The 261,540-nt window shown below is 41.2% G+C and overlaps 15 protein-coding genes, 2 long non-coding RNA genes and 5 other non-coding genes across 31 annotated transcripts; 15 read left to right on the forward strand and 7 right to left on the reverse strand.

The window, feature by feature from the left end:
• The first annotated feature begins 1,837 nt into the window (after positions 1 to 1,837).
• On the forward strand, positions 1,838 to 6,635 carry LOC121706389 (vitellogenin-like). Its single transcript, XM_042088121.1, has 14 exons — positions 1,838 to 1,941; positions 2,294 to 2,344; positions 2,717 to 2,868; positions 2,981 to 3,051; positions 3,257 to 3,422; positions 3,745 to 3,882; positions 4,082 to 4,259; positions 4,511 to 4,650; positions 4,819 to 4,922; positions 5,137 to 5,302; positions 5,548 to 5,724; positions 5,992 to 6,138; positions 6,338 to 6,482; positions 6,628 to 6,635. The coding sequence occupies exons 1-14, from the start codon at positions 1,878 to 1,880 to the stop codon at positions 6,633 to 6,635; spliced, it is 1,707 nt and encodes a 568-aa protein (XP_041944055.1). The 5' UTR covers positions 1,838 to 1,877.
• Positions 6,632 to 42,674, forward strand: LOC121707519. The gene is made up of 50 exons (XM_042090166.1): positions 6,632 to 6,748; positions 6,939 to 7,057; positions 7,243 to 7,473; positions 7,753 to 7,908; positions 8,067 to 8,251; positions 9,208 to 9,390; positions 9,867 to 9,958; positions 10,078 to 10,247; positions 10,455 to 10,608; positions 11,119 to 11,198; positions 11,949 to 12,129; positions 12,445 to 12,600; positions 15,470 to 15,603; positions 15,914 to 16,072; positions 16,488 to 16,671; positions 16,806 to 17,017; positions 17,517 to 17,705; positions 17,965 to 18,107; positions 18,606 to 18,765; positions 18,930 to 19,013; positions 19,609 to 19,746; positions 20,064 to 20,177; positions 20,269 to 20,361; positions 20,901 to 21,121; positions 21,629 to 21,792; positions 22,123 to 22,398; positions 22,770 to 22,921; positions 26,009 to 26,086; positions 26,557 to 26,648; positions 26,768 to 26,849; positions 27,020 to 27,157; positions 27,478 to 27,610; positions 27,716 to 27,831; positions 28,070 to 28,216; positions 28,480 to 28,593; positions 29,061 to 29,189; positions 29,668 to 29,826; positions 34,312 to 34,473; positions 34,922 to 35,084; positions 35,451 to 35,638; positions 35,742 to 35,834; positions 36,123 to 36,327; positions 36,884 to 37,074; positions 39,029 to 39,126; positions 39,862 to 40,046; positions 40,320 to 40,522; positions 40,713 to 40,875; positions 41,248 to 41,357; positions 41,857 to 41,985; positions 42,472 to 42,674. Exons 1-50 carry the CDS (start codon positions 6,667 to 6,669, stop codon positions 42,622 to 42,624), a joined length of 7,443 nt encoding a protein of 2,480 aa, XP_041946100.1. The 5' UTR covers positions 6,632 to 6,666; the 3' UTR covers positions 42,625 to 42,674.
• A 2,821-nt stretch (positions 42,675 to 45,495) lies between these two features.
• On the reverse strand, positions 45,496 to 48,234 carry asip2b (agouti signaling protein, nonagouti homolog (mouse) 2b). Its single transcript, XM_042091052.1, has 3 exons — positions 47,429 to 48,234; positions 46,598 to 46,653; positions 45,496 to 46,277 (listed from the first exon to the last, which is right to left on the reverse strand). The coding sequence occupies exons 1-3, from the start codon at positions 47,679 to 47,681 to the stop codon at positions 46,026 to 46,028; spliced, it is 561 nt and encodes a 186-aa protein (XP_041946986.1). The 5' UTR covers positions 47,682 to 48,234; the 3' UTR covers positions 45,496 to 46,025.
• Positions 48,235 to 70,253: 22,019 nt separating this feature from the next.
• On the reverse strand, positions 70,254 to 106,409 carry LOC121707551 (NACHT, LRR and PYD domains-containing protein 12-like). Of its 4 annotated transcripts, XM_042090225.1 has the most exons (14): positions 106,406 to 106,409; positions 103,802 to 103,810; positions 87,113 to 87,117; positions 83,146 to 83,256; positions 82,686 to 82,799; positions 81,778 to 81,894; positions 81,517 to 81,621; positions 79,355 to 81,313; positions 78,539 to 78,712; positions 78,039 to 78,215; positions 77,760 to 77,933; positions 77,144 to 77,317; positions 72,339 to 72,385; positions 70,254 to 71,035 (listed from the first exon to the last, which is right to left on the reverse strand). In XM_042090225.1, the coding sequence occupies exons 4-14, from the start codon at positions 83,208 to 83,210 to the stop codon at positions 70,485 to 70,487; spliced, it is 3,657 nt and encodes a 1,218-aa protein (XP_041946159.1). In that variant the 5' UTR covers positions 83,211 to 83,256; positions 87,113 to 87,117; positions 103,802 to 103,810; positions 106,406 to 106,409; the 3' UTR covers positions 70,254 to 70,484. The 4 variants fall into 4 exon arrangements, with proteins under 4 accessions (XP_041946159.1, XP_041946139.1, XP_041946145.1 ...); XM_042090205.1 differs by lacking the exons at positions 87,113 to 87,117; positions 103,802 to 103,810; positions 106,406 to 106,409 and adding exons at positions 83,738 to 83,987; positions 89,469 to 89,754; XM_042090211.1 differs by lacking the exons at positions 87,113 to 87,117; positions 103,802 to 103,810; positions 106,406 to 106,409 and adding exons at positions 83,738 to 83,987; positions 85,521 to 85,772.
• On the reverse strand, positions 89,979 to 113,192 carry LOC121707889 (sorting nexin-16-like). Of its 4 annotated transcripts, XR_006031424.1 has the most exons (10): positions 112,814 to 113,192; positions 112,124 to 112,182; positions 93,993 to 94,388; positions 93,491 to 93,577; positions 93,170 to 93,318; positions 92,149 to 92,218; positions 91,817 to 91,950; positions 91,418 to 91,558; positions 90,271 to 90,744; positions 89,979 to 90,179 (listed from the first exon to the last, which is right to left on the reverse strand). XR_006031424.1 is itself a non-coding variant. In XM_042090855.1 (9 exons), the coding sequence occupies exons 1-9, from the start codon at positions 112,884 to 112,886 to the stop codon at positions 90,645 to 90,647; spliced, it is 1,209 nt and encodes a 402-aa protein (XP_041946789.1). In that variant the 5' UTR covers positions 112,887 to 113,192; the 3' UTR covers positions 89,979 to 90,644. The 4 variants fall into 4 exon arrangements, 3 of the variants coding, with proteins under 3 accessions (XP_041946789.1, XP_041946802.1, XP_041946812.1); XM_042090855.1 differs by having other exon boundaries at positions 89,979 to 90,744; XM_042090868.1 differs by lacking the exon at positions 112,124 to 112,182 and having other exon boundaries at positions 89,979 to 90,744.
• Positions 113,193 to 120,356: 7,164 nt separating this feature from the next.
• Positions 120,357 to 132,862, forward strand: ripk2 (receptor-interacting serine-threonine kinase 2). The gene is made up of 11 exons (XM_042090460.1): positions 120,357 to 121,264; positions 121,795 to 121,948; positions 122,064 to 122,219; positions 123,084 to 123,241; positions 125,799 to 125,848; positions 126,147 to 126,308; positions 126,943 to 127,028; positions 127,744 to 127,821; positions 128,368 to 128,473; positions 128,862 to 129,059; positions 129,849 to 132,862. The coding sequence occupies exons 1-11, from the start codon at positions 121,074 to 121,076 to the stop codon at positions 130,253 to 130,255; spliced, it is 1,746 nt and encodes a 581-aa protein (XP_041946394.1). The 5' UTR covers positions 120,357 to 121,073; the 3' UTR covers positions 130,256 to 132,862.
• A 569-nt stretch (positions 132,863 to 133,431) lies between these two features.
• Positions 133,432 to 141,440, forward strand: LOC121707832 (Y+L amino acid transporter 2). The gene is made up of 10 exons (XM_042090680.1): positions 133,432 to 133,709; positions 134,104 to 134,635; positions 136,445 to 136,570; positions 137,003 to 137,147; positions 137,419 to 137,542; positions 137,758 to 137,861; positions 138,030 to 138,126; positions 138,857 to 139,006; positions 139,441 to 139,624; positions 140,425 to 141,440. Exons 2-10 carry the CDS (start codon positions 134,122 to 134,124, stop codon positions 140,517 to 140,519), a joined length of 1,539 nt encoding a protein of 512 aa, XP_041946614.1. The 5' UTR covers positions 133,432 to 133,709; positions 134,104 to 134,121; the 3' UTR covers positions 140,520 to 141,440.
• A 72-nt stretch (positions 141,441 to 141,512) lies between these two features.
• Positions 141,513 to 146,311, forward strand: wu:fc46h12 (uncharacterized protein LOC568958 homolog). The gene is made up of 5 exons (XM_042091065.1): positions 141,513 to 143,211; positions 144,079 to 144,187; positions 145,030 to 145,149; positions 145,524 to 145,602; positions 145,740 to 146,311. The coding sequence occupies exons 1-5, from the start codon at positions 143,117 to 143,119 to the stop codon at positions 145,829 to 145,831; spliced, it is 495 nt and encodes a 164-aa protein (XP_041946999.1). The 5' UTR covers positions 141,513 to 143,116; the 3' UTR covers positions 145,832 to 146,311.
• Positions 146,312 to 147,381: 1,070 nt separating this feature from the next.
• Positions 147,382 to 161,958, reverse strand: ccdc39 (coiled-coil domain containing 39). The gene is made up of 23 exons (XM_042090319.1): positions 161,637 to 161,958; positions 161,207 to 161,326; positions 160,970 to 161,116; positions 160,672 to 160,830; positions 160,454 to 160,546; positions 160,200 to 160,328; positions 159,685 to 159,876; positions 159,443 to 159,546; positions 159,106 to 159,238; positions 158,664 to 158,858; positions 158,245 to 158,409; positions 157,979 to 158,116; positions 157,051 to 157,259; positions 156,612 to 156,729; positions 156,208 to 156,367; positions 152,252 to 152,358; positions 151,838 to 151,978; positions 151,405 to 151,584; positions 150,947 to 151,035; positions 149,008 to 150,425; positions 148,862 to 148,924; positions 147,811 to 147,896; positions 147,382 to 147,689 (listed from the first exon to the last, which is right to left on the reverse strand). Exons 1-20 carry the CDS (start codon positions 161,724 to 161,726, stop codon positions 150,251 to 150,253), a joined length of 2,844 nt encoding a protein of 947 aa, XP_041946253.1. The 5' UTR covers positions 161,727 to 161,958; the 3' UTR covers positions 147,382 to 147,689; positions 147,811 to 147,896; positions 148,862 to 148,924; positions 149,008 to 150,250.
• A 326-nt stretch (positions 161,959 to 162,284) lies between these two features.
• On the reverse strand, positions 162,285 to 165,217 carry dcun1d1 (DCN1, defective in cullin neddylation 1, domain containing 1 (S. cerevisiae)). The gene is made up of 7 exons (XM_042090976.1): positions 165,134 to 165,217; positions 164,246 to 164,459; positions 163,886 to 164,054; positions 163,540 to 163,670; positions 163,373 to 163,455; positions 163,167 to 163,263; positions 162,285 to 163,010 (listed from the first exon to the last, which is right to left on the reverse strand). Exons 1-7 carry the CDS (start codon positions 165,134 to 165,136, stop codon positions 162,934 to 162,936), a joined length of 774 nt encoding a protein of 257 aa, XP_041946910.1. The 5' UTR covers positions 165,137 to 165,217; the 3' UTR covers positions 162,285 to 162,933.
• A 927-nt stretch (positions 165,218 to 166,144) lies between these two features.
• On the forward strand, positions 166,145 to 171,459 carry eif4a2 (eukaryotic translation initiation factor 4A). Its single transcript, XM_042090841.1, has 11 exons — positions 166,145 to 166,225; positions 167,309 to 167,366; positions 167,456 to 167,588; positions 167,702 to 167,841; positions 168,339 to 168,507; positions 168,589 to 168,698; positions 169,017 to 169,160; positions 169,693 to 169,830; positions 169,949 to 170,038; positions 170,574 to 170,653; positions 170,755 to 171,459. The coding sequence occupies exons 1-11, from the start codon at positions 166,197 to 166,199 to the stop codon at positions 170,897 to 170,899; spliced, it is 1,236 nt and encodes a 411-aa protein (XP_041946775.1). The 5' UTR covers positions 166,145 to 166,196; the 3' UTR covers positions 170,900 to 171,459.
• On the forward strand, positions 166,989 to 167,062 carry LOC121682092. The gene has a single exon (XR_006022426.1). It is a non-coding gene; the product is annotated as a small nucleolar RNA SNORD2 (small nucleolar RNA).
• LOC121682110 lies at positions 168,097 to 168,169 on the forward strand. Its single transcript, XR_006022432.1, has one exon. It is a non-coding gene; the product is annotated as a small nucleolar RNA SNORD2 (small nucleolar RNA).
• LOC121682088 lies at positions 168,740 to 168,919 on the forward strand. Its single transcript, XR_006022424.1, has one exon. It is a non-coding gene; the product is annotated as a small nucleolar RNA SNORA81 (small nucleolar RNA).
• On the forward strand, positions 169,419 to 169,604 carry LOC121682085. The gene has a single exon (XR_006022423.1). It is a non-coding gene; the product is annotated as a small nucleolar RNA SNORA81 (small nucleolar RNA).
• LOC121682100 lies at positions 170,173 to 170,245 on the forward strand. Its single transcript, XR_006022428.1, has one exon. It is a non-coding gene; the product is annotated as a small nucleolar RNA SNORD2 (small nucleolar RNA).
• Positions 171,460 to 179,393: 7,934 nt separating the features above from the next.
• LOC121708484 lies at positions 179,394 to 182,478 on the forward strand. Of its 4 annotated transcripts, none has more exons than XR_006031665.1 (5): positions 179,394 to 179,677; positions 180,156 to 180,222; positions 180,822 to 180,905; positions 181,791 to 181,868; positions 182,372 to 182,478. It is a non-coding gene; the product is annotated as an uncharacterized LOC121708484 (long non-coding RNA). The 4 variants fall into 4 exon arrangements; XR_006031657.1 differs by having other exon boundaries at positions 180,822 to 180,899; XR_006031658.1 differs by having other exon boundaries at positions 180,822 to 180,894.
• Positions 182,479 to 185,796: 3,318 nt separating this feature from the next.
• Positions 185,797 to 188,828, forward strand: LOC121708479. The gene is made up of 4 exons (XR_006031655.1): positions 185,797 to 185,906; positions 187,027 to 187,091; positions 187,278 to 187,452; positions 187,861 to 188,828. It is a non-coding gene; the product is annotated as an uncharacterized LOC121708479 (long non-coding RNA).
• A 401-nt stretch (positions 188,829 to 189,229) lies between these two features.
• Positions 189,230 to 197,197, reverse strand: b3gnt5b (UDP-GlcNAc:betaGal beta-1,3-N-acetylglucosaminyltransferase 5b). The gene is made up of 2 exons (XM_042090924.1): positions 197,086 to 197,197; positions 189,230 to 191,336 (listed from the first exon to the last, which is right to left on the reverse strand). Exon 2 carries the CDS (start codon positions 191,218 to 191,220, stop codon positions 190,078 to 190,080), a length of 1,143 nt encoding a protein of 380 aa, XP_041946858.1. The 5' UTR covers positions 191,221 to 191,336; positions 197,086 to 197,197; the 3' UTR covers positions 189,230 to 190,077.
• A 23,043-nt stretch (positions 197,198 to 220,240) lies between these two features.
• Positions 220,241 to 234,727, reverse strand: tbl1xr1b (tbl1x receptor 1b). Its single transcript, XM_042090633.1, has 16 exons — positions 234,448 to 234,727; positions 232,534 to 232,597; positions 229,248 to 229,348; positions 227,678 to 227,823; positions 227,013 to 227,241; positions 226,483 to 226,615; positions 226,118 to 226,259; positions 225,790 to 225,853; positions 225,592 to 225,689; positions 225,124 to 225,184; positions 224,260 to 224,381; positions 224,027 to 224,101; positions 223,776 to 223,903; positions 221,575 to 221,740; positions 221,107 to 221,208; positions 220,241 to 220,904 (listed from the first exon to the last, which is right to left on the reverse strand). Exons 3-16 carry the CDS (start codon positions 229,303 to 229,305, stop codon positions 220,878 to 220,880), a joined length of 1,551 nt encoding a protein of 516 aa, XP_041946567.1. The 5' UTR covers positions 229,306 to 229,348; positions 232,534 to 232,597; positions 234,448 to 234,727; the 3' UTR covers positions 220,241 to 220,877.
• On the forward strand, positions 234,006 to 261,506 carry kcnmb2 (potassium large conductance calcium-activated channel, subfamily M, beta member 2). The gene is made up of 5 exons (XM_042090980.1): positions 234,006 to 234,226; positions 257,914 to 258,036; positions 258,508 to 258,678; positions 259,985 to 260,180; positions 260,839 to 261,506. Exons 2-5 carry the CDS (start codon positions 257,984 to 257,986, stop codon positions 261,121 to 261,123), a joined length of 705 nt encoding a protein of 234 aa, XP_041946914.1. The 5' UTR covers positions 234,006 to 234,226; positions 257,914 to 257,983; the 3' UTR covers positions 261,124 to 261,506.
• On the forward strand, positions 252,022 to 252,639 carry LOC121706456. The gene has a single exon (XM_042088244.1). The coding sequence runs from the start codon at positions 252,022 to 252,024 to the stop codon at positions 252,637 to 252,639; it is 618 nt and encodes a 205-aa protein (XP_041944178.1).
• Positions 261,507 to 261,540: the final 34 nt, after the last annotated feature.

Here is a 261,540-nt window from a genome sequence, read left to right on the forward strand (position 1 = left end):
CACACCAGAGTGGTTAGATAGTTACCTGTAGTGTTCAGACCAGATAGTTACCAGTCTACTGTCTCCAGCTAAGCCCAGTCAATGTAACACACCTGCGCAGACCTGTGCATGATCATAAATTCTGTTCTATAAACCAAACCAGCTATACTTGTCTTCTGTAATTATCATCAACAATTTTCTGAAGGAGCTATTACCACAATATCACAGAATGATTTGGTTGCAACTCCAACTTTTCTTACTGGATTAGGTTTGTTTTTCTAGCGGCTAAAATTCCTGTCCTTTGGCTGAGATAGAATACCTGTTTTGTCCATGGTCAGGTTAGACATGCATTACACTCATGTGGCATTCAAACCTCTCAAAGTAGGCACACTTGTGTAACAGTGTTGACGTTTAATAGACCTCCAGCCAACAATCAAGAGTAGGCGTTTCACATGACTGTTTGGAGTTTCAAATAATAGACCCCTCTGACAAGTCTTCAGATATTCAAAGCTATGTTAGCTTTTCTTACTAGTTTAATAAGACTTGCCAACATAGGAGGCCATCCCATCCCATCCAGGTGTAGTGCAATGAAGAAATAACTGGCAGGCGACTGCCAGGAGGCTGCCCACTCCTTAGAACATTCCAGAACGATCAAGAAACTTGTTTTGAAATTATAGTTCATGTTGGTGTATAGTTCATGAGCAACTCGTTAAAAAAAAAAAAAGCACCTTTAACTGCACATCTGCTCAACTGATTTTAATTTTGTGCTCATCTTTCTTTTTCTTCGATTTGGCTTGTTTTTGCTCTCCCTCTTGAACTTAATATTCTTTAATTAGAACATTGGGACATGTTTTGTTTCATATTAAGGATCTTTGAAATTGGTCAAAAACTTTTCTCGAGGAAAGACCTTCAAGTTTCAAGTTTCAAGTTTCTTTATTTGTCACATGCATAGTCATAGACTTACAACAAGCAGTGAAATGAACTCCTGACTCCACTCAAACTGTATTGTGTAATAATAAGTTATAGAATAAAAGTTAAGTTAAAACATGAATAAATAAGGAGCTAAAATAAATATAAAAGATATATCCCCCAGACTACCCCTACCCATAAATACAATATAATCTTGTACTACTAAAAGTATACATCTCGGTAAAAGTAGATCCACGGCTTAAAGTGCAAGGTGCATTGTGCAGTTCATGAGGGAGGTGCATGGCATGTAAAAACTTGAAACTTGAAACTTCAGCAGTGCAACCGCCACTAGAGGTCTCTCTAAATGTATGGAAAGCTGAGCTGCATAGAAGTGTAGAAGTGGGATGTAATGGAGTCTTTTCTCACAATTCCATGGACCTACAGTTTGGGCAGCTTGTGGGGAGGTGTGTGTTCATCTGTCCTTCCCATGATCCAACATTCAGCAACATGATTTTAAAGTCCATACCATATCTAGTTGCAAGAATCAGAAAACAAACTTCAAAAACTGTTTGACCTCCCTTGAGACATTTCACTCCTCTTAATCCTCAGACTGAATATTCCATGCAGAACATAATCCTAAAGCTCAGTTGCCTATGTATTTGAAGAGCATAATCAATAGTGATTAATCTCTTGAATATTGTATCTGGTTGTTTCCATTATCAATAAATATATACATAAGCAAACCATACCACTCTGGTTTCAACTATTCACTCATTCACAAACATGGATGTATGGGGTCAGATTGACCACATAGACATCAGGATGGGCAGTTCCTGATTGGCTGCTGTGTGTCCATGCAGTGGACCCACATGCAACAAAGTTCAGAGACAGGATGTGGAGTTGCAATGTGTCACCAGAGTGCTGCTGTTGGATAGAGTAACTTGGGTTGGTAATTTTGCTTGGCTGATATTTATCACAGAAGTACAAAAATGCTTCCTGGATCATTGCAATTAGAGGAACTCATATTCATACTTCTAATCAGCACTGTAAATGGTAAGCAGCTTTCTTTACATTTCATTACAACATTTTTAAAGTTTGATATTTCATGTAATTTTAGTTATAAACCTACATACATTGTATATTTATTTAATGTTGTTTTATCACAGTCATTGGCAGTACAGCATGATATAATTATATAATTGGTTTATATATTGTAAGTGGACTTTGACAAAAGTGTCTGCCAAATACCATAAACATAAAAGCAATGACCTAATTACCAATTATGCATATTATTACTTGCTTCAATGTCTAGTTTGTTATGTTGGCACAGAACAGCATAAATGTTCAGTTGATTTAAGCTGTCAGCATAAGCAACAATATATATTGAGCTATTTTGTGTCATTAGGGGAAGACCATGCCGTTAAGGAGGATGAACCCTGCAGAACAGCTTGTAATGGTGGGGTCTTACACTTATATTGTTTCCTTTACTGCTTACGGTATGTTGCAAATAGCAACACAATGAAATTTTATTTTATCGAAACAGCAAATTACACTTCAATTCAGTTAAAGGTGTACCATCACACCGGTGTGACGGGAATGTTGGAAAATTCTTTAGAAAACGTTCTAAAGAATATCTGGGTTCATTGAAGTCAACATAGAATTTTAGAACCTTGAATTGTTGCCGAATGGAATCTTATGTTCAAAAACCCACACCTTTAAGGGTTAACACTATAAAACATTGCACTTATCACTAAACATCTTTGAAATAAATGTTATAAATTTGAGGTAAATAACTGTGCTGATATCTTCTTTTGCATGGCTGGAGTAGTGGATTACCAGCATGCAGTGAGGCACACTTTCAGGTACAGCACAACTGCGAGCACAAGTCTGCAAACTCACTCTAACATGGGCAGTCAGTTGTCTATGGACTGTGTGGTGGACATCGATGTGTTTCCAAACTGTCCAATGATGATAATGAAGGTTTGTTTGTTTGTTTCTCTACAACTTCAAGTGGTTGATTTACTTGCAGAATGCTTACCCAAATTAGAACAAGGCCACTATGCTGTGTAATTTGTTGATGATATTGACACAGCTCAGGAATCCGCAGATGAAACGCAGTTCGTCACAGAGAGAAAACACAGTGCTCCGGCTCAAGAGTGTGAGGTGAGAGCTTGACATAAGGAAAACAAATAGCTGATGTGGTGAATAGGACACGCACATCATGATACAGAGTAAAGCTAGAGATATCAAGCATGTCACATATTGACTACAAGGACGTTTTCTTGTTTGTGCGTTTACTGATGCTTACTGATGATAGTTGGGTCTCTGAGAAGCCCCACACACCCCATCTGGTGTTTTGATTTCCCAGGGAGCTGCTGGAGAAGAACCCCCTGTGGTTCTCACTTCAGGAAGGAAAGGTCACCACTCTGTGTCCGCAGGAGGGAGAGCAGGTGTGGGCGCTCAACATCAAGAGAGCCATACTGAGCATGCTCCAGACCTCCCACTCCGTGGGGACCCGGATGATGGTGGAGGAGGTGAGGACCCCAGGGTCAGACATCAAGCCAGTGACATGGGCTCCAAATACATGTGCAGTGTGTTATTGGAAAGTAACTTGAGCATTGTTCTCTGGAGTCACTTCGGACTGGAGCAAGGCCTGAAACCAATGCCTTGGTGTAACATTCATATATCCATTGTGTACTATGATCGTGAAGCTGGTTGAAAACAGAAGAAAACACAGACAAGTTTATATTAAGTCCAGTCATTGATTAATAAATGTGTATTTGTATATTATCCATAATCCAAAATGGTGTAATGATGAGATAGCATAGCATAACAGCATTCTCTTCCCTTCTCCAGGAAGATATATATGGCACTTGTATGAGCCGCTATGAGAGGAGGGGGAATGTAGTGCTGAAGGCTCGGAGCCTCCAGCAGTGTCATCATAGGAGGGTTTCTGAGTTCTGGCAGCACTCTGTGGCACTAAAAGAAAACAACGTAAGTGACTTGAGATTCCATAATGCTGTATTTACAGTATATGGCTGAAGATAAATAGAGATGTATATGGTATCATATGAAGACTTCTGTCAGAGGTTTCACTGACTGTGGAGAACAACATATTTGTGAACAGTCATTGTAGAGTACTAGACTGGAATTCATGCAGTCTTTATTCAGTTTTTATGCAACATTTTACCAGGTGCTTTCCATGAAACATGAGTGTGTTCAACATTTGGGGAAAAATACAATGGAGAAAGTGAACTGCACAGAGACAGTTTCCTTGTTAGCATCATCCGGACTGTCTGGTGTCGTGCAGACGAAAACTGTGTCAGTTCTCATTCTGCTGAGGAGCCTGGACAACATACCTCTGAGTTTTGGTAAGTCAGCAATTAAGTGATTACAGTGTTGGCATGTACAATACAGAGCAAAATAGTAATTATACAGATTTAAATGTTTATCACTATCTATACCATTCAATTTCAAAATAACTTAATTAACTTCAACTCAACTCTTATTCCTTTATTCATTTCCCCTTGACTGGTTCAACACATGTTGTCTTAAAATGTGCTATGTAACAAAGTGACTTTATTTGAAATTATATTTTTTATTAACTTGTGATCCTTGCTAGACAAACGTAGGTCCAGATATCTGACTGACCTTAAATTTGAGGAAGCCCTGGATGACCCAGTGAAAGTACAAAAGTCTGCATTACAGGAGGTCATTGCTACTGTTCGAGGGCTGTGCACCCATATGACTGACCAGCAACAGGTCAGAAGCATGTTGAACCTGATTTTTGTGCCACTATTACAAATATGCAACTATACATTTCCAATATGAGCATTACATCCTAAAAGTGTACATTACTTGAATGTACATTATTGGAGTTTTGTCTTTAGACGGTGTATGTCAGTCTCTCTTTCCGTTGTCCTGTTGCAGCAGTCAGACCAGTTCATTGATCTGGTGGTACAGTTGAGGGCTCTGTCCCTGCAACAGCTGAGAGAAGTCTGGCAGGAATCTTCCTTTAAGTGTCGTGATGACTGGTCAGTAACATCTTTAAACGCAAAATCTAAATACCTACAACATGAAGTAACACTCCTCATTTTCTCACACTGACGTGCTCAGATAACCAATGTTGATGTTGCTGAAGAGACAGGCACATTTATCACATCTGTGTTTATGTAGTAAAGGATCACTGCAAGAGTCATTTTTTAAACATAAACATATCGCCCTGACAAAAGTCTGCTGTTGTCACAGGCAACCTCTGATGGATGGCCTCATTACGTGTGGCTCAGAGGGCTGTGTGCGTCTACTGTCTGAACTCCTCTCGTCCAAAGAGATCGAGCAGGATCGGTCATCTTCAATTTTCAGTGCCTTTGCCTTTGCTCACCATCCCTCTCCTGCGATGATTGGCTCTATCAATGTGAGTTAAAGAATACTGGTGTGAACATAATTATTTCTAACAGCTTCACAACACAGCTGAATGTAATTAGTTCACTGGTTGTTGAATGTAGTTGTTGTTATCAATGTTAACATGTTTAAAGTAGAGGAATTTCACAGTTTTAGCTGTTAGCAAACAGTGCCTTGCTAACAAACATTGATAACAAAATCCAATAAGAGCATTGTAGCAGGCCTCTAGATACCCATGTAGTATTTCTTTTGCCTCAGACTTTGCTGCAGGACACAGTCTCCCAACCCAAACTGCTCCTGGCTGGGTCTGCTCTGATCCACCGCCTGTGTCAGGTCCAGCAGGCTCCGTGCAGCCAGATCCCTGAAGTCCAGGAATATGTGCGAACCCTGAAGAACAGCCTAGAGGAGGCCCGCAGAGCTGAAGACTCCTCCAGAGTAAGAGGCATCCCATTCACATAAAACAAATAAGAAAAATATTGTGTATGAGAGTAGGAGACCTCACTGATGAATTCTCAGTTTGAGTGTAGATGATGATGACATGCTGGACTGTCTTGTGTTAAACACATTGTTAAACAAAACACTGAAAACACTGTTAAGTGGAAATGTCCTCATTCAGCACATCCACAATGCTGTTGGAAATGAATGATGATAGTTAAGACAGCGGTGATTATGATAATGCTAACCACACATCTATGGTTGTAGATGCTTCTGATAATGAAAGCTGTGGGGAACTCTGGCCAGGCAGACCTCATCCCTCAACTGAACGATTGCATTTTGAACCACTCATCCCCTCTGGAGTTGCGCCTAGCTGCCACCCAAGCCTTCAGACGCATCCCTTGCAATGCTAATGTCAGTGTAACCATTATGGGTTTTTTATACACACATGAGTGTTTGGATGCAGCCTCCAGGCTGTTGCAAGTACACCTTTTTCAAACTGTAATTGTTTCGTCTGAATGTAAAACTAGCTGATTCTTTGAAAGCAATGCCTTGAGTGTTTACTGAGGAACACAGACCTCACCTTTTACTGACAGACAGCTTCATCCCCCAGAGGAAAGTGTTGGCGTTGGCATACCAGTCGTCCCAGGAGGACGTGGAGGTCAGGATAGCAGCTTATCAGCAGCTCATGCGCTGTGCCAACCAAGAGATCTTTGGAGTAATAAGATCCACCCTTGAGAGAGAGGCATCTAGCCAAGGTTTGTGTCTAAAAAAATTAGAAAAAATAGATGTCTTATTCCATTGTGCATGCTGTTCCTTGATTTACTTTTTATTTGTAATATTGTGATCTCTCATTTTCTTCTAGTCGGTTCATTTGTATGGAGTCACCTTACACAAATTCAGAAAACTGAAGACCCCCTTAAACAGATACTGCTACAGTCAATGCCTGATGACATTATCAGCAAGAATTTTGAAGCAGAGCCTTGGAAATATTCCTCCTTCATGGACTCCACCGCAGACACGGGTATTTCTCAGATGGACGCTCAAACCCCTTAGGCCTTTTCACAAGACCAATGATACCCATGTGTTACCATTTTGAAACAAATATCATATATATTATTCATTTAGTCGATCCTGAAATCTGTTTTAGATTGTTTTATATGCCTGTTATAGGCCTGTTTTATAGGCGTCTGTTCTGTGTTCTTGTGTGTCAGGCCTTGGAACTGCCAACATGGAAGGGGCTTTAGTGTTCTCTCCAAAATCATTCCTCCCACGTTCCCTCATGACAAATTTGACTGTGCATATCTTTGGAAGAACATTTAATCTAATGGAGGTGAGAGAAACGGATTTGTAGGACCTGTTCTTTAACGTTTTTTTTTTCTTAGTTATGCCTGAATTCCAGTTATCCGTAACAAAGTGTGTGGTGTTGTAATCAATAATATTTCATAAATGATTTAGTAGATATTGTAAGTACACCCATGAAGGCAGTCTAACATAAGCTTCTCCGTCTCCGGTCAGATCAGCTTTCGGGCAGAAAACGTGGAGCCATTGCTCTTGGGTTTGCTGAGAGGACAGTCAGCCGATCCCCAGAACAGGCCAAGTCCCCAGCAGGCCAGAGAGGCCTCAGGGCGGCAGAGGAGGGCTGCTGCTCGAACCGCTGGATCAGAGAGCCAAGGCCGTCAAAGAGACACTGGAAGAGATGAGTGTAAAGCCCAGACTGACAGCTTCCTCAAACAGGCCAAAGCTCAGGTAAGACCACATGCCAGGGGATTGGGGTTAGTATTATATGAATGAACTTAAATGAGAGGGCACACTTATATATATATATATATATATATATATATATATATATATATATATATATATATATATATATATACATACATTTTGTCGATTTTACTTTCATATAATTTCCAACCTGGAGTACAAAACTTCATAGTCCTAAGTAGCCCTGGGAATTAAATGAGCAAACATGCAAAGCATGCTATATTTCATATATTTCATGTTAAAGGGCAAATGTTTGATTAGTTTTCAGGAAAAAGATCAGCTATCACAACACCGAGGTGCTGGTTCAGCATGAAGGTTTTTGGTAACGAGCTTGACATGCTTACCTGTGATGACTTATCTGACCACATGGAGATGCTGTCGCTGAGAGTGGCAGAAGTAGCTCTAAAGCTGCTGAAGGTAAGGTATTTCATCCTTACACAAGTGCAGATCTATGTTTTTTGTCATTCCTTTTGTCCTTTATTTATGAATTTTGTTTATATCTTCATATTTAAGATTAATTAATTAATGAATTGTTGTTAATTTTGTTTATTTGGTTTCTCTCTGGTCTCCAATAGGGACAAGAGGTGAAACTGCACCATAGGTTCTTTGTTTTAACAGAGGAGCTGGTCCTTCCATCTCTGTCAGGTTTACCCCTCAAGTTAGGTGTCAATATGTCATCCCTCTTCACCCTTCAATTGAAGGGAAATGCCCATGTCAAAGACTGGTTCAACTTCTTATTATCTGGCCATATCAAACCAAAGTAAGTCCTGAACAAATATAGTGCAACACTTTACAATACTGGTACACAATTTAGCATTAGTTAAGTATTAGTTAAACATTAACAAACACTATATCATTATTAAGTATGTTTCCAACATTACTTAAAGATTAACAAATGTGTTTTTCCTCATTAGAGTCTTATTTACTAGGTGTTATCAGTGTGTTTTCCTTTGTTATAAATTATAACTTTGCGGTACACAAAAAAGGTAAGTAAAGTTGATTTCATGATGAATTCATAATGTATTCACATATACGCCCATCCACACAAGCTTCTGCATTGTAATATTAGGCAAAAATCCTACCTGGGGTCTCTAAGGTGCCTGAGGAGATTTATTCATTGCACAGGATAGTCTACTAGCTGGCAAATAGTAGGCCTATGAAGTCTGAATAACATTGAATTGCCAATGAAATAAGTGAGGTATTAACCTAAAGTAACATTGACATAATCTCTAGTTAATTATGAATTCATCATGTGTTCAGTATGTAAACATTAGAATTATAAATTAGTTTACTGCTTGCACCTTATGAATTCATCATGAGTTAATAATTAATTCATCATGAGTTCGGTATGTACACATTAGGAATTATTTATAAATTTACTATTTGCACATATGAATCATACCCTTAGTAATATAGATGTAACTATTTAGGATATGGGGAATTCATAATTTATAACAAAGGAAAACACCCTGATAACACCTAGAAAATAATACTCTATTAATGAGGAAAAGCACATGTGTTAATCCTTAAGTAATATTGGAGACATATTTAATAATGATTAATTAGGTGTTTGTTAATGCTTAACTAATACTTAACTAATGCTAAATAGTGTACCATTATTGTGTTATTAAAGTGTTACCAATATAGTAAATGGATCTACCTTTAATGAGCTTTTATGACAGTCTTTTAAGTGTTTTGTGTTCATCCTTAAACTAGCGCCCTTGTTGGAATCTCAGTTAGAATGGGAGTAGATGGGGCCCTCGGGCAGGTTGGGGTCGAGTGGTCAACTAAACTCAAAACCTCCACCAGTTTGGATGGAAGCATACAGCTTCGCAATGGCCAGGCTTTCAAGGTGATTCTCAACACACCTGATGAATCAATGGACCTTCTCTCTTTCAGGTAATAGAAAGAGTTGTGATTGTAGATATTCTAGAGTTGATTGTTGACAGGGCAACAACTTGTCTGTCACCTTTTATGCAATAGCCTTCTGTATGATATAATGTTTTAATTCAAATCAGTGATGATGAAAGGGAAAATTAGAAGAGAAGGAAGGACACACACTCTCACAAACACACACACACACATCTAGTGGTTATGTATCTGGACTTCAAAGTGCAATGCCAGAAAGTTATGGGTTCAATACCAGGGGCTGCCACTGCTGTGCCCTTGAGCAATGTACTTAACCACAGTAATTACCTCTATGTGTGTATCTGGATAAGAGCATCAGTTAAATAGTAAAGAGTTAATACACTGACAAGCACGGACATGTGCACACACACACACACACACACATGTGCACACGCACACGCACACAACACACACATGCACACACACACACACACACACACTTAGTAATATCTCCCATGTCTCAACAGTTCAGGAATATTTAGGGTAAGTGGGGGTATGAGAGAGGAGTTGAGCAGCTCAAAGAACCTGATGGAGAAGACCATCTGCTCTCCAAAGACATGTGAGTTCCTGCCTCCAACTTCCCTGCTGTCACCTTTCAAATTACGCCAGTTAGTAACAAACTAATCAAGTGTTTCTTTTTTAATAATGTAGAAATGTTGTAACCATGTTTTCCACTAGGGTCGAAGTTGATTGGATGGCAGCTGTGCTATGATGTGTCCCATCCTCAGTCTGTGATGGGAAAGGCCATCCTCTATCATGGTCCTACCAACCTATCTTTAAGACTCGTGAAGCTTGATAAAGGCCTCCATCAATACCTGCTCGAAGCTATTTATACTTCCCTGCCACTGGTAAGTCAGAGCAGTTACTTGTATTGTTTATGTAACATAAATAAAAGCTTGACAGAAAAATAAACGCTGAGCTGAACTTTTATGATTATATTTTGCTGATATTTATTCATGCTATGTATGCATTTTTAGAAACAGTATGATGAATCAATACAATGGAGCTGTCAGAATGTTCCGGTAACTAAACTTTGTATAATATGCTGTGCCCAGAGAGACGCCTGGCTACCCCATGAGCTCCACCTGCTTCTCTCTCTGAGGACGCCCCAAGCCAGTGTTCCCAGGGACATGGGGGTAGAGTTCATCATGAGCCCCCGTCGGCTCCTACTGAAGATCACCCACCCTCAGAAGAACATCCTTATCCAAGGTCTTCACCACTGAATTCACCATAATGATCATATTGTTATTCTATGTTTGATTATACAAGTGACAGTTAAAGCGATGGTTCGGATTAATTTCACCCTAGGGTCCTGTGCACCATGACCCCGAGCCAAACACCCTCCCAGAACCTGTTTTCCCTGGGTTGAACCCTGGTCGAGTGGAACCAACTTTAAATAAACTCCTGGTGTACTTACAAACTTTCCAATGCCTCGTTTTTATGAGTAAAGAACATAGTTGTACTATTGTAGATGTTTCGTACCATTCTGGGAATTATTAGTGTGGTAATTTACGAGATACTAAGTTGGTTCCATTACTGCATTACATCCTGCAGAAAGTCATTAGTTTCTGACAGCGCTACTCGACCAGGGTTCGACCAAGGGAAAACAGGTTCTGGGAGGGTGTTTGGCTCGGGGTCATGGTGCAAAGGACCCTAGAGTGAAATTACTCCGAACCATCGCTTTAAATCTTGTTACTTTTCATTATCACACTTTCACAGGACACCTTGATCATGTTAAGAACACACACACTGCAAAACTTGAGCTTCTGATGGATCACACTCACCATTATTACCTCAAGGTGAGAAATACCACACATCAGGTGGCAAATATGGCATTATCCATTCCTCTGTGAAGAATTAGACTGTTTTTTGTATAGATGTTAAAGGAATTATCCGGAGTAAAATGCACTTTAGATCAATTTACGGATGATTGGGAGTACATACGTTGAGTTGACATCAAAATCATGTCATTCGGATGTGTTTTGAGAAAGTTCGATTTTACCGTTTTTAGTCAAAACTCGTTAGCCTGGATGTGACCAGGGCAAGTCATTTCGCGCTACAAAACGCTATTTTTATACCTCTTCTACAGTTCCAAACAACATTACACTTACGTGGTAGTGAGTAGAGGCTCCCTAAAGCCAAACCGTAGTACTAGCTTGATGAAAACGGTAAAATCGAACTTTCTCAAAACACATCCGAATGACATTATTTTGATGTCTCAACTCAACGTATGTACTCCCAATCATCCGTAAATTGATCTAAAGTGCATTTTACTCCGGATAATTCCTTTAATATTAACTCTAACATACCTCCTGAACCTGATTCGATGGCAGGGTTGCCAACTCTCACAAATGTGGTATGACACTCACGCTGTTCTGTTTCACGCTAGTGTCAAAAAAATCTATTGGATCCATCCACTTTAACATCACCTGTTGACATCACCATCACCTGTCTTTGTCAATCTCACACCTAGCCAGGCTTGAGAGTTGGCGACTCTAAGGTGGTAAACGTGATTTTTTTTTGTATATAAAATCACAATCTGTGCACAGGGCATGATGGAGACTTTCAGCCTTCCCACAGAGAAGAGGCAGCAGTACCGTCTGGAGGCGAAAGGGACAGCACATAGTCGTCCCATCATCCTCTCTGTCGACATTGCCCAGGGGCTTGATAGAAGGATCAGTGTGGCAGCCATGCTGAAGAACATCTTTAAAGACACAGCCTCCTTCTCAGGTGCACAGTACAGCACAATATGCCAAGACATTGTCCAAGTCTTCTGTCGGTTTATGAAACCAGATCTTTCAGTAGCAAACAGTTCCATGACTGTAAGGACAAATTGGTGGTTTTAATTATTCTAAAACAAAAAGTGAAGTGTTGTGTTGCATTGTGGATTATGCAATGTGCAGGAAATGAGTTCTGTCACGCTCATCTGGAGACGGTTAAAGCAGACAATGTGGTTCTGTTCAGAAACTGTCATCAATAAGATGTATCCTTACAGCCTGTGTCATCTGAGCGTTTGAGCTGTAATTTCCCCCTGGTGCTCTACAGTGCAGCTTGACCGTCGGCAGGACAGCGGGCAGAGGCAGTACTCTGTGGACACTGAGGTCCTCCTGCCTGGACTGCTCGGGGGCAGGATCCTTGGGCTGCTGGAACACAGAGGCCCACACTGGAGCTCTGCGCTCAGGCTCAAATATGGACTCAGAGGTAAGAGATCCCCCAGGCCATAGTAACTACACTTATTGCCTTATGTACATGTGCAGATTGGCGCCTTGCCTGGCCGCCTCTTGGCATCACCATGTGGAAATGTGTGTGTGAGTGGATAAACTGAGGTCCCCCGAGGTTGAGAGAATTGTCCATAGACCTGCACGACAGGGTTGTGTTTTTATACACAATGTGGCTAATGTGCGGAAAATTACTGTATTTAAAACATTTATATCTCATAAGAACCCCTTTAGAATGAAAGAGCCATCCAGACAAAACTTAATAGAGCATCACAGTCCCGCCCCTCCTCCGAGAGAGCTTAGTTTCCGGAAGTACATTTCCCATTCATTTCTCGCATTGATGTTTTGGAAAAATCCGTATTTAAAGAGTTTTAGAGCATGTCTTAGGCTAATCAGCTACGGAGTAACTCATAAGCATACAACATATCATTTCGAGTGAAAAAACGAAGAGAAAGTCAAAAAAAGTCAAAGGTACAAGACTGTACATATTTTCATTTCCGAGCGAAGGAACTACTCATCCCATAAACCACCGCGCCTCACTGAATAATATATAAGCAATGCACGAACCCGCGCAAAATCATTTCCAACCGGCGACAGCACGGGAATCCTTTCCTCCAAACAGTGATTTTTATATAGTGAATGTGCAGTTAATAGCAGTTATTTCAGGAGTAATCGTGCAAATAATCGTGTTTTGGTATTGAATGTTATATTTACCATCGTGTATTTTATATCGTGTGTGAAAGCGGTTAACGTTAGCAACATTGTGCAGTGCTTCGTATCTGACTGCCATCCTGATGCATGGACCGGTGCATGGTCTGCTCTTGGACCACCATATTCAGTTTGCTGTGAATTATTATGCTAAATTTCATTAAATGTACGAAGAAGTATTTTTAGGTTAATGATTGATGATATGACTAGTACAGTATGAAGGCTACAGTAGCCTTGCTAATGTTAACTAGCATTACCAACCTCCCTGCAAAACTCACCACACAACTTTGTAGGTCTTGTCCCTCATGCTGGCTCTTACAAAACCCACAAGCTAACCCTCGGACACACAACAGTCAATAATGTGACCTGATTTAAAGTGGTTTTCACCCCTTTGGACACTCTTGATTTCGTCCTTGAAACGGTGAAATATTCACGGGGGCATGGACGGTTTGCTAACCATTTTACTGCAGTGTCTAGCTGCTAGCCGGTGGTAGCATCCTGCTTGCATGTGCTATCAGCTAGCTAGCTAGTTCAAAAGTTGAAGTTGATACAGGGCTTTTTATGCCTCGACTAAGTTGATGTTTCCTATAAACAACAATTCATGTTCATAGAAACAACAAGGTCACTAAAACATTATATTAATGTTAGCAGCATTATAATGACATTCTAATGTCTGAAAGGCTAATGATTAGCCTATCGGCTACCTCAAAAGTTAAGTGTTTAAACTAGCATTTAGTGTTCTATTTGATGGTGTATTGGCCCTGACTAAGTTCGTGTGATATATAAACCACAATCCTTGTTGATACAAGTACCAATGTTTGTCTAGAAAGTTTTTATTCACATTAAGATATTCGCCATAGACCTCTCCAGAATAAGTCCCGCCTCCGTAACTTCCGTATCCATCCAACTTCCGGGCGTCGATTGTCTATGGGAAGTAACATGGCGTTTCGAAATATCATACCGGTAAAACATCTGTAGGTAGCGAAGTAGAAAAAGCTGGTGGGCAGATTGGCCTACACACTTCTGCCATCTAGTTTCCACTGGATTTTTTAATTGTCGGTGCCGTTAATCAAAAAATCCAGTGGAAACTAGATGGCAGAAGTGTGTAGGCCAATCTGCCCAGCAGCTTTTTCTACTTTGTCACCTACAGAGTTTGACAGGTACGATCTTTCAAAACGCCATGTTATTTCCCATAGACATTTGACGACCGAAGGTTGGATGGATACGGAATTTAGGAGGCGGGACTTATTCCGGAGAGGTCTATACATGGATTTCTATGGAACGTCACGAAAACATGCATGCGCAACCAAGAGGCAGAAAGCACCATAGAACAGCATAGAGCAATGCAAAAGAGCAAAAGAATAAAATTAGTTTTTGTGCTGAAAACTGCACCAATTCGAAATCATGATGGTTAGAGAATGTTAAATATGTTCAATATCCATAACGGAATGCATGTCTTCGCCAAAAATGACAAAATACGATGTTATATTATTAATCCAAATGAACGTCAAACTTTGAAATATAGTCTGAAATGAGATGTTATTATCATTGAGACAACAGGGGTATACAAAAAAATCAGATTGTAGCTTACAGCAGCCGACTATTTAGGTTAAGTTTATAACGTTGTGGACGGCCACCAAGCGTCTTCTGCCTCACGGCTGCGCGCGCATCTAGTTTTGTTGGTAAACGGGAAACCCGTGTATAGGCAGTAAAAGACTCCGCCATCTTTGTCAATAATTTTCGCTGATAGAGTTTCAAACTATGATCATAACGGCCTTTCCACCAATCAGAGGCATCACTGTGGGATTGTGGGATTGTTCAGGATTGTGGGTAATGAAGTACTTATCCAAGACATCGGGATTAAAAGACATTTATTTCAAAACAAGGTTAGTGCCCCTTAAATTTTCGCCCTCTATATGACCATATACAATCGCTTAGTACAGCTGTAGCTGGTTTTGAGTCTACCATGTGCAGTTAAGTTTTTATGGCTTATACACGAATTGTCAATGGAGAAATTGCATTGAATTCTTACTTCCGGAAACTCCTGTGGGCGGGACTGTGATGCGGTAGTGATCTAACCAAAACCGAGTGACTGACGTTCGACTGTCCTCCACAAATTTGCAATATGTCTTCATTTTCCGCAGAGGAAGCCCAAGAGCTCAGACAGGAGTGCCACATCTCCCAGAGCCTGAGTAGAGAGATGTTACCTACGCAGACCTATCACATGAGGGCTCAGCACGAGCTGCGCTGCTCACATGCACCATCAGTCAACCATAAGGTGCTGATGCAAAAACAAAGGATACACACATACTCAATGTTGTGCTAGGGATGACTGCTTTGATTGTTATCACAATTGATGAATACTGTATAAGTTTAGTGTAGAATATAATAAATGTAAATATGAACTGGCATTGATTATGGCCTCCATGTACTTCTGCTACAGAACGCCAAATGCAGAGTTAGTAGACATTCTCAGGAACTCCACTACCATAGCCTAGACTTACAGAGAGCAATGTATTTCATTGCTCTATTCTATTAATGCTAACAATCATTAATTATTGAGCTATTGAGCATAACTGCATTTCCAGATCCAGCTCAGGCATGAGAGGAGTGCCACTCACATGCTGGCCTCTGTGGACCTGAACTATGGCAAGCACTGGGACCAGACGGCTAACAAGCACAGGGTCATCTTTAGCCAGTCCCTCAGAAACCAATCACGGCCTGGCCTCACTAACTATGCTCTAGAGGTATGTCTTTCTTCTGTCTCACAGCCATTAAGTGATACATCATATTTATATTACAGTTAAGTGCTGTTTTGAGTTCGTGTTTGAACGGTTGGTTGTTTTGCCGGCTGGTTTGTGAGTTTGTTGGTTGTTTGACTTGTTGGATGATTGACTGGTTGGCCACTTAGGTGTCAGCTGGTTGGCTGTTTGGTGTGTTTCTATACATCTTGAATCAACATTCAAACATGTGGCATAATGCACGTCTCTCACATGTTATTAAAGGGGTAAAAAGAGTTCAGTGTTATGAAGGTGATATATGTGCTGTGAGTTGGCTTTGAATAACATCTTCTGTTAGTGACTTATTTTAAACACTCACCAAGAGATTATTTTTCTGTCTTCAAATAGATAACAGTTTTTTTCTCATCCTTGTTTGCTATAGTTTTCCTTAAAAGTCCCCGACAGAGATATGAACTACAGGGCAGAGCTACTCCACTCTCGGCTTCAAAGCAAAAAAGCAGAGGGCCGTACTCATCTCAAGGTCAACTACAATGACCACATGCCCTTTGTGGCTGGCCTACACTGGAAGGAGCTCACCTCCAAAGCCTCCCTTAAGAAATATGAAGGTGATAAAAATTCCTACTTGTCATACACCCCCACACACACACTCACCCTCATGAAGAAATAACAATTGATAATATCATGAATGGAATTTAATAATGCCTCCCTTCCTCCATTCCTCCTGTCTTTTTCTGTGCAGGGACTTTTAACATGGACAGCCCCTGGCTCTATGTGTTTTGTGTGCACAAGCTGCACCAGCTCCAGCGGGGCACAGTGGAGTTCAGCTCGGAGCTGACCACCCGCAGACTCCTGGCCATCCAGAGCCTCATGCTGCAGGGCCTTTACAGGGACAGGAAGGGGGAGAAGGAGGCCAGAATACACCTCTTCACCCCCACCGTCTCCTATCTGAAGGTAGACGTACCATCCTCAAGATGCTGCACCACAGCTCAGAGTTTATGAAATAGTTCTCATGTGTACGATCAGATCTATACTTTAAAAGGGTCATGATGATCACAGTTTGTGATGTTAGTAAACAATGCATACTGTAGTAATAGGTTCAGTTCCTACTAGCAACATGTTCCCTTGCCAAATCTACATCGTTAAAAATGGAAGGCCACTTGAACAGGGACTGGTTTCATACTGTACCGAAATGATTACCACCACCATCGTTGTGTGTCAATAAAAGTATCTGGATCTGTAAAAGTAGACACCATTACATGCAAATTAAATGCAACCATCATTAATAATTAGTTCATGAGAGCCTGTGCTGAAAGAGCTGGTGATGACACACATTAGCCAAATCTATACCCTTAAAAAAACACTAGGCCCCCAGCACTGGCCATTACATCATATAAGGCTGTGATGGAAGAGCACAGGTTCTGAAAGGGTGTCTTGTTCCTTTCTTTGCCAGGCTGGGGCTCATGGTGTGCTGGGCAAGCGAGGGTTGAGGGCCTCCTGTTCCTTCAGCTCGGTGTGGACAGAGGCTGTGCAGGGCCAGATCGCTCTGAGCGACGGCAGGCAGCTGAAGACTCTGGACCTGGGCGCAGTGTGTGGCCACCACAACCTCAGCCTCACCACCAGCCTGAGCTTGATAGATAAGGTAGAGCCACAGCAGGTTACCTGCACACACATGTACGCACGGACGCACGCACGTTGTTCAGAATAGGAAATGGCTGCCATTTTGAAGTTAATGTAATATGTAATTAATAAGAGAACATTTCACATGATCTCTAAGACATGAAGTACAATTGATGTATGGTACTCTGAATACACTGTGTCCATCATACATTGTAGTTAAAAAAGGTGTGTTCATGGGCAGTCTTCTGCATCACTCTATCCCACCTCCTGGCTCCATACAGCAGCTGAAGAAGAGGCATGTGGCGCTGAAGATGAAGCTGTCCGAGTCTAAGGGAGCAGCCACAGAGCTGGAGATGGAGGGAAGCCTGGAAGAGCTCAGGAGGGATGGGTGGAGGTACCAGAAAAGAGCCACGCTTCACCTCAGGTGAGCATGGAGAACACAGATGATGATGGTGATGGAGGTGATGGAGGTGATGATGGTGATGATGTTGATAGCTGTGGTGGTGATGATGATGATGGTGATGACGATAGGGATGATGATGATGATGATGATGGTGATGGAGGTGATGGTGATGATGTTGATAGTTGTGGTGGTGATGATGATGATGGTGATGACGATAGGGATGATGATGATGATGATGGTGATGGAGGTGATGGTGATGATGTTGATAGTTGTGGTGGTGATGATGAAGATTGTGATGATAGAGATGATGATGGTGGTGCTGGTGATGATTATGATGGTGATTGTGATGATGATGAAAGTCATAATGGTGATGGTGATGATGATGATAGTGATGGTGATGGAAAATAATTTTTCTTTGCTGATGATACTGGTGCTGTTACTGTTCTTGATGATAGTGGTGGTTACGATGATTTCGCTACTGCTGATTTTTCTTTTGTGTCATTTTCTTTTGCTTTGCAGACAGCCATTCAAGTTCCTCCCTGAAAGCCTGCTTCTCCAGGAGACCTTCACCATAGATCTCGAAAAGGGCACATACATCCTGAATTCCAAAGCCCTGCTTCAGAATGACAAACAGCTCACCCACACCCTCACTATGGGATACAAATCTCAGAAGCCATTTGTAAGTTGAGACTCTAACACAATACTCAATACATTGTTTGTCATCTTGTGTCATTATCAGATATCTGGTTAGTTATACATTTGCTTTCCCTAGCATGTGTTTAATTTGATGTCTTTATGTCTTTTTAAATGTGTGTGTGTGTGTGTGTGTGTGTGTGTGTGTAGATCTGCTCATCCCTGGTCCATCCATTCAGCTCCTCTACCATCCCTCAGGACTCTGAGATGTGCCTGTCTCTTGGCCACGGTCAGGTACTCAAATATAACTTTCATGGTATATTTATGCTTCAATATGTTCCTATAGCTTTGATGTTTCTATATAGGTCTGATGTGTCTACATTCAGATTTATCATTACGTCTTACAAATATATTGTTTGCATTCACTGAAGATATTATATGGCATATATGCATGTATGTACATTATGTGTACATGCATGCTTGTTTGTATATACTGTATACTTGCATCTGTGCATGTTTGTATGTATGTTTATATGGCTGTATTTATGTACTGCATGTATGTACAGTCACGTTAGCAAAGTGACAAAGTAGACAAAGTTAGCACACCCATGCTAAAGTTGACTAAAAAGAGGAATAACAAATCTTTTGGAAAAATCTTTTGGAAATTGATCTTAATGCCTTTCCATAAGATCATCTCTCAATGCAAATCAAACCAGCTATTAGGTTAACTGAAATAAAACCACTATTTTCTCTTCTCTTTTTAGTCATCTTTAGCATAGGAGTGCTAACTTTGTAAAACGTGACTGTACAGTATATATATATTTTTATATGTATGTACATATGTATATACTGTATGTATGTACTGTATGTATGTATGTATTTCTGACAGTCACATCGAGAGTTGCATGGAAGGTTACGAGTTCAAAAGAGAGACATGTTGTTGGTCCATGGCAAGGTTCAGTTCAGTGAGGTGGATTCAGTCCAGCAAGGAATCACCATCTGGGCCAATCTCACTCACCAACTTCAGGTAAGGAGAGGGCCTTGTTGATGTATAAAACATTCTTATTAATGACCCATCTCAGGGTATTTCAACGTGAGACTAAATAACTCACTGCTCCCCTCCAACAGAACTTGCCCAGTTTGGCGTATTCACTCTTGTGTGCCTTTTCCTGTGTGTTTTCACTTTGATGTTTTGCATTTTACTGGGGAAGATTTCACACTCCTGCTTGTTTTTTTGGACACTGTTCATTGGAAGTTTGCATACCTACGAAAAAGTATCAATTTCCTGAGACGTGCTGGATAAAGCTGGTAATGTTTTGCCTGGTTACTATGCCACTGTTCTAGCTGCAGATGCCAGCCTCCGTCAGTGTGGAAGGAGACTTGTCTTGGAACCGTGTGAATGATGGCCGGTTTTATTATCTCGCCAAAGCAAAAGTTATCAATATCCACGTGTGCCAGGTACTGTTCTGCTGGCTTCATATTTTGTACACACATAAATAACTCTTCACAGTGTTTGTTCCGAACCACTTGTTTCTTTCCTCTGTTGTAGGGTTCAGTGCATGTTAATGGGTCCACTGAGAACATTGGTCTCTATGCGGACATTAGTCATACTTTCATTTCAAGAGTTCCCAACACAATGCAGGTAAGACAATGCAAGGTCATGTTTTTAGGTCAGTTTTATAGTGTGGTGCCTTTTCACAATTCTTAAGCTTAGGTCCATCTCAACATAGGATTTGGATTTAGGCAAAGTCCTTTTAGGCAAGTCCCTCCACTTGGCGGCCATATAGCAACGCTTTTTGGGCACTCATCGGGCATCCTATTCAGCAGAAATGCGCGTGCGCAAGGCTTCACGACACCAATCTTGCTCCAGCGGCGAGTTCACAACACATGATTGGCAAGATGTCTTCACAACACACCATATGATTGGCTCAATGTATTCACATCACACCACATGATTGGCTCAATGTATTCACATGTCAACGTTTTGCCGAGGAAGGGGTGTAATATGTGTAGTAACGGCCATATTGGCGTTACAAACTTGCCCCATGCATTTCTATGGAGGGTGTTTTGAGTGCTGTGTCTCCTCATTAGAAAGTCTCTGATTTAGGTTAGTTGCTTGCTAGAATGTCATTGTGTAAGGCTTGCTTCATGGACCTTTGTGTTCTTCCCGCATATCTTCAGGCCCATGTCACTGCAGGCAGGTCCTCTGCAGGCAGCGTCAGTGGATCCATGGGTGTGAGGGCTGATGGGAAAGGCCAGGCCTCGCTGGAGGTCCTGCTGGCCAGTAGCGTGCAGGGGACCCTGCGTTCCATGGGCGTTCACGTGGGCCTACAGCAAACGCTGCTGCCTGACGTCTCAAGCAGCCTTCACCTGCAGCTGGCTGCCAACGCCTCCACTGACAGGTGCATCATCCACATCCGTCCGCTCTCATGAAAACCATGCAAATCAGATATTTCATATTTTCTCCTGGGGTTTTCATATCAGTCGTCATTTCCCAACTTTCTTTGTCCATTCTTCCTCCGCTGTTTTCATCTATTATTCCTCTGAGGCCCTGTCTACACATAGCTGGGTTTTTCAAAAGGAATTTTTTCCTCCTTTGTATTGCCAAATATTTTCAATCAACACGGATACGCAAAAACAGCTGTTGAAGGTTGTCAAGAACACGTCACATCATAATCCAAAAACTCTGTGTTCCCCTTTTCACACGCAAACACTAAAAAGAAGTTTTTGAAAATCTGTGACGAAAACTGAGTTTTCTTGTGGATGAGAGGCCAAAATGCATTAAAAAATCTCAGTGTTTGCAAATACCCGGCTAAATGGCCTGACATTCATGACTTGTGTCCTTCTGAACCCCTGCCATGTGTCTGTCTGTCTGTCTGTCTGTCTGTCTGTGTCTCTGTCCATCCCAGTGAGCCTCTACAGCTTCAGTGGACTGGAGTCATGGAACACAGTCCTGGAGCTGGAGGGTTGGGCCCAGATGACATGGAGAATCCCCTGCCTGGCCTCTCGATTTTGCCCAAGAGTCTGGGTTTGGAAGGGAAGATCACCTCTCATCCTGCTGGACTGATGGGAGGTATGACAGCATTGCTGAAGCCCATGATAAAAAAAAATAGCACTTAAAAGTGCAGTCCATGATTCTTTGTCAAATTCAGCAAATTGCTCTTTACAGTCCAATCGCTGTCTGTTGTGTGTGTTCTGTATGTTCAACAGCCCTGGTGCTGCAAATGGGAATCAAACAGAGTGACTCAGATAGAGCCATACACACTATTTAACCAATTAACATGCTACTTCAGAGGCTTGGAAGGAGAGGGTGTAAATTTAAGTAGGCTGAGTTCAAATATCAAAATCCTTTATCCATAATCACAACTCGCCTTTGACGACACATTTGACATTTCTGTTTCAGGTGAGCTGAAGTTGTCAGTGAACAAACGAATACACAGCGTGGAGTTTAAACACCGGGAGAATGCTAAGGGGGATCAGGAAGAAGAGGAAGAAGAAGAAGAAGAAGAAGAAGAAGAAGACATGCTGGGAAGAAGGAAGAATGGGACACGTGATTGGCTGTGTGTGAGATCGGCAGACAAGCACCTCTGTGTGAATATGAGCAGCCAGTCCAGCCACCAGGAGGGCAGCAGTGTGTCCGGCCAGCTCTCCCACTCCTTCCCCTGGCTGTACTCCGCAGGTCTCTGCGTCTGCCTCACGGTCACTCATGATTTCACTGTCTCATGTTCCTCTCTGAGGCCCCTCTCTTACTTACAGTCAGCAGCGTGCCTGTGACTCACACACCACACAAATAATGCAACAATAGATGAAAACTGACCGGTTGTAGGCTTCTAGCCCATGACATCATAGCCGTGGAAAGATCATAAGTGTAACATCCAAACTTTGATGTGTGCCTTAGCGGCAGCAGGCCTACTGCTTTGATAGTAGCTTTGAGTCCAAATGATCAGAAGTGACCTGTGACTGAACTGTGACAGTGAGTGGTACTACATATTAATGTTGACGGCCTCCGGTGGTGCTCACACTGAGCTCTGTTTGTTTGGCCGTCGGCAGGAGTGCCCGCGGAGAGTGGTGCAGGCGTGAGCTGGGACTGGGGAGAGAGGCGGACTCTGCTGGACGCCAAGCTTCGCTCTGGGACACGCCACCTCCGGGTGAGGATGAGGAAGGAGACGTTCAACGCTACAGATGTCACGGGACACTTTCAGGTCTGTGGCGGGCTCCTGGCAGCTACACACACCCCTCTCACACCACCTCTACAGTGTTTCACATTCTGCAATATATTTAAATATTAATTTAAATTCTGGCCAAAGTACAAAGTCTTTAGTCTAACTAAAGCTTGCTTGATAACTATGCAAAATCTATTTGCAAATTTGATACCATAAGAAAGAATCTAAGCACAAACATCAGTGGGTCGGCTAAAAGCTGTCTAGGTCTTAGTTCATGTGCTAGAACTTTGCTTGTAGACTGATTTTGCTCGATGGTGTTTTAAAGGGGAAATCTGGTGTAAAATGGATTTTGGATATACTTAGCATGATAACGAGTTCGATGGGGGAAGCAAGAAAAACGCTAATCCGATGAATTCTAAACTAGCCTGTTTTTAGCCGATGCTTCCAAAATGCTAACACTGGTGGCGATAGGGCATTTTTTCATGGTAAAAAGATTGCTAATTTTAAACCATTTACGAGGCTCAAAATAGTTGGACACTTCTTTGGAAGTGTAATGAGGGTCATAACATAATAAAATGAGGCATTGACAACTGTAAATGTACAAATTTATTTCTTAAACAGGACTGTATACAGTCATTTGCCAGTCGGTGCCATCTTGAAATTAAGAAAAACATGCGAGATCTGTTCCGACTGGCTGGGGAACCAAGGGGGCAGGCGAATTCCCGGAAGTAGAAGAATCGACGTAGGCTGGAGGGACCACCTCTCTGCTAACTCCCATAGAAGTCCATTCATTCTAGGATTTTTTTGAAATACCATAACTTCATATAACATATATCCTGTGCCGATATTGTAGCTTCTGTGTAATCCACATAAACACTACAAAGGCAAAACAGACTCCACTACCTCGTCCGTAACGTTGGTTACCCGTAAGAAGAATGGTTAGCTTGTTCGGTTGGAGGGAAGCTAGCTTTGACGTAATCTCTCTTTCGCGCCGTAGGGAGATAACCGTATTGTTTGGATAAGAAGCTCAGTCCACCTTACTGTCTATGACGGTAACTCATAAGCAAAACCTAGCATACACGACCGTATGTTAAGGTAAAGCCAAAGATCCTTGATTACTAGCTCCGCTTTAACCCTCTCTGGTAAAGCATTACACAGAGGCAACCTAATAATAATAAAAAAGTAAACCTAATTTTTTTAAAAACGGCACTAATCATTACAGAGGTTTTTGACGGATTGACCGTAGGTCGGAAAAGTGGAAAGAAGATTAGCTTCAAGGCTATAACTTTTTTGTTTTGTTGACTGTTTTTGAAGATGATCATGTATGGTAGCTTCAACATTAACACGACTTGGTGAGGATGATATTAATAATAATACATAAATAAATGTTTAACTTTGAAGGCGAAGGAAGTGTGAGAAGAATTTCTGTGTATCTATCATATGAGTTACAAGATTCAGTTCGATGGCTAACGTCACGAAGTTAAGTGTGAGTCTGCGCAGTACTGTGGGGACCAACTGAAAAATCGTTCTATTTGACTCAGTGACCTCCCATTGAAAACGACGGAGTCTGTTCGTCCATTTCTTTTACTGTCTATGTGGGGAACCCGCACTGTACGCCGGCGACCCGGGTTCGATTCCCACCCCGACTCTCTCTCCCACTCGCTTCCTGTCATTCTCATTAAAGGCATAAAAAGGCCAAACAAATATACTTAAAAAAAATAAATAAAAAAAAGTGAGATCTCTGTTGTTTCAAGATGGCCCTGGCCGGCAAATGACTCAAGGTATTGGACTTCAAGGCTGCACTGTGACTGTCGACTTCAAGGCACCTAACCCTAACCCTAGTGCCTTCCATGCAGCGCTGCCTGGAAGACGATGCTGGGGGCTTAAAACACCAAACACCACTGAGCTCGCACTTTGCCCAGCATTTAAATTAGATGCCTATGGCAGTACTGTTACCCCTACAACAGTACTGTTAACCCTGCAGCAGTACTGTTACCCCTGCTGCAGTACTGTTAATCCTGCAGCAGTACTGTTACCCCTGCTGCAGTACTGTTACCCCTACAACCGTACTGTTACCCCTGCTGCAGTACTGTTACCCCTACAACAGTACTGTTAACCCTGCAGCAGTACTGTTACCCCTGTTAATCCTGGACCTGCAGCAGTACTGTTACCCCTGCTGCAGTACTGTTAATCCTGCAGCAGTACTGTTACCCCTGCTGCAGTACTGTTACCCCTACAACCGTACTGTTACCCCTGCTGCAGTACTGTTACCCCTACAACAGTACTGTTAACCCTGCAGCAGTACTGTTACCCCTGTTAATCCTGGACCTGCAGCAGTACTGTTACCCCTGCAGCAGTACTGTTGTTAACAGAGGCATGACTGATGGTATTTCTTGCTGTTTCAAGTGTATGGACATAGTAGAATATCTCATTAAAACCCACTGTTCTCCCATAAGACCAGTTAGACTCGATTTCAATTTCAATTTATAGAGCGCCAAAACATTACACATGCCTCATTGGCGCTTTACAGAATGTTAAGCATTCAGAGAGAGCCCATGAGTAACAGGGGCAAGGAAAAACTCCCTAGAATTCTCCTAGAAATACATAGAGGAAGAAACCTCGAACAGATCCACGACTGAAGGGCCTGACCCATCTGCCTAGGTTCAGTTACAGGGCAGTGAGGTCTGTATACAAGATAAATGAATAGGTTTGTTAGGTGTATCTATTCCTACTACATTCTCCTATCATTGGCTTATTTATCAGACTTTGTAGCATATATTTTGTTAAGGAGGCTGAAACGTTTCGTTTTGAACGTTTTGAATCTCTTAATATGATCTTATTCTTCAACCATGGTGCTTGATGAAAGGATCTCAGCAGATGATCCTGCATGTGCTGACAGTGCAAATCAAACAGAGAGTGATAATGGCTTTCAGAGGGGTGGAGGAGCTGCAGTGTTGTTACAGCGGGCCTCACTGCCCCCTGGGGCAGCTCACCCGCTCCTCTCCGCTCCGCTACACTGCCGCTGTGACGCCTGCTAGCCTGAGGAAATACCTCCGTCTATACACTCTGCTCCCACTTCAAAAGCGAACTGAGCTGAGGGCCTCGGGGGGGGGCTTGTTTTCACAGGTGAATTGCACTGGAGGGATCGTTTCAGACCACCTGCTGGGCCGGTGCTCTGGACAAGCTGTAGACCAGACGCTGGAGGTACTGGGCTTTCACTTGAGAAAGGATATGGTGGGGAGGGATCCAGGGCTGGGGGGTGGAGGGGTAAGATATCATTGGAACCACCAGTATCACGGTCTGTGTAGCAAGACATGTATGGAGAAGATGAAAGTGTCAGTGATTGATAGATACCAGTTGTTAAAACTGACTAAAGCTTTGCTATTATACCATTACTTTTTGTCCCCACGCATTTCACTTTTAAATCCTCATCCAAGGTAAATGAGAATGATCCATTAACAAGAATAAAATAGACCATTTAGTTTTAGTTCAAGCAGTAAAATATGTTCATGTTTCAAAGCATGCATTAGAGTAACTGAAATCAAATGGGAGAGATGGCCCCATACTATGTCATGTTATAGTGTTCCTTCAGCAGCATTCTGTTCATCATTTCTGTTTTACTTTGGATTATTGTGAAGGTCATTTTGTGTATGTGTACTGTACATGGACTACAGGCAGAGATTTGGACTAATCTGACTGGATTTCCTGTGTGTGTGGACTCTGAGCTCCTGGCAGTTACCGCACATGGCCACTGGATTCCCACTAGGTACACTGTTCTGTTGAATATATATTTCAATTAAATCATTGTAAATAGCCAAGTTGAATGGAAGTGACCAATTTAAATGACTGCAATGCACACTTACCACTGTCACTTACCACTTTCAGTAAGGAACTGGTTTTGAGTGTTGCCAACAACATTTCAGTGTTGCAGCCAAACCTACCAGCCAAGTTCTACTGCAGATCCCAGGTATCTTTGTCTTCCTTTGCGAGTGGGCATACGAAGTTGTGGGTGTGTGTGCGTGCGTGCGTGCGTGCGTGCGTGCGTCTGTCTGTGCAGGGTCATTGCAAGGCTAATTCATACCTTGCAATATTGGTAGCATGAAAAATCACCCAAGTCTCTACCCTGTTCTTGTGCAGCTTAACCACACAGGGTCTGAGGTGAGTGGATCCACCCAGCTCCAGACACATGAGCGGATGCTTACTGCACATGGAGAGTTCACCTACACTGCTGCAGGTTTCAGCCAGTCGCTGGTGCTTAATCACACTTTCCCTCAGGTGAGAGGCCTTCACAACAGCACAGTGGCAACCATATGACATTACTCGAACATTGGGGATTCGTGCATGGAGTCCACTACATCGATGCCATGTTTCCCCATATTAGCCTGTTGTGTTACTGTTATCCTTGTGTGCAGTGAAGATAAAGTGTATTCTTTGTGTATGAAATATTTCTAATCTCTCATTCTTGTGCTTTAGCCATAAGTTAGTGCATTCTTGTCTTTTAACCATAAGACAAGATAAGTCAAACCATGCATGACTGTTGATCATCCACCATCTCAGTTTAATGTCTCTTAACTTAATTTAATGTTTTTTACCAGCTGATGTTTGTGCCCCGGACAGCTACAGTAAGCACCCTGTATGAGAGGGGGAACTGTTCCCATGTGCTTCAGCACCAAGCAGACTGGGCGGGTATGGACCTGACACCCTCCAGCCCAACCACTGCCCAGCCAGGTACAGTCACGCGCTGACAGATCTGGATCGCTTGACATGAAGCAGGTTGAATATAATGCTTAGAGAAGAGCACACGTAAACATATTGCGTGTCTCTGTCCCGTAGCCCAGGGGCTCTCTCCTCCACGTGGCTGGGGTCTGCATGTGAGGCTGAAGAGCGCCCTTAAGAGGAGGTCAGCAGACTTGCTGCTTGGCTGGACAGCTCAGGGCAAACACGAGACAGTGAGTGTCACTATACTCACTAGTACTGTTCCAGGTTATTAGTTTGTTGGGTTAGGTGTATGCTTGTCCTCAAGTGTGTGTGTGTGTGTGTGTGTGTGTGTGTGTGTGTGTGTGTGTGTGTGTGTGTGTGTGTGCGTGTGTGCGTGTGAATGTGCAGCTGCTGGTTGTAGTGTGTGCTTGGCCTGTTATATGAGCAGTGGATGTTTGTCCAGTGAGGTGAGTGTGTCTGTGTGACCAGGTCCAGGCTGCGGGCTCCTGGGTGAGAGAGGGAGCACAGTCACAGGGCTCACTGGAGCTGAGGCAGCCCTTCACCCCTACACTATCCCACCTCTACCTGCACACACACTCACAAGAACTTGGGAACGAGCCGCACAGCACCTATCAGGTACACACACACACACACACACACACACACACACACACACACACACACATACACATACACACACACACACACACACACACACACACACACACACACACACACACATACACACACACACACACACACACACACACACACACTTTCTTTTTCTTTCTGCCTTTCCTTTTTTTCTACTCCTTTCCATTTTCACATCTGTCTTTCCTTTTGTGTCCTCTGTGTCTTTCCGCACCAAGTACTCCTGTGTCCTGTAATTACTGCATTAGGCCATGTTGTCCTGGGACAGAGGAAGGCCTGTGAATGTTTCCATGACAATAAGCCAACACTCCCTTGAGAACTCCAGCCGTGGCCAAGCATGTTTTTTCTTCATACCTGGACAGGTAAAAACAAAAACACCAACATGTCTGCTACAACACAGATTGATATCAGTAGAGGCTTGTGCTGAATTGTAAATAAGATCACCCCCTCTGGACTAACATAACCATATATTTTGGAAAGAATGAAAGACAGATTAATTTGACTAGATGATAAGCTGTCATTTATTGTGCCTCAGCTGTAGAAGTATTTACATAAGTAATTTGATGGACAACACTGGCGAGATAATCCATACCATAGATTTAATTGATTGATGTATTGACTGATTTGATAGGTCTTGACGAACTATAATACTTGTACACTATGTATGATTCAGTTTTAATAGTATTTTTACAAGAAGATTGAATTGAATTAAATTGATGCCTTGTGATCTGATCACATTCAAGGTCATGTTTATTCAGATTTTCTTAACACTGTCAGGGGTTCACAGATGTGTTGCCTGTGCTGTTTCGTCTTCTTTGTGTTGTCTCAGTTGCAGGCGGAGCGCCACCTAGTGAGGATGCAGGGCTGCTTGTCGGCAGCACGGGAGGGGCAGTCATACACCCAAAACGCAGAACTCCAGTGGAGTGACAAGAGAATCACACAGAGCATGAAATACCAGGTATCATGAGGGTCATAAGAGGTGCTGTGTCATCCCAGAACAGCAGGAACACACCAACGATTTATGGGATAGCCATATGTTGTGCTTGAAATTTGAGTAGAGTCAGCAAATAGTGCCTGACTGTCAGCATGGCATTCATCATTGTGACGATGGGTTAACACTGTATCCATTATCATGACTCATGACTCAGTCAGTGATGATTTATTTAGTTTGGAACTGCAGTCACCACAGGGGAATGTGAATTATCATTAGTCTTTACAGTAATGTATTTATGTCTTTAATTCAGCTGTTCTTACTGTGCCGATTCATCAAGTCAAACTACAGTGTAGAGTGTGCATTTGATGAATGAAGTGACTCCTATTCTGATTATTCTGTTAATGGATTTTATATGAAGTGTCTCTGCTACTGATTAATAGTCGATTATTCTGTTAATCGTACTTGTTTTCCTCTGTCCTGTATGTGTATGTATGTGATCCAGATTAGGCCAAAGGCCATGCACTCTCTGCAGGTGGAGGTGGGAGCTGAGCAGGTCTCACCGTCGCCCTGCCCCACCCACCACCTCCTGGCCCAGATCCACACCAACTGCAGGGACTCGCTGGAGCACCACCTGCTGCTAGGGCTATGTCCTCCCCGCCCTGTGAGTCTCAGAGGACCATAATGCTCCGAGGCATTGGTCACTAAATCAGACTGTCCGCCTACGCTACTCTCTCCAAACCCTAAGACTGCGCTGCTCTTACCAGGCTGGCTTCCTCCCTCAGGCATGTCAGTAAAGGGAGTGGCCTAGTAGTTGAGGGGCATCAGCTGGTGAGATAGTTACAGTTTTTTCTGATTGCTTAAACACATTTTTTGTAACTATTGTCTATTTTTGCAAAACTCTACACACAAATAGGAAAACCTTTCACCAAATCAGCAAAACATTGTAGTTAAAAAAAAGCTAACACACCTTGCTTAACTCTTCACACCTTCGTAAAAATGGTGTTTTCGTATCAAACAGTAAACAAAAGCCATCACAATAATAAGCACATAATGGGCCAACTACACACTGATGGTATGGAAAAAAAACACATCTGGCTTTTGCTTTATCTGTGCACAAGTGATATGTTGCACCCTGGCGCATGGCGTAAAACTCGTTTTCCACCTGGCGCAAAGTGTATTTTCTTATTTTGCACGCTTATTTTTTAAACAATGCGCCCAGGGGTGTGGCAATTAACAACTTAGGGAGTGGCTTAGCGCATTGTCTAAAAATCGCTATTATACATCTGGTCAGAAGTCTATGGCGAGTTGTTTATATGTTATTTAAGAGCGCGTTGTCAACAGTCATATTGGCGGGTGCACGCACCATCCTTCTATCATCCATGAACGCACACCAGTGCACGTCCATGCAAAACATTACAAATTGCACGATTACAATGGGAAACATAATTAGAATAAAGATATTACGAAATACTGTACATCTCATGATGAGTAGTTATTCACCATCATTTGCAAATTGGTAATGACGGTTAAAAGTGATTAGGGGAGAGGCGAGAGACGTATGGAGCACAGCTGAAGACGCACTGTCACGAGATATAAGCAACTCCTCTGCAGGATAAATGTTGTTTTATTCAGTCATTTGAGCAATATTAGGGTAAGTGTTGCTTTTTCCAGCCTATGTTTTCGATGGTAACCCATTGTCAGTCAATAATAAAAGTAACTGCATATAACTGTCTTGTCGTTGACTGACACCATGGTGAAGTTAGTTTCACTTTGCCAATGAGTTCAAATAAGTGAGTAAAAAAATAATAGAGGAGTGCAAATGCGTGAAGGCTATGCTAGGTTTTAGTAAAGCATGGTTTAGTGGAATAACTATTCCATACGGTCTTGCAAGCAGCCTCCTTCAAATGCGCCGTTGAATGTCAAAATACCAATGCATTTATTTGACATCGCGCTTTGCACCGTTAAAGGGAATGACAGATGTCATTCTCATTGGTTTAAATGATGTTACGCCCCAAACACACCCATGACTAATTGAAAAAATCCTAGGAACACCTTGTAGCGCCATGCGCTCGATGTTTGATAACGAAAACCCTCCCAATGTGGACTGGACAGCCTACTAAATTTGAATAAGCTTTTGACGAGTGACGATGCGCATTAGACTGATCATGATAGGGCCCTATGTCAGTTTGAGGTCATACTTTTGTCATAGTTCTGTAAACATACAGGGATTCAAACTTACTGTAAAGTATTGGTGTTTATTTACACACATCAAAACAAACACAAGTGTGTTTTTCCAAGTCAAAACACATAATAGCAATTTCACCGAGAAAAGAAAATCAGTCTACATCATGTCGTCTCTCTCAAAATTTCGTCTACATCACATGTCCTCTAGTCCAAGGCACCGGGGAAAATATATTCTGAAATGCCGTATCCAGGCCTGACATGATGCCTGGTCAATATCCCCACATGTAGACTGATTTGTTTTGCCTGTAAAAGGGCTATTTCTTCCTCTTCTTACCCTTCCTCTTCCCCCTCCTCATCCTCCTCTTGCTCCTCCTTGTCCACTTCCTCTAACTTCACCTCCTTGTCCTTATCATCCTCTCCCTCTCGCTTCTTCACCTCCGCATCCTCTTCCTCATCCTCTTCCTCCTACTTCTTTACCTCCACGTCCTCTTCCTAGGCCTCCTCTAATTCTCACTCTTCTTACTCTTCCTGAATATCACTGAATATCAATAAAACCAAGGAAATGGTAGTGGATTACAGAAGGCAGCAGCAGAACTACAGTTACACCCCACTAATGATCAGCGGGCAACCTGTTGAGAGAGTCACAAGTTTTAAATACCTTGGTGTCCACATTACTGAAGACTTAACATGGACTGTTAACACTCAATATGTTCTGAAGAAGTCCAGACAACGACTCTACTTTCTTCGTCAGCTAAGGAAATTCAAAGTTTCTACATCCATCATGAAGGCCTTCTACTGTACACTTCAGCGGTTGAGAGTGTTCTAACTGGTAGCAGTATCTCCTGGTATGGGAACTCCACAGTTAGAGATTGTAGTACTCTGCAGAGAGTAGTGCGCTCAGCTGAACGTACTATAAGAACTCAACTCCCTGCTCTACAAGATATCTATTCCAGAAGAGTACTCCTAAGAGCCCAAAAGATTCTAAAGGACTCTTCTCATCCTAACAATGGATTATTCCTACCGCTGAAATCAAGAAGACGCCTATGTAGTCACAAAGCCAGAACTGAGAGACTCAGGAGAAGTTTTTATCCCCAGGCCATCCGAACTCTGAACTCACACTATACTGACTTTGCACACATTCACTCCTCAGCACTCTCAAACATTTCCCAACTCTGAACTCACACTATACTGACTTTGCACTCATTCACTCCTCAGCACTCATGACCCCCCCCCCCCCCCACACACACACACACCTACAAGACTTTTAGCACTTTTACATCCCTCTCCCTATGCTACAGACCTTTTATTTATTTTCTTATTTCATGTCACGTCAAAACACACACACACACACACACACACACACACACACATATCTGACTTTCTCCAACTTTTGCACATCTCCATAGAACTTTTTATTTATTATTTTTGATTTCTCCTCCATCTACCCATTTCCTTGATTGCCTAGCCTTTCTGCCCCCCACCCCCACCCCCATCCCCAACACACACACAAAAAACACACACACTTACATCATCACTGTCATCACCTCACATACATACAGCACACTGCTTGCTACAGCAAGCCTCCTCTACATACTTGCTGCACACTGCCCCCCCCCTCCCTCCCTACATACACAGCACATTGTCTTCAGGATCTTCTCCAACACACATCCTCTACATACTTACAGCACACTGCCCCCACCTACCCACACACACACTACACACACACACACACAGTCACTGCTCCACTCCCCTCCCGCCCACACACACATCTTCACTGTCATCACTCACATACATCATACATACAGTACTCTGCTTGCAATAGTAAGTCCCTTTACCATACTTGCAGTACACTGCCCCCCCTCTCCCCTACATACACAGCACATTATTTCATCAGGAAGCTTCTCCAACACACATCCCCAACATACTTACAGCACACTGCCCCCCCCCCCCCCCCTCCCAATTGCCAGTACACAGCACATTGTCTCATGAGGAAGCTTCTCCAACACACATATTGCACACTGCCCTCTCCCCACATACACAGCACACTATCCCATCTCCCCTGTCATCCCCCAAACACACACACAAAGACCCCTGGCAGTTGGGTTAGCCCCTTGAGCCATGGATCTGCCCAAGGTTTCTTCCTTGGTAAGGGAGTTTTTCCTTGCCCCTGTTTCTCTTGGGTGCTCCTTGTTCGTGCCCCCCCCACATCCCAATCCTCCCCCACCTTTCTTATGCAGCCCTTGCCACTTAATCTACTAAACCCCTCTTCTACTGCACTTTTTACCCCCCCCCCATAAATGCACAAATAGGCTGACACCAGACATAATTTCACTGCATTTCTTACTTCCAGTAACTATATGCATGTGACAATAATCTTCCTTGTATCCTTGTATCCTTGTATCTTCCTGCTCCCTCCATTGTACTCCACACGGACAGCTTACCTGTGGCTTATTTACACTGCTTAGGCTGATTGCAAAGTGAACTAATTATCTAAAACAGTTTTCACATGAGAAAGTGCAAGAGAGTTGGCAAAATAGTGTAAATAATAGCCATACATGTGTATAGATTTGCTAGGTGTGTGTTGATCATTTGGAAATTGAGTGTGAAGCAGTGAGTTGTACAGTTCCGCAAAAAGAGTGCTGTGCCTACAGTTGTGCAAAGTGTGTGTTACAAAATGGCAAACTGAGTGCAAAGCAGTGTTTGTGCTTTTAGTTTTGCAAACTCAGTGAGTGGTTTAGCTATACAAATTAATAGTTTTGGAAATTAGTGTTTAGTGTTTAAGCATTCAGAAAAAATAAGCGACGATGGCTCAGCGATGCCCGTGACTGCTTCTCAGGGAGAGCTGAACAAGCACTAGAAACAAACGTATTCTCAACATAAATCACTTTTAAGCGATTTTAGAGCGACTATGAAGCGTGCCATATGACATGTGTAATGCAATGTGGTTCCTGCTGCCCTGCAGGCCCTGTCCTGGTCGGGGAGCCACCGCCTCAACCGGGGGAAGGAGGTGTTCTACAGCCAGACGAGGCTGGCGGTGTCCGGACAGCCCCAGCTCAGCAGCATCACCCTGGCCCTCACCAACACCTCCACCACCCAGCGCACCAACTTCTCCATGCTCACCCAGGTACAGTAAGGACTCCCCACCCATGTACAGGTGCGGAGTTCTGCTCACGAACATGAACATTGCACAGCAGTTAACAGTCATGCAAATATGCCATGCCAACATGTCTGTGTCCACCATCATGTATAGTAAACAAGGTCAGTTATCTCTAATACAAAAAAAAAAACTAAAAAAAAAAAACTGCCTGGATTTCACTTAGCTTTTATGATTTACTTGTGACATAGACATTGTCCTTATCTTATTATATGAATTGCTGGAAATGTCAATAACTTTTAATATAGATCATGTTATATATAGATCGTGTGTGTGTGTGTGTGTGTGTGTGTGTGTGTGTGTGTCTGTGTGTGTGTGTCTGTGTCTGTGTCTGTGTCTGTGTGTGTGTGTGTGTGTGTGTGTGTGTGTGTGTGTGTGTGTGTGTGTGTGTGTGTATGTGTGTGTGTGTGTATTGCAGTGGCAGATGGGTAACTGGAGTGTGGAGGCGGGGGGCTGTGCTGTGTCTTCTGGAAGAGGTCCAGGGCTGCGTCTGCAGGCCAGATTGGACGGCACTGAGCGTGTCTGGGTTCACGCAGGGGTAGAGAAACACTGTCTGAGGGCTGGACTGGGCTATGAGGATGGTATGGGTTCAGTTGACCTCAGTAATGTAATATTGTCCAGTACACCACACATAATAGTTATGTGCACTACAGTGCCCACGCTGTGCACAGCGCTGACAGTGCAGGTCAAGAAAACGTATGTAGACGTGCTAATTTGGCCTACGCCTCTATCTCAAGCAAGTGTATTTTGTGTACTTGTTGTTCCGATGGATATCACAAACTCCACACTTAATGGTTACCATCCAATTGTCTATACAAGAACACTGATAGGCCATGTGTGTGTACACACCATGGTATATAGTATGGAAAACTTGGTATATTTCTATTTTTGCGGATTTTTTGATCATATCATACTGTATGTTGACGTCTGCTTATCTCTGTGTCAAGGGCCGCACTCGCTCGATGATGTCACAATGGGACTATGTCTGGAGGGGCGGTACCACACCACACTGGAAGCTCTGAGACATCTGGGTGGAGTCAAAAGGGAAATATTGGCACTGGTCTCGTTAAGCGCAGCCAATCGGAGCCTTGCTTTCAGCGCTAGAGGCTGTGCAGAGTGCCTGGCGGATCTGGAGGTAGAATTTCGGCACCTCCTTGCAAAGTTCCCTGCTGTGACCTATGACCAAGCATCACAGTGGATTTCTTTGTTTTTATTCTGGTCTTGTGCTGTCCTCACAGACACGATATCTCCACCTTGGCTCTCGCATAAGGAACAAGCTGCTGGACAGAGTGCAGAGGATGCAGCATCACCTCGTGGATTTCAGGAAAAAAGTATAAACCTCATTCAAGATTTTTTAAGTGACATTTTTCAACATGAATGTACAGTACTTGGCTGAAGAATATAAACATACATGCAATAAAGCAAAAAATTGAATGGAAAAAGTCAGTGAAATGTATGTATGCTCATTTAATATAGTATACATTAACAGTCCGGTAACATGCATTATGACCCCTTTCAGATACAATAACGAGGAAAAACATACATTTCATATATGGTCAACCTGTCTGTGCTAAAGCTACAATACGCTAGCAAAGTGATCCTCATGTGATCCTTCTCAGTCTGCGGACAGCCCGTTCCTGCAGGAGCTGAGCGCAGGTCCGCTGCGTCTGGTCCAGAGGGCTGAGGTCATGCTGCATCAGAGGGCGGGGTTGACCTGGGCTACCTGGAGGTCAGGGTGGCTGCGGCGTGGCCTGACGGAGACCCTGCCCCACACACTGCTGCTGCTGCATCACACTGCACAACTCGCCCAGCAGGAGCTGCACAGTCAGTTCACACACACACACACACACACACACACACACACACACACACACACACACACACACACACACACACACACACTCACACACACAAACATGCACGCACACACACACACACACACACACACACACACTCAAACTCACACACACGCACACACACTCACACACACACACACACACTCACACACACAAACATGCACACACACACACACACACACACACACACACACACGCGTTGGCCTTACAGTAACTAAAGCTAATTTGATAACGAGCACAAGCAAGATCCTAAGCTCAAACATCTGTGGATCAGCTCAATACTCCCACACGCCACACAATAGCTTTATGCATGACACCTGGCTCTTTACCCATCATTTAAATGAGGGCCCAATCTCTCTCACACAGACACACATACTCTCTCTTTTCTCTCTTTTCTGAAATAAAATATAATCAATTACTGTGATTAATGATTGAGTTGAATCATTGGCTGACTGTAAATGCTTACTTGACCGATATTGACAGACATCTCATCACACCCTCCGCTAACCTCTCCTTGTCCACAGAGCCTCTGGCCACCCTGGCGGGTGCCTACCATGACGTGACGGGCCAGCGTCTGGAGGCGCTCTGGCAAGATGCCATGGCTCTGTGGGGGCAGAGGCTCGTGGAGCTCCTGCCCGCGGTGCTTGAGGACCCCCAACTACTGCGAGGGCCGGCTCAGGCCGCGCTGCACTCCCTCACCGCTGCACTGGACATGGTGAGGAGATCTGCCGCTCCGGGAGATCTCTTTAGCTAGTGTAGAAAAGTTTACATTAGTGTTTATCTGGCTTTGATCCAGCCAGACTACCTTAGAGGTACTGGGATTTCAGGAACGGACACAGTGGTTGTTTGTTTTTATTTGAGTGTTGAGATTGAGTGCAATGTTCCAATGTCAACTGTTCCAACATTGAGAAATCTTATTTAGACATTATTGAATCAAGGTTTACCTCACTATAATTACCTAAGGCATTAGGTAACATGAATTAACCATGAAACTTTATTATATTTAAACATAATGTAGACTACTTTAACAGAGGCCCCGAGTTTGGCAGCGATGCCTTCATGTCATAAAGGCTTTTCTCCCACTCAGGCGAATTAAACGTCTCGGGTGATATGGGAAGACCTCTGAAGTTTGCCTACAAAAAAGAGCCAAAGCTGGCATCTTTGCCCATATAAGAAGATCCGGGTGTTAATTGAAGCTAACTACCTATGGCAAGTTGCATTGCAAGTTAGCTCTGAGGTAGCAAAAATCAGTTTAACAGATAATTCAAAATCCCCATGTTATTTTCCCAAAGGAAAAATCTCAAGATACCGGATCTCCTTATATAGGCAAAGATATCTAGCTTTTTTTGTAGGCGAACTTCAGAGGTCTATTCCTGCGTTATAATCATCAGCCAATCAAGGTGGTCACTTCAGTCAAGCTTGTGCATGAGTAATGACATCAACCATAGCAACAGAGCTTGTCATTTGTCCTTATTAAAGGGCCGTTCACATCAGGATAACTATAACGATAACTATAACAATAACGATAAAAGCGTCCATACTGACTAACGATAAGCAAAGTCTCTCCTTGTGTTAATGAATATGATGGCTAAAATGTGATAGGTTCTGATTGGTTGTTAGCTTTTTATCGTTCTCAAAATCGCTCTGAAAGTGATCTCCAATTATATCGTTCTTCATGTCGTTATCGTTATAATTTATGCGTGAACGTCATCATTCATATTAACGGGAACAATATTTTTTATAGTAATCGTTATAGTTATCGTTCTTGGTGTGAATGGCTCTTAAGAGTAGGTCTGAGCTAGCCTCATTGACACCAGGCCCTTCTCAATTGAGAGTTGGTCTGGAAAAGGTTGATTGACTTACGACTTCCAGCAGGGGTGTAACTAGCAGTGAAATTAAACTTAAATCAGTAAATTAAACTCTTACCAAATCGTTTAAAAAAAATCGACAAAAAAATACACGTCCATTCTGGATTGGCGATTGTATTTGCGTGCCTGTGTTTTAGGGACATTGGAAATTGGCTTTAATGGCCTCTCTGCCAGACGGACCTTCAGAGCAAAAATAATGAAAGTTTGTATCTGTGTTCCTACAGTAGGCTAGGGCTTTGTGAATAGGTTTGAAGAGAAAACTTCTATCTAAAAACTTCTAGTGTGATTTAGAAGTACTCCTAGCGTTAAGATAAAATGCTTTGTGAATACAGCCCCAGATGCGCAATGCTGAGATTTCAAAGGCTACTGTAATCTCGTCTGACACATTCCGTTTAAAGGTATTGCTCAAAAATGCTATTGGTCAGCTTTAACCAAACCTTTCATTTATTAAATCCAACCTGGCTCAACCCACTAATTGCATTTGATCACACCTTCCCGCTGGTAATTCTCTCGTGCAATACTAGGCTACGGATGCTCTACCTACCATATTCGCCTGTGCTACATTGCTGCCAAACTCGGGGCCAGAGAGTCAGCCAAAGTTTATGGGAACATGCAGTGTGAGAAATACTGTCTCTCAATGATGAAAGAGTCATTGGCTGTTAAAGAGTACTCACTGTGAAATATTTTATATTTTTAACAGCAGCACAGTCATCACATTTTCTTTTGTCCAGCTCTCATTCTTAAAAGTGAAGACTGAATTTAAGCCATAAAATCCCAGTAATTCTCATGAACTGTCTGTAGACGTGTCACCAAGCGGTGCAGTGGGCAGAGGCCAGGTTGGCAGCCGCACTGATCGGGGCCAAGAGGCAGCTGGCGTCGGTGTATCAGCTCTCTCACAGGTATGACACATGTAACAGATAAGATGGGACCATTCAGTTACCTCAAGCCCCATTCACACCTTCCATTAGTACTGTATGTGATCTCTACCAGGATATCAATGTCTGAAAAACGATCAAACCTAATCCATGCATTCACATCTTGAGATCTGAAAGGAGATATCAATATCCAGATAACAAACATCTAACCTCACCTGGGCATCTCACCTGAGCATGGATCAGTATGCATACTGTACTTGTTCTCTTTTCTCCAGTCTATACTGTCCATATACCTTCCCCAGATCATGTGAGGAAGAGGGCCAGACCACCCCTGGATGTGGTTTGGCTCACACACTCGTACATTCCCCTCACAGTGTGACACTTGGCATATGCCTGTGTTCTTCCCTATCCGCAGGCTGCAAGTCTGAAATATGGCCTCTGTTCAAACTGCATCTCTTTCTCGGTGGGAAGTCATTGCATACATGACTGCTGTTTTCCACTAGATGCTGTAACTCACGCTATTGTAAAGGCATGAGCAAAGGAACATGATGTACAGAGTGTAGCTTATAGCTTCAGCAGCTGGACATCTGACACAGACCAGGTCAACTTTGGGCAAGAAAAGATAATGATCTTCACATGGTCTTCACTCTTCACCACCATAACATAAGTCAAGTTACGCGACTGACAATTGTGGTGTCTGTGGTAACTGAGGCATGATGATGAGTGTGACTGGCGGTGTGCTGTACTGGTCTTGCACAGTGACTACGAGGTATGTCTGCGTCTGCTGTTGCCGGGCGGCTCGTGGCGGCGGCTGAGCCAGGCCGGCGTGGCGGAGGTGCTGCTGGAGGAGCTGCTTGTGCGGCCCCTGCTGGCGCTCAGCTCCCTGGACCCCACTGCCGAGTTCTACCACCTGAAGAGGAGGCTAATGGACAGCCCCTTCAACCGTGAGTGTCGCCAACAGCACACCAGCTGCAAAGCTTGTTTGTGAGCCATACAAAATAGGAAAACTTTGCATTATGCTGTCTTTAGGTTAAGTTTAGTCTTTAGTCTTGTATAAGGTTTTCTGTGTGACGGTCAGACACATGGTAGCAAGGAAACACTCATCAGTAATGCACTAATAATGCACTAATGAGATCTGACTGTGCATTCTCTATCAGTTTGCAGACTCAGGCCAGCATGCCAGATTGCTTGCTAATATAAACTTTCCCCATTGCCAGACCAAGCTATTCTGGTAGGAGACGAGTTTATGGTGTCGTTTGATGGGCATCTCTATGAAGTGCCTGCTTCCTGTGGCCTCCTGCTGGCCATGGATGCCAGCGGAGACTCGTTCAGGGTGCTGCTCAGTCCTGGAGCGCAGACACAGCGCCCCCTACAGGTGAAGATGGGGAACACCAGTGTGGCCATTCATCCCAGTGGAGAGGTACACAGCACCCCATCTCCACTTCTTATGTAAACACATTGGAATTAAATGAAAATGTTAGAGCTAGATTATGTTCTATAGGATTAGATTGATAACAATAGCATGACAGTAGCAAGATGTAGTTGTGGATGACGACAAAATGGTATTCATGTCAGACAAAGGAGAATATGGAACTGTCTATCTTTTGCAGGTGCAGTTGGACTGTCGTGTAACTCACCCACCCTATAAGCACAATGGGGTCATTATCCAGAGAGACATTAATCTTATCAAGGTGTCCGATGAGAAAGGACTGGAGGTGTCTTGTGAACCATTACAGAGGGTATGCACTGTGACCCTGGACGGGTGGTTGCATGGTAAGGTGGTTGGCTTTATCCCCATCTCTTTGCTTAACCGGCTGAATCAGGTTAGATTAGCCTAAGCAATTACTTAATCTTGACTAAGAAGTCATGTGCAATCCCATGTACCCTAGGTTTAGTGGTTGCCACAGTTGGTTACCAAAGTGGTTACCAAATTGGTTGCTGCTTGCGTGTTTTTGCTAAATGTAGAATTTCTAACCAGCCACAGTCTGTCCTCTCACATTTACTCTCTATGGTAATATTTTGCGAAGCACTTTACCCTAGTGTGAGAATACAGGGATTTTTTCTATATCAGTGTTCCTACACATGAAACTCAAGAGTATGTCAATATCATGTTGGTGTGCTGCATGAATGTCTTCTGTCCCCCAGGTGTGTCCGCTGGACTACTGGGAACCAATGACAACGAAGCCGCTAATGACCTCACCCGTCCAGATGGCTCCCAGGCTGCAGACTTGGCCGAGTTCTCCCAAAGCTGGCAGGTGCAGAGGAACGCATATTTTATGACACCCTCATTTACCGCCTCTGCTGCATGCCAGTATCCAGAAGTGCAGCCGCAGAGAACATCCTGCTATCATAGGCCCCTCTGTGATTCTCAGTAGGGTTCTTTAAATTAATGTTTGGAACATCTGGAATATAGAACCTTTTCAAAAATCATATGTATCTAAATAAACTTGCCTGGTCTATAAGAAGAAGCCAGATAAGCCTTCTATTTATTATGCATCTGCTCTTGCCTATGTCCTCTGAGGTATAACAGGGCAGAGATCAGTGTTTCCTGTGGTTTCCTGTGAAATAATAGGCCTACAAAAGTGTTGCTGCGCTGGTTCAATGTCTATCTTCATTTATTGATAACGTGGAGCCAGAGTGTGCAAAACTTTTTTGTTATTTCAGTTCTTCACCAGTTGTCGGCACCTCATGACAGTTTTTTGGCGTGCATTACTTTTTGATTCCTGTTTCAGCATCTCAGCGTCTGCTTTGCAGGTGGAGCCGCAGTGTCTCAACGAGGCGCCAGAGAAGGCGTGGCTCTGCCAAAACATGACCTCTGACCTCCTGGGCTGCTCAGCACTCTTCTGGAGCCCTGACTCTCCGCTCAGCTCCTGTTTTAGAGTCGTAAGTACTGCTGCTCACACACCATGCATCTCAGCAGAAACACACCATTCTCATTGTGTCTTCAGAGGACCTCCTGCACTGATGATGGTAGTTGTTCAGCTCGTAAACTAGGTCACTCCAGACAAGGCTACAGGGACAAATGCATCAAAATATGAATTACTCTAGTAATGGAGCATTTACCAAGATATTTGTTTGTGATCAACTTTCTATTGATTTTCAAAAAGGGAGGGAGGGGTAAAGGCATAACAGTTGCAGTTTTAAAGTTTTTACCGTTTTAAATATTTTTTTACAGTATATGACTGACATGGTAAGACAGAAATAAGCAGTCCATAGTTCTGGGTATAGAGGAGCAGTAAGATGTCATATACATATACATAAAAATGTATGTACAAATACAAAAATATTATATACCTATAAGCATACTTATACCAAGATATTTTTCAAGTTCATTCAGTGTGTTAAATTCATTTTGTCTTCCTGCCATAGGTGGATCCACTGCAGTTCCTGACAGTTTGCGAGAGAAGAGTCTGTCACTCTGTGGAGCCCACCCACAGCACCTCCTGTAAGCTGGCCACGGCCTATGTCCTCCTGTGTCGGAGAAATTACGTCCCCCTTGAGCCCCCAGCACAGTGTGGATAGAGCTGTGACCTCCTCTCAAAAACTGGTATAATAAAACTGTTACGCATTTATTGTTGCTTTAGGTCTTGTTTATGGGTCTGCTTCCAGACTAAGTTTGACACAGGTTATGGTGCATGTTTGAGCTTGGGGAGGGACAAAAGGTACAAATAGCCCATAACTTTAATTTTCATGTTTTACACAGCAGACTGTTATTCATTATGCTTTCTATTTACCTTTTCATTGTTTAGCGGTGTCAACCTGAGGGCCGTTTCATGAAAGCAGAATTAAGAAAAAGCCAATCTTGATCTAACATTTTCCAAGAGAAAAAGCCAATCTTGATCTAACATTTTCCAAGAGAAAAAGCCAAGTTGTCTGGGTATCCTAGCTCAACACGTTTCATGAATGCCAAGGTAGAATAGATAGGACCAGGTCAAGCCAGATTGAGTAATTCAAGATACATGCCTTCATGCATGTTCACAGCTTTTCTCAAAAGAACTCATTGTTGAAAATAGCCTAAATACCAAGCGAGCAACAGTTTTAGATTGAGGCTAACGAAAAACAGAACAGCATTTTCTGTAAAACAGTGTGAGCAGGCGTGGGAAACCAACTGAATACACATGTACGTATGCACCCATGTTTGAGTGCTTCTTTACCTACCTCGTTTAGAAAAGAGTATGCCATTGTGAAGAAGCACATGTATGTCTGGGGGGCGGTATGGGGGGCGGTGGTAGTGTAGTGGTTAAGGAGCTGGGCTAGCGTGCAGTAGCCTGAAAGTTGTCGGTTCAATTCCCGGCTTCCACCGTTGTGCCCTTGAGCAAGGCACTTAACCCCAAATTGCTCCGGGGACAATGTGATCCCTTGTAATATAGCTTATATGTAAGTCACTTTGGTCAAGAAGTGTCTGCTAAATGTAATGTAATGTCAATATATGACTTTAAATTGCCTTCATCACTAATTTTGTTCATACATTTGCCCTCTATTTCCAATCAACCACTGCAGAAATTACATAAATATTGTAATTAAAACTGACAATATGTAGACTGTGGTAAAAATAAAAAATAAAGCAAATACATAGGTACATAAACCTAATCAATAATATGTGGAGGTGAGAGCATTCTGAACTATTAATTAACAGAATTAACATAGAATTAACTAAGTCTGGCTGTTATCTTGGTCAGGACTAGGCTATCTGCACAGAGTGCATCCCCATGGTAACTCATGCGCCATTGCTTTTGTGAAACCAAGGCTAAGTTTATCCAGGGTGAAAAAAATCCAAGTTTAATCCAAGGTTATCTAGTTTTTGTGAAGTAGCCCTCAGGTGAGACTGTTCTCCAAATGTAGATATAAAGACCTGAATGTAGAGGATTTCATTTATTTGTTCATTTTATCATCAGCATAACAATTTGTTTGACTTCACGTTTAATATGTGTATCATCAACATTGCAGCTGAGACCACCACTGAATATTGGTGTTTGAATCGCATAGAAGTATTGCATTGTACTAAATGCAATAATATAATGTCATGCAGTACAGGGGTATACATTCATCTATACATTACAAACTTGTGGAGAGACCAGGATTTTGGGCTGTGAGGGAGAGGAGACGTTTTGCACCATCTCCATAAACATGGAGGAACAGCTTCCAGTCCTCTCCACACAAGCAATCTGTTTGTGATTACAACAACACACAAGAACAATTAGATTTTTCTTTGGTCTGTATTCATGTCATTAAGACTGTCAAGGACAAATGCTGTAGACATACACATACACATTGATCACATTTGAGAGTAAAAATATGTCAGAACAGATGTGTTGTTTGTTTTTTTTCCTTTTTTTGATTGGCTTGATTGATTGGTTATGTCATAGATGCCAAATTACACTAAAGTTAATAAAGTTTAACACAAATACACATTTCTCTCTCTCTCAATGCACTCTTTGCATTCAAGCCCTGCACTGTATATTTGGGAATTTCTAAGAATGTGGTAGGGCAGGGGTTCCCAAACTTTTCCACGACAAGGCCCCCCAAATACCACTAGGTTCTGGCCAAGGACCCCTTGATGTGTTATTAAACCCATCGACAATACTACGGCAAATGTAAAATTACATTAAGCTAATTCTAATAATTATTTTAGCCACAAGCACTTCGTGATTGAGCATACAGTGTGTAAAAATTGCATTTGAAGCTTTCTGCTATATGAGAGATATAACTCTGCTATTATTCCCAGTCAATATCATGGAAAATATAATGTTCAGATATGCAACAAATTATTCTAATGGCATTGTATAACAACCCTCATAGTAAAAGGTATATTTAAATTTTTTCACGGCACCCCCTCGCGGCCCCCACTTTGAAAACCACTGTGGTAGGGTACTTAAACGAGAGCCGTTAACAAAGATTTATTGTGTCAGCCGGGGTGTTTAGCTGGTCTTGACGAGGCATATTGTTTCTCTCCACTTCAAACTCCTAAAAATGCTCTGAAGCAATCTGTCAGCCCATGTGAGATTTTGGAACAGGCTGTGCCCAAATACGCCCACCAGTCTGTCTCTATTCTGTCAGGCATACGCCTGCTCTTCATGGCCCCTATACTATGACTGATGCCTGCATATGAAGGTGAAGAAAGGGAATGCATAACTCCCATAAGCTGAACAAGGTGTTGAAAGGTGTCCTGAAACATAATACTCCCCAGGATGACTGTAGCAAATGTACAACCTCCCTCTGTTCAGTTAGTGTCTGTGCACAGCCCTGCATGTCTCTCTTTATCACTTAGGTCAGATTAACACATGACAGCCTAAGCCTTTAGATCTGTGGAAAACAAATGGGCACTGGAACATGAGACTTGGTACAGTACATACCACACAGAGAGAGGCAGCCAAGTAGGTTATCTATCAAAATGTTTATTGTACAAAAATAACACGTGGTGCTAATTAATAACAGTGTATCCTTGGTTGAGTGGTCATAATGATCTGAGAGCAATCAGCAGAAACAAATGTATCACAATTCATTAAACACATTGAGGAGGTCAGTCCAGTGAATATCATCTGAAGTAATGGAAGTAAACAGCTAAACCAAACCAAAGAAAACCCAGGTTTGGACTTGCTCAGTGATTAGCTGTACAAAGAAGGCTGACCTACATACATAGCCACTGAGCCGGACCCATGTACATCTGCCCACCCACCCAGCACCTCAGCTTGTAGGTGCAAATATGAAGCCCACTGGTAGATGCTGAATATGAAAAGTTCCAATCAAAATGTAAAATGTAACACAGTATGTGTGAACTGTGCTTCTCATTCTATATCTATAGCATAAATACATATACATTAGGATTACTAATATCTAGAACACATAATATATATGCAAACTACGAGTGCATCAGTTTTTTTTTGCGTGTGTGTGTGCAGCGTGTCTGTGAGAGATGGAGAGGACTAGGTCTTTTTGGGGCAAAGGTGACTCATTCTCCAGCAGTGGCAGATAGTATTGAATAGGCGGCAGTGGCAGGTGGCACAGGGGTCGCAGCATGGCATGTGGGGAGAGCAGGCCTCCATCAACCCTGGGCAGCGCCGCACCACAACTGGAGCAACAGGAGAGGTGACACGGGCAGGAAGAGCAGGAGGCGCTCGGGGGGGCGGGGCCGCACGGGATTCCACCGTCGCAGTCACGGTCCTGGGTCTAGGTCTCTAAAGTCCAACACACGGCCCAGCTGCCAGTTACTTGGAAGCATTACATGTTATTGATATGGCTGTTCACAAGCTTTGTATGTCTTTAGAGTGTACAGTGAAATGCTTTCAATTCAATTTGAAAGAATGAGAGGTTTACATTTACAATAGACAAATACATTATATAGTGGCATTTGGTGTAGATATTTGTCATTTACAGTATGGTGTGAAATGGATGTTGCAGGAGTGTTGGAGCCTGTTTATATGCAAAGCTTAATTGTCATGATAACAACAATAAAATGGAAAGTGGCAGTAAAAAGAAACTTGCTCTGCACCAGCACCTGTAGTCTTTGCTGAAGCTCAAATCGGGTTCTGGCGAAAAGCCTTCTTGGTTTCCCTGTTGGTGTAATATTCAAAATGATGTGGGATTTATTCAAATTTATTATTATTTACTACCCATTGCTTCGGGGGTCTCAGAGGAGGTCAAAGAAAAGCATAGGTGGTTTAAAAAGTCCATGGTATTTCTTGGTGAAATTCCATGGGTAAACCTAATGTGTGTTGTGTGGCAAACAAAGACTCCATATAGTAGGCTGTATGAAAATGATTTCCCCTATGCTAAATTATGTGGGTTTTGCAGTCCTGAGTTTCCTCTCTGAATAAATTATCTATTGGCCAATTAAGACCACATACATAACAGATTTGATTCCTCTTTAATCATAATCATACGCGACATTGTCTTGGAAAGTGCACTGAGAAATAATGTTAAAAGATTACTTTTTAGTTTGCACTGAATACATGTCAATACAACTTTTAAAATGAACTTTGATCAGGTGTTTTCTCATCCTGACCAAATGCACGGAACATATCACTGATAAACTAAACGTGATATATGAAGCACATAGGCTATGACCTATCCTGGCAATATTATATGTTATCTCAGTCACTGGTAGGCTAATTGAAAAACGTTTAATTCCGAACCCATTTCGCCGCTTCATTAAATCTTTGATCGTGCTGATGTTTTGGAGAGAGCGTTAAGATAAAGGATGCGACTGTCATTTATCATAATGGTTCTTGTGATTTGTTTCAATGAAACGCAAAACTGGTAGCATATTGGTGGCAAATAATTTTCTGAGTGACTATCATTGCAATAGCTTGCATGTTTTTTTACTTACCTAACTGAACTGATCCATCGTCGTGCAAGGCATCATTCTCATGCCTTTTACTTTTGTCTTCGCTCCCTTCCACGACCGACTCAATTGTCGAGAGAAGAAAAATGCAGATGATGAACTGGACCAATTGAGCCATGTTTGTTGGATAATAATTTCTGTTGTTTTTCTCGAGACGTGTAATATAGACTACTGGCTCCTGCAATGACACACTGGAAGCGTTTAATCTCAAAGACGTCTCCTTCTGGATATTTTTCATTTTCTGCAGCTTTAATATCGGAAATAAACTCCACGCCCACTCCCTAAGCAGTTGGTGTAGCTAATCCATCAAATCAAAGAATACAGCAAGTAAGAAGTTGACAAGTAGATGTTCACATTGTAACTCACCTTCTCGAGAACTGGTAAGCGCGAACATGCTGACATTTTATAGGCAGAAACTATTTTCAGCAATACATTAAAACATTTACGAGGACTAGTTAAAATGTAGCCTACACATGGCTTGATATTCATATGTAGATTTCATTTTCCCCATAATGTTTGGCCAATGTTTTTCTGACATTTTCTGATATTATCTTCTGATATTTTCTTATAATGGCATATCTTTACATTGCTGTGGTGGTACTTTTGGGTATTAACATTCTTGGTCAATAAATTGGATTCTGACATTCTCCTGGATCATTCCCTCATTAAAGGGATATTCTACCATTTGGGGAATTACACTCATTTTCCACTTCCCCTTGAGTTTTTGCCATTTTTACCTTTCTCCAGTTCATCCAGCCGTTCTCTAAGTCTGGCGATACCACTTTTAGCTCCAGCCTAATATAGATCATTGAATTAGATTAGACCATTAGCATCTCGCCTGCTAGCATCACGTTTAAAAAATTCCAGTAATTTTCCTATTTAAAACTTGTCTGTTCTAATAAGACCAAAATTAAACGTGGTGATTTTCTAGGCTGATTTGACATGGAACTATACTCTCATTCAGGCGTAATAATCCAGTCACTTGCCAATTTGTCTGCTTGCAGCTATCATTGTGCTGCTGCGCCCATGGTGTTCCTTGATTATTACGCTGGAATGAGAGTAGGCTATAGTTCCAGCTTGCGGGGTTCCCTCCGCTGCGCGTCGGGGTCCGGTTCGCCCTGTCAGGACTTATTTTCCCAATAATGACCGGCGTTCTATACATTATCCCTTACATAATATAGGCTAATAATATTTTTTATTTATATAGCACTTTTCAATCATTGAGAACAAAAAGATTCTAGAATCTTTGGTGAAGAGTCATCTGTAATCATGGATACCTCTCAACAGTCCTGCTGGTTGCAGCACCAGGCAAGCTGTAGTCCACTTAGCATTTTGGCAGTGTTGTCAGATTTCCGCCCAATCACGCTCAAAAACCTGCCCTCTTCAGCAAAAAAACGCCCCAACAACGATTTTGTCATAGAGAATCATTCAACTCAAAATTTTATTTGCCTGCCTAAAGCTTATTTTCCCCCACCCAACAAAGTCAAAAGAAGCCCAAGGCAACACTGCATTTTGGTAGCAACATCTTCGTTTTTATGAAACAAGACTACAGTTTGTGACAAAATACCGAATAGTAAATACATTTTAACTCATCAAACTGAACACCAATGTTTTCGCTCAGACCTTATTTGAACCGTATTACCAAAAACTCATTCATTTTCCCATATAGAGATGTTTTTCTTACGAACCAGGAAGCGTTAAAATGTTGCATTAATACTCTGTGTTCTTTGTTTTTTTCTGGGGAAGTTTAGGCCACTGCTACTTGGGCACAGAGATTGTCTGTGCTGTGGCGAGTGAGACAAGGTAGCCTACTCATGTGTTGCGTGATGTCTCTGGACCCCAGTAGCAGTGCTTCGCCTGTGCTTTGCCCCAATATAGTCCCAAGTAGAGGTCTGCACTCCCGCGGGAATCCCGCAGCGCGGGATCATTGGTAAACTATGCTTGCGGTCGCGGGCGTGAATAGAGAGAGACTTATGCGGGAGCGGGAGAAGCAGATAAATATAATAAAATAAAATATAAATTGTACTAAATCAGCCGTTGATTATGATTCTGGTTAAGATGCAAGTATGAAGCAAGCAAGCAAGAAAGAAAAAACAAATCCGCCTAAATTTGGCAGATGTTAACATAACCTACCAACTGCACGCGCGTTTATTCAGGAAAACGAAAGCACCATGGAGGAGGTAGCGGGTAGCTCTGAGTCGGAGGCCAATCTGTCCATGTCTGATGTGTCACGCTCTGAAAAGTGGTACATTTCAGACAAAGAAACTCTCAAACTTAAAATCACACATTTGGGAGTCTTTCTCCATTGTGTATGATGAGAAGGGAAATCAGTTGCCATATGCTGCATGCGACAAATGCCAACGGGTCCTGACCTACAGTGGCCACAAGTCTGGGACATCGGGCCTGAAACGTCACGTATGTGCACTGGTGAAAGGGCAGACAAGCTTGAACTTTCGGGTAAATGCACTATCATCCAAAGTGACAACAGTTCTTAAAGCAAAAACCGTAGAAAAGTGTGTGGACTTAATCTCCATGGACCTCCGTCCATATGATAGCATCGCAGGACAAGGGTTTATTCAATTTGCCCATCACCTGATTGATACAGCAGCCAGTACTGGCAGGTTTGACGCTAAGGAAATCATGCCACATCCTACTACTGTTTCCAGAAATGTGGAAAAAAGAGCCCAGACGAGGAGAGCTGTTGTCGATGACTTATCCGAAGCAGCATTGAAGTATGGTTGTGCTGTGACAACGGACATCTGGACTGAGACTTGCCGTAAAACCTCTTTCCTGTCAGCCACTATTCTCTACGTTGATGCATCCTTCAAGCTAGTGTCAATGGTGTTATTTGCGGCTCCATTTGATGAAGACACCCCAAAAAAAGCAAAACATATCCAGGCTTTGCTGTTTCATAATTTAAGAGTATTCGGGATTGATTGCACCATCCAAGGGAAGAAAATATTCTTCGTTACAGATAGAGCAGGGGTCTCAAACTCCCGGCCCGCGGGCCAAATCCGGCCCAATTCCGGCCCGCGACCTATGTCAAAATAATAATGTAATCCGGCCTTTGAGGGTATTTTTAATTGCGACAAACAACGATACTGATTAAAATAGACGATAGATCCAAGTACGGTGACAAATCTCATTTGTACTCTCCTCCAATATTTTCTAGACATCCAGAGCTTGATTCAAACCAAAATCGCTGCACAGCGTTTTCAGGAAATACTTGTATTACACGCGAGAAACACGAAGACGTGCATTTGTAATGACGCGGAAGCGATGCAATAGTTTTGCACAAATTGAAGCAGGATAGCAGGCCTACACCAACTGTTGAAAAACGTTCATGTGTGATGAAGTCTTGGGTAGGCTATGTTATTCACCTATTCTGATTCTCAAGGAGAATATCCTGTTGGAGATTATGATCGATCGTCTATTGACAGTGATGGTCACGATGTGAAGGGAGGTGCGTCTTTTCGCGTATACCACGGTGTCCACTAAGCATACCATGCTTATTTCGACCCTCTGCCCAACATAGCTTGGAGGTTGCAGTGGTAATTGTGATGATAGTGTCCGTAATGGACGTGGTACAGACAGCAGGGGTTGTAGAAATAGGGCTCTGAAGAACTACAAAGTCACCCGCGATATAGGAACTGATTTGACCAGGATACTTTATTGTAGGCCTTGTGGTTATAGGCTAGTAATAGTTTACTATCGTTGGTATACATCTTAGGTGTTTTCCTGTTAATTTGTTATGTGGGTAATATGACAAAAAAAGTAAATCTGCTCAAATATGTTCATCCAGTATTTACTGAAAGGTGCATAATTTGCTTGCCATCCAGTGGCAAATTAGATGGGTAAATGTACAACTTTTGTTTATACTCAAAGATTTTTACATTTACAGTAGAACTTTATCTCTGACCACTTTCAAGCCATGGCCTTTTGAAATTTTGATATAAAAATCCAATGGTTGCTTTCTTAACCCTGACACCTAGTTTGCCAGGTTTAAAACAGTTGAGATGAAAATATTTTTAACACACACATAGGCCTACCTGTTTTTAAGCTTTTTTGTTTGTTTTTATAATTTGTATTAATATTTATTTAATCATTATTTTATTGATAAGCTAAGGTTGCTAGCACAGGTGTCTAAAAGTAGATAAAAAGTCTTGCGCTTTCTGTTTGTAGTTTTGTGTTTGAAAATACAGTATTTGAAAAAAAAACATTGCACTTTAGGAAATAGCCGTTCCTTTTTTGTATTATTCTTTAAAGGTCTCATTCACCGAGAAACCGTTTAATACTTGTTCCTTTCGAAATACTATAGCTCACTCCAAGTTGCATATGCATGCTGCACGTGAAAATGATCTTCTAACCCCATTGCCCGCATTAGCCAATGAAAGAAAATACACGGAAAAACAAGCGAATCAGAAAAAGCCCTTCCCTGTGACGCCGCAGGGAAAACAATTATTCACTCGCCCACCTTGGCTTGTGACCGCCCACAGGAAGACAGGAAGATTTTGGCCTGGAGATTGTCTCTCTGCAGCTAGTAGGAGCTAACAGCAAGTTGCTAACATGGAGCAAATTCGTGCCTGTGTTATTTGTGGCAATAACACATCAATGTTGCATGTCTTGCCTTAGAAAGAAGAGTTGAGGAAGAAATGGTTGGAATTTATTGTTGGAACACCACCACCGAAGTATAGTGCAACATTAGTTCTGTGTTCCAATCATTTCGACCAAACACTCCCTGTGCCTGCCTACAGTTAGAAAGTGGTTTTGCATCGATGTTCTGAAAACCTGGACCTGTACATCACGGCGATCGACCACCAGCTCACAGGCTGTAAGTACAAACAAACTTTTCCACCTAACGACTGTTACAAAATAGCATGTTCAGAATCAGAGAATGTCTAATAGGAAGGGCTCTGGTAAAATCCATTAGAGGAATGGTCTATTTTTTTTAACGTAGCCTACAGGCCACGCGCCAGGTGTAGCTACTTCCATTGATTAGACCTATTGGAAGCTAATTGTTGTAGAAGATGCAACGCGAACGGAATGCTTCAGTTACGTGCCTGGTGTAGCTACACTCATAAGAAACTGTATGACCACACTACCCAGAGATTTAGCTTGTTGAACCTATAATCTTCTAACCTAAGCGTTAAACCACAAATAATAATATTGGCAACAATATCTTATGCTCAACTAAGGACTGGTATTGTTCTAGTCTAAACAGGGAAAATCAAAAACACAATACCCGTGCACTATTAGGCTAAGTTGCTATCACTAGAGCCCAGGTATTTACACTTCAGTCTAATTTATGTCTTCTTGCCATTATTACATTGGCCTTTGCAGATGTTTTGTTTGATTACTTGCTGTTTACTTAGTGTTTTGTATGTCTTCTAGAGCACATCCTCATGTTGGGCTACAAAGCTTTCTAGCCTACATTAGGTCATCACGTTAGAAGCAAAGGTTTGTGATCTAACTTTTATTGTTGTGCTAGTTAGTTTCTAGAAATCTTTTTCTAGTAGGCTAATACAGGTTCATATGTGCTCGTCAATGTTTGGGATAGTCAATTCATGGGTTTCATCAGGTCACTTTCCACAGGTGTATAAAATCAAGTACCTCGATTATGAATGCAGACTGCATGGTGCTTGATTAATACACCTGTGTAAATGGACCTGATGAAACCCATGAATTGCATAACAGATATAATTGATATTACTGAATGTCTTCTTGTGGGTGTGCTACTTAGTACATCATACACCTTACCAGTCACTAAAATATTTTTGTTTCCATTGTGCCAGTACAGTTTTGTGTGAGATGTGTGAATGTCCTGTGTACTATTAGTATCTTGTAACTTGACAGTAATACACATTTATTTACTTTAGGTACCCAAACAGAATACTTCATGAAAAGTATGAGTATTGATACAAGCACTTCGGATACACCATGGACATGGGGGCCTGCTACCTCTACTCCCATCAAGCCTGTTCATCCAAGGCCAGCTAGAAGACCTCGGGTTGATCAAGAGGAGGAGGAGGATGAAAGTGACATCTCCAAAATAACACCTAATGGCTCCACCTATGGCCCAGCGCAATCAATGAGCAATGTAATAGAATCATCACAGCCAACGAATGTGTTTTGTGTGTTATCCCTTCGGATACCCAGGACAACACAAGCCGAAACAACAACTCAGACCTTTTTCCCTAAATAATCCCAGCACCATCTTACAAAGGATCTGTAGGCCAGATGTCTGCATCGTCTGGCAAAAAGAGGACATTGTTAATTCTGTGCATAGTTTGGATGTTCTCGTTTTGTGTTTGCATTATTTTAATAGACTGCAATATTACTATTTGTCAGTGTTTCTCAAACTTTTTCAGACCAAGGACCACTTAAACAATAATAATTTAAACAAAAAAAAAGATCACTGACCACCTAGCAAAAACAAAAAACAAAAAAAACAGTAGACCTACTTCAACAGTATATTACACAATAGGCCTTCTCACTAAACCACCTTGCTTATTGTCTTTGCACCATGCTTATGCTGTCAGAGGATTCATATGATTTAAACTGGCATACTGTAGGTTACATGAGTGTTGCAGAACTGTTTGGATTTACTGTACATACAAGTTGGCTCAATATTGCAAACAACTCATCTATTATATTTTATCACATCTACTTGTGGAACACTTGAGAGAGCTTGCGGACCACACTTTGAGTACCACTGCTGTATGTAAATATAATAAAGCTATTTATTGAAAATTGATCTGTTTTGTATATTAGTTTTAGGAGTTGCATCAGTTTTTGTCCCTTTTAGGCTAAAGGTTTATCTTACCTTTCATATCTTCTGTCCCACAGGGGGCCATAGTCGTCATAGTCGAATGTTTAGTGCATTTTGAAGGGAGTACATTATGTTAAGGCAGACTGGTTCTAATCCTGGGTACAGGGTCATACAGACAACAGGGGTACTGGTGTTGCCCATTTTTCTAACCACATGAGCAATCCCCTCATGAAAAAGTAGTATAGGAATCTTATAGTATTTTGGGACAAAATATTATAGTAATCTTATAGGAATACGTATTTTGGGACATACTGTAGTACTACTAATAACTCTATAATATCCTATAACTGCTATAGTTTTTCTATAGTAGTCTCATACTATAAGATTCCTATAGTATTTTTTCCTAAGGGTCATACGTGACAGAAAACAACTTGAGTAGGCTAACCTCTGCCAATGTAGGCTATCAAAGCCATAGTTTATAATCATTACTGGAGAAGTCTGGCAGCACACGTTCTCTGCCGGTGCAATTCCAGCGAAATATAGCTAGGAGTAGGTAAGTTTGTTTGCATTTAGATCTATATATATATATATATATTGAGCTATAACCAAGTGGTCTTTCAATGATAGTATCATGGAATTCAAATCATAACTATCTATTCCGATAGCATACAATTAGCAGGCTAGGTCAGTGGCTGAACTGCATTTAGGGTGCTTATAACCTGTGTTGTGAAGTAAAATATCTACTAGGAAGATTGCAAAGACTTTTGACTGTGTAAAGAAATAGGTCTTTATTTTAAAACGTTTCCAACTGTTTATTACTTGAATGCAAGATGATGATTGCCACAAACGTTTACCTCTTTTAGGAGAAATTTTAAGCTGACATGCAATTGTTACCATTCTATTAAACCAACGTTCACCGACAAACGATCAGCAAGCGGTTCTTCTTCCTACTCGGATACTAGGATCAAACACATGAAGTTGTATCTCCGAAGACATTTTGTGCAACAGTTTTGACTCGAGTTTTAGCCAGGTTTTAGCACTGTAAAGTTGAATATGGAGCATAGCACAGGCAGAATCGGATGAAGACGCACTGGAGGGTACTATTAGCCAATCAGAGGCGAGATCATTAACATGTCATGAATATTCATGAGCAAGAGGCAAATCCTGTCGTTCCTCCCCTCCCACCTTCCCCACCAAACTAGAACAGCATGAAATAGACGCAGGAGAGCATTTTTTTCACCAAAACCGGCTCACAGGGCATTCATTAATACTAGAGACCATGGCAAAATTAATGAAAAAACGATGAGATGAGACCTTTAACACTGACGTGGCCCTCCAACGAGATGACATTGGCAGAAGTGGCCCCCAGCTCATTTGAGTTTAAGACCCCTGAGATAGAGGGCCTAATATTGTGGCTGCCCTCCGTGGATACAAGAGACTGAATTGTAGTGCGCATTTACTGAACTCAGTCATCTCGCATACTCTCTCGCCTGCTGTGCTTGACCAAGTCCCCGAGGCGTCCCAGCTCATTACTAACGTGAAGAAACTGGTCACATATTTCAAGCAGTCGGGCCTACAAATCAAACTGAGGATGTCTCTGAAACAGTCAGTAGAAACAAGGTGGAACTCGACTGTAGACATGCTGGATTCCGTCTCCAGCCAGTATGATGAAATTACAGCAATACTCTTAGATAAGAACCAGTACGATAAAATCAGGTGCATTAATCAGAACACTCTAACCACCCTACTGTGTTTTCTGAAACCATTTAAAGACGCCACGAATGATCTGGAGTCCGACGATACAGCATTGAGTTCGGCCCTCGTCCTGCCTTGGTCAGTGAAATTGAAAGAGCATTGCGAGGCATCCAAAGATGACCCCCTGCTCAAAGTAATGGCAACGGCCTGTGCGCAATCCATGAGTGAGCTGATGTCACCAACTAGCTTCGCACTCAAAGGGATTGATATGCTGTTCAAAATTGCTACTTTCCTCACTCCAAAATTGCGCCACTTGAAGATGATTAACGAATGTGAGCGGCACAAAGTGATAGTGGCTGTGAAAGAACTAATCGATGAATTGGGGCTTGATGTCCATGTGGATGACCATGAGGAGGAGCCACCTCCACAAAAAAGAGTGACTTTCCGCGATTTCGAGGAATGGGAAGATCAAGTTGCGCACGGCACCGGTATGGATATTTCGCCAGATGTCGAAATAACTGAGTATTTGAAAGTCAAGTTGGATGGATCTGAAATGAACGGACATAAATGCATCCTGGAGTGGTGGAAGACGCACTTCAATGAGTTCCCAGCCCTTGCCAAATTGGTGCGCTATGTGTCCCAGCTTCAAGCGCACCATCGGAGCGCGCCTTCAGCGTCTGTGGACGCATCCTGGAGGAAAGGCGTAGCGTGCTGAAACCGTCATCAGTCAGCAACATTCTTTTTCTTCACGGGTATTTAAAGAACCCTGCTGACTAATTGATCATCCTGTGCAGCCCACGTGTGCCTAACTTGTTGAGAACCTAGCATAAACCATGTTTTTGTGTGGATATTATATGTTCAGAGAGCTAAGGTCCTTTATCTCCCCAGTGTTCCTATAGTCCAACAAAAGCAGAATATCGAAATTCAGCCAATATTTCCATTTTATGTTATAATTATGCCTATTGTGTCTATTGTTTTGTGACTATGCCATGGGTCGTGAAACACTTCTTTTATGTTTGAAGATAATATCCAAAATGTTTAAATATGCCCAGTTCTTATGGCATTGCTTAGTCTAGGGACTATTTTTGTTAATTGGAAATTGGGCCAATGTTGTTGTTTAATGTTGTCAGAAGGCTATTCTATTACAATAATTACAATATATTACAATAAATACATACATTATGTAATAGTAAGCGATGAGTGTGTTTACTGTTTTGAATAGGCCTATAGGTCAATCTAACATAAAAAAGGCACAATTGAAGATGATGCATCAGAATGGACATCACACAGCTGAGCCAGTAGCATACCATTAGTCATTAGTAAAAAGAGTCCCGTCCTTCCGGGATTTTAGCGGGCGGGAGCGGGACGTGATACTATAGGTGCGTGCGGGAGCTGGACGTGATACTATAGGTGCGTGCGGGAGCGGGACGTGATACTATAGGTGCGTGCGGGAGCAGGACGAAAAAAAAAATAATTTTGCGGTTGCGGGCGGGAGCGGAAGAGAGTTTTGCGGGAGCGGGACAGAAAATGTAGTCCCGTGCAGACCTCTAGTCCCAAGTCAATAACCCAATTTCATAAAACAGTAATGATAACCTTCAATTTAACAAATGAGTATCGGGACATGACTTTACTTGAGGGTACACAAAAATGGTAAGTAATGATGAACTCCAATTGAACAAATGCTTATTAGTGAAGTTATGTTAAGTGAACAAATGACTATCAGTAGCCTACGTGACTTTACTTCGGGGTACACAAAAGCGGTAAGTAAAGATGATTTGTTGATGAATTCATCATTAGTGGTGGATTTTATCGTTCGTTCTCATGAAACAGTTCGCATCGTTCAGTTCGCCAAGATGATTCGTTCTGAATCGTTCGTTCATTCGTTCGTTCAGTCGCATTTCCGGTACAACGTAGTTCAGCGGTGAATCATGGAATGCAGGTTCTCAGCTACTCGTCCGTGCAAACGGTCAACACAACACTGTAGCCTAATTGTAGAGGCAAATATATAGCTGCAACTTCATGATTATGTGTAGGCTACTTTTAGATAAAGCAGCAGTAGCTAATGTGTTCATTCACCTTGACATTAAATTGACATATTGAAGGTAAATAGAGTAGACTACGGCTAGATCAGCTAATTTCTTTTTTAAAAATGTGTTCATTCATAAAGGAACAAAGACCCAGTATGCCGACAAACATGTTTAAAGGCTTGGCAGAAAGATTATATTGATTAAAAGGTTTCAAGTCCCCATTTTGCCTAGGCTACAGAGCCATAATCACTCTGCTTCTAGCCAAGAACGAGTGACTGACTGAACGAGAACGACAGACCGAAGTGAAACAGGTGGGGGGTCTTAGCATGAGAACGAACAAGACAGATTGATAAGACATTTATTAACCTGGCATGACAGAAAATACAAAGACAGCATGCATTTACCATTAGACAGATATTTAATTGTAAATGCCAATATTGAAATGTAAAACGGAATTGTTAATGTAAACCATTATCGTTATTTTTTTTTGTATGCTCTCCCACAGACTCCCGGTGCCTGAGGAGATTTATTCATTGAGTTCAGTATGTACACATTAAGAATTCTTCATTTATAACAAAGGAAAACACACTGATAACACATACTAAATAAGAGAATTAAAGGGACACCAGGCAACGTTTTCGTGTTAATTACTCATCTTTGTAAGTCGGTATATGGTTAAATGACTTGTTACAGGGCGAATGTAGACTCTCTCGCCCGCCCCTACTGCCTGTAGGAAGAATATCCCGCTTGCAAGTTCAGTGTATCGTACCCGCCGACCGAAGCAGGATCAGTTTACAGCACAGAGGCAGGCTAACGAATGTATGTAGTACTACATGCACTGGACCATGAATATGCCACCCAAAAAACAAACACCTAAATAGCATAAATAAACTCCACGTGGGTATCGATCCACGAATAAATTGACCTGTTTGCTTGGTAATCAGACGTCTATCCACTTGCGCCACGAACCAGCTGACGGCACTCACAGAAATTGACTTCAGTTGTATGATTAAAAGAAGTCAGCTAACGTTATTATAATTGTAACAAGTTAACATAGCTGTTCATGTTATCTGGCTACCATGTTATCATGCTACCGTTGCCCAAGCCAGTAGGCCTTCAAAGTATCATGGTTAAGTTTTACAAACGTTTCACTGAGGTTAGGCTGTGGTCGCCCCTACCTGAAGTGTCTGTAGAGGCACATGAACATGAACGTCAGCAAATAAATCAAATAAAAATGTGTTGCCTAATTGTGTATCCTTTTGTCCAGCTTCTTTTAAGAATTCAGTTCATGAAACACAGGCATTGAAACGCACACAGCAATGGGCAGGAGAAGTCTATAACGTGTCCATATTTTACACAAAATTTGCGCACAGGGAGAGTCAAAACTCTTAGGCTTATAGGCTATTAACGTTAATGTTGCTGACACGTAAACATGGGTTTGATGTTTTTTTGATACTTTACTTCCCAATTCTTAAGTTGGTGCTTCTCCTGTGGCGCAACAGGTTCATGCCAATAAATTGCTTTATCACGCAGTCGACATGGGTTCAATCCTCCCCATCACACGTTTTTTTATTATTATTTATTTATTTTAGGGCTGTCAAAATAACTGATTAATTTCGATTAATTAATTTGAGAAAAAATAACTAATTAATCGATTCCGTATGACCTTTGACCCCGAACCGTTCTAGTCAGTAAAAACTACACTGTAAAATGAAGGAGAGAGGAGAAAACGTGCTGCCTGGATCATTGATTGGAACATTTACTTTTAAATTAACGGCCTGATGGTGTTGATAAAAAATAAAGTGTTGAAAATAAAATCCTCTGCAATGTCTGCAGCAAGGAATTTGCATATCACCGGAGTTCATCAACTCTATAGTTGCACATCAATGCAAAGAAATAAGTGTTGACATTGAGGGGAGTGTTCATTTATTTTCATTGTGTCCCCTAGGTTATATCTGTGGCCTGAAATGCTTCCCGAAGCACATTTGAATTTATTTCCTCAGCATATTAGGTCATATCATAAATTATTATGGCAATTATTTGAACAGTGAAAATACTAATAAAAGAGTCATTGAACTTTAATGTGACTAATGCTGATTATTCAATGATTCATTTGAATTTAAATATTTAAAATACTTTCATAGCAAAAATGATATATGCGATTAATTTAGATTAATTAATCACAGAGTATGTAATTAATTAGATTATTTTTTTTAATTGACAGCCCTAATTTATTTATAGACCAGCAACGCTTCCTCAATTTAGGCTACAGATAGACTAGTAGGTGGCCATAGAGAGCCTGACCAGCAGTCAGTGAAATGTTTGAAAACTTGATAAATGTTTGAAAACCTGATACTTTGAAGACCTACTGGCTTGGGCAACTGCAACTGCTGGGAAACTGCAACACAGTTGCAAAAAAAAAAGACATGTAAAAAAATATATGTGTTGAAAACTAGCATTAAACTGGATTCGTAACCAAATTGTGCACATGCTACATTATTGCTAAACATGCGCCCTAAAAATAGCATCTGAAAAACGTGCCACTGACTTGCGGAGTTGTTTTCTGAAACGGCAAAATAGCACCAGGGAACGTTTGCGCCGGAACATGTCTCCTCTTTTTTCTGAACCGCCCCCGGGAGCGCAAGTTCATTCCCTAATTTACCGATGTGCGTCTGTGGAGGGAAAATTCCGCTGTATTCCGCTCGAATGCAAAGTAGGTATGAAACAAGCGCCAGTGTACAAAGTCACTGTGCACTGAAAATATGACCAAAAACCTTTAAATTTGTCATAAGATTTCTTTGACATGTAAACCATTGCCTTCTACTATGCAAACGTTATGTTAGCTTTACATACCAGTCTTGATTTGATAGCTAGCAAATTATGCTGATGGCAATACTGGTTGAAAGGTACATTTCGTAGATATTAATGTTGATTACCAATTCACATTGAATAGTAAAATGTTTTCTTTTTTATTTTAATATTACTGTATACTATGTATTATTACTAAAATCAGTGGACAACTGCAGGGGAAGATCATATACAGCTTCAAAACTAGAATCTATCTCTTCACAGACCCATCCTCGCATGCAAATTAGTTGATAAAATGAAACCCATATGCAAATTAGCTCTCACAAAATAATGCACAGTGTATATTTACACTAATTAAGTAAAAACAGCCATAATTGCTTTGCCATGATGTTCTTGTAAAGGTGAAGTCGCACATGAACGGAAAAGGTAAAAAAATACCTAATTTGCATAATTTAACTGCAATATCCTATCTAAAAACATACTTTTGTATGATCATTTGTTATATTTGATACAATTTGATTATTATTTGGACCTAAAACCATTAACCCATCTACTTGCAGTCATATTATCAATACATTTCTTTATTATGCATTTATATTCGCTAATGTATTCAAATAGACAAATTATCTCATTAACTATGCGAGATATAAAAATGTCCCAAGCAGAAATGGATTCTACGCGAAAAAGTACTATCAATTGAGAAATGTTTGGTAGTGACCTTAATCGGATCGTTCTGGGTTTTGCCCTGTCTTATGTCAGCCAGAGATATTGTGATTAAAACACCAAATTTTTTGCTTTTTAATTTTTAACTAGGTGGCGCTATACATGAAATAAGTGGTAATGGGATGGGTTGACATTGCCCCTTAAGATCAACATACAAAAAAAGGTGGTCCTCCTAAACCCTACGGTTCTCGAGATATTCAAAGAAAACTGTATCTGCCCTACCCTCCTTTCCGGAGGTCCAGTCCAGTGGGGGGGGGGTCATCTTTGGTACTCCATATTCCATTCAGTAGCGTGCAGCTGCAGCTCTCATTTGGAGCTTCTATGTTGGTATGGTCAATCATATTAATGCAATGCTGAATCATCATTATTTTGGACATAAACTTCATGTTTGGTCTCCGTGGAAATGGAAAAAAGCATGCGATCGACTTCGTTATGGACTTTACGCAACAGGAATTGGGTTGAGGATTGTTGGGTTGAACACGCACAGTGGTGTCATGTAGACTAAGGATCTGTTCATGTTGCACAGCACTTTTCATGACATTTTGAGTCTGTTAGAATGCACAAAGGTACAGTTTAGAACATACCCTCATAGCACAGCTTATAGGTACTTTGGCTGCTATAGGTACTTAACTTATAGGTACTGGCGTCAGACAGCACCGATTTTCTTCATGTTTTTTCTGACCGACTGAGCTCCGTGTTAAAATTGGCCGGATTTCTCCTTTAAGATGCTTAAAAACTGATCTTGGTACACCCTCTCTCCTGAATTCACAGTGAAAGCATCTGATGATCGATTCTCTTTATTAGCAATGCTCAGACAATAACCTTTTTCAACCAATCCTTCCTTCTTGAGTACACAGTCCTAGTATAACCTGCCTGCAATCTGTTCTCCATCAATCTGCAGAGCAACCAGGGAGGGTGAGAGTGAATGTATGTCCAGCACATTGTGTTTCCTTTATGTTAGATCTGCCAAAGGGGGGTGGGGGTGGTGGGGTAAAATTCTTTCCACATGTAATTGAAAGGAACACTTACAGGACATTAACGTAAACATTGAGTAAGAACCATCTTGGTTTTTATTTTTGTAAACATCTTGGCAGAGAAGGAGATGGCTCCGTCAAGCCAAGTGAATATTGATGCCTCCTTTCCTTACAAGCACGCATCCAGTATAGCCTACAGCTTTCATTCAGTTTCCTGGGTCAAATCTGGCACTACTCTCATAGTCTCACTGAGAGATTAGATGTTTATTTAATGTACAGAACTGAAAAAAAAAAAGATTTTTCAGTTCTTTTTCCAACTTTTTCAGTGTGTTACACTTGGACTGAATCGTGATCCATGCACAGGCATGCATAAACCAAGCACTTTCCCACAGATAAGAAACTGTTCAATCTTAGTTTTCCGAGCATACCATGAATGATCGTACATGCAGATAAATAGAATTTTGTGCAATGGAGATGATGTGATCATGTGTTTTTGTCATGCTCTCAAACAACTTTCCTGTCAAGCTCTCAAACAACTTTCCTGTCAAACACACACACACAGATCACTGTGTTGTCACTAATGTTATGTTTGACTGTTGTTTTTGTTTGCTCATTCAGTGTCAAACTGACATATTATAATCTTCCCTTTAAATCCCCTTAAACTGCTGTATTTCCTGTCTGCTCAAATGGCTGTTGACAGACACATTATTACAGTTGTTAAACCAACACATGGTTTCATAGCTTATGAAAGCATAAATCTGTATTTGTCTCAAACATAAAATGTTATACAAGACCCATTTATCATATCTCTCTGGTAATTTCAAATTCCATAGAATCGTATGTCATTTAAATGCATGCTATAAATTCCCTTACTGCATCCATACTGGATAGATTTAAATGTGAGCGTGAAGTCGAAGGTGTCTGAACGCACCATCTTAAAACTGTGGACAGACTTAACCCTCCTCTTCCAGAGATGATTTGTTGTATTTTTGTTAACCCTTTAACTGCCTGCTCAACCGTTTGGTAGAGCACACTTTAAGACACCATATCTTACCAAAGAATCCAACTGTTTTGAGTTTAAACATATGGAGCCATATCTACCACTTGAGTACTACATGTTAAGCACAAAAGATTTGCTCAGTACCTCTGTAATGTCGAAGGCCACACCTTCTCATCATACGTGATTTAAGAAATTAATTTACGCAATTTCGGCCATATTTTGTGGAGTCACATCTACCAAGTTTTTAAAAGTAAGACTTTTTTTCTTCATTATTATGTAAAAATGAAGTGGAATAACACATGTATTAACTTACATTAAGAAAAAAAAAATATTTTCATGGTTAAATAATTGTTTGAAAACATGCTCTACCAAACGGTTGATGTGCCTGTCAATGGTAAAAGTCAAGTTCGTATAGATAATACTAGAAAACATGACAAAGTTCATGAATTAATTATATTAACCATTATATATTGTTTTCAAATGTATACTACTACTGTAAACACAGCATATATATGTTTAAAAAGCGTGCATATGCATGAAATATATCAAATAGGCTTATCAGCTATGCTAATCTATGCTAATTCAATGCAATTCAATATATTTTGGTCTGTACCATGAAGGGGAAACTGATTCAACTATATAAACCATATATTTTCTGAAAGCTTAGACCCTCAGGATGTAATCTAACATGACATGAGACATGTCCCACCCTCCTCATTAGTATACTGCCCAAGCATAATACATTGGGTATATTATGAATTAGTGATCTGCATCTCTGTTCACCAAAAGCTAAGTTTGGGCTACCCATTCGCACAAACCCATAGCCTAACCCATCTCTTAAAGGTCTCATTCAACGAGAAATCGTTTAATACTTGTTCCTTTCGAAATACTATAGCTCACTCCAAGTTGCATATGCATGCTGCACGTGAAAATGATCTTCTAACCCCATTGCCCGCCTTAGCCAATGAAATAAAATACACAGAAAAACAAGCGAATCAGAAAAAGCCCTTCCCTGTGACGCCGCAGGGAAAACAATTATTCACTCGCCCACCTTGGCTTGTGACCGCCCACAGGAAGACAGGAAGATTTTGGCCAGGAGATCGTCTCTCTGCAGCTAGTAGAAGCTAACAGCAAGTTGCTAACATGGCGGAGCAAATTCGTACCTGTGTTATTTGTGGCAATAACACATCAATGTTGCATGTCTTGCCTTAGAAAGAAGAGTTGAGGAAGAAATGGTTGGAATTTATCGTTGGAACACCACTGAAGTATAGTGCAACATTAGTTCTGTGTTCCAATCATTTCGACCACACTCACTGTGCCTGCCTACAGTTAGAAAGTGGTTTTGCATGATGTTCTGAAAACCTGGACCTGTACCGTCACGACGATCGACCACCAGCTCACAGGCTGTAAGTACAAACAAACTTTTCCACCTAACGACTGTTACAAAATAGCATGTTCATATTCTTCACGTTAGCATGCATGAAAAGGGCACAAGCTAGGCTTAGGCTAGCCTATATTACAGGAAGCTACAACAGGCACATAACTGAGTGTTCTGTTCACGACGTGTAAAATCAGAGAATGCCTATATAGGAAGGGCTCTGGTAAAATCCATTAGAGGAATGGTCTATTTTTTTGAACGTAGCCTACAGGCCACGCGCCAGGTGTAGCTATTTCCATTGATTAGGCCTATTGGAAGCTAATTGTTGCAGAAGACGCAACGCGAACGGAATGCTTCAGTTACGTGCCTGGTGTAGCTACACTCATAAGAAACTGTATGACCACACTACCCTAGCTTGTTGAACCTATAATCTTCTAACCTAAGCGTTAAACCACAAATAATAATATTGGCAACAATATCTTATGCTCAACTAAGGACTGGTATTGTTCTAGTCTAAACAGGGAAAATCAAAAACACAATACCCGTGCACTATTAGGCTAAGTTGCTATCACTAGAGCCCAGGTATTTACACTTCAGTCTAATTTATGTCTTCTTGCCATTATTACATTGGCCTTTGTAGACCTACAATGATGTTTTGTTTGATTACTTGCTGTTTACTTAGTGTTTTGTATGTCTTCCAGAGCACATCCTCATGTCGGGCTACACAGCTTTCTAGCCTACATTAGGTCATCACGTTAGAAGCAAAGGTTTGTGAACTTTTATTGTTGTGCTAGTTAGTTTCTAGAAGTCTTTTTCTATTAGGCTAATACAGGTTCTTATGTGCTCGTCAATGTTTGGGAAAGTCAATTCATGGGTTTCATCTGGTCACTTTCCACAGGTGTATAAAATCAAGTACTTCGATTATGAATGCAGACTGCATGGTGCTTGATTAATACACCTGTGTAAATGGACCTGATGAAACCCATGAATTGCATAACAGATATAATTGATATTACTGAATGTCTTCTTGTGGGTGTGCTACTTAGTACATCATACACCTTACCACAGTCACTAAAATATTTTTGTTTCCATTGTGCCAGTACAGTTTTGTGTGAGATAGTGAATGTCTTGTGTACTATTAGTATCTTGTAACTTGACAGTAATACACATTTATTTACTTTAGGTACCCAAACAGAATACTTCATGAAAAGTATGAGATTTGATACAAGCACTTCGGATACACCATGGGCTTGGGGGCCTGCTACCTCTACTCCCATCAAGCCTGTTCATCCAAGACCAGCTAGAAGACCTCGGGTTGATCAAGAGGAGGAGGAGGATGAAAGTGACATCTCCACAATAACACCTGATGGCTCCACCTATGGCCCAGCGCAATCAATGAGCAGTGTATTAGAATCATCACAGCCAACGAATGTGTTTTGTGTGTTGTCCCTTCGGACACCCAGGACAACACAAGCCGAAACAACAACTCGGACCTTTTTCCCTAAATAATCCCAGCACCATCTTACAAAGGATCTGTAGGCCAGATGTCTGCATCGTCTGGCAAAAAGAGGACATCGTTAATTCTGTGCATAGTTTGGATGTTCTTGTTTTGTGTTTGCATTATTTTAATAGACTGCAATATTACTATTTGTCAGTGTTTCTCAAACTTTTTCAGACCAAGGACCACTTAAACAATAATAATTTAAACAAAATAATAGATCACAGACCACCTAGCAAAAAAAAAAAAACAGTAGACCTACTTCAACAGTATATTACACAATAGGCCTTCTCACTGAACCACCTTGCTTATTGTCTTTGCACCATGCTTATGGTGTCAGAGGATTCATATGATTTAAACTGGCATATTGTAGGTTACATCAGTGTTGCAGAACTGTTTTGATGTACATACAAGTTGGCTCAATATTGCAAACAACTCATCTATTATATTTTATCACATCTACTTGTGGAACACTTGAGAGAGCTTGTGGACCACACTTTGAGTACCACTGCTGTATGTAAATATAATAAAGCTATTTATTGAAAATTGACCTGTTTGGTATATTCGTTTTAGGAGTTGCATCAGTTTTTGTCCCTTTTAGGCTAAAGGTTTATCTTACCTTTCGTATCTTCTGTCTCACAGGGGGACATGGTTGAATGTTTAGTGCATTTTGAAGGGAGTACATTATGTTAAGGCAGACTGGTTCTAATCCTGGGTACAGGGTCATACAGACAACAGGGGTACTGGTGTTGCCCATTTTTCTAACCAATCCCCTTATGAAAAAGTAGTATAGGAATCTTATAGTATTTTGGGACAAAATATTATAGTAATCTTATAGGAATACGTATTTTGGGACATACTGTAGTACTAATAACTCTAGAAAAACTATAGCAGTTATAGGATATTGTATAGTAGTCCTATACTATAAGATTCCTATAGTACTTTTTCCTAAGGGTCATACGTGACAAAACAACTTGAGTAGGCTAACCTCTGCCAATGTAGGGTATCAAAGCCACAGTTCTCATTACTGGAGAAGTCTTGCAGCACACGTTCTCAGCTTCTGTAGGCATTCTGGTGCAATTCCAGCGAAATATAGTAGGTAAGTGTGTTTGCATTTAGATCTATATATATATTGGGCTATGACCAAGTGGTCTTTCAATGATAGTATCATGGAATTCAAACCATAACTATCTATTCCGAAAGCATACAATTAGCAGGCTAGGTCAGTGGATGAACTGCATTTAGGGTGCTTATAACCTGTGTTGTGAAGTAAAATATCTACTAGGAAGATTGCGAAGACTTTTGACTGTGTAAAGAAATAGGTCTTTATTTTAAAACGTTTCCAACTGTTTATTACTTGAATGCAAGATGACGATTGCCACAAACGTTTACCTCTTTTAGGAGAAATTTTAAGCTGACATGCAATTGTTACCATTCTATTAAACCAACGTTCACCGACAAACAATCAGGAAGCGGTTCTTCTTCCTACTCGGATACTAGGATCAAACACATGAAGTTGCATCTCCGAAGACATTTTGTGCAACAGTTTTGACTCGAGTTTTAGCCAGGTTTTAGCACTGTAAAGTTGAAAATGGAGCATAGCACAGGCAGAATCGGATGAGGACGCACTGGAGGGAGCGTCACAGTACTGTTAGCCAATCAGAGGCGAGGTCATTAACATGTCATGAATATTCATGAGCAAGAGGCAAATCCTGTCGTTCCTCCCCTCCCACCTTCCCCACCAAACTAGAACAGCATGAAATAGACGCAGGAGAGCATTTTTTTCACCAAAACCGGCTCACAGGGCATTCATTAATACTAGAGACCATGGCAAAATGAATGAAAAAACGATGAGATGAGACCTTTAACTTAGCCAGCCAGTGTTATAAAAGTTCAACGCTTGTTTTCGTGCAGTAGGCTAGCCTTTTTGATAAGCGATGTCATGGGTAGGCTGACGTGATTAAGGAGGGCTTTCTGCTCCTGTTTATGTTAAGGTTTTACATAGGCTCAATAATGATAGGCTACACTGCATGTTAGGCTATATTAACCAAAAGCGCACGTTATGTAAATAGGCGGGTCAGATCGCGGGCCGGGTATCATTTAATCATAATTAATATTTGCGGTTGAGGGGGGGCCTTAAAAACATATAGCCCAGGGGCCTCAGGTGGTATTAAGGCGCCCCTGTGACGGAACGCAACTGTGTGTAAGCACCGTAAGGAACATAAAAACCGCCAAGTTCAAGTTGGGGCAGCCGTGGCCTACTGGTTAGCGCTTCGGACTTGTAACTGGAGGGTTGCCGGTACGAACCCCTACCAGTAGGAACGGCTGAAGTGCCCTTGAGCAAGGCACCTAACCCCACACTGCTCCCCGAGCGCCCCTGTTGTAGCAGGCAGCTCACTGCATCAGGATTAGTGTGTGCTTCACCTCACTGTGTGTTCACTGTGTGCTGAGTGTGTTTCACTAATTCACGGATTGGGATAAATGCAGAGTTTCCCTCACGGGAATCAAAAGATATACTTATACTTAAGTTCGAGTCCATTTGATGGTGTCGCTTAATACGCATTTGTCAGACAGTGGCAATAATAATGTGTGTGACTGTTTCTGTCATGGTCTGCTGGGAGCGTCAGACCCAAACGCAGGGCAAGGCAAACTTGGAATAATCAAAAAGTGCTTTACTTCCATGAAACTTACAAACCATGTGTATTAACACGATACGAATAATGACTGACCGAGACTGAGGGGAGACAGAGGGTTTAAATACACAGGGGTAACGACACAGGTGGACAAGGAACAAGGTAAAACAAGAGACAGGTGAACACAGGGCTGGAAACTAACAGACTAACAAGGATCAGGTGAGAGGTGTAGACACATAGCCTAGAAATCTAGACGCACCCTAGCGGCAGCAAATTACATTTGCTTCCAGGGCTAGTCTAGCAACTCTCCGTTGGCTTGTGAGCTCGAAAAATTAAACTTCTATCAGGCCAATCAAATCGTGTATAGAGTCGTTAAGCGGGCTTAACATAATGATTGATGGCAGAGTTGCAACGGTTTGGCTTGAATTCCCTGCTACTTGAGAACAAAGAGGATGGATGTTGCTGTTGTCCAACAGTGTGACACGGTTTAAGCTTGTTTTAAGTTGGCAAAAGTTTGAACTAGCCAACTATCTCCGCCGGTGGGAAAACACATGGGACTCAGCGCTGTCCTATTGCATGCAGAGGGAATTTGAAAGACAACCGATTATCCTGCCCCTCGGACTGAGCACTAAGAACAGTGAGTGCCCAGACCCTACATTTTAATGTGGGTCTGGCTCATCAGGCTAGTAGACACAGGCACAGGGAACAGAGACACATAGCAAAACAAACAAAGGAACACATGGCACAGGACACAGGAAGTAAATAACACAACAGGAAGTCACATGGAAAAAACACTAAACAGGTAAAACAAGACAGGACCCTTACAGTTTCACACTGCACAAGTTTGTGTTACAGCTGTTTTATCTGTCGATTTTCATTTCGGTGCTGATGTTAACAGATTTAACAGATAACAGCCACACTGCAACCATAAGTCAACTGAAATTTAGAGGGCGTGCTTTCAATGCATGAGGTAAGGTAACAAAGAGGTAAACAGAACACAAGCACATGGTTAATAAAGGAACTGATGAATAGGAAGTGAAGACTCATGAGTACAAAAAGTGTGCACTGCCAGTGTGCCTGTGTATGCATGTGTGTGTGTGTGAGTGTATACAGTATGTGTGTATGTCTATACAAAGACATACATTGTGTACTGCTGCCGCTGCATTTGTGTGTGTGTGTCAGCGTGTGCCTCTGTGTTCCTGTGTTTGGGGGCGTGTGCGTAGATGCTGCTCTCCAATTGATGTAATGCACGGATGCAATCTTGGGCAGATGGGTTGGCGGGTTATTCTGTAAAAACTGCTTTCGTTTTTGACAGAATAACCCGCTTTAGGGAGGCCAGCGTGGTCGGGTAGTGACCCCCTGGGACGAAAAGCTTCTATTTTGTATCAGTCCAGTGGGACTACATGCCCACCAAATGAAAGTGAAAAATTATGTAAAAAACCCTAGAAAAACCAGATCACACTGCGCAAGTGCTGGCGGTAGCCATAATAATACACTATAGTTTCACTGTGGCTATATCACTATTTCTTATTATCGTCAATTGAAAACATCTGTCCTAGGACACAGGCGTACCCAGGAGCTAGAAACACCAAACCCTGCATAGAGAGGCTCAGTGAATGGAGAGTAGAATGTATGTAAATGAGTAAGTGTGCGTGTGTCAGGGGAGATGCTGTAGAAAGACAGGGTGCCAGCCAACCAGTCTAGATACACTCCTACCCTTTTGGTCAAAGATATGGGGGCAGGTATATCTGTGTAATTATGATCATGCCAGGCACAGTAATTGTTCTTGAAGCAGTTTAGATTCCAGGACTTGTCATTGTATCCAAATACGCAGTTGTTTCCTTCTCCTTTTCTAATGATTCCTTTGTACGTCACTGCTATATCAGCCCTGAAACCACTCAACTCAGCCTCCCAGTAGTAGCGTCCAGACAGACTCTCTCTACTTATCACCTGACGCCATTGCTCAAACCTTTCCGGATGATCAGGATATGACTGCTTCTCTTTCACATGTGTCACCTGTCTGTCCCCTTCAGACAGAGAGAGTTCCATGTGCGCTGTGTTTGGGTCCAATGTTAGTTCACAGGTATCTGTATAAAGGAACAGACATCAGGAGAAAATATAACACAACAAAACTATTGCCTACTAATACAGCAAAACTTTATTTTAGAAAACAAATGTTAGCTATTAATACATACAGTACAGTAACTAATATAATAGAAGTAGATGTTTTGCCAGTGATCTTCACTGCAATTAATGATGTTGACCTCTTAGAGTGCTATCAGTGCTATAGATGAGTTCCTCATGCCCAGAAATATGGAAAAACATATTTAGTTTACATTTCTATCATATTTAGATCCTAAGATACACCCATTTGTAATTTCAGGCCTAGAAATTTCATATCACAGAGGTACAGGTGAATTACAGGATAATAGAAGTAGATGTCCATAAACCCCTCAGGGTACAGGCACAGGGAACAGAGACACATAGAAACTGAGAATTTTTTTGTCTATTATTTAATTTTTTTACCCCATTCACCTGTAGTGTCACGACATATTACAGAGGTCAGTGACCTCTATCTGACCTCAGAGGTCAAACTGAGAATGCCTCCAGATCTTAAATTAAAGCTTAGGTCATCAAGAACAAACCCTGAAAGTTTCATGCTTCTTTCTTTCATAAAAAGCAAGCTTGTCCCCATTTTAACCACTACACTACCACCGCTCCCGGTAACCTTAACCTCAAGATCAGCTGGTTGCTTATTTACCTGGTTGCTTATTTACCAAGAATTTACTAATAATTTATCAAGAATAAATTACCTATTGATTAAGAATAAGAAATTGTTTAATAAAGCCCATGTGCAATGGTGCTTAATACAGAACTTGTTGAGCACAAATACATTGTCCTGCTCATTTTCCTATTAAAAGTAGATAAATTGAGTTTGGTGCAATGGAGGTGATGTGATCAAGTGTTTCTGTCATAGTCTCAAACAGTCTCTACTCTCAAACAACTTCTCTGTCACACGCACACGCACACGCACACACACACACACACACACACAGATCAAAATGTTACAAATTGAGGAGATGTAAACATAGATAACTACTTATAATTTCATGTGAATGGCACTCTGCTATGTAAACTATTGAAGTTCCCTTTGCAAGCTTGCGGGTTAGCTAGCATAGCAACTAGCTGATGATGTTAAATGGCTCCTCATTGTCCTTCTCAAACATGCTAATCGAATGTTTCAATGATCAGACCTAATCGTGTATGATACAACGTCACAAGAGGGTTGATTAATGTTAAACATTTCATGATAAATTTGTTCAGACCAGACATCTATTTACTAATTAACGCTTTTTAAGGTCTGTCTGAATGGTGTGTATGCAGACTCACATTTTCGTATTCCTGGTGTAATCCTGAACTCTTCATCATGGTCCACGCTGCATGAAAACATTCACAGATTCAGACAGACATGCATGAGTGTATACTGAACAAAAACTTTCTGATATGAAAATAAGCAGGGGGGGGGGCACACACACCATCTTACAGACTTCAGTGTGGGGGGGTGGGGGGGGGGGGGGGGGAGTGGGACTGATTTACTAGGGCCCCAAGTGGAAAGGGGGTCCTTGAAAAGTCTGGAATATATTTTTTTTCCCTGAATATTTTAATTTCCAAATTAAATGCCATAATGAATGTAAGACGAAATGTAAAGTTAATTTGTAAGTGTAAAGTGTATTTGCTGCATAACTTGGTTGCTTGACTGACTGAATTTTGTATATAAAAAATAGTGAAGACTGTCTAAGGTCACTTAAAGCGCAAAATGGTTTAGTCCGTCTGCAGGAGGATACAGTAGGTAGGCTATGCACTTTTTGTTGTTGTCAAATTGATGGAGATATTTTCTTAAGTTGCTTGTGTTTTGTCTAGCGTTGTGTCTATTTGCATTTGTTGTCATAAATGGCAGGTCGTTTGCACCAGTCAGCCACCACACTGATTTGCTCTGATAAGAATGGCCTTTGTAAGTCGCTTTGGATAAAAACATCTGCAAAATTAATAAATGTAAATGTGGTGAGGATTATATATAATGTACTCTGTACAGATTTTTTTAACAGTGTGGAAAGATTTCAATGGACTAGTCCAGCTTACAGTATTTCCACACAAATAGGAAGGCTGTGGTTCTATGTCTACTTTAATTTGAATTTGTGCATGTGGTCACAGTCTCCGTCACGTAGTTGTTAGAGGAGTTAGAGGACTAGTGACAAGATCACAAGATCAACAGTTTCTTTCTTTCTTTCTCTCTCTCTCTCTCTCTCTCTCTCTCTCTCTCTCTCTCTCTCACACTCACACACACACACAAATAGGAAGGCTGTGGTTCTATAACTGCTTTCATTTTGTGCATACGGTCACATAGTCTGTGCATGTAGTCACGTAGCTCTTACAGCTAGTTTCATGTCCCATCCTGTAATGGGTTTTCAGCTTTGGGTGTACATTTTTTACCTTCAATAAATGTCATGCTGAGGTGAGTTTAACAGGTGTCACCTTTACATTATGCAAAGCTGCTAGACATAGTTGCTCCGGAGCTACTGTATTGATGTTGTCTATGTGAAGAGATCAAACTCCCAATAGACTTGCTTAAAATTGTGTTAGGAAAACAATTGTTGAATGTCAGTGTAGATTTTTATAGGCTGTGTAATATGCTATTATCAATTAAGGTAGTATATTTTAATTGCCCCTGGACCACCTAGCATTTTGGGGAGCCCAGAATTATTTCTGTCATAGGGCCCAAATTTTCTAGCAGCGCCCCTATGTCTGTGTGTGTGTGTGTGTTGCAAGATATAGGCTATATTTCATTTCATTTCATTTCATTTCATTTTGCAAACTTGTGGGCCTGTTTACTAAACTGTGTCAAACGAACACACTAAAATGAGTGCATAATATACTACATTGTATTGAATTAATGTAGCCTACTAGCCTATTCATTTTATATCCGGTGCAAAACAAGAATCTTTTTGATGCAATAACACTTAATAAAGACATAACTGTATCATATATTCTACTTAAACCAAACAACTCTGAAATGTATAAAACTGAACTGGCAGATATTACAGAAAAATATCTTGTGAACATCACAAGCAGCTCTGAATTTGGTGAAGCCTTATATTATCTCTGGCTTTTTTCTGTCTCAGCAGCAAGTACTGTAGGCTAACCTAGTTGTTTATCCTGCACAGCAGGGGCGCTGCTAGGGTTGTATTCCATAGTATGCACCAGACATGTGGACTCGAGTCACATGACTTGGACTCGAGTCAGACTCGAGTCATGATTTTAATGACTTCAGACTTGACTTGATAAAATTCGGCATGACTTGCGACTCGACTTGGACTTGAATACTATTCACTTGAGACTTGACTCGGACTTTGCCTCTTTGACTTGTGATGACTTGACATGTCTCGAATCAAAAACTAAATTTCCTGATCGTGGACCAGTCACCCCACAGACGCTTTCCCGCGACTAAAAAAAAATAAAAAAAAATAGCGGAGACAAGCGGCCAGAGCACAGTACAGTACTGCCGCTACCCCCACACGCGTTACGCACTGTGTGTAGGGCACCAAGAGACAGAGGAAGGACCAACATTTAGCCAATCACTAGTAGCTTTACTGCAAACTGATTTGCACTCTTGTTAGAGAACGTTTAATGTCAAAAAGCACCAACAGCATGTTACATAAAGTTGATACTTTTCGAGTCCTCTCCATTAAGATCCAACTTGAACTTATGCTAGCCTACTGCATTTAATTGAGAACGCATCCAAGCACACACGAGAGGGAGAGAAAATGAGTAGGTTCCAGCTGGCTTGTCATTGTTGATGATGATTGATATCTTCTTTTAAATATAAGAAACATATAAAAGGAAATCGTGAAGGCAACAAATACGAGATTAGAGGAGATTGTGAATTATCCGGTTCTCACTAGCCTACTGTACTGTTATAAACTATGAGATCCAGGTCACTATGACATAGCTGCACTCACTGTGATTTGGAAAGTGGACAAGAATATTATGAAGAGTTGTCTTTGCCTTGTGTAATGGAACTGGTCTTAATAGTCTTGAAGTATTCAATAATTTATTTACATGAAGCACATGATATGCCGATTGAAATACATTTCACTCAGCTACTGTAGCTAGGTGGCTACTGGCTACAGCTCATAATTCACTTTTAATTGCAAACAGAAAATGTCAAGCAAGCATCATGTCATACATGCTTCTCTTGTGCCAACTTAATATCATGCTTATCATTGTTAATATTGTGCTATACATGTGGCACAAACAATGTTTGAGTTTGTGGACTAGCCATAGGCTATATTTGAACGGAGCTGGTAAAAAAAGGATCATTATGAGAACGTGTGACACAATGGGCTTAAAGTGACAGTGCACCATTTACAAATGAGATAAACAGCATCAAATGTGTAGTATTTCTTAAGAAATGAATACTTTAAAACAAAATTACTGTCATTATTATCTTTTAAATAATATAAAAGTGTTGACCTTGGCTTCCCTTATGAGTCGCCACTGCCAGACAGCCTAATAAATTGTTTGCAGGCAAATCTGTGGCCTAGCGCAGTGAACTGCCATCAGTCAAATTATTACTCATCCTTACAGTGGGCTCCGCAATTTGGAAAAACAATATATATATTTGCAGCTGTGCTGAGTGTTATGTAGCTATCTGTTTACAGATTACACAGGTATGCGCATGCATATGTCGTAAAAGATTACAAGACAGAAACATTGAACATATTTTAATCTGTATTTATAAACAAAAAATACTGTGGATTAGATGGAAGTGCTAAAATTATGATCGATAGTCTAATAATGGCATTATTAAGTGAAGAGTACCTGATGACTTGTTCAGGACTTGAAAAAGATTGGGACTTGGACTTGGACTCGACTTGGCTTTGATGTGACTTGGACTTGGACTCGACTTGCCCTTCTCTGTATTTACTTGGGACTTGACTTGGACTTGACTGCTAAGACTTGGGACTTACTTGTGACTTGCCAAACAGTGACTTGGTCCCACCTCTGGTATGCACCATGGCTCAGGACACTAATTACCCCCCCAATGAGCAACCAATGAGCTTATGTTGCGATTTGCAATAGGATAGGCCTAGAGAAAAGACAGCTATGGTCACCTAACAATAAGCATTTGCTGTTTGGTTGTCCCAAACTTGATCCATACTCTACGCATTGAGATGATCTATGCATTAACTGAATATTATCAATCTTGACGAACTGCGATGTTCCAAACAGAGTGACTGTAGGATCTCACTGCCTTCAGCATAACTGCTAAGAACAGTGCACCCTTTAAAGGTTAAACATATGAATGGAACATTGCGTTTCAAAGCGCCAGAACGGCTTATCATTTTGTGACAAAGTTTACACCAATCATCATCTTATAATGTATCCTTATGTTGAGATTTCCATTCTCTTTGCCCTAAACATAGGCCATAATTTGTGCGTGAAGCATGTTTCAATTAAGACAGTACACAAGATATTTTTATTGTTGTAATACTGAATGATTTCATGAATAAAGCGTTGAAAAATTGTACATACACTGCGTAGGATTACGGCTGGCGACGCCAATGCTGCACAGATGTAACTGTAAAACTCTGAGCAAGACATGTGCCGGGATTAGTGTGTGCTTCACCTGTGTGTACACTGTGTGCAGTGTGTGTTTCACTAATTCACGGATTGGGATAAATGCAGAGACCAAATTTCCCTCACGGGATCAAAAGTGTATATATACTTATACTTATGTCATCTCACACTACTATCAGCGTGATAGGGTTGCAATATAGGCTTACGTGACTCACAGTGGCTCAAACTAAAAGTGCATTCTCTGTTGGGATAGTGATGACAGACAAACCGAGAGGGATAAATGACAGCAGCAAGGTTTCCCTTTATCTCATACGAATCGTGCATTCTTTGTTCAGTCTAACTTATTATACTGATCTGTCATGGATTTGCACAGAGTTGATTCTCAATAATACGGAACAAATTGCGCTCCGTATCAGTTCAATACGGAACACATCTTTTTCCTTTCAAATACGGGACGATTCTGTATTTTACGGAACGGTTGGCAACCCTAATTACAGGTACTGGAACTGGTTTAATTCACCCTATTAGATTTCCAAGACTACTTGTGCACCACATACTTCAGTCTCTTCAGTTTGCAATGTGGATCCTGCAGTCTAGCAGAGAGTAGCTTCACTCCTGTGTCTCCTGGGTGATTGTAGCTCAAATCAAGCTCTATTAGGTGTGAAGGGTTTGAAATCAGAGCTGAAGCCAGGTATGAACAGCCATCCACTGTGACTAGACAGCCAGACAATCTAAAAGGATAGGTACCATTTGTGATGTTAAATTCTTATTACACCTGCAGTATATCAAAGCACTGCTCAGACATTTCTGTACGACATCAATGTAGGAAGATGTACTGATATTTTAGTGTCTGATTCAGGCATTATTACTTGGCTATGTTCACCTTAAAATATGGTATATACCAACAGACTGCACATGAATGAATGTGCATTCTGTCTCCCACAGGAGTGAGCTGCACTTTTCTTATTCATGCATATGCATTTAATGGAAGGGCAATGGAAAATTGGGAATCCAGATTGCTGTTGATGTGTCAATAGGAGAAACTTTCAGAAATAACAACATTGCATTCTATCATTGAGAGACAAACTGTGAGCTACAGCTCTCAATCAGTCCGTCTCATTATCTCATATATTTCACCTCACAAATATAAATGTGCCTTTATGTCTTATATACCTCAGTAGTTCCAGTTTACAATGTGGGTTCTTCAGCCCAGCAGAGATCAGATTCACTCCTGAATCCTGCAGGTCGTTGTTACTCAGGTCCAGCTCTCTCAAGGGCAGGGATTCTGATTGGAGACCTGAGGCAAAAACCTCACAGGACTCATGAGTGAGATTACACATGGCCAGCCTGCATATAACAATGACACAAACAGAATAATCAGCAAGAACACAACACAGACATCATGTCAGGAAACATTTCACCACATCAAAGGAGATTCTCTGATACACTGACCTCAGTATCTCCAGTTTACAGTTAGGGTTATTCACCAGCCCAGCAGAGATCAGATTCACCCCTGAATCCTGCAGATTGTTATTACTTAGATCCAGCTCTCTCAAGGGAAGGGTCTCTGATTGTAGAGCTGAGGCCATAGCTTCACAGGACTGATCAGAGAGTTTACAGCATGCCAATCTAGATATAACAAAGTAATATGATAGATGATTGTTCATTAAATCATAATCAAACACCTTTACTTTGTTTTCTACATCAAATTGATTTCCGTTGTATTGATGAAACTATATAAATATATTATGAAGTTTACGATCTACTCAGTCGCTTCAGTTCATGTTCTCATGAGCTTTCTACAGTCCATACTTGGCTTCTTTTGGCTCTACCAATCCTGCAAGCTTATTTAGCCTTTTATTCATTGTCAGTACCATAGTTACCGTCCCATAGCACAGTCACAGCTGACGGTCTCTGAGTGGCAAAATAAAAACAGAATATATTGCACACACCCAAAGATCTCCAGGTTACACTCTGGGCTCATCAAGCCAGTCAAGAGCAGCTTCATTCCTGAATCCTGCACCTCATTGTTATGGAGGTCTAGCTCTCTCAGGGGTGAGTTTGCAGCTTGTAGAGCTGTGGCCATAATTTTGCAGGATTGCTCAGTGAGATAACCATTCACAAATCTGTGAAAGGGCACAATATAAACAGAATACTGAATAAGATGAGGTGATTCTGGTCTACCATATCATGCTTAAGGATTAACCCTCTAAGCGCCCATGTCGCAATATTGCGACAAGCGTCATTACTGAATAAAACAGACGATAGACGCGAGTACAGTGTAAAATCCTCATTTGTACTCTTGACCACTAGTTGGCAGACTACTTTATTGTAGGCTATAGTAGCATAGGGTTCGTGATTATAGTAATAGTTTACTATTGTTGGTTTACATGTGACTGTTTTCCTGTTCATTTGTTATGTCGGTGAAATGACAAAAAAAGAAAGTAAAACTGCTCAAATATGTTCAACATCTACTGTAGTATTTACTGAAATGTGCATAATTCACGGTGGTTACCATCCAGTGACATCATAATATGCAAATTAGATTAGTACATTTACCCCCTTCATAAACTTCTGTTCATACTCAATGATTTTCACATTTACAGTAGGACTTTATCTCTGACCACTTGCAAGCCATGGCCTTTTGAAATTTTGATGTAAAAATCCAATTTATTTTTTTAAACCTGGGCGGCTAAAGGGTTAAAACATACTATTGGATGGTATTCTTCCCCCTACTCCCCAAATTCTCCATAAAACTCAATACTGACAATGCTTTTCTGCAGTTCATTACAACTGGTACCAGTCTTCGAGCACCCTCTTCTGATGTATTGAATTTCTTAAGGTCAAACTCATGCAGCACCTCCCCTGACATCTGAAGAATGTATGCCATTGCTGAACAGTGTGCAGCAGAGAGTATACTGTCTGAGCGTTCATCTGATTTTAGAAGTTCCTGAATTTCTCTGTGAAGAGACTGGTCTCTCATTTCCAGCAGGCAGAGGAAAAGGTTGATGTATCTCTCAGATGAGACATGATGTGTAGCATATAAAGGGTAGACATATTCATTTCTTACATCTTTGACACTGTCTGTAATGTACTTAATAGTTTTCTCAATGCTCCCAGAGCTCTTCTGTGTATGAGTCAGTAGACCTTCAAGGAGACTCTGATTGAAGTCCAGTGAGATTCCAAGAAAGAACCTCAGAAAAAGATCCAGATGTCCATTTTCGTTCTGTAAGGCTTTGTCAACCATTGCTTTTTGTAGTTTATACAATGAATCTTTCTCAGATCCATCTTCCTCACTTGTCTTGTTCAACTCTTCATCATCTGCCAGGAAGGAATGAACTGCCTGCATGTTATTGCTTGCAAAACAAAGAAACACATAGAGAGCAGAAAAAAACTCCTGAAAGCTCAGATGTATGAAGCTGTAGACCTTCCTCTGATTAAGCACAGACTCCTCCTTAAAGATCTCGGTACATAACCCACAGTACACTGAAGCCTCAGTGATATCTATGCCACACTCTCTCAGGTCCTCATCATAGAACATGATATTGCCCTTCATCAGTTGTTTGAAGGCCAGCTCTGTAAGTTTCAGAATCACTTCTCTGTTTGACTGTAGGAGCTTCTTTAGATCACTCTCATCTCCCTTATCAAACTTCTCGTGCTTTACATTTGTCTGAATGAGCAGGAAATGTATGTACATTTCAGTCAGAGATTTAGGGATTTCTGCCCTGTCATCTTCCTCCAGGATCTTCTGAAGCACAGTAGCTGAGATCCAGCAAAAAACTGGTATGTGGCACATGATGTGTAGGCTCCTTGTTGTTTTAATGTGTGAGATGATTTTCTCGGCTTGATGTTCATCAGGGACTCTTTTCCTGAAGTATTCCTCCTTCTGAGGGTCATTAAAGCCCTCAACTTCTGTCACACGGTTGATGTATTGAGGGGGGATCTGATTGGTTGCTGCTGGTCTGGAGGTTATCCAGATGAGAGCAGATGGAAGCAGCTCTCCTTTGATGAGGTTCGTCATCAACACATCCACTGACGATGCCACAGTAACCACAGATACCTTCTCACAGTCTAAAAATTTGAGTGGAATTCTGCTTTCATCCAGGCCATCAAATATGAACACAACTTTACACTTGTCATATATCTTTGAGTCTACACCTTGAAGTTCCGGATAGAAGTAAACTAGAAGACTATGGAGGCTGTACTGGTCATTTCTAATCAAATTCAGCTCACGGAAAGGAAACAAGAACATGAAATCTACATCCTTATTGGCTTTTCCCTCCGTCCAGTCTAGAATGAACTTATGCACAGAGACGGTTTTCCCAATTCCAGCAATTCCTTTAGTAAGCGCTGCCTTTATTTTTTCACTTTGTTCAGGTATATTTACAAAAATGTCATTGCAGTCGATTGGCTTGTCTTTTAAGTGTTTCCAGGATATTTTCTCTATCTGTAAAACTTCATGTTCTTTATTCACCCCTTCACTCTGTCCTTCTATGATGTAGAGTTGAGTGTAAAACTCTTTCAGAAGAGTTTTATTCTCTTGTATTTTGAGTCCTTCAGATAGGCTCTTGTACTTGGTCTTCATGCTGGATTTGTGTCTCGCTTTAATAAGCTGCAGTACATTATCCACTGGCTGGTAAGAATTCTGCTGCTGGATTGGATCGTTAGGGACCAGCTCACATACACCACTCTTGGACTGATCAAGGACCAGACCTTCCCTCTCCTCACTGCATAGACACATCAGGAGATACAGAGAACAGTCACAAATGTCAGAGATTGGAGAAAGTAGGGGGTAGAAGTTATACAGTCTCCATGAATTTAAATTCATTATTTTATTTTCATTATCAATATTCATAATTGATGACTATGTTTCTATGTTTGAAAAATGTTTCATGTGTACAAATGATGGCATTTACACCCTGTTTCTTACCTTGGAGGCTTCTCAACACTGAAGTCAAGGGGTATCTTCATGGATATATCACTCTTCATGGAGACACAGCTGGGCACTTCAGATGCTGCTATTTGGGTTGTCTCTCTACAAACATTACATTAAAAAAGTTATAGATTCCTGTTTGTTGTCTCATAAGCAATGGATTTAATTTATATCTCTGTGTGTAGCTCTATGTTTCAGAGAAACTCTTCATTCAAAATATACATCTTTGATTAATAGCATTTAAACCCAATTTCTTGCCTTATTGGATTAAAAGAAGGTTTCTCATCACTTAAGTCAGGGGGTATCTTCATGGAGATATCACTCTTCATGGACACACAACTGGGCACTGGAGATGATGTTCTCTGGGTGTTCTCTCTGGAAACATTACATTAAAAAATAATGTGTTATTGTTTGTCATCTCATAGCAACTGATTTAAGTTAGCTGTGTGCTATATACAGGTATGGACTCTTTCAACTGCAGAACCAAACATGTGCATTCCTAAGGCATTTCAGGTGGCACAGAAAAAAAACATTCAGCTAATGGTAATTTAGGTACAAACAAAAATGTAAAAAAATTAAAGTTGCCATTTTGTAGAGCATTACGCTAAAGACTATTCATTAACATTTCATCCAAGTATCTACATTGGCTTCAAGCGTTTCAACCGGAAATTATCTAGGAACAGATTAAAAGGGTCTATAGCTATATAAGCTACTTTACTGAACTAAGTGACTATTTGCTACAGAACACCTTGGAAATAAGATAGCCAGCTACTAACCCTACACTAGATATTGTTATGGATCCATAGCTGTAGTCATTGCCTTTGCCAACTTATTTGCCATAATTTTTCGCCTATTAACCAAGGTTTATACATTGATTTTGCTAAGTTTCTTCAGCCATGAGGTTAATACACAGGGACAGGCTATATATGGAAATGCACTTCTTTTCTTCATTCTTCTTTATGATTAAAACACGATCTGATTCTGATTCATTGAGCTATTGAGCATTGTGGTTAATACATGGGCGTGGTTAATGTATGGTTCTGTTTTTTTAATTTGCATAAAGAACTGTCCTGCGGTTAGTAAACAATGTGGCTAATACACTGGAAATTACTCTGATGAACAACACAATTACATGTGATTGGTTACATTTAAACCCAATTTCTTACCTTGGATTAAAAGAAGGTTTCTCATCACTTAAGTCAGGGGATATCTTCATGGAGATATCACTCTTCATGGACACACAACTGGGTACTGGAGATGCTGCTCTCTGAGTCTTCTCTCTGAAAACGATTAAAAGAAAGAATCAATTACTGTATGTTATCTCAATGGATTTAAGTTCATACCTGTGTGTAGCTCTATGTTTAAAGCAGAGTGCAGGGTACGCACAAACTTTTACAGGTGCTAGATCAAAACTCAAACTGAAGGTAAAAATCAAAAGATTCTAAGACACTGTATTAGAAGCTCCCAGAAACGTTCGTAACATTGCACATAAAATTAAAGTTTCTGGAGGCTTCTAATAGTGTGCTGATCCTTCTTTTGATTTTTACCTGTAGATCTATGTTTCACAGAAATGTTTTATTAAATAATTACATCTTTGATTAATAGCATTTAAACCCAATTTTTTACCTTGGATTAAAAGGTTTCTCATCACTGAAGTCAGGGGGTATCTTCATGGAGATATCACTCTTCATGGACACACAACTGGGCACTGGAGATGCTGCTCTCTGGGTGTTCTCTCTGCAAACATTACAATCAGGTGTGGGTGTGATGGAGTAATGGAAATGTTGCTACTGTACCTGACAATATGTTTGGCCAGGTTTGATTCCTGAACTCACTGTTGCAGGTCTGTGTTGTTTTGGATCGACAGTGTCAGCTAAATACCTTTATCTTTATTTATTTGGCTGATGCTTTTATCCAAAGCAACTTACAGGTGTCAATTATCTGCAGGGCCAGACTCCCTGGAACAACTCAGGGTTAAGTGCCTCGGCTCAAGCGCACAATGGTGGCAGCTGGGAATCGAACACACAACTTTTCGGGCAACTTTTCAGGCTACTGCATGCTAACACAACTCCTTAGCCACTACACTACCACTCGCCATCAGATACATGTCTCTTCATCACATTTTAGATGACAACATGCAACAGTGAGGAGCCCATCGGGGTAACCATGGCAACTCTATGGTATTGGTCTACAGTTACATGTAAATGCTGTGGCTCACTCTGGGTTGGAGGGAGATTCTCCACTGGAACATGATGGATCCACCATGGAGTGGTCACTCTTCATGGATACACAACTGGCTACCTGAGATGCTGCTCTCTCAGTCTGGTGGTGAGCAACAGACTCCTCTCTCTCAGCAGCAAGGCTTAATTTAGAGGCAGTGCCTTCCTCCTCTGTGTCCGTAGAAAGACTCATTTTAAAAGCAGAGTCCTGCTTCTCTCTCTCTCCAGAGAGATTGACTGGTTTCAGGCCTTTATGTGGTCACACACAGCACATTATTGACACATGTTATTAAAGGATAATTCCGGTATTTAGCACTTTGAGTCCCTTTTCTGGTTTGTGTTGGATGAACAAGAGTGGTGGACACCGAAATTTTGACGATTGGTCCGGTCTCGTTGTCGTTTTGAATCGCCTTTACTGCTTCAGAGTGGCTGCCTATGGGCATGCACAAACATGTCCTTAAAACAACCCTTAACGTTCGTTTTCAAAACTGTGCAACTCACCGAGTGGTTAGTGGTGTTAGTGGTACTCAAAATTTCGGTGTCCACCACTCTAGTTCCTCCAAAACAAACCAGAAAAGGGACTCAAAGTGCTAAATACTGGAATTATCCTTTAACACTACTATGATATATACACATACAGTACAGAGTGATAATGGACATGAAATAAATTATTGATCAGCAGAGAGGTATGTTTACCGGTATATATGTATTTTCTGTCAGGGTTTTGGCTTAACATTCTATTTTGCTATCTTGCCCCTGCAGAGGGGTATTTCACAAAGGCAGAATTAAAACATCCAAGATAAATGATAAAGCGAGGTTTGACATAGCGTTGTCTGGTCATCCTAGCTCAACTCGTTTCACTAATGCCAATCCAGGATGAGTAGGAGCAACTATGTCAAGCCAGGTGAAAGTAAATCAGGATGTGTGCGCGTTCTCGTTTCTGCTCCAAAGTGCCCACGGTTGGAATAAAAAAGACGCATAAAATAGCGTCATTCACACAAAGTGAACAACCGCTTTTGATACAGACTAACAATGAAGTAAAGTTGTCCTTTTTGGAATGGGGAATCATGGCTATTTCTGTAAAACAGCAGGAGTAGGCGTGGTAGACCAACTGAATGCAAATTTACGTATGAACCCACGTGTGAGCGCTTCCTTGTCTCGGCACGCAACGTCATTAAGAAAGCGCTTGCCACTGCAAAGATGCACATAGTATGATATACCTTAATATTATAGTTGAAAATACCTTCCAAAACTTGCCCCTCCACTTCCAATCAACTACAGTAGGCTATTCATCAAACGTCTATCAACAAAAGAAGCAAACAACGAGTACCTAGGCCTATGTTAACAATTATAAGGCTATCACAATTAAAATAATAACCATATGCTAGTAGGCAGACAATCTGTTTTGTTTTGCGAGCAAATACATTTAGCGAATAGTATAATGGAATAAAGCTCCTTGAAAATTAGCACGGAGGTCTGATTTGAATGACAGCTAGCTGAGCCAATAAGACAACATAATTACCATTAGAATTAACTTAGCTTGGCCGTTAGCCTGGTCGGGACCAGGCTAGGTGCAGAGAATAAATCCCCATGGTAACTTATGTGCCATCTCTTTTGTGAAACCAAGTCAAGGATAAATTCATCCAGGATAACCAAAAAATCCCAGCTTAATCGCTTATCTAGGTTTTGTGAAATACCCCTCAGGTCATGTTTGATATTGGCTGTCATTTGCTTTGTTTATTTTGCCATGTGCCACTGTTGTTGTTTTGAACCCGCCCTCACCTGTCTTATGTCACTTCCTGCAATTGTAGTTCCCTCCATTTTGTCTGTGCTGGGCAGGGGGTCAAGAGCGTGCAGATTAGCTTCGGCATGTTAGCATACGCCATTTTCAAGTATGGCACCGCATGGAGCATTTGGAACCATGCATGTTGGTGGGTGGGTACCTATCCAGCGGCTACAGCCAAACCTTACTCAGTGCGTATTTCTTGAGGAGCCTATGAAATTAAGTTGCGCTTCAGGACGACTCCACTCGCGTTCCCGTGCAACTTTTTCTTCTTGTTACGTGGCAAGCAAGGTATGTGCCAGACATGTGGACTCGAGTCACATGACTTGGACTCGAGTCAGACTCGAGTCATGATTTTAATGACTTCAGACTTGACTTGATAAAATTCGGCATGACTTGCGACTCGACTTGGACTTGAATACTATTCACTCGAGACTTGACTCGGACTTTGCCTCTTTGACTTGTGACGACTTGACATGTCTCGAGTCAAAAACTAAATTTCCTGATCGTGGACCAGTCACCCCAGAGATGTTTTCCCTCCGCGACTAAAAAAAAAAAAAATAGCGGAGACAAGCGGCCAGTCCAGAGCACAGTTCAGTGCTGCCGCTACCCCCACATGCGTTACGCACTGTGTGTAGGGCACCAAGAGACAGAGAAACGACCAACATTTAGCTAATAACTAGTAGCTTTACTGCAAACTGATTTGCACTCTTGTTAGAGAACGTTTACAATGTCAAAATGCACCAACAGCATGTTACATAAAGATGATACTTTTCGAGTCCTCTCCATTAAGATCCAACTTGAACTTATGCTAGCCTACTCCATTTAATTGAGAACCCCATCTAAGCACGCACGAGAGGGAGAGAAAACGAGTGGCAGGTTCCAGCTGGCTTGTCATTGTTGATGATGATTGATATTTTCTTTTAAATATAAGAAACGTATAAAAGGAAATCATGAAGGCAACAAATACGAGATTAGGGGAAATTGCGGATTTATCCGGTTCTCACTACTGTTATAAACTATGAGATCCAGGTCACTATGACATAGGCTGCACTCACTGTGATTTGGAAAGTGGACAAGAATATGAAGAGTTGTCTTTGCCTTTGTTTAATGGAAATGGTGAGTCTTGAAGTAGGCCTATTCAATAATTTGTTTACATGAAGCACATTGATATGCCGATTGAAACGCATTCCACTCAGCTAGCTAGGTGGCTACTGGCTACCAGGCTCATAATTCACATTTAATTGCAAACAGAAAATGTCAAGCAAGCATCATGTCATACATGCATCTATTTCCAAAGGAATGAAAGCTGTTTGTGCCAACTTAATATAATGCTTATCATTGTTAATATTGTGCTATTCATGTGGCACAAACAATGTTTGAGTTTGTGGACTAGCCATAGGAATGGAGCTGGTAAAAAAGATCATTATGAGAATGTGTGGACAGTGGCACACAATGGGCTTAAAGTGACAGTGCACCATTTACAAATGAGATAAACAGCATCACATGTGTAGTATTTCTTAAGAAATTAATACTTTAAAACAAAATTACTGTGTCATTATTATCTTTTAAATAATATAAAAGTGTTGACCTTGGCTTCCCTTATGAGTCGCCACTGGCAGACAGCCTAATAAATTGTTTGCAGGCAAATCTGTGGCCTAGCGCAGTGAAATGCCATCAGTCAAATTATTACTCATCCTTACAGTGGGCTCCGAAATTTGGAAAAACAATATTTTTATTTGTCATGTAGCTATCCGTTTTGTACAGATTACTCAGGTATGCACATGTGTATATTGTATGCGCATGCATATATCGTAAAAGATTTCAAGACAGAAACATTGAACATATTTTAATCTGTATTTATAAAAAAAAAATCTGTGGATTAGATGGAAGTGTTAAAATTATGATCGATAGTCTAATAATGCCATTATTAAGTGAAGAGTACCTGATGACTTGTTCAGGACTTGAAAAAGATTGGGACTTGGACTTGGACTCGACTTGGCTTTGATGAGACTTGGACTTGGACTCGACTTGCCCTTCTCTGTATTTACTTGGGACTTGACTTGGACTTGAGTGCTAAGACTTGGGACTTACTTGTGACTTGCCAAACAGTGACTTGGTCCCACCTCTGGTATGTGCATTATCACCACCCTCTGAACAGGAGGACGACTCTCAGAATGTCCAATAAAAATCGACGTTGGTCCATGCGTCATTTCCAGCTTTGGAACTTGGCGCATGGTCAGAGCCGACTGGCACTGGATGCGAGCCCCAGTGTTCAATATGGCGTTGACTATGAATTTGCCGGATTTACTAGCCTAGCCTCCGCCATTCATTTGTATGGAGGGCGGGACTTAATCACACTCTCCAGTTATATATACTGTAATACCTCCATGGTGCTGGGTTTGTCTGTGACTTTTGCTGCCTAGTAGTAAACTGTTCACTACAATAAAACATGTCAATTGCAACTGCTGTTGGTCTGCGCCTGGGTCCGACTAGAAAACCTGACATTCTCAAGGAAAAGTTCAATTTAAATGCTGTGCATGTGAACAATGCAACTGACATAAAAACACATCAGTCCTCGTGTTCCTGGACCTTATTGATGACTTTGACACTTCTGATTACACCATAATAGACTAGAATATTGGGTTGGATTATCAGGCAGTTAACAAGTGGCTCAAATCATACCTACAAAAAGGAACTTCTTTCACCAATTTGCACTTTTTCTTGCACATGCAGTTGTCTAGATGCTAAAAATATGCATTGCCTCAATACAAGTATCAAACATAATCATACAGTACATGGGCATATATGTGGATACCGTAATTTAAAGCAGCTATCCCTGACTGTGAAATTACCCATGATTATCTTTTGTCCTTCCTTTCACTCTAAAATGGCATCTTGTTGAGTAACAAAAGACATTCTGAAGTGTTTTTGCCAAAGAGAAAAGAGGAGAAGCTATATTTTATCAACATACCATCTGGCATGAAAACTAGCTAAACCTGTTCCGACCTCCTTTCCCAACACAACATCAATTTCCCTCTACCACACATGTCAGATTTAACTACGCAAATGGACTTAAGTAGCTCTTTCAGGTGCTTTAATTCAGGATTCAGTTGAACTTTAACAATCTACAACTTAGAAGTAGAGGGAAAATGTAATTCTCTAAAATTTCCCTTCCCCCCCAAAAAGGTTCTCGTTCCTCAAACTGTGTTGGATTAACACACTAATTAGGGGTGCCTATTGTTTTTGTAAGGATTATTAGGAGTTCAAGCAGGGACCCCAGACCTCACGCTCACTCACTTTGCCTGCAACAATGGAGCATAAGCATGTTCACAAAGGCTGCCTTCTTTGTGGTGATTTCCCCCCCTACTTTGTTGGTTGGTTCATGTTGTAGCCTAGGCTCCAATTGTGAATTACTTTTTATCCTGCATCATGTTGTAAGCTTGGCAGAAACAGTGGGGAAATGCTACCTATAGTATAAGGACTTTAACACCTTTCCTGTGTAACCTAGGCTATATCAATCAATCAAATTGAGCATGGACGGCCTATCAGCATCCAAGTTATTTGCAGGTAGCCTATGCTATCTGGAAAAGAGAGCGCATTGTTTTCCAGGTAAATTTGGAGAGAGCGGAAAAGAGGAAGAAATATGATACAAGTGTCAGAGTAAGAAATAGGCTATGATACAAGTCAGACATGACATAGCCTCACGTCTACGCAACAGAGCAAATAACATGAAGCACTCCCTAAATAATTTTTTCAAAACTACTTTGCAGATACTAATTTGAAGATTATTTTGAGTCGACTGAACAGCGGAACATAATACAAAAGTCCGTGTAGTCTTAAATCGTAAAATGAATGCACCCAGCCCGTTGGGCTACTTAAGATGCTGCTTATATTGTAGTCTAGCCTATTAAATTGTATATGTCAACTTAGTCTAGCCTACTTACCGTCTTGGACACCCGAAGTTGGAGACGTTGGTAAAGTTAGACAGAAATTGGCAGATTCGCGTTTTGCAGTTCAATAAATCATAGGCTAAACGTTTTCATTAGTACACAGCTATATCTAACCGGTAGACAACAGCCCGGTTTTTATCCGAAAGCATCGTGTACATATTATGTGGATAAATAAAATGCATCCCTTTGAGCATTCTGCTTTCAGCCGAGCGTCTAGGGATCTTCTACAAAGTGCAAAACCGAAAGTGGATACAAAGAAGTGTCTTGGACGGCATGTTCTCTGAAATGGCGCCGTGTCAGGTGAACAATAGTAATTCAACACTTTTATCCTCCTAGAGGAAAGAGAAGTTATATTTTATCAACATCATCTGGCATGAAAACTAAGCCACAGAATGTCCCATCACACTCAAGGTAAACTCAATGAGAGTTTCCTCTAACCGCTGTTAAAATAAAAAGTTATTTCTACAGAAGTCACTATTTGTTAGGCTATAGAAATGCACCAGCTTCAAGAAACACAAATGTTTATTAATTTCTCTATAAAAAGGGTCATGTCATATTTTTATTTATATGTCAAATGATGACACATCCTAATAGTCCAGACTCCAGGATGTCCAGGATTTGTCCCGTCTACTTGTTGTAGTCTAAATCAGTCATGTGATTTGAATACAAAGGATGTGATGTTATGAACACCCAGTAGAAGGTCCTCTGCAATCAGTTAATAAAATGTGTAAAGTTAGGAACTGAGTCAGTCTGACATTGGGATTTCCAAGGCACATCATTATGTTGATTAGCCCACCTCCAGTGGAGTTTATTTCATCAGTAAACAGGTGTGTCGGCCTTTTAAACACAATACACTCTCTGCTGAGGCAGGCCCATCGCAGGATGATCAGTCTGAGTGTCCTGATGCTCTTAGGGGTGAGCCAGGGCCTTTCCTCTTCATTCAGATATCTCTGTGAGTTGTCTTGAGTGCAGTGAATTTGTGACAGCACTCTTCAATCAACTCACATGTTTCGATACAGCGCCTCTTGATGTGCAAAGACTTAGACACTAAAACTAAAACATTATTTACATGAACGTATATTGAGCTTCATAAGAGTATTTGAAGGGAAACATAACATATGTAATTCAGGATGAACCTGTTGTGCTTGAAAGTGCAGAAGACACTACAGGTTAAGGTGAACTAGTGAACTGGTAAGGTCCAATGGGGCTGCCACTGGCTGGGCCATACCAGTAGGCTCTGTGGGCCTTTCCGGGCGTCTGGATCTCACAACTAAAGATGCCAAGAGACAGACAGGAGAAGGGAGAAAGAGAGAGAGTGAGGGAGAGGGAGAGCCAACCCGTAAATTGGTTTAGTATGGTAATGAAATGTATTCTTACAGTTAAGTGACATTAAAGGTGCTCTAAGCGATGCTGGGCAACGTCACTTCTGTTGACTTTCAAACAAAACAGAGAGCTAGCTCGCTACTTCCTCTCCCTCCCTCACATGCTGCTCCTGTGCAATTTAATCTCTCCTAAACGCGCATCTCATCTGTGATTTGCTGGAACAGTTTGTTATGTTTTTATGGGCTAGGTTTGCCCAAGTTGTTTTTGTTGCCGTTTTTGGAGCCTGGGCTATCCACAGAGATCGCGTTTTTTATGGTGTATTCAGGACACAGACAGCTAGCGGTTGGTTAGGTGATGTTTGCAGTAAGTGACATAAAATGTTTTAGCCTAAAAAACGCGTGGCATCGCTTAGAGCACCTTTTAACAAGAAAAAAAATAGCGTACTGGCCAACATATTATCTGCTATTATTATTACACCTGCTCTATACTCTCAGTCTACTCAAACCCAACAGATCCTCCCTGGTACATAGCTTCACACACAAATGTGTGCATGTTGCAGAATACAATCCCAGAGACAGGCCTAGCAGTCTAAAAGCGTTCCAAACATGTGCGGTACAAACCTCTGCGTGTGCCTTCGTTGGCCAGGAGAGGGCGATGTCTTCTCTGTGTCCTCTTTCTCCTCCGTGTTGCAGTCTGTGCTGCTCTCACTATAGATTAGAGGCTGGCAATGTCTCAATGGGCTTACTGCCACTCCAGTGTCACTAAAGGAACACAAAAGCTGCCAGGGTCCAAGTCCATTTGACCAGGGTACAATGCCACTCTTTAAATCCACTAAATCCTCTAAGGGTTCTTTAGATGAACACAGTAGCCACATGCACATACAAGGGATCTCCTTTTTGTGCACCAAACAAGTTGCAATCAAGTAAAAATGCATATAAGACTATCGATAAATCATAATTAGTGGGTGTTAAAACAAAAACTTTCAAGATAAGACAAGAAGAACCGTCTGTATGCCTTACATTGCTTTTTCCAGTAAGCTGATTTTAAGGTCTTTTTCTTCTAGGAGTTTTTTTAGAGACTCGGTCTGTCTGTGTTTGTCAACCAGCTCCCTCTGCAAGCGGTGGTTGGTCTCCTCCAGTGTCTCACAGAAGACCTTCCATTACAACAACAACATGCAGAGAATGTCTCTGTTAATGTCCAACTCAATCTGAATGAAAGCCCATCACTCACTTCCCACCATACACTTTTCTGCTTCATTTTGCAAACAATCTGATGACAACATCTCAGTTTACATTTAGATGATGGAAACAAAAACTCAAAGTGAAATACTGAAATAAGCCAAGTAACTTACCCGGCTCTCCTCTAGACTGTCAAATGGACCTGGTGGATCATCTAGGCACAGGAATGCTCTAACTGCCTCACTGAGAGACAGTATCAATAGTCAGTCAGGTTAAGAGGTTTTTTTTTTATCTCTCTTTGCCTTTACCCAAACAACTTAGTGAGCTACATTATTCAGCCTACAGTAAGTTAGCTTGATGGATTTACCTTTATTTGGTTTGGTTTGTAAGTTTATTGTGATCCATCAAGCAGTATAACAAACATTCATGGCATTTAGCACACAATCATGTTTGAATAAATAAACAAATTGGTGCTATACTGTATTTACCAGGCTAAATTCTGCACTGTATTTTGTTTTTCAGCTGTTGTAAATGTTTTATCTTCAGCGCTAAAACCATTAGCTTGCAATACTTCTGAGTAAAGAATTATAATACACCTGTAACACTTTTGTAATCAGCTGTAACACAAGTGGTTCTGTAATCTCTTTACTAACACTTGGGTGCCATGTCTGGTGTCGGCATTATTCAAAATAAGACTTTGGGTGTAACTTGTATTTCCCACAAGCAGAGGCATTCAGGTGACTCCTGTCATTACTATAGTGAGAAGGAGTATCAGTGAGTGCCTGGTCTACTCAGAGGTGCACAACACAGCTGAACATAGGGGACACAAAGCTGCAATATAGCAATGCTGCTACTAAGCCTGTGGCCATCCATATAGAGTATACTGTGTTTGTGAGCATCTTGGAGTGCTTATATGTTGATGTTAGTTATTTGTGGGAAAATCATTTATATTATCATCAAGAGAAACAATAACATTTGTGTAGCTTACATTTTGGTCCTTATCCAAGATACGAATATACAGTAAATTCAAGTAGGCTGTAGGGCAATCCCTGATCCTAAATATCAACCAAAGATCCTTGATTACTAACTCGCTAACTAACTCTGCTTCAACCCTCTCTGTATCAACAATACTTCATCCTACTTTTATCTGAGTGTGAAATCACATGAGTGACACATAGCGAGTAGAGACATTACCTGTTAGTGATGTCTTTGAAAGCAACCAGGTTCTGTAGAAAGGTCTGTAAGCCCAGCTGTCGCTCCTCCAAGAAGGACATATCATAGTTATCTCTGAACCAGCGCTTGGGTGGCAGGGAGAGCTTGAATCTTGGAAGCATTTCTTTCAGCTGTGTCAGGGGATATAACACATAAAATGAAGGATTTGAACAGCTGAGGAAGAAGAAAAAACAGGAAGAAAAGAAAAATAGAACAACACAAGAAGCAGAGGGAACAAATGGCAACAGACAAAATAGGACAAATTCTGTCGTCACAATGTATGACCACTCATCTTTTCCCAACCTTGTCATTGAGTCTGGAGAAGTCGGTATATCGTCTAAAAACAACCCAACTTTCATCTGGAGTCCTCCTTACCAATATCTTATAGACCTGAGAGAAGGAAACACAGATATTAACAGCCAGGCCATCATTAACATGACAAGATACTGTATCACAAAGCTTCATGTAGTACACAAGAAAAAGCACTGGTGCAGCTCTTCAGTTACAGTTTTTACACAGTGCATGGTTGGCTAACAAATGACTGATACTCATATGAAGAACTATGCATCATCTTTTCCTGTAATATGTCTGTAACATCAGTTCCAAACACCATACAGTTTACTGACTGTACATCTCATGCCTTTAGTGATCACTGTTCTTTTCCAGGAAGTTACTTCCTCCCCCATCAGCAGATGGTTAAGCCTTATATCAGCATTCTGGGAAACTGTTCACAAAGATGCCTTGATTGCTTATGTAAGCTTCACTACTGTGCAAATACCATAATACAGTTCCTCTGGTCTCCTACCGTGAACTTTGACCTCTCTTCCATGACCTCATAACCCAACAAGGTGGGGGTGGGTGGTCTGTCCTCCCAGTCCTCCTGTAAAGAGCTACTCTCCACATTGGAAAAGACCCCACTGGAGCGTTCAAATCCCCTCTGCGTCCCCAGTGGTGGGAAGGGAACACTAGGAGGACAGCTGATGGCACCTCCGCTTGTCCATGGGCTGTGGCATCTGGGAGACCCCGGACTGCTGGATAGACTTTCGACAGATCTGCTACTCCCAGGTCTAGACAGAGCCCACTTCACCGGTACTGCAACTGGTACAAAGGAGCTCGCCATATCACTTGTATAAATCAAATCACTGAGTCCTGCAATGGAGGCTTCACTCACTGTGTCGAGTTTTGTGTGGTTGTTGCGTCCCTGCACAAAGGAAGGCAAGAAATAAACAGCTGGAGTAGGTTCAAATCTTTCATCAAACAAATTCCGTACATTGTGGACACTCCCACACCCATTGTATAAGCCAACTCCCAGAAAAAGAATCATGGACTGTGCAATCCTGACCACAACTGATTTGGGGAAAAAGTGCTTCTTGTTCACTGGAATAAGAACTTAGGCCTATGACAGCAATTCAATTCACAGCCATGTGACAATGAGTAGAGATAAAAGGGGACGCCTATCCCGACACAAAGCAAGCAAATATGGAGATAGATAGCCTACAGTAGATAGATAGATAGAGACACTTTATTCATCCCGAGGGAAAAATTAGGCATCCAGTAGCTTACAACCATAATATAACAAACACTATATCTCACATACATAAAAATCACTCAGAGAAATGTGAAGAGTTAAACATTTTGTGAAGTGATTATGTCTGTAGACTGACCATGTGATTCACTGGCCATGATAAGGTGCTAATGTAAACATAGAATAGCTTGACAAACAAGAAATAAAATACTTTAAGAACAATATATATCAAGGAATACGATGTTATGACCACAGATTGAAGGCTAATATGGCCCTCCTACACAAAAATCGACCATTGTAAAAACATGTTTGGCAATTATGTTTAAACAAAAAAAACAATTACTTGTTGCTGATAATTGACAGCAATAAAAGAGAAGACAGGAATAAAAACATACGACGACTGAAATATTACAAAATCACCCAAAGACATTTGATCTAGTCCAAAAGGTAATCACAGAAATAGGTGAAAATAACACTAAACCTCACTTGTTTTGCCTACCTGACTCTCACACGCCTACTGTCCATCTGTTTAGAGTCATGTCAAGGAGTAAACAAGATCATGTGATTGTCTCACCGGCTTAATTCGACATTGACTCATGTTCTACTGAACACAAACCGTTGGATGTTTGTCTCCGCTACTAACTTAGGCTACCAATTATCATTGATCATCTAATCTCAATTTTTTCCCTCGATGAACCGTTTCGTTCGAGAGGCTTCGTTTTATCAAGGCTGCTATTAAAGTCTCCTTTTTCACAGCAAACTTCTCGATTTACTGAAAGGTGCGTATCAGCATCCTTTCGTAGCCTAAAGCTCATGCAAAGTTTTTCAGAAACGTAAATCAGCGACATCTGATGGTGAGATCACAAAATAAAGCTCAGTAGGCTATCCAACAGATGAAATAAATAAAAAACGAAGATTGTATAATGTTAGCCTATTGCTTAGCTGTCATGGTTGTTCTGGTATGGGACGTGGGCAGGAGGAGTTAACCCATGCTGCTCTGCCTACAATAATAGTAGGCCTAAAATGACACAGAAGTGATACTAGGCTATGTTGTTTTTGTCCTCAACAAGCAATAGGTGATGTAAACCATCTCCACCAGAATTTTGTCTGGCGTTGATTGGACAAAAATGATGCACACGTTATTTACACTATAGCTGTATTTCCTAATTTTCATCATATTTTGGTTGTAGATGGATGTTCTGAAGAAATGTGTCCACATTGTCTAGTGAAATCTGTCCTTTGAAACTTACATTAAAATATGTTTGTTTCAGTGGATGACAGAGAAGATCCTGAAGGATAAAAAACAAAAATCAAAAGGGGGTTTCTGCTATTAAAAAAAATCTAACCTTAACAGATAGATGATGATGTATAAATCAGAGATGCTTAATTGTCAAGGTTTTTAATTATACATGGTATTTTGACAGGGAGCTCAGATGGACCTCAATCACAACATATGCTTTTCATATTGATTAGGGGAAATTGTTTATGGAAGTGCAGTGAGGAAATCCAGTTCATTTTGGCAGCATATAGGACATTGGACTGCTCGCACCGAAGCTGCATATGCACCGCACATCTTTTGCTCCACCACTGTCCAGAATACCATCTGGCCACCTTGATCCAATTATTAAGCTGCTGAGAGAAAGGAAGGAAGGTGTTTTGCATTATCCCAGCTTTCAGCTTCAAAGGGTCACACGGATGTTCTTGTGTCATCTGTACTGTCCCCAACACAACATTGCTGAACAGATTAAAAAAAGTGTATTAAAGGATAATATTTATTGAGGTCTTAATAAACATAATTTGGTCAAAATCAAAATACCACACCACTGTTTTCGACCCTGTCTGAAGAGCCCTGAATTCAGAGTGCCACGTTTGTGTGCCTTTTCCTTTACAGACACAATCATTTTGCTCGCACTTCCGTTCTTCAGTAGTGAGGGGAGAGGGTCCATATAGATAGTGGTTTTATTAGGACATCACTTCATGTTAAGTAGTGTGCACAAAGCAAATACAGACATATCAGGTTTATATTTGTTTAATCAGGCATACAAAACTAACAGAAATAAAGTAAATAAAAATGACACATAATTAAATCCCACCAACCGAAAGTTTGTCCACTTTTATGAATTAATGGTCACAGCATGCAAAACATACAAAAGCATATACGCAAATCAGTGATTTTCGGTCGTGGGCAGAGCAGTTGCCATACCAAACTGTGTCACAGTTGGTGAGGATGCTCTCGATGGTGCAGCGGTAGAAGTTAAGATGTGTTAAACCGTTTATAAATATTAAAATCAGATGATTCTGATCATATTCTATGTAATATGTCATGTTTCATGTTTTTGTCATGTTTCATAGTGATGCAGGTCTACTGCTGTGAATAGGCTAAATACAACTTTGATCATTTTTATGTAGAATACTGTATTAAGTTTGCTTTGGTGCCCTGACGTGTGGCCTTTGTGTATTTCTGCTTGCCAGAACATCAACCAGCAAGATGATAAGAGTGAGGGAGTGCAGGGGAGTAGAGGGATGAGGTTTGTTAAATTTTAAACTGATTAAGAAAGTTTTGTTTTGTAATTGTTCAATAAAACCACTTGTTATGGATTTGATTTTTTTTTATGGACATTTTTACTCAAAACTAATGACTGGGATAGATTTAGCACCCCTAAAACCCCTAGATAGACATCTCAAAAGCTAATATTGGTAAAAAAAAAATGTTATGTTCATTATTTTCGCCCAGTCCCTCTGGGCACCCCAAACTTGATGGGCTTTCCAGGTGTTTCCCCGAGTATTTGGCCGTGGTGGATAAATTGCGAGGTGTTACTAGACACCTATAGGAACACATATAAAAAAGCTATGTAAGAATTTTTTTTTGCAGATTGGTAAAAAAAAATGCTTAACTTTCCTTAACTACTGTGTGAGTAGGCCTACACCCTTAGTCTTCAGCCCCATACCATTAGGGCTCTATCCATATAGACCAATGTCACTAAGCCTAAAAAGGAAGTGGCCAACAATGCCACTGAGTTTGAGAGTTTAAAACAGTCTCTATAGCTGTAAGCCATAACATATGTCCGGTTTGGAGTTCACTGTGTTGTTTACATGTTATATAGCATAAGCCTATGGCTAACATATTCATAACCCAATTATTATGACCGCCGCTAGCGGTCATATAGGGATTGTCAAAGTCCCCCCCCAACCCCCATCATCTACTTCCTGAATTTTTGGTCAACGATACCCGGGACACCGAAACACAGGGGCACATGAAATTTGATGGGTATGTAGCCCCCCTAGACTTTTACGGAAACCCCCCCCCCCCCCCCCCGAAACCCCAAAAATGCAGTTTTTCCTAAATAACTACCTGAACCGTGGCACCGAGAATGAAGACATTTTTATGGTATGTTGGTCTCAAGGGCCCACATCAACCTAGCCCATAATCATTCTGCTTTAATCGCCCTTCTCTTCAGTTAAGATGATCAACTGCACCAAATGTTATGTGTATGATTAACCTGTCCTGACATTCTCTGGGGGTATGCCAAGTTTCGTAGAATTTCATTCATGGGGGGGGGGGGGGGGGGGCTCATTGGACTGTACACTCATTGGCCTGTAGATGGTGGTGCACACATAGGCTACACACGCGCACACACACACAGGCACGCACATGCTATCGGTATCGGCAATTAGAACGGCCAATACATAATTACAAATTCAGTAGGATTAAAGGAAAACCAAATATTCATCATCATCATTTGGCTGCATTTCCAGGATTGGCGTTACGTAGTCGTTTGTCCACCAGATGGCGCATCATTGCAGTGAGACGTAATTTTGTTGGATGTTAATCTAAAGTGGGTGGGAAAGACGCTTCCTACAAGTAAGGACAACACTGTAGTTTACCGCAGAGAACGTCTAATAAGGGTAGGATTTCCCATGAAATGTAATTCCCATTTCTTCTTGAAGCCGAAATAAATCTGAGAATGTTTATCGAACATGCTTGGTTTTAACTGCAGGTACTTTAATCTTATACAAGTTGTAGCTATCAATGAGGCATGGATGAGGCCGTGTTCCAGGGCGAGAACATGTTAACTCCACCTCATTAGTATGCGCAAGGTTGCAATGCGATTCGTTCAATTACTACAGGCTCGTATTTCCGTTTCCTCTAACAATCGCGGCATATTTGAAAATGGTGGAGAAAAGAAAACGAGGTAGGATTATATTTTGGCGTGATGGATGTGGTGAATCTCCAAGTAAACCTCCCATATCTTCATTTTTGATATTTACAATGAGTCATGGCTTTGTTTTGAGATGTTTTAAAAACGATCGATATCATCTAATAACAATGATATCATCTAAACGACTAGTGTATTGACACTAGGCCTACTTTACATTGCAATTTGCTAAGCCAATTTAATGAACTATGGGTGATAGGCGTTATATTGAATTAATAAGGCGATTTTTTTAACTTGACGCTTTCACGTTATTAATAAGTTAAATGTATATTGTAGCCGGTGTGATAATGATAATAGTTTCTGTGTCTGTAGTCTGAGACGTCCTGTGTGTACTTGGTACAGTCAGCCACCTATCTATGAGAATACGTGGGGTTATTGGTAACGCAAAATGTGACTATATTCAGACTCATTCACCAAAAGATAATGATAAAATAATTAAAAACATTCATTGATACATCAGCATAACAGTAACTATACATTCAATGATACATCAGCATAACAGTAACTATACATTATCAGTTAGGCATTGAGACATAGACCTAGATTCTTAAAGAAATATATTGGGATGCCTGTGTTTAAGGTTGCCTGTAATTACTGAACCCTTTTCTCTTTCAGATATTCCAACCTTGGCGAAAGTGGCCTCTTCATGCTTTACAAAGAGAGACCTACATGGTCTCGATTTGGACCGCATTCCCTCTCTGAAGAGGCATAGACGTCCAGTGAGTAAACCTTATTAAGCATTAGTTGACCCCATAAGTCGTTCTACAATAACTTAGAGATGTTGACAGGATGTCAGTCTGACAGATACTTCGTAAGGCTTGAAGGAGACAGTACAAATCATTTTAAAGTACCTTTGTACTGTGTTTCATTTCAGGCTGCTTCTGGTCTGATCCCAATTCCCACCCCTTCTACACCCAACCCAATTCCCATCTCTTCTACACCCACCCCTTGCCCTTCTGCCTTCATCTCCTCCATGACTACCCCACCCTCTGATCCCTCAGTGGTCCTAGGTAAGTACATCTTCCGTTGTTTTTCAAATTGTGTCTCAAATTTGTTCACTTTAGCAGTGCAAAATATCAGAAAATTTACTTCATGACCACTTTGTATTCCAGAACAAGATCCTGTGGATGGAGGACCAATAACCTCCCTTTCGAGTGTAATGTTAATTGACTATGCTTACAAGACATTATTTTGGTTACGCTCTTTACATGAGTTTCATATAATATTCCATTTAGATTTCGATATGTATACTACACAATACTATTGCTCTTGGGTGCTCCTTGTTGGTGCCCCCCACCCAATCCCAATCCTCCCCCACCTTTTTTATGCAGCCCTTGCCACTTAATCTACTAAACCCCTCTTCTACTGCACTTTTTACCCCCCCCCCATTAATGCACAAATAGGCTGACACCAGACATAATTTCACTGCATTTCTTACTTCCAGTAACTATATGCATGTGACAATAAACTTCCTTGTATCCTTGTATCCTTGTACACAACATAGTCAGTTTATTATTATGTCGCTTAAACATTCTTCCACACATACAGGTATTTGTGGGCGTTTTAAGGGTGTTTTTGGGAGGTAACCAGGTACGCCATGCTTTTGGAGGTGCAAACAAACGCTGCATTGCCATTGAGATCACGTAGTAAGGAGCTGGCTCAAGGGTTATAAAAGTATTTTCTCGTGTTTAGTTGTAAAATGAAGGCACAGTTTTTATAGCCATACAGCGTGTTCACTTCTGGCTCCTTGGCTATCAATTTGTTAACGATAATGCTTTTTGCAATTTGACGTCTTTACAACACTTAACATATCGGAGATGTCAAATGTTGAGTTACTCCAGTCTAGATTTTTTGACGTTAATCACTCCTTGTGCTGAAGTGCCTTGGTCAATGGTGAATGGTGACCACAGGAATCAAACCCAAACCCCTTTTTTTAATAGTCTATTCTGTGACTTGTAACTGAGTGTGATTGTGATTGCTCAAGTGTGTGTCATGTTGAATCTTAACAGTTTACACTGTTGTTCTGTTTCCTATTCTATTCTTTTTTTAATAGTCTATTCTGTGACTTGTAACTGAGTGTGATTGTGATTGCTCAAGTGTGTCATGTTGAAGCTTAACAGTTTACACTGTTGTTCTGTTTCCTATTCTATTCTTTTTTTAATAGTCTATTCTGTGACTTGTAACTGAGTGTGATTGTGATTGCTCAAGTGTGTGTCATGCCCCCCCCCCCCCCCCCCCACACACACACACACATAAACCTTTTCATCCCATCCACACACACGTGTACAGCCCCCCTTCCCTTACACCCCATTACACCCCCCCCCCACACACACACACCTAACCCGCGTACACACACACACCATTTCATCACCCCCCCTCCCACGCACACACACATGTACACCCTACTCCCTCACACACCCCATTAATCCCCCCCCCATGCACACACACCATTTCATCACCCCCCCTCCCACACACACACACACACAGCTACACCCTACTCCCTCACATACCCCATTAATCCCCTTTACAGTATACCTTTTCAGTTACCTTCCAACACCAAACCATACCCACACACCACACTCAACCCCATGCACACTCCCCATTTCATCATCTCCCTTCCCCCCACACACACAGACATCAACACCCCCCAACCCCCCCCCCCCCCCCCACACACACACACAAACCTTTTCATCCCATCCACACACACAGGTACAGCCCCCCTTCCCTCACACCCCATTACACACACACACCCGCGCGTAACCCGCGTACACACACACACACACACACACACACACACACACACACCATTTCATCACCCCCCTCCCACGCACACACACATGTACACCCCACTCCTTCACACACCCCATTAATCCCCCCCCCATGCACACTCAACATTTCATCATCCCTCACATCCAAACACACAGCATACCCCCTCCCTCCACACACACCCCATTACCCCCCCCCCATACACACACACACACACACACACAATATACCTTTTACAATATACCAATTACTACTTTTACTGAGCTGTTTTAAGTTGAGCTGTCTCTTGAACAAACAGCATTACTTATCATTTATTTTGAGTACATGACAATAAACTACTTGAACTTGAACTTGTTTCCTATTCTATTCTTTTTAGTGGTCTATTCTGTGACCTGTAACTGAGTGTGATTGTGATTGCTCAAGTGTGCAGCATTGTGAAGCTGTATGTACCTCGTACTAAATAAAAAAAAAAGTTTATAAGTATAAAAATTACGAAGTCACTTAAATGGAAGTGCTTGCCACAAGATTGCCTGGAATCAGACTGGGAAGACTTGGCACAAGGCCAATCAGAGGTGCATCCAGTGTTGGTCGTATGACGGACCCCCCAGGAAACGTTGGCCCCTGAGAGCCACTCTAGAGATGGTTAAAGCGGGGTTGCCTGAAAGGTGCCTGAAATCATTGGTGTGTGGGTCACCTTGGCATGGGTGAAGTACGACGGGGGTGCCTGAAACGCACCAGTGCCCTTTCCGAAGGGGAGGGAAGTGCACTCCACCATACCATGGGGCCTGGCTGACATGGAGGACAAGCTGTTGGTCCAGTGGCCAGGCCAGGCACTGTGACTGCCCTCCCTTTGCTACAGAAACATTTACAAGTAGGAATTTATAGAAACAGAACATGGATTAGTTCCACATCTTGGCACTATCACATTAGCTTCCAGAAATACATAGGCCAGGTGAGGTTATTGCGCTCTCCCTTTCCCACATACAATGCAAGAACTGTGATGATTTGTTGGATCTGAGGCATGCTACAAACATGTTAATGTTCAGCAAAAAGTTATTGTGTGCACATCCCACCTTCTGGAAGGTGCAGGACAAAAAAAACGTACTCAAATTAAAAAATATAATGTCCGCAACACTGCTTTTGACTCCCATATATTTAATGCACAGCAGGAAACGTTTCGACCCTGCTGGGTCTTCTTCAGGCTTGTTTTTTTTTTTTTTTTTTTGGGAGTCAATATATGGGAGTCAAAAGCAGTGTTGCAGACATTATATTTTTTCACAAACATGTTAATGCCCAGGCTTGCTTTTAAGTCTCTCACAGTTAAATCTCCCTCCCTTTTGGGGTGCAACAACTGACTAATCATTACCTTAATCTAGTATAGGTCTATAATGGTATTCTGATGTATGTGTATGCTGATGTAATGATGTAGCTTTTTTTACATCAATTTATTATCAACAGTTTGTGGACATACCAGATTTGGAGGTTTACAAGGGGAGGTTGCTGTCAGAGGACATGGTGATGCCATGTAATACATCTGGGTCCATCTACCTGGTCCCATCAAACTCTACAGTGGTAAATAATACTCACAATAACATTCCCATGGCAAAGACAATCAATTCAAAACGAAATGGACCTGAAATCCTCCCAGCTAAGGTTGATCTACTGTCGATAGATATAAAATTCACACTTAAGCCAGTACACACAAGAGTTAGTACAACCCTGAGACAGTGGCCAAAGTAGAAGGTAAAAGCAACACTTGACCAAGTGAAAGAGAAGTGAATATACCCAAAAGATTACAGCATAGTTATAAAAAAGCGATCTGAAACATATGAAATTATGTTTTAGTAGTACAGTATTACATTTGCTTGAATGTGAATTTACTCTATCTGTATGCAATATCTGTTTCCAATATCCCTAAAGCAATAATACAAGCAGTTCCCTTCATAACCACTACAATAGTGCCTTGTAATTTTTTTCTCTGTCTTTACATAAACAGACAACAAAGTATGTGTTTGTCAAAACGAGACACATTCTGTTTCGTGATGGGAGGAATATGATCCAAACATGTTCCTGCAACATGCAGCGATCAATTTTGATCAATACAACATCTAAAAGCTGCATGTTGTACGAAGGTACATAAGCTTTAAGACTATTTTGAGTGTATACTGGTAATCGCATTAACTTGTTGACATATGTAATGATCATATATTGTACAGCAAAATAATGAAAAACAACATTTGTTTGTTTCTTTCAAAGACTTCAAAGGAATGCATGGTTCCTGTCTGCATATTGATGCCCTGATCTCAGTCATCACAGCTGAGGGGGCTGAGATCAGGGCAACTGATCATGAGTATGCCTCTGCAGATGTGAGTTACAGAAATGTGATAGATAGATAGATAGATAAATATAGATATATAAACATAGTTCCTAGGTCAATACATTGCTCATTGTCTCATATGGAATATGGAATGTCTTGTCATATGTTCCTCAGGATGGCACACACCTTCACCAAGTTCCATTTGACCCAAACATGTTTGTGCTGTGCAGGGGTGATGACTGCACATATTTGTCTGGCAAAGATGGGCGGCCCTATTGCCATATGTGTGCAGATCATCACTCCTGTAGACATATAAAGGGTCTAACAGACGGAACCCAGGTGGAACAAGGAGTGTGGGGATAGGCTCCAGAGGTCAAGGGCAAGGGGCCAAGAAAATATTCCGACAGCCTTGACTATTGACCCAATTTCATTTCACATCCCCCTTCACCTTAAGGTATCCACCAAATGGGACTAATATAATGCAATACTTATCTGGGGGTCCACATGTCATTTTTCACATACAATTATTTTTGTTTTCAAAGGATCTTTTCTGTAAGGCTCTTTGCAACCCTATGACTCTTTATCCCACAATGGGTGGAGTGTGCAGCTGTGGAGCCCCATACTCAAATCAGAGAATCCTCTCTGGCACCCCAAAGCCACTGTATAGTACAACAGCAACAGTGGCCTGCCAATGTGAGTAGAAGAAAAAGAAAGGAGAGTTAATTTTATATCACTCTTTCGATTTAACTCATATACACTTTCACTTCAATTCCAGCTTTCCATTATACCTGCACAAAAGGTGCTTGCGAGGGAAAGCTGCACCCTCAGCACCCATTCATCTTGCAGATGGGCAGTTATTTTGTGCACCACAACCTCCTGCGGGACTACATGTCCCATTTTTTATGTTCTGGGTAAGCAGCAGCAGAGGCAAGCCTTACAGTGCAGAGCAAATATGAAAATGAATACTATCCAACAATCTTCTCTTTGCTCACTTTGTCACATTGTCCTTGTAGAACCTCCATGTACAATTATCATCAAAGCCTGACGATAAATCTTCAGGACTATGGGGTGGTGGAGATAATCACGTACAAGAGGTTTCGGTGGGAATGGCTGTCGTTCCTTAAATTGGTGGACATCCAAGAGGTTGAGGGCTTTTGTTGTCCTCAATGCGGGCCTAATCCAAGGTTGGATTATCATCACCATGATAATCATCATCACTATTGCTATTATTATTATTATTATTAGTAGTAGTAGTAGTTATACTAGTAGCAGCATTACAATTGAACACAACTGAACATATAACAACAGGTATGTGCTCCTTGCAGGGCTGTGGTGATGGATGGCACCACACTTGGTTATCATCGCCGGTTTGCCAAGCAACCCCAGGCTACACCACCCACTCAGGACCAAGGGAAAGAAGGAAGATAAGTATTTTTTAACATTGTATATGTATGCAATCCTTCAACTGGTCTGATATGTATTTACAAATGAACATCAGTCATAGTATGACATATGTCAAGATTATATTATACAAATATAATTATACAAAATAAATGACAGTCATCTCTCTTCTGGCGCGGTAACGCTAGGGGCTAGAGGGATGGGACCAAGAGGCACGGCACCGACTTGAGGCCCCTGACAACTGTTCCAAAGGTGGGATCTCTGAGACACTCACAAAAAAAACTGTGAAGGAAAAACATAAAAAAAGTTGACCACTCCCATTTCAGAGGTGGAGTTGTGGGTGGTAGCATGGAGCTACGAGGCTGAAATTCAAGTCAGACCTTCTGCACATGACCCTCATGGAGCGTGCAAAGTTTCATCTCTCTAGCTGTAACGCAAAGCATTGTGCTGGCAAAAACTACTTTTTTGGCGATTTAACATTTAGCCATTTTTACATTTTTAGCCAAAAAAAACACACATATGTTGGTCAGGTCAGTAATAGCGTTGCTAGGGTACATATGGTGGTTGCTATGGTCATATTATGGTGGTTGCTAGGTTGTTGCTAGGGTAATTTGAATGGTTGCTATGGTGTTGCTTGTGTAGATATGGTGGTTGCTATGCAAAATAACATGGTTGCTATGGTGGTTGTTAGGGTAAGCATGTTGGTTGCTATGGTGGTTGCTAGCTTGACATTATTCTAGTGGTTGCTAGGGTAATTAAGAAGGTTGCTAGGGTGTTGCTAGGGTACATATGGTGGTTGCTATGCAAAATAACAAAGCAGTGGAATTGCTAACGTTTAGCCATTTTTACATTTTTAGCCAAAAAACTCACTTATGTTGGTCCGATAAGTATGAAATCAGAATATGTTGAACAACGGGACATCACAAACAAGCCAGGCTCAGTTTGGAGTTGGTGGATTATTTCCGGAAGGAGATGAACGGTTCGAAACGTACAAGGTTTCTCTCTTCTGGCGCGGTAACGCTAGGGGCTAGAGGGATGGGACCAAGAGGCACGGCACAGCCTTGAGGCCCCTGACAACCTGATCTCTGAGACGCCCACAAAAAAAACTGTGAAGGAAAAACATAAAAAAAGTTGACCACTCTTACTTCAGAGGTGGAGTTTTGGGTGGTAGCATAGAGCTACGAGGCTGAAATTCAAGTCAGACCTTCTGCACATGACCCATGGAGTGTGCAAAGTTTCATCCCTCTAGCTGTAACGCAAAGCATTGTGTCTGCAAAAAATACTTTTTTGACTATTTAAAATTTAGCCATTTTCAATTTTTAGCCAAAAAACACACATTTGTTGGTCAGGTCAGTAAATATATAGCGTTGCTAGGGTACATATGGCGTTTACTATGCTAAATACCGTGGTTGCTATGGTGGTTACTATGGTCATATTGTGGTGGTTGCTAGGTTGTTGCTAGGGTAATTTGAATGGTTGCTATGGTGTTGCTAGGGTAGATATGGTGGTTGCTATCAAAATAACACGGTTGCTATGGTGCTTGTTAGGGTAAGCATGTTGGTTGCTATGGTGGTTGCTAGCTTGACATTATACAAGTGGTTGCTAGGGTAATTAAGATGGTTGCTAGGGTGTTGCTATGGTAATTAAGGTGGTTGCTTGGGTGTTGCTAGGGTACATATGGTGGTTGCTATGCAAAATAACAAAGGAGTGGAATTGCTAATGTTTAGCCATTTTTACATTTTTAGCCAAAAACTCACTTATGTTGGGCCGATCAGTATGAAATTAGAATATGTTGAACAACGGGACATCACAAACAAGTCGGTTGGAGTCACAAACAAGTTGGAGTCGGTGGATTATTCCTGGAAGGAGATAAATGGTTCAAAGCGTACAAGGTTTCCCATTTCTGGCGCGGTAACGCTAGGAGCTAGAGGGATGGGACCAAGACGGACGGCACTGGCTTGAGACCACTGACAACTGTTCCAAAGGTGGGATCACTGAAACACCCACAAAAAAAACTGTGAAGGAAAAACTTTAAAAAAGTTGACCACTCCCACTGCAGAGGTGGAGTTTTGGGTGGTAGCATGGAGCTACGAGGCTGAAATTCAAGTCAGACCTTCTGCACATGACCCTCATGGAGCATGCAAAGTTTCATTAACAAACTAGCAACCACAACCCTATTCTCAACCAAAATGATTACCCTAGGAACCAGCATAGCAAAAGACCTTAAACTTCTCTCTGACCATTCCTCGGAGAACACTTAATTGGTCAATTGCTCCAAAAATGTTGTCTTTGAACAAACACTTTTTACATGTTAACTCATCTCAGACTCCACTAATATAAACCTAATGTCTGATTTTGTCCAGACCCATGTACCTTTCAAAATCTTAACCCTAGGTTAGGTTACAAGGAATCCCTATTTATTGCGTAATTAAAGCAAATTAGCACAGTGCAAGCAATTATCACAAAATCCATCACATATCCAAATAGCTCATGTTGCATTGCAGAGAACTGAGTAGAATCTGTTAAAAATACATTAAACTATATCCTGCATATATGCAATATTTCATGAAGTTACAGGAAATCCCTATTTTTTTATTTTAAGATATTCCACGGCAGAAAAACATTAAAATATTTGTGAAGAGGTTGTTTTTCAACACCTGCTGATATGGTTAACAAATCATATAAGTATCATCTAGTTCCCTCCTCTGTAGATTTAGTAAAAAAAAGTGAAAAATTAAAAAGTAGCCAAATAGGGATTTCATGTAACCTCTAACACACACATCAAATAGCTATATCTATTGAACCATACAGTATAATTTGTTGAAACTTCTTGTGGCACGTGTTTGGATGGCAAGGAACCCATGAAATTTTGTGCAATTGCCATGTCCAGAAAGCAAAATATCTTTGTCAGATTTTGATTCCTTATAAACACCTCAGACAGAACAAAGGGGGATAACAAAGATAAAATGATAGCCCTCCAAAACTGTAAAAACATTCTTATTCTCTCTTAAAATGGGAGTTTTAGTCAAATAGGGATATTTTGTGACCTGCTAAAAACAATTGCCCATAAATCCTGGGTTCTTTCTTTGTTATGTATAATTATACTTTTTTATGTTCATTGCCAAGAATTCTACCATTATCAGTTGTAAAACAAATTTAGTTTAATCATTTTAGTGGTTTAAAATAGAAAAGAGAATAGGTTACAATATATCTTACAGCTATAGAGAGAGAGAGAGAGAGATAAAGTGATACAGAAATGGGGAAGTTTTCAGAGTATGGTAAAATAGCCTAAATAAAACAGTAAAACAAACATTCAATGGAATCCGTAGAACTTTAAGTTTTGAATCTGTGCCCTCCCTTCAAAACAGGAAAAAAAATCTCTGGATTTGCCACTTACATAAGAGAAAAATGACAAATACCTAATGATTTTTTAAAAGTTAAAGTGGTTACGAATATGGGAGTGCCCCCACATATAGCCTAGCCTATATGGTGTGTCTTCAGGCATTTAAATCTTTTATAAACTTAAAAAAGAAAAATGCTCTTGGATAGAAAATATAGACGTCACGTCATTGACCCTAATATAGACTATCGTCGTAGTAGCCTACTAACGTTTGTTATTATATTAGACTTTTGGAGTCGCTATAACTTAAGTTGTTGTTTTGTTTTGTTTGGCAATGCCAGCAATAGTGTTGGTGCATACGATTCGAAATAAATTAATACATGGACATAGAATCATACCAAATGCTCGTAATGTTACCTGTATTCTCCGCCATCTTAACGTTATCCTGTGTAAACACGCGTACGGGGACAGCAATACGCAGGCGCAAACTGTGAACCAATGAACGAGCTCTATTCTTAACATGTTCTCGGAGCCGTGTTCTTCGGTACCAGACATACCTCCTATCAATAGAGCTGCACAGTCCCGCCCACAGCCAAAATGCGGTTAGGTGCCGGATGCAAGATTCCCATTCATTTGTCCCATTGACGTTTGGAAAAATCCGTATCTAAAGAGTTTTACAGCATGTCTTAGGCTAACCAGCTACGGCATAACTCATAAGCATACAACATATCATTTCGAGTGAAAAAACAAAGAGAAAATCCAAAAAAGTCAAAGGTACAAGACTGTGTACATATTTTCATTTCCGAGCGAAGGAACTACTCATCCCATAAACCACTGTGCCTCACTGAATAATATAGGCAAAATCGGCGCGATTTATTTTGCCATTTCCAACCGGCGATAGCACGCGAACCCTTTCCTCCAAACATTGATTTTTATATAGTGAATGTGCAGTTATTAGCAGTTATTTCAGGAGTAATCGTGTAAATAATAGTGTTTTGATCTTGAATTTTACATTTATCATTTTATATCGTGTGTGTGTGAAAGCGGTTAATGTTAACGGCAGTGCTTCGTAACGTTACCTGACTCATCCTATGCTGTCATCACTGCTCAGTCGGGCTGATGCATGGACTGGTGCATGGTCTGCTCTTGGACCACCATATTCAGTTTATTAATTTGCCGTGAATTACACAAAATGTTCATTAAATGCACGAAGTATTCCTAGGTTAATGATTGATATGAATCATACAGTATGAAGGCTACAGTAGCCTAGCTAATGTTAACTAGCACTGCTAGCAGCATTAACGTTACCAACCTCCCTGCTTAACTCACCACAACTTTGTAGGTCTTGTCCCTCATGCTGGCCCTTAGAAAACCCACAAACTGACTCTCGGACACACAACAGTCAATAATGTGACCCGATTTAAAGTGGCTTTCACCCCTTTGGACACTCACTAAAACATAATATATTTCATACCTGTGTTGCAGCATGTAGGCTAATGTTAGCTGCATTATGTAATGACATACAATGTCGGAAATGCTAAAGGTTAGCCTGTCGGCTACCTGAAAAGTTTGAGTGTTTAAACTACAACCTCTGGCATAAATTATGGAATCACCAGTCTTGGAGGATGTTCATTCAGTTGTTTAATTTTTTAGAAAAAAGCCATATCACGGACATGACACAAAACTAAGTTAATTTCAAATGTCAACTTTCTGGCTTTAGGAAACATTAAAGGGATTTAATAAAATTAAAAAAATCAGTAACAGTTGCTTGTTTTAGACCAACCAGAGGGAAATCACTCAATTCCAAGGCAAAAACTATGGAATCATGAAAAACAAACTGGCAAAAGAACACTTCAACGCACCACTAGTACTTTGTTGCACCACCTCTGGCTTTTATAACAGCTTGCAGTCTCTGAGGCATGGACTTAGTGTGACAAACAGTACTCTTCATCAATCTGTCTCCAACTTTCTCTGATTGCAGTTGCCAGATCAGTTTTGCAGGTTGGAGCCTTGGGATGCACCATTTGAGGTTGGAGCCTTGGGATGCACCATTTGAGGTTGGAGACTTGGGATGCACCAACTTCCACCACAGATTGAGATCCGGACTATTTTCAGGCCATGACATTGACCTTATGTGTCTTTCTTTAAGGATTTTCAGTTTTTGCTCTATGACAAGATGCATTATCATCTTGAAAAATGATGTCATCATCCCCAAACATCCTTTCAATTGATGGGTTAAGAAAAGCGTCCAAAATGTCAATATAAACTTGTGCATTTATTGAAGATGTAACAATCGCCATCTCCCCAATGCCTTTACCTGACATGCAGCCCCATATCATCAATGACTGAGGAAATTTGCATGTTTTCTTCAGGCAGTTCAGTCATAAATCTCATTGGAACGGCACCAAACAAAAGTTCCAGCATATGACTTTCATCCAGTTATCCACAGTCCAAGGTTGCTTTTCCTTAGCCCACTGTAACCTTGTTTTTTTATGTTTAGGTGTAAATGATGGTCTTCGTTTAGCTTTCCTGTATGTAAATCCCATTTCCTTTACGCAATTTCTCACAGTTCGGTCACCAACATCTTTTGCAACATTGCGTGATGATTTGCCCTCTTTAAGGAGTTTGATGATCCTCTCCTTTGTTTCAATTGACATCTCTCGTGTTGGAGCCATGATGCATGTCAGTCCACTTGGTGCAACAGCTCTCCAAGGTGTGATTGCTCCTTTTTAACTGCTGATTAACTGGTGATCTAATCTGGTGCTGGTGGGAAAGGAAATTGACAGGGTGATTCCATAATTTCTTCCTTGGAATTGAGTGATTCCATATTTTTTTCCCTCTGCTTGGTCTAAAAAAAAAGCAACCGTTATGGACTAACTCATTTTTTTCTTGATTTCCTTTAATGTTTAAAGGAATTAACTAAATTAACTTAGTTTTGTGTCATGTCTGTGATCTGGCTTTTTTCTAAAAAATTAAACAACTTAATGAACATCCTCCAAGACTGGTGATTCCATAATTTATGCCAGGGGTTGTAACATTTACAGTGGTCTATTTGATAGTGTATTGCCCCCGAAGTTCGTGTGATGTATAAACCCCAATCCTTGTTGATACAAGTACCAATATTCTTCAAGAAAGTTTTTAATCACATTAAGCATTACTCTGCTAAAGTCTGTTCAATGTCAAAAAAATGGTTCTGTTAAATTGAAGAGTGACTGAAAGAATGTACAAACAACCAGTATTAAAATGCTAAGAGGAAATCTTAACGATACCGTAAATTAAATTTCATCCAACATTTATATTAATTTAACCTAAAATATTTCATCCAACATTTGTATAATTTACCCCAAATTATATTTCATCCAACATTTACCTTTCTGCTGCCAACCCTGCTGCTCTTCAACTCTGCTTCTTGTGTTCTCAACTCTCCCTCTACAAAATCATAGCAAAGCATAATTTTCTTCAACTGGGGAAATTCGAGACTCATAGATTCGAGAAACATAGGTCTCTTTTGAAGATCAGACTCATTACCAGTCACTGCCTAAAGTAAAAGTATTACAAGGAAGAGTGTCATGTAGGCTAGGCCTACTGATCAAATGTCAATGGAAGAAATAGGAAAAGCAAAACAATTGTAGGCTACAGCTGATGGATAATTGATATGTGTAGGCTACCACATTGGTTTCATCACCGCGAGTTTAGTTTAGTGAATGCCGAACGGCAGTGAACTGAGTAGCGCGAGGCTACAGCGCGCTATCCAGTTCACCGTCAAAAAAAGCTCACGTCTGTGCCATCCGATCCGAGCAACAGAAAACGATCATAGTCTTTTTAGTTATTAGACAACAGGGACATAGACCATCTACCACAACCTAACAGATTTTAAGTCAAACAGCAAGAGTCTCTTAAAGAACTACTCAATGGTAGGCTGAGGCTCATTCACAAATGGTAGTAGACTAGACTAGGCTAGGATATTACGAGGTAACGGTAGTCTCCTGGGTCAGTCCCTCAATGATCATGTTAACTATGTCTGTTATTTTCCACCACGTCTGTTTTTGAATCAACTTACCTGTTAAATTGTAGATCAGGCTACGGCCGACGGCGGGTCTCCTTTTTTCCAAGCAATTTACCTCACGTAGCATTTGTTTTCGTCGACTGACACTGACATTTCACGTCATTCAAACTACGGCGGTGTAGAGTGGACGCAGCATGGATAGCCAATAAGAGACACGTATATGACTCATGAGACTTCCCATAGGCCTACCCGTATGAATATTAATGAGATGTCCCGTAGCAAACTCATTCATTCAAGCCATTTACTCTCAATTCTCAATCGCTCTGCCCTGGTTAAATGACATGGAAGGGGTTGTTTACTAGTAGTGCCATCGAAGAATGTTTCGCCTTTTGCCACCCGGAAGAACGTATTTGTTGTTGTGACGTCATGGTAAATTCTCTTGAATTTCCCCTTGAGGATCAATAAAGTATCTATCTATCTATCTATCTATCTATTTACTCCAAGGGGGCAGGCGAATTCCCGGAAGTAGAAGAATCGACGTAGGCTGGAGGGACCACCTCTCTGCTAACTCCCATAGAAGTCCATTCATTCTAGGATTTTTTTGAAATACCATAACTTCATATAACATATATCCTGTGCCGATATTGTAGCTTCTGTGTAATCCACATAAACACTACAAAGGCAAAACAGACTCCACTACCTCGTCTGTAACGTTGGTTACCCGTAAGAAGAATGGTTAGCTTGTTCGGTTGGAGGGAAGCTAGCTTTGACGTAATCTCTCTTTCGCGCCGTAGGGAGATAACCGTATTGTTTGGATAAGAAGCTCAGTCCACCTGTCTATGACGGTAACTCATAAGCAAAACCTAGCATACACGACCGTATGTTAAGGTAAAGCATTACACAGAGGCAACCTAATAATAATTTTAAAAAAAAGTAAACCTAATTTAAAAAAAAAAACGGCACTAATCATTACAGAGGTTTTCGATGGATTGACCGTAGGTCGGAAAAGTGGAAAGAAGATTAGCTTCAAGGCTATAACTTTTTTGTTTTGTTGACTGTTTTTGAAGATGATCATGTATGGTAGCTTCAACATTAACACGACTAGGTGAGGATGATATTAATAATAATACATAAATAAATGTTTAACTTTGATGACTTTGAAGGCGAAGGAAGTGTGAGAAAAATGTCTGTGTATCTATCATATGAGTTACAAGATTCAGTTCGATGGCTAACGTCACGAAGTTAAGTGTGAGTCTGCGCAGTACTGGGGGGACCAACTGAAAAATCGTTCTATTTGACTCAGTGCCCTCCCATTGAAAACGACGGAGTCTGTTCGTCCATTTCTTTTACTGTCTATGATTTACTCCCGTGTTGGACTTTCCCCTGTGTTCCCCTGTGTCTCTGTTTCCCGGCGTGTGCGCGCGAGAGTGTCTGTGTCTCCTTCTCCCTTCTGTGTCATAGAATGTGTCAATAAGTTATGATGTGTTTTGGGGGGAGGTCTCGAGGAGGGAATATTTAGGGGTTCGGATAGGTTAGCGATTGATAACGGGGCGAATAGGGGGTTCTAAGACGTTTAGTAAGTTTTAGTCAGAGTAGAGGTGAATTACGTGCGAGTGGGTTGTGTTGTGTTGTTGGCCGATGAGAGTGATTGAGACGTGATTTGTCGGTTTGTTGCTTTGTAGTGGACACCCCCTGCTACCCGCCTGTACATCATTTGAAAAATAAATAACCGGAGTTTGGAACGATACCTCAGCCTCCCCGTCTCCTAACTACTCCTCGGCATTACAGTATTAACACCTTTTCGCCAAGAGGTAGCAAGTCCGCTTGATACTGTAAGCCAGGTGTTTTCAACCAGTGGTCCGCGGCCCACTTGTGGTCCGTGAGGACATTGCTGGTGGACCATGGATTCAGTAGTTGCAATGTGGAAATCAGTATTTTTCCCACGAACAATAACGGACCCAGCTCTCAACTTGGCCCGTTAAAATGTGAACATGAATGAAGGCCCTTTTGGACATGTCAGTTATTTGTACCACTGGTTAGATGTAAAACTGCATTTCGTTTTAGACTATTGGTATTTAATTTGTGCATTGACAATAAAGTTTAATATAATATGAACTAAAGATGACTAAAATAGTGCATATGTATAAGAAGAAACATTCACAAAAATCCATAGCATGACCTCTCTTCTTGATAGCTGTTGAAAACTGCATGGAAATGACAGGGATTGTTTTGTTTGTTAATAAATAAATAAATGTAAAACTGATACCTTCTGCTTTCCCCAAATAGCCTACCATGTAGCCTACAGGTGTACATGACCTTTCATCAGTCCAGTTGCAAGGGATGAACTGTGATGAACTGCCCTACTTGTGATTGATTAGAGATTTTAAAGGTTTTTTAACAACGCTACCATTTTTTTTGGCTAGTGCTACAAATCTATTCACCTTCGCAGCGCCAGTAGGCTACTTGCTGTGCACACACATACACATGCATGCCAAACAAGCATACACAAAAGTTTCAAGAGTGGGGGATGGAGTAGAAGATGGATACAAATTGATTAGTGTGATTTATGTTCGCAGAACAGATGTACAGGACTGAGCGGCGATCATATTTTGTACCGCTATGCGGTATATCTAGTTTAGGCTACTTTAAAGGTGTCTGTCCACACTGGTGCCTGGTGGTATGTCCTTGTCTGTCCTGTGGAGTTAAATGGAAAGTCTGTCTGAACCTTTTGGGAATTATGAAGAGGCACTCAAAGGCACTGAGTTCTGTAGGCTAGGCTACAAAACTATTTGGAGACTCCCATCATGGATTCGGAAATTCCTTCTGGGGAATTCCCATCATTGCATAAGGGTTTGTAAAGACTGCTGCTATAGCTCAATAAACTGTTCCTCCATACAATTTAGGCTAGTGACAAGGCCCCACATTTTTGAGATACCCCTACCGGAGAACTAAACCCAACAATGTTTTTCCTCATCTCTAAGGTCTCCCATATATGAAATGGATTCTTGGCTAAAAATATTTTACTGCTAAGATTGTTAAATTAACAGATGTTGTTATACACCCCAAAACCAAAAAAGGACTAAAATATAGCATGTCCGTATGGGAGTTAAGGCATATACTAGAAAAGACTGGATGTGAATATCTTGATGTATGGAATGAATAGAGACATGTAAACATACACCTAAAATAAGCGGACATGCAAAAAATGAATATCTATGCAGAATGTTTTCATTTACTTTATAGCTTTACCAGGGATTATCAGAAACACATATGATGGCTTGTTGGAAAGGTGTGGTTGTACTGAATCCAACAATACCAAATATGTACATATAGTATGACAAGTTAGGGTGTTCTGTCACTTAATGTATGAGGTGTCCAAAATGAAACACTGGCAAAATACAGTCTCAAGTCCAAATCACATTATCAGTGGTGAGAAGAATGTTGACAAATTCATTGTTACTGCAAGGTAAGTGCTGCTCTATATTTACATTTAATAATGATACATTTCATATGAAACACAGATCCAATTGAATCAGGTTAAAATTGGAATGGAAAATATTTACATTCACTTGAATTTTGTTTTGGTCAAGTCATTACTGAATAATGGAAAATAATATTGTTAGCTTTTGTCTATCCAGACCAGCAGTGGACATTAGAGCCTACACTGCTTACTTCACCCCTAAGTAGCTAAACAGTTAGTTGTAGAAACTACTTTCTCTAGCTAAGAAAGTACTTAGCCCTCTGACTCATGTTGCATGTATAATTCAACTTGATTTGCATTTCAATGAAAAATTTTCCTTTTCACTAGTCTCTTTAATTGTAGAGAATGTCTTACAGACATTGGATCCAAAGCTTGTGGGAAACTTTTTGAAAAGGGCAAGAAAAAAGATCCCTATGTATGTCCAAAACCCCACAGTAGAAGGCCTCCAACGCATACTTACCCTTGCTCAGCAGAGAGAGAGATGGTGATGTCCATAAAACTCTGGCTCTATATACAGATGATATTTCCTCCAAAATCAAAGTTTCATATCATGTATCATGTATAGCGAACTACTGCAGTAAGACAAAAATCAGTGAGCAGCAGCAAGTTGTAAACCAGAACCTCTGACAGCAATTTCAACTGGAACAGTTGCAAGTACCAGAGACTAGGTCCTTCGGGCAGCTTCTGAAAGGCTTGATGAAGATGTACATCTTCAAATTCTTTCATGCCCAGATCTCTTTGCATGATACCAAATAACATAAAATGCTTTGCACACTACATCTCTAAATGAAATATAGCAGAAGCCATAGAAAAGAATAAAAAAGCAGACCAATGTCTATGACAAAGCCTTTATTAAGCTCACTGAAGACATTGATAAAACAGTATTGTCCAAAGGTAGGAAAGTGAGGACTCTCAACTCTCAATTCTTTGACTGATAGCTATGAGAACATACTAAAGACCATTGCTGAGCATGAAGGTGTGTCAACACAAAAAATATAGATCAAGGACAGTGGTGTCTACATCCCAACTGTTCTCACTTGAGTTGCTGAACATGGAATTGTTGATGCAGCCATCGACAACTTTTACCAAAATGAAGACACCCTGGATGGGAAGTGTACAACTCATGCTCTGTTGTGTTCCGAAGAGGCCAAGTCTCCACAGCAGATAAATGCCTAGCACAGGTTCCCTCAGGTTCAGAGGTCCCTCACCACCTTAAACATGATTGATATGAATGGCTGGCATCACAAATTCCATGTTCAGCAACTACAGTGGGGCAATTCGGGATGTAGACACCACTTGATATCTGGTCTGCTGCAAAAGATGTGAGAAGTGCCTAACATCTGTATAGGAAACACAGTGTCCCATTGCACTGAGCTCATTGATGACTGTCTTATACCAAACTTATGATGTATCAAAATGGGAAGCCCCAGTGTGATTGGCGTATGGATGTGACAGCTCTGCGAGATCATGACAAATTGCGATAACACACAGATTCTCCTTCATCATCACATGTTTGGTAATTTCTGTGGGCATGTTAATCAACACAACAGTTCACAAAAGTCATACAGGATGTTGGGTACATACTTGCTGCATTGGAAACATAATAGACAGTCACTGCTGACATATTACTCACTGTTATGCTCTACCTGATCCATGCTTTTCCTCAATATGTCTGCAGCCCTGTGTAATATTTGGATTTCAGAAAGACTCTGACTTGTCTGTGGAAGTGTAGTCTCAGTCTACTGTTATTTCTGTGAGTTTAGCAGCTTCCCTCAGTGCACAATATGGTTATACTATCTGAGCAGATCAGATCTGACTGTCTTGGACGTGGAACAAATGCAAGCCTGTCTTTGTAATGTTGTATCAGCTTTTCCTTTAGTTTCCAGGATCTATATTTCTTGTGTTGAACTATAGACACACCTTCTTGCTCAGCAATGGTCTTTAGTATGTTGTCATAGCTATCAGTCAAAGAATTGAGTCCTCACTGTTATATCTTTGGACAATACTGTTTTATCAATGTCTTCAGTGAGCTTAATAAAGGCTTTGTTATAGACATCGGTCTGCTTTTTTATTCTTTTCTATGGCTGCTGTTATATTTTGTTTAGAGATTTAGTGTGCAAGGCACATTTTATGGTATTTGCAAAGCAAAGAGATCTGGGCATGAAAGAATTTGAATGTACATTCAGAAGCTGCCCGAAGGACCTCATCTCTGGTACTGGGGACAACCGTGGCCTACTGGTTAGGGGTTCGGACTAACCAAAGAGTTACCGGTTCGATCCCCGACCCAGAAAGGAAAAAAGTCGGGGGAAGTGGTTGAGCACTGCTCTTCAATGCCCACATCCACGGTGCCCTTGAGCAAGGCACCTAACCCCTCACTGCTCCCCGAGCGCCGCTGTAATAAGGCAGCTCACTGCTCCAGGTTAGTGTGTGCTTCACCTCATTGTGTTCACTGTTTTCTCTGTGTGTTCACTAATTCACGGATGGGATAAATGCAGAGACCAAATTCCTTGTATACGCAAGTATACTTGGCCTATAACTTACATTGCCCCTGTACCAGTCGAATTGGCTGTCAGAGGTTCTGATCTAGAGCTGGCCTTCCCACAAATGAAACACAACCCTACTCAGCCTTCTTGGTGTAGATGTGCTCTCACTCTCAACATTTGCAACTTGCTGCTGCTCACTGATTTTTGTCTTACTGCAGTAGTTCACTATAGATGATATGAAACTTTGATTTTGGAGGAAATATCATCTGTATATGGAGCCAGAGTTTTATGGACATCACCATCTCTCTCTCTGCTAAGCAAGGGTAAGTATCCGTTGGAGGCCTTCTACTGGACATAGGGATCTTTTTTCTTGCCCTTTTCAAAATGTTTCCCACAAATGATACAAAGCTTTGGATCCAATGCCTGTAAGACATTCTCCATAATTCAAAAGACTAGTGAAAAGGAAAAATGATATACATTTCAGAATTTTCATTGAAATGCAAATCAAGTTGAATTACACGTGCAACATTGGTCAGTGGGCTAAGTACTTTCTTAGCTAGGGAAAGTAGTTTCTACAACTAACTGTTTAGCTACTTAGGGGTAAAGTAAGCAGTGTAGGCTGTACTGTCCACTGCTGGTCTGGACAGACAAAAGCTAACAATATTATTTTCCATTATTCAGTAATGACTTGGCCAAAACAAAATTCAAGTGAATATAAATATTTTAATAAAGGTGTTCCATTCCAATGTTAACCTGATTCAATTGGGTCTGTGTTTCATATGAATTGTTTAATACTGGGACATATGAAATGTATCATTATTAAATGTCAATATAGAGCAGCACTTACCTTGCAGTAATGAGTGAATTCTTCTCACCACTGATAATGTGATTTGGACTTGAGACTGTATTTTGCCAGTGTTCCGTTTTCTTTCATTTTGGACACCTCATACATTGAGTGACAGAACACCCTGATTCGTCATACTATATTTACATATTTGGTATTGTTGGATTCAGAACAAGCCCACCTTTCCAACAAGCATATGTGTTTCTATCATAATCCCTGGTAAAGCAGCTACAAAGTAAATGAAAACATTCTGCATAGATATTCATTTTTTGCATGTCTGCTTATTTTAGGTGTATTTACATGTATTTACATGTCTCTATTTACATGTCTCTATTCATTCCATACATCAAGATATTCACATCCAGTCTTTTCTAGTAGGTAAAGCAACTTCCTCACTATAAACATGCCAAGTTTCAAAGCTCTCAGAGCTTGTGTGATTGATCCTCACTAATTTATATGCCTTAACTCCAATACGGACAGGCTATATTTTAGTCCTTTTTTGGTTTTGGGGTATATAACAATATCTGTTAATTTATCAATCTTAGCAGTAAAATATTTTTAGCCAAGAATCCATTTCATATATGGGAGATGAGGAAAAACATTGTTGGGTTTAGTTCTACCTCCGGTAGTGGTATCTCAAAAACTAAAGCCCTTTAGCCTAAATAACATCGCATTCAGTTTTCTCTAGTGGCCCAAACATATCAATAATAACAATGTAACCTCCTATCTTGTGTTTCCAAGAATAAATAATTACACGTCATGGTTCCTGCTGCTCTTGAACGTGCCATGAACAACAACCCCGGAAATGACAGCTACAAATATTATGATTTTCACTCGTGAAATTATTTGGTATTCTTTTCGTTCTGTGGAATTACAACATTGTCTCTGTTTCCAGGGTCAGGGTCATGTGGGTTTTCAAGGGAGTGACAGTGAGCTCGGGGCGAGACTACCATTCACAAATCGATATTCGTAGGGTAAGATTAACGTGGTTGTTACCGCGTGGGTCACGGGAATTTTGTTGTTAGTGACGTCCGTTGGGCAGAGCCGAGCCGAACTAGTCTTTGCTTAAATCATTCAGGCCCCACTTTGTTGACATTTCACACATGTGTTGGCTACCTACAGACCTTTGGCTAGGTAGCTGGTAACTTGCATTTATTTCTGACGCACTTAACTCTCTGTGGTGATACAGCTAACGTTAGCATAGCCTACCTGCAAGCGGTGCGCTTTATATTTATTGATGGGCAGCAGGACTCACATGTGAAATGTTGAGGACCGTACACACGAGAAAAGGGAAATGTAAGGTTAGCTGTTCAGCTAACTCGACCTGAGGAGAACGTCTACGTCTGGGACGGGGGATTTCTCGATCTTTGCTGGCAAAGCTGGCAACGTTAGAATCTAGTTTCGATTCCTGTTTTTAGTAATTGACAGTAAACGTGCGTTCCGGAGCTACCTAGCTAGCTCGTTAGCTACACCAGTTGGGCCCTTTCTATCCTTTTATTCGTGGCTATGGAGCATGCAGGCTGTGTTAACATTTGTAGTCTGACCAGTACACTACCCGTGATACCTTATCAGAAATTGACGGACTTGCACTACCTCAGTAAAGGTGGTTTTGGGACCGTATTTAGGGCTCAACACTGTGATTGGCGCACCACCGTTGCTATAAAGTGTCTGAAATTGGATTCTCCTGTTGGCGAAAGGTATGTTCAAGTATGACGGTGTGAACTCAAACAAATGTATAAAACTGTTACCAAAGTAAAATATCTCAATTATAGTGATGTCAAGATCTAACTGGCATTTTATGGTTTCTTATCGACTCTCAGTGCAGCTTGGCTAGTCTAGGTATCCCTTGGCATCGTTTATGTCGTGTGTGGCTTGAGTTAAACCGATATCACAGATTTACATCCAACCTATTCCCACGTGTTTTGTCAGTAAGCCTACTGGCTTTATCGCTTAACAACAGGCTAACTTAGATTGTTGTAACACCCCCTGTAAAACCTTCTTGACAGATGTGAGTTGTTGAGTTTTCTACTTTTTAGGAAGCTTCACCTAGCCTACATTTCCATTAAGATGAATTCACAGTCTAGATATTGGTCTTTGGGAATTGAGAGATGAAAACACTGACTAACTTGTTTTTCTGTTCACAGTTTTCTATTAGCAGCAATGATGTAGCTTGCCTGTTATACATATTGCTTGTAAGCCTGTTTGTAAAGAATTGCATTTCTTACAGGGAGAGAAACTGTCTGTTAAAAGAAGCTGAGGTTCTTCACAAGGCCAGGTTTAACTACATAATCCAGATTTTTGGTGTATGCAATGAGCCAGAGTTCTTCTGCATAGTCACAGAGTACATGAGCAACGGCTCCCTTGATGAACTGCTTCACGAGGTACGTGAGAAACAAGTTCTGCATTTCTGTAATGAGGCTTTAAATGTGTATCTTATGTGAAAAGCCATGGTCCATCTTACATTTTGATTATGCCACTCTGTCTCACCCATAACAGAAAGACATGTACCCAGTGTTGGCGTGGTCACTGAGACTGCGTGTTCTGTATGAGATAGCTCTTGGTGTGAATTTCCTCCATAACATGACCCCACCATTACTGCATCATGACCTGAAAACTCAGAATATCCTTCTGGATGGAGAATTTCATGTCAAGGTATACACTACTATGTCTGGGTTATAATTCTTTTCAGGCATGCTGTTGCATGTTGTCAAATGGTTTCAATTTAGGATTTAATTGTTTGTTTGTGTGTATGGGCTTAAGATGTTGTCTAAAACTGTTGATCAACCCTTTGGGAATGGAGTTTAGAACCTCTTAGTGGACTAGCCTCTCTTAAACCAGGAGTAGATGGACTAGTGTTATATTGATAGCAGCAGAGACACTTACCTTGAGTTGTTTGATTATCGTAGCCTTTCGTATCTCAAATTATGAACCCTCGTGTGGGCACTTAACAGTGGACAGGAACCTTCACTGTATTCAGAATCATGATTTTATTTTAAAAGGTAAATAAAATCATACAGTTTATCCATGGCTGAGTAATACTATAAATAGGTTTTAAAGATAAAAAATAACTGACCCACTAAGGTTTTATCTCCTGACTTTATATTACAAACATATCTATTTGTAGATGTTTACTTTACACACATCTATTGTGGGGACTTTAATTATTAATCCCACAATAAAGTTGAATGAAAGCCACAAAAGGACACAGCTGTTTTTGTGTTCCCATACCACTCTTCAGTCCTTTATCCATGAGAAACAGCATGGGATGTGTATATATAGCTGCTTAATGAGGTCAGTTTGGTGTAAACTGCTCGTCACAACTCCATTCAGGATACGGCTATGCAAAGAGTACTGTCAACAGCAATATGCATTTATCTGGCCAAGTCATGAGTCATTATACTGTTTGTATTTTAATAATGTGAGCTACAGTCATATTATACATTCATTTGGGTACTCTTTAATCAAATGTTTATGCATAGTTCATGTAGGTACTTTTCCCCCCCTGTACATTCATAGATTGCTGACTTTGGCCTGTCAAAATGGCGCCAGTTATCCATTAGTAAAGGCTCCAGCTCTAAGCCTACAGAGATGGGGGGCACGGTCATCTACATGCCCCCTGAGGAGTATGAGCCCTCAAAGACACGCCGTGCAGACGTCAAGCACGACATGTACAGGTGAGACATGCAGGCCGTGACCATGCGGTGGTCATAGCAGGGCTTTACCAAGTGCAGTGTACAAGAGTTCTATTCAAAATGTAAACAAGAAAGAAATAGTCCTTAAAGAGGCAGTCTGTTGTTGATGTTCGAATTCAGTTGCCAATCACATTGGGTACTAAAGCAACATGTTGATTGGCTGGAATTCTTTATTACTCGGTCTAAGCCACTGTGTTTCCTATTTATAGCGCCAAAACTGTGTACAAGCTCCAGAGTTTTTTTAATGGACACACCAGCCAGTGGACGATGAGGAGCAATTTACTCAATTTGACAAGAAGTATATCACAATAGAATCACAGACTTAGCCTTTTACGATAGGTTGATTCTTGGGTCATCCCAAAAAATAGGTGGCAATGCTCTACTTTTATCGTTTTGCTTGTGTGGTTGTTTGCTGAAATGGAATTAGTTTAAACTTGATTCATTTAAGCGATTTAATGTAGTTTCCGTAGCCTTAGACAAAGGTTAAATGTTTAGTTTTAATTTAATAGTGCCACACAGCACAACGCCAACACAAGAACACAGAGTTGTCCCTTTTGAGGGTAGTGAACGTTTATCTAATTTAAAGGCCCCTTAAATTCACTCTTTGTAAAAACTAACCATTTGTCTTATCTCAAAACAGAAAAGTTATCAACCCAATTAGATATGCACAGAAAATGACTAGAACATTGCTCCTTTTTGTTGAAAATGAAAACATCAGAACAATTTTTTGTTGATTTTCTATCGGTTGCTTTGTTCGGATACTGCTAAGACGGCATATTCCATAAACGTGAGACTCCACAGAGATTGCTCTGACATTTTCATCTCTATTAAAACTTAGTGCTATTTTCACTTGCTGAGTCTGACAGTGCATACTGCAAACATACACCTTTTATTGCAGTGTTGGTAATGGATTGGCCAATGTGGCACTCCAAGTGCCATGTACAGTACTGTAGGTGTCAAGGCACTGTAATCAGTTTATTGCCAAAATGTTTGGAATGTATATTCAGATGTGACGTAAAGTAGCCTAGAAATCTAGACGTACCCTACATTTGCTGCCCGGGCTAGTCTAGCAACTCTCCGTCGGCTTACGAGCTGGAAAAATTAAACTTCGATAGAACCAATCACATCGTGTATAGAGACGTTAGGCGGGCTTTACAGTACATAATGATTGATGGCAGAGTTGTAACGGTTTGGCTTCAATTCCCTGCTACTTGAAAATAAAGAAGATGGATGTTGCGGTTGGCGAACAGCGTGACACGAGTTAAGCTTTTTTTAAGTTGGCAAAAGTTTGAACTAGCCAACTAGCTCCGCTGGTGGGAAAACGCATGGGACTCCTAGCACTGTCCTATTGCGTGCAGAGGGAATTTGAAAGACAACCGATTATCCCGCCCCTCGGACTGAGCACTGCCAACGGTGAGTGCCCAGACCCTACATTTTAATGTGGGTCTGGCTCGTCAAGCTAGACATAAAGTGCAGTTAAATAAATCATTCTGATGACAACCCCAAATTTGGTTCAGACACAGCAACAGTTTTTGCCCAACATCTATTGCTGGTGCTAAAAGTAATAAATATCTGCCAGTGACTGATTTTGGTTTCTTGTTAGACAGAGGCTCAAGTACTTTAGAAAACAGACATCACAATGTGGATAAATGAGACAGCATCTTTTTAATTTTTTTGTCAGTCATCTTTGATTAAGTCTCCTGAATACATGAAATGGAAAGACAGTCATTTTAGATATTACTGTGTTGCTGAACAAAATGGAACAACACCCAGTAGATCGGGAGTTATGTTTGGGTAGAGATGACGTTCTCTGGTCATTGGGGCCAGTAGGATTACCTGGGCTTGAGCACAAATGGATGAAATCCTCCAGGCCAGTGTGATGCCCGCAAATTCAAATCTCCCCCTGACCTCTGAGATTTACACTTGCTTCTTGGGATTACACTAGCTTGATCACGCAAAACCTGGAATCTCTTTATGAAAAGCTTTGGAAATCATACTGAAAACATTCCACAGGCCCAGTGTCTTTCCCAATATCAGTCCTGAGATGGGGGTTGGGTTGGCATGGCCATTCAGAGTGTGGTGCTTCTCCCTGTGTGTGTCTGGTGTGGTGTTCATATGATGATGTCATTTGGACAGACTCTTTCCCGGCCCAGCCAAGAGATTGTGGTCTTCCTTGACCGTGCTCATTGATGTGTCAGAACCTGATTGGCTAGTCGAAAATGAGTCACATCTATGTATAACTGGTGTCTGTCCAAAAGCAAGTTTTTATTGAAAGTCTAACCCTGAAGTAGAGGAATGTGCATAAACACATTGGTTTCAGTACATTTAAGCACAACACTTATTTTTAAGCACATGCATGACCATACCTTGATGGTTGCTTCAATCAGCACTTTGTGAGCTGTACTTGTGGCAGAATCACCTTCTAACAGACATCGGTCAGAGCTCTGACTCCTGCTGGGGGGGTTGCCAGGGGGATTTCCGGTGTCTGATGTAACAGTGTAACCATTCACGTCTCCACCATTCTCTCTTCCTCTTTCAGTTATGCCATCATCATGTGGGAAGTGCTGGCTCGAAGGATACCTTATGAAGGTAATTCAGTGCTTTGGGCTTTTGTGTGGACTTTTTCAAACAGTTCTACAAATTGTGTTCCTTACTGTAAATAAAGTCATATTATGCATATTGTACTATTATAACAAGGGCCTGTTACACTCTTTATTGATGTGAGCACCATTGCAGTTTTGCTCGCATCAGTAAATCATGAGTTGTGTTTGATTCTTAGTCTAGTTAGAACACTTCTTTAACATTTTTCATTGGGGTGTTCGTAATGATGTCCTGGCAGTGTGGCCACTTTCTGACTTGTTTTCGTGCTCTGTGGCGTTTGGGTTAGAGGCGACCAACCCCATGCAGATTATGTTCAGCGTGCTGAGGGGCACTCGACCGGACACCAGCCTGGACATCCTTCCAGCGGACATCCCCAGCAGAGAGACCCTGCTCCACCTCATGACCAGCGGCTGGACCGCAAACCCAGACGAGCGGCCCTCCTTCATCAGTGAGTGCACGACACACACACGCACAGACACACACTCACACAGACACACACACAAACAAACAAACACACACACACACACACACACAGACACACTTGTTTAGTTGACTGTCACTGGCCTACGGTGGAATGACTTCCTCACACATGAATTTAGGGTTAATGTACTGAATGAGTGTGCTGTAGTGATTTCTGCTGGTTTGTTGTTCTCATATGGTACTCTAATGACACAAATCTTTCTCTTTTCAAAGACCTTGTTTTTGGATTTAATACTTTTACAGTACAGTTTTCACAATACAATTTTTAGTAAATGTCATAATAACAGACTTGACATCATCAAGCATCGCAGACGGTACCTTTTAAGTCTTTGTTGTCATTTTAAATGTGTCTATTCTGAGATACTTACAGTAGTATTTGACTTGAGAAAAAGATTTTTGAATTGCACAAAGGAATAATCCCATGGGAGATTTGACCCAAAAGTAGTCTTCTGCATGAAGAAAGTGTGTGTGTGTGTGTGTGTTCCAAAAAGAGTTCCATTCTATGTTGGATCATATCTATCCAAAACCCTCAACATGTTCCCGCTAATGTTTGACTCTGATATTTCCCTGTGTTATGATAAAGTGTGTGTGTGTTTCTGCAGGCTGTCTAATTGAGCTGGAGCCAATGCTCAGAGTGTTTGATGAGATTGATGTTCTGGAAGCGGTTCTAGAGGTGAAAAGGTCAAAGGTGAGTTTGGGTCAGAGTTTGGCTGTTCTGAACATGAGAACATAGCCACTCTACTGAAAGGCTTTGATTGCATTCCAATTGTGGTTTTGTGTCTGCTTAAATGAAAGCTACAAAATGGAAGACCTTATTGACAAAACTGAAAAAAGATGGGCAGACTTTTCCCAAGAGCACAGGAGAGAAAAGACAGCTAGTACACATGTAAGCATAAAGCATACTGCACAGTAGTTGGTTGTTTTCCTCTGATCTGAACTCCAACCTTTCCTTCATTCTTATGTATTGTATCAGTACTCCCTGTCCTTTCCTCCTGTGTCTTTTTAGTTAATAATCAGACAACCGGCTGTCATTACTGATTGGTCAAAAGGCTGCTTAGGAGACATGCCATTGAAATGTAGCACATTTGACAAATGTTATCAGGGGCTTCTGAAGCCATTGTGAAACTGGGCACTTTTAGTCTCAACCACATGCAGACTCATGGCAAGAATGTGTCAACCGCAACATTTCAGCTTTTAGAAAAGCAACCATGGTATGAGGAAGAACTGAAAATGTGTTCTTTTTCATCTTTCATTACTCATACTGAAAGTCTATTAGTTACTAAAAAGTGTAATACCTTTTGCCCAACTCACCCAGTGGAAATATTTCTGCTTCCTTCTCCCACTCCTCCTACACACACACACACAAACACACACACAAACACACACACACTGACATGCTGTAGCTCATGAGGAGAACAGGGTGCTGCCCCCCATCTGTGGCAGCATGTGAGAAGAGGACGGAGATGAACACTGCCTGGCCCGTAAGCTTACAACCTCCTTGTGCCCATCTCATAATGACTCGGCATTGATGCTGGTCCAGTCACTGAAGTGTAGTGGTCATTTTCAGTAGACTAAACATTGGCTGCTTGGCGTCCTTCCTGGAATTCTGCCCTTTTGTAATGTCAGATAATGTAATAACAAGACTGGTCTAAAAGCCACACAAAACAAAACATCAAAGGAACACTGCCATTACTTCTGAAATCCTAAATTTCAACCATTGAACTGAGAGCACAAACATGCAAACATATAATCAAATTAACATACATACATACATACATACATACATACATACATACATACATACATACAAATACACACACACACACACACACACACACACCACACAGACATATTACCAAACAAACAGACAGATAGATATATAACCAAACAAACAGACAGACATAGAGCCTCAGTCCATAATTATATCTGATAAATTTTAATTTCCCTCCCTAAACTGTGTCTGATTTGTGTGTGTGTGTGTGCGTGTGTGCCTGCATGCGTGCGTGTGTGTGTGCATGTGTGAGCAGGACAGCTCCACATCAGGATCTGGCTCCTACTCCTCCCAGGAGGCGGACATCTCCCAGCCAAACTTCCTCACCATCAGCAGTAGGCCCCCCTCCGGCGGCCCCAAAGGCAAGTCCCCAGCCCTACCCTGGCAGCACTGGCCCTGGGGCCACAGTGGCTCACTCTCGTGGCTCTGAGTCATCGTGCTAGTTGAATGGGAGCCAGCAGAGCTTAGTGTGGACAGATGCTGGGCTTCCATGCTTAGCCTGCATGTGTGTGGCTGTAAGAAGAAGTTGAAAATATCGAAATCTGGAGATGTGTTTCAACAAGGCCTGTCTCTCCTGCCATTTCCCATGGTATCCCTACATTAAGGGTCTAGTTGTGTGAAGCTGCATGGTTTTTCTATTTAATTTATTTCTCTATCATGTGTCTCTCTTGGCCATTGTCTTTATTCAGACATGTAGTATATTTGATTGAAGTGTTTAATCCACCAAATGACTGTTCTGAAATCTTCCAGGTCCTGGTTCCTCTGCATTCATTCCTCCCACCCTAGACCCTCCCAAGCCCCTCAAAGACCAGAACGACCTGAATGAAGCTCCCACGATTCCCCAGCCGCAGACGGTCAACTACAATAACATCCCCCCGAAGCCTGGCCAGGCGGGGAGCGACTGCGACATCGCCATCAGCGGACTCACCCTCCAGCCATACCCGCAAGGTAGGTCACATGACTCCTCGGAGACATGGCCGGCAAGAACCTGCAGGGCATCAGGGACCACGTGCTTGGGAAGGTCATAGTGTTGCTTATCTTATACATAGTTAGTATAGTGTAGTTAGTAATGTTTTTTGTATGTTTAAATTTTAGTACAGGCTTTCTTACCCAGAGTTGCCTTTAGTAGGAAGAGTGTCGTCTTTACGACCCTTCTGTGGATCCTGAGGACATTTGTTGTCATTTGGGAGAAACCAATTGGGAGGTCAAAGGTAGCTGTCTCTGAGTCAGTGTACAAATGGGGGCTGTGTGACTCATTAAATTCACTTCAGCTAGATTGCTAACTTGCTCTTTGGTGGTGTTTACATCAAGGACAATCTATGGTCACTTGGATATTTATGGCCTAAGTGTGGCTTGTATTCAATAAAGCTTTCAGGCGAGCCAGTTCTGATTCCTTTCAGTCAGGCCAGGTTACATGGTGGTGCCAATGTCAGGTTCAATTCAAAACTACATCAGGTGCGATGGCTCAGCTCAGCTTCAGAAGTGGAGGTAATTCTCTGAGAACATACAGTGGAGCTGGATGAAAGGCTGCCATTACAATGGAATGTTTACACCAAATCATTTTGAATTCAACTGTTCAGCGAAAACATGTTCACCACAAACGTTTGCCGAATTTGAACACACCTCAGTTCTACAACTCCAGTTCATGCCTGCATGCAGGGTATAGGATATGGTGTGGTAAAAAAAACAGTTTCAGATTGGTCCCTAAGCCCTGACCTTTCACCCTGACCCCTGCAGCACTCTGCCCCTCACCGGACTCACTGGGCCCAGCGGCGCGCTGGATTGCGGCGAAGCGCGAGGAGGTGGTGCGTCAGATGACAGAGGCGTGCCTGAACCAGAGCCTGGACGCGTTGCTGGCCCGCGAGCTGCTGATGCGCGAGGACTACGAGCTAGTGGTCAACAAGCCCACGCGAACCGCCAAGGTGCGGCAGCTGCTGGACACCTGCGACCGCCACAGCGAGGACTTCTGCCGTGTGGTGGTACAAAAGCTCCAGGGCAACAAGCAGCTGGGCCTGCAGCCCTACCCCCCCGAGCTCAGCCCTCCATCGTCACTGCCGTACCCCCATCCCCCCCTCCCCAGCGCCCCCCTGCTCTCCAGCTCCTCATCTTCCTCCTCGTCCTCCTGCAACGCCCGCAACTTCTGAGCTTCATTCAACGTGGAAGCGGCTGAGAAAGAGGGGGAGAGAGAACGTGAACAGGGCTGCTGTTGGATAAATGATCCAGCCATGGGTGTGGAGTCCGTTGTTTTTGGTATGTGTCTGTTCTGGTTGTATGTGTCAGCACTGTTGACTGAACTGAACTCTCTCTGTGGTTTACGTGTCCATTTCTCTGGCTTCTAAGATGGAGAGTTATTCCAGTTGCTTATTTTCACCTGATGGAAAAGCCATGTTATTTGTTTGAGGAATTATGTGATTAATTTGAAGTTCTAGAGGTGCCAACTGCAACCCTCTATAGATATATACACAAAATCCACAGATTCATTATTGGGTTGTTTGCCTTCCTATTTCTCAACGTATTTGTGCACAGGGAGTCTTGTTCAATCTCTATTATAAGTCTTTCTATTGACCCATCCACTTACCTGCAAACCAGCTAAAAAACATTGTTGTGGATGTTTTGTAGCCGCTGGACCAGGAAGTGTTTGGACGTGCACAAAAAAAAAAAAATCTGCAATTCTTCCTGGTGTTCAGTGTTGCTGATGACGCGAGACCTCAGTGGTGAAGTCATCCTTTGTCATTGTTGGTCTCTCATTGTTTCCCATCAAACCCCTCCCCTTCTTAAGTCTTTCTCTTGTGTGTTACTATTTGAGAAATTGCACGTCTGAAAAATGGACCAAACAGCATTCTGGACATTCTTTGTGCCATTCACTTTGAGTGAATAAGGGACATTTTAGCACTCATCAGTGTGTGTGATGCCAAGTCAAACAAAGACTAGTTATTTAGAAATGTGTCTGGAACCCAATAGTAGTTACATTCTGTGTGGGCTTAACAAGTCCTCTCTGGGCAGAATAGATTGTCTCAGTGGAGCCACTTGGGCAGGTATGGTGACACCGCTCACAGCCATAACTTTAGCCCTTGACGCAAACAATTGTCTTACATTGGAGCGTGGCGCAACCAGGTGTAAGAACCTCGTCCTGTCTGCAGCTGCTTTCACAAAGCAAAGCTTCATCTGAGCTGCTTTGCAATACATGCACCGTGGCAATAAATAAAACCTCAAAACCTATGGACCCGTGACGCATGTGAGACTGTCTGCTGGAAGGCGGCTGTGGCTCTAAGGCATTCTGTAGTAATATTCAATGTCAACATGCACATCACTGGAAACCAATTCTGTGGCTTCACTAAGACAGCCCCTCACACCTTTTCCCTGTAGTCTGTCTGTTTTTGGTCTGATAATATTCTCTGTTGTCCAGCTATTGCATTGCTTTTTAAATCAGCTTATGTTCTCTTGACCTTTTCCCCAAAGGCCAGCGCAGCAGTTGAAAATCAACAACACAGCAGAATGTGTACAGCCCACGTAGTCAGACTACAAGTGCATGAGCCAATCGCGCTTTGTTTATAGTTTCCTCATAGGAGGCTCCTCGTCTGTTGCCTTGTTTTTGCTTCCTTTCCCAGATCTGGTTTCACTTCCTCTGCCAATGACTGTGCTGCATGCCTAGGCGTAGAACTTGCTCCTCCTGGTTGTTTAAAGGCCTTAAATGTCATGATCTGTCCAATCGCTGGTCAGGGTTTCTCAAAACCCATGAGTGAGGTTCATATTTGGTGCAGAGCTCCTATCAGCGCAGAGGTCATGGGCAGTTTGACTGTAAAGATGTAGTAACTCTAAGTAACTCTATTTCAACTAAGTAACTCTATTTCAACATGTCACAGATGTCATCTTTTGTAATGGTTGAAACTGAATTGTAGGCTACACCTAACACAGCTCCTCGCCACTAGCTAATAATCATTAGGATTATTCATGACTGGATGAATTCATAGAAAAGCAAGTGGAGACAAAATAGAGGATCATGATCTCAAACTTTCTGGACCTCCTAGGGAAGAATTGAGGACCAGTAGTCTACAGGCATTAGCTACTGCGTGTTTTCTTGTGTGTGTTTTTATGGACAGAATACTTTTTTGAGAGCAGAATGTTACTCTAACTTACCATGAGGATGAGTTTTTATGTTTTTTAATGTTATTATTTATTCACTTAAATGTCAATATATTATGTGCCACTGATGTGATGCCATGTAGCTTAGTTGCCATAGCACACATCTGTTGCTGTTTTACTGCCTTTGTATGATCTGATGGGTTCAGCATTTGCACTGAAAAGGTACATACTCCATATTTTCACAGCATCTGTATCTAGAATATAATCTTATTAAAAGCACATTGGGGAAGATCAGTACAGTGTCAGGTTACAGACCTGTTTTTTTTTTTTTTTTGGTATAAAAAAAATCTTAACAAATGTCATCCATGTAAGTAGATCAGTAGGTTAAGCAGAAGCATCAGGTTTATCTTTCAAAACAACTTTTTTTTTGAAGCCAGTAAGATAGATTATTATTCGGCTGTTGAAATCTGTTGCCTTATTTGTGAGACATTCTGTATTTTCACAGATGAAAAAATGCACATGACATGACTATACAATCTACATGAGAATAATGCTTAAGTAGCAACGGTAGCAGAAATAGAGGCTGTCTGTACTGTTCATGCAGGTGATGAAGACATACTTTCTATCAAGATGAGCTTTGCCACGTCATTAAAATGGGTATTGTTTCAGCTGTTGGTGTGCATCTGGTTTTTTCTGCTCACTATTCTTGTCAAGTCTATTCTGCCACAGGCTTTGCACTCAAGAAGTTAGTTCTAAGGATTTCAGGATTTCCCTCACATTTTACAGTTATTCATTCATTTAGTTGACAGGTTTCCTCCTTGTACAGCTCAATATAGAAGTGAAACTGGATGCTGAGTAGCTGAGCATTAATCCTCTGAGAACAACAGTTCAGTCACAGATTTATGGTTGCACTGTACATGAGATGTATGAGGTCATCTTATCAACCACATTTTAGTTTGTAATCATGCCGAAACTTGCGGTTGTATGACAATGTAGAAATTAACCTCATTCTTTTACACACTTCTTCCCAAAAGTGAAGGGTTTGGACATATATTGTTTGATATTGATGTTGTTATTTGTAAATGACCTCCAGGATGGTTAAACGATCATGTCACACATCATATTCCTGAGAAATGCCTGTGTACTTACTAGAAGCAGGGCACTGAGTACACAGAGTCCTTCCTCATGGCTGTTTTGGTTTTGTGCTGCCCTGGCTTCACTATGAAGGACCAACGGGTGGGGGAAGGTTTGGCGAGTCACCCTCGAGTGGCACCCTCTAGAAATAGACAAGGGGGCAACACGAGAGGCCGACGGCAAAGCACAAACATCCCAGAGAGAGGCAGGAGCCAGGATTGCGAAACCCAGCCAGTCTGGGGTTAACCTCTGTCTCTCTCAGCAGAGGAACAGTCTGAACGGATATTGCTGATAAATCCATCCACGTTTGGTCTGCTTGGATGTTACTCTCATACAGGGATATTACATCACTCGCTTTCTCAACTCTTCTGTGACACAAAGGTATGTCATTTTGCCATCAATTTGGACAATGGCCTGTTTCTGTGCTTTGTTGACCTTCTGTTTATGCCTTAAGTGTACTTGAAGAGTGTTAATCTGTAAATGGTTATACAACTGTATAAATTAATTGTAATTAAATACACTGATCATTTCAAAGCAGGGTGTTCACTCTAAAAAATAACAACACATTGGCCGGACATTCAATTGTCTTTTTCATCAGAAACATATCTGTAGTTTTTGCCTGTGCTAGTCACCCTGGAATGACGTCAGTGTGGCCGTAACAATAGTGTGCCACAGAGAGTGCATGCCAAAGAGGATGGCATGCGGTGCCAAAATAGCCCCTTTGAAAAGGCAGCCTTGTCCAGCAGTCACACGCATGCACTCCGCCACTTCTCAGATCCAGGAGACCTCCAACATGAAGCAGAAGCTGCTGGCTATGACCGAAACGTTGTGCCCACGCTCTCGGGCCGACTCCGAACCGGATCTGAAGGCCCAGGCTGGTGCCGGCGAGGATGAGAAGATGCGAATGAGGCGTGAGATCTCGTTGGGTAACGGTATCTGCCTGATTGTGGGGAACATGATTGGCTCCGGGATCTTTGTGTCACCAAAGGGCGTCCTGATGCACAGCGGCTCCTATGGGCTGTCGCTGGTCATCTGGGCACTGGGCGGCATGTTTTCGGTGTTCGGCGCGCTGTGCTACGCCGAGCTGGGTACCACCATCACCAAGTCCGGCGCTAGCTACGCCTACATTCTGGAGGCCTTTGGTGGCTTCCCGGCCTTCATCCGCCTCTGGACCTCCATCCTGCTGGTGGAGCCGGCCAGCCAAGCCATCATCTCACTGACGTTCGCCAACTACCTGGTGGAGGCGCTATATCCCACCTGCCACCCACCGTACGACGCAGTCCGGCTCATCGCTGCAGCATGTCTGTGTGAGTACTTCAGAGTGCCAGCTGACTGATTACATACAAACCACTCGTTATCTTTTTAAATAATATGTCATATGCAACCAATGCTTTCAGAATTGAGTTGTACTTCTTAAAGAACCGATAGAAACAATGTACATCAAAAACAAGTGAGAACAATTTTTGTGCACTGGATTGCCAATTGCACTGGAAATGGCAAATGTTTTAAGATTAGACAAGCTGCGGTTCTCTTCTTCTCTCATCTCTTCATCTCACTGTGGGCCAAGTACAAAGTCCATCATCAAGTAAAGTTCTCATGCTTGATCTATAGCTATTGCGTTGCATGTAGGAGCATTGAATGTTTGTGATTAAGGTCTAGGTTTGTGATTAAGGTCCCCATAGTGTTAAAGTAGCAAACTGATTTTGCCTAGTTATTTAATTAGCTTTACTTCAACTTAAGACTACACTTTGCCCATCATTCAAGTTAAGGGCCCCTGAGAGTGTATGACCCGCCTCCACCCTTGCATAACCAGTGTCATGACATGCTGTGATTCATCTGGGATGTCAGTAGTGCAGCTTAAGAAATGTTTTCTGCAAACTCATTCCCTTACTGCTGATTCAGCATTACACTGATACAGCATAATTCAGCATTTCTTCTGTGAGAGGAAGTATGTGGGTGAAGTTGCTGAGAGGTCAACTCTCAATTCAATTAGGGCAATTCTAAGGGCCCAGCACACTGACAGTGGGCCTTAATAGTCGGGGGGTGGGGGGGTTGGGGTGCTAGTGCCGGTGCACTGGTTGGTCACTGGAATGGTATTTAGGTGAAAGTGTAAGAATATATTAGGTCACTCCTACTCACCAATCTGGATTTGACTCCCGTTTTGATTAGTTGTGTAGTTGTTCACTTTGTGAAATAAGAATAAATGATAGCTGAGATGATATTGTAAAGATACTCTTGCTTCTACACTCGACCCCCCCCCCCCTCTTTCTCTCTCTCTCTGTCTCTCGGTCTGTCTATCTCCCTCCCACCACTTTCTCTCTGTCTGCCTGCCTCTCTGTATCCCTCTTGAGCATGTACACATGCACGTAGCCAGTAAGCCAGAGAGTGAGAAGGGAGGGCTAGTGCTAAGAAACATGACTACTTCCTCAATCGTTCTGTGGGCTTTACTAATCCTCCATAAAGAGGGTACACCTGAAGGCACATTCTGCTGTTTATCCAGATAGCTGCCATTGGCAACCCTCCTTTTCCAGCCTGTTTGTACAGTCAATCAGAATCAGCTGTTGTACCAGTGGTAGGCCTACAGTGCAGATGCCAAATCCCAGTCTATAATAGTCCCAATTCTTGCTCATGAAAGCATGGCTGTGATTCAACATTAAAGTAACAGTAGACGGCTGCTGCTTTAAGAGAGCGAATTTAAAGATCAGTTAAGTTTTTAATGTGACATAACTGACTGCATCACCACATACATCACCTCTTTAGATTAATTGAACAACTTGTGAAAGTGTAAAGTGTGCGCAGATACTCCACCCAGAGCACTCATAGCAACTTGCTAATGCTGCTTTCTGACATAATTTGTCCCTGAGAAGTGGTCTATTTTTCGTTCCTCCCCCCTCATTCCTGCATGTCAGATATTAACTGTACAGTCAGGCCACATTACTTATGGATTTAAAAGGTGAGACATAAAAGACTATTCCTAGGGTGACTTGACATTGATTTCTTTTCAGTAGCATGCTACATTTCCTGTCCTAGCGTTTAGAACTTCAAAATGTGCACTAACAACCTAGTGTTTGTGATTTATGAAGTTTCATGACTTTTGTCGGCATGCTTTCCCTCAGGTATGCTGATCTTCGTCAACTGTGCGTATGTGAAGTGGGGAACGCTGGTCCAGGATCTCTTCACCTACGCAAAGTTAGCCTCGCTAATGCTCATCATCACTATTGGCATCATTAAGATCGTGACAGGTGAGGCAGGTCGGGGGTGGGTGTGGGTGGGGAGTGTCCCGAGATGTCCTTGGTGATGTGCAAACGTGTGACTACAGTACAGTCATTGACTCTGACATTTGAACAGGAAGTAACTTTCACAGAGGAAGTCTGAAATTAGGACAAAAGCTTTTATTTCTGCTTATTATATAGGATTTTTAAGTAATGTTTTCGGTGACCCTCATGATGAGCACTACAGGGGCTTTCCCTCACTCTGTGTCCCTCCCCAGTCTTGCAACAGGTCTTTGTCACTTCTTTCGGTTCATCTTTGAATTGAATCTTTGAATTTGAATCTCAGCTTCTGTACCCTGTTAATGATTTAATCACATAGAGATTCCTCTTTCCTCTTCATTTCCTCTTTTTGCTTTCGCCATGAAATACTGCACGTAACACAGAGTACTGGTTTCTTAACAGGAGAAACCCGGAACTTTGACAATCCATTTGAAGGTTCCTCTGTGAATCCTGGCAGCATCTCTCTTGCCCTTTATTCTGCGCTGTTCTCCTACTCTGGGTGGGACACCCTGAATTTTGTCACGGAGGAGATCAAGAACCCAGAGAGGTAGTCCACACAAACTATACATCCCCCACCCTAACAGCAGTCACATGCATCAGGAACAGTGTTCCTGGTTAGGTGTTGTCTTGGTTAGAAGCACTGGTGTTTTTAATGTCAAGCACAATTTGAAAAGTTATGTTGGCTTGGTCTATGGCCAAAGTTAATCCGAATAATGTCAAAATACTGTAGAAACACATTACTTAATGACACAAAGCATGACGTAGCAAAGATGCTCATCGAGTTGGTCCCCTGCAATTGATACATGTTGTGCTCACAGGAATCTGCCCCTGGCCATAGCCATCTCTATGCCCATTGTGACAATAATCTACCTGCTGACCAATGTGGCCTACTATGTGGTGCTAGACATCCCCTCTCTGCTGGCCAGTGATGCGGTTGCTGTGGTGAGTCTCCAGAAACACGCGTATATCTCTTACACAGTAACAAAGAACACATTCTGATTTGAATGCCATAGCAAATGACCAGTGATGACATAGACTTGCAATATATCTGGCTTGTATCATCATCATACAGGGAGTGATTAACAAAATGGCTGAAAATAGATCACCAAGCCCTTCATCAATATAAGCTAAATGCAAATGGATGTTGCTGTTTACAGACTTTTGGGAATCAAGTCCTGGGCCCTTTCAGCTGGATCATTCCCATCTCTGTAGCAATGTCCTGCTACGGCGGCCTCAATGCCTCTATCATAGCGGCCTCCAGGTAACATGCTTCTCACCACTGACTCATTCTCTGTTCCAATCATTAGTCATTAGATGCTGCACATTTCCAGGCACATGATTTTACCACATGACTATTCAGGCTTCCTATTCTGATGAGCGTGTTTCCTGGGTGACTGTTTCCTCATACTGCACATGTCCCATCTGGCAGGTTGTTTTTCGTGGGGGCGAGAGAGGGACACCTTCCCAACAGTCTGAGCCTAATCCATGCAAACCGTTACACACCTGTCCCTGCTCTGCTGTTCAATGTAAGATGGCTATTCTGGCAGTTTTCTATGCCTTTTACTTTTTTTTCAGGTTTCTAGGCCAAGTATACTTGCGTACACAAGGAATTTGGTCTCTGCATTTAGTGAGCACACAGTGAGGTGAAGCACACACTAACCCGGAGCAGTGAGCTGCCTTACTACAGCGGCGCTCGGGGAGCAGTGAGGGGTTAGGTGCCTTGCTCAAGGGCACCGTGGATGTGGGCATGGGAGAGCAGTGAGGGGTTAGGTGCCTTGCTCAAGGGCACCGTGGATGTGGGCATGGGAGAGCAGTGAGGGGTTAGGTGCCTTGCTCAAGGGCACCGTGGATGTGGGCATGGGAGAGCAGTGAGGGGTTAGGTGCCTTGCTCAAGGGCACTTCAGCCGTTCCTACTGGTCGGGGTTACAAGCCTGAAGCCCTAGCCAGTAGGCCACGACTGCGCCTACTTGTGGATAGTCAGTCAGAAACATCTATATAACAGGCAGAAATAAACATGCTGTATGAGCTAGATTATTTAATGCATGATCACATTTGGTTAGACACATTTGAAGCTGATACACAGGACACAATTGCGATTCTACTGTAAATAAGAACTACTGCATCATGGCAAAAACAACAAGACGCCATCTGGGGTCCATTAGCTTCCTGTGTAGGGAAGCAGTGATGTGGACACTGTTGGCCCACAGCTACACTTGTTCTGTGGCGTTAACATCTGTGCGTTGTATGGTGTTGCAGGGGGTGATGGGACTGATCTTCCTGTGCGTGGAGGACGTGTTCCAGCTGATCAACTACTTCAGCTTCAGCTACTGGCTCTTTGTGGGTCTGTCTGTAGTGGGGCTCATATACCTGCGCATCACACAACCCGACAGACACCGGCCAGTGAAGGTGAGAGAGATGTGAGAGAGGATCGTGTCATGGGGAGTTGATTCTCACTCCCACAGTGATGGTGACAGTTATGAGAGATTTTCTCCTCTGAAATTTAGATCGCTGGTGATGCATGTGTTTGTGTCTGTATATGTGTGTTATTCATGTATGTTATGTTTATCATGTTGAGATTTAACCAAATAAAATGTTTTGGAGGCTTTATTGATTCAGACAGAGGAAAAGACATTTAAGCACACAGCCAACACTGAAATAACGTGCATGACTCATGCCACAACACCACCTAGTGTTTACAATGTCAGTGACAAACACAGAAGCTGTTGTGAATGTTAACCCCTGTGGTCAGGGCTGACAGGTGATGGATGACCTGCCTGCTATGGCATGAGTCCTATGTCCTTACCAGCTCCTGTGCTCTGTCTGTCTGTCTGCCCTCACAGCTCACTCTGCTGTTCCCCTACATCTACTGTGTATGCAGTCTTTTTCTGGTCATCGTCCCTCTCTACGGGGACACCATCAACTCCCTCATAGGCATAGGCATTGCCTTGTCTGGCGTGCCTGTTTACTACCTGTGCATTTACTTGCCTGAAGAGAGGCGACCCAAATTCCTTGGCCGCTTGAATGGTAAGGAGCTAATGTTAGGCTACTGATCGGATCATTTCAGTGCAGGAGTAGCTCAGTGTAGGGTTGCTAGTAGAGTTACATTTAGTTTAATGAACATACGGTATACTGGCACTGAAACAGACCCATGAGCAAAAACATGTAATATGAGAGGAGAGGAGAGGAGAGGAGGAGGAAGAGAGAGATATGGAGGCAGAAGAAGAAGAAAGTGGGGGTTTTGATAATGTTGTTTGTCATGTTAGAATGACTGGTGGCTGGGGCCACAATATTAGTATTGTTCCCATGGAGATACACACGGAGTCACCATGGTGATGTGTTGGAATCCAGCACTAAAAAGCTGAATAATTGGAGTCAGAGTAGGGGCATGTCTGACGTATAGTGCAAGGGTCTCATCAGAAGGCTCACTCCATTCATTCTGAATCTCACGTCGGTAATTTGACTTATATATGACAGCCTCAAGTCAGGGTAGCCTTCAATGGTTGATTAAGTTAGTAGAAAAGGGCTACATGATAGATAGGACCATATGCAGGCCCTTGCATCACACAGTATTATTACACTCTGTTCCAGGGCGTCTAGTCAGGAACGTGGAGTGTAGGATCTCTGATGTATTACGTTTAACCACTGGCTTATTTACTTTCATGCTGACTACATTGGCTTTCATTCTGACCCATGGTCTAACCACCCAACCTTGTCCTTCTTCTCACTCCCTCTCTCTTCCACCCATCCCCTCATTCCCTCCATCTGTCTTTCTCTTGCACTCTGGTGCTTGTGGTCTTTTTTCTTCTGGTTTTCCGTGCGGCCAGCGGCCGTCACCAAATACGCTCAGATCCTGTGCTACTGCTGTCTTGCGGAGTTGGACATGGAGCCTGAGAGAGAGCCAAGTGGGAAGAGTCAGTGAGTCCCACTGAAGGACCCCACCGCCCACCCCCTCACCCCCCGTCTACTGAGAGCCCATGCCTGGAGCATGCCCTGCATGTCCTGACCTTCCCCAAATGGAAAGCACCGGTCAGGCAGGCCAGAGAACGCTGTGGATGTGTACAGAAGTGTTACAGATGGTGACTGACATACAGATGATAATAGCGTTACAGGCAGTGACTGACACACGGATTATAACGTGTTGATCATATCGCTAGTTGCTTCATTTGACCTCATTGATGTGATGAAAATGGATGCACCAAGAACTAGTACCAACATGTAAATGAATTATTTACATAAATCTCCACCTGCAAAGTTTACATTTGTTATTGTTTTAAGTAACTACATGTCAAAACTTTTCAGCAGAACATGCTGATTTAAAGTCTCTGAATGGTTAAAATTTGATGTATGCAGTTTTATTTTATTTTAAACAGTAGCTGAAGATAGTTTTGTAGTGTAAATAGATAGGTTTGTTGTCACTGTGTCAATGATTCAGATTAGACTTAATTCAATATACCCAAACGAATGTTTCTCACAAGAAATGAGTAGCATATACATACCACCTCTTCAGAGTATATGACAGCATCTAAAAGTATGCACAAATGCCAAACGCTTCCTCTGTACATGAAAAAACTGTCCCAGAGTAAACTTCAAGGAGTGAACTTGTCTCCCATTCAGACCCAGTTTCACAACGCCACCATTACCTTACAGGGAATGTTGCCAGTTGCACCTTTGAATGGTTTTACTTTTGTACAAGGTGTTTTTTTACTGTTGCACTTGATTAAGTGATCAGTTAATGAATGTTTTTTATCTTTATGGATGGATCATTTGTGGTAATTCATGTGATAAATAAAGAATGTACACATTGTACGGCAGTCCTCTCCCCAAATGAGGATTTGCATGATCTTATTGTTAAATATTTATTTTAAATATGTAGAAAATATTGATAATAATATATTTATATTGTATTATATTAACATTTCATAATGACATTTCAATAATATATACATACTTTGATAACCAAATAATATCCCACCTTCAGCGTGGCTGAATGAAGTTTGAAGCTCATGTCAGGGTAAATGCATCCGGGGAAGGCCTTGGATACTTTGCCAGATGCTCCACACTCAAAATAGCTGTCTGGAGAACTGTGTCAGGTATCGGAAGTCTGGAAGGCAATTGTTTCTGCTGGGTCTGGACATGCATTAGACATGTGCTTCAACACATGCACTCCACCATGTGTGGAAATGTACCAGGCCCCTCCTCACCCTGTCGCTCCAGATTGACCTCTCAAAATGGATTCATCCTTTTTTCACACTCCTTTAATGGAACATTTAAAAAAAAAAAAGCACAGACAGATCACCACATAATCTCTTTCTAAAGTCTCTTTATTATATCGTTACATATTTTCAACTTTCTCAACATTTCTCATTAGTCAATTGTCTAGCTAAACAACTACATCTATTCAATAGAGATATACTTGTGACCTTGACCCATTTTATCTCATGATTTGCTTCACACAATTCCTGTGCAGGGTCAGATGAGTGGTCTTAACAGTCTGTGCATTAGAATCACGTGACACTTTAGGTTTACATTTCATCTTCAAGTTTTTATTAATTTGTCTTCTGTTCTTGTTCAGAATAATTTATGCTGGTAGTTTTGTTTGAATTAATGTATGCGTCCCCTCTCTTTGTTGAATTGACAAAGCGCATAAGTGAAGAATAAAAATTGCAATGTCGTAATGATTATGATATCCCCAACTACCAGTATTTTAGAGCAGATACTCTACATATACATATGTATTTTATTTTACACATATATATTAGACTGGTGTTTAAATATAACACAGCTCTGTACTATGTACCATCCAGCTTTAAATAGGACTAGTATCAAGAAGGAGGCGTGCTTGATTTAAAAGTGTATGGACTGGCTGACTCAGTGACCCAATTCCTTTCTCAACAGGAGACTGCTTCCCAGAGTGATTTAGCACAGGTCTGGTTTTGGGAGCCCTGAGTGTGTCCTATAAGTAATACCCTTATACACATTGAATCAAAATAACAGTGGCGGCCAATATAATAGGCTATACAATAATACTCTGAATAAAAGCAACAATCAGCAGCTCTTCCTTGAAAAAGTCACAAACACTTTTTCTCAAAAATAAGTACTGTAGGCCTATTAACTATTTCTTTAGAATGGACATCAACTTGAAAGTGTGCTTAACTTATAATACTTCCCTGGTACTTTACATTGGGAATTGTCCATGTTTCTAGAATCCAGTAATTTATATTAATTCCCATTCATAAAATCAGACTTATGTAATATTTAATTGAACAGTTACAAAAAATTCACTGTTTTCTATGTGATGTAATCCACTAACCCATTCCCCTTATAAACCTCTGGCTTCCTTAATCAATGCTATGCCATCTTGATCCTAACCCACATGACAGTGCTGTGACAGACACGCGTGTTAGCGGCCTGACCCTAACCCTTTAAAACCTCTGTTTTTGAGATGGAGCAGATTCAGATTTCAAAGCGGACTGGCAGTAGCCTAGAGCTGTCCTGAGATACAAGACACTTATCAAAATGCAGATGAAGACCTGGTTGGTGGCATCTGTTGTGTTCCTGGGAATCACGATGGTGGTGATGGACCCGATGCAGGCTCAGTGTAAAGTCATATGGTAGGAGGAACTTGTCTTTTAATAAACAACCCTGTGATGGTACACATGATTTCTTTCTGGGACATTCTGACTCGATGTGTGACCTGAGATTTGTCTTCAAAGGTGTATAAAGATCAGAGAATTTGGTAAAACCGATGTATGTTCATTTTAATATGTGTATACCAGGCTTGTGCAAAATTCCAGAATTGAATTGAAACTGGCTCTTAAATTCCAATTCAATTCTTGAATTTCACTTGCAGGAAGCAGAATTGCATTTTCAATTGTGCACAACCCTGGTGTATGTTTCCTATGTTTTAACAGACCTTTTCCATGCAGGTTGTGAAAGTTTAGTGTGAAATATGAAATGTAACAAATTTTTGTCTAATATAATTTGATCAGAATCAGATAATGTATCCTCTAAAATCTAAGTAAGACGTTGAGTTCAGTTCATCCAGTTATTTTAGAAATAATCATGTTGTTGTCTGTTATAAATGTTTTAACCCACAACTTGGTTATCCTACTCTGCCTGGCAGCAAAACAGGTCCAAAGGTCACAGCTAGTCTCACCTTATCAGTCTGGATTTTTCATACACATAACACACATATTTGAAACAATTATTTATGGCCTCATGTGACTTTCCAGTGAAGTGAACACAATTATTGACCGATCATCACAAAACTCCCATGGGCCCTCTGGATACCTCTTCTGTGTGGTAGGCTCCAGGAGAGCTGAGAAAAGCTATGTAGTCAACATGGTGGACAGGCAGCAGAATAATGAAATTAAACTGGCAACTATTTTACCTTTTGCAAACCAATTGTCATGACTGATGTTTTGCTTTTGGATGAACAGCATTTGGTGTGAAACAGACACTTATTTGACTTCCTCCAGGCTCTTCGGGACACCCTGCCGAGAGGTGTCTGTGACCCTAGTGAACCAGATTAAAGCCTGGAAGTCAAAGGACAACTGTGAAACTGGTGGAGAGAGGTGCCTGTATGAGGTAAGAATGATGATTTAGCTTTCATACCTATTTGTCTTGACACATGTTTGAAGACACAAGGACATGTCTTATTCTGAGGTAAAAACACTATTTTCAACACTAAATAAGCAGCTAATAACTGTATCTATTGTTCCAATGAACTTTTCTTGAAATATTAGGAACATATTTCTGTGTAGTGTCATGCAATTGGCAGCAATGTAGGCCTATTGGTTTTACAGTGCTATGTGGAGTCTTTTTTGTTTTAAACTTCCAAAAATTAGCCTTACCAAAATGTTAATAAACAACTCATGACATGATGTAAAGCGCCTATGCTCTGTGTTGTCCAGAAATCCACTTAAAATCCAGCAATCAGCATGCAAACCAGTTAGAGCCTGTCTGGCTCTTTTCTAATACCATGTTGTACCATATGTGGCCACTGTATTACATACAATAGAAGTCAATGGAAGAGTGTTGTGTGTGGCTGCGTTCAAGAAACTTGAAGCCTACAGTTCAGGAAAATGTCTGTGCCTGAAGGCCTCAGACACAAATAGGCTAATTGCCTTTTCAAACTTTAAACGGCCTGGCGCATGCTTTATTACAGGCACAGTGCCTGAACACGGTAAACCCTGCTTTTAACAGTTGATGTGCTTTGATTTAACTTTTAAGGCTGTTACATTTTTAAAGACAGTGTTATTTTCAAAACAGTGTTATTAACTGTTCTTCTATAATGTTCTAAGGCCTTGTAACACTGGAACGGGATATAACGTTCCTGCTCAGAATGAAGTGAAATTCATTTTTAATCCCTGTCCGATTTTTAATCCCTGTCCACATGTGTCTTCCCTCGACTTCTATGCTATTTCTAGCTGCAGTTCGCCTCTACATTCTTCATCAAAGCTTTGCACACCTCCCGTCTGACCCAGAACGTGGAGGAGCTGAGTTTCACCCTTTACCCTTCAGAGACCTCCAGCGCATGCAGAGTTGTGGTAAGAGAAAACAGACAAAGACAACAGAGGCTCAGATTCATATCAACTATGTTATATACTCTAGGTTTTGAAGTGGTATTTTAGTGATGAAACAATTTACATAAAATATTAGGCTGTAAATGTTTACCGAAGTCTCGCTTTTGGAGTCATTTATTGTCATTTTAAGAGGTGCAAAAAGAACTTTCCATTGAGTAAATCAACAGTAGTTTTGAGAAGTGTTAATATTAATCTTTAAATGTTTATAAACTTATAAAGTAAACTCATTCAGATTTTATTTATTTGGTGTGTGTGTTTTACTGTATCTACCACTAGTATGCTCATGATCTCGTGCTATTCTCCTGTAATCATCTTTTGGACATCTCATTTTACAACAGGGTGTATCAGTCTCTGAGAACTGGTCCATGCTTGATGATAATGGAACCAACTACTGCACCCTTTCCAACCTAATAGATGGTGAGACACATCTGGTAACATGTTGTCATAGTACTACCTTTACGATAGTGTTTACACACTGTGGTCCATGATTTGTTTTATTTCTATGTCTATGGATAACATCTAAAAATAATTGGGTCTGTTTCTTCTCTTTGCAGGAAGTGGACTGACCAAGGTTGAAGGTTTTAAAGAGTACACTAATGAGTGGATCTGTCTAGAACATTCCACTGCAAACTGCAGCATCTACTAATCAAACAGATGGTCTTCAATCTATCTAAACAGATTATTTCATAACTCACATATTCAATAAACATATTGCACATAGACTAATAAGTCATATAGCTGTATAAACCCTTGTGCACTACTTCAATGATCTCATTGAGTTGTTTTATTAATTACCTTAGTGAGTTTATGTTTTAGGTTTCTTTACATAATAGAGTATATTCCAATAAATTAAGGTTGCCATAAATAAACACATCATTTTAAATGATTATATTTCTTTGACATATAGTGATTGTATCTTTCTAAGTGAACTATGTGAATACAAATTAAACATCCTCCTTCAAGATTTAGATAGCACAATACCTCATAGTTTCTTATGCCTGTCTGAGGAAACAGTCGGGTAGGTTTGTTGTTCTATTTTGTTATATTTCATGCCTTACACTTTGTAATTATTTTATATAAATTCCTGAGATTATTTGTAAAGTCGGCACATTTTTATTGAAAAATGCCTTGGCTTGGTTGTTTTTTTCCTGATGTTCTATCGTGCAATTGTTGACTAGATTGCTGATTTAGTGTCTCTTATTGATTCAGATTGCTATGGGCAATTCAATGTTAACAGAGGAGGGAGTATATAAATGAGATCAGGGTTGGGTTTAACCTGGACAAACAAACCTGGTCGCAAAGCGCTTGATCTAACATAAATAGAGGTGAACACACTGTTCATGCAAGCACAGCTGATGATGTCATTGTTTGCTTTCCTTCTGATTTATTTATTTATTTTGAGGCTGATGAAATCAATGTGAATATGTTTCATTCTCATTTCAACCTTTTATTCTTATGTTTCATTCTCATCTGTAAATGACTTTAGCTGAATACAACATTTGGCAGTTTTTTTTTGTATACGTCATTGCTGATAGCGCTTCTGACACATCCACCAGACAATAGAAGACATATATCAAAAGCCTGTTGCACACACGGTTTCTACCAAGCATGGGCTTTTCTATATGGCACACATCTATGACCATTTCTTTTCTATAGCCATTTACAGGCAGGGAAGGGAACGAACCAATTTGAAAAGCCTGGCTGGCAAGTCACACCAACATTTCTTATTTCAAAGTTAACAAGACAAAATTATTTTTGTCTCCTTTAATGAAAAAATCTGGTTACCCAGCATTTTGACTGAATTGAATTTGAACAGAAATCTTATGAAGTCTAACACTGCATGTGTATCTCACGTATCCATAGGGGCCTACTTAAAAAATATCATAGAACTGATTTTAAGCACATATCATAAAACAATGTACAGGAGTGATAAAAGCATTTTCCCCCCAGTGCTATAGGCCATTGGGAGAACACTGATATATCATATTTTACTCATTAAAGATACAAATGTTTATTGGATAACAATAGCAACATATGCTCCAGAGAAACAAATGCTGTGAAAGGCTGAAACAAAGGAATGGACATGAACTAGGTAAATCTTCTGAATTACAGTAGCTTAATGACAGTTGCCTAACCCCATTATAGATAAGTCTAAATTTAATAAATGTCATACTTCTCCTTTAAACAACACCAGAATAACTTGTTTTGCCAATAGGCAAAGCTTTATTATTTTCAATATTCCAACAACAATATAGACAGTATAGGCACTATAATCAGCAACACTGTACTATTTTCTCAAATAGGAAAAAGGGTTCTCTCTACACAATGATGACAGAGCTACCTATTTGTGAAGGGTATGAAAACAATGTCCCCCTTGGATGACATAATCATGTCTTGTTTTAAGCAACAGCACATGTAGTGTAGTAGGATGTGGAAAACTAGACAAGCTGAAGGCTCCTCACTGATATTTGGACTTCTGAGCCCAGTGAGAGTAGGGATGCGATCTGAAAATGACACATTTGTGAGCCATTGAATAGTGCCTTTTTTTTACTGCTTTATCTTAGGACTGTGAGTCTAACAGAATTGCCTACTGCAGCCTAGTTGCAAAGCTTAACATAACCTTACCTTGCCCAAAGAGGTTTGTACAGTTGTTGCATTCAGAGCCTCATGTGACTGGATAACGACTCTCAGTGCCACAACTATTGGGAGACCTGATGTGGATAGTAGAGCTGATCATAAGGCTACTCCATACTCACACTGCATTCACATTTATTATTTTTGATTTCTCCTCCATCTACCCATGTCCTTGATTGCCTAGCCTTTCTGCCCCCCCCCCCAACCCCCAACACACACACTTACATCATCACTGTCATCACTTCGCATACATACAGCACACTGCTTGCTACAGTAAGCCTCCTCTACATACTTGCTGCACACTCCCCCCCCACCCACATACACATACACATACACAGCACATTGTCTTCAGGATCTTCTCCAACACACATCCTCTACATACTTACAGCACACTGCCCCCACCTACCCACACACACACTACACACACACACATATTGCACACACATATAACACACATATTGCACACTGCCCTCTCCCCACATACACAGCACACTATCCCATCTCCCCTGTCATCCCCCCAACACACACACCAAGACCCCTGGCAGTTGGGTTAGCCCCTTGAGCCGTGGATCTGCCCAAGGTTTCTTCCTTGGTAAGGGAGTTTTTCCCTTGCCCCTGTTGCTCTTGGGTGCTCCTTGTTGGTGCCCCCCACCCAATCCCAATCCTCCCCCACCTTTTTTATGCAGCCCTTGCCACTTAATCTACTAAACCCCTCTTCTACTGCACTTTTTACCCCCCCTCCCTCCCACCCCCCCATTAATGCACAAATAGGCTGACACCAGACATAATTTCACTGCATTTCTTACTTCCAGTAACTATATGCATGTGACAATAAACTTCCTTGTATCCTTGTATTAGATTTAAAGAGCTCTATTTGCTTTAAACAAGTACTATCACCCAGTCAGTGAATAAAAGATTGGTAACAACTCCACACTGGACTAGGCTACCTTGAGACATCTAACCATAAGCCATTATAGAGTCTAGCCTATGGTAGGCCTACTATCAACGTGATGGAATTTAATGCAATTAATCAGTCTTTTACCTGTCTCAGGTGTAGGAGACACATTCGTCGAAGCAGTAGCGGTGGTAGGCCAAGTTGTTGAAGCTGTGACAATTTACGCTAATGTTCAGTTCACACATCAATACAATATTTACATAAGCTTATCGTCACATTATTTTGTTCCTCACCTGGAGTGCTCTGACCAGCAGAGTAACAAAAGAGTCCCACCAAAAGCAGTACATGGATCATTTTCCCTTGAGTCATAACTTCGACGACCCTGACACAAGATAGAATGCTCCTCTCTGTGATGTATGAGGAAGTAGGCTACACCTTTTTATGTAGCCTAGGCCTACAAAAAAACCAGCGTAACCCTACACGGGTCATTTAAGCCCATGCTAATAAAACACAAAAACTGGTCTCTCCGGTCTTGCAGACATCAGGGACCATGATGGAAATGTGTTTTACTTTCACAAATTGGACCCTATCTTGGCTATCTGAAACGTCTGGTCAGAGATGCAAAGTTTAAAAACATTTAAGACGTGTCCAGGCGGGATTTTGTGATTAAACACTGGGCGCACTGTTCAAAATGTTTATGCTTATATTTCCTAAACATTCATGTGGGTGTTTTGGGCGTAACATCTTTTATGACATCTGAGCCCATTGGTATTTTAACAGTCAATACATCTGAAGGAATCTGCGTGCAGAATTCCTAGTAGCCTATGCCTACTTGCTTTAGCCTATTAAAACCTATGTGACTAGCAGAAAATAGATCAAAGTTACATACTTTCATTAACGGACAAGGGGTCACAATCGAAATCGAAAAAAAAAACACAAAAACTGGGGGTGGGGGTAGCAATAGCTTATTCATCCTGAAAATGAGTCGTTGCCTGCCTCATTATTAGTAGGGGGGCTGCTCATGACAGTGTGTCTTCGCCGCTGTGCTTTAGCTTTTTGCTATAGACTATTTTTTTCCCCTTGGTCAGTGGCGTAATGATTTTTAGTGGTTGTAAGATTTTTAGATCAAGCGCCAGACCACACCTATGTTCGTTCATTGACACATCCGTGGGCGCAATGTTTGAAGTGGGCCGCGTCGAAAAATTCATCACTGTTTGGGTAGCCTACGATATGAATAAAACTTGCGTCGCACTTTGCGCCATGTGCACGATAGGGCTCTCAATTCCTTTTATTTTCACTGATTACCTTAATGGATATAGAAGACACAATCAAATCAACCTAACTTTTAAATAAATAAAAACAATGTATTTATTCAAATAATTTCATTCAAATAATCTTAAACTATAGGCTTTATTTGGTACAAAACATACACTCCTTGTATAGGCTGCATTCATTTTGTGAATTTTATGAATAATGAATCATGTTTGTAAAAGGCAGTACACAACCATGTGTTACATGGGCTGAAGGTGTGCCTATCTAAGGGCTCTTGCGCTGTGCAATCCTGCTGCTGGATGGTCGGGAACTCTGTGGGGACGTTGTAGCCAGAGGAGGGGAGGTCACAGACAGACCCAGGCCCAGCTCCAGGGTCTTGACTGGGGGAGACTGCAGAGCTAAGCCCCGGGGGCTACTGCTGGCTGAGGAGCCTGAGGACCTGATGAGCAGGAAGAGGAGCAGAGGGGTGGAGAAAATCAACCCAAAAACAAACTCCTTAAAATAGTTATGGACTCTGCTGCTGCTGCATTTGCCAGGGGGAAGCATACCAGTCTATGGCACATCCAATTAGCATAGAAGCTGACAGACACATAGGAGACCATGCACTCTGTAGTAATACTGTAACATATGCTATGACTTCTGCCTCTACCTCTGCCCTGCTGATTAGACAACACACCCCATGGCCACAACAGGGGATATAAAATCATGTGTAATCAATAATTTTGATTGATTGTACGGATCATTTGCAAGCATTACTCCTATTGCATGCTGTTTCACACATGTATTATGTCAGTTTTGGGTACAAAAGTGCTAAGTTCGCTTTAATTGGTCCTACTTGGTTCTACTTCTAACAGAGAGAGACAAGGCTGGTGAGTGCTTGGCATGAGAAGGACTTCATAGGGCCTTGAAAGCCTTTGATTCTGAGGAAGGGAGAGAGGGAGAGGAGGCCAGGGATGTTACCTGACGGAGGCAGAGCTGCGAGCGGAGGTGGCCTTGGAGCCCTGTCGGCTGCCTGGAGCAGATCCAGGGGACGGCAGGAGCAGATTGGCCTGCAAATGAAGACATGCCAAGATCAGCCTTAGACGGTCTGCACTCAAACTGTATAAATAAGGTCTGCACTAAACACTAGCACTGCAGCTGGCACATGTATGATCAGACAACTAGCGCTACAACAAGGGGATGGACCCCAAACCCCTCACTGAGGCCTATCTGGGTTTTGAGTTATGGCAGATCTTGTTGAGGTGAGCACCTTACATTTTCATATATACACTGAAACTCATATATACACTGAATTTCATATATACACTGAAGTCTTACGGAGCTGAGCTTGATGAAACTTACTTTAATAAAAACTCTGTCTGTTTGTTATTCGTATTTTGTATCCTGATATGACAGAGCCAAATGCCATCGCAAGTTACCTGAGTGAAGTACATCACTAGAGCCGATTCCAGATCAGGACTGCGGTCCATGGCCTCCAGGAGCATGTGGTTGACCTTCTTGTTCAAGTCCTTAAGCTCTCGGAGCTGGACGTCCCGTTCTTCAAACGTCTTCTCCGTGGTCTGCTTGGTTGAGCGGATCTCTTTTGTGAGCTTTGTACACTAATGCAGGTAAAAAGGTTTTGATATTTATCATGACTCTGTAAAGAACCTTCAAACAACGCTAACTGAGCTCTAAATAAAAATACATTTTTTTACTGAAATTATGTGACCAGAAGGAGGATGAAAGCTTATACTTAGGAACAAGAGCCTGTATTGGGGATTACATTTACTACCCTACTTTTGGATTTAGCACATTGCATCTACTTAGACCCTCCATTCTGAACGTTACTTAACGCCCTGTGATGTGTCCAACCTGTTTGTTGACCCTATCGAGTTTCTCTTTCTGAGAGGCCAGTTCCATGTTCAGAGAAAGGATGCGTGACTGAGTCTCGTCTGTCCTCCCATTCTGCTCCGTCTCCTCTTGTAGAAGAATTTCAAGGGTATTGTTCATGCTCTGTTGAGTACATGGATAACATCACAGTTTTAATGCTGCCATGAATTGACTATTGTTCCAGGATGAATCTTTTCAGGTTTGGTTCCTACAGTAAGAAATGACAGAAATGAGGCAAGGCAGATTTATTTATATTCATACATACTATTAATTCAAAGTGCTTTACAAACAAGTAGATACAAGAACATTACAAATTAAAAATGTATTATAAAACAACAGAAACATTTGATTTGATTCTAACATTAAAAAGGAAGCTAAAAGACATAAACAAAATACCTGTATGTCCTCCTGGAGTTCTTTGATCTGGCATCTCTTTAATCTGTACTTGTCCTCAGCTGCTCTTTTTTCTCCTTCTAGCTTCAGTTTCTCTTGGTACTCCTCACCTGCTCTCGTGCACGCGCACACACATGCGTGCACACACACACACACACACACACAGAGTTCAAATTAACGATCAATTACCCACATAACCATTCAATTTATCCCAGATTTGTTATGCCTCTTGCTTTTCTTTATTTAGCCTCGTTATGCTACACTGTAGGACTAGGGAGTTGTGTTCATTTCTTCAAAGGTACTTCTCTTGTGTTTCTAAGCCGGCATTAAAAAGTGATCCCAACTAGGGTTGGGCAATGTCCCCTTAATTGCCATTTGACGATGTGTACAGTAAAACATGGACAATGGACGATGATATCGCCGCACATCATATTATAGGCTACAGTACATACAGGGGTTCCCAAACTTTTCCACGACAAGGCCCCCCAAATACCACTAGGTTCTGGCCAAGGACCCCCTTGATGTGTTATTAAACCCATCGACAATACTACGGCAAATGTAAAAATACATTAAGCTAATCCTAATAATTATTTTAGACACAAGCACTTCACGATGGAGCAGTGTGTAAAAATTGCATTTGGGGCTTTCTGCTAGAGAGCTATCACTTTACTATTACTCCCAGTCATTATCATGGAAAGTATAATGTTCAGATATGCGACAAATTATTATAATGGCATTGTATAACAACCCTCATAGTAATTATAGTAAATATTGGTAACACTCCAAAATAAGGTGCCATAATAAATAGCAAACTAGTAATTACCTAACCCTTTGTTAATATTTGTTAATTGTTACTAAAATATCTATTTGGCACAAGTTAATAGTTTTTTCATCATTAATTAAATATTAGTTGTTTGCATAAAATCTGTATGTTAATATTTTAACAAATCTATTAACTAATATTGTATTAATATATGTTGATAGTTAACTAATTAACAATTAACTAATTTTGGCACTAATTAACAGTTATTTCTTACATCATTTAAATGTTAAATGTTTATTTACAAACTATATGCTAATATAAAAGTTAATGACATATTATTATTTATCTAGCCTTTCTGATTAGCTTTGTGGATAATTTATGGAATTTATGGTTTATGGCTTTATGGTCTTGTGGGTGTATAAGGCACCCTACTGCCAGTGGTTGGTTGTATGAGAGTTTGCGCTCCTCTTCTTCCACTTCATCCTTATTGGATACCTCTGTGGTTGGCTGTCCTGTAATTGGTGACTCTGTCTAGTGTTTGAAAGTAGTGTACTCTTTGCCTTTGGAAGTACTATTTGGTTGCTGCTTGAATTTAGCAGCTTTCAATTTCAAATTGGTGTTTTGGAGCCCCCTTTGGAGAAACGCTATACTGCAGCTCTGCTGCGTTTTGTCCTTGTATTGTTCCCATAGCCGATCAGAAGCGGTATGCTATGCTTTGCATTGCGTAGGTTGACTGTATAAAGCTCTCCCCACTTTGTTTTAATTTTGTAACTGTAAAATGTTGTTTAAAGTTGAAAACTTTGATATACCACCTGTATTATGTTACTTTACATGTATTGTTAAGATTTGGGTGCAATTCTAGCAACTTAGAGAACGTTTATTAAAGGCACACTATGCAGTTTTTTAGCTTAATGTGCACGTTGTTTAGCTTAATTTACCTTAATTTAACAGCTTCAGAGTCATTGGAATGGTTATATGACTTTTTTCGGGTTGAATGGTGGCCGTCTCGCTTCCCCCTACCGCCTGTGAGCGGAAAAAACACCCTTGCAACTGTGGGCCGACGGCCTCAGTGTCGGGAAGTATAACGAGTGTAACGAATTGCTTTATTGCATTCAAATACACATAAACGCCAGGCACCGGCTAGAAAAAGGTAGCGATGGAGTTTCTCAGACACTCGTCATGACAGAGCCAGCGAAAAAGAAGCAAAAACCGAGAAAACAGTAAGGAATATGCCAATACTGCATAGTTTACCTTTAATGTTTTCATTATGACCACGAGTTCATACACACGGAGTCTAACGTGACTAGCTGTAAACTCCGCTAGCAACTTTCCATGCATTCAGTGTAGTTTAGCTTAGTGTGCATGGAAAGTGCAATTCAGTCTAGCAGGAAATGAATGTACATTTAGTTTAGCATTATGTTTATGCATTACCTCCGTATGGTCTACGTCTGTGAGTGTTGGTATAGGAATGATGCATGTAATATAGCCCATTCAACTACTTGTTGTTTTGTTTTAACTTTTCCTAAAGGAATAAATGTGATAAGCCAGTTTTGGTCTCAGTCCCTTTACCGTCTGACTAGTTATATATTACTAATATATTAATAAAGCTTAACCAACTTTATTATAAGGGTCCCCCATACTGATAGTTATATATTACTAATATATTAATTAAGCTTAACCAACTTTATTATAAGGGGCTCCACACTTATAGCTATATACTACTAATATATTAATTAAGCTTAACCAACTTTATTATAAGGGTCCCCCATACTGATAGTTATGTATTACTAATATATTAATTAAGCTTAACCAACTTTATTATAAGGGGCCCCACGCTTATAGCTATATACTAGCCTACTAATATATTAATTAAGCTTAACCAACTTTATTGCAAGCGGTTCCGGCACCGACAACAGTGGCAGCATGTCAAGGTAGCTCCGTGTTTTTTTCTTGAATTTCCCCTTGGGGATCAATAAAGTATCTATCTATCTATCTATCTATCTATCTATTGTAAGGGTCCTATGGAGAGCGGTTCATATTGGGATAGGCAGAAGCACAGTTTAATAACAATTAGTTAAATAATAATAAGTCATTAACTTTTCTATTAACATATAGTTTGCAAATAAACGTTTAGCATTTAAATGACGCAAGAAATAACTGTTAATTGGTGCCAAAAAGACATTTAGTTGACTATTAACACATATTAATACATTTTACGTATTTATTTGTTTCTTTTTTTTCCCCTTCCAACTTGCTGAGGCCCCCCTGGCACCCCCTCGCGGCCCCGGCCCCCACTGGGCTACATGTATGGCCTGATGTAAGTGGACAGCTAAGAGACATAGGCCACCGAAGTTGTGTGCAAGATCTGCTCTAGTGAAATCCGCATGAATGAACAGACAATCAGTCCGAACACTTGTGTGTGCACTAACCAGCGGCATATTCAACATTAACAGCTTTCGCTGGGCCTAGCAAAAAAGCTACTACTACTTGGCCACTATCGCGGCCGGTCACTTATCTAAAATCTTCAGTGGTCTGTACCTCATACGCAATGCAACTCATACCACGTTATTACCGGCCATACCGACTATGAGCAGGAGTAGCGGAAAGTGAAGATAAGGGGCTGCGATCGCACAGTCCAGGTTACTGGAGACATGGCGTATCGGCACAGCAAACAACTTTTACAAATAACGAATCCCGATTTCCACTCCGCTGCTGTCTGGGGCTATTGCCAAAAGCATGAAATACAAGCTATACTGAAAGACGGAGGTCTTTTAATCTTACAATTCTAACAAAAGAAATGTTTTTTTAACATGGTGGAGAATAGTTAATTTGCACTTCAATGCTGTAGCCTCTGAAAAAAATCATATTATCAGCAAGAATTTCCTCTAGTAGTAATAATAACAATGATTCATTAGGACTAATTTAGCTAAACCATTAAATATGTTAAGTTTAATGTACAGTGCGAGAAAAAAACACAATAACAATGTCATAATTTGAATAAGACGGTAGTTTCAGTTTTGCACTATCTGCTGACAGTCTTTAAAGTAAGCAGGGTCTGTGCGTGTCTGGCTTGTGGGGGCCTGGCATCACCATGGATGATGGCATCGTTCATCGGCCCATCCCCAATCCAACCCAAACAAACAGCTGCCCCTATACAGCTAAGGCCTGCAGCCCTCCCCACACTGGGTATACGTACTGGACTCAGTGACCCTGTTGAAGGACTTGCGGTATGTGTGATTGCGGCTGTTCACCACATGGAGGGTGTTCTCAAGAGCAAGGACCTCTTTCTCAGCCTTGCGAATTTTGGCATCGAGGGTGTCACCTTGGCGCTGAAGCTCCTCTTTTTCTTGGGCTGCCTATATGTATGTAAACACAGCTGCACAATGTACTACAGGAATTTTCATTCCAAAATAAAATAATACCAGTTTCTCCATTTAATCAGCCCTTTTTTTGTACCTGTGACACATTTCAATGGCATGTCAATTTTTTGTTTTTTCTTTACATTTTTGCTTTTTCTTTTCATGCTTTGCCAGTAAACTGAATAGTTGCCAGTTCACCAGAAGGAAATGGAAAAACATTTAAGTTGAAAGTCCCTTGTACCTTAATGACGTAGAAAGCCTGAGACTTCTCCTCCTCCCCCTCCGGGCCCTGCATGGTTAAGATCTCATATTTTTTCCTCATCTTGTCAATTTTGGACATCCTCTCGTGCACTTCAGCACTAACACAGGAACAAAACACACACACACACACACACACACAGCATATTGAGACCCACTTAAAGGCTTGTCTTAACTTTACTAAAAAGTTAGAAAAAATACCAAAGGAACCATCTCATTAAATTTAAAATGACCACGCACTGTCTCACAACATCAAAAAAGTTTCCAAACACACATCACACATTTGCATTTGTATATGAACTTATCCTTCATACTTGTACCTTCTGTTATGAATCTGATCCAAACACACAATGAAGGAAATAATCTTCAGAAATAATCCTCCACAGCTCCAAAATGAGCTGTGCTTTTCCACCCCTGTGTACCTGAGAGCCTGGCGCTCCTGGTCAGTGATCCTAAACTGCTTGGTGAGCATCTCGCCGTGGACCCTGATCTCCTCCTCGCGCTCGCCCATGGCCGTCTGCAGCTGGAGCCGGCGCTTCTCCAGGGACAACACCCTATCAGCCTTGTCATACAGCAGGTCCCTCAGCCGCTTGATCTCCAGCTTCAGGATGTTGTCCTCCACCATAGTGTCCTGGAAGAATGGTGGTGCGGACAGATGACAGCGTGGAGAGTCCCCAGTTTTAGGGTGCTTGGGTTCCCACATATCATACAATCTTACATGGGGAAATGACTCAAACTCAGGTCCCTGTGGGCACTTGGACCCGAATGTGGTACGGGCACTGTAGCCAGATGTGCCACAATGCCCCTCACAACTGTGCAATATTATATTAATTATTTATTATATAAACTTACTCTTGTTTTATTTATACATGTTGATAATTATTTATGTGTGTGAATGATAGATGCATGGGTCTGAAAAGTATATTTTGAGCTCCATTTTATTTATGCTTATATCATTCTATGTGTAATGCAATGACAATTCAGCGATCTACCTATCTTTCTAAAAAGAAGAATAAAAATGTTTTGCTTTGTTCAGTCCAGTCCTGCACAATGTCTCTGTTACAGTCTAGTAAGTCCTCTGTCTTTTCAGAAGATGCAAATGTGAACATCCAGTCCTGCACAATGTCTCTGTTACAGTCTAGTAAGTTCCTCTGTTTTTTCAGAAGATGCTAATATGAACACCTTTTTTTTTCACTAATGTGCTGCTAACAATGTTATACATCTGCTGTAGTGATGACAAATTATATAATAATAAACTGCTGAAGTGTTGACAACTGTATGATCCTCTCCCTTTCTGACACTCATTCAGACTTGCTGCTAAAACTGTTGTAAAAAAAAGTTCAGGCATACCTGCTTCTTGAGTCGGAGTTTCTTGAGCTCTTTATCTGAAGTGTCGTTGAACAGATTGAGCTCCTCGATCTTTGTGGTCAGGTTTCTCTTCTCCGCACCCGTCTTCTCCATTTCCTTCCTCACACAGCGGATGTCGTCCTGTACAAATGCACAGACACATTGACATGCCACAACAAATATGCACATGCACGCATGCAGACACACACACACACACACACACACACACACACACACACACACTCTTTCTTCCCCTCTCTCTGTCAGACCTGGAGCTTCTTGAGCTGTGTGGTGAGCATGGTGGTGGTCTTCCTCCTCTCCTCCAGCGTGTCACTCAGTTCCTCCACCCTCTTCTCCAGGGCCTGTTTCTCCTCCGTGTTCACCTCCCCCTGCAGCCGGGACATCTTCCTCTCCAGCAGCTGGATCTGGAAGTCCTGTGGACGAGGCAGGGCAGGGACAGAGACAGAGACAGCGGTCAGCACTGTCCACTCAAAGCCACATACTGGTTGCGCAGAATCATTTTAAATCACCACTTAACACCATTGTCATGGTCAGATGTTCAGGACTTGTTGACAAATCAAACATTTGCTGATTTTCATCAACGCTGAGATTACATCAAAAGCCTCAACATAGTACCCTTCTGCATTCCCAAAGGTGTGTGTTGCCCCAGGGCTTGGTGAGGGCTTGCCTGGCTGTATATGATCTCCTGCTGCTTGAGAGTGTTCTGGTCCACCTTGCGAATCCTGCTGTCCAAGTTAGTGATGGCGGCTTTGCTGCCAGATACCTCGCTGACCGAGTCCTTCTCCTTCAGGCGCAGGGCCTGAAGCTCCTGGTTTTTGCGGAACACCGCTTCCCTATGGCGATGCAACAGCAAGTCCACCTCCTGCACAAGAGTAGAACACTGGGAATTCACCACCAGAACTATGCAAGGGCACACATATTGATAACAGTAGAGACAGTTTGAGATAGACTCAAACAAACACCAAACCTAATGACACACTGCTACGTTCGCACTGTGCTATCCACTAAGTGACAATTACATTAGTCAACAAAGCTGTCTCCAGCAGCTCTAAGTTTGTCTCCCCCTGTTGGTAAGGTGGCTTAGTGCACTTATGATCCTCAGCACCAACCTTGATGTTCTGCTCCTCCTCCTTTAGCAGCTGCTCCATCTGGGCAGCACGTTCCTCCACACTCATGGTGGCCTCAGTTACAGACGCCAGCTTCTCCTCCAGGGCTGCATTATGAAGCTTGGCATCCTTCACTCTAGAGCAAAGGCACTTTCAAGTGTTAAACTACTGTAGATCATTTCAACCATCATTACATTTCGGAGATGGGTTTTCCTTGGATCAATACATCATAAAAAAACAATTACATAAAATTATAGCAGTACAACTGAACAATTACTCAGAATTATATGATTGAGTAGTACTGTTGTGATATTAAAGAGATGTGAGACTCTGCGCTTACTTGGTGGATTTGTCCTCGATGTCCTTTTTCATGCTGGCTATTTGAGCTCGAACATTCTCCACATCTGACGCTGCTCGGTCAACAATACTCTTCAGACTCTCCAACTGTTGATAAGCCAAACATAACTATCACACTACAAATATACAGTGATTTGTGGAATGTCACGTTGGAATACTTATGGCTTTAGCTGATGATCTACGTATAAGGAGCATATCTGTATCTGAGTGTGTACGTGGCCATACCTCATCATGCAACCGTGTGCGGTTCTCCTCCTGCTCTTGAAACTGTTGCCTAAGTTTGGCCGCCTGCCGCTCAGCCGCACCGATCTTCTTCTCATACTCCTTATTGTTCTCCACCTCGCTCTCCAGAAAGGCCGTCTTCTCTTTGATCACCGAGTGCCTTTCTCGGATATCCTGATTAACTTTGGTGATCATCTGTCAAGACGGCAGGCATTGCTCAACTCCAAAACTCAACACAGGACTCATGTACTCACTGCTGGCCAAGGCAATGGCAGAGACCAGTCAGGTTCAAGTACTAAAGTCATCACTTAAACTGCTTTGATCCTTTAGGCTTCAAAATGTTAACCTACTTGGTTAGATATCAAAATATTTCAATGGGCTTTATCTGTAGCTGTAGCCTTTTTGCTAAAGGCCTTCAATGTTCCAGAAAAGACTGGAAATTGTGGCTTACTACTCCTATGAAATGGCATGTTGCTACTGTTGCTGTGTTTGAGTCTAGAGTGCCATCTGCTGGTTACCGCTGCGCAGTCCTGCATCTCCTGGTCCCTTTTCTTCATCTGTTCAATGGTGCTCTCCCACTGGCAGATCAGCTCTTGCCTCTCAGCATGGACCTGGCGGAAGTTCTCAGCAGTTTTGTCCAATCCAATCTGTTTCACAACCGCAGATCATCAGTTCTCTCACAAACACAACGTCTAGTCACCCTTGTAATGTACTGACATAGATTGTATGTGAAAAGAAATAAAAAGAGAGGAAAAAAAGATTATCTCCTAACTTGTGCTGTTATTGTTTCAGTAAGTTCATTGTCAAGGGCCTTCCTTTTCTGGTTGGCCTGAAGGTTCAACTTTTCAATGTTTAGTGTCAGCTCCTGTTGAAAGGGAAAAACAAACATGTATACATATTTATTTTATGTATTATATTATATACAAACAGCTTCAGTGCAAATCTCTCATTTCATGCTTGGTGGAGCAGTAGCACTCCTGTTCAACTCACTTTAATTTGACTCTCGTCCTGCTGGGCATATTTAAGAATGGCCATCGTGTCCTCATCCCTCCGAGCCGACTCATCCAGCCAGGCATCCAGAGTCTTCTGGTCCCAGTTCAGGCGGTTGCTCAGCTCCTCCAGTGTTTGAGTGGTTTTGAATATGCTGTTCTAGTGTGTGAAGGTAGATACATGAGAAAGCTGTTCACATTGTGCACTTAAAGGTTACGCAAGAACTATGAAGACTTAATGCTGTAGGATGGTTAAGAACACAATGGAAAACAAATATTGAAGCTGATGAAGTAGTAACCTCTTGAGCAGTGTGCCTCTCCCTTAATGAGCCAAGCTCTTTCTCTAGCTGCGCAATCTCCTGTTGCAGACGGCCCATCTCTCTCTCAGCCAGGGCTTTAAAATGCTTCTCTGTGTCAGTCTCTTTTTCCCTAGCTTTGCACAGTGCCTGTAAACACAAGTCATCATCACTGGTGAGAAGGCAATCTGGGGCGAGAGGGGAAGGCAGGGTGAGTTAATGGTGGTGACATAACGTTACCTGAGTGTGTGACAACTCTTGTTTGACATTTTTCAGATGTTCAGTCATGGCGTTAATCCTGTCCTTATATTCGGCCAGTTTATTCTCCAGGATTGTCTTGTCCCTTTGTTTCCTCTGAAGCTGTATGAGCAGAAGTAGACATTCAATTCGTTAGTTTTTAGGTTGCTGATAAAGGAGCCACAGTACATTCTAAATTGACGTTAACAAAACACGTTAAAAATTAGTCTCTCTAGTTTGGCAGCTAGGTTAAGTAACGTTAACGTTAAGCCCCTATCGATAGCGATGTAACGTTAACGTCTCCGATATCGATAGGACAGTAGTAATGCCACCAGGTAACAGTTAACAGTTATTCATCTAGCTGCCTTTCATCGAAGTAACGTGTTATGTTAAGTAGACCTAAACTAAATGTTAGTTACGTGGCGATACTCACCTCATCCTCCAAGGCTTTGTTTTCTGCATTTGCAACGGGAATGGCAAAGCCTTCATCCCAGCCAACCTCGGATAAAAGCGCGTCAGACATTTTTCTATCGAGATTACCTTTTCAGATTTTAAGATATTAGTACAAACACTTGTTGATAGATAAGACTAGTTAAATGAACTACGATAGAAATTCAAGTTGAAAACCTGAGTGTATTCGGCTAATGTTAACTAGCGTGTGGTCCCCGCCGATTTGTTGTCAGCTCCATAGCAACCGTTGTCAGCTGCGCTGTGAAAGATATTCCACTATCCCTTTGCAGGGGTTTCCAACTGATAATGACCCAATGAAGACACCCGAGCCACCTATATTCAAGCTCCTATCCAGAACAACACCTTTGTTGAAAATATACTGATAACATCACACTGTCAGTCTGGAAGTTTTCTTAAGGGTTACAAATTTAATCAAACACTTTTTCTCACACAGTTATGGGCACAACAACTTTGACTGGCCAGTGTAGGCAACAGTTTGCACTGGTCATACCTGATCAAAAGACCACGTAAGCCCACCTCATGCAGATCAATTGGAATTTTAAGGGAATGTCTATATACCAAATTGTAGACTTTCAACACCGTCAAATGTCAGAGGTTTCTCAGCAGAAAATTTGCTGAAAGAGAGAATTTATATTTCTTTTCTTCTTCTCTTTTTTCCACAAATCAAAATCTACATGAACAATTATGGCATTTCCCAAGTAACAACAGAAATGGTACAATTACTCACAATAAACCTAACCAAAAACAACTGGATGCACTGCATTTGCCAATATAGTAGTCTGTCTCACCTTAATTTAAAAAAGAAAAGAATTTTTCACTGCCATCTGACAAGTGTTCTATGGTCCAACGAGCAGGAATGCATGTGTAATAATACAATTAGATGTATTATTTACAACTAAATTTAACATTCCCAAAATGGAGCCCCTGGGGTTTCAATTAAGATGTGTTTGCCCTTGTCTGTCAGTGAGCCTCAATTGAGAGCCAAGATGACCATTCAGCTCCAGTAACTCCACACAAGAGTGGCTTATATCATATCATACTTAATTTAAAAAAGGAGATGCCCTAACCACCATGCAATGACTGTTGAGGAGACGTGTTTTCCTTTTCCATATATAGTCTTTGTTGTGTACGTCTCATTCCTGAGGTTGGAAAGGCAATACAGATCTTAGATAAGTCCTCTGTGCTCTACTGGGCCGTCGTAACGGAGTTGGTTTTGTGCAATGCACAGATGCTCTTGACAAAAAAGGCTTTGGAGATCCTCACACAGCTGTGCTCTTGGTCCCAATGTATGGTCGAGCAAATTCCACAAAGTCATCAATAAGAACTGGCCACGCTCCTATCGGAGAGGAAGAAATTATGTTAACAAAGAGAAGCTAAGGGAGAAACTGATACAGTTACAGAGATACAGTTCCAACAAAACACATATTGCACCAATACAATATAATTCAAATGTATGCACAATAATAATTCAGCCCATAAGGTTGGTACAGACCCTCCTCGTCGTAATTGGACATGTCATCGGTAATCATTGTGCTGAAGTCTAACAAAAGATTCCATGTGTCTTTGGGAATAGATCTTTTATGATGCTCCTGTTGTTAAAATGAGAAAAGTACTTGAGTAGTGAAACTGGATTTCACATCATTTTACAAAAGTTAACTTAAACATTACTTACAACATCAAAACCCACAGAGAACTCACCAATAAAAATTTGTTCCAGAGATCTAGGAATTTGAATCTTCCAGCCAGAATTAAATTCCAATACGCAATTGCCATTTCTAAATCTGAAAATATATGGATTGAATATATCAGATATTTGTAATGTCTAATAATACCTGGAGCATAATTAAATACATACTAATACATACCCAAACCTTTCTGCCCAGGATTCTTTGCAAAGTTGAAGGTAAACTGATAAAAGTCCTTGAACCTCCCCTGGTCTTTCAGTTCTTGTTCCATTTTTGGAAGTTGGGCTTTTAGTTTTTCTATACTGTCACATCTGGTGCAAAGAAAAAGACATTTAGACATTTATTTCCTTGTGTGTAAAACAATTCAAAGACAATCGGAGACAAAGTCCTCTGAGAGCACTTAAAACAGATTTGTTTTCACTGGACTGTTCCACACATTTCCATAAAGACATAATGCATTCAAAAATACAATTGTTGAATATACAACGAACAATCAATGCTATATAGTTCCCGAAATATGCCTTACCCTTGTTCTGCCATCCCCTCCATGAACTCCTGCTTTGAGAACTCGCACTGTGTCGCTGCATGAAACTTCCAGGCAATAAGTAGCACACTGATACTGGCAGGGTCAAGTCCCAGATCATCACAGAACTGTTGAATCCCATCTATCCCAATCTTATTGTCATCATGAGGATCTACAAACACAACAGAAAAAAAAGACATTGACATTGACTTTCAGTGAAGGCAACTTACTGTGACAGTTGCAAAGACTTTTATTTTTTATTGGGTTATAATAGTCCTTCTTCTACAAGCGAGCTAACTCATGTTAATAATCTGTTAGAGACCCGAAATGTGATGCGAGTACTCAGTGTTGTAGTGTTCTTACCTCTGTACCTGTTGTAGAGTTGCTCTAACCTTTTCCTGTCCAATGTTCCCTTAAGATTCTGCACATAGATTTCTGGATTTTGGAAAAAGTTGTCTGTAGCGACGTCTAATTTCCAGTCATTCTGCTGCAAACAATTTAATGCCGTCTTCTCGTTAGACTGGGTGAAGATCATGAACTGACGAACTTTATCCTTCTGAGAGGACTTCAGCTTGTTCTACAGAAAAATAAACCAGTTAGGCTTTGCGTGTGAAAATACAGCAATAGAGCTAACGTTAGCCATCAGTTCAGATGCACAAGACTAGTGACATAACGCACAAGCAGAGGTTTGCTGTGTGTTGTTCATTAATGACCATGTTATTAGAAACACAATACACATAGTTGACAGTTATGGACAGTTTCTATATTCTTCGAAGACGAAATAGCCTCAACAGGCCCATCAATTTGTATTAGATGTAACGTTAACGTTAACTTCGCATGATAACAAATGATCATCTCTGCGTAATTACAGGTCGATTTTTAGGTGTTGTCTATGCTCGTCTGATTATTACAGAGGTTAGGAGATATTATTGCCACTGTCGTTTAGAATTAGCAAGATAACGTAGGTGCTTGTTGACCATCGTTTTCCTTGTTAGCACGCTAGCAATTAGCCAGCTAACTAGCTCGCTGGCTTGTCAGCTAACGATAGCCAATGGAGTAAATATCGCTACAGTAGCTAGCTAACTGACAATGAAAGGTAATCACACAAAAATATTTCGGGATTTACAGTTAATATTATTAATACCATGGTGTTAAATGATAATAACTGTACTCGAACTGTTTCGTTAAATGCATGATTATGACATGTGAAGGGTGCATACATATTTACAGGTATAAACAGATTTTCCCTACCATGTTTGTGACTTCCAGACACCCCTCTTCCGCTCTGTCTTGCTGTTTACCTGCTTCCGTTCATGCGTAGTTTGACGGTACTGTCACGTAGGTGTCAAGATAGAAAGAGATAAACTGGTAGTGCAGACCACACCAAATATATGATTACTTTTAGTCCACCATTTAACTGGTAAATTATCTATGAAAAACACATCCCGAAACTAAATAAATCTAGAGTTCTGAATTTCAAGTTTATTATGTTGTCACACATCACAAGACTCCTGACCAAATACATTAATAGCAATACCAAAATATCTATGAGAACTATTTCAAACTGATATCAGTTCTTTGCATTTTTAGAACTAAACTTAAGATGAGATATGAAGGGGAAAAACAATAACAAGAAAATTTAGGACTTCTCCATTTGATGGGTTTTCCCTGTTTTTATTAGCCTTCTGTTTTTTTAGTAGCCTGGCGAGCCAGACCCACATTAAAATGTAATTTGCTGCCGCTAGGGGCGCGTCTAGATTTCTAGGCTAGTTTTTTAGAGCTAAGGACTGAAAACCAGACCACTGTGTGCAGCAGCACCCACTTGTATGAAGTTATATGGCAATTCGGAATGAGACATAATTGCTGTCATTTTTGGCTGTGAATGACCAGATTAATAACCAGATTAATCATATACAAAATTAAGGGTTTCTGGAAAAAGTTCGACCCACAAAAGGGTCGTTATGGCCTACTAGGACTGTCCTGGCCCCAAAACCGAAGCACCTACGCCAAATTCACAAGTACCATAGTTATGTTTTAGCATTCCACCATTGCTGCAATATCCTTCCGCCTGTATATGTAGTACACACATATGGTATGGTTGGTATTTAAAATAATAACTTTATTGACTAGAAGTACATTTTCAAAATATAATCTACACAATCTGAATACAATATTTTTTACCTTGAACGTTATTGAATGGTGAAGAATTAAATGAATGGATTATCTATATCAGTAATATAGTTCCGGTCATATAAAACCGTCTGCGTTCCCATACTGCTCCTTTCTACTTGGATGCCAAAGTCGGGATCAGACCATGTCTAGCAGTTCTGCTGATTACAACAGGTAAATCTGGTCAAAATGTTTGTTATATGAGATTGTTATAATGCCAGATTGCACATCGTTTCAGCAAAGAAGGGAATTTATGTCCCAGATACTTGCAACTTGCTCTGTAGTCTATTTAGCTATGCTTTTTGCATGGGCCCAATGTAGGTTTGCGCCATCGCATGATCACTCAATTGCATTGGTGTAGCTAGGTTCTAGCTAGCCTCTTCAATTCATCTGTACCCTGTGCCAGTTGGTTGGTTTAAATCAAATACATTCTTAAGACAAATTACACAATCACCATTTAACTGTAGTTGGAAATGCACGTTGATCCTGGTTTTTGTTCAAACATTTCAGTAACGTTAAGCATCCGACCTCATTATGGTTGGTTAACGTTAGCTACACATGACTTATAGTTCTAGCTGCTACCAGCGTGTTCGCTTGCTTGCTAGGCACATTAGCTGGATAATGTTACACCCACCGTGGCCTATGCACATTTTGAGTGTCCGAGAGGATAAAATGTACCTTGTGTTCTGTACCACAGAACACTGTACCTCAGTGTACATTTCTGCATTTGTTCCTCGTTAGGTGGAGTTGTGGTATCAAAATACATGCCTAGCCATAACATTTATTACGCCGTTGATGATAATGCTAGCTTTGTGCCTAGCGTGCTAACGCAACGGCTAACTTGGCAGAAACATCGGCGTTGTCGACATGTGGTTTTGGTGGTGTTTTCCATTATCAATTGGTGTCGAAGTTAGTCCATGTGTGATCGTGGGACGAGATGTGAAATGATGCCATACCATCTTTCGGGACTGACATTTATCATGGAGATGTCTTTCAATATACTGATCACACTCGTCCCGCCATCCACGTGGCGTTTAATGGCTAACGTTAAAAGTATTACCGACTTATTAGATTAACTTATAGCCCACAAGTTTGGTCGACAAGAATGTTTAAACATTAGGCATGACTGAAGTTTAATCATGGCATAATAAACCTTTTTTTAAATTATTTTATTATTATTGAACATTCAGACATTCTGTTTGTTTGAACGTGATTTCTGAACATTCTATTTTTTTTTAAATGTGATTTTCATTGTAGTTCAAGAGACCAAGACCATGGAGGGCCGGAGGGGATGGAGCCTGATGGTGTCATCGAGGTATGAATTCCTTAGTTAGGACTGTGTTGGTGGGTTTGCACTTAACGTTAATATAATTTGATAACATTTTCTGTACAATTGCCCCACAGAGCAACTGGAATGAGATTACAGACAACTTTGATGACATGAACTTAAAAGAGACACTCTTAAGAGGAATATATGCTTATGGTTTTGAGAAGCCCTCAGCAATTCAACAAAGAGCCATCATTCCTTGCATCAAAGGTATGTTTTCTTGCACTTGTTCCAGTCTCAACTATAGGCATTTGGTCATGGTGAGATGGCATGCACTTAACATGTAGTGGTAAATGTAGCATTTCCACTTCTTTGCCTTTTAGGTTATGATGTTATTGCGCAAGCTCAGTCAGGCACAGGCAAGACTGCCACATTTGCCATCTCCATCTTGCAGCAGTTGGATATAGACCAGAAGGAGACCCAGGCTTTAGTTCTGGCACCCACCAGAGAGCTGGCTCAGCAGGTATGCTGTACCTGAGGTCACTTACACTGAAGTGTTTCAGACCAAGGCGGCATATTTGAAAAATATCCAAAGATCAAGGTACTACTCGTAATCACTTCCTGCTTAAATCCGTTACTGACTGTCAACAATATGGCACAGTCCAATGTTTCTTTTTTTTGTGTGGATAATTGCAGGAAGTAATAGAATAAAACAAAATTTCAGTGCTCAAAACTTCTTTGTTCACTGTATGAAGGCAAGGTGACGTGTTCTCATTGAGTGTGAAATGATGGCATACCATCTTTCGGGACTGACTCAATCTTGATGTCAAACTTACTGTAGCTGATCACACTCATGAGCATCGGACATGACTGATAACCTTTTACTCACCTGCATGCTTTAAATAGTATATGTTAAGCTAATTGGAACCATAATTATGAGGCTTCTAAATTAAGTACTGCGGGGTGTGCTCTTTTTAAGTGGATTATTTGCATAAAATGGTTGTCTCTGTTCCTCTTCAGATCCAAAAAGTAATCCTGGCTCTTGGCGACTACATGGGAGCCTCATGTCATGCCTGCATTGGTGGCACGAATGTCCGCAATGAAATGCAAAAGCTCCAGGCTGAAGCTCCTCACATTGTGGTGGGCACCCCTGGTCGTGTGTTCGACATGTTGAACAGACGTTATCTGTGTAAGTATTTGTTGTTGATTTGCTTGAACGGCTTCTTGTGTGTTATGTAGGATTTTAAGCAAGTCAACTTCTTGTTTGTAGCTCCTAAGTGGATCAAGATGTTTGTCTTGGATGAAGCTGATGAAATGCTGAGTCGTGGATTTAAGGACCAGATCTATGAGATCTTCCAAAAATTAAGCACAAATATTCAGGTAAACTAGAACGGGTGAAATTGAGATTCATTACAAGGGGTTCTTCCACTTAAAAGAATGGTGCTAAAACTGTAATTCAGGTCTTGTCCTGTTTTATGCAGTAATGCCAGTACTGTTTGTCAGTGGAAGGAGAACACTTTGCTCTGCACCTGAAATGAAACTTGGCCGGACCTCTTTCTTAATGTCCAGTGGCCATTGTTTCAAGGTCCAGCGCCACATCGTATGCTTGTTTCAAAAGTGTTTTTTTTTTTTTTTTTTTTTTTTTTTTTTTTTTCTTTCTTTCTTAATCGTGGGGTCTGCTTGTGACCGTTTTTGTAGGTGGTGCTCCTCTCTGCTACCATGCCTGCTGATGTGTTGGAGGTGACTACAAAGTTTATGCGGGAACCAGTTCGGATTCTGGTGAAGAAGGAAGAACTTACCCTTGAGGGTATCAAGCAGTTCTACATCAATGTAGAGAGAGAGGTGAGGACCTGAAGGTTAAACGTTGCGAAATTTGACTGATTCTTGTCAATATGGCTGGGGCAAGTAAAAAACAAAACAAATGTAAACTAGTCTTGCCCAAATAAACTGGTCTCAACAAGCAGGTTGGCTTCTTGGATGCTACCTACACCGGTCAGGGTTTATGAACCACATACTAAATGCATGTGATCACTTATCTAGGTGAGGGATGCCTTTAAAGTCTACTTCAATGTTACTATTTCTTTGCTATGTTTGCCCTGCTCCTTCTTTCCAAAAGCATCCTGCTAAAATCATGGGCGCAGAGCTTTGTGGCTCAGCGTCTCGTGTTAATGCTAGCAGTGGTATTTTAAAGAAGGGAGAGAAAAAGCACAGTGTCGGATATGAGGTGGGGAGGGACCTCTTTCTCAATGTCCTATGTCCTCGTCCTCAAGATCCTGTGCCACAAAATATTGGCAAGCAATTTCTCATGTACATTAAGATGCATTTGGTGTCCCATGTGGTTTGTTGTATAAACTGTGAACCTCTTCTCACACAGGAATGGAAACTGGACACGCTCTGCGACTTGTATGAGACCCTTACCATTACTCAAGCAGTCATTTTCTTGAATACACGAAGGAAAGTAGACTGGCTGACAGAGAAGATGCATGCACGAGACTTCACGGTGTCTGCCTTGGTAAGATATCCTAAAAGGAGTAACATCTCTAATAGTTGACCTAAGTGTATTATGGTGTCCCTGAAACACAGTGATGTGCAAGTGCATGAATAAATGACGTGAATGTTTTTGTTTGTAGCACGGGGATATGGACCAGAAGGAAAGAGACGTCATCATGAGAGAGTTCCGGTCTGGTTCCAGCCGGGTGCTCATCACCACAGACTTGCTGGTGAGTGTACAGGAGTAGCATTATGCAAGTTTGGATTATATAAATTGTCATATGATAAGATCAAGGTACTACCATTATCTCTTCTGCTCACTGTATGTAGGCAAGGTGACAGTCAGGTGACTTGTTCTCATTCAGTGTGAAATGATGGCATACCATCTTTCGGGACTGACTCAAACTTGATGTCAAGCTTATTGTAGCTGATCACACTCTTCTTGAGATCGGATATGACTAACCTTTTACTCACCTGCTGGCTCTAGGTAGTAAATGTAAAACTAACAGGCAACCTAATTATGAGGCTTCTAAAATGAGTACTGTGGAGTATGCTATTTTAATACTATTTTTACAGCATGACACAATATGAAACTTGCAACTAAAGGGCTGCAGCATCTTTTATTATTCTCATAAGTCAGCTCCTTTACCATAAGAGCTTATCTGCGCTCCACAATAGATTGCTTTACAAGTCTATTACTCTGTGACGGGCTGTACTTTAGCAGAGGTTGAACAACATGTTTACTGATTGGTATTTTCCATGCAGGCTCGTGGAATTGATGTGCAGCAGGTTTCACTTGTGATTAACTATGACCTTCCAACCAATCGAGAGAATTACATTCACAGGTGAGTGGGCAAGAATTGTGTAGCTCTCCACCCAAAATAAATTGCCTTAAATACACATGGATTCATATTGGATGTTTTTGCTTTTTACGTGTTTGCTTCAGGATTGGGCGTGGTGGTCGTTTTGGCAGGAAAGGGGTTGCCATCAACTTTGTGACTGAAGAGGACAAAAGAATTCTCCGGGACATAGAGACTTTTTACAATACTACAGTTGAGGAGATGCCAATGAACGTTGCAGATCTGATTTAAACTCTGGTGGCTCTTAAATGCAGGTATAGCTATTGAATAATCACTTGCATTGCGCTTCTTTTATTGAAGGAATATCCCTATTCTCGATGCTGGCTGTGGACAAGACTTCACAAAATTAAAAGTGACGTGACTTATTGTGCGGACGGTTGTAGACTCAAACATAACAGTTTGACTGCTGGTGCGGAATGCAAAACATGAGGTCTTTAAATGTATTCTTTATCAGGTATTTTTTTCCTAGTTCATTAAATATGTATGTATTAGATGTTCTTCACCATTTGGTAATTTACTTGTGGACTAAAAGATATAAGTGTTGCATTAAGTCTGCTAATTATGTTATGCTAACATATGTGCAGTTCAATATGGATCACTGCACGCTTCCATAATATACATGCACTTTTTAGTTTTAGTTTTGTGGAATGTATTAATTTAATTGTATATCTGGTTAAGTATTTCTTTGTCAAGTCCTCTTGAGAGGTGGGCCATTCATGCTACATTTGAGTACATGCTTGTGTTTCTTTTGAAGTATCTGACCCATTTTAAAATAAAGAGGGTTATGTTGGCTTTGGTCTCCCTCATAACTTTAGGTTGTCTACACAATTTGGTAAAGAAATGAACACTTCACCCGTGTGCCTGTTCATGTATTTGCATCTGAGATGGACTGGCACAACTCAACGTTGCTGCTGTCCACACATCTTGTTACGTTAAATATGATGCGCATAACCCTTTGAGTGGTTTACATGGGACATACTGTACCATTTTCAATCTTAAACATCCCAGGAATATCATCTGAGGGCAAGTTGCTATGTCCTGGCTAGCAGGCTTGGGTTTGTCTTAAAAATACACTAGGGTAGAAGCACAACTGACAGATTGAATGTTGTGAACTTATATTTAGTAGGGAGCTTCTCAGCCTCACTTGGTGGGTAACTACTGATGTCAGTCACATGATATGACCGAGGGGCCTTCTCTACTCTTCATTTTAAATATGCTTATAATGAAGCCAACTGTTCAGGAATTGGTGATGTTGGTAGCAGTGTTGGACAAGTTACTTCAAAATCGTAATGTATTATGTATGTCATTTCAAAGTAAGTTGTTACATTATAATATTACTGTCTCTGAATTGTAAGGCATTACAATACTATTGCATTACTTAAGTTACTTTCACCAAAATACCTAGAGATATGGATTTGCCATTCTAAATGCAGTTTATTACGCTCAATGCAGCTCATTGCTCTTCCAATGGCTGGAGATGTGGTATAGCATAATGACTGAGCTAGGCTTAAGTCTAACAACAGTAGAATGCAATAGGCGCAGTGCTCATGTTGTAATACAAGGAACAATCATAGTCAGAATTTTATTAAAAACCGACAAAAGGTCAAAGTCTGGTAAATTGTGATATAAACACTGTAACCTAGGCCTGCTCATTAAAATCAATAGAGAGCCTACTATATTGTAAATCAAAGCTTAATAAAGACATGTCAAGATGGTGGCATCAGTGGCTATTCTAGACATTTTTAACAAGGGTGGCATGAGGCAAAACAACCAGAATAACAGAAACAGGCTCAAGATGTGAAATTAGCACAAATACATTAGGGAAACCAGACACAAACACCATACTCGTAAATTGGAAAAAAAAAAAAAAAAATACCTTACTCACATAAAATGTCTTTGTATTTGAATAAAATAATACAAACATATTAAAGTTAATTATCTAAGTTGTCTGTCCCTGGGCTATGCTGTGAAAAAAAAAACAAATTCCATCATGGGGACATTAAAATATAATCCATTTTATTCTATTCTATTAAATGAAGATATACAAATATACTCATCCAATACATTTCCCCCCCACAATAACATATCTATGTGCATCTATTTTTGTAGCTGTTAAAATAATTTGACCTGCTTTTTTGTCTATTTGTTTATTTTCTTTAAAGTTCTCAAGAAACTTGAGGGTGGTATGAAGGAGTGTATTGTGGATGTGAGCAATTTCATCTTCCTAAATCTCAATATTAAGATCACAAGTGTGGGCAAATTATAAATTACATTTTCACGTGGGGTAACTTGTTGCAGGGCAACCACATAACCGGTTCCATGTCTTCCGATTGGATGATTAATGATCAGTAAAGTTCTCAAGAAACTTGAAGTTGGTATGAAGGAGTGTATTGTGTATGTGAGCAAACATTGTTAACGTTGCACCTGGGGCAACTTGTTGCAGGGCAACCACATAACCGGTTCCATGTGTTCGAATTGGATGACTAAAGTTCTCAAGAAACTTGAGGTTGGGATGAGTGTGTGAGCAACCTACATGTTACTTATCTGCCTGAATCTCAATATTCTGATCACAACAACTGTGGGCAAATTACAAGTCAGCACCAGTGCTGCATTCATTGTTTTTCACTTTTATAATCACATCACCAAAAGTAGGTTATTGGTTTTACCAAAAGTATTTGGCAGTAATTTTAAACTACAAACCTATAAAGTATTTTGATACAAAATACGATGCCATTTTTTTCCAACTAAATAAAATACAAATTTGTATTTTAAATACATCAGACATGCCTATCCCTGGCTGTTGGCTGCAGTAACTCAAGCTAGGTAGTACTTATTGTTTTGTGTTTGTTTTGTGTTTATGTTAGTTTTGATCCAATTTGACAGCTTTGCTATGTTGCCCACCCAAAATTTCTACCATCCCACCCAAATATAGTAGCCTAGCCTAGGTTAGAACCAGCCCTGCCCTGCATGGAGACATATTTTACGATAATAATGGAGAAAATGTTAGCAAAACTTTAGATTTTTGTTAACGGAATCTCCCTCCCTCATTCATCTATTTGCGCAACAGCCCAAATTCTGCGTTCAATCCAGCGAGACAAGTGAAATAAATGTTTTTTTTTTTTTTAAGCGGACATCGCCATAGGCACGATATTTAGGCTACCTCTGTTAGGCCTACAAAAAGTTGTGAATTAAGGAGTATTTCCTGATTGGGGAAACCTTTCGGTCAGCGGTTCTATAATATCATTTAATTGTGCCGCAAATTAACAGACAGAAGTGGGGCGTAATTTAAATTCATGGCTCCGTAGACCAGCAATCTACTTGTCGAGGAGGCTCATAATTTGAGAAACGCTGCAGATCATAGACAGAGAAAGCTCTGGGAACAGAACGCAGGCGATTTTGTTGTCACGCGCTACTGTGGAAAATGAACTTTATAAAGACCGGCTTGGCCAATAAAAAAAAAAAGGAAAAAGTATGCCAGATGGCCAGTCCAGCCCTGCGTTCAGGAATTATTTAATTATTATAAGCAAAAGTGGAACGTGCACAATGTTTCATTTGTCCCTCCTGATCGGGACGAATAAAACAGGTATTGGGGACGAAATAAGCATACAGTTTAGCCTAAGCTATGTAAACTTCCAATAATTTCAATATTTTACAACAAATGCTTGACTGGTTGAATGGTCATACATGTCATCAGAATATCGCTACCTGTAGCCTAGATGCGACGAGTGTTTAGTGAGTAGGCCTAAGCTTGATGAACCATAAATGAAAAGTTTTCTTAACATTACATTAGGACATTATTACCATTAAACACTTTTACAAAAGTATAGGCCTAGCCTACAGTTAACACTTAATGACCTATCAAATGTCGGCGACTTAAGTGTGTGATTAGATAAATAGGCACAAGCAGTAGCCTGTAGGCCAATAAAGGCAAGCGTGTTTTCCATTTACATTTCTGACGTCTGACACTTCAAACTGCTGCAAGTGCATCAAGAAAGGTCCTGCCTTAGACCATGTTAATGGCCAATTGTAGACTAAGATTTGGGGGTGGCACCTGGGGTGGCCAATCGAATCTCAAGGGTGGCCTGTGCCACCCGGAGCCACCCCTCTGACTCCGCCCCTGGGTGGCATTTCGGTGCCCTAAGTGAGTGGCTTTGTATGGAATGTTTTTTTGTGCCAAAATTAAATAAATAAATGAAATATGAAATAAATAATTAAAAGTTGAAATAAATAAATGAAATATGAAATAAAAGATTAAATAAATTGTTGAATAAATAAAATATTAAATGTAAAAACCATATATACATTGACATTGACATTTACATTCCATATGCACGGTCTTGCAATGTGCCATGAAATAAATAAATAGTTCTACGTCAGTCACCCATCAAGGCGGGACCTAGCCGCTGATTGGTTGCTGCCTGAAAAAAAAAAATCTAACTTTGTGAGCATGACTGGCTGATCAGAATAAAGTCATTGATAGAAGCTACTGCTAACAGCCATAACCTAGGCATTTTCATTCAGAAAGATTGTGTGTTCTATGTTGCTAACTCTTGGCTGTGAGTTATCAGGACGTAAAAGCATAGCATCTAGTGCTGTCAAAAATCCTTGTCAGCTGCTGAGTTATACCCTCATATTGAGAACTAAAAAGTTTCTGGAAAGTTGTGGACACTGCTTGGGCAATGTAGCAAGCTGACACTCACATAATAAGAGTTCACGGCATGGGCATCTCAAGCTTTATTGTTTATGTATCATATAACAAATGAGGTGAATTCAGCTCAAGTGAAGTTAACTGGGACGTCTGGGCACCCTACTATAAATAGAAGCAATAGCAAAGTCGTTTGCCTTAGATAGAAGTTTGCTTTCTGTAGATGTCGATAACTAGCTAACGCTTGTGCTAACTGTTAGCGCTAGCTCTAGATGTGCACATAGCATGTCTTATCAACCCTCAGACACAGCAAACCCTCAGCAAACAGACCCATCAAATGACAGAACGCTTTCACACCTGATATCTTCCCAAAAGTATGAATTTAGAATGAAATCCTTGTTGTTGTATGTTTCGTGAATTATGATACAAGTCTGAGCTATGTCCTTAGTCCAGTGTGGTTCACAGGTAGCAAGCCAGTACAGTCTGACTCAGAGCTGGATCACTTCGTGTTATTTCAGGCAGCAATCGGTGGTTAGGTCCCGCCTTGATGGGTGACTGACGTATTTATTTATTTCATGGCACATTGCATGACCGTGCATATGGAATGTAAATGTAAATGTCAATGTATATATGGTTTTTACATTTAATCTTTTATTTATTTATTTCACATTTTATTTATTTATTTAGCTTTTTATTTATTTATTTAATCTTTTATTTATTGATTTCATATTTCATTTATTGATTTCATATTTCATTTATTTATTTAATTTTGTCACAAAAAACATTCCTTAGCTTTGAGTGAGTGACATTTAAATGATAACTCAAACACCTAAAGTAAAATAAAAGGCCTATTATTTACAGACCATTAGTGTGTTAATTTTTGAAGAAATGCTGTTTTCTTATAAATGGTGCACTATCACTTTAAGAGCATTGATCTTTACGTTCTCATAATGCCCTTTTGCCAGCTCTTGTTTACAAGCCTTGTTTGTTGAGTTACATTGATAGCACAATATTAACAACTAGATGTACCGCATAGCGGTACAAAATATGACCGCCGCTCAGTCCTGTACATCCGTTCCGCGAAAATAAATCACACTTCAATTTGTCTCCATATTTTACTCCATCCCCCACTCTTGAAACTGTTGTGTATGCTTGTTTGGCATGCCTGAGTGTGTGTGTGCGGCTGCACAGAAAGTAGCCTACTGGTGTTGAACAGTTGAATAGATTGTAGAATAGCCAAATAGCATTGTTATAAAACCTTTAAAATCTCTAAACAATCACAAGTAGGGCAGATCATCACAGTTCATCCATTGCAACTGGATTGATGAAAGGTCACTTACACCTGTAGGCTACATTGTATTTGGGAAAAGCAAAAGGTATCAGCATAATGTTATTTATTTATTTATTTATTTATAAACAAAAACATCTCTGTCAGTTCCATGCCGTTTTCAACAGCTATCAAAAACAAAGGTCATTTTTGGATGGATGGATTTTTTGTGAATGTTTCTTCTTCTACATAAGATTTTAGTCATCTTTAGTTCATGTAATACTTTATTGTCAATGCACAAATTAAGTAACAGTAGTCTGAAACGTTATTGTTAATGCACAAATTAAGTAACAGTAGTCTGAAACGAAATGCTGTTTTACATCTAACCAGTGGTGCAAATAACTGACATGTCCAAATGGGCCTTGATGAAATGCGTCGCTAGACTGTTCATTTATCGGGCCAAAGTTGAAGAGCTGTTGTCCGTTATTGTTCGTGCAAATATAGGCTGATTCATGTTCCCTTGCATTGTGTAACTGAGGTCCATGGCTAGTCTGGCTTTCACCAGACCAAGCTCAATCTTTTAAGAAATCAAAAAATAAATAGCGGGCAGATCAGGCTGGGTTCACCCAGCCTAGTCCATAGGCACCCGATATTGTTTAATTTTCCGATTGAGATATCAACGCTCTGGCTATTCTAAATGCAAAAATGCATCAGGGAGTTATGACAAAACTGTAACTAACAAACTAGATCCTAATGGAAAGCTTTTAGCTTCCCTAAGCTACAGGTAGGCTTATAAGGTAGGCCTATTTACAACATAAATTGTCAATAGGCTATGCTGGCGACACAAATAAAATCTCCTTTGGAAACCAATGGCTTACGCCGTACAGTATCAAGCGGACTTAAACTGCCATATCGTGGCGAAAAGTTGTAATAAAAATTCACACAGCTCCATGAGTCAAGGAAAGCGCGAATGAAGTAGCCACTTCTAAATGGGACCCACTACACAGTAGCTTAGGTGTGTTGCTAAAGCAGCCATAATGAAATGAAGGCGTCATTGGATACTTCACACACGTGCTTTTTAATTTCACAGACTACAACTACCAAGCTGGAATCAAAGCACATCGATTCCCCTCTCACACCCTGCACGCACTTAAAACAAAATAAACAGGCGTCTCGAATCTCACGCATGTATAGGCAAAACTGTATCAGACCGGTGTAACGTTGGTAAATCTTCCATTGCACAGAATGATTTAGCACGTGCAACAAATGACAGTCGAAAGATACAATTACAGTGCTGCTATCAATTTGCTTGGTATAACCGCATTTATAGTTTTCTACAAATGCAATCAATCAAATTGGCCTCCATCACTCAACCAACGCTAACGTAACATTACCTAGGTCCTTATTGATATTATAAGATTAACGTACCTGCAGTAAAAACCAAGCATGTCCGATAAACATCCTCAGATTTATTTCGGCTTCAAGAAGAAATGGAAATTACATTTCATGTGAACATCATCCTATCCTTATTAGACGTTCTCTCTGGTAAACTACACTCCTTGTATGAAGCGTCCATTGTTTTTCCAACCCACTTTTAACTTCCAACAAAATTACGTCTCACTGCAACGACGCGCCATCTAGTGGACAAACGACTACTGATCGCCAATACTGGAAATGCAGCCATGATGATGATGATGAATATTTATTTAGGCTTTCTTTTAATCCTACTGAATTTGTAATTATGTATCGGCCGTTCTAATACCGATAGTATGTGGGCGCCTGTGTGTGTGTTCATGTGTGTGCACCGCCATCTACAGGCCAATGAGTGTACAGTCACTAAATGTACACATAACCTAATTTTTTTAGACCCCCCCATGGATGAAATTCTACGAAACTTGGCATACCCCCAGAGAATGCCAGGTCAATCATACACATAAAATTTGGTGCAGTTCTGAACATCTTAACTGAAGATAGGGGCGATTAAAGCAGAATAATATTGCATTTTCATTTTTTAGGGGGGGGCAAATCACAAATGAGTGATTATGGGCCAGATTGATGTTGGCCCTTGAGACCAACATACCATAAAAGATTCTTCATCCTTAGTGCCACGGTTCAGGTAGTTATTTAGGAAAAACTGCTTTTTTTGCGGTTAGGGGGCCCAGCACGGGGGGGAGTGGCCCCCGCGACGAAACGAAAATTTTCCGTAAAAGTCTAGCAGTCTACATACCCACCAAATTTCATGTGCCCCGGTGGTTCGGTGTCCCGGGTATCGTTGACCAAAAATCCAGGAAGTAGATGAGGGAGAAAAAAAAAAAACTTTGACAATCCCTATATGACCGCTAGCGGCGGTCATAATAATATGCACAATGTTAAGTTGTTTTAAGCAGCCTTCATTGCTTTGGAAAGTATGCAATGAAATGTTGCTTCACATTTCGTTTTGCAAATAAAAGTGAATTATGAGCCTGGTAGCCTATCCACCTAGCTATCTGAATGGATTGTTTTGTCGACTTAGCATATCATGTGCTTCATGTAAATGCTTGGAAAATTAGCCTACTGAAGACCCACCAATTCCATTCTACTAGTACTACGTGGTGGAGATTGAGAGAACCCAAAAAGTATCAAACTTGCATGTACCATGGTGCATTCTGACATTGTAAACGTTATTGGTGAAGAATGAAACGCAGTTTGCAGTAAAGCTACTCATTGGTTACATTTGGGTGACTCCTCTGTCCTTTGCCATACGCAAATGCGCGTGGGAGCGGTGGCACTGCCAGGCTACACGAGCTTTTTCTGCATTTCTATCCCTTCCCAGATAGCAGTAGACTCCGGACAGACTCCGCCTTCAAACTGGCAAATCCGTGTAACTGTCACCTCTGTTTTACTGTCGTGATGGAGACATTGACCCGGATCAGACACCAGGGGGCGGGAAGCACAGTCACAACTGATACGGCCAGCCGTCGTGAAACGCAAGCGCGAATTTTTAGTTCTACGATTTCGTCGACTGCCTTACTGCAGCCAGAGCTGAGTTAGACATTAACGGAGGCGGTTGGTGAACACGAGAGCTAGTGAAAAGAAGAGTTCGTTTGATTTGTTTCAGGTAAGCCTATTTGCTTCAACTATATTAGAATGAAATACATTATTTTTGCTTTCATATAATTTTAATGGATCCTGTTGACGTTTACGCTACTTTAAACTGATCTTGGACAATTAGCTAACGTTAGCTTTTGGGGTAAGCAAGGGTTAATGAAATGTTAATTTTAGCCATGTACAAATTAATTTAGCAACGCTTTTTATCCGAAGCGACTTAATTTGGTCAATTTACTTGTTACTTCAGGGCTAGTCTCCCTTAGAGCAACTTAGGCTGAGATTTTAACTCACAATTTCCAGGCTAGCATGCTAGCCTGATTCCTTAACGCTACCGCATCCTCTGTAAGCCAGAAAATAATTGAGATGTGTTCTATGTAGTGAGATACGTGTTTGTATGTTAAAATAATGATTTTATACAGTTAGCAGTCTAGGCGTGTATCCAAGTATCAAATGAATCATGCCTTCTCCCTCCGCCCCCGTCTCTTCAGCCCCAGGACTGAGGCGTTCAGGTGGCGTGACTGGCGTGCCCTGTCTGCAATCCTCCCTTTCAGTAAGGTAAGTGATAAGTCTTGTAGCACTGTTTAGCCTATGTTTCTGACATTTAAAATTCAAAAACCAAAATATATTACATAAAGGTGTTATCAGGGATTAAAATTCTCGTTTGTACGACGGACAATCGTCATTTGGAAATTCGAATCCCCGGTGGTGCACTCGTAATCAAAGATAACGGTCTCTCTAAAAGCTGAACGTGGAACGCTGGATACATATTTCACTCTAGAATCTTTCGCCCTCAGCGTGCGCCATCTTGACTACATAGCGGGAGGGAGCATTTTCAAACTCGTGGTAATCGTGGTTGAGAAAACTGAAGCAGCAGCAATGGAAAACACTTTACAGAGTTACAATCTAGTTATAACATAAACAGTGACAGATTCTTTGTAGTGCTGCAGCGATTAGTCGACTTATTCGACGTATTCCACCATGAAAATTTACAGAGCCGTATAGACCGGTTTCAGGTCCCTAACAATGGAACGAATTGGGATGTTGGCGAGTTATTTATGTTGTGAGATACGTGTTAGTATGTTAAAATAACGATTTTATACTGTCAGACGGGTATTCAAGTATCGAATGAATCATGCCTTCTCCCTCCTCCCCAGTCTCTTCAGCCCCAGGACCGAGGCGTTGAGGTGGCGTGAATTCGGCGTGCCCTGTCTGCAATCCTGCCTTTCAGTAAGGTAAGTGTAAGTCTTGTAACACTGTTTAGCCTATGTTTCTGATATTTCCTCAAAAAACAAAATATATTACATGAAGGTGTTATCAGTAGGGCTGTAACGATATAATTCGAGCCCGAAATCGCGACATTCATATCCACGATACTGTGTCGCAGTGTGAAAAGGCAGAATCGCGACACACCCTTTCTAGTGTTTCACGCACTGCTTTGCAGCTTACGCGGCGCAAAAGCAACCCACATCTCCCGCTTTACTTATCGGTAGTCTACGTTGTCCAAAAACAAATAAATAAATAATAATTTCATACCTCTCCTTGCTTTCATTGTAGACTATGTGTGCAACTTTACCAAACATTATATAAGTAAACCCCCTCTCCTTGCCCCGTTCTCTCTCGCGCTCCCTCCCTCTCCCTCCCTCAACTGCTCAATGAACACGCGCGACTTAAATAAAACATTCACAATCGTGAAAGCAAGGACGCATAGAAGACGACTAGCTAAATTACTATTAAATCCGCTTAGCATCATTAGCTATCATTGCTGCACATATTTGTTTAAAACTCTTGCATTGAAGTTGACTGATCATCTCAATACCAACGTTTCCCAAAAGGGCCTGTCCCAAGGAGAACAAGTATTATCTTGAAACTTCAACACACATGGGGAAACTGAACAGTCCAATCAGTAGACTATGATAGGCTAAACTAGCCAACTATGCTACTTTGTTTACAACATTTCCAGGCTTCAACCAGACAGCTGAATTAAAGAGGTAGAGTTGTAATAAAAAATAGTAGGCCTAGGCTATAGGCTAATCTGCATAAAGTGTGCTGTCATAAATATCAGTCATTCAGAAAAATATAAAGGATATAAAATAAAAGATATTTAATAAAATGTCTGTCTTCAGCCCCAGGACCGAGGCGTTGAGGTGGCGTGACTGGCGTGAATTCGGCATGCCCTGTCTGCAATCCTGCCTTTCAGTAAGGTAAGTCTTGTAGCACTGTTTAGCCTATGTTTCTGACATTTAAAACTCAAAAACCAAAATATATTACATAAAGGTGTTATCAGGATTAAAATTCTCGTTCGTATGACGGACAATCGTCATTTGGAAATTCGAGTCCCCGGTGATGCACTCATAATCAAAGATAACTGTCTCTCTAAAAGCTGAATGTGGAACGCTGTTTTTTTGCTTAAATTGTTTGAACAGGGATAGAAATAGACGTTCCACTTTCATTTCTAATTTGTACCCTCCATTTTCACATTTTTCAAATTTTCTTGTTCCAAGACTAAGACTTGTCATCTTTCTCAAACAAGATTTTTACATTTCCAATCTAGTGGAAGCATTACACACTGCATCACAAATCATTCATTCTCAAATTCAACTCAAATCATTAACTATCTTGATAATGTTGAGTAGTGTCATTTTTGTAAAGGAAGCATTAGCCAAGGATTGTCATGTGTGCTGATTTGCCTTTCTTGTCTCAACAGGGGCAGTAAGGACAAGATCCACCCACCACCCAGTGCATGCTACATATGTGTGTGTAATAAATTGAGAGGGAAAGTGTGTGTGATAAATGAAATTTAATAAAGTAAGTAAAATTTTGAATTTGTGCTTCTTTTCTGAAATACATTAGTACATAGGTTTTGATTTTTAGATAATTTATTCCAAGATGTTGATAATTTAACACTCAATATACATGATCAAACTACTGGCTACTGAGTTCAACTAGGGGTATTGGATGTTACTGTTTAAAAAGCTTTATTAGTAATCCTTTATACATTTGACAATCTTAACTTTTTAAAGAAAAGCTTGAAATTCTGAACAAATACTGTAACTCCTTGATTTGTTAGTGACATTGACTATATAGTACAAATGGGTGCCAGACGTAAAATGAGCTGGTCCGCATTTGGCCCAAATAAGGGCCGCAATCGGCACTATCGAATACTCATCTGGTCTGGATCTGGCCCAGATCATTATGATAAAGTACACATTTGGCCCAAATAAGGGCCGCAATCGCCACTATCGAACACTCATCTGGTCCGGATCTGGCCCAGATCATTATGATAAAATGCACATTTGGCCCAAATAAGGGCTGCAATCGCCACTATCGAACACTTATCTGGTCCGGATCTGGCCCAGATCATGACGATAATTTGCACATTTGGCCCGGATCCGCCAAATAAAAAACACATCCGGTTCAGAGCCGTCCCAGAGCTGGGCCAGATCATGAAAACGGATGCGGAACGGTATTGGCCCGTTGTGCCAAAAGACACCGGCCCAGGTCCGTTTTGCGAATCCGGCCGAGATCTGAAGGTGGATCTGGGCCGGATCCGGGCCAAATACATTTTGCTATCTGGGTTTATTCTCTTTCATTCAAGTTCACAGGTCAAAGCTGACATGCACTAGAAGAGCATAGTTTGTGTTTTATCAAGAATCAAAAAGATTAGCGTGGCGCCACTTTAGATGTTTCATTAAATGACTTGTGCTATTTCGCGAGGCATAGTGAGATCTTTCGGTTTCGCACACAAAGTGCACTAACTATTATGTTCCTCATATCCTTGTCGCTGACAAGCTGAAAATAATGAGCGTAGGCTTATGTCCATCCCGCAAATAGAGTCCGACTTCGAGTCTGCTGCAGCCACAGTCTTCTTCAACCAGTATCAGGAGATAACATTCAACTATTTTGCTCGGATTTTTTCTCCTGTTGTTCTCGCGGTGGTGTTTGCGAATATGTATCAAAAGAAAACACCGCTTAATTTTGGGTTAAAATGCATTGTAACCCGCGTTACTGAAGTTTGTACCGAGTAAAATATTACCCAATTTTTTTGTAATGCCTTACATTACCGCGTTACCGCAAACAGCAATATATTACAGTAATTACTTTTGTAACGCATTACTCCCAACACTGGTTGGTAGGAATCTTGTGACCATTGCCCTTTTGGTTAAATTTGTTTCTTTAAGCTTTTAGAAAACTACCTTCTCTGCCTTCAGTCCTCTTTCAAGTATCAAAGCTTTAGAGCAGGGTCTCAAACTCCCGGCCCAATTCCGGCCCGCGACCTATGTCAAAATAATAATGTAATCCGGCCTTTGACGATATTTTTAATTGCGACAAACAACGATACTGATTAAAATAGACTATAGATCCAAGTACGGTGACAAAATTCTCATTTGTACTCTCCTCCATTATTTGCTAGACATCCAGAGCTTGATTCAAACCAAAATCGCTGCACAACGTTTTCAGGTAGGCTACTTGTTTTACACGCGAGAAACACGAAGACGTGCATTTGTAATGACGCGGAAGCGATGTAATAGTTTTGCACAAATTGAAGCAGGATAGCAGGCCTACACCAACTGTTGAAAGACGTTCACGTGTGATGAAGTCTTGGGTAGGCTATGTTATTCACCTATTCTGATTCTCAAGGAGAATATCCTGTTGGAGATTATGATCAATCGTCTATTGACAGTGATGGTCATGATGTGAATGGAGGTGCGTCTTTTCGCGTATACGGTGTCCACTAAGCATACCATGCTTATTTCGACCCTCTGCCCAACATAGCTTGGAGGTTGCAGTGGTAATTGTGGTGATGGTGTCCGTAATGGACGTGGTACATACAGCGGGGTTGTAGAAATAGGGCTCTGAAGAACTACAAAGTCACCCGCGATATAGGAACTGATTTGACCAGGATACTTTATTGTAGGCCTTGTGGTTATAGGCTAGTAATAGTTTACTATCGTTGGTATACATCTTAGGTGTTTTCCTGTTAATTTGTTATGTGGGTAATATGACAAAAAAGAAAGTAAATCTGCTCAAATATGTTCATCCAGTATTTACTGAAAGGTGCATAATTTGCTTGCCATTGTACAATTTTTGTTTATACTCAAAGATTTTTACATTTACAGTAGGACTTTATCTCTGACCACTTTCAAGCCATGGCCTTTTGAAATTTTGATATAAAAATCCAATGGTTGCTTTCTTAACCCTGACGCCTAGTTTGCCAGGTTTAAAACAGTTGAGAGGAAAATATTTTATTTGGTGTGAAACACACACATAGGCCTACCTGTTTTTATGCCTTTTTTTTGTTTTTATAATTTGTATTAATATTTATTTAATCATTATTTTATTTATAAGCTAAGGTTGCTAGCACAGGTGTCTAAAAGTAGATAAAAAGTCTGGCACTTTCTGTTTGTAGTTTTGTGTTTGAAAATACAGTAAAAAAAAACCATTGCATTTTAGGAAATAGCCGTTCTTTTTTTGTATTATTCTTTAACACTGACGTGGCCCTCCAACGAGATGACATTGGCAGAAGTGGCCCCCAGCTCATTTTAGTTTGAGACCCCTGCTTTAGAGCTTGATTATAATGCAATTCATTGGTTGTGGCAGAGCAGTGGGAGCATTGCCACCTGACAATCGGACGGCCTAGGTTGAATTCCTAAACACCATTCACTTCTATAGACAAAATCTAGGGGGAGTAATGGGTAAGCCTCCAAACTGAAGAGATCCAGGCATCATTCTTATTAAATATAGGCCTGCCCTCTTAGGTTTACTATTTACTAAGTTTACCCAGGTTGTTGGAGGGTATGCTCTTGTAGCTACAGTAGGGAGTTACTGGATTGAGGTGCCTCAATGACTGCCATCAGTGGTGTCCACGCAATTGGGGAAACCCAAGAATCCCAGCTAATTCCTAATGTGCAAAAGCCTCCAACTGATATCCTTAGGTTTCTATGCTTCAACAAATAAAATAGAACTAAACCTTTACACTGTAAAAAGTTTCTGTAAATTTACACCCAGATTCCAACATTATTCACCTGTTTCCTTCAATAAACAGGACTTTCCAGTCATTAGTAAGACAAATGTGTAAAATCAGGCTCCAACACTGTTATTTACCACGCCCGTAATGTTTACTCTGGAACACACGTACTTCCTGTTATCTATTAACGTTACCTTCCATCTGGTGATGTGAAGCTGTCTGCTGAGAGAAGACGATACGTTGGAATCATACCCAAACCCATCAACACAATAAGGTGAGTTTATCTGTCATCTTTGACAAGAAATACAACGTTTGAAAGCACACTGGTCATGTTTATACAAGTTGTATAATACAACATCTCTGAATGTTACCCTGCTGAAACGAAGTTAGTAGCAGTGCTATTCAGCTAGCCAAAACCACGCTTTCGCCCTTAAGCCATGCGTTATCGTTATCACTTGTTGATCAAATTTTACGTTTCTCCATTGCAATCTGAAGCCATCTAAAAGTGTTGGTATGAGTAGGGTATGCGTAGTTTTTTTAAAGTTTAACTCACGTGATTTACCTGCTATAACACTGTTTGCTAGCTAAGTCTGCTTAGCATCATCAGTTTAATAAACCGGTGGCCGTATAAACAATATGGCACAAACGGATCAGTGTAGTGTGACTACTGCTTTCAGTGTTTACTTGTATGCATGGATTTCGCCCGTGCTGGTAATTACTTAAAGTTGTGTTAAGTCCTTCAGTTGACAGTTTAGAAAGCTAATGCTAGTTAGTAGCCTAGCTAGCTTTCCATAGCAGAGGTGGTTGCATGACACGTGTATGGTATTCCTCCTGAGTTCATTTGAGCTAGCGGCATGCAACAGGAAGATGTTTACATGTCATATATGTGGGCATCAGTCCACTGCGTCTATTTATGTGAGCCATACCTAAATTCATGACAATATACCCGATATAGACCTTCCATGCTGTGTTCCAGATTGCCAAATTAAAGAGACATGCAGGTCTTGAATTTCCCCTGGGGATCAATAAAGTATCTATCTATCTATCTATCTATCTATCTATCTAGGTCTTTAGACACACATATATAGAAACCATAAACAATGTGGTTTTGATAAGACAGACAATTTCAAAAGCAAGCACCCTCACTTTGCACACACATTCCTCACACAAACATCTTATCACACCCGCCTCATCACTTTTAATCATTCAATGGCAGACACACATACACACACACACACACACCTTTCATACTCACCTTGCAGACAACTCACATTCACTCACTCCTTACACACACACACACACACAACACACTCACAGAGATTACATTCACTTTCTCACTCACACACACACACATCATGAAGAGTTGTTCAGTGCCTTTCTTTTCTTTTGCTAAGGGATGTGCGACTGTAGCTGATGAGTCTTCCAAGCCTACCTGTGACGCCTCGCCTGATATTACTAGGTATGTTTGTTTTCATTCACTAGAGTAATAATGATCAACATATACATATTTAAATCAACTTTTGAACACTAAATGTTTTTTTTTTCTGTATTGAATTTTGTTTGGACAAAATCCTAAAAGGAATCTAATCATAGTTGACATGTGGATCTATATCTTAAATTGAATATGATAAATTCTTTTTTTCAGGTGAACGACAAGGTAATCATCAAAAGTGGATGGTCAGCATTGAATCCTTAATCGTTTGTGAAGGGTCCAACCTCGCCACATTTCTAACAGGGATTGCGACATGTTTCTCCACCTTCTATATTCTGAATCTGCAATATCAGGAGGAGGCAGTGTGCACCCTTGAATTCTTCCAGAGGTAAGTTCATGTCACACTTTCGAACCAGAGTTTGTTTTATGTGTGGTATGTATTGGGGGGGGTTGTGTAGTAGTCTACTATGTAGTTATAAGCACTACTATGCAGGATTACACCCTCTGAAGAGAGCAATCATGCATAGTATTGCTGTAATAACCACATAACACTATACTTCTACTTCATACAACTGATTAAATCAAATATAAATGCAGTTACAGTAAGTAATAAATGTCAGTTAATTTCATTGTGAGAAAGTGTGTTAACGTTACAAATTCACATCCGATTCATTCACTTTGGCACAATTTTCCTCTACATGAATCCTAGTGTACCCTATCAGTTTTTGTAACTCTCTCTCTCTCTCTCTCTCTCTCTCTCTCTCTCTCTCTCTCTCTCTCTCTCTCTCTCTCACAGAAAAAGGCCCAGAATAAGCCTAAGAACAATCACTAATAAGTAAAGTGAATGTTACTTGATTTCTCATGAATGTTACTTGATTCCCTCCCTGATTATCATTTATACTCATCTCTTACTTTAAATTCTTCTGGACATAATCTGTCAGTTTATTCATTCTCACATGTACACAAGGCCAATGCGATGCAATGATATTGATAATTGATAAATATCTGTGATGATTATTCTGTATCTTATTTGATTTTGAAATAGTACTACTTTAGATAACATGTCTACATTTTACATACATAAGTGATACACAAGCCTAATGCGATGTTTTTATTTTCCATGATAATTCTTTTGTACCTTATTTCCGATTTTTGAAATACAACTAGATCACGTGTCTACATTTTACATTCATACGTGATACACGAGCCTAATGCGATGTTTTTGTTTTTCATGATAATTCTTCTGTACCTTATTCCTTGTTTTTTGAAATACGATTTTCAAAATACTACTAGATAGCGTGTCTACATTTTAAACGGGCCTAATGCAATGTATTTGTTTTCCATTGTAATTCCTCTGTATCCTATTACCTGTTCTTTGAAATCCGATTTTCAAAATACTACTATGTATCTACATTTTACATTCATACATGATACACGAGCCTAATGCGATGTTTTTATTTTCCATGATAATTCTTCTGTGTCTTATTCCCTGATCCTGAAATACGATTATAGTCAGTCTACATGTTCCTGAATTACTATTTACTATTATCTTGCTTCATGTCCCTTCATCTTTCAAAGATTACTTTACTGTTAAGACTGTCAAGTAAGTGCTGTGAAATAAAATATCTGTTAAACTACAAATAAGTAACTGATGTGAAAAAATGGATTTTTATCTTTAAAATGTTCATTTGAGAGTGGATGAACTCAATATATGGCACTTGTTTCCTGTAATTGTAAAAAATTAAAGACCTGTTGTGTAACTAACGTGAAGATCACATTTTTTCTTGTTACCCAACATGAAAATGATGTTATATACTTAACAGGAATTTAATGTTATGGTAGTCTGCCGTTAAACAACGGGAAGCTCCTGGAAATCCTGCCAGTTGTTTCCTGTTAATTTACAGGAAATTAATGTTGTTATTTTACATTAACTTAATGTTAAACCAGGGCACCGTTAAATAACAGGAACTTCCTGGAAACTCTGCTGCCAGTTGATTCCTGTTTTTTTACGGGAAATTTTCTTACAGTGTAGGTTATAAATCCAGGAGATGGCATGCACACTTTGCATAATAGGCATGCCATGCCAGCCTTTTAGGTTTATTTGGACATATTCAGTATGTTGCTGGAGAGTCCATTTGATCTTTTGAGTTTCATTCACACATGTGAAATATCAGTAGCCTGGTATTTCAAAGAATCCACAACATACATCACAGGACTATGTCAAGGCTGATAGTTCCCAACAGCAAAATACCCCAAGAACAGACCAACAGGTAACATTTTTCAACTGTAATTGTTCTGTCTTCATTATGAAAGACTACTGATCCATGGGACAAAAACATCTCCATTGTCTATTCTCTGAAGCTTCAATGAAGCTGTTGCCAAGAACAGCACAGCCAACACCTTTTCAATTTTACAGATGTGATTTTTCTCTCAGTTACATGTGTTTAAACTTTTACATGTATAACCAGCCAGATACTTAAAAAAACTGCTTAATTTGATCACCTCATAGCGACAGTGTTCTCATTCACAGGGAAGGTCTTAAATACGTCAATACAGTCAGTCAAGCTTGTCTATCCATGTTAATTTCAAACTAATACATGTTGAGATGAGAAATCATGATATAAGTTCATCATGTGCAAAGCATTCATTCACAAACCAAAGGATTCACAATGATGCATCAGCAGTGTAAAAAAATACACACACAACTGGTAAACAGCATGATGTGAGGAAAGACTGCCCAGGAACGTTTTTAAAAAAATGTTTTATACTCAACGTCAATCATAAGTTTACATTACATATTTACTCCAGTCAATGGATTCCTCTTCAAAAGAGGATACTGTCTTCATTGCACTTTCAGTTCTTAGCTGTACCTAGCTCAGACAGTGTTTTCAGTAATTGGACTTCCAATGTTGCAGACATTTCCCAAAAATGACAATATTAGCACCACACATTTTAACATGTACTTATTTCACAGCATCAAGTCTTCTATGTGACAAAGGTTCAAACATCAACCTTAGAAAATGGTTGATGGGTTGCAAGGATAAGTGTTTCGGATGAATGGATTGCAAAGCAGTGCACATTTTATTACTGAGCAGTACAGTTTGCCTGTAAAGCCAGAGTCCACCTTTTGAACCTCAGGGTTAGTTGCCTGTCCCCAGAGTTCCTGAAGGTCTGACTCGTGTCCATGAGATGTCATCATTTGTTTGTAGATGCAAGGATGATGAGGAGACTTTTTTTCACCCGAGAAAAAATTGTGTGCTTTTGGAGCCACCCCTATAACACTGGCACAGATCCCCATAAAAACATCATCAATGTGGAGCGTAGCATTAAGTGTAAGTGCAGCTTGGTGTATTCGTGAGGCCACATCTCTGGAGACCACATATCCTGCTCCTCCAGTGTAGGCCGGATAAGAGTCCCATGGATACAGATGAGGTGACACATAATATTTGCTGCTCTTAATGCGAACTGGTCCCGTATTATTGAACACCCTGCCCACCCAGAAGTCCCGAGTACCTGCCTGGTGCACTTGCTTAAGGTAAGTGACCAGGTTAGGCATATGAATTAACATGTCGTCATCAGCAGACATTAGGAAGTGAGCATGACTACAGTAGGTGTGTGCCCAGTTGATCTGAAGAAGTAGTTTAGTGGTGAGGTTGTAGAAGGAATCGATGAAGCTCTGCTGGATTAAGTCGTGGTACATTTGGTCCTCTCGAAATAACTGACCCTGGATCAGCGCCCTGTCTTTCAGATGTGGATGGACACCTAAAGCAAACAGCACCTTCACAGACACACCCAGTTCACCATCAATATAGCGCTCATTACCCCAGGTCAATCGTATACTTTGACGACGGGCAAAGTTCTGAGGGAAACTCTTGACAAAAAGGAGGAGCAACACATTACTGGACTCACACGTGTTCTTGTGGTTGATCAAATAGTGGTAATTACTGAATTTACGAGCCTCCGCCCTGCTGACAGTGAAGCTACTGTTTCTGAAACTTGGGCCCATGCCGAGGAAGTGGTAAGGATTTGCACTTAAATTATCAAATGAGAAGCTGTTCAATTTGTCCCAATAAAGCATGATCCCTGACAACATAAGACCAATGAAGATCACCTGCACAAAGTGGCATCTCTGAGGCCGTCGGAATTTCACAAACATCCTAAGATTTTCCAGCCTATCTGGTCCGGAGGTTTTTCACACTAATTATGTGATGTTTGTGAAGTTCTGAAGTTCTAATTCAGTGGGTTGACTTCATGCTCTCCCCCTCCTTGACCCTGAAAGAAAGAAATAATACATAATAATGTAATGTAATAAAGTGAAGTGAAATGTATTATCAAAGGGTTAAATTGGACAGCAGCCAGGTGTAAAAACAAACAAACACTTGGACCATTATAAATGAAACATTAAAGACAAATACCCGACAGATCACGGGGACAATAATTACAGTGTACAATATATTATCATTACCTGAGGAGACAAAGATGAGCCATTTTTCAAGAAAATAACTTGTGGCTTCATATGTGCAAATGTGTAAATACTGTGCATACTACTTGCTGAAAGAATTTGGAATTTTTAGTCCTATGTGCAGTGGGTGGTCAATGCAGATGAGAATGGCCTGGGCCTTCTGGTCATATACTATATTGCCAAAAGTATTGACTCACCTGCCTTGATTTGCATATAAACTTAAGTGACATCCCATTCTTAATCCATAGGGTTTAATATGATGTTGGTGTGCTCTCAATCATAATTACAGTTGTGATAACAGTTTTATTCACCACGAGAATATGTTTCACCCCTCAGTTTCTTTACATTGCATGTACATTTGCGATAATATCAAAATATGATCTAATACGATTTTCTAACCGCAAAGACTGCGATGGATTACACTCACTGTAGCCTGTCGTAAGTAAGTAAGTATAAGTATACTCTTTTGATCCCTTTGAGGGAAATTTGGTCTCTGCATTTATCCCAATCCGTGAATTAGTGAAACACACTCAGCACACAGTGAACACACAGCGAGGTGAAGCACACACTAATCCCGGCGCAGTGAGCTGCCTGCTACAACAGCGGCGCTCGGGGAACAGTGAGGGGTTAGGTGCCTTGCTCAAGGGCACTTCAGCCGTTCCTACTGGTTGGGGTTCGAACCGGCAACCCTCCGGTTACAAGTCCGAAGCACTAACCAGTAGGCCACGGCTGTCATCTCTTTACTCACTGGAATCAACATGGATACCGAGGCTGTCAGAACCAATATGGCCGTCCACATTGGCCCGTTGTTTTACCTTTAAAGTTGAATTTACTTAATGGAAACAGTAGGAAGTTAGTCATCTTATGTTTAACTTTAAAATGGAAGCATTTTAAACTATCATTAGGCTGCAAATGCAAAATGTGTACGTTTAAAAAGGCTAATTGGGATAGTAGTTTTTTTCACTCGGAATGTGAAATATGTACACAGTCATGTACCTTTGCCATTTTTTGGATTTTCTGTTTATTTTTTTTACTCAAAATGTTGTATGCAGTGTTGGGTCAGATCCATTACTGAGTACAGACTACATGCCCATTTTTGTAATCAGTAACGTAATCCATTGGATTACAACAATTATATGAATAATCTGAATACTTTTGGATTACTTCAAAATAAAAAAACTCAAAATTAAATACATTAAATAAAAAAAAGAAAGACATTCAATCAAGATAATTTTAATGCTACACTGAATAGCATGTCTGCACGCCCAGAATGCCTTCTGTTGCATTATGTAATGTTATTCTCACAGGTAGGAGCATGACCCTTTTTGTCTGTTTCAGACAAAGTAAAAGAGAAAAAAAGTGTATTGAAAAGGCCCTTGGCTCTGTGTGTGTTTGCAAGTGTGTTTTGGGGTGCAAGATGGCCTACTTGATGGCCTTGTATGTTAGGTAACATACTGACATTGTGTCTTCTACATTCCATGTCCATTTACTCCAATGGGTCTATCTTAATTTTCCGACTATTAACTACACTGCATATTGACTGCATGATGTAAAGCTGCTATACAATTTTGTAATTTGTATTTTATAATTTGTATTTTATTGAGTTGAACAAAATGACTCTGTATTTCCTATCAAAATACTTTATTGTATTTTTATCTCTTAAAAATACTGCAAAATAATCTCAGTGAGACATCTCGCTAATTATTTCAACCACATACACGGCTCATTCAGCATCATTACAGTACAACAAAAAAATGTATACCATTTATCGTACATCAGTCTCAGGTAAGGATCCCAGAATTAAATTACCATTGGGGTACCAAAGGGATCTACTAAATTATTTTGCTCTTCAGAATTTTAACCATGCACAGTTGCACACACAGGTTGAATAGTTATGATGATACTGCAATAGGTTCACAACCACAAAGCCTATGTGCCGAGTTTCACATTTCAGAAAATAGTGTACATTTCAGCACTCCATGAAATTATGCAGAAGTGGTCACCTGTGTTGTTCAGCTAGTGAACAGGCTTGTGCAAAATTCCAAATTTTAGAATGGGTCTCCATTCAATTCATGAATTGGAATTTGAATTGAATTGGCTCCGCCCCACAGGAAGTTAAATTTGAATTGGAATTGGAATGACAGGAAGTGGAATTAAATTCATGGCAATTCAAAACAATTCCACAGTCACACAACAAAAAGAATGTGTTGAATCTCACATACTTAAACGACTACAATTCATGTTGTAAGTAAAATTCAACAATTCTAATAAGTTCAAGATAAAACAGACTTCATGTGAAACCATAATTGATCATTGATTGATCATTTCATAGTGAAAATGTACATATTAGATCAGTGGTTCTCAAATGGGGGTACGTGAGATTTTAAAATATACATATATTTAAAAATATTTTTGGGGGCAGCCGTGGCCTACTGGTTAGCACTCTGGACTTGTAACCGGAGGGTTGCCGGTTCAAGCCCCGACCAGTGGGCCACGGCTGAAGTGCCCTTGAGCAAGGCACCTACCCCTCACTGCTCCCCGAGCGCCGCTGTTGTAGCAGGCAGCTCACTGCGCCGGGATTAGTGTGTGCTTCACCACACTGTGTGTTCACTGTGTGCTGTGTGTGTTTCACTAATTCACGGATTGGGTAAGAGACCAAATTTCCCTCACGGGATCAAAAGAGTATATATACTAAATACTTTAAAAACAATTATTTAATACATATTTCAGGATGAATTTTATATTTTAGTAGGCTATTCAATTTCATTATCCTAAAAACCCAGAGTCCCCCACCCCCCCATACCAGGATGGTTTGACCCAACCTGTCACATGCCACCCGCCATCACCTGTCAATCACTGTCAAAACTCAAACGATTCAGTACCTCCCTCTGCAACTGGCTGCTGGATTTCCTGTTGCAGAGACCACAAGCAGTACGTGTCGGGGACAACACCTCAAGCACTCTGACCCTGAGCACGGGGGCCCCTCAAGGGTGTGTGCTCAGCCCCCTGCTCTTCACACTGCTAACACATGACTGTACAACCACTCACAGCTCCAACCATCTGGTGAAGTTTGCGGACGACACAACACTGGTGGGCCTCATCACTAAGGGCGATGAGGCTCACTACAGAGAAGAAGTAGACCTGCTGGCTAAATGGTGCAAAGACAACAACCTCCTGCTAAATGTCAGCAAGACCAAGGAGATTGTTGTCAACTTTCAGAGAGGCCACAAACAACTGCCACCACTGTCCATCGACGGAGATGCTGTGGAGAGAGTGAGCAGCACAAAATTTCTGGGGGTGCACATCAGCGACGACCTCTCCTGGACCACCAACACAGCATCACTGGCGAAGAAAGCCCAGCAGCGCCTCTACTTCTTGCGCAAATTGAAGAAGGCAAGTGCCACGCCTCCTGTCATGACTACATTCTACAGAGGGACCATCGAGAGCATCGTCTCCAGCAGCATCACAGTGTGGGGCGGAAGCTGCACAGATCAGAACAGGAAGACCCTCCAGCGCACTGTTAACACAGCTAAGAGGATCATTGGAGCACCACTCCCCTCCCTGCAGGACATTTACACCACCCGCCTCACCCGCAAAGCACTAATGATTGTCAAGGATACAACCCACCCTGCACACGAACTGTTCAGCCTCCTGCCCTCTGGAAAGCGGTACAGGAGCCTCCGCTCCCGCACCACCAGACTGGCAAGTAGCTTCATCCACCAAGCAATCAGGATGCTGAACACTCTACCCACTCTCCCATCACTGACAGCCCCCCCCACCCACCAGCCAACCAGGAACCTAGGAAACTAGGATCCTGTCTACCAAACCCCCCCCCCCCTCCCCCAACACCGCCATGTGGAACTGCACTGTGACTGCGCAGCCAAACGTGTTGCTGCTTCACATCAAGCCTGATATACTTGAATTACTGCATACCAATGTAAATATACAGGTCACACAAGCACAAGTTTAAACTTCATGTAACTGTTAAGACTATAGAAATATACAACACAACTACCTCTATTTTTTTTTTATATATATGTCCTATATTTCTATTTTGATACATACATGTTCTATATTCCAGTCTTGCACTTTAATTTAATGTTTATTGTCTATGGCTATGTCCATAGTATGTCTATGTCTGTATTTAAAGCATGTCTATGTCTGCATGGGAAAGTAAGAAACGAAATTTCAATTCTTTGTATGACCAGTGCATGTAAAGAAATTGACAATAAAAGCCGACTCGACTCGACACGATGGAGTTGTGGTTGAAGCGTAGCGGTAATTCTTGTGAAAACACGGAGGGACATGTGGCAAAGAAGGCCAAACCAGAGCCGGCAAAATTACTGCTGTATCTTGTTTTATTGCTCTGTTTTAAGTCTTTCTTTCTCAACTAAAAATGCTTTGCGCTGGTCAGGGGGTACTTGGCTGAAAAAATATTTTACAGGGGGTACATCACTGAAAAAAGGTTGAGAACCACTGTATTTGATGATGTGATGGTAATGACATTTACCTGAAAAATTACAAAAAAATCATAAATTCCCTTATATTGTGGTCTCAACCAAGCTAACAAGGTTACTCCTATCAAAATGTCTGATAATTTGATGCATACCAATTGGTCAAATTTGGAATTTTATTTTTCAAAATTTCAGTAAACCAAATAGCCCGAAATCTGAGAAATACCCTACCACGGACATGTTTTGGGGGGCCACCCAAAATAAGGTGGTGGGCCGTATCCAGCCCACGAACCGTAGTTCGGGGACCACTGGTTTAAGGTATTAACTGTTTGTTTTATCAGAGGCTTTGTCATATTTTTAGTCTGGATTTCTTAATAACAGTGTTCATTTTCCTTAAGGATGAAAACTATTTTTTTGCATGATGTTAGAGCGCCATGATTGAGATAGGTGGCCTTTTATTTCCCCTTGAATTTCCCTTTGGGGATCAATAAAGTATCTATCTATCTATCTATCTATCTATCTAGGTTTTTCACCCTTGCTCTTCAAACAGTCTGAGACCGCCATAGGCCCGGCCATAGCTAAGGACACAATTATCTGAAGGGGGAGGGGGCATCTTTGCCCATGTGAGCTGTTTTGGCAGGAAAATAGGCCAATAATGATTAATAATTCATGATTCAATTTACAGCTGCTTTATCGGACTGCAGCATTTTGACAGGTGGCCTGACCGCCAAAGACAAATCGTCTTGACACACCGCATGCCGCTTCGTTATTTCCTATGATCCTAGGCTAGGACTAGTTTGTTGCAAAGTTGCATAATGTGATAATGTGATTGCAATAGCCTATTGTTCTAGTTCGCCTACAGTTTGTGAAAAGGCTCTACTGCAGTTATGTGGAGTCGTCCAATTGAGTGAATATAGTCTTCAGGCAAAGCTTTGAACAAACTGGTTTTCAGTTTCCGCACAGGAAATGGTAGTCTACAAACATAATTTTGCCTACGGTCAAACACTGGAAAATCCACCCCCAAATATAATAAAATGATATTTGTGTCATTGGAGAGTTGCATAGCCTAGCCCATATGTAAAAAAAAAATAGCTTATTAACTTACCACGTCTGAATTGTCGTTCAAGAGTCTGAAATCCAGCGCGTAGCATTAGGTGCGTGCGACTGGAGGAAGTGCCTCCCCCCTCCCCCTTCCCCCTTCGTGTTGCTTCAGCAGATTTCCCTGAAATTTGTATGCTGTTGAGTTAATGGGCTATTGTTTGTCAATGACTCACGCGAAATTAGTACGGAAGCGCACAGCATTCACATATATATTCAATATATCACGTTAGGTCTATTAGATTAGATTACATTAGATTAGATTAAACTGTATTGTCATTTAGCAGGTACAATGAAATGCAGTTGACATCCAACCAGAACTGCAAAGAAGCATTAAATACCAAGTGCAGGTAGAGTAGGGTAGACTGAGTACAGTTGAGACACCTTAAATATCTTGCTTGCACAGCAAGCCCAAGTTGTGATTTTTACTATGCACATGCGTATTAGTGCCCTCTTTGATCATGGAAAATTTGAACGACACAAGTATCTCCCATCCAAGGATATCGGGAAATGTTTTTTTTTCCAAAATAAGAAATTTACTTTACCATGCACCTTCGACAATGAATAACTCATTACACTTATGTTACTGTTAAACATAACTGGTATCATTACAAACATTATTCTGTGTCCTAAAAACTGGCATATTCTATGGCATTGTGTCATGTAAGGTCGTTGCAAAATCTAGAGAAATGTGTGAGGTGGTCAGCGGGGTACAATTGAGATACATTGGATTGTGTTATTACTTGAACATTCCATTTGTAGGCTACTGTTTGCCATATCTGTTGTCCCATTTTGTTCATGATGTATTCCTTTTAACCAACGCTAATTTAAATTAAATGAATGATTTTTAACTACAAACACTTTGCAATTGCTATGTTTTTATTTATTCAACTTTCCAACTATCGGTTAGTTAATTATACATCATTAAAGATGGGTGTCTCAACTGTACCAGGTAGGTGTCTCAACTGTACATAGGGTACAGTTGAGACACAGTCAAGACAAAAAATGCACCTTATGTTTATGAGCTAATTGTGGAAAATATAAACTACTTATGGGTATTATTGATTGATAATATTGTAGTTTACAAGCTAAGGAAATGGCATGTGGAATGTTATGTGGAAAATCACTTATTTTCAGTATCTACTTTTTGTTTGATTTTGTGTGGGCAAAAAGTGTCTCAACTGTACTCAGTCTACCCTAGCATATGGTTGTGTAGGCTATACAATAGGGATTAATAATGTAGGCTACGGTGTATAGTTGGATAAATACAGGTTTTCCAGATGACATATAGAGATAGAGTATATATGTTGAGTATAGGCATTCTATATAACTAATTATGGGTCATTCTATAATTCAGGTATTTCCCGTCTCCATGATAAAGATTTAGTTATTATCAAAAAATAAATCTTTATGGAATATTTTTCACCAATAACAATGGTTTGTATTTTAGACCCAATTTATCCACAAAATATTAACTAAATTACTTCTACACCCCTTATTGACTGTCTCTGACTACAGAGTCATGCATTCAACTTGATTAAACATGATGTTATCAAGTCTAACGATCTATTTTTTTTAGATTAATTTACTAACTGCTTTAAGTTTATTTATTTTTTTATTTTGGCCCGTCTCAAAGTTCTTGTCAACTCTGTTATAAAACTGCTTAAAATCCACACAGACTTTGAATATGAAGCATGACGCCTACACAGAGATGTCAATTCCTCTGACAGGAAACTTTGGGAAGGCAGTGAGATATGTTTTAAGCTTCTTCACTCATTAATTTGAACAAAATGTTGAGGATACACCAACAGTAGATTAATTATTCGTCAACTCTGTTATTGCGTTATTGGAGTGAAACTCTCACTCGATTTTTTAAAAAACAATAATATGATCAAAAGCCATGAAATTCTGGTTTCATACATATATCATGCAGTAACTAGTTTGAGATTAGGATATGGAGCTAAGCCACAAAATGATGGGAAATGTGTGCTGATGATGTGCTGTCAACTCTGTTTTCAATAGCATTTAATGAGAGTGTCAACTCTGTTAATTTAAGATTTTGCTCTTAAAATGATTTATTTATTTTAAGGTTTATTATGACCGCCGCTAGCGAAGCTAGCGAAGCGGTCATATAGGGATTGTCAAAGTTTTTTTTTTTTTCCCGTCATCTACTTCCTGAATTTTTGGTCAACGATACCCGGGACACCGAACCACCGGGGCACATGAAATTTGGTGGGTATGTAGCCCCACTAGACTTTTACGGAAAATTTTCGTTTTGTCCCCGGGGGCCACTCCCCCCCCCCCCCCCCTGTGCTGGGCCCCCCGGACCGCAAAAAAAGCAGTTTTTCCTAAATAACTACCTGAACCGTGGCACTGAGGATGAAGAATCTTTTATGGTATGTTGGTCTCAAGGGCCCACATCTACCTGGCCCATAATCACTCATTTGTGATTTGCACCCCCCCCCCCCCGGTAAAAAATGAAAATGCAATATTATTCTTCTTTAATCGCCCCTATCTTCAGTTAAGATGTTCAGAACTGCACCAAATTTTATGTGTATGATTGACCTGGCATTCTCTGGGGGTATGCCAAGTGTCGTAGAATTTCATCCATGGGGGGGTCTTAAAAAAATTAGGTTATGTGTACATTTAGTGACTGTACACTCATTGGCCTGTAGATGGCGGTGCACACATACACATGCACACACACACAGGCACCCACATACTATCGGTATTAGAACGGCTGATACATAATTACAAATTCAGTAGGATTAAAAGAAAGCCAAAATAAATATTCATCATCATCATCATGGCTGCATTTCCAGTATTGGCGATAAGTAGTCGTTTGTCCACTAGATGGCGCATCGTTGCAGTGAGACGTAATTTTGTTGGAAGTTAAAAGTGGGTTGGAAAAACAATGGACGCTTCCTACAAGGACTGTAGTTTACCGCAGAGAACGGCTAATAAGGATAGGACGATGTTCACATGAAATGTAATTCCCATTTCTTCTTGAAGCCGAAATAAATCTGAGGATGTTTATCGGACATGCTTGTTTTTTACTGCAGGTACGTTAATCTTATAATATCAATAGGTAATGTTACCGTTAGCGTTGGTTGAGTGATGGAGGCCAATTTGATTGATTGCATTTGTAGAAAACTAAATGCGGTTATACCAAGCAAATTGATAGCAGCACTGTAATTGTATCTTTCAATTGTCATTTGTTGGACGTGCTACAAAATCATTCTGTGCAATGGAAGATTTACCAACGTTACACCGGTCTGATACAGTTTTGCCTATACATGGGTGAGACTGAGACGCCTGTTTATTTTGTTTTAAATGCGTGCAGGGTGTGAGAGGGGAATCGATGTGCTTTGATTCCAGCTTGGTAGTCTGTGAAATTAAAAAGCACGTGTATGTGAAGTATCCAAACAATGACACCTTCATTTCATTATGGCTGCTTTAGCAACACACCTTAAGCTACTGTGTAGTGGGTCCCATTTAGAAGTGGCTAGCCTACTTCATTCGCGCTTTCCTTGACTCATGGAGCTGCGTGGATTTTTTTACAACTTTTCGCCACGATATGGCAGTTTAAGTCCGCTTGATACTGTAAGGCGTAAGCCATTGGTTTCCAAAGGAGATTTGATTTGTGTTGCAGCATAGCCTATTGACAATTTATGTTGTAAATAGGCCTACCTTATAAGCCTACCTGTATCTTAGGGAAGCTAACAGCTTTCTATTAGGATCTAGTTTGTTAGTTACAGTTTTGTCATAACTCCCTGATGCATTTTTGCATTTAGAATAGCCAGAGCGTGGATATCTCAATCGGAAAATTAAACAATATCGGGTGCCTATGGACTAGGCTGGGTGAACCCAGCCTGATCTGCCCGCTATTTATTTTTTGATTTCTTAAAAGATTGAGCTTGGTCTGGTGAAAGCCAGACTAGCCATGGACCACAATGCAAAGGAACATGAATCAGCCTATATTTGCACGAACAATAACGGACAACAGCTCTTCAACTTTGGCCCGTTAAAATGTGTATGAACAGTCTAGCGACGTATTTCAAGGCCCATTTGGACATGTCAGTTATTTGCACCACTGGTTAGATGTAAAACTAGCCTGGCTAGCGCCACCACTTCTCAATGAGACGTGGTCTGGGAACCAAACGTTCATTTTCTCGTATTTGAAAAAAATGCCCAGATCCGTTTATTGGGTGCCACGGATGTCTATCAAATGCGTCTGTGCATAGCTCATCATCGTCTTGCTTTCCCCCCTGTTCTGTGATTGGTTCCCTATCTCAGGCGAAAATTTGCTCCATGGTCTCCAGGCTGCCTTAGCAGCGTGAATCAAATCGCGCGCAAGGCAGCATGGGAACACCCAGGCTAATGTAAAACAGCATTTCGTTTCAGACTACTGTTACTTAATTTGTGCATTGACAATAAAGTATTACATGAACTAAAGATGACTAAAATCTTATGTTGAAGAAGAAACATTCACAAAAAATCCATCCATCCAAAAATGACCTTTGTTTTTGATAGCTGTTGAAAACGGCATGGAACTGACAGAGATGTTTTTGTTTATAAATAAATAAATAAATAAATAAATAAATAACATTATGCTGATACCTTCTGCTTTTCCCAAATACAATGTAGCCTACAGGTATAAGTGACCTTTCATCAATCCAGTTGCAATGGATGAACTGTGATGAACTGCCCTACTTGTGATTGTTTAGAGATTTTAAAGGTTTTATAACAATGCTACATCTTCTTTGGCTATTCTACAATCTATTCACCCTTTCAGCACCAGTAGGCTACTTTCTGTGCAGCCGCACACACACACTCGGGCATGCCAAACAATATGTAGCAGGGTTAATTATGCTTCCCTGAATTCCCCCATCGTTTCTACAAGTTCTATTGTAGTTTCCTACGCCTCTGAGGTACAGTAGGTTGTAGGGGGGTGTGGCTTGGGTGTGGCAGGGGTCGGTTCCCACGCTGAAGACCCCTTAAGTGTTCATGTAGCCCCCTCCTCTGCCTCTTTTGCTACTGTCCTGAGGCAGAGGTATGTGGAGTCTTGCATACAATACATCATATCTTTTATTTATGCTTTCATGGTTACTTGTATGGTGCATTTTTCACATAGAACTGTTTTCTGGTGTTGCACACCTTATATACGAGTTATGTTTATTTAATCACTGTTTTTATGTTAGCTCGTTACACAATGCACATTACCTCAGTTCTACATGCTAGTCTGCTAACGTGGCTTACAGACTTTCATACTGGTGAATTGACTGAATGCATTTAAACGTGGTTTACCTGTTTGATTGGTAGGAGCTGTGATGCGACTGGCTCGCTCCCTGTCTGATGTGTTTGTTTTGTCTTATATTTCAGGTATGCCATGTTTGTTTAATGTACTTTTGTTATTGTCTATTCACATGTACTTTTGTGGCGACGCTGTTAACTGCGTGTCTCGTCTTGCCGCGCGCGCTCTTTTGCTACTGTCCTGAGGCAGAGGAGCTGTGATGCGACTGGCTCGCTCTGTCTGATGTGTTTGTTTTGTCTTATATTTCAGTAAAAGAGTCAAAGACCAGAGGGGTATTCCAGAAAGCAGGTTTACTGGCTTAACTGGGTATGTTAACCCAGAGTTAGCGGTAAACCTGGGATTTCAGTTCCAGAGGGGTATTCCAGAAAGCAAGTTTACTGGCTTAACTGGGTAGCTATGTTAACACAGAGTTAGCGGTAAACCTGGGATTTCAGTTCCAGAACACTCAAATATGATCAGGCTATGTAAGTAACTATGGTAACATAGGCTGAACTGAACTGGGTATGTAAACCCAGAGTAAACGGTAAACCTGGGATTTCAGTTCCAGAAAACTAAAAAATGATCAGGCTATGTAAGTAACTATGGTAACATAGGCTCTGAACTTAACCTGGTAGGGGGTAGGTTTTGTTCAGGTTATGTTCAATTATGTTCGGTTATTTCAGTGCATGTTCAATCAGGCCGCTATTTTTACACTTGTCACACAATGGCGTTTCATTTTGACGAAGGTCCGATTGACAAAGAAGCACAAAATCATGTAATATTCATCCGTGCAATTCACCGTGAGAGGGCGATAAGACCACGACATCACATGATAGCCTATCCATTCTTTTCCAAACGAGTTTTTCAAGAGCGCAAGAGTTTTTCAGCTGAATCCTAAATATAGGCTACTTGAAAAGCAGCATGGTGGATTAGAATAGAATAAAATAAATCTTTAATGTAGCCTACACCATAGTGGACATTTGTGTTTGGCTCACCAGACAGATGGACAAACAACATCTCAGACACATTGAAGTCAAGTCGGCTTTTGAAGATTATATTGAAGATATAATTAAGATATAATTATATAATATAATTATTATAATTAAAAATTACATTTGGGATTCTCAAAGAATTCTATGGCCCACTTAATCTATGAGAATCCCAAATGTAATTTCCTATTTTAACACGGGGGCCAAGTTAAACTTTTGCGCTCCATCATCGGAAGGGTGAATGTCGGAAGGCATGGGTAGCCTATTGGACACATTTCAGTGCACATTTAGAAAATTTAATAAGTGATGCTGACCTGCCAGTTGGTGAAACTACACATTAGTGATCCTCGTGGGTTTGTGTCCAGGAAAACGAATGAAGTTGCGCAGGGACTGCTTTAGCGCAAAGCAAACTTTACGCACCGACCGACAGCTTGCCGATATGCTCTGCGTCTCCAACACTACAAAAACTCCCAGTCGGAGAGCGTGTGTAGGCTATTAAAAAATATCTTTATCTCAAATGCCATCAGCATTCTTAACCAAACTTAGTGACAACATGCATACTATAAGAAAGCATCATTCAAAGCAGTCAATACAATACGTGATGTCCAGTGAATTATTTAATTGTGCTTTTGACATTAAATAGGCTATCCTAAACGTATGCATTTACACGATCAGTTAGGCTATTCTCTGCCAAGCAAGGTCTCGGACGCAGGCGCTTAAGTATTGCTCTTTTTTTTGTTATTACAGTTCTCTCCTCGTTAGCCTCGACTACTCCGCCTCTGAAAAATACGGTGCTCTTCGTTTCTCATTGTTTCGACTCTCAATAGATGATGCCTTTATAAGTTCGCCGTGAACGCGCACAACTCTAGGTTATCTAACACAGGGTTGATTGAACTAACTGGTAACCGGTGTTTTGGAACCGACAGCTCGGGTTTAGTCGCCACAGGTTCAGACAACCCAGAGGTCAAGTTTTATCTCAATGTTTGTTTCTCTCATTATACACAACACAACGCAGAGAACGTGGTAGAGGGAAAACTACCTCTGTTACACATACACAAAAGTTTCAATAGTGGGGGATGGAGTAAAATATGGAGACAAATTGAAGTGTGATTTATTTTCGCGGAACGGATGTACAGGACTGAGCGGCGGTCATATTTTGTACCGCTATGCGGTACATCTAGTTTAGACATGGACAGTGCACATTAATGAACATAAAAATGTAAATGCGCCAGAATTAGCCAAAATGGCTATTTTAAATCTGTTGTCCATCTGTTGTGTAGTAAAAGAAACTACACACATCATTGCAGACCTAAAAGATAAAACAACACTTTACACATAAGATGTACTATAAAAAATACAAACAAGTGAAAATAAGCTCAACCTACCATAATAAAATGAGGAAAAGAAAAGAAGAGAAGAGAGAGCACGGGGCATGGATGGTAAGTGTGCAGTCGCCTGGTAAAAACTGGCAAGCAGAGTCAATAGCGGTGTGTTATTGTGTTTTTTTTGTTCAATGTTGACAGGTCTGGTTGCTGATTGGTTGGATTTGAATATGTCATATGTTTTCGTGTCTCTAATATAGGATGGAATTGGGTTCCAGTCATGTGCAGCTATAATAGAAAAAGCAGATTGGCCAAAACTACTTTTTCTCAGTTGAATTACACAGTCTCCTCTAACTGTGCTACGTGTAGATCTGTAAGTGGGTGGATTTGTTTTTACAAACTGATTTAGAACTGGAGGAGTCAGTCCATTGATAATCTTATACACTAAACAGGAGTTAGTCTATAAAAATTGGACAATGGTGATATCTGGGCTTGTTATCAATGACTTTAAGAGTCTGTTTGTACAGTGACTGGATAGAGGTGTAGGAAGTGGTACCTGATTGAGATCAGGTTGTTAAACAATATGTAATGTGGGAGAAGATCACTAAGTGCATGTACATGATTGCAGCCTTTGTTGACATACCCATGCTCTTAAAATGATGACTAAAAATGTTTTTTTTTTTGCTTCAAATATATCAGAAGATGTGTTACAGACGGGAGTAGACTGAAAAGACCATGGTTTGGGTGGGTGGCATCCTTGACAATGGGTTTGGCTTTGTTTTTACAGCATTTATGATATGTGTCATGGATGGAGGGGAGTTGGGAGCCAATAGTCCTTTGGGCAGATTTCACTACTCTTTGTAGTGCCTTGCGATCAGCAGTGTTGCAGTTGCCGCACCATACAGAGATGCAGTTAGTGAGTATGCTCTCAATGGTGCAATGGTAGAAGTCTGTTAGAATCCTAGGACATAGGTGTGCTTTCTTCAGGATTCGTAGAAAGTAAAGGCCCTGATGTGCCTTCTTCACCAGACAGGAGGAGTTGAGAGACCAAGAAAGATTTTCAGTGATGTGTACCCCAGGAACTTAAAGCTAGACACACGGTCCACCTCAGCACCACTGGAGAGGGATGTGTGCACTGCTCTTGGCTCTCCTGAAATCCACAATGATCTCCTTGGTTTTCTTCTGGGTATTGAACTTAATTATGGCATTGGAGGAGAGACTTCCTAATTTAACAGTCTGGGGTTAGTAAGGAAGTCCATAATCCAATTGCAGAGTGAGTTGCTGATGCCAAGCTGGCCTAGCTTGGAGGGGATCACAGTGTTGAATGCTGAACTGAAGTCAATGAACAGCATTCTAACATATGTATTGAGACTGTCCAGGTGGGTGAGTGCCAGATGGAGCGCTGTGGAGATGGTATCCTCTGTTGATCTGTTGCGACGGTAGGCAAATTGATATGGGTCCAGTGTAGCAGGCAGACATGATTTCAGCTGTGAGAGGATCAGCCTCTCAAAGCATTTCGCAATAATGGGTGTCAGTGCAACCGGGTGGAAGTTGTTCAGTTCTTTGGCTGTGGACTGTTTAGGCACCAGAACAATAGTGGCAAATTTAAAACTGTGGGGGACTGTTGAGTGGGCCAGAGACATGTTAAAGATGTTGGTGAAGACACCAGCCAACTAAAAATTGGAGTATGTCCTCGTCCGGTGAAACAGCTGACTTAAAGGCTGCCTCCTTGTTTTCCCGGTCAAATCGAGCATAGAAGTGGTTCAGCTCGTCTGGGAGAGAAATAGAGGAGGGTAGGGAAGAGTTGCAAGGGGATTTGTTGGTGATTGTATGTAGGCCTTGCCACATATGTCGGGGGTCGAAGGTGTTGAAGTGCTCTTCAATCCTTTTCTTGTAGGTGTGTTTGGCCCTGGATATTCCTTTCCTCAGGTTGGATCTGGCTGAGCTGTAGGCCTTCTGGTCTCATAATTATGAAATCCTGATTTGGGTGTTTCTGCAATACGGACACTTTTATGTCCCTGTAGGCCACTGAATTTTTTGATTTCTTTCCATGCAAATTTGGCATACACATATTGTATTTTGTAGGACTTTAGGGTCTAAATAGGCTACCACTTTTGTAGACCTATGTGTCCCCTCACCTGAGGTTATGGTGACCATTTCCATAACACCAAAAAGGAGGACACTTTGCGGCATTTAGTGAGGCAAGAATAATTACATAGGACTCTGGTGTAGGCCTACTCAATTCAGCTACAATACAATTTTGCCTATGATAACGATGGTATCATGATACAGGGATTCTGAAATACTCTTTATTGCAACTATTCATTGCAAGACAATTTGATCTATGATATATCATGATTTATGTGTAATAATAAAAAAGACTACTGAAAAGGCTAAAAGTGTTTGTTCACAGTATTTGTATTTATTCAATACATTGGGGTGTCCGTTTCAAAAACTGACCAGATGAATTTGCTACAAAGCATACGCCTAACATTTCTGGACTGAAAATGTGCAAATTAAGTTCACATAAAAATAAACGAATGCCAAAAATACACATTTCAGTTCTTAACAAAAAAACTTGTTTTATGTAAACAACAAAAGAGTGTGAAAAAAACACCATGCATTAACATTCAACTGCTCAAATAGTCAAGTATTTACAGTGATTCAGTCTATTGGGGACTTGTCTTTGTGTCTCTGTGTGTGCCGCAGTCCACCTGTACTTTTAATCGATTTAAGTACCTGTCCTCAGTATCCTGTTCTTCAATTTAGCCTCAGCAAACTCCATCTTCACCCTCTGCAGCAGTTCAGGAGACAACACCTCTAGGGTGAGCTCTTCCAGACCTCCATGGGGCCCTAAGCAAAATCCTGCTAAGGGGCCCTCCTACCTGAATTCTGTGGGCCAAAATGTAACCTTTTTTACAGTCCCACCTGACACCCTAGTGCGCTAAACAGGGCTGGACTGGCCATCTGGCATACCGGACATTTTCCCGGGGGGCCGGCATTCCTTTTGGGCCAGATGTTAAGACGGTAAGACGGGATAATTGTGCAGAAATGTGCTGTACCCGATTAGCCTATGTCAGCAACAGTTTGAACTTAAAGGAGAATTCCAGTGTGATATTGACCTAAAGTGTGTTGAAACATGATACCGAGTGTGAATGTATGTCTCAGCTTGTCCCCTGCACTCCGAAATCTGGCGCTAGTTAGTTTACTTACAAGACGATTTATACAGACAGTATCTTCACGAAGTTTAGCGTTTGCAGCCATCTTGAATTTAGTCACGATAAGTCGAGCAACGAGTACGAATGAACAGGTATGATTAGGGATCAGATTCCAAAAATAATTAAAATTTGCATGGATCCATCCAGTTTAATATTCACAAAGACAGTTATGTAGGGCCTACACACCATTGTGGTTTTGTATTGTCTGATGACATAAGTGAGACAAAAATGCACTGATTTATATTTTTTAAATATTTAATTGTAATATAGTGTTATGAGGGTTTATCACTAGACTAAATTTCTGACTGGTTGGGAATTGTGACCACTGCAGGGCATTGGCAAGAATGCACAGATTGTATTCAAATAATGTATTATTCCAGAATCTTAATACTAATAGGAGGGGGTTGTGTGGGTGTGTGGTTCTACAAAGAGAAACAGAAATAACCACTTCTTGAAATAAATGCACAATGACATCACAGATAGAAAGTCTAAGTGCTAGTGCTACCAATACTAGCCTATTAGTAACAGGCTTCAGCTAATACTGCCTAAACAGCCAACTAAGGCACATGTAGCATTTACTAACTGCCATGCATCTAGCATCAGGAAAACTCAAATTTTTACATATCAATATACTCTGAAAACTAAAAATATACATCATACAAGTTTACTTACTTATTTATGAACACACACAGAGTACTATTCAGGATGGATGCCAACTTATAACAAACATATTGTAACAAACAATATAGAGTGGATGCAAGCCTCATCCATCCTCCACCACAAACTACATCAAAGATGGCTACCATAACAAGGATACAAGGAAGTTTATTGTCACATGCATATAGTTACTGGATGTAAGAAATGCAGTGAAATTATGTCTGGTGTCAGCCTATTTGTGCATTTATGGGGGGGGGTGGGGGGGTGCAGTAGAGGAGGGGTTTAGTAGATTAACTAAGGGGGGGGGGGTGCAGTAGAGGAGGGGTTTAGTAGATTAAGGGCCTGTCCACACGGAGACGCTTTTTAGGTTAAACGCAGAGGTTTTGCTTCGTCTTGGCCGAGCGTCCAAACGAATCCTGTAAACGCACTGCCCGAAACCGCACTTTTCTGAAACCTGGTCCCAGAGTGGAGAAATCTGAAACCGTAGCCCGTTTGAGTTCGTTTAGACAGCGAAACCGCACATCCTGCTTGCGTATCAATGATGTCATCGCCACACCTCAGCTGCCCTGGACTTGCACTTATAGTATTGCCTAACAATACTAGTTTTCATACATGACATTACCTACGATTACACTCCGTTAAGATAAATATCACAACTGATGCTGCGCAGTGCCGATAGCTTATGACTTGGTGGACTGAACACTGTTTTTCCCGTTGTTTTTTTTATGCATTCTAGCTACTGTCAGTGACGCGAGAGAACTTAAGTTATTAGGAAAGTGCGGTGTAAGTTTAGGCTACATTAATTTGTGCGTAGTGCCAGTGTCATTCATTTATTTTACATGTCTTACAACATATATACATGCATTCACAGTCAAGTGAAATAAGATATAAGCATACAAAGACGCTTAGAACTCACGTTAAGCCGATGGTAGCACACTGAATGCGAATGCACGATTTGATGCAGGCAAAAGTATTGACTGTTACTAACGAAGGTTTTATAGCAATATTATAAATGTGGTGACAGAATAGCCTAGAACTTGGGTAAGCCTTGCGTTTAGTAGCCTAATTGCGGTGATAGCCAAAACTAATGTGAATCACGGACTATCCTACAACCAAAGAAAGTAAAGGTGATTAGTAGGCCTACCTGCGTTAGCCAAATAAAGGACGGGACTGCACCCTTCACAAACCGTAAAATAAAGTTTATTAGTTTTGCAGTTGACTACAGTTGACAGTTCACCATCAGTCCACACAAACAAGTTTTGGTGAATTTCTGTAAAGACACAGTGCCACCTACAGGCCTGGGGTATGAAGTAACGTGTTGAGATGGATCCGTTTGGACGCAAATATTCTTGATACAGTTCCAGGGAAGACTGAGGAAAAAAAGATCGGTTTGGTATGTGTGGACTAGGCCTAAGTGGCAAGGGCTGCATAAGAAAGGTGGGGGAGGATTGGGATTGGGGGGGGGGGGGCACCAACAAGGAGCACCCAAGAGCAACAGGGGCAAGGAAAAACTCCCTTACTAAGGAAGAAACCTTGGGCAGATCCACGGCTCAAGGGGCTAACCCAACTGCCAGGGGTCTTGGTGTGTGTGTTAGGGGGATGACAAGGGAGATGGGATAGTGTGCTGTGTATGTGGGGAGAGGGCAGTGTGCAATATGTCATGAGACAATGCGCTGTGTATTGGGGAGGGGGGGGGGGGGGGCAGTGTGCTGTAAGTATGTTGGGGATGTTTGTTGGAGAAGCTTCCTGATGAAATAATGTGCTGTCTATGTAGGGGAGGGGGGGGGGGGCAGTGTACTGCAAGTATGGTGAAGGGACTTACTATTGCAAGCAGAGTACTGTATGTGTAGCAGCCAAATATGTTGCTATGGTTGAGGTGTCATGTCCCTTTATTGCACAGGGGGTCACTGTATATCTGTCAGGTATATAGGTAGGAAGCCTACTGTTGTGGTTAGGTGTTGACCCCGGAAGGGCAAAAGGTTTTTGACCGTTCTACCGTGAAGGTGCGTTTGCCATGCTGTTTTTAGCCTACGTTGTGGAATAAATGGATACTCTTTCAAGCAAGGACAACACTTGGGCTCTTCTTAAACGGTAACAACTTAACGCTTCAACCAGCTCATTCCAGGGCCTAATATCTTCTACAACAGTGTGTATGATGTATGTGAGAGATGACAGTGAAGATGTGTGTGTGGGCGTCATGATCATCATGTGTCACACTAACGTCTAACACAGGGGGCGCTAATAGGCCACATTTCACCACCTAATAAATTGCTCACATTAATCTACTATAACCCCAACCTCAAGTCCTTCATCACAGCCAAAGTTGCACAGTCAAATGTAGTGCCGTTTCCGGTAGGGCAGGCAGTAGAATCAGACGGGCAACCGGCCGTGTGTAGCTCCTGTCATTCACCTTGATCTCCGCTGTCTTGATTTGTCCATCTGTGCCGGGAATGACCTTGGTGATGTGGCCAACAGGCCAAAGGGCTCTTGGGAGCTGTGGGTCTACAACCATGGCAACAGTGCCTGGTTGCATCGAGCCCGTGTCCCTCTGCCATTTGGAGCGTGTCTGCAGCGATGGAAGGTAATGTCTGATGAACTTCCTCCAGAATTGATCAGCCAGGATCTGTGTATGCCTCCAGTGACGCCGACTTAGCAGCTCAGACTCTGTGTACACCACCTGAGGCAAAGATGGGTCAGGCCGCCCCATCGGGAGCATGTTTGGTGTCACTGGATACATAACCCAGAGGCATCGAGTTCAGGATGCCCTCTACTTCGATCAGGACAGTGCGTAGAACTTCCTCTGTTACAGTCTGTGTCTGGATCGTGGCATACAGGGCATCTTTGATAGAACGTATTTCTCTCTCCCAAACACCACCAAAGTGTGGTGTACCGGGAGGGTTGAATACAAACTTGACCTGATGTTTGGCCAGTTCAGACTGTAAAGTGGGGTGCAAGGCCTTGAATGAGTCATGGAGCTCCCTCTCTCCTCCTCTGAAATTGGTGCCCTGGTCTGATCTCAGCCCTGCCGGTTTTCCTCTGCGTGAGATGAATCGACAGAGGGCCATCAGAAAGGAATCCTGGTCCAGACTACTCAGGATATCTATATGGACTGCCCGGGTGCCGGCACTTGAATAATATACCCCAACACTTCTCATGATGCCTTCCAACCCGGACTGTGAATCCCACTCTCTTTCTTTGTCCCACAAGTGCTGCACAATTAACTGGCTCGCGTGGTGAAGGGTACAAGGAAGCCTAATGGATCGTAAAGCCTCGCCAGTGTGCTGTAAATATTCCTCATGGTAGGAGGAGGGTGGTCTGTGAGGCTGCACTTATAGCCCAAGGTGTCTGATGCACAAAACCAACGAAGGCCGAGGGTGAGCTCCTGTGGGTCTGCCAATGACTCCATGAGCCACAACTCGCTATTCTCTCACCTCGCTTCCTTTGGCAGATGACTGATGACATTAGGGACGTTACTAGCCCACTGGCGCAGTTCGAACCTGCCTGCGGCTAGAAGCATCTTCAATTTGTCAACCAGCTGCTTGGCTACTTCAGGGGAGGAGAGGCTCTGCAAGTGGTTGTCCACATAGAAGCACCGCTCAACAGCCAAACATCCTCTTCTGGCTGGCTGTGATCTACCACATGCTTCTGGAGTGCATATGTTGCGCAGCAGGGGCTGCAGGTGGTACCAAAGGGGAGTACCTGCCACTCATAGATGTTAGGTAGCACCTCTATGTTAAGATCCCTCCACAAGAAAGTAGCAGTGGCCTGTCCTCTGGCAGCAACCTGACCTGGTGGAACATGCCTTTGATGTCACTGCTGATGGCGATGGCATGCTCTCTGAATCTCAGCAGGACACCGAGCAGGCTGGAGGTCAAGGTAGGGCCTGGCAGAAGTAACTTGTTCAGGTTCTGACCTTTGTAGGTGAAAGAGCAGTTATATACGATCCTGTTTTTCCCATTGTGCGTCACCATGTGGTGCGGGATAAACCAGGACTCTGTTGATTGGTTTAGCTTCTCCTCCTTTATCTACTACATATCCAGCCTGTTCAAGTTTCAAAATCTCTGCCCCATAAGCTGATGCTGGGTCTTTCATTAGGCGCTGCTCAGTGCTCCTCAGATTAGCCAACACTGCCTCTTTCGGAGTATGGAGATAGGGCATATTCCTCACGCGCAGCAGAGGGGTGGCGTAGCGTTGCACTCCATCAACTTCCACCCTATCTGTTCGAGTCTCCAGCTGCGCACAGCCTCCTAGTCCTGCTTCGAATGTGTCACCAGCTTTTCACTCCGGTATGGTAGTATGTGCAGTTGCCAGTGCAAACACTGTTGTGGCTGAAGACGCTGGCGAACAACCCTGGTGGGTCCCTGGATGGTCCAGCCCAGCCTGGTCTTCATAGCTGCTGGTCCTCCAGGAGGTCCCAAGCGGACTGGCTCTACCGGGGTTATCAGCTGAGGATAGTCTGACCCAATGAGGACCATGGGACGGATGCAATCCAGTGTCTGTAGAGGTAGGCCTTTCAGGTGCTTGTACCGCTGCCTGAGCATCTTAACAGGTTGGGAGTGCTCGGCCAGCTCCAACTGCTCAGCAGTGAAGGCTCTCTTAATCTGAAATGTCTTCTGGGGCTGGCTAGCGGAGGAAATAGAGAAGGAAACAGACATACCGTGCAGGACTCTTAGATCTTGACGCACAGTCCTTAACTCTTTTCCCCCTGAACGCCTACTAGGAGCAACCCATATGTACGTTGCTAGGGCTACCCATGGAACAAACTTATATTTGCATAAAAGAAAACAAACCTCCACGAGTGATTATAAATTACTTTTACCGTCATAAACTTTCTTGAAATATAGACATATTGTATATCTATCTAAGATGAGACTCGGAACTTTCAAAATTCATCAGGGATTCAATGTGATTCAACTAATTTTGAGACACGGCAGGTGAAAACAAACATTGTTTTTTCATGCACTGGCCAATTTCGAAATGTGGGCTAGTTTGCTATCTTAGCATGTATTCTTTCACACTACTACAACAACAAAGTCCGATTTACACATTTACACATTTAGGTGTTTATTCATTACATTGTCTACTCGCTGAGTCCATAATCCAGAGTGAGGTCCGCGATAGTTTGGCCAGATACTAGCACTTGCTACACGGCTCCATGAAGATGCATTGCCGGTAACGTTAACCTACATTGTTTGGTAGCTTCACCCTGTTCGTCACGGTCACTGTTTTCCACATCACTTTCAACTGCACAAAAGTCAGAGTTAGAGTCAAATCCATAAAAGTCTGGTTCAGACTCACTTTCTACAAAGCTATTATAAGAAATCACGTTCTTCGCAGCTTCTAAATCGTGCCGCCATCTTACTATTATTAACGCGTGTGTGGTGTTTGTTTAACACTTTTTTTTTTTACTTCAAACGTCACCACTTCGCTGAAACCCCGCGAAAATGTATTATTTAATCCTATTGGTTGGACTAAAATGGGTTGTGGTCGGCTCCACCTATCACAGCCTCTGTTACATTTGAAAAACCGGGACCTGTTCTAATGGTCGTCAAATCACGTCTTTATGGAAATGCCGGAGGTGTCAAAACTCGTCATTATGGGTACAGGGGGTGTTGTCAAAAGTCGTCTTTATGGGGAAAAAAGTTGCTCTGGCTCCCCCTGCAGGTTTAACTCCTTAGCTGCAGCTTGGAGAAGCATAGTCCGCTCTGATCCATCATCTAATATTGCATTGGCCTCCATGGCCTGTTCCCCATTATGCAGCACAACCTTGGTCATTTTCAGGAGCACCTGACTGCAGCCAGACTTTCTGTCTAAATAAAGCACTTCATTGGAGGTACTAACTAAGCAAGAAGAATTCTCTGGGGCTGGCTTTGAGTTGAGGTCATGAAGGGCGTCCAGGTCTCTGCCGTCACACTTCTTACACCTGGCTTTCAGTCTGCACTGTGCAGCCTAGTGAGAACGAGCACAACGCCAACACCGCCTGTTGCTCTTGATCCAGGCACTCCGCAGCTCAGTTGTAAGCTGGCTGAAGTTAGTACACTGATTCAGGTAGTGCTGGGGGTTGGCACAGTATGGGCAAGATATGACCGCTTTACTTTGCGAACTGGCCACGGTGGGTGGAGATTCTGTGCTGGCAGGGCCGCTTGAGGGCTGTTCAGAACCATGGAGGACTGTAGTTGGCCTCGCAGACCTTGACTCTTTCCGTCTCTCCCTCTTTGCCTCTGTGATCCCTTTGTCCTCTCTGTACAGGGACCCATAACCATCCTCTTGGATCCTCAGCTCAAATTCCAGCCAGTCAGAGAAGACTAGCAGAGTCAAGGATGCGGAGTGGGTGTATGAACCTCATAAATTCAGCCCGCATGTCTTGTGGGAGCTTGGCCATCAGCCTTGTGACGTGGGACCCACATTGGAGCTCTGTATGGCCTCTCTCCCCCAGCTGGTCAAGCATGCCCACCAAGACTCTGAGGGCAAATCTCTTAAAGGCAGCTGTGTTGTGGCTTTTGATTGAAGGCGCCTCCATTATATCCGCAATGCGCCTTAATGCCAGCTGATGGGGTTGCCCATAATGCTCTGTGAGGCCAGAGTGTCGGTATAGGGTTGGGCGGAGTTTGTGTATGAGTCCGCTATAAGGAGTGCCTCTTCAAATTTGAGGTGTTCTAGGAGGATCTGATATTTAAACCTCTCTGTAACATCAGCAGGGAGGAGGTTATCTAGGGAGATCTTCAGCCTCGCAAACTCACGTGGATCCCTTTTACTGAAGTCTGGGATGGTGGGTTTAGGGCCCCGATACACAGTCTCTGTCTGTGGACGGGAACGAAAGCAGTCATGCCTTTGGTTATGGCAGGGAACTTTCAGAGAGGAAAGGAGATGTGATGATCTAGGAGGGGCACTGGTGGTTCCTGCAGGAAATCGGACTGCTCTGTGAAGCCTGATGCAACTGACACAGCATAAGGTTCATAGTATTCAGGTGTTGGGGCTCTAGGTGGCTGTGCAGGAGTCATCCCCATCCTCTTCAGGTGTGCCGTCAGCTCTTCCACAAGAGTAGTCGATAGGGTGGTTGTGGATGGCTGACGTGCTGTGTCCTCCTCTGCCACAGGAGGGGGAGGAAGAGGCCAGTCTCCCTCTTCCACTTCTTCTTTAAAAGCTGGAGGTATGAGTCCCGATGGCGGCTGGGGATTAGTCTGTAGTGCTGAACGCGGCAGGCTGGCAGCCGCGGCTGGCATCGATGGCTGCATGAAGGAGTCGTATGGCATAGCGGGTGGTGGTGGAGGGAGTGATGGATCTGGACCTCTACTTTCATGGAGTTGCCTTTGCAAATCAATCATGGTGAGTTGTAGCCTGGAGATTCCAGACCCTGGTAATCTAGAAAGATTAAGGGTCTGGCCACGAATAATGTAATGGCCCAACTCAAGTTGCCTCTTGCGTTGGCCTTGATGCCCCTTTGAAAATCAGAGGTTTACAGGCCACGGTGGCCTTGGTGCCCCCTTCTTTCAATTCTGCTTTGCCTCCGACTAATAGCGATTTTTATTTAGCTTATGGCCTGTCAAAATAATCTTAGCATTCACAGCACAAATTAATTTAGTCTTTTACGCAGTGGAGAAAGTGACAGCGCACGGCAAGAAAGAAAGTGCGTCCAAATTCACCCATTCTTCTCAGTTGAAATACTCGCGAAGTAGCCTATTCATCACACAGACATTACAAGTATCACATCACATGAAAGAGCTTTTTCTCAGATTTTAAACGATGTTAGCCGCTAATTGCTGTGGTGAACCATTCGTGAGAAAAGTAAATAATTCAATTTAATCATAAATTCTACTTAAGGTTCTGCGCCCATCTCCCTACCCATTCATCTCGGTGGAATACTTAACGAACCCGTCGTTCAACACACGACAAACCATATATCAGAATAAACAGCAGACCTTTTCGAACACAAAGGTGTAAATCAGTCCCCTGTACAGTTAGCCGTTCCAGAGTAATCCAGTTTTGAATTTGCAGCAAATTTCGACATGCATGGATGTGCATGGATTTAAGTTTTACAATGTGTTTAAATTGTTCTACATGGTTTTATAACCATCTAGAACCTTCAGAAGACATATTTCAGACATATTTCATTGTTCTACATGGTTTTATAACCATCTAGAACCTTCAGAAGACATATTTCCGACAAACAAAACCGATGTGGGTTCCTCTCAATGCTTTCTCAGTTTGAGTGTTGCTGTACCACGTACTTCCTGGCACAACTACAGCATGAATCACACTACTCAGTCAGAAGCCTATGTCTAACACTTCCTGTGACAACTACACATTATTTAGAAGGCACTTTTTGTTACACAAGCTTATTAGTGTGGTAAATGTTGTAGGCTTAAAGCAAAATAGAGCACACTGTATGCATTCTGTAGGTTTGTAGGCTACCTTGCTTCACCTGACCCCGCTGGAGCACATTTTCGGTAGTGTGAGCCATAGTAAAGTTAGATACCAGATCACATCGTTTTTATACTGGAAAAAGAATCAATTTGTTTCAGATGTTCTGGAAGAAATTCTTGGTGTCTTTGCTAAGTTGTTGTTGTTTTGGCTGAAGCCATGTAACGGAAGCCAGTTTAGCTGTGCGTGTGGAATGTTTGTAAACCTCACTCCCCGCCCGACGCCTCAGGAGTGCTGCTGGCATGCGAGGTAGCCTGGGCTTTTAGCTCAACTGTCAGCACTCGCCTCCTGATCCGAGGTGCTGCTGTTTGCTTGGTGCGCAGGCCTGAATCGCGCAGGTTCCATATGAAATCGATATTTGTTTCTAGAGACGTTTGTTCACATCCTCATGCAGCCAGAGAACAATGTCATTTAAATGGTGCTATGGTACACAGCATAGGCTATCCTTTGTGTGACAAAATATAACCGTCAAGAGGCTTATCTCACAATGGATCACACTGGGCAAGGTGTGTTTTGTCTGGAGGTGGAGGTCCAGTGAAATCAAGTTAAAATTGCTGTTAACAAGTATGAGATGGTTAATTTATGCAGTCAAACGAATGCATGACATGACATTAAGGTCAAGTATCCTTCTGACCACAAGATGCCACCAAATATCCACGATATGACATACAAAATGAAGGTTGATACAAGAATCTCACTCGCAACCAACAGCTGAATTCACTTTAGGTGAATTTGGTCACAAGTTACAATGAGTCCTCCCAGCTAAGGTAGGCCTACCATTTTGAATTTTTGCATTTTCTTTACCTATATAATAGGCATTTATATTGCCAAGTGCTTGCTCTGATTTCTGTACAGGAAAACATTAAAACTTCATCAGCATCTGCTTTTTTAAATGGAAGACAACAAACAATGATATTATCAAAATATATTTTATTCCGGGCAACTAATAGCTGAATTCATGAATTTGGTCACAGGTTACAATGAGTCTCACCAGCTAAGGTACCATTTTGAATTTTTGCCTTTTCTTTATCTATAGAACAGGCATTTATATTGCCAAGTGCTTGCTCTGATTTCAGGAAAACATTACAACTTCATCAACATCTGCTTTTTTTTTTAAATGGAAGACAACAAACAATGATATTATCAAAATATATTTTATTCTGGACTTTTTTCATTTGATCTGACTCAAATCACAAAAGCCAGATCAACATAGTAAAGATAGCATCAGCAACAGGACGTGAGCAAGAAGGGGGAAATGGTACATCAGGACTATGACACAAACCGATCAAGGGGAGGAAAAAAAAAAAGATATTAAACAAGTATTTGTATGGTCCAGGAGGATGGTACGAGACAACCAGGTGTGTTCCTTCTGTAGACAGAATTATAAAAAGAGTACAAAACCTTCAAGGGCCATAGACATAGTAAAGATAAAACTAGGCAATTTAGGTCGGACCAAAAGGAAGCAAAAACACTCAAATACACTGTAAAAAGCTCTCTTTTAAAATCAAAACATTATAAAATACCATTCCACTGTCGTAGACAATATAATAAATAGTGTCTTATGGTACAATCTAATTACTGTTGATTATATTAAAGCAAACTTCAAAATACTCTCAACTCTTTACAAAAAAAATCATTAGGTGAATTGTGACATTCTGAACAAAAAACAAAATCAGAAATCACAACGGAGACTGTTAATGAGAAAGGTCTGGCTTTGCGAGCCCTGCTATGCTATGCTATGCTACAGACAGAATGGTACAACATGGAATGCCATGAAGTTGGCCCCGAGCCACTGCACTCTCCCAACACTGTTGTAACACCCACCTCACCATGCTTCTGCACAGGTGAACACACACCTGAACAGGAGTGAGTAAGGCAAAGACAGAAAGGAACATTCCAGATGAAACAAAAAAACTCTTCCTTTCAACCATTTTTTAAGTGCCTGCTAAAATCAAGTTAATTTAAAGTGCAGGAAAATAACTTCCTTGTGGTTGACTGGGGATGTAGCAGCTCCTCTGGGACTGTCTAATTGTATTGTATTTTTTAAACAACCAAACAAAATACACTATACATTACAGCTAATGGTGATGACATTTATTCAGAAGATGCACATCAAGTGTGCAATAATCATGAACGTCAAAAAAAAAAAAAAAAAAAAAAAAAACAAAAAAAAAAAAAAAAAAAAAAAAAAGCTTCTCATAGGAGTAGCAAATATTTTATAAACCCCTGTGACAGCACAGATATATATATATATATATATATATATATATATATATATATATATATGCGCTTTACTGTTACAATTTCAGTTTCTTGTTTTATTTTTCTTAAAGTGTGTTTTCATGACCCTGCAGCCGAGCACTTATCAGTTCTGTGTAAAAAAGCTGTTATCAACAAAAACCTGTCTATTTCTTCCTCCCTGGCAAACCAATTAAACAAAGATGGTACTCAAGGCCCCGACACACACCCATACATACATATACATACATGCACAAGGAGCTAACTGGCTTTCCAATGCAGTGGGGCCACCTGAATCACAAGTTAGCTGCATTGCTCTTGCTCACAAGTTAGCTGCATTGCTCTCGTCATTGCTCTCGTTTTGTCTGCTGCATATGAACACACGCGCTTTCATTGAGGGAGCCATGGCCTTATCAGGAACATACAACCAACATTTGGACGTGCTGCACAGCCAAGGTCCTGTATAAAAGACAAAAGTGATGGCTTCTAAATGACTGACTTACTATGGAGACCACCCAAATTTGTTGAGGCCAGTTAAACTAGTGGAGAGCATTCCTCACACACATTAGTGGTGAATGTCCACAGGACCTCATCTGAACATCAATAAACAGCATAAAGCCAGATCACTGCACGTTTCCTCACTGCTGCTTTGCAGATTGTCTTTAGTTTCCTGCTGAGCCCTTTCACATTTAACCATGTACTTTTGAATAGCAGGCACATCATGTAGCTTAAAACCAAATTCCTCAGACACCTGAATGAGCCTCACTCCAAAGACAACAACCGATAGCAGACGAGAATGGCAGAATTTGAGCAAGATAAAGATGTGTGCACAACCACAGCACTTAAGATTAAAAAGTGATATATTACAGTCAGCCATGTGCAGTGGTGCTCAGACCAGTCAGTTGCTGCAGTGGGATTTCCATGTCAGTAATGCATTTCTATGGGGCAGTCAAACTGAAACTTCTGCGGTTTCAACGGGCCATTACAGAAGCCATTTAAGATGCTTAGGTCTGCTACTGATCTCTTGTATACCGTTCTAAAATGTTGGCAAGTAAATCATAGATGCAAAAAAAAAAAAAACATTTTGAAATAAGGGTTTGTGCCACACCGGTCAAATATTCTTTGCAAATTTGCAAACTTTCCCCAATTCCTTTATCAATTTTACACATATCTGCGTTAAAAAGAAATCATAGTCCAGGGGTTAGAAATCTCACTATCAGTGTCTGTGGGGGTGGGGTGGGGGTGCGGGGTAAACTCCTGAAAACCAACTTGACAAACACACCCCACGATGGCAAACTGAAATACTGATATGTACAATATGCACACACCAGCAGTGATATATAGGTCTGAATGTATAATCTACTGACTCAACGTATAAGAGAGAAAGAACCGACACAAACAGTGATATGTGGCCTAGGCTTGTGTGTGTGTGTGTGTGTGTGTGTGTGTGTGTGTGTTCGTTCCAACAGTCCTGTGGATAACATCAAAGAGAGTACGATCCACATTTTCCTGGCACCCAAGACATGCCTTTGTATGCATGGACTCAGCAGTGGGAGGCTTCAGCACAGGGCTTACAGCAGTGGATGGGGCCAGGGACAGACAGACAGTCAATTTGGCTATGTACACATTCAGAGTCGGTCCATGGCTTCCTATTGGCAGCGTCATTTCCGCAGATCTAACACGCAGACCTGAGTAGGAAGAAATGAGAGTGAATTTTTGCCTCAGCAGCTGTCAGAAGAGCAAAAGCCTTAATGCTAAATATGGCGAGCATTCTCCCTGTATTCTCAGTGGAGGAGCTATCCACATTTGCATCTACAGATTGTTTAAAGCCAGTCATGCAGGCTTCAAGCAGGATGTTTAAATGTTCCATGAAGGCTCGAGGGCACTTACTGATCCGTCCGATGCACTAGCTCCCACTTTGTCCCCTGTTGCGTTCCAGCAGACCTCAAATATGCCCCCTGTTCCCCTGTAGCTGTTCACCAACGCTCCACTCTGAGGATCAAGACACACAAACGCCCACATCCACACACATCATTAGTCAGAAACCAATGCAGAAGGATACTTGCCAGGACTCAGCAGTCAAAAGCGCATATCTGAAACACTAACAAATTAATGCGACGCTGGTACAAAGCTCACATCTCTTTCCCATCCCTCTCCCAAACAATACGAACGAAAATACAAATAAAACAAACTGTGGAACTAGTAAAAAGCCATTCACTACTCAAGGCCTAAAAGAGCTCAGATCTGAGCACAGGTCTGTCCTACCACCACCTCAAGCCTGGCTGAGCAGGCAGCTGGTATGCATGAAAACTCTTGCGTGTCCAGCACTGCCTCTGCAGTGGAGTGGAGCCGGCGTACCTGCGTGTTCCAGATGTGCACACACTTGTCGAAGGAGCCGCTGGCCAGGTGCCGTCCGTCAGGGCTGAAGGCCACGCTGTAGACAGGCTCCTGGTGGCGCGTGAGTGTGTGGATGCAGGAGCCGCGCTCTGCGTCCCACAGCCGTACCGTCGAGTCAAAGGACGCGCTGCGGAGGACAGAGGGTGGTTTAGGGGAGACGTCAACGTCAATGAGAGATCATTCCATCTTGTGTGTACACATGTATTTTAGCAGGGGTTGATATAAAGTTAACTTCTATCAATAAAAACATACAATAATGGTACAACCAGTTGCTTCATCTACACAGAGGGGTCTCAATCCCCCTCTTATACCCACTGCCACACATCTTACAGGGAGGCTACCAGATGCTTAGGTCTGCTACTGATTGTATACCGTTCTAAAATGTTGGCAAGTAAACCATTTTGAAATAAGCGTTTATGCCACACCTGTCAAATATTCTTCGCAAATATACTTTTTCCAATTGCTTTGTCAATTTCACACATATCTGCAATATGTGTTAAAAAGAAATCATAGTCCAGGGGTTAGAAATCTCACTATCAGTGTCTGTGGGGGTGGTGGGGGGTGGGTTGAACTCCTGAAAACCAACTTGACAAACAAACCCCACGATGGCAAACTGTTCAGAGTGTCTACTGCAACAATTTCACATTAATCAATGGAACTGACTACACCAGGGGCCATATTCACAAAGCCTTTTATCTTACCACTAGGAGTACTCCTAAATCACACTAAAAGATTTTAGCTAGGAGTTTTCTCTTAAAGTTATTCACAAAGCCTTTCAGACCTACTCTTAGTAAGGAAAAATGACAACTCCTAAACTAAGAGTGAGTCTTCGTTGCTATGGATGACGTCATTACTCATGCTCGAGCTTGACTGAAGTGACCACCTTGATTGGCTGATGATTGTAACGCGGGAATGCTTCCAAACACCTCCCTGACGATGATGAGTGACAGGTGACAGGTCTGAGAATGCGTGCGCTACACAAGTAGTGCGAAGGACGGAAGATGATTAATAACTGAATAAAAAGGCCTAGCCTAAATTAATAAAGAGTAAGGGAAAACAAATAGCCTAGTAGCCTAATGAAACATAGGCCCAAGGACTAATGCAGTATCTTTGCAACATTATTAAATTAATCTGTCACCATAGGCTATGCCTACATTTGCAAAGAGGAGACCATTTTAATTTGATTCACAATGAAACGTTACATTTAATTTACATGTTAACAATGAGTGGTTTTGGTTGTTGTTGGTGGCGTTATTGCATCCCTTTTATGGGGCAGCCGTGGCCCACTGGTTAGCACTCTGGACTTGTAATCGGAGGGTTGCCGGTTCGAGCCCCGACCAGTGGGCCGCGGCTGAAGTGCCCTTGAGCAAGGCACCTAACTCCTCACTGCTCCCCGAGCGCCGCCGTTGAAGCAGGCAGCTCACTGCGCCGGGATTAGTGTGTGCTTCACCTCACTGTGTGTTCACTGTGTGCTGTTTGTGTTTCACTAATTCATCAAAAAAGTATATATACATGAATGCAAAAGTGTTCCCTCGCGATTGGAAGCTCCTGTTGCCGCATAGGCGACGCATTTCAAAACATTGCAACGTGAAATGCCACAAAAAGCTGTTTGTGAATAGGTCTTAGTGAGTTAGGAGTCCTCTCGACTTCTTTTAAGCTGTCCCAGACTTAGGTGCTACTTTTAGGTCTAAAATGCTTCGTGAATTACTTTTAGTGAAAAAAATTAGGAGTCCTAAAGTTAGGAGTGACACGCCCATTATTTTTAGGAGTTGCTCCTAAATTCGCCACTTAGGAGCTACTTTTAGCCTTAAAATTCTTTGTGAATACAGCCCCAGATGTGATAGCGGTACACTAAATATTAGGATATTTTGAGGAAATCTGAAAAGAGAAACTACATTTCTGCAGGGTTGGTGGCTAATTAAATGGCATCTCATGCAACATTCATCAAAATTAAACTACATTTGTGCCGGCGCCCCATGAGTCGCATCCACACCAAAATGTAATGCACTTTTCCTTGGCCAATGCTACAAATAAATCAACCAACCAACAGAAGTGAAAACTTCACCTCCTTAACAATCATGACACGTCACCTTGCATACAGTATTACAGACTACTGAATGCTGGATCATGACTCACATCATTACACTAGCACTCTGCATTACCTGGCTAGCATCAGGTTGGCGTTGGGGTTGTTGGTTCCTGGCCCCGTGGGGCTCCATTTAATGGTATAGATCTCCTTACTGTGGGCCTGCAGGTCGTGCAGACAACCTTCCTGCTTCATGCTCCAGATCTGCACAACACACACACACACACACACACACACACACTCACTGAGCAGCCGTAGACTGTTCCATGTAAGCTGTGAACACAGGATGAGAGGGGATTCGTAGCACAGTTAATGGCCCTGCCTTACCTTCAGAGTCATGTCATCGGAGCAGGAGGCCAGCAGGTTGCCTTGGGGATCCCACTTGATGGCATTCACCTCATTCTGGGGGGAGGCACAAAGAGTAACGCAAGTGAGAAAGTGAGGGGAGATCCCATCCCCCACAACTCAGTGAGGAAGAGAGAGGAAAGAGCAACTGAATCATCAGGGAGGAAACAAAGCATAGAGAAAAGGTAGGGGCGTGTGTTTGAGCTCTACAGTACCGTGTGCCCCTGGAATGTCTTGACTGGTCGGTCCTGGCCCAACTTGCACACGTGGATGCACATGTCTGTGCTGCAGGAGGCAAACGTGTTGTTGCTCTGCCAATCTACGTCTAGGGCAGGCGCTGGACGAAAAAGGGTACAGGCACATCGGACAACAGATGAACATCCGGCACAGACAAACAGATCAACATCAGTCACACACACAGACAAACAGATCAACATCAGTTACACACATAGACAAACAGATTAACACCATACTCTTCACTGAATGAGATAAACATGGTGATAAAATTGGCACTATTCCTAAGGATCCGTCTCTGTAGTTCAGTTATAGGAGATGCCTCGCATGCGGCCAAAACAGTTAGCTGATGGAGCAAGTCCCATCTTTTTTGTTTCATTTATGCTGGTGAGTAACCTGTATGGCATACACTGATTAAAACAGACGTGACCAGACTATATGGAGACCGTTATACTGTATGCACAAAACACACACCAAGATTTACATAGTAGGCAATCTGAATAAGGGGCTAAAATGCAATTAAAAGGACAGTATGGTGAGTTCCTAGGTATTTTTTTAATCCATTTCCAAGTGATTCCCATGACTGGAAAACTAGTCCCTAAAATTCCAGTTTTCCCAAGATGCTTTGGAAGCCTGCACTGTACATACAAGACAAGTCAAGAGAGCCATATGGCTGCATAAGTTGGAAAGAGAGCCATATGGCTGCATTCAAGACAACTCATAGCCTACGCTTCACCATCACCTCTTCACCATCATACTCTTCACACAGTGATTTGTGGTATGTAGCTGTAGTCCGTGGGTGAAGTCACTTTATATTGTACACTATACAGATCAGCTGTGCTCACCGGAATGGAATGGGAACTGCTGTTTGGCTTCTCCTGTGTGTGCATCCCAAATGATTGTAGTCTGATTGTAGGACAGAACACAGACATGGTCAACAACATGAATCTCCAGCAGTAAAAAGGAGTTTGACCTTATCAAATGATCATGAACTTTTCAAGGACTTTCCTGGACAATTCCCTCAAATTCAAGAACCCAACAAGGCACCAATGAAAGATAATTACTGTGAACTTTTATAATGACAACTAGCAATGTTTGATTATGTGAACACTCAACAACACTTCTCAATTGCGTGTTACAATGATGACAAACTACAAGGTATCTTGACTTATCCACTACAAAACATAAATTCAAGTACTTTCAATGACCCATGTCTGTTTTCAAAAACTTAATTTCAAGGATTTCAAAGACCTCATGGCAGCCTAGAGGAGCAAATAAAAACAAGACAAGAGAAGTGTGGGGAGAAACCTTACCTTATCAACCCCAGCGCTCAGTATGAAGTTGCCTTTCTTATTCCATTTCAGGGCAAATATAGGCCCTTTGTGTTGGCCCAATGTACTGGCAAGGTTACCTGTAAATGATACGCAGTTAAAAAGCAACCAACCCGTCTTGACATGACGCAGATTAAACAATGTAAGAGTTATGACAACGTCAAGGGAGAGGAATCTCACCATCTTTAGTCCATATTCTGGCAAAGCCGTCGTAGGAGCCTGTTGCCAGCAGCGTACCCTCACTCTGCAAGAAGAAAGAGGGAAACCACACGATAAGGCCATTAATCAGCCTGCTACACAACTAATGCAACGGTTTACATGCAAACCCAATTTAGTGTTTTGATCAGGCTGAAAAAACAGCATCTCTAATGCATCAACTCAGTCAAATACTGGGTCAGAAATCAACATCTGAGAGTGTGTGCGCATGTGACGACTACAGCAGGTCCACGGGAAACACATTTCCTGCTCTGGCTGGTTGCCAAGGGATACCTCTGGCAGAACAACTTACATTCCAGTCGAGTGAGGTGACGTCTTTGTTGCTAGGCACGTCCTGGCCTCCCTCTCGGATGCAGTGTCTCAGGACCAGCTGTGTGGAGCCGCCCGAGCTGTTCTCACTCAGGTTCCAGATCCGAGCCGTCGAGTCCCCGGACCTGCACACACACACACACAGAAGAAATACAACTCAGAAACAAGTATATATAAAGAACACAAAAAATTAAAAGTGGAAAAAAAAAAAAGAATGAGGTCCAAGAAGAATGCAGACTTATTTCATGACATGTCTGTGTCCAACATGCAATATTCAAACAAGCCTGACCTAAACAACTGACAGCAAGTGAAATGATTGAATTATGAACTAGCTAAGGAGAGACGGACCCAGAGGCGAGCAGGTCGCTGACGGGGTTCCAGGCACAGATGAACACCTCGGACTCGTGACCACGCAGCACCATGGCTTTACTGGCAGGGATCTCCACCGCCCTGTCCACCTCCATCATCTCCGCATGGTGGTCTGTCAGAGCAAGCAAAAGCACATGTGAAAAGGGGCACCACTTGAACGGGGCACAACTAAAACGCCAGGGGCACCACTAGAACGCCAGGTAAATTGCCGAAACCTTTTGATGACGAGATGTCTGAGACATGGTTTGACTGACACAGTGGATAAGCACACCAAACTTCAGTTTTATATATCTATAATCTATCTTCACTTGACATTCAAAACACAATGGTTATTTCCATCACTTGAGGAAATATTACACCAGTAGCATAGCAAAACATGTTTTTCAGTGGCTTTGTCTAGCCACCACGGCCCTAATAGCCATTTCCTAATTGCCAAGGTTAATGTTGATCCATGGAGTTGTTCTTGTTGTTGCTGCTGTTGTTCTGTAGGTGGAAAGTGGATTGCTCACTGGCTAAGGTGTGTGGTCCATTCTCCTCTCCGTTGGCGGTGTTGTCGCCGTTCTTGGCGCCTCCTGATGCAGCAGTATTGCCAGAGGCTGCAGCTGAGGAGGCGGCGGCAGCCTGCTGCTGGGCGAGCTTGTCCCGGTACACCTGCTGCCGCGTCTGGACAACGTCTGGCATCACCGCATCAATCAGCGACAGGGATTCGATCGGCCGCCCGTCGAACAACGTGCCATCCTGACCACAAAACCCACAGTTAAGATGATATAACAACAGCTGGAATCTGGAATCCACAGGTATTCAGTGCAATCCAGGGGCAATAAAAAAAAAAATTCTAATCACTTTATATTAATTTTGACTAAATGCTTGGAAAGAATTCTCACTTCTTAGATTTATCAACTACAGTATCTTTTATTACGTGACCTTAGATTGCTAAGTTAATGACCATATTTAACTTGATAAATTGATAACTGATACATTTAAATAGATCATTATCTACTTTGGACAATTTATCCACCTTACACACTTATTTAAAATTGTGTCTAGGGGAACAGAGTTGTGAACTTTCTGGAAGTTTCTGCATTGTGCTCGGTTTCCTTACTAAGGGCTTGTGTGCAGGCTTGCTGGCGGTACATTAGGAGCTGGCCCAGAGACCTGGCGTCAGGACACTCACCTCATTGATGCTGACCTCCGCCTCCACGTACTGCAGGCCCTTCTGGATGATGGAGATGAGGGCGGCCGGGGGCACTAGCGCCCCGTTGATATTGGACTGGCTGATGTGGCTCTCTATGCCAAACGTGAAGGCAGAGTGGGAAAAGCCTGGAGGAGACACAAGGAAACAACACACACGCGCAACTTCTGTCAAGTCCACACAGACACCTCAATAGGTGACACCATTGTCCGACCAAGACTGCATCCATGCAGCCAGGCTGGGAAGGGTAGGTGCACCTCCCAATCATAAAAGGGAAAGGATTGTTACCCACAGTCAACATTTGCCTACAGATTGAGGCACCCTGCACATGGATGTCTAACTTAACCATTTTTCTGATGGCCTTGTTCTATTTACCATTACACCACATGCAGCAGGGCTGCTGAATTATGGCAAAAGACATAATCATGATTGCTTTGGTCGATGCTTTGGTCGATTATGATTATTTAATACAATTTCTCAATGATTTTGGAAGCATCATCTATTTTCTAGACTTTCTAAACTAAACTTTAAAAAGAATGTAAAAATAAATGTAAAATAATATAATTCATACTACAGTGCTGTGTGCGCACTGGATTTATAACACAAGGCAAAACAAGACCATCACTGCAAAGTAAAATACAGCTAAATAATTGTTATATCTTGATTATGTTGATTTCATAATGGTTGGAAGTCATAATTCACCCTTCGCTAAGTCCCGCCCTCCTTAGTTACTGTTGCTATGCCTGACAAGCTTTAGCACCCTGCACGTCTATTACATAGGGGGAGAACCGGGACTTTTCAATGAAATGTAATTTACAAAGACATCGTACCACACTGGAAGCTAATATTTTGTCACTAGCAACCTACATCTGTCCTCTGCCAAATACAGTTGGAATTTCATCTCTGAACAAAACCGTTCATGAGTTATTTAAGCAGAAGTCGAATGTGCGTTTTGTTTCATTCGACTCTCCTGGCCAGAATGAATGGAACAGGCATGGGGGACGAAAGAAACATACCACAACTTCAATATTTGACAACATATCATGAATGGTACTTCAAATAGGTGTTATTTTTAGTAGATTGCTGATGGGCTATACATCTTGGTGAACGTCTGTTAACAACTTCTTGCCGTTATCGTGAAGCGTGTATCTCGCGGTTATGGAAATATCATGCAATATGCCATTTTTATAGTTAGAACAATATGTGTTCCCAATTATATCATGTTTCTATAGTATAACATGCTATTTTACTGTGTCTTTACATGGGTTAGGGCACCACACATCCAAATAAGTGCCCTTCATGACCCACAGGCCTTCAGTCTCCACAGGTTAACATGGCAAAACTCGAAAAGCTCGTCAGACCTCCCGTGCCTAGTGACGGGTTGCTAAGCCACGATTGGCCTGTGGCGGTTTTCGGGTGTGGCTTAGCAAAGGGTGAATTGAAACGGAAATTCTATTTTGATTAACTGCACAGCCCTAACATGCACTCCAACTCCAAACCACTTATTTATTGTCGGCCAGTAAACAGACAGCTGTCAATTGTTTTGGCTTACCTGACTCCTGCAGGTATCTGTACACGAGGAAGTTCACCTCATCGCTGCTTACGCTCATTTTTAATCCTGGATATACCAAGGGGTCAGAGCAGGAGACGAGCCTGGGCAGGGGGGACACAGAGAGGCCACATCAACAACACCCACAAGAACAGCAGCACTGAAACTGATACCTTCCCATTTTTCCATGCCAGAGGCAGCGGACAGACTGTATCAATATGAATAACTAAGAGTTGGCCGACATCTTATTTTCTGCTATGAAGGAATAGTGGATAATGTGAAATGTAGCCCAAAATCGGTAACGACACACGATCACCACACACTTTGGGAAACAGAAAATCACACTAGACTGCAGGGATCAAGTATGTAGGACAAATTTGGCTATTCAACATAGGAGGAAAAACACGAACACCCCTCCCCACACACACAGACCCACCCCCTACCCCCTAGAGAAGCAACTGCCCTCCCATGCCACTACCAAAGCCAACACGCACCAGCCCTGCTGTGACTGAAGTTTGCTTCCTTTTTTTACTTTTGCAGGCCCTGTCTGGCCTGAGGGTAATTTCCACTCGCTGCACAGTGACTGAGAGTCAGCCGAGCGCCCTCAAATAGCACGCCTAATGATGGCAGACCTGCCACAGAGAGCAGATAGGCAAATATTTATACGTGTATGTGTGTGTACACGTGTTACTGAGTTCATGCATGTTGGGGGATGGGGTGCATGTGATTTTACACTCACATCAATACTTCATTATAACTCTTGTTTACTAAATGCCACAATGCCACAAATGGGATTGCCACCTATTACTGCAGCTCAAAATAAGACAAGCTTAGCGTGATGCTTTGGCTATGATCCTAATGAACTCTGAAGTTCCTCAGAAGCAGCTTAGCCTCTGTCAGGCTTGGGGAGGAAAGGAGGGGAATTTAATAATGCCTTTCAGCCTTTATATGTGCTACCATTCAGTATAGAATTCAACAGCGTCAAGCTAAGCGGTTTGATTGCATTCAGACTATACAGAGAGCTGGAATGAAGCCCATTTAGAGTTAGGGGTGATGGAGCACAATTGGATGTCACAACTTCACAATAACGAGAGAATGTGGTCAATTGGCTGATCATGTTTAAGGTGAGGACAATTGATGGGTCTGCCATCAGAATAGTGGGTTTACAGCATCATGTTAAGTGCCCGTATTCAGCTTAAATGTCAGTCAAATGTGTCAAAATAGCAAAATCAACACACCAACATAAGTATAAGTAACATCAACATGCAAGGTTCAAAGTCACATTTGCATCAGATCACCACAATAAAACAGGGGTTCAATTTCTCATCTCACAAATTCTGTCTATGTTGATGTTTGTATCTTTTTGGCTATTGTGGGGCTGTTGAGACCTCATATCAACATAGCATGGGTGTATCGGAAGGGCATGTCTCAGCACTTAAGTCCAACTGCATAGGCCAGACAACTGATGATCAAAGAACTGAGGAACAAGCGTACCACACCTTTTTTTCCACCGATAGCCACAGGACAACAATAACATCAGCAGAAAGCATGTGGGCAACTGCACTCATTTTCACACCCAGAATGCACTGCAGGAAACTGTCCAAAACACTGAACATGAACTTGGGCTGCTAATGAACTTGGGCTGCTGAGGTGCAGTATCAGAAATGTGGCTGAACTGTTTACAAGAATCATGACCATAAGCAGTCAAACACTTACCATAAAGCCGTCCACGATTCTAGTGAAAACGTAGTGAATATTAGCTCAACAGCCAATCAAATTATACCTCTTTAACTCATCACGTCTTATCAAAGCGCTTCTCATAGTTGTTCAACAGTACTTTGTTACTCAAGCTCGACTGAATACTACACAATTTGTCCAAGATAAATGTATGTATGTATAGACTGTATGAAGATGGAGAGAATGCACTCAAGTGTAGGCTGAGGTGTCATGTCAACATAGCTATACTTCCCTCCTTATTCATTGACACTAGGGCTGGGATAAACGATTATTTTTTAAACGATTAATTTAGCGATTATTTTTTCGATGCATCGATTAATCTAATGATTCATTTTTTCAGTCCGATTCGACTTCGATTCGATTATCTCCCCATTAATTCACTAATAGCAACTTATACATGTTTTTTTTATCTGAATGAAAAAACATGAATTCTTTAACATTGCAATATATGTTTATTGCTCTTAAGATTCCAAAATAAAAGACTATACAAGTGCAAAGTAATGCATTCTTAGTCAGAGGTAGCACTCAATAAAGTTCAGTAGTGTATGTCTAATGTCATTTTAAGACGTTTGTGTAGGAATCCTTGCAATTAACATTAACACAGTTAAAAGGCTGCTGATGTGTGGATGCAATTCATAACGTAGTTAGTTCAAATAACGGTTCGTACTTCTCCTTTGGACACGCACTTTTGAGTCTTGGAAAACACTTTTCCATTTACATCGGGATTTTGCAAACATTCAGAGTCAATAAAATGAGCCCTGCATGAGTAACGAATACAAGCAGCTGCAAGTAAGCATGCTAAACTTGACATCCAAACAGTATTCTAACGTTAGCTTTGAGATACTGCTTGATTGCATACTGTAACTTAACTTAGTTTAGTCTCCTCAATGTACTATGTTGTGATAAGACCTTAGCAGAGTTTACTTTAACTTTAATGCAGCAGTTTTGAACAAATATGCGCAGCATGGTCACGATGCTAAGCGGATTTAATAGCAATTTAGCCCACTATCCTTCAACAATCGTGAATATTTTGTTAAATGCACATGCAGAGGAGGAGCATGCAGGCTCGTTACAAGGGAGAGCGGGCAGGGCGAGGAAAGGCTGTGTGAGTAATGTGCAGCTCAATGAAATTATTTTCTTATCTTTAATTTAAATAGTAGGCCTACAACATAGAACATCAATGTGTGGTGGCCGGTTTTGATTTCGTGGTGCCCAGCCACAGATTAGTCAACGTATGGCAAACACTGAAGGTGTAAAATTAAAAATATTTAGCACCACACGTTATGCTTGACGAATCGACGCTCATATTTTGCGTCGACGCGTTGTCCCAGCCCTAATTGACACATCTCTCTCTCTCTCTCACACACACACACACACACACACACACACACACAAGCTGTTGTTGGAATTATATTATGTGTATGTTTCGTGAATGCGTTTGGAACTAGTCCATCAGCCTACACCCAAAGTCTGACTATTCATTAATTCATAAAAAATCCTGAAAATACTACTTAACAGATAGTTAAACAAATGATGGAAATTGTATGCTTACCATGAGCACACAATGATTAGATGCCCATCTTCTTGCAGGCGAACAGGGGGAACCTATTACAAGGCTGTGAATGACAATATAAAGGATTACTCATACAATTAGTCACGATTGTATACTGAAAACAAACTATATTATACCATTCAATGTTTACGCTTAGATAACAGACAAGTGATAGATATAATGGAACAAAAAGTACATAAAGGCACTTTGAAGGAAGCCATGTTAAAAGAAACAGGTATGCTCATGTATGTTTTCTTGCCGTCAAGCTTACATGCATTATAGAGAGAGATACTGGGCTTGAGGACCTCAATGTGTGTACCAGTGGTGGACAGATGCCCACAACCACCCAATCAACAATCCTCGACAATCCTTTACATCCTACTACACTATCCACTTTATCAAGTGTGGGCAAATGGAATGAATACTGTGAGTGGTGAAGGTTTATACGAAAGAGTGCCACGATGCCACTGAAACAAAATTGTAATTGCATTTTAATTGTAATGTTACATTACGTTTAAGCTATTCTTGGTTTAACCATCATACAGCACACTCTAAGTGTGCCAATCTGGGCATAGTACAAAATCTTCAGATACCCACACGTTAAGTTAATAAAAATGTAAATCACATGTTGCAGTAGGAACAAAAATGTTGTGCACTGTACTGAACACTTCGGTCATGGCATTCCCAGGTATTACACCAACAGTTACAGTTCTTACACTCAACACATTCTTGCAGCCAACGTGAGTTTGAGCAGACTAGAGCTAGTTATCCTGCAGCCTTCACCGGCCTTGTTCAGGCCTTGCTTTTTGGGCCTGGAAGGAATGCATTAGGATATACTTAGTTACTGTTTATGGTTAACTATGTAAAGCTAAAGTCAAGGGCAATCACTTAATAATATTCTTGTAGGTCGTAAAATGTTACAATCTCTGCACATCTAACGTTCGTTTAGCAATCTCTGCAAGCATAGTCTCTTGTCTAGAAACTTAACGATTAAGTTAGTTACTAACGTTGCAATATTATTTCTTTATGTTTAATCAAACTTGCAAGTTATGTAAACTGAAGGAAAATCCCCCGGCTGGATGCCTCGCATAAAGTTAACTTTTACACATCACTAATTACTTATAACCGTGACCTTCGCCAGCCAAGTTAACTAAAGCCTGTGCATTAGTTCAATGCTTTATGGCAATCCTCGTGGCACGCTCCACTTCAATCTATGTTGGTCTTACCATCGATTCAATGTGCTAATGAGCTTCGAGGTACTTTATACAGATTCATAAAGAGACAACAACTACCCACTGACTTGATAAAAAGACCAGCTGAACAGTAAACAAACACAGCATTTAACTTGGATGCTCGTGGTAGCTAACTCGCGGTAGCTAGCTAAGCTAAATCAGCTAAGTTTAAGTACCTCGCAAATTAAATCGTTGGCCGGGCTAACGCTATCGTAGCATAATGGCAGCGTTAGCGTTTTCAGGGCCTCTTCCTGGTGTTCCATTACCATTTGGTGTACGCCACAAAATATAATTAGATTAAATAGAATTTGGTTTCCTAATAATGTTTTGCACGCAAATGTTGCAAGTGTAATGTCTAGCCAGACAATAACTAGCTAGAAAACAATGCCCATCCCCCACACGAGAGGCATCGAGCTAGCTCACTAGCCTGGTAGCTGCTAGCTAACTTCTGAGATTCTGTGGTGAGTAAAGGCTAGCCATCGAGCTAGTTAACGTTAGCTGCCTTACACCATGCTAGATAGCTAGCTATGTCCGAAACTTGTCAGATTGTAGCGCTACCTAACTAGCATTACCAACTTCATACTTTGTCAATCTCAAGATTAGTAGCTAACCAGCTACCTAAGTAAATGGGCCACTACTGTTGCGTGTCCCAGAAACGAGCCAAATGAAGAGTCGTTCTTACTTTTAAAATGCAGATCACACTTGGGTTGCCTTCAGAGCCTTCTGCCTGTGCCGCTTCAGCTCGTGCGGCGTTTCGAACTCGTGCAGCTAGGTTGTTTATTACTGTAAAAACGAAATATACCCAGCTAAGTGGGCTTGTCCGACGGTTTAATCACAGAATGTTTATGTCGTTATTGTTCAATAATGTTCGACTCAGCATAGAAGTTATTACAATGATATGAAGAAACATTGAAAAGCTAATAGTCAGCAAAGCTGCTCACAGGAAGCCAATGGCCTCAAACACCCAGCAATGGGCGGAGACCATTCAGGCGAAAATGAGGCACTTAGACTTTGGCAGCAAGATTATCGCTCAACATGTTTAAAAAAACACATATCCACATTTTATGCAATATAATGGGTTTTGATACAAGCAGTTATGTATTATTCAATAAATGTGCATATAGACGCACAGTGAAGTTTATCCCATTTGATATAGGCTGATACAATTCATTTACAGCCGTTCTTTAGTCTTTTAGCAGGACATCTTCATGTAAACCACCTCAGGTAAAACAAAAAAACAACAACAACCAAGAATAATAATAATTAAAAAAAAACTAATCAAGTTTGTGAGCATGCCCATCCCCCACACTACTAGTTAGTAGGCCTAGACTTATTTTTGCCTGCGTGGTCATAGCCTGCAATAGATTAATTCCACCCCACCCCACCCCCTTTACTCGGTCATTCAGACATCATCATTGGTTTATGATCCATTCACGTGTTGAACATAGTTTCTTTTTATCATTATTAGTCTGAGCGAATTAGGGTTGAAGGTGGAAGTAAATACAGCAAAAGGATATTTGGTATCAATCGAACCGTAATTTCATGTAGCCTACAGCGCAGATTTGTACCAGAAAAAAGATATACAGCTTTGAATGGACCATGGTATAATGATTATTGGGCCAAAATCGTATATTATCACATATAGATATTAGCTGATATCTCCCATACTGGTAAAAGGATCTTTACCAAACTTAGTGTACTTACTCACCATAAGTTCTTGATTAAAATTAGTAGGTGTTTAATATCTTGGGGTCAAAGGTCAAGGTCACGTGAGGTCATACTTGACATGCAATGTTTGTTTTATACCTCTCAAGCAGATTGAAGGATCCTCATTAAGCCCAACACATAGCCTAGAAATCTAGACGCACCCTAGCGGCGGCAAATTAATTTGCTCAGCCTGTATGTCTAGTATCAAACCATAGGGATTTCTATTGGCTGACGCCGTGGACGTCATCCAATCACAGCGCTCTATTTTGTTAGAGTCTTAAGGCGGGCTTAACAGAAAGACGACAGTCCTGCGATGGTAGCAACAAGGTGGCTATGGCGAACGAAGAGCGGTTGTTTGAATCGGCATTGGCGTCAACTTTGGAGGAGTTGGACTTTTCTTTGAAAGTTGAGCAACACAATGCACTTAAGTCATTCCTTTCGAAGAAGGATGTATTTGCCGTTTTGCCGACCGGATACGGTAAAAGTTTACTTCCCGCTCACTGTTTTCATCGCTCTGGCCACGTCATCCTGCTCTTTGTTCTGATTTGTCGTAGCGCTGGCCTATTGCATGCCTAGGCAGTTTGAAAGACAATTCTCTGCCCGCCCCTTGGATTAAGCGAGGTGAATGGTTTGATTCCAGACTATACATTTCAATGATATAGGATGGCCTGCCAGGCTACCCAACACAGTTAATTAAGCCTAAATTAACTGATAAGGCATTAAAGATCATGGGGTCACAGGTAGAGGTTAAAGTTCATGAGGCTATAGCTGGCTGAGGCATAGAATCAACTATCTGAATTGACATTAAAAAAGATTAAGACATTTATTAAAGCAAAACAAACTTTATTTTCTGTATAAAAACAGTTGTTTCAACCTCCACATCTTATTTTAGTATTGTAGTAATAGCCTCTCTGAAATCAGGGGAAATCTAAATAATTTGCTGTTTTAAAAATGCAAACATCTGTGTGAATACCTGTTTTATGAATGATATTGGAGTAAAATACAAAGTTTATTACATAACATTCAGTACATCAATAACAACATTGTAGTTCATTTAGACAAGCTGAATAGCAGAAGTTTTAGATTAAATCCAAACCATTTCTGTCAAACATCTGATAAACATTGTCATCTTGAGCTATTTCCTTCAACTTAAATTATAACGCCAGACAATCGATGTAAATGTCTATGTTGATAGAATAGTGTTAGAAATAAAAACTACCTTAGCATCGCATTGCAATAGTTATACCAGAGACTTTCTAATGAGGAGACACAGCACTCAAAAAATCCTCCATAGAAATGCATGGGGTTAGTTTGTAACGTTGTCCACACATATCCCACCCCTTTCTCGGCAAAACGTCGACATGTGAATACATTGAGCCAATCATGTGGTGTGATGTGAATACATTGAGCCAATCATATGTTGTGTTGTGAAGACATCTTCCCAATCATGTGTTGTGAACTTGCCGCTTTGGTTGCAAGATTGGTGTCGTTCCATTGTGCTCTCGCGAGAACTCTAGATTTCCAGGGTAGACATTTTCCACGACAGTATCCTGATTGGAGTGCGCTTCTCTGTTTACTTTTCGACGCAGTACTACTAACCGCTGCTAAGAAACTAGTCCCTTAAAATGTTATGCGATCATTGAAATGCAAGGATAGAATAATGTTAGAAATAAAATTATCAACACATTTACATCGACAGTCTGCTGTTATAATTTATTTGTCTGCCGTTATAATGTATTTGCCTGGGTGTACTGTGGAGTGGGTAAGACTGTTTTTAGTGGCAGGCTGACACATACTGATGACTTGCGCTAGCTTAGCACCTGCAAACTCTGCAACTAGAAGGACTGGATGAAACGTGTTGAAAACGGTCTCCACTGATAAATATCACACATGCTAACTTGGAAATGAGGTCCTATGTCCAAAATCCTGAACCACCCCTTTAAAAATGTGTTGTTGCCTATAGCAATGCTATAGTAAATCAGCTTTTGCAAGCCAGTGCTACAAGATGACAGCTCACCTCCACATTGGCAGATAACAGTCCATATCAGTTTAAATCCTACCTCACAGGATGCTCGTTTAACATATCATGGCTTGGACAGCTGTCCGCACCTCACAGGGGTCCCCCAGGGCTCAGTACTGGGCCCCCTTCTCTGCTATCCACACCACTTCTTTGGGACAGATTATCTATTCGCACAGCTTCTCATACCACTGCTATGCAGATGACACACAGCTTTATCTAATCTTTCCACCCCCCTTCTCGGCACAGAGAGAGAAGAAGGTAGAATAAGAATTTATTGATGATGTAGGTAGTTACTTCAATTAACCAAAATATAGAATAATCGGCTTATTTTCTTACACACAGTGGCCTTATTGGAATCTTACCAGATTATACTTGATGCCTCATATATTATTGAGGTTGTCATGTGATAAAATGACTGTTCAAACTTTGAAATGGTTTTTGAATGATATTTCTATCATGAATAACAATAGAGATGGTCTATATTTTCACATTTGGTATCCGCCGTATTGGATTTCAAAATGGCCAACATCAAGTTTGTTTGGAAATCATGTCAATAGCTTCCTTGACCCTAAAAATTGAGTGTTAGAACTTAAAAGACTTTTTTATCTTGTTTAATTTTGAAGTTGTATCAACAATTCTATTAAGAATGGTAGCCATATTTGAATTCAAGATGGCGGCCACTAGGGGGCGCTTTGTGTTGGGGTCCATTTCAATTTTTGATCATTAAAGGTAGCAGTATAACTGTGCCAAGTTTCATGCTTTCTTCAAAAACTGAACGATTCCGGTGCTTAGCCGCTGTACTAAAGGTGGCTTGTAACTCATACAATTAAATCCCATTTTTTAAGAGATTGACAAATTCGTATTTAATTATATCATTGATATCTACCGTCAAAATCTTCCAAAATATTTAGATATTATTTTTTGCCCACCCCTAACTTCAACTGAACAGATAACAACTGACATGCCACATTACTAACACCTTGTCCATGAAGGGAAAAATAGCAAGGGCCACAGTTAACAGTACTAACTTATGGAAAGTCACAACAGCACAGAAAGCTATAATTTACAGCTGGAAGTAGCACTGCTTGTACTGTGGAAAGGACTGCATGGGCAATATTGAAAGAAATATTGGTCAGGTCATGACTATGCTAGTGGAAGTATTTCACTGTTATGTAAATGCTAAGCACATTTGCCTACAGTAATTGCAATCAGATTCTTAATTCTTATATACAAAGGAGGGGTATTAAACTCATTGTGCTGTAGATAGGGACTCCTCATGTCAAAAACAACCAAGTCTACCAAATCACTATATTTACAGTCTGCTTTGGAGATATGAACCAAATACTGCATGTGAGTTATTTGTGTGACCCTTTGTAACCTTGACCTTTGACCTCAAGACCTAAATTGTATTGCCAGTTCTTTGACAACTTATAGTGGGTAAGTAGACCAAGTTTGATGAAAATCTTTCAATTGGCTTAAGAGATATCAGCTAATATCAAGATGTACATATGTTTTTGGCCCAAAAATCATTGTGCCATGCTCCATTCAAAGCCCTATATATTTTTTTCGGTACAACTCTGCGCTGTAGGCACCACAAATTCTTAATCTACAGAAAATTATGATTCAAATGATACCAAATATGCTTTTGCTGTATTTACTTCCACCTTTGACCCTTTTCTAGGCTAATTCGCTCAGACTATATCTAGAATCTCTTAAGTCAGGTGTTACAGATACGGTTTCTGAGATTCTGAGTTTCCATGGGTGGAGTTGGGTGGAGTTTAGCTTGAATATTTATAAACGGAGGTTGGCGTTCGCATGCGCCTACCATTCATGAAGCGTGAATCAAATGGTAGGGATGGGCAAAGCGAGGCTTTATAAAACACTGAAACGTTCGAAGCAATTGTGCCGAATTGTTCCGAAGCGGGAGGGGATAAATTAAATAAATATAAATAAACAAGTAGAGTTGCAAATCTTCAGGAGTTCAGGAGTCTAATTGCTGAAGGGTAGAAGCTGTTGTTGAAGCGCGTCGTTCCTGTCTTCAGAGATCTATAGCGTCTTCCAGAGGGCAGAAGTTGGAAGAGATCATGGCTCGGATGTGAGGCGTCCCTGATGATCTTGGATGCTCGGTTCAAGCTGCGTTCAGCATACAGAGAGTGGACTGATGGAAGGTCACAACCAGTGATGTTGGAGGCTTTGGTGACAACTCTCTCTAATTTCCTCTTGGTGCGACTGTCAGAGCTCCCATACCAGACAGTGATTGAAGATGTGATGATGCTTTCAATGATGGCTTTGTAGAAGAGCAGCAAAAGGGTTTTGTTGACATGAAACTTTTTCAGTTGTCTTAGGAAATAAAGTCTCTGATTAGCCTTTTTGATAAGGTGGGTGGTGTTGATGTCCCATTTTAAATTATGGCTGATATGTGAGCCAAGAAATCTAAAGGAGTCAGTCAAGGTTATAGGCTGTTCACCTATAATAGACGGGGCTTTGGTGTTAGGCCACCTTCTCATGTCCACAACCATTTCTTTGGTTTTTGAGGCGTTAAGATGGAGCTTATTTTCAGTACACCAGTCTGTAGGATGAATGGATCAATGGTGTTAAAGGCAGAGCTAAAGTCAATGAACATCATGCGTGCATAGGTGTTGCAATGTGAACTCCTAGGTTGATGGCGTCTTCCACAGATCTGTTAGACTGGTAAGCAAACTGGTAGGGATCCATCAGTGATGATACTGTGGTTTGCAGATGGGAGAGTTGCTTAAGGTTGCTCGTGGTTATTGCTTAAGAAAAGTCTACGCGGGCACGCCTGCCGACACCGGTGAAATGCACCGAAGGTTCACTTAACTTTGGTCACATGACATGGGGATTTTGAACGATGTTTCGAAGCAGTGGTCACATAACATGGCTGTTTTGAACCACGTTTCGAAGCAGTGTTTCGAAACACTTGTGCTTCGAAGCCTCGACACTGATTCGAGACGTCGGTTTCGAAGTCACACCCCTATCAAATGGAACTGAAAATGTTGGTAAAGAAGCTAAGACTAGCGTTTTAACACGTTTTTGAATGTTGATATGGGGTTATTTTGGAAAAACATGACAATTTCGACCACCACTGGTGGTCGAGTAAGTGTATGATTATGCAATTTGGCGTCTATGTTTTGATCTTGTGTAGCCTAGACAGGCTACAGCCTATCAAATTGTCATTACTTTCATTTAGCCCTATTTAAATGGGCTATTTAGCACTTGTACATGTAATGTCAGTGGGACATCATGGTTTATGTCTTGAAAGTGTCAGTACATCATCTGTTTTTTGTGTGTGATGGTCCAAATGAGTTTCAAGGCTTGGCCATGCATGCCTACACAAACATGCTAGCCTAGTTTGACAAATTTACTTGTGCTGCATTACAATGCCCAGTTCACTACCTCAGTGGTGGTCTATTGCTATAACTATGCTACCTCTGTTGCCAAAACAGATAGATCATTAAGGCATATGGACATTCTGATATTTTGGAGTCTTGTGCAATTATCCATCTGGGGGCTTGGTAGAAATAAAACTTAAATAATAAAACTTGTTTGGTACAATCATGTTGTTATAGATAGATAGATAGATAGATAGATACTTTATTGATCCCCAAGGGGAAATTCAAGTTATTGTGCCATTAGGAAAGCAGGGCATCAATTTGATTGGAGATATCAGAGGAAAAAACAGTCTGACACTTTCAGCCTATTAAAGGAGAATTCCGGTGTGATATTGACCTAAAGTGTATTGAAACATGATACCGAGTGTGAACGTGAACAAGGTAGTGATGGAGTTTCTCAGACATTCGTCATGGCAGAGCCAGCGAAAAGAAGCAGAAAACGAGTAAACCATTGTCGGAGGAACAGGGAAAGAGGAAACCGCAGACTGACCAATTGCGGAGTGTCGTAAAATATATACGGCTGTAGGGGAAGTTCTGCAGAGACTGCAGAGAACCCGGCGAGGAAAAAGTGAGAAAACAGAAATTGCCAAAACTGCATAGTTTCTCTTTAACTTTTAAATCATTGGTCTAGCAGCCCAACCAATCGCATTGATCAGGGATTCCTCTTGTTACTTCCTACTTCAAATAACCTTTGCCAACTGGTAATAAGCTGCATCAGCAGTCAGGAATTGATACATTTACCTTTGCTGTATAAATTTACACATTCTTCTGACTGCAGTTTATTTCTGTTTGCAGGTGTTTTGGGGATGACAAGGATGGATTGTGTATGTGGTGGACCAGTTGGGTCAAAATACTAGGGTCCATTTATTCTCCCCATTAAAAATTACTATTGGCCGATATATCGGTTATCAGTTTTTGAATTACTCAAATATCGAAATCGGTAATTATCAGCCTTCATAATCTCATATTGGTCAGGCTCTATAGGAGATGGAGACAAATTGACATACACACGAAATGCACGCACACATATACGTGCACACGTGCAAGCACACAGGAGCACACGCACACAGGCACACACACACACACACACACACAGAGGCACGCACATATAAGCTTACGCAAAACTTGCAAAAGTAGGGGGTGGAGTAGGAAATGGAGACAAATGGTCAAGCGTGACAAGCGGGAGAGGATGAACAGGACTGAGCAGCAGTCATATTTTGTACCGCTATGCGGTACATCTAGTTCATTAACTTATTCCTGCATATCACTGCTGTTATGGTTTCGCTTGTGAGATTAGTGACAGAGCGGGTTCAGCAATAAAGGCACTGCTTTTATCATGGTTGATACAGCATGCCTTATCTTTTGTGTGAGCAAACCCTATGACCCATCCAAGTCAAATAATGCAATCAATGCGATATGAGCAGAGGTGTTGATATCAGTTGTTCCCGTATTTCTTTGTTTACAAGTAAATGTAAATATCTTTATTTCACAACAATGTGTCAGATAAAAAACAATTACACTGTGTTTAATTAGTAAAATAAACCTCAAATAAATCAGTGTGTATATTTGAGCTGATAATGACGTGCATTGCATATAAAAATAAAATCAGTTGCATAGTACCGTAAATACCATAGCTATAGCAAAAATGTGATGACAACTAGTGATTTTCATTATGTCTGTGGTAGTACAGCGGCTAATAAGGCCAGATTTTTACCTGAATCGTTCAGTTTTTGCAGAAAGCACGAAACTTGGTACAGGTATAGTACTACCCCTAGTTATCAAAAATTGAAATGGACCCCAACACATAGCGCCCCCTAGTGGCCCCTATCTTGACTTCAAATATGGCCACCAAAATATGCCCTTTTTTCTACATTTTTAATGCTATGCTGCTTTTAACACATAATATGACATGTCTACAGCCATCTTTCAGCATTATGAAATACATTATGAGACAATCATGCATAATTAAAATGGCAGACATGTTAGATTTTAAGGAAGTAGCCATACATTCTGACACTGAGTCAAAAACTGGGGTGCGTTTGGGCTATGTGTGAAGTTTTGACTGTGTGACTAAACCCTGCACTTGCCTGGGCTCAACCCTTCTAATTTGCCCCCTAGAGGCTGGCATGCTAGCAAGGAGGCTAAAACCCTTGGATGCTAGCGTCTGTCAAGTCTCTTAAGTCTCTTAAAAAACATATGCTGCCTTTTGGGAAATTAGCTATTTTGTCTTCTATCCTAGAGTTAGATAAATTAGTACATAACCCAGTCCAACACATCCTACTGTTAGCCTAATTCAATTGAGGTGGGTGGGGCCAATTAGCATATGCTAAAGTTTCTTTTAAGGCTTATAGTGATTGTTTGAAAAGGTCTATTTTGTTTTATTGTAGTTTAATATTTTGCATCCCATAAAATGATTATGCCTGTCAATGAAGCTAATTTAAATATGTAATACCTTATGAGTTTAGCTCCCTCCTGACACATTAGGGCTCATGCTAGTCAGTGAACCAGCACTTTTAGGACACTTGCTAGTGCGTTCAGCGCCAAGTCTGGTGCAAACACCAAATGCTTAAGACAGGTAAAGTTGAGTATCGTCCGCATAGCAGTGATAATCAAATTCATGGCAGCGAATGGTCTCACCCAAGGAAGTGTGAAAATAGAGAAAAGTAGGGGCCCTAATACTGATCCCTGATGCACACCTGTGGTGAGGTCATTTGCCCTTTAAGGTAGGATTTAAACCAGTCAAGGGCTTTCCTAGACATTCCAGTTCAGATAGTGTAGAAAGGAGAATGTCATGGTTAACAGTATCTAAGGCTGCAGATAAGTCTAGTAGAATGAATACTAATGACTTAGCAACTTAGATGAGGACTTAGCTACTGTCAATGCTTCGGTCACAGACAGAAAAGCAGTTTCAGTAGAATGACTCTTGAAAACAGACTGCATAGGGTCTAGCAGGTTGTTCTGATATAGTAAGTCCAAGACTTGCTTGAAGACCATTTTGTCCAAAAACTTTGACAAGAAAGGAAGAAGGGAGATAGGTCTGTAAAAACAGGAATGTTAGAGGTGGTGGCAAATGATACATTTTCCATCTTTATCCTCCTTGACTGATTTTTCACTAGTTTCACATTTGGCTAGGGTCAGTGTCACTACTGGTAGCATAAGCCAGTACCTGGAGCTTACAAACATTGCACAGGTAGTACAACTCCTCCAGAATGGCACACCAATACGTTCCATTGCCAGAAGGATTGCTGTGTCTCCCAGCGCAGTCTCAAGAGCATGTAGGAGATTCCAGTAGACTGTTGCTCAAGGAGAGCTGGGCAGGATGGTAGAGGGTCCTTAACCCAGCAGCAGGACCAGTATCTGCTCCTTTGTGCAACAACAAACAGTAGGAGCCCTGCCAGAGCCCTACAAAATGACCTCCTCCAGGCCGCTGGTGTGAATGTCTCTGACCACACTGTCAGACTTCATGAAGGTGGCCTGAGGGCCTGATGGCCTCTGGAAGGACCTATGCTCACTGCCCAGCACTGTGCAGCACAATTGGCATTTGCCATAGATTACAAAATTGGCAGGTTCGCCATTGACGCCCTGTGCTTTTCACAAATGAGACCAGGTTCACCCTGAGCACATGTGACGTTTAAAGATGTCTTGGAGAATGTAATGCTGCCTGCAACATCATTCAGCATGACTGGTTTGGTGGTGGGCCAGTGATGGTCTGGGGAGGGATATCCTTGGAAGGACGCACACACCTCTACGGGCAAGACAACTGCACCCTCACTGCTCTTAGGCATCAGGATGAAAACTTCAGACCCATTGTCTGACCCTGTATTGGTGCAGTGGGCCCTGGGTTCCTCCTGGTGCACAACAATGCCTGGACACATGTAGCGAGAATGTGCAGGCAGTTCCTTGAGGATGAAGGCATTGATACCATTGACTGTCCCCCCCACACTCCCCTGACTTAAATCCGATTGAACACCTCTGGGACATTATATTTTGGTCCATCCAACACCGTCAGGTTGCACCACCGACTGTCAAGGAGCTATTTCATTAGGAGCATGCCCCGATGCCATCAAGCATGTCGGGGCCATACAAACTACTGAGTACCATCATGAGTTGCTGCGCTGAAATTCAAGCAAAATGGACTAGCTTGCCGTGTCAATTTTTCCACTTAGATTTTCGGGGGGTCTTTGAATTCAGTCCTCTGTGGATTGATCATTTTCATTCCCAAATAACGAAGTCGCATCCTTTTGTTCCTAACATATTACCCAGTCCATATCAGTTTGAATCCTACCTCACAGGATGCTCGTTTAACATATTATGGCTTGGACATCTGTCCGCACCTCACCATCCCACCACAGGGCTCAGTACTGGGCCCCCTTCTCTTTGCTATCCACAACACTTCTTTGGGACAGCTTCTCATACCACTGCTATGCAGATGACACATAGCTTTATCTGTTCTTTCCACCTGATGACCCCTTGGTCTCGACACGGACCACAGATTGCCTCTCAGACATATCTTCATGGATGAAGGCACACCACCTCCAGCTAAACCTCTCAAAAACAAACTGCTGGTCCTCCCAGCTAAACCTACTGCTCCCACCTACTCGAATGCCCTCATACAGGCATTATATGCTACTCCCCAACCGTTGCGCTCTTCAGACAAACATTGTCTAGCTCTGCCACCGGTACGCTCAGGTCAATCCAAACTTTTTTCATCTGTTGTTCCTCGTTGGTAGAACGCGCTACCAGTTCCTACTAGAGCAGGGACATCCTTCTCCATCTTCAAAAAACTCCTGAAGACCCAGCTCTTCAGAGAATATCTTCTCTCGTAGCACTACTTACAACTAGCTAATTCTAGAACTTACCACCTGACTTGACTGTATAAAAACAGTACTCACTTATGCACTCTTCCCTATTGTACTCTACTTTTTGAATTGAGTTACTTCGATTAACCAAGATATAGAATAATTGGCTTATTTTCTTACACATAGTGGCCATATTGGAATCTTACCAGATTATACTTGATGCCTTGTATATTATTGAGGTTGTCATGTGATAAAATGACTGTTCAAACTTTTAAATTGTTTTTGAATGATATTTCTATCATGAATAACAATAGAGATGGTCTATATTTTCACATTTGGTATCCTCCATATTGGATTTCAAAATGGCCAACATCAAGTTTGTTTGGAAATCCTGTCAATAGCTTCCTTGACCCTAACAATTGAGTGTTAGAACTTAAAATACTTTTTTATCTTGTTTAATTTTGAAGTTGTATCAACAATTCTATCAAGAATGGTAGCCATATTTGAATTCAAGATGGCGGCCACTAGGGGGCGCTATGTGTTGGGTCCATTTCAATTTTTGATCACTAGGGGTAGTAGTATAACTGTCCCAAGTTTCATGCTTTCTGCAAAAACTGAACGATTCCGGTGCTTAGCCGCTGTACTATGTAGGCCTACATAGCTCAAGGTCTGTGGCTAAAGCAGCCATAATGTGTGCTAAAGTGTGTGCTAAAGTAGCCATAATGAAAGCGTTATCATTGTTTGGATACTTCACACACACATGTTTTTTAATCGCATAGACTACAACTACCAAGCTGGAATCAAAGCACATCGACTCCCCTCTCACACTCTAAACACGCACTTCGAACAAACAAAAAGCGTCTCAGTCTCGTGGTAGGCTATAGCCATAGGCAAAACTGTATCTGACCGGTGTAACGTTGGTAGGCCTACTAAATCATCCAAGAAAGAATGATTTTTGTAGCACATGCAACAAATATGTGTAGGTGGGCATTTCTCAGATTTCGGGCCTATTTGGGTTACTGAAATTTTGAAAAATAAAATTCAAAATTTTACTAATTGGTATGCATCAAGTTATCAGTCATTTTGATAGGAGTAACCTTGTGAGCTTGGTTGAGACCACAATATAAGGGAATTTATGATTTCTTGTCATTTTTCAGGTAAATGTCATTACCATCACATCATCTAATATGTACATTTTAAAGATGAAATGGTCAATCAATGATCAATCAATGATCAATTATGGTTTCACATGAAGTCTATTTTATCTTGAACTTATTAGAATTGTTGAATTTTACTTACAGTACAACATGAATTATAGTCTTTTAAGTATCTTATTTTTTTATTTTTTCACTCGACCCTGGCTTGGAATTTCATTTATTTGAAATAAATGCCATATATCATATCTGTTTTCATCCAGTGGCAACTTAGACTGTCCAACATTGTCAAAAATATCTAATTAATGTAATTTATTGTAATTTATACATAATCTATTGGCAAAAATATGCAGTGTTGCCACAGTTACCTTGAAAAAGTAATCTGATTACTGATTACTCCTTTAAAAAGTAACTTAGTTACTTTACTGATTACTTGATTTTAAAAGTAACTAAGTTAGATTACAAGTTACTTTATTAGTTACTTTCAGCAGCTGCCGACAACACCCCCACCGCCTCAACTTAAAAATGATAACCGGTTTTGCCAATACTCACTATACTGGAAGTGCATTTTAACAGTAATGCCAACAATGTATAGCAGACATCCCAACATAATCTACTTAGATACTGAAATTCAGATGTTTGTTCAATAATGTCTAGTCAGTACACCAAATAAGGAAGGCCTATTGATAGAAATTGTGATAGTAAAATATGTAGATTTTGGTAGTTTGGCCTTTTTATGTAGCCTTGGCAACTAGCCATCTAGTATAGGCCTGAGTAATATGCAAATGAAATTACACTTGTTAAACTCACCTCAACAAGTCTTTTGCAATCAGTTAACCTGCCGTGAGCAATGCTAAAGTCACTGTTACAAACAGTGCAGTGTGCAATTATCATTATGTTTTACTCTTATGAGACAATTGGGTACACTTTTGTGTAGTCTGATCTTAAATGTTCCTTTTTGAGGGGCACTGACTCTGCCATGATGCTCCTGTTCCTAGATACACTAACTGAACTGATTAGAAAAGAGATAGCCCATGCACCTACACTGAAAACTGATTGGTTGATTTAGCAAAACAGACCAGGATGTCTTGGATGCGCTTGCAGGCACACACGCACCACTCCTCTCTCTCTCCGTTGTGTGCGTGTTAAACTCAGATGCACACGCGATTTGAAGTCCGGTCTGGCTTGCGTGCTCTTGTTCACTCTAGGTTCCGGGAGATTTTATGTAATTTGTGGTCGCTAGGATATCAATATGTGGGAGACTCCCAACTTCGGGAGACTTGGGATGTCTAGCTAGACAGCACTTTGTCGCCAGCACAGAATGTACAATGTACCTTAATGTTGTCATGTTTAGCTGACACAAACTCAAAATAATGACCGTAGGCCTATAGATAAAATGTGCATCTCTCTCCTCCCTCCATTGTTGTTTACGTTTGTGTCGCTGCGTGGTTTTACACGTGAGTTGTCCTCATGCTGAAAAGGTTGGCATAGCCTACATGACGTTAATCCCCGAGACAAGAAGAAAGCAAAGAATATATCTTTTTACTAAGGATAATGACAAAAATAGTAGCGCGTTAGATTACTCGTTACCGAAAAAAGTGATCAAAATAGACTACATTACTAAGTAACGCGTTACTGGCATCACTGAAAATATGCATGGTGATGGTGATGACATTGCAGTTCTGGTAATGACATTTGTTGCGGTGATGACAAATCACTGATCGTAATCTATTGCAATTAAATGTTTATAATTTAGAAACCCAAGTTGAACTGACTTTGTTAAAAAAAAAAAAATATTTCTTTTAAAAAGAGTACTTTAAATGTATCTACGAAAATGTCATCACCAACACAGTCGTCATTACCACTACATTTCAAGCTATAATGTGCTGGTAATGACTGTGTTGGTGATGACATTTATACAGAAAAACTACCCTGAGAAGCAAAAATGATCACCATGTAAGTGTAGCTAGCTTTCTACATGTAATGTACATCATTTAAACTATTAAAATAATTTTAAAATGTCAGGAATATTCAAAAATACAGAAATACAATGCGTATGGTAATGACACATAATAAGTGTACATGCCCAAAACGAGGGATAAAGAGTAGATTTTCTTATGTTTCTGGACATCAAGGCATCAATCTTTCTGCTTGACACCCATGTATTCCACTGTGATATTAGGTGACCATGGTTACCAAATATTTTTTTGATGAAAAAACAGTAGCAAAGTGCCTTTATGTAGAGTGTGCTGGTAATGACAGCTAAACCATGGGACAGGTAAACATTAAGCAAAATAAAGCAGGAAATGCATATATATGCATAATGTGTGCATGCAGTTCATTAGTTCAGATAACATTTAATTCATATGCATGATTTTTTAAATTAATTTTTGATAAATAATGTTTGAGATATAGCACAATATGTGAAAACTCTGGTTGCGGACAACACCAAAACACTGATATTGTACCATAAAACACCAATAAAATGTGTCTAAATCATGAGTAGGAGCAACCATTAAAAAAAGTCTAGGCTTGTTTTTCTTTATACTAATTAGTGATGCTAAAAACATTATTAGATTTAATGTGTTTTTAATAGAATTACACCCTGTGGACAGAAATAGGCCCCAATTCTGGGAAATACCCAGCCCTGCCCTGGATACATCTCTCAACGTGCGCTCTAAAACATTTGGTTTAAATGGAGATGTAGATCATCACGGGTGCGTTAATAAATCTAAATTGCAGCGAGTTGACGCAAATTATTCACTTTGACGAATTTATGTAGTTTCAGTACTAGTTACTTTACTTTGAGCCATACTCTTCCTTACTTGAATCACCTTTGAAAATAGAGGATTGAAGGATATGGGTGTTTGGGAATGAACGTTGACTCAGATGCTTTTTGAGACTTTGAGCAGAAATGTCCCAGCCCAGTGTTTAGGATGCATCATAGACAGGTTATCTTTCAGGTAGCCTATATATTTTCCATTAGAAAACCATCACGTAGCGAACGTGTTGTGGCTAACTCATTTAGCTCCTGTTAGTAGGTTATAGTCATAAGCAAATGAGATGACAGTGGAAAGATACAATTAGTGCTGTTATGAATTTACTTGGTAGCCTATAACCGCATTTATGGTTTTCTACAAATACATCAATAATCAAATTGGCCTCCATCACTCAACCAATGCTAACGGTAACATTATTTTACCTACGTCCTAGGCTATTGATATAACTTAAGATTAACGTAGCCTACCCGCAGTAAAAACCAAGCATGTCTGATAAACATTCTCAGATTTATTTCGGCTTCAAGAAGAAATCGGAATTACATGTCATGCAGAAATCATCCTACCCTTATTAGACGTTCTCTGCGGTAAATACAGTCCTTGTAGGAAGCTTATTGTCTTTCCAGCCCACTTTAGATTAACTTCCAACAAAATGACGTCTCACTGCAACGATGCGCCATCTGGTGGACAAACGACTACGTAACGCCAATACTGGAAATGCAGCCAAATTATGATGAATATTTGGTTTTCCTGTAATCCTACTGAATTTGTAATTATGTATCGGCCGTTCTAATTGCCGATACCGATAGTATGTGCGTGCCTGTGTGTGTGTGCGTGTGTATATGTGTGCACCACCATCTACAGGCCAATGAGTGTACAGTCACTACATGTCCACATAACTTATCAATGTGTGTATATGTGTGCACCACCATCTACAGGCCAATGAGTGTACAGTCACTAAATGTCCACATAACTTAATTTTTTTAGACCCCCCCATGGATGAAATTCTACGAAACTTGGCATACCCCCAGAGAATGTCAGGTTAATGATACACATAAAATTTGGTGCAGTTCTGAACATCTTAACTGAAGAGAGGGGCGATTAAAGCATAATGATATTGCATTTTCATTTTTTACCAGGGGGTGCAAATCAGAAATGAGTGATTATGGGCTTGGTTGATGTGGGCCCTTGAGACCAACATACCATAAAAATGTCTTCATCTTCGGTGCCACGGTTCAGGGCAGGGGGGGTGGCCCCCGGGGAAGGTGGGCAGGTTGTGTCATTTTACGTCTGATATAAACTTTTAAAATGAGTTTTGGAAAATCAATTTGTGTTAAAGTCCAATTAAATTAATTTTCTTATAGAAAATATTAAGTTACGAAAATCACAGTTTTTACTTATTGGTAACTCAAAAAAATAAAGAAAGAAAAATAAATGAATTTATTGCAGTAAATATAGGTTTAAAAATTAAACGACTTTTTACAGTGCAGATTTGCAGCAAACTTGTGGGTGATTTGTAAGAAACAAATGAGTTCACTAGAATATATTGCCAGAAGTGTGCCAAGGTTGGCCGCTAGTGGCAAACTTCCAGCAAAGTTCTGGCAACAATGAGAAGTTTAGTGGCAAATGTGTTCGCCAGTGATTTACCACCACATTTAACCAATAATGGCAAACTTCCAGTGAACTTCTGGTGACAAACATAATTTGCATATGACATTGCTGCCAATTTGCTGCAACATTCCCAACACTTTACCACAACTGGCAGAAACCTAATTTGCATGTGAAAATATGACTTTGCTGCAAATGCCTGTTTTAAAAAGAGTACTTTAAATGTATCTGCGAAAATGTCATCACCAACACAGTCGTTCGGCAGGGACCTGAAATTTCTGTAAGGGTGGTATAAGTATTGCATGGCATCAGAAGTAAAGGTCAGCAGGAGCATCACCAAAACCAAACTCTTGGGGGACAGAGACACCTAGTGGTATACATTTTTGAATAAGTCTGTGGAGCTTCCATCTACAGGGAAAGTGAGATGGATCAGATAGAGGTTTCAGACTGCCATTTTAAAATGTTCCAATGTTATTTGAAGACAGTATACTGCTGTGCTGGTTCCCATTAACACTTATAGAATAGCCTATATGAATTTCAGGGTTCCTGTGTACAGAGGTATGAATTTCAGGGTTCCTGTGTACAGAGGTAATTATTATATAAAACACTGCATAAGTTTTAATAATGTACATAAAATAAAAAATAAACCCAAACACACAGGAAGTGCCACCTGACCCTGTCTGTCAATATTAACTGGTCTTATTGATCTGGTGTTATTGACCGGCTTTGTGATGTAGGCCTATGTAGATGTTGACCTCTCACTGTGACCTGTGAATGGAATATGACAGTTACAATTACAACAGACTCTTCTCTGACTTTTAATAAGCAAGTCAACAGCGTTGTCAAGGGAAGTTTTTACCAACTTAGGACAATAGCAAAGCTCAAGTCTTCTCTCTCCTACAGTGATTTAGAAATCCTTATACATGCCTTTATTTCCTCTAGGCTTGATTATTGCAACTCACTGTATGTAGGTGTAACTAAATCTACTCTAAACAGACTCCAGCTGGTCCAAAATGCCGCAGCCAGATTACTGACTGGATCTAAGAAACGTGACCACATTTCACCTGTGTTGGCTAAACTGCACTGGCTTCCTGTGGAACAAAGAATTAATTTCAAAATTCTTTTGTTTGTTTTCAAAGCTTTACATGGTTTAGCACCTCAGTATTTATGTGATCTTTTAATTCCTTACTGTCCTCCTAGACCTCTTCGATCATCTTCCCAGTGTCTTCTTTGTGTTCCTTCTGCCTCTCTTAAATCCAAAGGTGACAGAGCTTTCTCTGTCTATGCTCCCCAGCTTTGGAATAGCCTTCCTGATGTTGTGAAATCCTCCCCCACTATTAGTAGTTTTAAATCTAACCTAAAGACCTACCTCTTCTCCCTAGCTTTTAACACTCCCTGACTCCCTCACCTCTCCCTTTTTTTATATATATGTTTATATGTATGTATATGTATTATTGTTATCAGGGTAGGAATTTCACGGCGGCCACGACTAATAGCGATATATATTTAGCCTATGGCCTGTCAAAACAATCTTACCATTCACAGCGCAAATTACGCAGTGGAGAAAGTGACAGCGCAAGAAAGAGTGCGTCCAAATTCACCCATTCTTCTCAGTTGAACTACTCGCAAAGTTGCCTACTCATCACACAGATATGACAAGTATCACATGAAAGAGCTTTTTCTCAGTTTTTAAACGATGTTAGCCGCTAATTGCTGTGGTGAACGGTTCGCGAGAAAAGTGAATAATATCATTCAATTTAATCATAAATTCTACTGAAGGTTTTGCGTCAATCTCCCTACCCATTCACCTCGGTGGAATACTTCACGAACCCTTTGTTTAACATATGACAAACCATATATCAGAATAAACAGCAGACCTTACCGAACAGAAAGGTGTAAAGCAGTCCCCTGTACAGTTAGCCGTTCAAGAGTAATCCCGCTTTGAATTTGCAGTAAATTTCAACATACATGCATCTCTCCAAATTTGGGATTTAAGTTTTACACTGTGTTTAAATTGTTCCACATTATTTCATAACGGGCCAAATACAAAATAAATATTACAAATGTCGCCTAGATATCGGTAAATCAGAGGACAGCTGACTAAGAGTTTGTGAAAGTAGCCTTAATGATCACAAAATGCTAAGCATGCATCTAGGCTATTTAAGTTTCTTAAAGCTGAGCTGTGCTTAAATTGTTCAATACATGATTTCATAACAGGCCAAATATAAAATAAATGTTAAATATAGCCTAGATATCTGTAGATATTAGATGATCTGATGATTTACAGTTATATGTAATATGTCATGTTTCTGTAATGTTTCATACAGTGATGCAGGTCTACTGCAGTGAATACAACTTTGATCATTTTTATAGCCTACTACTGTATTAACTTTGGCCTTGGTGCCCTGACATGTGGCCTTTGTGCCCCCCACCAAATATGCCCAACTGAAAGCCAAGTGGCCTTGCCCCCAGAATGGTGAAATTCCAAGCCTGATTGTTATTATTATTTTTCTTCTTCTTCTTCTTCTTCTTCTTCTTCTTATTATTTTTATTTTTATTATTATTATTATTTTATGTAAAGCACTTTGGTGCAATGCTATTGCTTTGAAATGTGCTATATAAATAAATTTGACTTGACTTGACAATTGACATAACAGTACTGTAAAACTATAGCCTGACGAGCCAGACCCACATTAAAATGTAGATACTGGGCGGGATAATCGGTTGTCTTTCAAATTCCCTCTGCACGCAATAGGACAGCGCTATGAGTCCCATGCGTTTCCCCACCAGCGGAGCTAGTTGGCTAGTTCAAACTCGTCTCACACTGTTGGCCAACAGCAACATCCATCTTCTTTGTTTTCAAATAGCAGGGAATTCATGCCAAACCGTTGCAACTCTGCCATCAATCCTTATGTTAAGTCTGCCTAACGACTCTATACACGATTTGATTGGCCTGATAGAAGTTTTTCGAGCTCACAAGCCAACGGAGAGTTGCTAGACTAGCCCTGGAAGCAAATGTAATTTGCTGCCAGGGTGCGTCTAGATTTCTAGGCTAGTAAAACTAGGGTTCATATGTGAACTGGTGAAACAGATATTGTGCAAACAAATGCTGACACAGAAAAAAAATGGTGATGGTTACTGTTATTGCACCATCTGCAATGTCAGGCATGTTGGGTAATAAAACACTATGAGGAAGCTCCTGTCTATGGCATGATAAGTGGTGTACAGCTTTAGGAAGTGAAGCAGCTGTAGATTTGTGGTAGGGTTGATGGCTCTGCTAGCAATATGTCAAATAGGCCTACGGCAGTCTGGGGAACTTCAATTTATATCCTCAATGAAGTTGCTGTCATTACAGTAACAGTAGCCTAAGGTCTTTCCTAAGTTAGAATAAAATGTCAGAATGTGAGATATGTATACATTTTCAGATATTTATAAACAGGCCATGTGATATTGTGTCAGTTCCACACAACTCCATTCCGTCATGGCACGTTGTATGGGGGTTAACATGTCCAAACATGGCACCAAGTGCCACTGCTTTTATTGTGCTCGGGCAAGGGTGTTCAGGCAGTGAGATGTGAGTCTTTTTAAAGAAGGAAACCTTTGAACACAGGGTTGCACAGCAATAATCACCCAACAGACAAGGCAGGACAGACGCCCTGGAACATTCTCCAGAAGTTGGTCAGAAATTTCAGTAGGCTGCTGGCAGTGTATCAATATAGGGGGAAGCTTTGAAAAGCGGTATTGCAGCAACAGGTGTAAATGTTTGTTGTTGTGAAATGGCTTGGCACACACTAAAACCTGGAGCATAAAAGTGTGAGGAGACCCACAGCTGTCAGTCAAACAAACCTTTGACATCTGAAACATGGAGGCAGCCATGGGTCTGGAAGAGAGCTTTCAGGGGGGAAACAAGTGGAGGAGAAGTATCAAATGAGTGCCACCTACTGCACAGTTTTAACACTGCAGCTGCAGTAAATCTTGAATGCCCTTTAAATTCCTGACACTGATGAATTATGCATTCATTACGGCAGATTGAGGGGTGATTCAGGACAGACTTCTAAAAGTTTGAGATGAGCACAATCAACTCTCCAGATCTGTAGGTCACCAACAGTATTTTATATCCTGTCTCAGATGAAAGTTCACTTTAAACAATGATGACAGGGGAGCGTGAGGCGGGATTCTTGCACAGAGCAGCATTTTCAACTTCACAGGGCTTTGAAGTGTGTCCTCATCAGTTTCGCTTCACATATTTCCTCACTGTGAGAATGTGAAGTCAGCAACCTCCATGGCTGCTAAATACCCTAGCATGCATTTGTTCAAATTTACAGCTTTGAAGTAAAAACAGAGACAACTCAAAAGCCCATTATTCAGAAGCTCAGACCTGGATGTCAGATGTATGTACAGTAAACCACACCACCCACGTCATAAAACTGACACAACAGACAGCACAATTAATGTCTTTACATGACAACAAATCACTCTCGCTGTCAGTCAACGCAATATATTGTCAAACCGCCCCACAACTGGCATCAGCATTAAATAACGACACACAGCCCTGAATAATATCGTATTAACTTGCATTACATGTCAGGCAAGTCCTGCCCGTTTCCCCACAAGCGTGACAGCTGTGGGTGAAGCGGCAGCAGCAGCAATAGTAGCAGCAGCAGCAGCTGCAGCAGGGTGGTGTAGTGGAGTGTGACTTTGGTTATTTATGAAGTACTTCTTTTCTTGCTTTGATGGAGTCACCTTAGTGGGGGCTGGACTGGCACTGCAAGGTCAGGCCTGGACAGAGCAGCTCAGAAAGAGCAGCTCCATTCCTTATCCCATCAGATGGGAAATCACTGGATGCCGCAGGTTCACCGCCTAGGCAGGCGTTAAGCAAAGTCACAAATCTTGTTGTGGCAGTGACAGGCCTTTAAAAGCGGTTGCTGCTGCTATTCTCAGTAGAGAGAAGAAGGAGGAGGAGGAGGAGGAGGAGGAGGAGGTCTGTAGGTCCTCAGTGGTCTTTTTACTGAACTTGGGCTCAACTTTTGACTTGTCCACTGACAGAGGCAACATGGATCTTGGGCAGGCGAATTAGGAGTTATAGCCCAGGGCTAATCAAAGGGATTGGTTACTCATAGTGGTAAGTGTCTGCGTTCCTAATTCCGCTGTGCCTTCATTCATCATGCCACATGTTAATTAGTATCCCCTTTTTCTCAGGTCTGACATATGGTTCAAAGTCCACACAGATAAGAGAGTGTACAACTACAATAAATATTCTGTTGTAAAGGTAGGTCACTTGGAAATTAAATGTGCTTTACCAAATGTTTAGATTACTGTATAATATTTCACTCAATTTATGAAATCATGGTAACCTGATGGCTGTTTCAATACACCAGCAATCATTCACGTTATGACAAATTCCAAAGGGGTAATTGATTAGAATCTGTCCAACTGTATAAACCATGACTGCAGTAATATAATAAATATTTGCAGTAATATTATAATCGGATAAGAGATTAATCATATCATTTCATTCATGCTCCTAAAAAAGGCATGTGTCCGCGTTTCTCAAAGATTTGAATTAGTGCGCAGCCCCATAGACTCTTCTGGATTGACATTGATAGATTCACTCATCAGTGAATCCAAAATTGTGATTATGGCTGTCTCTGTGAACTGAAACAATCACTTGAAAACAATCCAATGCTCTGCCTGTGAGTAAAGCAGCAGTATTGACAAACGTTCAGGCTCCAAATGCATGAGAGGGGTGCATTGTAAATCCTTGCTCCCCAATACCCCACTCAATAAAGGGGTAATCTCTAAAATGGAGCTGCATCGACCTTCTTCCAACCGACTGACCTCATAATGACCCGCTTCTCATAACTCATAATGCCAGGTGGCTATCTGAATATGCGCGGAGCTGTACACTTTTAATGAATGAAGGCCACAGACCATTGGTCAGTATTGCAGTGTCCTTTGGGTGGGCCACTGTGGTTGCTATGAGTTTGTGTTGACAGCGGTCTTTCTGCGCACCAGCAGGTATGTTTTTCATGAAGGTTATATTATGTGGCAGCACACGGCATAATTGTGTCAATCCATCAAACTGCCGAATTAGACAAAGCCGTTTTGTGTGAAGTTGAATGGGAGGGATGTCTGCATGGAGGAGTTGATTTTCATGCAACTGTGTTGTGGGAATACAGTTTTAATTGCTATGTTCATTTGGACTAAAGATGAGAGGCAGAGATTCTTCTTAGAAGCAGAAAAGGGCTAGTATTCAGAAAACAGCTAAATGCATCTCTGTTGTCACACTACGTCTGACTGTATAAAATCTTTGTGCTAAGGATATGCATCAGAGGTATGCCTTTTCTATTTTTATCTTCTTTCATGAGCAGCCCAGTGTAGCTGAAATATACAGTCGTATTTCTTGATTTTTCAGAAGACTACAAATGACAAAGTAATAGTTATTGTGGTAAGTAGAATATCTCATGAATTCATTGATTCATGAATGAGACAGTCAAAATGTATACATCTAAATATTTGAACTATTTGTATCTTTAAAAGCAATTCAAAACAGAGCCTTGTGTAATTTACAAAGCCACTCAAAGCCATTTGGTGACATGAGATTCATTGTATGGGTCGGTGAAGGTGTCAAAGATGACATCTTAAAGTGTCCAAAATTCTGTATGTGCTGTAGATCCTTTCGGCAGACTCATCGGAGTCCCTCTTCCAGCCAGCGCCAACACCACCGAGGAGGTTCAGGGAAGATGTTCTTTGTTGCGGGAAACAAGGCTGGACAAGGCTCAGGAAGTGATAAAAAGTAAACCCCTGTGTGTTTGGCTACGATTCTTTTATTGAAATTATAGGTATACATCCTCTTATAAACGAATGCTGGCACAGCACTATCAACATCTGAATTAATCTGTGAATTAAATATGTTTAGCTATCTGTTAAATGAGGTGGCATCAGAAGGATGTAAATATAGTACAAAGTACAAAGTACAAGCTCATTGCTAAAGCAGCAGATATGTTACCCTCTCAAACCTGAGCTTTTTAAGTGATCCATTTATGGATCTAAACTACACTGTATCAATATTTCATTGTTTTATATTTTCCTTGTTGGAGACTTAAATAGTATGCAAATAGTATGTAAATAGAAATAGTATGTGTCATCATAGAGGAGTAGAAGCGAAATAATATTAGTCAGAATTTGAATAAACACGTAAATAACTGCCGTATGACTGGAATGAGACGACATTAATCCGTCATCTGGACTCTTAAACCTGTCTCAGGAGCATCTATCAGAAGTTTCGCGGCTATGAGCTGATGGACAAGCGGCGGACGGAGACGGCTCTGAAGGCGGGTGAGGACAGGGCCATCTTCCTGGGCCTCAGCATGATGCTGTGCTCCGTCATGATGTACTTCCTGCTTGGCATCACCATGGTGCGCTCGTACGCAGAGAGGTGAGGGACCACTGTACTTACAGTGGTGGCAGTTTTCTACCACACACATCTCATGGCTAGATGAAAACTGGCAGGATGCCACACATTGGGGTGGCCATCCATTGTTGAGTGATCTTGCTTTAGAGCTTAGATCGGGCCCAAAAAATCAAGCCCGACCCTACCCGAGCCCGTGCACATTGTGCCCGAGCCCGACCCAGCCCGACACATTAACTGTAATGATGAGCCCGAGTCCGATTTAAACCCGACATTTTTTAAATACGTGGGCCATTATAACTGACGTTCTCAACTACAAGTCCGAGCTGTTTGAGCTACAGAAATCCGTTTAGAATTATATTAATGAATAATGCAACGGAGGATGAAGAATATAGGCTAAACTATGTTTATTCAGGATGGAATGGATTGCAAATGAATCCGAATGAAGAAACGTCACTTACAACGTAAAATTAAGTCCCTGCAGCAAAACTCGCATTTCTCTGTGAGGGCTTGCCTCGCTCTCAGGTGTATGCTTGGAGAAGTGACAAAAGAGGACATTGAAGGCTGGCTATCATTATTTCTGTCATGGCAAGCCTGCTTCATGTTCATCTTAAAGTCTTTTTGCTGTGTGGTGAACATCGTGCGCACTTAAAGCACGCAACAAAGCATAGCCTACCTTACAAATGCATACCTCCGACTTTTCTCCAAACTTGATCGAAGTTATTTCTCCTGTTTTCATTTTTTTTCTTTACATCTTCAAGTTTCACGTTGCACTTAAGCTACACAATAGGCCTACAGCACAGCAGCCCCGGTGTGATGCGTGCGAGTGGAGAAGCTGCGCATGACACGTGTTGCGCAGATGACATTACAAATGACATTTTGTAACTCTGAGCCTAACTTGTATAACGTTGTATACACTTGTTACTTAGGCCTACTTTGATAAATATATAATATTTCTGAGTCTGACTATGGCATAGCTTTAGCTCCCCACCCAAGTAGGCTAATGATTTAAAAAGAAAAAAGTGGCTGGAAATAGTGGCTGGAAATATCGGCCCGACCGGGCCCGCGGGTCGGGTCGGGTCAAATTCGGGCTCGGGCAGAGAATCTAAACTCTATCTTGCTTGCATGCCTAATCAGTAAATTAATCATCATTGTGGTTCATCATGGAATAGAATAAATCAAGACTGTAATGGTATGTAGCATTATCTGACATTGAAATTCTTTCCAATGCTGTCTGTGCGTTGATCATGGTATTGATAGGGTATTTACAGTATGTGTATCACATAATTAGATTAAAAAATGAAGTTGCTAAATAGCCTCTCCCCTTGGGCAGCGTGTGGACAGAGGAGACGGCATGTACCGTGCTGAACTCCACCATCATGGCTGACATCAACTGCTCCTACAACTGCGGTGTGGACTGCTGGCGCAGCTCAAAGTTCCCCTGCCTGCAGGTGTACGTCAGCGTCAACGCCTCAGACCGAGTGGCCCTGCTGTCCCACAACGAGGACGTGCTTGAGAAGAACTCTGAGGTGAGGCTGCGTGGACGGACAGGGCCGGAGGAGAGACATGCCTCACTGCAGCATCCATCCCTCCCGCTGCACGTCCAGTGTCCTTGGTAGTAATGCAGATCAAGCTTTGAATGCTAAGATGCTGCTTTTGCGAATTTGGTTCTAGTTTATTCCACTTCAGTGTAGAGGGGTGGGTAGGGGGTACACTTGGTGTTGCATTTTTAAATGAATGCGTGATTTATTCAACTTTTCAAAATAGATTGAAATGTACAATGTCATTGTTTTATCCCTAATTTACATTTGGCCACATACACTCACATTTCAATGAGATATGTGTCCTTGACACACACACACACACACACACACACACACACACACACACACACACACACACGCACACACACACACAATAACACAATTCAATTCTATACTTCTGTTTAATAGCAATCAAAGCCACAGTATAAAGTTGTAAATGGCCTGCCAGCTTTACTAGTCAGATGTACATGCCAGAAATGGTACACTGAAATGAGCACATGGTAACTACAATCTATTCCTGTCCACAAACACACCAGCCACTCATCTATTTCTGTTTTCAACCACAACAAAAGGACTCCAGCCTCGCCTCTAGTTGTTGTCATGATGATGAGATGGATGCTCTTTATTGCTGTTGTTCTCTCAGTGCTTCTACGTGCCAAAGTGCCAGAAGGAGCAGACGGTGATGCACACGCTCATCGTGGACATCGGCGAGCGGCTGCGGGCACAGCGGCAGGTGCCGTGCTTCCACGACCCGTTGGAACGCCAGGAGGCGGTTCTGCTGACCCAGCTGTACGGCCGCGCCGCCGTCTTCCAGTCGCTCTTCTGGCCCTCCTGCATGCTGGCGGGGGGCCTGCTCATCATCCTCATGGTGAAGCTCACACAGTACCTCTCCATCCTGTGCGAGCAAATTGGCAAGATCAGCAAGTAAAGACAGGCAGGGCAGGCACAATGGACAGGAGCAGTGGCACTGGCAGAGGTGCAGAAGGCCACTAGGCAGTGCTGTACAAAGGGCAAAGACACTCTTTTAAGGCTATTTTCATTTCCCTTTGTGATACAGAGGGCTGGTGTATCCCCTGTTGGCATAGGAATTGTATATGTCTGGTTTAACAGGGACTCAACAACATACTACCTCCAGGTTTTGTTAAGAATTTTTAAATTTGCTGAATTTGAACATAATATGTGGGGAAATTAAATGAACCACATTTGGCACATAGTATACACAAGAATTAAAGATAATTTAGAGACGAATATGCTGAATTTTAACATTTATGGGAAATTAAATAAACCACATTTGGCACCAGGCAGCACTAACCAGTTAAACTACCCCGGTATATTTTTCCCTAGT

Source organism: Alosa sapidissima, chromosome 1 (genome assembly GCF_018492685.1).
Source record: "Alosa sapidissima isolate fAloSap1 chromosome 1, fAloSap1.pri, whole genome shotgun sequence".
Classification (NCBI taxonomy): Eukaryota; Metazoa; Chordata; class Actinopteri; order Clupeiformes; family Clupeidae; genus Alosa; species Alosa sapidissima.

Bases quoted from the DNA above. Each gene is read 5' to 3' on its own strand.
- LOC121706456 (XM_042088244.1), top strand. From the start codon at position 252,022: ATGACAGTTACAATTACAACAGACTCTTCTCTGACTTTTAATAAGCAA.
- asip2b (XM_042091052.1), bottom strand. From the start codon at position 47,681: ATGAAAAATATCCAGAAGGAGACGTCTTTGAGATTAAACGCTTCCAGT. The intron at 46,654-47,428 runs GTAAGTAAAAAA...TTACACCAACAG, and splicing joins CGATGGATCAGTTCAGTTAG to GGAAACCAAGAAGGCTTTTC. The intron at 46,278-46,597 runs GTGCTGGTGCAG...GTTGGACTTTAG, and splicing joins AGCTTCAGCAAAGACTACAG to AGACCTAGACCCAGGACCGT.
- ccdc39 (XM_042090319.1), bottom strand. From the start codon at position 161,726: ATGTCTGACGCGCTTTTATCCGAGGTTGGCTGGGATGAAGGCTTTGCC. The intron at 161,117-161,206 runs GTAACGTTATGT...TTGTGTTTACAG, and splicing joins AAGAGTTGTCACACACTCAG to GCACTGTGCAAAGCTAGGGA. The intron at 159,239-159,442 runs GTAAGCGCAGAG...CCTTTGCTCTAG, and splicing joins ATCGAGGACAAATCCACCAA to AGTGAAGGATGCCAAGCTTC.
- kcnmb2 (XM_042090980.1), top strand. From the start codon at position 257,984: ATGTTCTTTGTTGCGGGAAACAAGGCTGGACAAGGCTCAGGAAGTGAT. The intron at 258,037-258,507 runs GTAAACCCCTGT...AACCTGTCTCAG, and splicing joins GGCTCAGGAAGTGATAAAAA to GAGCATCTATCAGAAGTTTC. The intron at 260,181-260,838 runs GTGAGGCTGCGT...TTGTTCTCTCAG, and splicing joins TGCTTGAGAAGAACTCTGAG to TGCTTCTACGTGCCAAAGTG.
- LOC121707519 (XM_042090166.1), top strand. From the start codon at position 6,667: ATGCCTGATGACATTATCAGCAAGAATTTTGAAGCAGAGCCTTGGAAA. The intron at 16,073-16,487 runs GTATGTCTTTCT...TGTTTGCTATAG, and splicing joins TCACTAACTATGCTCTAGAG to TTTTCCTTAAAAGTCCCCGA. The intron at 20,178-20,268 runs GTACTGTTCTGC...CCTCTGTTGTAG, and splicing joins TCAATATCCACGTGTGCCAG to GGTTCAGTGCATGTTAATGG.
- LOC121707889 (XM_042090855.1), bottom strand. From the start codon at position 112,886: ATGCTACGTGAGGTAAATTGCTTGGAAAAAAGGAGACCCGCCGTCGGC. The intron at 93,578-93,992 runs GTAGGAGACCAG...TCCTTCTCTCAG, and splicing joins AAGAGAGGTCAAAGTTCACG to GTCTATAAGATATTGGTAAG. The intron at 91,951-92,148 runs GTAAGTTACTTG...TTGTAATGGAAG, and splicing joins ACAGTCTAGAGGAGAGCCGG to GTCTTCTGTGAGACACTGGA.
- wu:fc46h12 (XM_042091065.1), top strand. From the start codon at position 143,117: ATGCAGATGAAGACCTGGTTGGTGGCATCTGTTGTGTTCCTGGGAATC. The intron at 144,188-145,029 runs GTAAGAATGATG...TGCTATTTCTAG, and splicing joins GAGAGAGGTGCCTGTATGAG to CTGCAGTTCGCCTCTACATT. The intron at 145,150-145,523 runs GTAAGAGAAAAC...ATTTTACAACAG, and splicing joins CCAGCGCATGCAGAGTTGTG to GGTGTATCAGTCTCTGAGAA.
- LOC121706389 (XM_042088121.1), top strand. From the start codon at position 1,878: ATGCTTCCTGGATCATTGCAATTAGAGGAACTCATATTCATACTTCTA. The intron at 2,345-2,716 runs GTGGGGTCTTAC...TGGCTGGAGTAG, and splicing joins CTGCAGAACAGCTTGTAATG to TGGATTACCAGCATGCAGTG. The intron at 4,923-5,136 runs GTCAGTAACATC...CTGTTGTCACAG, and splicing joins TTTAAGTGTCGTGATGACTG to GCAACCTCTGATGGATGGCC.
- b3gnt5b (XM_042090924.1), bottom strand. From the start codon at position 191,220: ATGTTTGTGAAATTCCGACGGCCTCAGAGATGCCACTTTGTGCAGGTG.
- eif4a2 (XM_042090841.1), top strand. From the start codon at position 166,197: ATGTCTAGCAGTTCTGCTGATTACAACAG. The intron at 167,367-167,455 runs GTATGAATTCCT...ATTGCCCCACAG, and splicing joins AGCCTGATGGTGTCATCGAG to AGCAACTGGAATGAGATTAC. The intron at 169,161-169,692 runs GTGAGGACCTGA...CTTCTCACACAG, and splicing joins ACATCAATGTAGAGAGAGAG to GAATGGAAACTGGACACGCT.
- ripk2 (XM_042090460.1), top strand. From the start codon at position 121,074: ATGGAGCATGCAGGCTGTGTTAACATTTGTAGTCTGACCAGTACACTA. The intron at 125,849-126,146 runs GTAATTCAGTGC...CGTTTGGGTTAG, and splicing joins TCGAAGGATACCTTATGAAG to AGGCGACCAACCCCATGCAG. The intron at 127,822-128,367 runs GTAAGCTTACAA...ATGTGTGAGCAG, and splicing joins AGATGAACACTGCCTGGCCC to GACAGCTCCACATCAGGATC.
- LOC121707832 (XM_042090680.1), top strand. From the start codon at position 134,122: ATGAAGCAGAAGCTGCTGGCTATGACCGAAACGTTGTGCCCACGCTCT. The intron at 138,127-138,856 runs GTAAGATGGCTA...ATGGTGTTGCAG, and splicing joins TCCCTGCTCTGCTGTTCAAT to GGGGTGATGGGACTGATCTT. The intron at 139,625-140,424 runs GTAAGGAGCTAA...CCGTGCGGCCAG, and splicing joins ATTCCTTGGCCGCTTGAATG to CGGCCGTCACCAAATACGCT.
- LOC121707551 (XM_042090205.1), bottom strand. From the start codon at position 83,931: ATGAGTCTTTCTACGGACACAGAGGAGGAAGGCACTGCCTCTAAATTA. The intron at 78,216-78,538 runs GTGTGTGCAATA...TGTTATATCTAG, and splicing joins TGTAACCTGGAGATCTTTGG to ATTGGCATGCTGTAAACTCT. The intron at 77,318-77,759 runs GTATATAAGACA...CTATCCTTTTAG, and splicing joins TGTAAACTGGAACTACTGAG to ATTGTCTGGCTGTCTAGTCA.
- dcun1d1 (XM_042090976.1), bottom strand. The intron at 164,055-164,245 runs GTAAGAACACTA...TTGTGTTTGTAG, and splicing joins ACTCTACAACAGGTACAGAG to ATCCTCATGATGACAATAAG. The intron at 163,456-163,539 runs GTATGTATTAGT...ATATATTTTCAG, and splicing joins TCCTGGGCAGAAAGGTTTGG to ATTTAGAAATGGCAATTGCG.
- tbl1xr1b (XM_042090633.1), bottom strand. From the start codon at position 229,305: ATGAGCGTAAGCAGCGATGAGGTGAACTTCCTCGTGTACAGATACCTG. The intron at 225,185-225,591 runs GTAAGGTTTCTC...TCCTACAATCAG, and splicing joins TGAGCGCTGGGGTTGATAAG to ACTACAATCATTTGGGATGC. The intron at 223,904-224,026 runs GTAAGGCAGGGC...TGTGTTGTGCAG, and splicing joins CCGATGACATGACTCTGAAG to ATCTGGAGCATGAAGCAGGA.